The 273,117-nt window shown below is 43.4% G+C and overlaps 1 protein-coding gene across 5 annotated transcripts; it reads right to left on the bottom strand.

The window, feature by feature from the left end:
- Positions 1-44,549: 44,549 nt before the first annotated feature.
- Positions 44,550-214,272, bottom strand: TEC (tec protein tyrosine kinase). 5 transcript variants are annotated; one of them, XM_030191357.1, is made up of 18 exons: positions 214,204-214,272; positions 187,817-188,040; positions 159,112-159,216; positions 152,458-152,539; positions 129,659-129,787; positions 126,850-126,890; positions 120,486-120,661; positions 111,836-111,901; positions 108,325-108,379; positions 102,710-102,789; positions 94,460-94,593; positions 82,286-82,360; positions 78,857-79,028; positions 78,342-78,558; positions 70,511-70,575; positions 56,352-56,470; positions 54,928-55,085; positions 44,550-45,062 (listed from the first exon to the last, which is right to left on the bottom strand). In XM_030191357.1, the coding sequence occupies exons 2-18, from the start codon at positions 187,952-187,954 to the stop codon at positions 44,991-44,993; spliced, it is 1,884 nt and encodes a 627-aa protein (XP_030047217.1). In that variant the 5' UTR covers positions 187,955-188,040; positions 214,204-214,272; the 3' UTR covers positions 44,550-44,990. The 5 variants fall into 5 exon arrangements, with proteins under 5 accessions (XP_030047217.1, XP_030047216.1, XP_030047220.1 ...); XM_030191356.1 differs by lacking the exon at positions 214,204-214,272 and adding an exon at positions 214,112-214,192; XM_030191360.1 differs by lacking the exon at positions 214,204-214,272 and adding an exon at positions 212,081-212,169.
- Between the last annotated feature and the right edge of the window lie 58,845 nt (positions 214,273-273,117).

Here is a 273,117-nt window from a genome sequence, read left to right on the forward strand (position 1 = left end):
TGGAAAAGCCATGTGCTATCAAGGCATTGTGTTAATTTAGCATAGGCCTGCACTGTTGGCATGTGGTAACTCTCACAGTTTAGTAAGTAGGCGCCTGTATGACTTGGCTATGACCTTTTTGGAAATTGGTAAAATTCCCATTGTAAACAATTGTTTCACTTTTTCCCTAAAAGAAATGAGAAAAAAAAGCAAGTACTCACTCTGTACATATCAGGCGTATCATATGATGGTTGTCTTGAGTATTCTTCTATCAGCTCATCCCTTCTGCTCAGACTCACTTGTGTCCTCAAAGCTCTAATTCCAGATGACAAACAGATTCTTTTTAAATGAGAAGGACACTGAAGCAGTGGTTCCCAAACTCTAGATTGATTCCACAGATCACACCATTAGTGGATGGGGTCACAGAAACAAGGCTATTCCCCCCTCCTTCTCGATCTCCACTTTGAGCTCTGCATGTCAACATGAAGCCTATGAGTTCATAAAAACTCATTAGTCTGGAAACCCATGGAGAGTTACTGGGGTCTCTGAAACCACATTGATGTTAGATGTCACAGCCGACTACTCCTCCAACCCACCCAAGTCATACCCAGTTCCCACCCCTAACTGCATTAAGAACCTAGCGTGAGTTTTTTATCACATTGCTGGTTTTAACCTGCAATAGAGGTAGCATGAGTCCATGCTAATGTCTATCATGTGGTAAAATCCACACTAGCTGCTTACCACAGCTTAGCAAAAGAGCCCCATAAATTACAAAAAATTTACAAAAACTAATTTTAACAAAAAGTTTTGTGAAAGGATAAACAATCTCAAAATAAATCCCACAACCTTTCATGTGCAGCATCCAGAATGGATATAGTCCCCTTAACAAAATAAAGATTTAAATAAATGGAGGGAAAGCTCAAACTAAAATGGTATGCAAAGCACAAATCTGTGGAATAAATACCTTAAAAGCTCATCATTGCTTTACCCTCTACTATAATGATGCAGTCCTCCCAGTCCACAGCAAAATTAAAAACAGTCCAAAAAAGTGTTCTCCGCATGAGAACTACACAGTTCTTCAACTTGAAATATAATTTACAAAGAAGCATGGGTACCAATCTTACTACATATTATGCAAACTATGTATTTATTTTGATTCATGTCATATAGTCCATGCAAATAATCCTTGGGCCAAAATAACCATACAGTAGATCAGTGGAGGTGTAGTTCTTCTTCAGTTATTGATGTTCAGTTCTGCTTCTTGCACTAACAAAGGTAGCTTAACCTCCAACCATTAGACTAGAGGTTCTCAACCCAGTCCTCAGGACACACTAAGCCAGTCAGGTTTTCTGGATGCAACATACATAAACAGCATAAAGAAAGTGAAAGCATAACACTACAGTATATATACGAACCTCGACCAGATCAATACAAAAAAAATATTAAAATTCATGAACAAACTACTGAAAAACCCACAACAATAATGGCAACACCTGAAACACCACCAACTGCAGATAAGCTTGCACAATACTTCAAAAACAAATTAACAAACACAAGATCAAACCTTGCAAAAGCACAAATAAACATCTCAGACTACCTAAAGGACTGCGAAACACACGACAACCACAACGCAGCAGAGAGAATATGGACCATGTTCAAACCACCACAACTAGACACTGTAAAGACACTACTAGACACTGTAAAGACACTATTGACAAAATACGATATATGCATACTGCCTACTTGAAATATGCCCCAACTATATGATGAAAAGTCCACCAGACTTATTCATCGAGTACCTCACCAAAACATATCCCATACATATTTGAAAGAGGTCAATTTTCAACAGACAAAGGCAACCTAGTACTCACACTTATCCCAAAAACCAACCAGCAAGATCAGCAATATCACAAATTACAGACCAGTAGCGAGAACACCACTACTGACCAAAACGATGGAAGGTCTAGTGACACAGCAACTAAAGGAATACTTGACAAAATTCTCAATTCTTCATAAATCCCAATCAGGTTTCAGACCACAACACAGCACTGAAATGGTGATAACCACCCTGATAACAAAATTGAGAAGCATAATATACCAAGGACCAAAACGTATTACTACTGCAATTCAACATGTCAAGTATGTTCGACCTAGTAGACCACACCACATGACACTGCTCGACAACATAGGAATCAGCGGTGCAGTAGCAACATGGTTCAGTGGCTTCCTAAAGACCAGATCCTACATTGTAAAGATGTCCAACTAAACATGAGCCTCATTGATCTCTGAGTACGAGGTACCACAGGGATCACCAATATCGCCAATACTGTTCAATGTAAGGATGGTTCCACTTGGAAAAAAACTGGAATTAATGGGTTTCAACCCATTTATATATGCAGATGATGTCATCATCTTCATACCTTTCCAAACAATATCACAGACATACAGGACAAAATTTTAAAAAAGGATTGGACCTCATGGAAGAATGGGCAACAACTTTCAAACTCAAACTGAACAGAGACAAAACAAATTCCTAGTAGTATGCAGAGCACACAACCCCACATCCTACCAAAAATTCACAATTCACAATCAACCAACAAACATACCACATCAAAACACAACTTAAAATACTAGAAATCATTCTCGACAAACACCTAACACTGGATAATCAAATATCAGCAGTAACATCAAAATGCTTCAGAACATTATGGAAACTAAGAAGAATAAGAGACTATTTCCCTAGACAATCTTTCCGGATACTGGTCCAATCAACAATACTATCGCAACTTGACTACTGCAATGCAGCATATATAGAGTGCAAGGAAGACACACTAAAATTGCTGCAAACAGTCCAAAATACGGCAGCAGGACTGATTTTCAAGAAATCAAAATATGAAATAGTAACCCCACTGCTTGAAACACCACATTGGCTACCAGTCAAGGCAGGAATATTTTTCAAAGCGAGCACCCTACCACCTTATAATTGAAAGAGGAAAAATGCCTAGATTTCGACCCAAAATCGGGAGATAGACGTTTATCTCACAAAAACGAATAAATCGGTATAATGGAAAGCCGATTTGGACGTTTCAACTGCACTCCATCGCGGAAGCGTACAAAGTTGACGGGGGCGTGTCAGAGGCGTGGCGAAGGTGGAACTGGGGTGTGGTTATCGGCCGAGGAGAGATGGGCGCCTTTCGCCGATAATGGAAAAAAAGTATGCGTTTGTAGCTAGAATTTAGGGCACTTTTCCTGGACCCTGTTATTTCACGAATAAAGCCCCAAAAAGTGCCCTAAATGACCAGGATTACCACCAGAGGGAATCAGGGATGACCTCCCCTGACTCCCCCAGTGGTCACTAACCCCCTCCCACCACAAAAATGATGTTTCACAACTTTTTTATTTTCACCCTCAAATGTCATACCCACCTCCCTGGCAGCAGTATGCAGGTCCCTGGAGCAGTTGTTAGGGGGTGCAGTGGACTTCAGGCAGGTGGACCCAGGCCCATCCCCCCTACCTGTTACAATTGTGCTGCTTAATGCTTAGTCGTCTAACCCCCCCAAACCCACTGTACCCACATGTAGGTGCCCCCCTTCACCCCTTAGGGCTATAGTAATGGTGTAGACTTGTGGGCAGTGGGTTTTGAGGGGGATTTGGGGGGCTCAACACACAAGGGAAGGGTGCTATGCACCTGGGAGCTCTTTTACCTTTTTTTTTGTTTTTGTAAAAGTGCCCCCTAGGTGCCTGGTTGGTGTCCTGGCATGTGAGGGGGACCAGTGCACTACGAATCCTAGCCCCGCCCCTCCCACGAACAAATGCCTTGGATTTATTCGTTTTTGAGCTGGGCGCTTTCATTTTCCATTATCACTGAAAAACAAAAACGCCCAGCTCACAAATTGTCGAATAAAACACGGACGTCTATTTTTTTCGAAAATACGGTTCGGTCCGCCCCTTCACGGACCCGTTCTCGGAGATAAACACCCATGGAGATAGATGTTTTCGTTCAATTATGCCCCTCCTAGTCTTTAAAATACTATTCGGAATGGCACCCGAATATATGCTTAACATGACTGAACTATCCTCAAGGAATGCCAGCCAGAAAAACAAAAACTACCTACTCCTATATCTACCCAACTGCAAAAACACCATCTACAAAACTGGCCACAAAGCAGGATTTAGCTACTTGGGTTCCAAATGGTGAAACTCGATACCAAAACCAAGCATTACAAATCTCCTCTAATTCAGAAAAGAAATGAAAACCTACCTCTTCAAAAACTTCTACAGCTAATCACAAAGATATTGTCGCCTTCCTTTCAAATTTACTTCTTCAAAAACTATATGAATAAATATCACCAAAACTCTACAGCTGACCACAAAAGCTACCACTACCTTTTCCACTTCATATCTATCTCTTCAAAAACTCTATGAATAACCACATGAACTATAAATGCCCTCTCCACATTGCACAACACTATTGTAACTTCACCAAAATGTAAATTGTAAGCCACTTTGAACTGAAACTTGTTTTGGGGTAATAGTGGGATACAAGAATGCATAAATAAATACCCACAAAGAATATGCATGAGATAGATTTGCATACAATGAAGGCAATGCATGCAAATTTATCTTATGCATATTTAGTGTGACTATCTTGAACACCAGACTGACTTGGTGTGTCCCGAGGACTGGGTTGAGAAACCCCTGCATTACACTAATTAAAAGCTAGCATTAAATACTGAGCAGCACAATGCACATCACATAAAAAGGAAAGGTGAAAAATAGAATCTGAAGGATATGGAAGAATTCATCAAGAATTGGAATGCAATCATGATCAGATGTTGATTATTGGCAACAACTTAAAGGAGAAGTTGCTGACTGAAGATTCTTGAGTAGTAGAACATGCCTGATAATAAATGTCTCAAAGACTTTCATTTGCAGATGAATGCATTTTGGCAGACTATAAAGGAGTGAAAATTGCTTCATTAGATTAATCTAGAGATCAGATATATCATTGGATTTATAAGACAAGAAGATCCTAGCCTCATCCCAGGTGGGCTATATTTGAATGGACATTTTTGGAGGAGACATTTGAAGAAGGTTGGCAAGCTGACCAATCCTCCATTGGTTTGCACAATCAAAATCATGGAATAAGCATTTTTTTGAAACAAATGGAGAGTTGTGATTGTTGTGTCGGTCCCCTTGGAAGTTAAGGATAAGTTTCTATCTTCATAGAAATAACAAGGTTCAAGGTTACATTTATTAGATTGACCCCCTAAAGACAAGCCATCAAATCGGTTTACAAAGTTTAATACTAAAAAGGAAAAGAAATACAAATATGCAGAAAACACAATTAAAACTTGTTTACTTGGGGGATTTTAAGATTGTATATACACTAAAATGTTAACTGTTCTCAAGAAGGTATTAATTTTAAAGCCTTAGTGGACAAGTTGAAAAAAAAACAGAGAATGGAGAGTCGCATACAATACTGTTTCATTGCTTGTTTGCATGAAATTTCATGCTAATTTTAGAATGTATCCAGTAAGGTTCATGGGGACCAGACTAGGATAAACTTTACTCACCTTAATATTCCCTTATCTCTTGTTTGTCCTGTTTGTCTGTCCTAATTAGATTGTAAGCTCTGTCGAGCAGGGACTGTCTCTTCATGTTCAAGTGTACAGCGCTGTGTATGTCTAGTAGCACTATAGAAATGATAAGTAGTAATAAGGGGACACGGGGGGGGGGGGGGGTTAAAAGGAAAACTTGATATGGAATGCATTTCACCTATAAGACTGTCTTCAATTGCTCTGCTGAACTTGTAATAACAATGATTTGATGAGTGTGATATGGTATTTTTCTCCTTTTTTTGTGAAAGTATTGTGTATTGAGGAAATTTAAAAAAAAAAGAAATGATAAGTAGTAGTAGTGAATGAGCCCCTATCCCTCAGAAGCTTTGTCATTTTCTTTATCAAACAGAGCTGCATCTTAGAATTCCATCAGTGATTCTCAACCCAGTCCTCAAGACACATCTAGCCAGTCGGGTTTTCAGGATACTCACAATGAATATGTATGAGATAGATTTGAATAGAACGTAATGCATGCAAATTTAACTCATGAATATTCATTATGGGCAGCCTGAAAACCTGATTGGCTAGGAGTGTCCCAAGGATTGGGTTGAGAACCCCTGAACTATATTGATGGTTTTTTCATTAATTAGGTATACATATGTATACATATTTTATTTATTAGGATTTATTTACCGCCTTTTTGAAGGAATTCACTCAAGGCAGTGTGCAGTATGTTGTATCACCTCATACAAATATTTGAGATATACTATTTATTTGTCATGACAGAATCAGAAGATAAAATAGTATGGCAGTCTACCTTTTCTGTACTGAACAGCAGCAACAGAAAACAGACTGGATCGTCTGATCTGAAAGAAACAGGCATTGTTATGTTCTCATCATGCTCCATTTTTTACTCTTTCATGCTTTTTCATGCCTGAATGCCAAAACCATGTAACACTCCACAATCCCCATTCCCAACCACCTTTCATAGTTAGGCTCATACACTTGAGACTTGAGCAGTGTGGAACTTATTCTGCAGGTAATTTTTAAAACTTTTCTTGGTGCATAAAACCCTGTTTTGCATGCCTAAAAAGACTTTTATAAATTTGCCACAAGGGTTATGAGTACAAAAGTACATGTGATGAGAAGAAGGCACATAGTTTTACACAACCCATGTACAGATGTGTTCTGGGCACTGTTCCCTGTATGCTGAGTGGGAGTCCTCCACCTACAATCCTGCCAGTGGGGGGAGCTATTTCACCATCACATTTTCAATGCGGAGGGACAAACAAGCTCTGCAGAACTCATGGAGGTTTAAATTGACAGGAGACGTGTCATGTGACAAGGCTGAAGCTGTTGCTGCAATCTTGTGAATATTCATGAGTTAAATTTGCATGCATTACCTCCATTCTATGCAAATCTATCTCATACATATTCATTGTGAGTATTCTGAACATCCTGAGGACTGGGTTGAGAATCGCCAATAGAATTCTAACATGCAGCTCTGTCCCTGCTGTATGTCACTGATATTAAACAGTTAGTCCTGTTTGATAAACTCTTGATACAGTCAAAGCAAAGCAAACTATTGGTCCGCACCAAGCCACTTATAGGCTGTCCTTATTTCTAATAAGCAATTGCTATTGTTTTGTGTGACTCAATATGGCTGCAAGCCGCACCTACTGGCTTCAGGCCAGATAATGGGCCAAGCATGCTCCCACCGTCTCCTGTCAATTAAACCTCCTTAACAAGACTCTAGGGAACCTGCCTGTCCTACAGTGATTAAAAACACAGTATTGTAGCACTACCCCCCACTGGCAGTAATGAGGTTGGAGGACTCCCACTCAGCTTAGAGGGAACAGTGTTTCTGGGACGGAGTTTTTGGCGGAATCACAGTTTTACGTGCATACAGTTATTTAAAAAAAACCACATATATATTATATGCACTAACATTTATACCTATTACGGAGTAGTCGTAAATGTCTGCAGCTTCAACCTAGCCATGATTTCAGCCACTTTACCCTTAGTATTTTTTAAGGATACATAAGTGCCTATAAGGGCAATTCTATAAACTTTGTGCACATAAGCATATAGAGGCCAATATTCAAAGTGATCTAAGCAGGTAGGAATCTCTCCTGCCCGTTTAAATAGCTTCCCGGCACCTAACCAGGGATATTCAGCAGCACTTAGCAGGGACAGTGTCACTGAATATCCCCTGATAACGCCCAAAACAAAAAGTGGGCAGGTCAGGGCGGCACTGGGGAGGAGACCCAGGTTATGCGGATACTAGCAATATTCAGTGCTTTGTGCACATAAACATATAGAGGCCAATATTCAAAGTGATCTAAGCAGGTAGGAATCTCTCCTGCCCGTTTTAAATAGCTTCCCGGCACCTAACCAGGGATATTCCGCGGCACTTAGCAGGACAGTGCCACTGAATATCCCTGATAACGCCCAAAACAAAAAGGGGCAGGTCAGGGCGGCACTGGGAGGAGACCCAGGTTATGCGGGATACTAGCAATATTCAGTGCTTTGTGCACATAAACATATAGAGGCCAATATTCAAAGTGATTCTAAGCAGGTAGGAATCTCTCCTGCCCGTTTTTTAAATAGCTTCCCGGCACCTAACCAGGGATATTCAGCGGCACTTAGCAGGACAGTGTCACTGAATATCCCTGATAACGCCCAAAACAAAAAGTGGGCAGGTCAGGGCGGCACTGGGAGGAGACCCAGGTATGCGGATACTAGCAATATTCAGTGCTGGTACCCGCATAGCTAAGCAGCTTCATTTAGGACAGCTCAAGAGCTGTCCTAAATAAGGCTGCTTAGCGATGCAGGTGCCAGCTCTGAATATTGGGTTCGCACCCACATAACCTGGAGCTCCTCCCTAGTGCAAACCCTGACCTGCCCACTTTTTGTTTGGGCTGTCTCAGGGGACGTTCAGTGGCGTTTTTCTGATTAAGTGACAGGAGCTGCCATGAGAGGTCACAGCAGCCATTTTACCAAGGTTGCTGCAAGGGGCAAGAGCGAGGGGGCTGCACTTCTGCCCCCAGTGACCCCCACAGGCGTGCACTTGCATCTGTGGCATGTCCAGTGGGAGCCGTGATTTTAAAAGATGCACATGGGGTAAGAATGTCCTGGTTCTTCTCCAATTGTGCATGCAAGCAACTTTTTACAGTCACTGCTCCTGACATCCATGCACTCCCAATTCCCCAATCTTTCTCCATGTCAGGCCACTCTACCTTCCCAACACCCACCCTGACATCAAGAAGACCTCCATCACATACTCCCCAACACCCCACCCACTATCAAGATACCTATGATTGCCCCCCCAAAATCAAAATGACCACCTTCTGACCGACAAGTATACAAGTATATTGTCTCCTCGCAGTGACAGTTGCAATACTACTGCGGGGTCTAGCAGATGCCATTTTAAAATCGGGCCCAGGACAGAGCAGAAGTGACTAGGGATCACTCTTGATCTGACTAGTCACCAGGAATCCCTAGTATAAACCAGGGAAGGGATGGGTAGAGGTGTTGAGGGGATTTTTGTCTATTGAGGGTAGCAGTTGAAGGGTTTGTGTTGTAACACCTAAGGGGTCACAGGAGCGGTCACGTGGTGAACAGAGATTGAGTTTAGCCCGATCAGAGCCCAGGTACAAGGATTCCTGCCTTGGACAGCAGCAAGGGAATGCTCATCTTATAGGAGAAAGCTGTATGTCTGGGATCGGTGGAGGAGGGGCGAATAGACTTTCAGAACGCCACAGTAGCTAGAGCCTGAGGAATGGCGCTAGGTCTTCTGAGAGTTGTAGTCTAGCTCTATTCCCCATAGAATGAGACTGCTGATATCATCTCCCTGAATCAGGAGGGCGGGGTTCAGAAAGCACCTGGCAGCCCTTAACCCTAGAAAAAGGGGTTCTTCAGAGACAGAGAGAGAGAGAGGGGAGGAGGAGGAGGAGGGAACTCCCTAAGAGCTGGCCAGCGAGAGTGCAAGCAGGTTCTCTAATCCCGGGAAGTGAGGACCCCAAAGCACCAACTGGAGCAGAGCTGAGTAGTCCCTGAAATATGTTGGGATATTTGTTTGTTGAGCAAGATGCACTGAGAGCATGAGCAGTGCTCAAGGTTAAGAAGGGAGAAGGAAACGCCCTAAGTGAATGGCCAGTGAGAGTGCAAGCAGGCTACCTATCCCAAACAGTGAGGACCCCAAAGTACCAACTGGATCAGAGTTGAGCATTCCCTGAAATGTGTTGAGATATTTGTTTATTGGGCAAGATACACAGAGAGGGAGTAGTGCTTAAATTTAATCTTGGGCTGTGGTTTGAAATACCAAGGCAAGAGGAAGCCTGTATTTGTTTCCTGTCTAAGGCAATGAGGATGATTCCCAGAGAGAGGAAAGGAGCTTCTTCTATGCTTCTGTAAAGGCCCCACAGGAGCAGAAGTTGGCATGAGTAGCCCTTGAGAGATGGGAAACCTGACCTTAAAAACCTGTTCCAGAAGTGGGTGAATATCATGTCCATAAAGAAAAGAACACTACCTGCTGTATTAGAGCATGTATTATCCTGGATACTGCTGAGCTAACTCCACTGCTTAAGTTAAGTCTGTGTTTTATTTTGAAAAAAGTATAATAAACTAGGCGTTGCTTGAAGTGGATAGAGCAGTTTCTCTGAACTTGTGCTATGGGGAAGAAATTATCAGTACCATGGCCAGCGTGTCCATGATAGTGTATTGAGTGCAATTTATGGGGGTTAGGAGGGTGGTGACATCAGCCTTTCCATGTACCCCTTCAAGCTGCCACTTGTGTATGCCTCAAGGTAGGAGTCAAGCTGACATCCAAAAATCTATGGTCACCATATATATTCCCCTTGTAAAATTGACAATACACGTCTATCTATTCAGCCCACCCAAACCATGCCCCCCTTGAAATCTCTGGGTGCTGGGGTTCTACACATGCAAATAGCAGCTTTCCAAAACCACTGTTTGGACGTCTATGTGATCCAGATGTTGAAATGCTGCCAGTTACATGTCTGGATGCTTCTAAAATGGCCTTAGTATTGGTTGCTATGTGCATTTATTCCAGCATGATTAAATTACAATATATATTTAAGCACTTATTTCATATTAAAAATAAAAATGCCAAGGAAAAAAATAAAATGGCCCTCATCCCAATACTGATCACTAAAATTTCACAATCTATAAAATCAAACGAGGTTGAATCCAAGCTTTCACTAATTTACAACAATGCAAATATATTTCATTCTGCTTTCAATTCCTTTAGTAACAAGTTCCCTAGCACATGCCTATAGTATCTAAGCAACAATTTCCTTGAACTCAGCAGCCTTTTTCTGAAGAAAGAGGTACTTTCAACATCATTTGCTGAAAGGACTTCAAGGTCGTACAGTTCCAGTAATTCTGTCAAGTATCCAAGTCTTATACATGAATAACCGTTTAAAATCCATCATCAAATTTTAAAATCAATTCTATCCTTCAAGTTATGGCCTTATTCTTCTTATTATATACTTTTGGTATTAAATTCAACTTGGGTAATCTTTCCCTCCTGGAACCTGGCATATTCATATATTTCCAAATAGGAAAGGAGGTTAACAATTCATGAACCTCTGGATCTTTCTCCTGCATTTCTACTTCCTCTTCAGTTGAATTCATACCCTGTTCATCATTATCTTGTAGTCTTACATTTCCAGATCTCCACCTTGTCCTATTGCAGATACCTCACCTGTTTCCCCAACCAAGCACTGTGGTTGTCATGGCACCTCTTCTCCTGCACTTCTTTCCGAATCCTCTCTCTCTCTCTCTTTATCTTTATGCAGCCTTGACCAGCTTTTCTAGAATAGCCTTAAATCAGGTACCTTTCTTTAATTTGTCCAGTCAGGAATCTTCTATTTGCATCGGTTACCTTTTGTAGCTTTTTCTTCTATATTTTTCCTCTTTTTTCCATTTTTTCGGCTAGCTCTCTGTGTACCTTCTGTAATCAAATACAGGGTTTGTGACATAATAAACCTCCTTCTCAAGAGTGGATCAGGCCATGACACTTTGGTTGTGATGATGCTACATTATCAAAAGAAAAAGCACATTATGCTGTCGGTGAGAAAATCAGGTGATGCTATGAGTAGGGGCTGGAAGATGCTTGTATTCCTGGACCATAGCACAGCACAAACAGTGTGCTGTGAGATGGATACGTAAAGGGGATGGTATAGTAGCAGTCAGAGAGTGTCTGAAAACTATACGTGCCAAAGTTGAAAGAGGCCCAAAAGCATCTTGGGATTGGGAAGGGATAGGTGAGTTGGAGATACAGGAGAGTGTGCTGGATATAAGGAGTGGGCAGTGGAAGTTCAAACAGACAAGTCTTGGAAGTGTGGGAGAGCATGGTTATATTTTTGATGTTATCAACTGTTTTTACGTTGCTGACTGTGAATTCTTGGAAGGACAGTTGAAAGAGGATAGATGGATGTTACAGATATGACATATTCTGTAGCAATCTTTAACATGGGAGGGATTAATACTAGTTAAAAGGAGAGTATTGAATTATTTGCACAGAAACAAAGTAGAGTTTGCACTGTTGCAGAAGATACATTTGGAGGACGGCAAGCTGTTGAGACCATAAGGTAGGTAGATCTTTTTCTCAGCCCTTTGTGGAGTACAAAACTATTTGAGTAGAGTAGAGTTATTTGGGTGATTGGCCAGGTGAACCAGAAAGAGATGTCCATAATTATCCTGTACAACCAGTGGGATAAAGGTTATCTTTTTCCAGAAGCAAAGATGAAATTTGATGTGAAGGCCACTGTAGATTTAATGGTAGGTGATTTGAACTACACCTTGTAGGATACGGGCAGGTTGGATCAATGAAAAAGGCAAGATAAAGCAGAGGATGAAGAGTTAAGAAAATGTCTACATGACTTCTTGTGGGCAGAGATGTGGCAGCAAAATATACATTCTACTCTAAAGAGAATGATAGCTACTTGAAACAACATGATTCTAAGAAAAAACAGGCATGAACACTTGGTGAAGGGCATTAATATCCTACTGATCCAAATATTGGGTCATGCAATCCTTCTTCCGAAGACTAATCTCAGCAGAGGCATATGAAGGAAAGCCTCTGGTACCTGAAAATTATAGGTAGTTTTGATGCAGATTGTGAAGGTGCTACAGGAAGAATGAGAAACCTGAAAAAGATGCCCTGTAGAAAATGACAGAAAGTGGTTGTCAGCCTGAGCTCTTATTGGAGGTTGGGAAAGCAGATATAAGAGAGTGACTCATTAAAACTGCTCAAGGTCCAAAAAAAAAAAAGTTGAAGGAAGTCAATGAATTGCATAACAGCTGAAAGTACTACAGGAAAAATGAAAGAAAATGTATGTCAGGGCATTGACAAAATAGAATAAAATAGAAAGTATAGAAGCTGAAAAAAATAGGATTATCTACTTAGACAGCAGTAGAGACCCCTGAGATTCTACAGTGTTGGGATGGTAGACACCCCTAGTGGGCCTACTAAATTACTGTATTGTGATTTTTCTATGCCACCTAGTGTTTCCAAAACTTAGGAGGGCTATTCTTACCAGTGAGGTAATGAAAGGAGGAGACTTCACTTGGAGGGAAAATTTAATGTTATAAATACCAAGCCCAATGGCAGTTTTTTGCCATTGGCTGGCTAGACCACTGTACCAGGAGTTAGCATCCTTGGTTGTCTGCTCTGCTGATCCCCTGCCCCTCTGACTTCAACTTCCTGTTATGGGGCAGGGGACCGGTAGAGCCAACAGCCAGACACCTGTTCCGCACGACTCTTGCTCGGAGGAGGGGGTGCTCCATCCTGGGTGGCAACTAAGGTAGGAACAGCACTGGAAGGAGTCTCTAGCTATCCCAACCATTGACAGAGGTTGCTTAGGCCACGGTACTGCACAGGGTATAAAGAGAGTAAAAGGTATCTATTATCTTAAAAGTGGAAGATTCAGAGGACAACCCCATTAGCAGAGGCAAAGAGGGTTAGGGGTTCATTAGATGTGAGTGCCTGCAGCTACATCTGAGTACAGTAACCAGAAACTGCAAGACATCTGACCAGAGAATGATCCAGGAGGGCCCGCCAGGATTCAAAGAAAGAGTGCTTTCAGCCTGCATCTGTGATCTCTCTCTAAGGAAGCGGTAACAAATTAAAAGGTGAGAGTACAAGCTTAGCAGGAGAATACCTATGCAAAAAGAAGAGGAGTTTGACTATTTTTTTGACAATCTGCCTGTTGATTCTTTCATATTGATTTTGACCACTTAAAGACTTTCAAAAAACTTTATTGGTTCAAAACCAGCCCTGGACTTGACTGAGTTTTTCAGCATGGAAGTAAGCGGTGAAGTGAGTGATCCCAACAGCCAATGGCCTCCCAGTCCTAGCTAGTCCTGCCTCAGAACCTTGAGTAGCAGACCTAGGCAGGAGAGAGCTGCTTCCCAGGAAGTATGTGCCTCAGGCGTCCCCCAAGAGAAGGTGAGGACCCAGGGGCTACAGAGTCAAAATGAGACTATATGAAGTTTAGGAATAAAGCCAAGAAATTGGTCTACCAACTAAAGAAAGCCAGATAGCTGAGAATTGTCACGAGAAGAAGGGGGAAGATGTATATAAGTAGTAAGGCCTTCAGGGAATATTATGAAAAGTTATACAGCTCATAGTATATGGTCACGGAGGTAGATATTTGTCAGTATATCAAAGATTCTGCAATGTCCGATTTCAGAGAAGGATAAAAAGTTTATTTCTCAAATCATTACCAGCAACAAGGTGAAGGAGGCAAGGGCAAGAATGGCAGATAGGAAAGTTGCTGGGAAGGATGGATATCCAAGTGAATTTTGTAAACTCCTGAAAGAAGAACCTCCATCCACTATTAGCTCTTTACTGAGATCCTTACTACAAATGAGTTGTCATATTCTATGTACCTTAACAATGTTACGTCAATATTCAAAGAGGGGAAACCTTTTCATAGCTCTGCCAGTTATCAGCTGATTTCACTTATAAATTATGAAGTTAAACTATTTAAAACAATACTTCTAAAAGGATTAAAAATGTAGTATCAAAGATTATTCAAAGTAACCAAATGGGATTTGTTAGGGGTCTCTATAGACCTATTAACATCTGGAGAGTGGTGAATGAGGTCCATGTAGCTCATGCTGAACCAAAGCAGATGTCATGTGTTTCATTCTGTCTCCAGTATATATGCTGACTCTATTTTTTGGTATTGCTATGTTCTGCAATTCATTTCCCTCCCTCTTTGTATGCTTGTCGTCATTTGTCTTCTCCATATTGGGTCTTACACGCACTTTCTATCTAGATTAGTTTGTTAGTTATGTGCCGCATCTGCTTGGGACTGTAAACTGCCACCATGTGATCTAGGATTCCAGATGGCAGTATATCAATTGTTAATAACACAAACATTTGGAGTAGGATTGCATTTCTGAAGTAGGCTGTGAAAACTGTAAGGCTCTTCATAGCTATTCTGCATGCTGTTTTAAATTCTTTAATTTGTAATGTGTCAATTTGTATTTCTTATCTTTTCATTATTTTTTATTCTTGAAGTTATTGTTGATTAAAATTTGTAAGCGCGATTAAAGGTATGTTATTTACTTATTTTTGTTCCCACTGCGACTCACTGTAACTTTGGGCAATGGAGGGTTAATTAAGTTGCCCAGAGTCACAAGCAGCTGCAGTGGGAACAAAACTAAATAAATAAATAACATACCTTTAATCGCAATTAAAATGTCAATCAAATGCAGCCCTAATTTGGAGTCGGTAAAATGAAATCACAGCATGTTAGTCATTTGGATTTTTCCTCATTTCAGTATAGTGCTGGTCCCCATGTACTTTTCCATTGTAATTCATGAGTACAGTCTGCTGTACTGGGATCAATCTTTCCATTGCAGTTCAGAGAGTAATCACAATTGCAGTCAAATATACTCTGCTCTATTTACAATATTTGACAAGGAAACAAGTACATTTAACTAAACTTCTGTTCATTGTGACCATATTAATTATATCATTTCACAGGGGAGATTCATCATATACAATGTTTCCCACATCTAATGAAAATTACTAGAAAATCCAAAACAAATGTGAGCCTCTCCACATACATTCAGAAAAGACTTAGTATATCTGCTTGTTAGACTACTATCTGGTCTTATCATAATCATGTCACCCAAGATCTGTCTGTAATACTAAATATCTATCTTATCATGTATTTCCACTATTCATGATGTATTGTAAGCCACATTGAGCCTGCAAAGAGGTGGGAAAATGTGGGATACAAATGCAATAAATAAATAAATAAATAAATAAATAAATAAAGCAGTTAGCAAAATATAACTAAAGGATTTGTTTAAAAGGCAAGGTGGATAGGCAACATCACTTCATTATGCTTTCAGAGAAGGCCCCACAGGAGCAGAGTGTTGGCATGAGGCATGGCAGCCCTTGAGAGAAGGGAAACCTGACCTTAAAATGCTGTTCCAGAAGTGGGTGAATATCATGTCCATAAAGAGAAGAAGACCATCTGCTGCATTAGTGAATGTATTATCCTGAATACTGCTGGGCTAACTCCACTGCTTAAGTTAAGTCTGTGTTTTATTTTGAAAAAAGTATAATAAACTAGGCGTTGCTGAAAGCGGAAAGGGCGGTTTATTAAGTGTAATAAACCATAAGCCATAAGTGAAGCCTCAAGTGGTCCATGGCCTGATAGTTAACCATTTGGTGTCATCTGTACACCATCCATCCAGAGAGTGTGACCAAAGAGGAAGGATCAAATCAATCCCCTATGGAGCTTAATATTACTCTGAGCTCTAGTGGCAAGTCTTTCTCCCGACCCCTTTCCCCACTGACACAGAAAGCCAGCATTCTTACATGTTTTTATCCTGCTTAATTCCACTTAGTTACCTTCTGTTTTAGAGTGGGGAATCAAGTTTTAGTACCGCTCCATGGATAAATCCTTCTCATCTGTCCCCTTCTCCACTACTGCCAACTCCAGACTTCGCGCCTTCTGTCTCGCTGCACCCTACGCCTGGAATAAACTTCCTGAGCCCCTACGTCTTGCCCCATCCTTGGCCACCTTTAAATCTAGACTGAAAGCCCACCTCTTTAACATTGCTTTTGACTCGTAACCACTCGCCTCCACCTACCCTCCTCTCTTCCTTCCCGTTCACATTAATTGATTTGATTTACTTACTTTATTTATTTTTTGTCTATTAGATTGTAAGCTCTTTGAGCAAGGACTGTCTTTCTTCTATGTTTGTGCAGCGCTGCGTACGCCTTGTAGCGCTATAGAAATGCTAAATAGTAGTAGTAGTAGTAAACAAACATACTCTTCAGGATTAAAAAGATTTCTAAACATACTAAGATGGCTGTGGCCACATTGGAGGCCATGATAATAGACTATGGAATGTGGAACAACAAGTGACAACCCTCAGAAATCAAGTGACCTAGCTTTAAGTTACAGGGGCAATTCGTATAAAGACAGTTTAGTCCTGGGCAAAAAGATAGAGGCTATGGAAAATGCAACTCAATTAAAATTCTGAGACTCCTGAATTTCATTAAGACTTCTGACTCCCGTAGAATTGTGCAAAACGTACTTGAGGGATAATTTGAAAATAACTAATATTGAAGGGATTTGGGGGAGATTCTATATTTGGCACCTAAAAAAAATCAGTGTGGAAATCAGTGCTGACTAAGTTCTATAAGTGGTGCCTAGATTTAGGTGTTGTATATAGAATACATTTAGTTGAGATCTCAGCCCTATAACTACATGCCTCCATTTACACAAACAAATAGGAGGAAATATTTTTTTCACTCAGCGAATAGTTAAGCTCTGGAACTATTTGCTGGAGGATGTGGTACCGTATTTTTCGGACTATAAGACGCACTTTTTTCCCCCAAAATTTGGGAGGAAAATGGGGGGTGCGTCTTATAGTCCGAAGGTAGCGATTCCGGATCGCCCTCCCCCCGAGTTCGGGATCGCCCTCCCCTACTCACGTCAGCGATGTTCCCTGGTGGTCTAGTGACGTCGGGGCAGGAAAGAGCCCCCTCTTTTCTGCCCAGCGCGCTGCTCTCCGTCCTCCTCCGTCCTCCTGTATGCTGCCTGACGGTCTCGGCGAGATTCAAAATGGCCGCCGAGAGTCTCGGCGGCCATTTTGAATCTCGCCGAGGCAGTCAGGCAGCATACAGGAGGACGGAGGAGGACGGAGAGCAGCGCGCTGGGCAGAAAAGAGGGGGCTCTTTCCTGCCCCGACGTCACTAGACCACCAGGGAACATCGCTGACGTGAGTAGGGGAGGGCGATCCCGAACTCGGACAAGACGCACCGGAGCACCTAGGTTTTAGAGGAGGGAAAAAGGAAAAATTTTTTTTTTCCTATTTCCCTCCTCTAAAACCTAGGTGCGTCTTATAGTCCGAAAAATACGGTAATCACTCAACGATTTGTTAAGCTCTGGAACTCTTTGCCGGAGGATGTGGTAACAGCAGTTAGCATATCTGTGTTTAAAAAAAGGTTTGGACAAGTTCCTGGAGAAAAAGTCCATAGTCTGGTATTAAGAGACAGATATGGGAAAGCAACTACTTGCCCTGGGATTTGTAGCATAGAATGTTGCCAGGATTTGGGTTTCTGCCAGGTACTTGTGACCTGGCTTGGCCACTGTTTGGAAAACAGGATACTGGACTAGATGGACCATTGATTTGACACAGTATGACAACTCTTATGTTCTTTTAAAAATGTGGCATAAATCCCAGCACGCAGATTTAAGTGCACTGGGCCATATTCTATAACGATGCATGTAAATTTTGGAACACCCACGAAACACTCATTTCCCTGCCTATAACCCTGCTGCTTTTTGCCTGCACACTGCATTGCAGAACACACTTAGCAAGTTGTGTGTGTAAATTCTAATTATTGCCAATTAGTGCTCATTATTGCTTAAGAGCTGTTATCAACACTGATTAGCTTGTTAAGCCAATTAAGTTATGTGTGTTATTATAGAATATGCTTAGATTTTGGCACCGATCTCTAGACACGCAATATAGAATCCGGGGGTTGGTGTCTCCACCGTGGAAAGCAGACTGTGGAGTACCTCAAGGATCACCATTATCACCAATACTCTTCAACATGATGAGGATCCCACTGGTAAAGTCCTTATCCAATCGAGGCCTTAGCCCATTCATCTATGCAGATGATGTTACAATCTTCATTCTCTTCAGACATGACTTGACTGAAGTAACTAATGAAATCAATGATGGCCTGAACATCATGGACTCTTGGGCAAACTCATTCCAAGTGAAACTGAACACTGAAAAAACACACTGCCTTATCCTCTCATCTCAACATAACTTCAAACCCGCAACCATAAACACCCCAGGACATGCACTCCCTATCTCAGACAGCCTAAAAATACTCGGAGTCACAATCAACCGCAACATCACTCTCAAGAGTCAAATAAAAACCGTAATAAAGAAAATGTTCTACTCAATGTGGAAACTCAAACGAATAAAACCTTTCTTCCCGAGGGATACCTTTCATAAACTAACACAATCAATGGTCCTCAGCCATGCAGATTACTGCAACGGAATCTATGCGGGATGTAAAGAACAACTCACAAAAAAACTCCAGACCGCCCCAAAACACAGCAGCCAGACTAATATATATGGTAAAACATGATTCAAAAGCACTAAACCCCTTCGAGAAAAGCTGCACTGGCTCCCAATCAAAGAACAGATCATCTTCAAAATATGCCCATTGGTCCCCAAAATCATCTACGGCGTAGTCCCAGGATACAGACCTAATAGATCTACCAACCAGAAACAGACTCGGATCAGCACGATCATACCTAAACCTACATTACCCAAACTGCAAAGGGCTATAATACAAAACAACTTATGCATCTAGCTTCTATTACATAAGCGCACAACTATGGAATGGACTCCCTTATGCAGTGAACACAATACATGACCATCTAAATTTCAGGAAGTCATTAGTAGAGGAGTGTGGTAGGCGTGTTAGTCCACTCTTAAGTTTATCAATAGAAATCAAACAAAATAAAACATGGAAAAGAAAATAAGATGATACCTTTTTTATTGGACATAACTTAATACATTTCTTGATTAGCTTTCGAAGGTTGCCCTTCTTCCTCAGATCGGAAATAAGCAAATGTGCTAGCTGACAGTGTATATAAGTGAAAACATTCAAGCATTACTATGACAGTCTGACAGGGTGGGAGGAGGGGGGTGGGTAGGAAGTCATTAAAAACCCACCTCTTCAAAAAAGCTTATCCCAATGATCCAACATAAATTCCCACACCCAGCAACACAACATAATCAAAAATCATACTGGACAATTTACTATCCTCTTTCCCCTCGACACCTGATTCACCTCTATCTCATTTGACCACAACACAATCTTGTATTTGTTATCAACTGAAATGGCAAACGCCTTTACGGTACTTTGTAAGCCACACTGAACCTGCAAATAGGTGGGAAAATGCGGGGTATAAATGTAACAAATAAATAAATAAATGTATTATTTGTCACGAGGGATAAAATTAGGGAGTGGAGGAGATGGGGGGATAGTCTTCTTGGTGAATGTTGCTTTTCAGTAGTCTTCCTGAAATGGCATCGCCACACTGGTGGGTTTTTTATGCTCAGGTTTTAATCAGTTTTGTTTTTAAAAAATTATGCTTTAGGAATATTATTTTGTGGATAGAAGGTAAGAATACTTCCAGACTTGGCTAAAGCTACTTAGTTGAAGAAGAAATCCATCCTTCAACTGAAAAAGAGGGTGCTCATTACATGGACAACTTTCCTTTTGAAATTACTCTGAAAATGTGTCATTTGCTACTGTGCAAATAAGTTTACCTTTCACCAAGTACAGTTGGAAAACTTTTCTTAAAGATAAAGTTCTCTCATGACAGATGGTTTCCTGTTCTGACTTGCTTTGTATCCTGTGAGAGTGGTTGGGGGTTTTTTTTGAGTGGAAGGGAGGGCCAGGTAGGATTCTTATACCGCAGTTTGTGCCGTAGGTTACTATGCAAAGTTTCTTGATTTATTTTCTCTATATTGTCCTCTTCCCTTTTGTGATGTGCAGCTGAGATGAATTATTTCAAGTTATTTGTTTAGAAGTAAATTCTAATTTCATTAGTGTTATGTGATGTATTATTCACCTCTGCTTCATTTATTCTGTGAATCTGTATTTGAAAGTTCTAATAAATAAAGAGCAAGATTCCTCCATGAGGATTTTAAAGTCCATGTAATATTTGATAATCTCTGAATGCTTATTTCTAGTAGAATTAGCTTTGTTCACAAATATTTTTTATGAGTTTTATTCTTAGCTGTGCATTTTCTCTAGCAGAAATGTGCCAGTACTCAAATAACCAGCTATTGTTCCATGGGGGGGGGGGGGGGGGGATCACCGAGGGGTCCTATTACTAAGGTGCACTGAAAAATGGCCTGTGGTAGTGATGGCCTGCGGTAGTGTAGGCGTGTGTTTTGGGTGCACGTAGAATCATTTTTCAGTGCATCTGCAAAAAAAATTGCCTTTTTAAAATTTTTGCCAAAAATGGACGTGCAGCAAAATGAAAATTGCTGCGCTTCCATTTTGGGTCTCACACCTTACCAGCCATTGACCTAGCGATAAAGTCTCAGGTGGTAATGACCTACGCACATCAAATGCCACTTGGCGCATGTCCGATACGTGCATCCGAAAATAAAAATTATTTTTGGGACGTGCGCCAAAAATGAAATTACCGCAAGAGCCATGCAGTAGCCAGGCAGTAACTCCATTTTGGCGCAGCTTAGTAAAAGGGCCCCTCAGTGATCACCCCACCCTTGAAGAATAGCCTGACATTTGAGTACTGGCACGTGTTGTGCCCCACAGTAACCAGTCACAGAATCTATGGAGGGAACATTGGTGTGCAGAGCCTGGGATTGCTCACTAATACATGGGGACCATGGGTCAATTTTAGCATGTAATGGAAAAGGTGCCAATACTCAGAATCCCCTACTACCTCCTGAAAAAAAAGCCCTGAATCTCAGTATCAGACACCCAGCCGTCCTCAATTTCTGACTCAGACTTGTACTTTTTTCATCTTAGCCAAAAAGAAAAGCCGAAAGAGAGCTTTCAAAGTTTTAGGCAAAGGATTCAGTAGAACAATTTTCAAAAGCTAGTCACCCATGCAAATGGCTATTTATATGGGTAAATAGTCGACTTGAAAATGGCCCATGAAATGTGTTTCACAGGGTACATACTTTTACTCCCATTTTTGTGGAGAAGCTCCCAGGCTGGGGCTAAATAATGGATGCTTTGTTTTACTCAGAAAATTACCCAAAAAGGCAGGTGCAAATTTCTGCATTTGCTTTTTCATTGGGTTATTTTCAAACAAAGTATACACATTCTATCCCTTTTTGCCCATTGATTTTGTACCAATTTTCAATGCACCTGTGGCCTGCAGAGTTTTGAAAACTGCCCTCCAGGAGTCTGATATGCAATAAAGAAGTGTCTGTGTTTCAGTTGTTCTGTTCAGAATTGTGGTCTGTAGGCACTGAGAAGTTTCCATACTTTGAAACAACCTGTAAAGAATTTAGGGACAACCAGTGCTTTTTTGTGCCGGTACGCAATGGTACGGCATACCGGCACCTTTTTTTGCCCCCCCCCCCCCCAGCGACCCCCTGGCGAGTCCTGCACCTCCTCTCAGTCCCCTACTTACTTTTTTTTTTTTTTTTTAAGACTCAGCAGCGCGAACGGTGCAGGCAGCGATTGAAAGAGGCTGTCAGCATCGGAGCTTCCCTCTGCGAGTCCCGCCTATGTTGTTTCAACATCCTGTTTCCGCATAGGCGGGACTCGCAGAGGGAAGCTCCGACACTGACAGTCTCTTTCAATCGTTGCCTGCACCGTTCTGCTGAGTCCGACACTGGCAGGCAATGGAGAAGGAGGACGGGCTGGAAGAAGAATCGCTGGACATGGGAGAGGGGAGGGCAGGGGAGAGAGGAGAATCGCTGGACATGGATGGGAGGGCAGGGGAGAGAGGAGAATCGCTGGACATGGATGAGAGGGGAGGGCAGGGGAGAGAGGAGAATCGCTGGACATGGATGAGAGGGGAGGGCAGGGGAGAGAGGAGAATCGCTGGACATGGATAAGAGGGGAGGGCAGGGGAGAGAGGAGAATCGCTGGACATGGATGAGAGGGGAGGAGAGGGCATGGGAGAGAGGAGAATCGCTGGACATGGAGGGGAGGGCAGGGAAGAGAGAATTACTGGACATGGATGGGAGGGGAGGGCAGGGGAGAGAGGAGAATTGCTGGGCATGGAAAAGAGGAGAATCGCTGGACATGGATGAGAGGGGAGGGCATGGGAGAGAGGAGAATCGCTGGACATGGAGGGGAGGGCAGGGAAGAGAGAATTACTGGACAGGGATGGGAAGGGAGGGCAGGGGACAGAGGAGAATTGCTGGACATGGATGAATGGAGGAGTTGGCGGGGAGAGAGGAGAAATGCTGGACTTGGGTGGAGGAGAGGGGAGAAAGAATTATTGCTTTATATGGATACAGGGCAGGGAAGAGAGGAGAAATGTTGGACATAGGTGGAGGGAAGGAAAGAGGAGAAGTGCTGGACATAGGTGGAGGGAAGGAAAGAGGAGAAGTGCTGGACATGGCTGGAGGGGTGGAAAGAAAAAAGAAGATGCACATGGATGGAGATGAGGGAAAGAGAAGAAAGGAGAAAAACTGCACATGGATGGAGAAAATAGGCAAAAGCTGGATCCACGTTATACCTCCTCCAGTCAATTCCATGGAGGAGGACCCAGCTTTTACTTATGGATGTATGGCAAGAAATGAAGAAGAAAGGAGGAAAGTAAAGAAATAAATGGAAAGGAAGCTCTGGAAATGGAGTTAAGGGAACAGATAGAGAGCAACAGAATCAGAGACTGGGATGGATAGAAAAACAAAGTCACCAGACAACAAAGGTAGAAAAAATCATTTTATTTTCATTTTAGTGTTTGAAATATGTCCAATTTGAGAATTTACATCTGCTGTCTTATTTTGCACTGGGTATACTGGAGCTGTAACAGCTTACAGAAATGATTTCTGATGAAAAAAATCACATTATTTTTTTCTCCTATACTAGTATAATATTTTCAATGATGTCTGTTTATATGCGCCACGGATGGTATAAGGGGTGTGGCTAATGTGGGTGTGGCTATCATAGGGGTGGAGCCATATGTGGTGACCCTGCCCATAATGAGTACCGGCACCTTTTTTTTTTTGGAAAAAAAAAGCACTGGGGACAACCATGTGTTAGCACCAGCAAGTTTGGGGGAGGCGGACATTTTTCCAGTGACAATATTATGCAAAGTAAAGGAAATGTTCCAAACACAAAGCCTTCTTTGAAACAAGAAGTTATTTAAAAAAAACTGGAAAGTATGACACCAGATTCACACCTTTTCTTTATCTGGAGTGTAGGAAAATAATGACTTTCAGTTTTGTATTTATACATCCTGGTGTGGCAAGTGTTGCTTTCTCACACCTGCTTGAAAACCATTTTGCCTGTCAAAATAAGTTCCACTAAAGAAAGAATCCAAAACTAAATAAACCAGCTTTGAGTCTTGAATTGTTTTCTAAATATCAGAAACTATAAATCTCAAGAGACTGAGACACGTTATGGATAATATTTTTAAAGCATCTCCAGTGTAAATGACAGCTAGTATAGGTAAATAGCAATTTTAAAACTCTACACATGGAGATCCACACCACAGAGAGATTTCAAGGGGGTATGGTTGGCGACATGGAATAGTGTGGTGTGTGGGTCCAGTGGTTCAAAATATAGACATGTTCCCTTTTTCAGAAGGAGAATGCATGTGTTGGTAAAACATTGTCAATGTCAGCTTTTAAAACTGCCCAGAGACATGCATAATTGCTAGCATAAAAGGAAGGTGCAAAGACCAATGAAATACCAGGCCCCTCCCCCGCTCAAACCCTTATTTGTGACCCTAGAGGAAGTACTGCAAGACTATCAGTAGGCGTCAGAGATGCGATTTTGAACCCAGATTCCAACAGAGCAGGGACAACTGGGGATCACTCCTGCACCCCACAAACCACCAGGGAACCCTCAACAAGAGCCAGAGACATCAGAAGATATATATTCTGATTTTTGAGGAGGTCTTTGACCTATGAAGTGATTGTCATTTTTAAGTCATTGATACAGTTGAAATTGTTTTAACTGGAACTCTGAGGTCTTTTCCTCCTTATAGAGCTCTAGAACATTGAAAATTGCTTGATTTAAGGTATTTGACATGTTATTAGAGTTGGATTTTATTGTTGTGATCTTTAAATCTTTCCCCATACACTTTATGACAAAGGCCACTGATCATTTTAGTAACCGTCCTCCAAGCTGACTCCATTGTATGCAAATAGATCTCATGCATATACATTGGGGAAATTCTGAAAACCCAACTGGGTTGTAGCCCTCGAGGACCAAGGTTGCCCACCCCTGGTCTAGCGCCTGTGACATATTTCACAAACGCAGGGCTGTACTTACAAACTTATAGTAAGATTGACATATCTCTACCACATGATCAAGCATGTCAAAAACATATGGCACATGAATGACAATGTCTCAAAATATTGCAATGTGAAACATATACATAGAGAAGCATACCCAAGGATGCCCATGAAGCTGAAAACGGCCCATACAAGCCCTCACCACCATGCCCTGCCCCCATAGGGCAAGTACATAGGGTCCGTAAGGTCCCCACAATGTCCCTTGTGTCCTTTTGATGCCTGCAGGGGAAAATGTCTAGCACCACACGTGGCAACAGTACAAAATGCACACCAAGCGCTCCATAGTGGCGAGGTTCAGTGTCTTCACCAACCTTGCGCCCCACAAAGCTCTTCAGCAGCCTCCATTTTCTTTTGATGTCCTCTATATCTCTATGTGCATGGTAGACCGCATTAAGCTTATTGCATATGGTGACCCATTCTTTTGCCCCTGATATAAGCACATGTAGTTTGTTTTAGAGATTAGTGTACTTATATTTAACTGCCTTTCAAATAGTATTGTTAAGGCAGTGTACATAAAATAAAAACTGTACCTCTTGAGGGTAATTCTATAAAGGAGTGCCTATTTTAGGCAACAAAAATGCACCTATTTGGATCCTAATCTATAAAGAAAAGTAGGTACTTATTCTATTTTTTTTAATATAGGTCAAACACCCATGTATATTTTAGACAAGAGCACTTATACCAGCCATAGAACGTAGATTATGGTGGAAAGAACACATGTAGATTATAGTATTTTATCATCTATGCATATAACTGTATGTAAATGTGCATCCCACCCATGTACCAACCAAATTCCACCCATATGAACGTGCCATTGAATACTGTCACATAGTTACAGAATAGCACTTAGCCAGAAATTGCTCACTAGTGCGTGTATGTGTTCATATATGCATGTAATTGACTAGAATGCCAACATTTTTGTGCATTCTTACCAGCTAAATCTAGGTGGCTCCTATAGTTCCTGTTCTGACATAAAAAAATTACTTCTCATAACATTTTTATAATGAAAACCAACAAAATTAAGTGAAAAGGAAAAGTTAAATAGACATACCAAATGCTTTACAATCATCAATGCTATGGGAACAACTATCCCTATATCAGACGATCTGAAGATCCTAGGAATTACCATACATCATGACTTATCCTTCGACAACTGGGTAGGAAACACTACAAAGAAAATGTTCCACATGATGTGGAAACTCAAAACATATAAAAAATTATTTTCCATGGGATGTTTTCAGTACTCTCGTCCAAACCATGGTCCTTGCCCATGCAGACTATTGTAATGGAATCTACATAGGATGTAAGATACAAACCTTAAAGAAATGACAAACTGCTCAAAACACAGTAGCAAGACTCAAATATGGCAAAAAACTGATTTGAAAGAGCGAGACCACTACTCCAAAACCTACACTGGCTAACTATCAAAGCATACATATCCTTCAAGATCTGTACACTGGCCCATAAAATAATTTTAGGCTTCTCCCTGTATTACATGACCAACCTAATAATCCTACCATTATGCAATGCAACCAAGAGCACAAGATCCTACCTTACCCTCCACTTCCCCAGAACTGAAATACAAAACCACATACACAAGCTTCACATATGTCTGCACCAAAATCTGGAACTCTCTACCAAAAGACCTAAAGTTCATGCAATTCAGAAAACACCTGAAAGCCCACTTCTTCAGAACATTCCTCTCCAACGGACTCACTTAGTCAAGCAGATAACTGTTCAACACTCCGTAATCAGAATCTACATGGCTCCTAAACATGCAACCTGTTTTCCCTTAATTTAACTGTAAGCCACATTGAACCTACTACTAGGTTGGAAAATGTGGGGTACAAATATAGTAAATAAATAAATAAAATTTAGGTGCACCCATTCAGGCCACTTAAAACTAGGCCTAAATAACTTCACCTAAGTTAGGCGCAGATCGGGTGTATTCTATAATAGTGCGCATAGTTTTTTTAAATGCCCATAACCTGCCCATTACACTCATGGCCATGCCCCCTTTTCAACTGTGTGCACTGGAAATTAAATGCACCGCATTATAGAATATGCCTAGAAAGTTGTGCATGTTAATTGTAATTAAAGCCAATTAGTGCTGCTGCTACTACTACTACTACTACTATTTAGCATTTCTATAGCGCTACAAGGCATACGCAGCGCTGCACAAACATAGAAGAAAGACAATCCCTGCTCAAAGAGCTTACAATCTAATAGACAAAAAATAAATAAAGTAAGCAAATCAAATCAATTAATGTGAACGGGAAGGAAGAGAGGAGGGTAGGTGGAGGCGAGTGGTTACGAGTCAAAAGCAATGTTAAAGAGGTGGGCTTTCAGTCTAGATTTAAAGGTGGCCAAGGATGGGGCAAGACGTAGGGGCTCAGGAAGTTTATTCCAGGCGTAGGATGCAGCGAGACAGAAGGCGCGAAGTCTGGAGTTGGTAGTAGTGGAGAAGGGAACAGATAAGAAGGATTTATCCATGGAGCGCAGTGCATGGGAAGGGGTGTAGGGAAGGACGAGTGTGGAGAGATACTGGGGAGCAGCAGAGTGAGTACATTTATAGGTTAGTAGAAGAAGTTTGAACAGGATGCGAAAACGGATAGGGAGCCAGTGAAGGGTCTTGAGGACAGGAGTAGTATGAGTAAAGCGACCCTGGCGGAAGATGAGACGGGCAGCAGAGTTTTGAACCGACTGGAGAGGTGACTAAGTGGGAGGCCAGCAAAAAGCAGATTGCAGTAGTCTAAACGAGAGGTGACAAGGGTGTGGATGAGGGTTTTGGTAGAGTGCTCGGGAAGAAAGGGGCGGATTTTATGGATGTTGTAAAGAAAGAAACGACAGGTCTTGGCAATCTGCTGGATATGAGCAGAGAAGGAGAGAGAAGAGTCAAAGATGACCCCAAGGTTTCGAGCTGAGGAGACAGAGAGAATGAGAGAGCCATCAACAGAAATAGAAAACGGGGGGAGCGGGGAGGTGGGTTTGGGGGGGGAAAATGAGAAGCTCGGTTTTGGTCATATTTAATTTCAGGTGGCATTGAGACATCCAGACAGCAATGTCAGACAAGCACGCTGAAACTTTGGTTTGGATGCAAGGTGAAATATCAGGAGTAGAAAGGTAGATTTGGGAGTCATCAGCATAGAAATGGTAGGAAAAGCCATGGGATGAGATTAATGAACCAAGGGAAGAAGTGTAGATAGAAAAGTACCAATTATCAGCACTGATTGGCTTGTTAATCAATTAAGTTGTGCGTGCAATTTGGCCACATGGCCAAATGAGTGGGCACAGCTTAAGGCACCATATAGTATATGGGGGTTTCTGTATTGTACATAAGTACATAAGTAATGCCACACTGGGAAAGACCAAGGGTCCATTGAGCCCAGCATCCTGTCCACGACAGTGGCCAATCCAGGCCAAGGGCACCTGGCAAGCTTCCCAAACGTACAAACATTCTATACATGTTATTCCTGGAATTGTGGATTTTTCCCAAGTCCATTTAGTAGTGGTTTGTGGACTTGTCCTTTAGGAAACTGTCTAACCCCATTTTAAACTCTGCTAAGCTAACCGCCTTCACCACGTTCTCCGGCAACGAATTCCAGAGTTTAATTATGCGTTGGGTGAAGAAATATTTTCTCCTATTTGTTTTAAATTTACTACACTGTAGTTTCATCGCATGCCACCTAGTCCTAGTATTTTTGGAAAGCGTGAACAGACGCTTCACATCCACCTGTTCCATTCCACTCATTATTTTATATACCTCTATCATGTCTCCCCTCAGCCGTCTCTTCTCCAAGCTGAAAAGCCCTAGCCTCCTTAGTCTTTCTTCATAGGGAAGTCGTCCCATCCCCGCTACCATTTTAGTTGCCCTTCGCTGCACCTTTTCCAATTCTACTATATCTTTCTTGAGATGCGGCGACCAGAATTGTACACAATACTCAAGGTGCGGTCGCACCATGGAGTGATACAACAGCATTACAACATCCTCACACCCTAGGTAGCCACGCAGGAAGCTTTCTGCATCAGCTTTCCTACATTGACCACTTTGTTCTCTTTTCTATCACTTTTTAAAACTATGTAGCTGATGCACATTTGAAAAATTTAGGCCCTTGACCAGTATATCTTCATGCAGTTAAGACCATTTTGCTTTATTTTCTGGATTTCTCTGCAGTATATGAACAGATTTCTGTATTAATGCAGGAAGTCATGTAGCCAAAGCAAATATTTCTAGACATTTTCTGCACCACCACCAAAGCAAGGTGTTCCAGGAAATCTAAATTTCCTGAGCTAGGCAAATACACTACTTGAGAAAGTGACTGTACCTTGCCCCCACACACATTCTATACTATCGCCTTTCACCTTCTCGTGGCAGTTTCATGATACAGTCTGCTAAATAGGACTTCATTTCTGAATACAAACATTTCTGTGGAAACCCCCCCACCCCCCAACTCTAAATATCCTTTTGAGTTTATCATTTTCACCAGATTTTTATCTATTGACAGGCTGGTAGATGAATAAGTAGAAGCAAAAAATGCTTTGCTTTTTCTTTTTACAAAGAGACATCAACATTGCCTTAGCTTGCACAACTCCAAGGAAGGGTAGATGCTTGTGGAGTGGAGGAATGGCAACTGGTTAGTGCAGCGGGCTTTGATCCTGGCAACCTGGGTTCATTCCCACTGCAGCTCCTTGTGACCTTGGACAAGTCACTTAACCCTCCATTGCCCCAGGTACTAAAACTTAGATTGTGAGCCCTCTAGGGACAGAGAAAGTACCTGCATATAATGTGTTCAGCACTGCATATGTCTGGTAGCGCTATAGAAATGATTAATAGTAGTAGTATGCCTTTATCAACTATGTTAAGCAAAAACAAAGCAGGAAATAGACCAGGCAAATCCAGAGACAAATGAGGAGACTTCAGTCAATTATACACTCACGCATTTTTCACTTAAAGATCTTTTTAAAGACCACATTGTTCCTTTTTCTTGAATTTACGGTTATTGACCATTTGATGGTGTTGCATTTTATTTAAAGACTCCTGATGCAGGCTATCAGCCGAAACATGGTACTGTGTTGCGTCTTCACCAATAAATTGTTCATAATCGACTGAAGTCTCCTTATTTGTCTCTGGATTGCCTGGTCTATTTCCCACTTCTCTGTTTTTGCTGTTGTTTCCTTGTGGGATCTCGGTATACCCCCGTCTCAGCAGACTCTCACCTCAACTATATTAAAACATGCACTGAGACTGTCCCAGCAAAGGCGGTCTCTGCAGCACATCCAGTTCCCAATGTAACTATTGCCTGCTGGGTAATAGGGTGACTTACTATTGCCCTATGTAATAATTTAAAGTTAACAACTTTCAGACTGAACTCCCCTGAGCATACATTACCTCCCTCACCTGTGTTTTCCTTGGCTGAAAGTACTTTATGTGTTGTGAAAGAGCATGTGTGCTGTGGACAGTGAGGGGAGGATGGTTTTCATTATGGGAAATGTATCCAAGTAAATGCTTTGTTACCAGATCAAATTCCTCTGCATATTGTCAACACCAGGTAGAGTTAGGTGTGAAGACAGACTTTGTATAGGGCATCTAGTCAGAAAAGGGATGTCCAAGCTAGGACATTTAAACATTCTTTATTATTTCAAAAAAGGCTCACTGAAAGTGGAGCCTCTTGTAAAATATGTGTAAATGCATGCAAGAGTTTGTGTATATTGTGTAGTACATCCATCGAAGACAGCCATTTCTAAACAACCACATTTTTAAAAAGGGCAGTTTTGCACATGTGCCAACATTTATCTGTGTATAAGCTTAAGCTGCAGATTTTACAAAAACTGCCCACATTCCACATAGGATTCATAATGGTTAACACTCAGATAAGGACCTCACCATCTGAGGGATGTATATCAGTTCAGTTGGAAGTAGCAGATAAATGGAACTAGATTTTGGAACTACTAGTGTGTATGATATATTTACATACACTTTCGATAGTTTATACCCCTGACGCAGCCTGAGGGCGAAACGTGGCCACGTCGGGTATTGTTCCAATAAATACATTTGATTCCTCTGCTTTGTTGTTTTACATCTACTGTTTTGTAAGCAGTTGTGTGCCTTTTTGTTTTTTTTGTTAATCAAGAGCAAATTCATAAATAATCCCGTTATAACAAATATAGGTAAAACATAGGTAGGATGGAATTTGTCTTAGTTCACAAGGCAAAGTGTTCCAAATTCTTGCACCTTGAAACGGGAATGAGCGATCAACAACATACTTTAAACAGATATTCCTAAGTGAAGGGTATCCTGTTCAAAGAAAACCAGAATTATGTCTATAATATGGGATAGCAACAAAGTCAGTACTTCCTCTGAATTTTGGCCATAAATTGATTTAAAAACTAAACAAGCCAACTTAAACTTAATAAGTTTATTAACAGATAACCAACGGATATCTGTCAGAAATGGAGCAGCACTGTCAAGCTTACATTTGCTAAATATTAATCTAGCAGTGTCTGTAACAATTGCAACTTTTTCTGAAGTTTGGTTGAAATACTGCAATATAAAGAATTTGCAGTAATTAGTTGTGGAAGAAGAATTTCTTGTGTCATAATTCTACAGTTTTGTGAATTTACTGAAGAGCTCAAAGTCGTAGTCTATAAAATATTTTTGTTAATGCATTAATTTGTCTCTCAAAGAACAAATAAGAGTCTAGAATGATCCCAAGAACTTTAGAAAGATCCTCTATTTTCAAATTCTCACCAGAAGATAGTCCAAGTTCTTTTTTCAGAATATTTGCAAAGTCCGCAAACCATAAGTTTTTTTTTTTGTTCTCTGTTCAACTTCAAACAATGTTTATTTGTCCAATTATCTATAAGCAAAATATGATGTCTTAAAGAAGTTAAAGTATCTTCAAACTTTGTAAAACTGGACTTGGTTTGGTAAAAAAATATCATTTGCATAAGATAAAACTGTAACCCCTAACTCTGAAAATAATTCAGCCAAATAGCCGAAGTAGACTTTAAATGAGGGCGGTGAACACTGTGGTACCCACAACCTGAGTTCTATCGAGATGACATTGAATTCTTTCTTCTCGCACAATATGTTGTTTTACTTAGAAATTGTTTGAACAAAGTCAGTACTGCACCTGTTATCCCTAATTCACTAAGGGCTCTCTTTACTAAGCCACGCTAGCGTTTTTAGAGCATGCTAAATGCTAGAGTCGCCAATATGTTCCTATGGGCGACTTAGTTTTTAGCGTGTGCTAATTAGTGTGGACTAAAAACGCTAACGTGACCATAATGCTGCTTAGTAAACAGGGCCCTAAGTCTAAGCAACAATGAGTGATTGATTGCATCAAACACTGCAGAGATATCAAACTGGAGCAAAGTAAACTGTTCCCCTCTACTCAAAATAGATTTAAGGTCTGATTTTTGAAAGAGAAAAATGTTCAAAAAATGGCACAAAGCGGCAGATGATGGTTTTCTTGCAAAAAATGTCCAAATCGCTATTTTAGCAACACATTTTTAAGACGTTTTTCTATGCAGTTTGGCTTCCAGAACCTCTCTCCAACATTTTCCTATGTCAGGGGTAGGCAACTCCGGTCCTCGAGAGCCGCAGGCAGGTCAGGTTTTCAGGATATCCACATTGAATATACAGGAGATAGATTTGCAAGCACTGCCTCCATGGTATGCAAATCTATCTCCTGCATATTTATTGTGGATATCCTGAAAACCTGACCTGCCTGCGGCTCTCAAGGACCGGAGTTCCCTAGCCCTGTCCTATGTCATTGGTACCTACATCTACCAAGACAGCTGTCTCCTCCCCAGCACTATCTAAAATCCTATCTAGATGACACGAGGTCTGCCACCTTTGCACCAAGCAGGCAAGTCACCAGGTGATCCTCACGTCCACCAGCCACCCAGCTATCTACAGGCCTAATAATCTAATCATTAACAGCCGTCCTAACCCTTTCCTCCTGGGCAGAAGCTCCTGGAGACACATCCTCGGTGCAAAAGGATATTGCATCCTCTGGTGGGCTGGCCCTGACTACAGGATTAGTTCCAACTTCACCAGTGTGATGCTCTCCATTTAGGTGGCAATGAGATCCAGAGCTTAATGATTCGTTGAGTGAAAACATATTCCTTCTTTTTTGTTTAAAAAAATATTTCCATGTAACTTCCATGAGTGTCCCCTAGTCTTTCTACTTTTTGAAAGAGTTAAAAAAAAAAATCGATTCACTTTTACGCATTCTATACCACTCAGGATTTTGTAGTCCTTAATCATATCTTTCCTTAACCATCTCTTTTCCAAGCTGATGAGCCCTAACCTCTTTAGCCTTTCCTCATATGAAAGGAGTTCCATCCCCTTTATCATTTTGGTCACTCTTCTTTGAACCTTTTCTAATTCCGCTATATCTTTTTTGAGATATGGCAACCAGAACTGAATGTAATACTCAAGGTGAGGTCGCACAATGAAGTGATACAGAAGCATTATAGTATTCTTGGTCTATTCTGGTTTTTATGAATTGCGCTTCAGGTGACCAGAAAATGGTTGCTTAAATGCAAGAGGCAACTTACAGGTAGAAAGAATCATCGGTGCACTTATGGGGCCTTAAGTTGAGAATTCTTTATCCAGGCCCCTCCCAGCCCCATCAGAGAATCCACAATTAATTAATTCATCTTTGTCTTATCAGGCCGACTTGTTATGGAATGCATTACCATTGATCAGTTAGAGATTATTGCCAGGTTAGGAACTATCTGAAGACGTTTTTATTTGCCAAGTTTGTAGCCCAACATTAATGTGGTGTGCCCTCGGCTCTTGTTTGCTAATTTGTAAGTTACGTTCGAGTACACTGGTTATGTTGCTTCGGCAGGGCCACTGAGAGGATGCTCTAGTTTCTTTTTTGTTACCCTCATTGAACTATTTAGGTATACACGGGCTAGAAGACTTCGATGTAATATAATTTAATGTACAGGGTCAGATTCCCCATTTGTCAGAGCATCATGGGAATGAGGTTCTCAAGACAGGGCAGAGAAGTTCCTGTCAGAAAGTGAGTGGCATTAAGGATGTGCCTGAGAGGGGGCACTGTCCAGTCACTGGGCTAGCAATGGCCTTCTGGAACGACACAATGATAGAGATCTCAGAGGAAGCAAATGGGGCGACCCAAGTATTTAGGTGGCGATACCTTTTTTCTACTGCTTAAAGTTCAAAATTTTAGTTTTGGCTTAGCCCTTTGACACGTAAAGAACACCTAAAATCTCACATCCCAACTTGGGCACTGCATTTAGTGACAGGCACAGTTATGATTCCCTTTCTATGGGGCCCTTTCACAAAGCGTCAGTAAGCCAAATGCGGAATTATCTCCAGCCCAATACAGCCACCAGAGGTAGTTCCGCCTCAAGCGTGCACCATTTCTGGCACGCCGGAATTTTTTTTTTATTTTATAGCATGGCACTAACCCAGTGGTAATCGAGTAACGCTGCACCCTGCCCAGTTACTGCTGGATATTTAGATTGTACGCTCTTTTGAGCAGGGACTGTCTCTTTGTGTCAGGTGCTCAGCACTGCATGCGTCTGGTAGCTCTATACAAATGCTAATAATAATAATTACTACGGGAGCCCTTACTGCCACCTCAATGGGTGGTGATAAGTGCTCCCCCGCACGGCCACGCAGTAAGCGTAATCTTACTGAATGGCCATTTTATTTAGGGTCTTAGAAGCTGAAGGTTTAACAATGTTTGTACATCTTATATTCTATATATTATTGTCTCTCTCATCCGTAAAATTACAAAAGGAGGAAAATAAAGACTTCAAATGTACCACCATGGCAGCAAGCTATAAAATCTTTATGCCCGCATATTTCGGACTCCAATCATATCACTGGTCTTAAAAAAAAAAAAAAAAAAAAAACCTCCTTGCAGAATTTCTTAATTTTTTGTGTGACTTTTTAAATTATTATATATCGTACAGTCATACAATCTTCTTGCAATATATCTTTATCGCATTCTATTTAGATATACAAAGTTTAATATTCAAGCACTTAGCTCTTCATTCTTTTGCCTCATTTTTTTTAAGGAGCTTGTTACCCACTGCAGTAAAAAGGGCCCTGGTGTGTGGGTAAAATGGCCCCCGCCACTACTGCAGGATCCCTTTTCCCCACAGCTTAGTAAAATGACCTCTTTGCTATTATGTGCCTGCATATCATTAAAAGTTATGCTTGAGTCAAATCTCTTCAAATGTAGCTGTGCTATTAAAACTTGATTTTTTTATTTTTTTGTAAAGCTTTTGCTAAGTAAATTGTTGGTGACTGGTTATCACACTTTTTCTGATCTTACTGGTTTAATATACATTAATCATCATATTCCAGATTAATTTGGTTTGATGTTTTTATACCTATTGATCCGATTTAACTATGGAGTGCGTGAGGGGGAGGGGATTCTGCTTAATTGTTTCCCACTTTGTTTTGGAGAAGCACACTACAATTAACTATAAAATAATGAATTAAGTTAAGGAATGCAGAGAACCAGGGACACCTGAGTTTAAATCCTGCTTCTGGTAAGTTCTTTCCCCTGCTCTGCCTCAAGTACAACTTAGACTGTTAAGCCATCTTGAGAAGAGATCTGCTAACCATATCAGAATATGAAAACTGCCTTAAACTCATATTTGAAAAAGGTGACTGACTAAATCCAAACAGGCAAACTTCAGGGTGTACTAAAGTCCTTCCAATAATCTTCCATCTTCAAACATTCATTAGCTGGATAAAAGATGGCCTATCTACCCAAATCTTCTGTTGATTGTGTTTAACTGGTTGTATTTTGGCATACAAAATGTATTCCCAAGAAACCTTCTAGGCCGCTGAGGTTATAAAACCCTCTAGTGAAGGTTCTACCATACCTGTATGGTTTATTTTTTTACTTTTATATTCTGCATCTTATTTTCTCTGACACTCATAGCAATATGAGCTTGAGCCCATGTGTGCAGTGCAGTGTAGATCAGTTAGAGTTGAAAAATGAAAGCATTTTCAGAAAATACACAGAGACAAGTGGGTATCTGCCCTGTTTTTTATGAATCCCTCTCCAGGTGACTAAGGGGGTCTTTTACTAAAGATTAGCTTGAGTTATCTTCAGAAGGGCCCATAGAAATAAAATGGACCCTGCTGCAGATAACTCAAGCTAATCTTTAGTAAAAGACGGTCTCATTTATCAGCTGCTGCCAGAAAATGATTGCTCAAATGCAAAAGGCAACTTACTTACAGGTAGAAAGAATCATCGGTGCTCCTCTGTGTGTCCCAGGCAGTCTTCTCTGAACCTGCCAGCTGCAGTATTGCTGAGAAAGGGCAAAGTCACATCACAAATAACAGGCACACTGCTGCAAAGACCAACCACATCCTTACTTTCCTGTTTATGAAAAAAAGAAAGGTAAAAACCACCACACCACCTAACAAAGCACAAGTGTAAGGTGGGGCTGCGTAAGTCTGGCCTGCTGCATTCACTGTTTAATAAAATATATAGACAAAAACTGGAAGTGGCCAGTATGGCAAGCCATGTTTCTGAGTGTGAAAAAGCTAATGGAAAGAGACCTTCGCTTTTTGCTCAGAAAGCCACACATGCTGGTGATACCAACTCCTGTGGTACCACTTAACCACCTTGCACTCTGTTCCTCAGTCACATAGCTGGAAAGACTATAGTTAAATACAACTGTTCACCACACAAGTAGATACATATAAGGCCTCTTTGGGTACAAGCCGTGTAGTACTATTTCCATCATGATTTCTGCTTCCGCAGCACACTTAGTTTGTAGTTTATTAAAACTTGCTATACTGACAATGCGACAACTTTAAAATTTGAGGTTAAACAGGCATAACTAAGAAATTCTGCTAATAAAACTCAGTAATGAGCATTCTAGTAGGAAGCTGCTTTTATTTTTTACATTTAATGTTCTTTACAGTTGGAGGAAAGCCAACCGGTCAGCTGAGCATATGCAGAACAGTCAATCGCCAAACGTGGCTGCTCTGCGCATGCTCAGAGCAGTGCATGCTAATATGGCTTTCATGCATGCATACAAGCTGCATGTAGCTTTTTTCCCCCCAAACTTATCAGCGGCACAAGCGCTTTTCATGTGCAGGAAGCTCTACAAAGCAATGATGGCAGCAAGACTGATTTCTGGACAGATGTGCTCTCCCCCTGCCCGGCAGCAGCATGGAACTGCAGTCTGACCACAAGTGTCTCCTGTGCCTGACACCAAGGAGCCCAAACAGGTGCTGTCAGTCCTCCCTATAGTGTTCTTCAGCCCAGCGGCAGCAAGCCGGGGCTGCAGCAGCTGAGAAAACTGAGCTAGTGCCAGTTTCCGCCTAGAAAAACCTGACCTGCTACTACCCAGAGCCTATCATGCTGTACATGGGCTCTTTCCACATGTGAGCAGGGGCCTCTGAACTGTGGTAGTGCTACACTCACCCTCAGATCCTCCTGTTGACTCCACTGCCAAAAAGCAGCTGCCATGTAATGACAGCTCCTGACCACCTGTAATAATTTCATCCTAAAGGTAGGTGGTCCTTTCTGTGCATCATTCGGAATGCAATTTGAATAGTAATTAGCTCATTCAAATAAATTAAAATAACTTTGCATACAATTCTTGTTGGCTGCTACCGTGACAGGAAAAGACGGCAGAACTTCTTTGTGCTTGTCTCGCTGAAATCCGTGCTTGCTAAACTGGCTAGAACCAGTAAACAAAAAAAACAAAAGAAGCACATTGCTGGCTCAGTAAGTTTTGTGCATCTGAGCCTCAGTCAGAAAGAGTACCCTTTCTGTGGAATGCTCTCCTCTTGGCTCTTCAATCCAAACAGTCCTTTTGCAAATACAAAACTCATTTAAAAGACAGATTTCTTTACTCTTGCCTTTGGGGTCTTTCAGGGGGACTAATTCTGGTGATTGGGGGGTGGGGGGGGGGGGAGGTCTGCATTGGACAGTACTGCAGCCCATCTGCTATCTTGCCGTTTGTTTCTCTGGATGAATGATCTCTGTTCTGTACCTTGTGGGGTTCCTTTCTACCTGTTTAAATTTTACTGTGAATTGCCTTGATTTGCCTTGAAACTAAAGTTGGATCTTATTAAATGTCAATAAACCATAAACCAGTAATCTAATTGTGACAGCAAAAGTTATTACTACTAAGTCACACTGAAATTTTATTCAATGCATGGTGTTTGTAAGATTTTGCCTCTTTTAATCATTTCTCTCACCCTAGATGCACACTGTATAAGTGCCACTAGGCAGAATAGGCATCCATCTAAGGCGGCAGCATTTGGGGGTCAGCAGAACTACAGGAGAGCATTATCTCATCTCCTATTCCCTACTCTGATCCACGCCCAGCATCTCTTCCCTTTGCCTTGCCACAGCCACATTTCTTCCCAAGCCCAGGCTCAAAAGGAACTCAATGATGGTGTGGTCTGTGCTCAAACATTGCTGTGACCTGCCCCCCCCCCCCCCCGCTGCATCAAGGACAGGGGGAGGGATGAAGGAATGTTTGAGCTCACCTGTGTTGAAAGGCCCCGCACAGGTGCCAAGTCCCTTTTGAGCTTCAGTACAGGAAAAGGTAGGGTAGCTGTGGTGGTAAGGGCAAGGGAAGAAGGAAGGGAGATGAGATGTTGGACCAGGGGAGAGAAGAGTAGGAAAGGGAAGGAGACACGCTAGATCCTGGGGGAGGGAGGGAGGGAGGGGGCGACTCTGGATCAGGGGGAAGGAGCTGGCATATAGGCTTAGAGAGGGGAAGGGCAGATGTTTGCCACCAGATTGGGAGGTATGGAAGGAAGTGGATTTGCTGTCCATCTGGAGAGGGTTAAGAACATAAGAATAGCCATACTGGGTCAGACCAATGGTACATCTACCTACCTCAGTATCCTGCTTTCAATAGAGGCCAATCCAAGTACATGGCAGAAACCCACATAGTAGCAACATTACATACTACCAATCCAAGGGCAAGCAGTAGCTTCCCTATGTCTGTCCCAATAACAGACTATGAACTTGTCCCTTTAAACCCAGATACGTTAACCGCTGTTACTACATCCTCTAGCAAAGAGTTCCAGAGCTTAACTATTCACTGAGTGAAAAAATATTTCCTCCTATTTGTTTTGAAAGTATTTCCATGTAACTTCATTGAATGTCCCCTAGTCTTTGCACTTTTTGAAAGAGAAAAAAAAATAGATTCACTTCTATTCGTTCTACACCACTCAGGATTCTGTAGACAAGATAGAAAGAGGAAGAGGCTGCTGGCTGGCTAAATGGGGAGAGGAAGAGGCTGCTGGCTGGCTAAATGGGGAGGGGTAAGGAGGGGAGACGGTAGAGTACAGTGGGTGGTAGGGTCTTGAGCCACTCTGCAGGGGGGAGGGCACAGAGAGGACATTGGTTAAAATCACCTAGGATCAGATGCACTTTGGCTGGCCCTGTCCATTAACAACTCAGGAACTTTTACCAGACTCAAAAGCTGGAGAAAAAAAAAAACTCAGAAAACTGACCCTGAACACTGCTCTTTGCTGGGAGACACCAAAAGAGTGGCCAGAGCCAGCATATTCCCTCTTACATAAGTACATAAGTATTGCCACACTGGGACAGACCAAAGGTTCATCAAGCCCGGGATCCTGTTTCCAACAGTGGCCAATCCAGGTCACAAATACCTGGCAATATCCCAAAAAAGTTCAATACATTTTATGCAAATTATCCCAGAAATAAGCAGTGGATTTTCCCCAAGTCAATTTAATAATGGTCTATGGACTTTTCCTTTAGGAAGCCGTTCAGACCTTTTTTTAAACCCTGCTAGGCTAACCACCTTTGTCACATTCTCCGGCAACGAATTCCAGAGTTTAATTACATGTTGACTGAAGAAAGATTTTCTCCAATTTGTATTAAATTTACTACTTTGTAGCTTCAGCGCATGCCCCCTAGTCCTAGTATTTTTGGAAAGAGTAAACAATTCACGTCTACCCGTTCTGCTCCACTCATTAATTATAGACCTCCATCATATCTCCCCTTAGCCGTCTTTTCTCCAAGCTGAAGAGCCCTAGCCATTTCAGCCTTTCCTCATAGGCAAGTCATCCCATCCCCTTTATTATTTTTGTCACCCTTCTCTGTACCTTTTCTAATTCCACTATATCTTTTTTGAGATGCGGTGACCAGAATTAAACACAATATTTGAGGTAGGGTCGCACCATGGACTGATACAAAGGCATTATAACTTTTGTTTTCCATTCCTTTCCTAATATCTAACATTCTATTTGCTTTCTTAGCCACCGCAGCACACTGTACATAAGTATTGCCATACTGGGACAGACCAAAGGTCCATCAAGCCCAGCATCCTGTTTCCAGCAGTGGCCAATCCAGGTCTCAAGTACCTGGCAAGATCCCAAAAATGTACAGTACATTGTATGCTGCTTATTCTAGAAATAAGCAGTGGATTTTCTCCAAGTCCAATTTAATAATGGTCTATGGACTTTTCCTTTATGAAGCCATCCAAACCTTTTTTAAACCCCACTAAGCTAACCGCTTTTAATACATTCTCTGGCAACGAATTCCTGAGTTTAATTACAATTTGAGTAAAGAAATATTTTATCTGATTCGTTTTCAATTTACTAGTTTGTAGCTTCATTGCATGCCCCCTAGTCCTAGTATTTTTGGAAAGAATAAACAAGCAATTCACGTCTACCCGTTCCACTCCTCATTATTTTATAGACCTCTATCAAATCTTCTCTCAGCCATCTTTTCTCCAAGCTGAGCAGATGGTTTCAACGTATCATCAACAACAACATTGAGATCCCTTTCTTGGTCGGTGACTCCTAACGTGGAACCTTGCATTATGTAGCTATAGTTTGGGTTCCTCTTTCCAACATGCATCACTTTGCACTTGCTCACATTAAATGTCATCTGCCATTTATACGCCCAGTCTCGTAAGGTCCTCTTGTAATTTTTCACAATCCTCCCACGATTTAACAACTTTGAATAACTTTGTGTCATCAGCAAAATTACCTCACTAGTTACTCCCATCTCTAGATCATTTATAAATATGTTAAAAAGCAGCAGACCCAGCACAGACCCCTGGGGAACACCACTATCTACCCTTCTCCGTTGAGAATACTGACCATGTAACCCTACTCTCGGTTTCCTATCCTTTAACCAGTTTTTAATCCACAATAGGACACTATCTCCTATCTCATGACTCTCTAATTTCTTCTGCAGTCTTTTATGAGGTACTTTGTCAAACGCCTTTTGAAAACCCAGATACACAATATCAACCGGCTCGCCTTTATCCATGTTTGTTCACCCCTTCAAAGAAATGTAATAGATCGGTGAGGCAAGATTTCCCTTCACTAAATCCATGTTGGCTTTGTCTCAATAATCCATGCTTTTGAATATGCTCTGTAATTTTGTTCTTTATAATAATCTGTCTCCCCCTGTGCTTTGTACTAAACCCCATCAGACAACAGACTTGATCATGAAATCTCCCACATTGCAGCAGTGTAAGCTATGGGGCTTGCCTCAGGTATGGTTTTCTTTTAACTATCAATTGGCATTATCAAAGATGCAGGTATATGTCCAATGTTCTATGCATGTCTTTGTCATTGTTTATGTGGAGGGGCATTTTTGAAAAAAACGCCCAAATCAGAATTTGGACATTTTACAAAGACGACCAAATTCCAAACAGGAAAGAAGTCATTTTCGAAAAAGATGGATGTCTTTCTTTTGTGTTTGAAAATACTATGGACGTTTTGTGATTTGGACGTCTTTTTTTTTTTTTAATGGCCAAAAAATAAGTGTGTAAAATGTCCAAAATCAAGCTATTGGGACATAGTAGGAGTCAGGATTTTTAGTAGACTGGTCCCCCTGATATCCCAGGACAGCAATAGGGCACCCTAGGGGGCACTGCAGTGGACTTCATAAAATGCTCCCAGATACACATCTGACCATTGCTCCCTTACCTTGTGTGCTGAGCCCCCCAAAACCCACTACCACCAACTGTATACCACTACCTTGCGGGTGAAGGGGGCACCTATACGTAGGTACAGTGGGTTTCTGGTGAGTTTTGGAGGCCTCGGTTTCCTCCACAAGTGAACAGGTAGTGGGGATATGGGCTTGAGTCCACCTGTCTGAAGTACACTGCAGTTACTACTAAACTACTCCAGGGACCTGCATGCTGCTGTAATGGACCTCAGTATGACATCTGAGGCTGGTAGTGTTCTTCAACACACTTTATGGGGGCGGGAGGGGGTTAGTGACCACTGGGGGAGTAAGGGGAAGTCATCCCTGATTCCCTCCAGTGGTCATCTGGTCATTTGGGGCACCTTTTTGTGCCTTATTAGTAATAAAAACAGGTCTAGCTCAAAACGTCTAAGTTTTAGTCCTGGACGTTTTTGCTTTGTTCCATTATGGCTGAAAGACGTCCAAGTCTTAGGAACGCCCAAGTCCCGCCTTGAATACGCCCCTGACATGCCCCTTGAGATTTGGACGTCCTTCTGACGGACTTCAGAGAAAGACGTCCAAAAAGAGGTTTCGATAATACTGATATCTCACCTTGCATCCAAACCAAAGTTTCAGTGTGCTTGTCTGACATTGCTGTCTGGATGTCTCAACGCCACCTAAAATTAAACATGACCAAAACCGAGCTACTCATTTTTTCCCCCCCAAACCCACCTCCCCCCTCCCCCCGTTTTCTATTTCTGTTGATGGCTCTCTCATTCTCCCTGTCTCCTCAGCTCGAAACCTTGGGGTCATCTTTGACTCTTCTCTCGCCTTCTCTGCTCATATCCAGCAGACCGCCAAGACCTGTCGTTTCTTTCTTTACAACATCCGTAAAATCCGCCCCTTTCTTTCCGAGCACTCTACCAAAACCCTCATCCACACTCTTGTCACCTCTCGTTTAGACTACTGCAATCTGCTTCTTGCTGGCCTCCCACTTAGTCACCTCTCCCCTCTCCAGTCGGTTCAAAACTCTGCTGCCCGTCTCGTCTTCCGCCAGGGTCGCTTTACTCATACTACCCCTCTCCTCAAGTCGCTTCACTGGCTCCCTATTCGTTTTTGCATCCTGTTCAAACTTCTTCTACTAACCTATAAATGTACTCACTCTGCTGCTCCCCAGTATCTCTCCACACTCATCCTTCCCTACACCCCTTCCCGTGCACTCCGCTCCATGGATAAATCCTTCTTATCTGTTCCCTTCTCCACTACTGCCAACTCCAGACTTCGCGCCTTCTGTCTTGCTGCACCCTACGCCTGGAATAAACTTCCTGAGCCCATACGTCTTGCCCCATCCTTGGCCACCTTTAAATCTAGACTGAAAGCCCACCTCTTTAACATTGCTTTTGACTCATAACCACTCGCCTCCACCTACCCTCCTCTCCTCCTTCCTGTACACATTAATTGATTTGATTACTTTATTTTTTGCCTATTAGATTGTAAGCTCTTTGAGCAGGGACTGTCTTTCTTCTATATTTGTGCAGCGCTGCGTACGCCTTGTAGCGCTATAGAAATGCTAAATAGTAGTAGTAGTGATTTGGACGTTTCTGTGAGATAAACGTCCAAATGCTGACATGTCACTTTTTGGACGTCTATCTTTTTTGAAAATGAGCCCAATAGTATGTTTGCCATTTTATTTGACTTTTTTGTTGGATGTGCAGTTTTTAAACTTAAATGAATACTCCAAACAGCCCAGAACACAGCGGCCAGACTAATATTCGGAAAACCAAAATATGAAAGCGCAAAGCTCCTACGAGAGAAACTGCACTGGCTCCCACTCAAAGAACAAATCACGTTCAAAGTATGCACCCTCGTCCATAAAATTATCCATGGAGATGCCCCAGCCTACATGTCAGACCTAATAGACCTGCCACCAAGGAATGCAAAAAAATCTTCTCGAACATTCTTTAATCTTCATTTCCTCAACTGCAAAGGTCTGAAATACAAATTAACACACGTCTCCACCTTCTCTTACACGAGCACGCAACTCTGGAACGCGCTACCAGGCTATTTGAAAGCGACCTATGAACTGACCAACTTCCGTAAACTACTAAAGACTCATCTCTTTGAAAAGATATACCACAAAGAATAAAATATGTAAAATCTCCAAATACACCTAGAAACGTTGTAATGCGTCTATTGTTTTACAATGTCTCTGCTACACCATGATCGTGTATTTCTAATGTCTGATAATGTCTTCTGTAAAATCACTATCTTGTATTCATAATGTCTGTCACTGTCTTCTGTAATGCCACTATCTTGTACTTCATGACCATGTAACCCAAATCCTTCTGTAAAACCATATGTATATCCTTTTCTATTTCCAGTATTCATGATATATTGTAAGCCACATTGAGCCTGCAAAGAGATGGGAAAACGTGGGATACAAATACAATAAATAAATACTACTCCAGGATCTAAACAGTAGGTAAATATTCTGTTTATTCAAATACTGTAATACAAAATACTCATCAAACTGCTGCAATTAATAATTCACATTACATAGAAAATGTGCAAAGTAATTATTACAATTTATACAATTTCACAAAATATATATTCTCTTATCTATTTTGTCCTGATATATTACCTCTTAAAATGTAAGTTGCTCCAATCTAAAATATACAAAGAAAAGAATCCTATTTTATATAAATATATTTACAACTTTTTTTTTTTACAATGCACAGAATACTTTTCTTTACATTCAATGAAACATTAACATGTGATGAACTTAAGCTGTACAGCACTAGGTCTTTGTACTATTAGCCTGTCAATTGCAAGACTAATATCTAAATTTACAGTACTTGTCTTCATAATTTCTCCGCTAAGTCCACTAGAGACAAAACAGTCTTCATATTCCAGAGCGCCATGTTCCAGAAATATTGGTCATTAAGGTAATGAAGTCCTTGTATCAATGCTAGTCTTCATGTTCTGCTATCTGGGCAAGTGTACACAGCAAGTCTTCAAACGCAGGCCGTACCTCAGGCTTCTAGAAATGAAAGGCAATTTTAATCAGAAAGTATGCATGTTCATTTTTGCTAAATGGAGTCACTGTGCAGTAATTGTAGACACATATTTGTTAATGGTACAGAAGAAATGCCAATTTTTTAAAAATAAATCTGCCCTAGACAAGCCATACGTTAAAGTGGAGTCAAGCATCTTAATTTTGTCCTGTGCCAAGCCATTTCCCCTGTTTTAGAAACTTACTACGTCATCCGAGGCCAACAACATTTTTCACACAACTTTCAGAATCATATTTAAGCAATATGACTTATGAGTCAGAGTGTGCAGGTAGAAAATGTTTGTTTTGTTCAGTGTGCCTATCTGTACACACATTTCAGAATGTACAAAGGAGAGACACCTGGGGGTAAGACCTTAAAGAGTGATGGAGAGGCCAAGTACCACCATCCAAAGATGCAGCAGCTCACCAGAGGCACAAGCATGTGGAAACCTGGTAGCAGATGAAGTACCAGGAAATGGCACATCAGGCCTCATCACCTGAAGATGTGGTTAACCAGTGAAGAATGAAGCAACTGCAGCAGGAGACCATTCTGGATAGCAAATGAAGCCCCTCTCCTTCCTCACCAGCAAAGACCCAAGGATAAGCAGCAGCTGCCCAGAGAGGCTCCTGGATGCCTATGGATAGTGCGAACTTATACTAAGTGGATGACTGTAGCCATAAATCAGGTGATAAGTGATGCCAGGGAGCCTGGAGTGGAGAACTACTACTACTACTTAACATTTCTAGAGCGCTACTAGGGTTACGCAGCGCTGTACAATTTAACGAATAAGGACGGTCCCTGCTCAGAAGAGCTTACAATCTAAAAGGAGGAGGAAAGTATATGCCTCCTGTAACCCATCCTACACACACACAGCCACTTCTCATACCTGCTTACAGACACCCATCCCCTTAACAACCCCCATTCTTATCCACATTCCACTATCCCTTATGCATGCACATCCAGATACAATCCCATATCACACAAACACAATGTGCACTTCTCCCACCCACAAAACCCTTACCACCCTGCTGAGACATCTCACCAGAAGTCTCCCCAGCGAGTTACTCACAAACAAACCTGTCCAAGGAAGAAGAAATGTGCCACTGTCTCACACTAAGGATACTGGGACCGGTAATATTTAATATATTTATAAATGATCTGGAAAACGGAATGAGTGAGGTGATTAAATTTGTAGATCACACATTCAAAGTTGTCAAAACACATGCACATTCTGAAAAATTGCAGGAAGACCTTAGGAAACTGGAAGGCTAGGCATCCAAATGGCAGAAGAAACTTAATGTGGACAAACACAAAGTGATGCACATTGGGAAGAATAATCTGAATCATAGTTATCTGATCCTAGGGTCCACCTTAGGAGTCAGCACCCAAGAAAAAGATCTAAGTGTTATTGTAGATAATACATTGAAATTTTCTGCCCAGTGTGTGGCGGTGGCCAAAAAAGCAGGAACGGAATGCAAAATAAGATCAAGATTATTGTAATGCCTCTGTATCATTCCATAGTGCAGCCTCACCTGGAGTATTGCATTCAATTCTGATCACTGTATCTCAAAAAAGATATAGCAGAATTAGAAAAGGTTCAAAGAGCAGCGACCAAAATGATAAAGGAGATGGAACTCCTCCCATATAAAGAAAGGCTAAAGAGGTTAGGGCTCTGCAGCTTGGAAAACACGTGACAGAGGGGGGATATGATTAAGGTCCATACAATCCTGAGTGGGGTAGAATGGGTAGAAGTGAATCAAGTTTTCACTCTTTCAAAGAACGCAAAGATCAGGGAACACACGATGAAATTACATGGAAATACTATTAAAACAATAAGAGGAAATATTTTTTCACTCAAAGAATAAAAGCTCTGGAAATCACTGCCAGAGGATGTGGTAACAGTGGTTAACATATCTGGGTTTAAAGAAAAAAAAAGGTTTTGGACATGTTCCTATAGGAAAAGTCCACAGTCTGCTATTGAGATGGACATGGGGGAAGCCGCTGCTTGCCCTGAGACTGGTAGTATGGAACATTGCTACTAACTGGGCTTTTCCCAGGTACCTATGACCTGGATTGGCCACTGATGGAAGCAGGATACTGGGCTAGATGGACCATCGGTGTGACCCAGTATGACTATTCTTGTGTTCTTATGGCTTGGTGCCTACCCCCCCCCCCCCCAAATTCAATGTAAGACTCAACCCTGGCATAGAACCTCCCAAGGAATTTATTTGACCTTGAGCCCCTACAAGACTTAACTGCTACAGTCCCTCCTCCTGGCACTTTCTCTAAATCTGGAGCCAACAAAATGGCAGCTGTCTCCACCTCACCTTCATGCACTCCTCTGCCAAGCTCATTGTCATGTGCACCATCCCCAAAGGCTGCTGTTGTGCAAAATATAATCTCCTGAAACAGTAACTTGATCTGCCCAGAGTTTTTCCTCACACCTGCAGAACCACCGAGAAGTGTGGTGGCTGTCATGGGTCGCATAGCACTTGCTATGCTCAGCCTGCCCAAACATGGCCCAATCCAGTTGTAGTGCAAAACTAATATACAGCATTCTAAATAGCAGACGTGCCAAGTTTCCCACATTCTGTAATGGGTCACCTCCCACATTCCCACTCTGAATGAAGATCTCCCACTCAGCAGCCTCCCAACTGGCCAGTTTTAGAATGGCCAGGTCTGGCTGCAGCCAGCATGTTTCTTTCTCCCCCACACTCTGTTCCCATGTTCGGCAATTCTCTTCCCTCCCTAGCCATTGTAGTCTGACCATCTCTCCCTCCTCCAGGTCTTCCCATCTGGCTTGATCACTGGCAGTGGCTGGGAATAAGGCAGACTGTCTTGACTGACACTGGAGCTTTCCCTTTGTGGTGTCCTGCCTTCTATAACAAAACTTTCTGTTTCTGCACAGGCAGGACACCCTACAGAGAAAACCCCAGTATCAGCAGAAACAGTCTGTCTTAATCACAGTTACTGCCAGTGATCAAGCCAGGTGGTAGGACTGGGGAGGGAGGGGGGCTAGAATCGAGGGGTAGGTGAGTGAGAGGGAGAAATGTGCTGCCTATATGGGGCAGGGGGGGGGGGGGGAGATGGAGTTGTACTAGACCTCAAAGGGGAGGGTATTAGGGAGATGGAGGTGTGATGGACCAGGTGGTGTATTAGTGTTTTAAGGTCAGGTGTAATATTTATAGTACTTCCTTTTCACGGATAAGGTTTTTGGCTCTGCAAATCTCTCTCATGATATTCATTGTGGATATCCTGAAAACCTGACTGGCTGGGGTGCCTCCAGGACCAGGTTTGGGAACCACTGCACCAGACTTATGCCTGCTAAACCTGGTGTAAATGTTGGTGCCCAAGTTAGGTGTGCCGAGGATGAAACCTCCCGCCTTCTTTCCTCCTCGAAATGCACCACCTGTTCCTCTGATCCCATCCCCACCAACCTACTTAACACCATCGCCCATACTGTCAAACCCTCCATCTGTCGCATCCTTAACCTCTCTCTCTCCACTGCAACTGTCCCTGACACCTTCAAGCACGCCGTAGTCACACCTCTCCTCAAAAAACCATCACTCGACCCTACCTGCCCCTCCAACTATCGCCCCATCTCTCTCCTACCCTTCCTCTCCAAAATACTTGAGCGCGGCGTTCACAGCTGCTGTCTTGATTTTCTCTTCTCTCATGCCATCCTCGACCCACTCCAATCCGGTTTCCGCCCTCTCCACTCGACAGAAACAGCACTCTCTAAAGTCTGCAATGACCTGCTCCTGGCCAAATCTAAAGGCCACTACTCCATCCTCATCCTCCTCAATCTTTCTGCCGCTTTTGACACTGTCAATCACGATTTACTTCTCGCCACACTGGCCTCATTTGGGTTCCAGGGCTCTGTGCTCTCCTGGTTCTCCTCCTATCTCTCCCACCGCACATTCAGAGTGCACTCTCATGGATCTTCCTCCACTCCCATCCCGCTATCTGTTGGAGTTCCCCAGGGATCTGTTCTTGGACCCCTTCTCTTCTCTATCTACACCTCTTCCCTAGGCTCACTGATCTCATCTCATGGCTTCCAGTATCATCTTTACGCTGATGACAGCCAGCTCTATCTCTCCACACCAGACATCACCGCAGAGACCCAGGCCAAGGTATCGGCCTGCCTATCCGACATTGCTGCCTGGATGTCCAACCGCCACCTGAAGCTGAACATGTCCAAGACAGAGCTCCTCGTCTTTCCACCTAAGCCCACTTCTCCTCTTCCCCCACTCTCTATCTCAGTTGATGGCACCCTCATCCTCCCCGTCTCATCTGCCCGCAACCTCGGGGTCATCTTCAACTCCTCCCTCTCCTTCTCTGTGCATATCCAGCAGACTGCCAAAACCTGTCGCTTCTTCCTTTTCAACATCAACAAAATTCGCCCTTTCCTCTCTGAGCACACCACCTGAACTCTCGTCCACGCTCTCATTACCTCTCGTCTCGACTACTGCAACTTGCTCCTCACTGGCCTCCCACTCAGCCATCTATCCCCCCTTCAATCCATTCAGAACTCTGCCGCACATCTCATATTCCGCCAGAACCGATATACTCATATCACCCCTCTCCTCAAGTCGCTTCACTGGCTTCCGATCAGATACCGCATCCAATTCAAGCTTCTCCTCCTTACTTACAAATGCACTCACTCTGCTGCTCCACCCTACCTCTCTACCCTCATCTCCCCCTACGTTCCTGCCCGTAACCTCCACTCACATGACAAATCCTTCCTCTCAGTACCCTTCTCCACCATTGCCAATTCCAGGTTCCGCTCATTTTCCCTTGCCTCACCCTATGCCTGGAACAGTCTTCCTGAATCCCTACTCCAAGCCCCCTCCCTACCCATCTTCAAATCCTTGCTTAAAGCTCACCTCTTCAATGCTGCATTCGGAACCTAACCTTTCGAACATATAGGTTGCCCTAATCTGTCTGACCTATCTGATTAACTGTACATTTGTATTTTTAGATTGTAAGCTCTTCGAGCAGGGACTGTCCTTCCATGTTAAATTGTACAGCGCTGCGTAACCCTAGTAGCGCTTTAGAAATGTTAAGTAGTAGTAGTAATTCTATAACTATGTTTGCAACTTTTTGGAATGCTCCCGACATGCCCATTGCCATGTGCTAGTAGAGTTAGGTGCCATGCCTTACAGAAAAGCATGCAGTCATCACATGCACATGCAAATTTTTATGACTGCCAATTATCAATAATTGGTTTCTAGCACCCAATTGAGGGTTAAGAGCTTGTTAACCAATTAATTTGCGGGCACATCTTGGCAACATGCCCAAATTTGGACACCATATGTGGAATCTGAGAGTTAGTGCACCAACACATAGTTCACAGTTACTACTACTACTACTATTTAGCATTTCTATAGCGCTACAAGGCATACGCAGCGCTGCACAAACATAGAAGAAAGACAGTCCCTGCTCAAAGAGCTTACAATCTAATAGACAAAAAAAATAAATAAAGTAAGCAAATCAAATCAATTAATGTGAAGGGGAAGGAAGAGAGGAGGGTAGGTGGAGGCGAGTGGTTACGAGTCAAAAGCAATGTTAAAGAGGTGGGCTTTCAGTCTAGATTTAAAGGTGGCCAAGGATGGGGCAAGACGTAGGGGCTCAGGAAGTTTATTCCAGGCGTAGGGTGCAGCAAGACAGAAGGCGCGAAGTCTGGAGTTGGCAGTAGTGGAGAAGGGAACAGATAAGAAGGATTTATCCATGGAGCGGAGTGCACGGGAAGGGGTGTAGGGAAGGACGAGTGTGGAGAGATACTGGGGAGCAGCAGAGTGAATACATTTATAGGTTAGTAGAAGAAGTTTCAACAGGATGCGAAAACGGATAGGGAGCCAGTGAAGGGTCTTGAGGAGAGGGGTAGTATGAGTAAAGCGACCCTGGCGGAAGATGAGACGGGCAGCAGAGTTTTGAACCGACTGGAGAGGGGAGAGGTGACTAAGTGGGAGGCCAGCAAGAAGCAGATTGCAGTAGTCTAAACGAGAGGTGACAAGGGTGTGGATGAGGGTTTTGGTAGAGTGCTCGGAAAGAAAGGGGCGGATTTTACGGATGTTGTAGAGAAAGAAATGACAGGTCTTGGCGGTCTGCTGGATATGAGCAGAGAAGGAGAGAGAAGAGTCAAAGATGACCCCAAGGTTTCGAGCTGAGGAGACAGGGAGAATGAGAGAGCCATCAACAGAAATAGAAAATGGGGAGAGCGGGGAGGTGGGGTTTGGGGGGGAAAATGAGAAGCTCGGTTTTGGTCATATTTAATTTCAGGTGCGTTGAGACATCCAGGCAGCAATGTCAGACAAGCACGCTGAAACTTTGGTTTGGATGCAAGGTGAGATATCAGGGGTAGAAAGGTAGATTTGGGAGTCATCAGCATAGAGATGGTAGGAAAAGCCATGGGATGAGATTAATGAACCAAGGGAAGAAGTGTAGATAGAAAAGAGGAGGGGACTAAGAACAGAACCCTGAGGTACGCCAACAGGCAGAGGGATAGAAGTAGAAGAGGATCCACCAGAGTGAACACTAAAGGTGCGGAGGGAGAGGTAGGAAGAGAACCAGGAAAGGACAGAGCCCTGGAATCCAAGTGAGGACAAGGTATCGAGAAGTATGCTGTGATCGACAGTGTCAAAAGCAGCGGAAAGATCAAGAAGAATGAGGATGGAATATTGACCTCTGGATTTAGCCAGTAATAGGTCATTGGAGACTTTAGTAAGCGCAGTTTCGGTTGAGTGGAGAGGGCGAAAGCCAGATTGTAATGGGTCAAGAATAGCATGTGAGGAGAGAAAATCAAGGCAGCGGCGGTGAACAGCACGCTCAAGTAATTTGGACAGAAAAGGAAGGAGGGAGATGGGTCGGTAATTAGAGGGACAAGTAGGGTAAAGTGAAGGCTTCTTAAGGAGAGGTGTGACCACAGCATGTTTAAAGGCAGCAGGGACACTCGCAGTGGAAAGTGAGAGGTTGAGAATGTGACAGATAAAAGGAATAAGAGTAGGAGAGATGGCATTAAGAAGGTGGGTGGGAATGGGATCAGAGGAACAGGTGGTACATTTTGAGGAAGAAAGGAGAAGTGTAGTTTCCTCAATAGTAACTTCAGGAAAGGAGGAAAGGGAATGAGGGGAAGGAGAGAGAGGGGAACGGACTAGTGGAGGGAGAGCTGGTGAGGTAGAGAAAGCAAGGTTTATCTTTTGAACCTTGTTGTGAAAGAATTCAGCAAGGGTCTGAGGAGATAATGAAGGGGGAGTTGGGGGAGGGGGCACCTTGAGGAGAGAGTTCAATGTGGTGAAGAGAAGTCGAGGATTAGAGCCAAGAGAGTTGGTCAGTTGGATATAATAATCCTGTTTGGCACGTAAAGAGCAGATTGGAAGGAGGTCAGCATGAATTTAAAGTGTAAGAAATCAGCAAGGGCCCGAGATTTCCGCCAGAGGCATTCGGCGGAGCGGGTACAGGAACGTAGGTAGCGGATATTAGAAGTCAGCCAAGGTTGGGGTTTTGTACGCCTTACAGGGCGGGTCATCAAAGGTGCAAGAGTGTCTAAGGCAGAGGATAGAGTATTGTTGTAAGAAGAAACAGCCTCGTTGACAGACGTGGATGGTGCCACAGTAGAGAGGAGGTTTGAAACATGGGAGGATAGAGATGAAGGGTCAATATCGTGAAGATTCCTAGATAAATTAGATAGGATAGGACGGGACTGGGAGGGAGGAGATTTAAGTGTGAAAGTTATAAGATGGTGATCAGAGGAGGGATGATCTGAGGCAAGGAAACTAGAAGGTGAACAGTTGGAGGAGAAGATGAGATCAAGACAGTGACCATTTTGATGAGTGGGGGAGGTGGAGCATAGTTGGAGATTAAAGGAGGACGTTAAAGCGAGTAACTTGGAAATATAAGAGTTGGAAGGATCATTAGCAGGAATATTAACGTCACCAAGGATGAGAGAGGGGGAGGAAGGATCATGGAAGAAGGCAAGCCAGGCGTCAAAGTCACTGAGAAAGGATGAAAGGGACTTACCAGGGGGATGATAAATGACCGCTATTCGAAGAGGCAGAGGAGAGAAAAGGCGGATAGAGTGGACTTCAAAGGAGGAAAAACAGTGAGATTGAGGTGGAAGAAGGGGTTGAAATCTGGAGGAGGGAGAGAGAAGTAGTCCAACACTGCCCCCACGGCCAGCAGGGCGAGGAGTATGTGAAAATAGATAACCGCCATGGCACAGGGCTGCGACTGAAGCAGAGTCATCAGGGCAGAGCCAGGTTTCTGTTATGGCGAGCAGATGGAGGTGACGCGAGATAAAGAGGTCCTGGATATAGGGGAGTTTGTTACAGATAGAGCGGGCATTCCATAGGGCGCAAGAGAAGGGCAGAGAAGAGGAGGGGAGTAGAGGAATAGAGATGAGGTTAGAGAGGTCACGGTGAGATCTGTAGAGTTTGGATAATAGTTGGTGAGGAGGGCCAGGATTGGGATTGATGTCGCCAGCTGAGAGTAAGAGAAGGAGTAAAAGAGAGCGGAGAAGAGTAGGAGAGGTGTGGCCACGAAGGCGTTGAAGGCGAGAGGTATTTAGGTGGAATGGGGAAGGCAAAATGGAGGGAAGAAAGAGACGGAGATTAAAAGCCAAGAGGGAGGAAGAGGGTAGGAGAGAGGGTGAGGTGATGAAGTCAATGGATGGGAAGTGAGTTCCTGTAGCGGAGAGAGGTAGGGGGTGAGGGAAAAGATTAGGATCAGGCGACCCTCAGGGGGAGGAATGCTGGCTTCGGCCTAACCCCTGGTAAGCCTTTCCTCAGCTGAGAGGTGCCCACCTCTACCACCGGCTGCCTTTCAGGTGCTGTGGAGGACTTGCAGCTCATCTGCATATCCTTACAGCCTTCTCCGGGGTGACACCTAGGTCCACCCCGATCCACTCAGGGCCTCCGCTCTAGGTGCCCAGCGCTCCCACCAGGTGCTGTGGAGGACTTGCAGCCCTTCTGCATTTCCTCACAGCTGTATCCGGGGTGACTCCAGTTCCACCCCGATCTTCCCAGGGCCTTCTCTCCAAGTGCACAGAGTTTCCAGGTGCTTTTTGGCTAGGATCAGGCGACCCTCAGGGGGAGGAATGCTGGCTTCGGCCTAACCCCTGGTAAGTCTTTCCTCAGCTGAGAGGTGCCCACCTCTACCACCGGCTGCCTTTCAGGTGCTGTGGAGGACTTGCAGCTCATCTGCATATCCTTACAGCCTTCTCCGGGGTGACACCCAGGTCCACCCCGATCCACTCAGGGCCTCCGCTCTAGGTGCCGCGCGCTGTTAGGCGCGCGGGGCATTTTTCTCTTTGTATCTAATCTTTTTCCAGTTGCTAAAGTACCTTAATCGTTTATGGCCCCTATTCACATTCTCTTCCTAGCTCTGTCCCTTCCTAATCCTTTATTTACTATACTACAAATAATACAGACCTAATAATCCAACCCGAGTTTCAAATGTGGTCTACCATACCTCACATACTAACATTTGTAGAATTTTAGAAAAAGATATTCTGTTTTATTAAATTGCTACCTAAGATTTCAGATTCATTGGGGATGTAATTGCGAGTTGTTTGAATAATATAAGAGTTTGTTCTTTCCTATTTACAAATGGCGTTCTTCTGTTTTCTTGTTTTTATTGCAAATCGCTTTAAATTTGTTTGCAATGAAAGCGGTATAGCAAAATTTAATAAATGAGAGATATAAACACTAAAATCTATGGATGAACAGGATTTTAGATGTGTCTTACTGCCTTTAGGTATACTTTTCTTTTTAGTAGTTTGGTCATATATGTTTTATTCCCACATTTGGTTTGCACAGTTACTGGATTAGGATTATCTTTTCCTGACACACATACCTCATGCCAGCACACCATCATTACTTGATAGACTGCGTTTGATGCCAGTTTTGGCCGATATAGCCTGTGTCCTTGGCTCACCATGGTCACAACTTCAAAATTTGTATTAGTCTCAAAAGGCATCTTCCCCTCGGTAAAAACTTCCCACATTAAGACACCTGTAAATGTTTAAAGAATTATGAAGCAACAGACCATGACATCTCATGTAGCAGTAGAAGGGTTGGTGTTTACTGATTGGAAGTAACTAGCCAGCTCATTTTCGAAAGTGATCGCCGGCCATCTTCCGACACAAATCGGGAGATGGCCGGTGATCTCCTGAACCCGGCGAAATCGGTATAATCGAATGCCAAATTTGGCTGGGTTCAACTGCTTTCCGTTGCGGAGCCGGCAAAACATCAAGGGGGCATGTCGGTAGGGAAGTGAAGGCAGGACGGGGGCGTGCTCATGAGATAGCCGGCTTCGCCCGATAATGGAAAAAAAAAGCCAGGCTTGACGAGCATTTCGACAGCTTTACTTGGTCCCTTTTTTTTCACGACCAAGCTTCAAAAAGGAGCCCCAACTGACCACCGGACGGAATCGGGGATCACCTCCCCTTACTCTCCCAGTGGTCACCAATCCCCTCCCACCCAAAAAAAAAACTTTTTTGCCAGCCTCTATGCCAGCCTCAAATGTCATACCCAGCTCCATGACAGCAGTATGCAAGTCCCTGGAGCAGTTTGTAGTAGCACTTCAGACAGGTGGACCCAGGCAAATTTCCCCCCCCCCCCCCCCACCTGTTACAATTGTGGTGGTAAATGGGACCCCTCCAAAACCCACCCAAAACCCACTGTACTCACATGTAGTTGCCCCCCTTCACCCCTTAGGGCTATGGTAATGGTGTAGAGTTGTGGGGAGTGGGTTTTGGGGGGATTGGGGGGCTAAACAACCAAGGGAAGAGAGCTATGCACCTGAGAGCTATTTCTTTTTTTTTTTTTAATTTTTAGAAGTGCCCCCTAGGCATGTGAGGGGGGCCAGTGCACTACAAATGCTGGTTCCTCCCACGACAAATCCCTTGCATTTCGCCGGGTTTGAGATCCTTGGCATTATTTTCCATTATGGCCAAAAACTGATGCTGGCCATCTCAAACCCGGCGAACTCTGACATTTGGCCAGGCCCAACCGTATTAGCGAAGAAAAAGATGGCCGACCATCTTTTTGGAAAATATGGTTGGCTCCACCCACTTACAGTGCCGGAGATGGCTGGCGCCATTCGATTATGTCCCTCTAGGTCACCTTAAGCTGACAGGTGTATTAATAATTTTACCTGGTTCAAATCAAACACTAGAAATCTCATGAAGGACTCCATGCACTACTTTCTGACAAGATAAATACAGATTTTGCTTTCATTTTAATATCAAACACATCAAGAAAACAAACACAGCTTACCAAATGACCATACATCAGATTTGCTACTGAATTTGCTATAATTATAAACTTCTGGTGGGGACCACTTCACAGGGAATTTGGCACCAGATGAGCTTGTATACTGGTCATCAAGAACATACCTAAAAAATAAAGACATCCATAATATTGGTACTTGTGTGCTTGTGATAGTTTTCCTTTTTTTCTGCTAGAGGCTACCGTTCATTCTGCATGTCTGTGTTTACGTATCAAGACGTCAGAATGCCAGTGTTGTATAGTAACTAAGTAAATGTAACTAGTTACTGTACTTAAGTAAAATTTTTGCTACCTTTACTTGTAAAGAAGTACAGGAAAAATGTGTTACTTTAAATTAAGTAATAGCTTTACCAACTTTTATTACTTTTACCTGGTTACTTCTGATGCTTGCAATTAAAAGTAAAAAATAAAAATGGCAGAGACCTCTAAATGATTCCTCAGTAAACCAATTAAACAGCAAAACCCTGGAACAGGATTTTGCTATTGCAAACCTAGTCAAACAGTGGATCATCCAATCATAGGGCCCTGTTTACTAAGGAGTGGAGGAGTGGCCTAGTGGTTAAGGTGGTGGGACTTTGGTCCTGGGGAACTGAGGAACTGAGTTTGATTCCCACCTCAGGCACAGGCAGCTCCTTGTGAATCTGGGCAAGTCACTTAACCCTCCATTGCCCCATGTAAGCCGCATTGAGCCTGCCATGAGTGGGAAAGTGTGGTGTACAAATGTAACAAAACAACAACAACAAAAAAGCTGTGCTAAAGGCGCATTCGTGTTTTTACTGTGCACTAACCCTGTAGAAGCCCAAAATATTCTAATGAGCATCTACACGGTTAGTGTGTGTTAATTTTCAAGACGCACTAAAACGTTAGCATACCTTAGTAAACAGGGCCCTTACATTTTAGTGTTCAGGGAATACAACCTATGAGAACAGTGGAGTTGCCTGTGCTTGTTGAACTGGTTACTACTCCCCAGCCAAACAGAACAGTGATGAGTTTGGTCACTTTAAAGTGGAGATGAAGCTGAAGCTGGTTGCAATTCTTAGTAAACAGACATATGTCTCTATCACAACAGACTGCTGGACATCCCATGGAAAATTTTACATTGGTATGACAGTCCACTGGATGCCAACTGCAATCTTTAACACCTAAAGGTCTCAATATAGGTGTAGCAAGGAAAGTTTTCTTGTAAAATGATTTGTTTCAATCTTAGGATTCATCCAATTTGATTAGAAGGATTCTGATTGGATAATTCAAACTTGGCGTCTGTTATAACAAGCAGATGCCATTTTGTTTTACTTTGATGGAGAGCCTGAGTAGGCACGGTATTAAGCTGTACAGTAAATGAGTCTTTTTCCCCAGTTTGTGAATAATCTTGGGAGGGAACCGACATATAGCTCAAACTACTAGCTGATAGATTAGCTTTTGAGAAAAAAAATTTTGTTTTTGAAGGTTTGGCAACAGCATGGAGGAAAAAATAAGCTGTGGGGCTCTGTGGAAGCATTCACATAAATTTAAGCATGCAAAATTGACTGTACATGTGAAAATTACAAGCAATTTGGATGCCTAAAAATTTAAGTGGATGCACACAAAAAAAAAAAAAAAGAAAAAAAATGAATTACTCATAATGTATACCCTTACTATGTAATCAGTATCCAAATGGCCTTTTTTGTGTTGGAATGATTGCTAAAGAGGTTAATAAAGTGACCTAACATAGTATTGACATGCTAACCTTTTCCATACCACCATCCTGCCCCAGTAGCATTACTTTTCCCACAACTACTTGGCTATAGGTTTAGTGCATAAGGAGATAAGCTCATTATCTCTCATTTAAATAATTAGCATTTGCTGAATTTGTTCTCCAATCACAAATTCCTAGTATACCTGAATGTAACATCTTGAGAGACTACTGCAAAACTGTGAGCAATATCCTAGATAGATATATAGATAAATAAAAGCAGCAGCAAATTTTCAGGTGCACCAATTTAACCAGCTGGCCTACACCCTTAGACATAGAAAACAGTAGGAGACTGCGAGTCTGAGAGTCCTTGAAGTGTGATAAAGGGAGAGAGAAATTCTGTACAACCTAGGGCTGCCTGTACCCCTTTGTTCCTCTGCTTCAGCCTCCCCAAACAATAGAATCAGCAGATGAAGCATTGGAGCTGCTTGGCAACAGTGATCATATCATGAGCTAATCTGACTTAACTGGGGTGAGGTCTACCAAAGAATCTACTTCAACAGCATTTAACTTCCTAAAGGGAAACAATGATAAAATGAGGACAACGGTAAAAACAGAAACAACTAAAAGGAGAAGTTGCAAAGGTTAAAGAGGTTATATTATTTAAAAATACCATCTTGTAAGCCCAGACTAGATGTATTCCATACACCAGTCTTAATGCATTTGTAATGTTAACATTGTGAATACATCAAAGCTTTCTCTACCAGTAATTAATCTTACCTCTGCCCAAATTGACTAGCGTGTTAGTGGATACCAAGTACATGCATTGTTCCACAATATAATTACTTTTCTAATGACAGATTCTAGAGACATTCTCAGAGGTGATAATGACATGAACAATTTTGAATAGAATCTACATGCATGTTATTATACAAAAGTAGATGCACAAAAAGCAGGCAGAAATTTGCATGGGTACTTTCCCTGTAATTTAATAAAAAAATTAAAAAAAACCACAAATGCATACAATTTTTAAAATTACAGCAGCAAAAACTTACCTGCACAATTTACTGAAATGCAGGTAAGTTGATTATTTACTCCTAAATAAGATAAAATTAATAATGAACTGCACTGTGTCATGTTCCCTGAACGTTCAGGATATGGGCATCGGAGGATGGGGCGGCCATCTTGGATGTGGGTATCTCCAGGATAGGGCGGCCATCTTAGAGGTGGGCGTCTTAAGTTGTGGCAGCAGTGGCGTAGCAAGGGCGGGGCGGTGGGGGCGGTCCGCCCCGGGTGTCAGCGGGTGGGGGGTGCTCCGTCGTCTCCCGCCACCACTTTTCCTGTTTTTAAAAAAATCCATCACAGCGACGCAGGCAGGCAGCGCTTGGCGTCTGCCCTGTGTGTGCTGTAAAAGCTGAAAATCACCTCGCTAGCGTCGGGCCTTCCCTCGCGATGTCCCGCCCTCGAGAAAATAGGAAGTTACCTCAGAAGAGGGCGGGACATCGCGAGGGAAGGCCCGACGCCAGCGAGGCGATTTTCAGCTTTTACAGCACACACAGGGCAGACGCCAAGCGCTGCCTGCCTGCGTCGCTGCAATGGATTTTTTTTTAAAACAGGTAGGGTGGTGGCAGGAGAAGAGGGCCCTGTCAGCCTGGACGGAGGGGAGACGACGGGACCGGGTCAAGGGGGGAGGGGCTCAGAGGGGAGCCCAGAGGGGAGAAGGGGATTGGGGAGCGGTGAGGGAGCCCAGATGGGAGGGGGGAGCTGAGAGGGGAGAAGGGGATTGGGGAGGGGTGGGGGTGCTCAGATGGGAGAGGGGGAGCGGAGGGGTGGGGTGCTCAGAGGGGAGAAGGGAAAATGGGTCCATGCCTGGGGCAGGTGGGAGAATGGGCCTGGGGCTGAAAAGGGGGGATGCAAGGCATGTGGTGGATGAAGGGGGCTGGAACTGGGGGCTGAAAAGGAGGGTAGTTGGGATAAGGGGGCTAGTACTGGAACTGGGGGCTGAAAAGGGGCAGGGGCTGAAACTGTGGGGATTGGGGGCTTTAAAGGGGACAGGGAGAACTGGCTGGGGCTGAAGCTCGGGGCTGATGAGAGAAAAGGACTGGGGTTGAAACTAGGGGCTGAAAAGGGGACAGTGAGAAGTGGCTGGGGGCTGAAGCTTGGGTCTGATGGGAGAAAAGGGCTGGGGACTGGTGGGATAGTGGGGCTGAAAAGGAGGGCAGGTGGGAGATGTGGGCTGGGGCTGGAACTAGGGACAGGTGGAATAAGGGGGCTGAAAAGAGGGGGCAGAGAGAGAGGGGACAGACCCTGGATGGAAGGGGGAGCGTGAGGGAGGGCAGACCCTGGATGGATGGGAGAGGGAGGGCAGATGGATTGAAGGGGCAGAGAGAAAGGGCAGATGGTGGGTGGAAGGGGGGGAGAGAGAAAGAGGGCAGACTGGGGCAAATGGTGGATGAAAGGGGCAGAGATAGAGGGCAGATGTGGATGGAAGGGAGAGAGAGGGCAGACAGTGGGTGGCAGTGAGAGAGCGAGGACAGATGCTGGATGGAAGGAAGACAGTGAAAAGAAGATGAGGAAAGCAGAAACCAGAGACAACAAACTGTAAATAAAATATATATTTTTATTTTTTTGCTTTAGGATATAGTATTGTAGCTGTGTTAATAAATGTTTATAAATAGAACATGTAAATAAGGTAATCTTTTTATTGGACTAATTTTAATACATTTTGACTAACTTTCGGAAAACAAACCCCCCCTCAGGTCAGGTTAGGACACTAACACACTATACTGTATTGACCCGAGGAAGGAGATTTTGGCCTCTGGAAGCTAAATGTATTAGTCCAATAAAATGGTATTATTTTATTTTCTGTATTTCTTTTATTTCTATTTGTTAATTTGTAAAGTGGTGATTGGTATTTGTTAGTTTTTTTTTTTCAAATTTACATCTGCTGTCTTTATATTTTGCACAGTACTAGGGGACATTTTCTGTTTCTGTGGTGTTGCATTTTATGCAGAGTCTGGCATCAGGGGTTCAGTTTAATTTTTGTCTAAATAGAAAGTTTGTGATTACTTATTCTGTGGTGGATTAGGGTGTATCTGTGTTTGTGAAAAAGACGTGGCTTTCGGTTGGCATTGACTGTGCAGGATCGACGATCTGTACTATTCTGTCTGGTTTCGTTTTACAATAGGTGAATTAATGTTCTAGTGCTCACTGTAGTGTTTAAAATGCTTTCCTTTTCCTTATGTGACTCATAGAAATTACTGCTTATGGTATAGTAGAATTGTTCTAGAGATCCTGTTTTGTATTCTCAGTATGCCTAGTACTGGATTTGGGGGGGGGGGGGGGGTGTTAAAAAATGACCGGCCCCGGGTGTCAACTACCCTAGCTACCCCACTGTGTGGCAGTCATCTTGGAGTTGGGCAGTGTCAGGAAGGAAGGCCATATTTGGGCATAAGGGCGTCTCCGGTTGGGGCAGCCATCTTGTTGACAGCTGCACATGTTTGGGCCTAATTCCTGTTCTATTTAAAGCCCGACTACTAGTCCTCCCACGCTTCAGCTTCTATTCAGTTCTCTGGGTAGCTGCAGTGCTTCTGGATTTGCTTCTTTTTGCTGCCTGGTATTGACCTTTGCCTGATCCTGGATTTTCTACTGTCTGCTGCCTGGTATTGACCTTTGCCTGATCCTGGATTTCTACTGTCTGCTGCCTGGTATTGACCACTGTTTGCTCCTGGTCCTTCTTGGCCCGCTGCCTGGCTGTGCCCCATGGACTTTGTTCTGGGCTCAGTTCTCCTTGCTGTTGGCTTCCCGCACCTGGGGGCTCAACCCCTGGGGAACGGAAGGAGACACTGGGGGAACTCGGGGTTGGCCAACAGCTTGGGGAGGAACCCTCCTCCATCAAGCACAAGGGCTCATGTTCCTTCTCAGCGAGCCTGACACACTGCATACAAACTCATGATAAGCACATCAATATTTAAAATGGGTTAATGCAAATTAAAATATGATTTGGATTACTCTTCAAGATAGTTATGATTTTATGTAAGCCTCTGGCAGCGGATGCACCCTTGTTGAGGGTTCCAATTCTACAACCACCCCCACCTCAGTAAACAGAGGACCCTTCAGACACCCCGAGGTGAAAAGCCTTGCCAGCCTGACTCCCGTTTACCTCCTTTCAGCAAGTACCTTGATCCAGCCTACATCATGAAATAACACAAGAGAAGGTACTTCTCCCTCTCTACCCATCAGTGCCAAAGTCCACTAACAATGAAGCACACCCATGCTTGCACAATTTCACCAAAATGCCAGCTGTTCTCTACTTTGGTATATATTTATTTATTTAAACATTTACAGCCGCTTATTAACTAGGTGGGTTACAAAAAAAATACATAAATATTCATTAGTAACAGTCACATACATACACACATGTAATCATCAAATATAAATTAAAAGGCACAGTTAAGTCACCTTCATAAATCAAAACATTTCAACCTCTAATTCCCAAAATATGCCTTTGCAAATAATAGTGCCTTCAACTGTTTCTTAAAAACATCAAGACCCCATAATAAGTGAAGTCTCAATGGCAGCTCATACCACCCAATAGGGCCGGCTGAAGGACTTCAGCCAAGGAAGGCAGAAGTCCAAACGTTATTAGCTTTAAGATATTAATTTCTTACTTGTGCTGTTTTATTAAAATGTTCCAAATTTGCTGTCCTTGACAATCTAAATTTGATTTCACAGTCTTTTTTATTGAAATGTAAAATATACAGCCAGCAAATGAACAGAAACAAACTCCCCCAACAGCAACAATCACAACATTCCCCCCCCCCCCCCCTAATGTTAAACTACCAGCAGTTATACATTATACCTAGGGGCTTCTGATTATGACCACCAATAGGTTATCTCAATCATAATAAATGAGAAACCCCAAAAACTGTTCTCCCCTTTTAGGATCTGATAACGTCATCTGTTAGCTGCTACTGTGGCTGGATAATATCATCCGAGTGGGCTGCTGATGCTTATGTTCCTTTTCCAGCAGTGGAAGTTTGAGTCTTTGCTCCCTACACTCTGTGCTGCTTCCTCTGACTCTTCTGCTATATATATATATAAAAAAAAGAGAACAGGTGCTTCTTGTATTCTTGTGAAATACAAGTGTGTCTGTTCTCATGTTTTATACCCTCTCGTGGTGCTGGCAGAAGCAGCACAGAGAAGAGGGAGGAGAGACAAGTCCCTGTCACTCTATGGAAGATACCAGGAGGGACTGGAGGTGGGAAAAGTTGAGCCTGTAGTTAGGATGCCGAGGCTGGGGAGGTTTTCTGGGGCTGTGGCTAATACATGCCTTAGAGAAGGACTGATGATGTTGTAGGCTTTAACTTAGAAAAGGGATCTGCCATAAATGTTCTGACCTTAGGAAAGCACTGAATTGCCTCAAAAATAAACAACTAAAATTCAGGGTTGATTAACACTATCGGACCCTAGGCAACCATGTATTTGTGAGCCTCCCGACCATGGATCCCCCCCTCAATTTACTTGTTTTCTCTCCACAAGCAGGGAATGACTCACCCAGCTTCCCTGGTTCTCAGCCCACTGCTACAGAACTGCCAAGTTACCCTGCTCCAGGAGGGAGACGCTTTTTTTTAATATCCCAATACCACCAACTGAAATCATAATATACCAGGATACGGTTGTCAGAAATCCAGGACTAGCACAGAATTTCCCTCCTGGAACACTGTAACTTAGCAACTCTCTAGCTCTAACCATTGAGCCACTCCATTCAAAGCATGTGCTTGCCTAGCTACTATGCTCACTCACAAACTATTATAGCCTTCAAACCCACAGTTCTTTTTCTGCACTTTCGCTCTCCATTGCCTTTGACACAAACCAAAAGATGCCTAGGGTGAACCTGCCCCAAAAGTGAGGTTTATGGACTATCAGGCATATTTTCAAAGCACTTAGCCTTCCAAAGTTCCACAGGTTTCTATGGAACTTTGGAAGGCTAAGTGCTTTGAAAATATGCCTCAATGTGTCCGAAGTATAAATTTTAGAAAGTTTTACATGTGAAAAAAGCTTCTCAAATGGAAGAAAAATAAAATATTTAACTCCTTGGTGCTTCTGAAAAGATACAGAGTGGAGACAGTATTAGGGCAATGTCCAAATGAATTTGACCAGGTAATTTAATAGGGTAAATTCCCTGAGCTGAAAACTTCTTCCTTGAGGGGCAGATGCATCAGAGAAATGTTAAAGCACTGAAAATGTAAAGGTCCAAGTTAAAAGATACTTATTTTGAAAAAATGACCGATGCTCAAAAAACATGTGCATGCAAATGAACTGCGAGGTAATACAAAAGTTGATGCATCAAAGTCTCGCTAACCTGTTGAAATCCACGATAGTGGTGTTGCAACCACATGCACACAAATGTCACTCGCTAAGCACACGGCAAGCGCTGTAGCTGTTGTATGCATGTCTAAAAAGATGGCGTCATAGACGTGCATCCTAGGCACGCGAGATAGATGTCACTCGCAAGCAGAGCCCTGATCGGTGTGCGATTTTTTAATCACTATGCAGATGGCTACCGTGTGCTGTTCCACATTGCTTGCATCCCGTTTTTTTGTGTGCTTTCATATTTTCATCGGTGAGTGTAAGATGTTTCAGTCCTTTATGGTGAACGTAGAGTACGGGGAGTGAAAGATGGTAATTATCTAATTGGACTATTAACAAACAATTGTCTGAGTGTGGCTGTCTGTTAGCGGGGCTTGGGTGGGGTGAAAGGACACATGGTGCACACTGGCCCCTTTCACAAAGACTTTAGGGGCTGGGTAGGAGCTCGGGGAGCTTTTCTCAGGGAAAAATGGCAGAAATACTTACAGATCTTAGGTATGAAGACCGCTGCAGAACCTCCCAGCCCTCGTCCATTCTTGTGATATTGCGCTTCTTCCCCTGTCGGGGGAAAAAACGCTTTTCATTCACGATGATGAGCTGTGCAAGCCAGAGCACATCCATGTCAGAGAAGCTGGGCTTTCTCCAAAGGGGACCATGTGCAGCCATAGCTTCTCCAACACAGATGTGCACGTACACACGTGCGCACGCACGCATAAATAACATGTCGATGACAGCGCTTATGCATGCACTTTATGGATGTGTTTATGTTGATGGTAGATGACAGCTCCTGAAGTTACCAGCAGCCCCTGAGCACCTGTTAAATATATCAAGTAAAAAGGTGTACGGTCCTTTCTGTGCATCGCCCGTAAATGGCTGTGGATCCTGCATTGCCTTCATTTGAATGAGAATAAATTACAATACATTTGCATAGCATTTTGTTTTGCGTTTGTGAGTGCAGTAAACATGTCGCTGTAGGCTTTTGCGCATTCGTCGTTCGAAACTGTGATCGCTAAATCAGTTTAAACTGGCTCAAAACAATCGCTGCCAGCACGGTAACTTTGATGCATCTGGCCCTTAGTATGTGCATAGGTAAATTTGTACCATTCTTCTCCACTCCAGTCCAGATATTCAACAGGAAGCACTATTTATAGAGACTGTCCCCAAAAATAGTGAATAGTTTCAACACAGAATCTTTTAATCCTCCCAAATGAACAGAATGTTGGACAGAAATTGTACATAAAGGATTGAAAAAGTCAGAGAGTAAAATAACTCTCCAAAAATTTTAACAGAACAGGACCAAATTTGGCATGGGGGTAAAACACAGAAAAGACAAGTTCCAAGTTGGGAAAGGGGGCATCCACAGAAATGAAGTTACTAAAATGCACCTCCATTGCATTTTTATGGGAGGAGGAGTTCTAGTACCCAAAACATAGGAACACTGATACACAATACTATTCCTTTCAGAACTTCCCATCTCATTTTCTATTCCCACTTCCAGTCACAGACACAGCCAACAAAGATACACCAATAGGCACCAATATACAAATACATATATATACAGGAAAGAATCTACACATGCACTGTAACCTATGCAGTTTCCAGAACTAGCAGAAATAAATATATCATCACAGAGCTTTGGTTTAACAGCAGTCACTTACCTCATGCGATTTATTACATGAACTGTCTCATACTATTTGGTCTGGTATTACAATATTTAGTTATCAATGTAAAATAAATAGGGCAGGATCTATTGTAAATAGTAAAGCACTACAGCAAGGTGGCAGAGGAACTGAGTTTCTGATCCCATGTCCATTAAAGTCAGTAGTGTTTGAGTGGACCACATCATTCAGGATAGGTGAAAGAGGGAAGGCGGCTGCCACTACAGTGGTGGCCATTGACAGCCAACATGGCAATTGAAGAAGGAAAGATACAAGGAAAAACACAAAATTAAGTCAATGTTTCATTCTTGCCCTTCCACCTAGCTTACAGTTTAAACCAACATCATATTCTGTACCCAACAAAACAAATATACATCATTGGTGGGGGAGGGGGATGACCCTCATTTTACTTAAGGTGAAGACATTCTGAAGACTTTTTCATACACAATCTCTTATGATTCATGACCATTAGATCGTGAAGTCTCCCACTTCCCTCTCCATTAAATATATGTGCAAGTGAAAGGAGGACAGATTAACAAACTTCTGCTCTACTGCAAATTACTTTTGAGTGCTACTCCAGTGTGTTCACTGGGAAGGGGCTAGAACAAAACTGTACAAAAAACTTTCATACAATTCTATATAATAATTCTCACCGCCAACGTTCTATCTTGCTGCCTGTGTCCGTGACTTCTTGGTCTGTTAGGATCCGAAGCCCTGGCTGACGTCACTGGACCCATTATGACGCGAACCCCCCGAGGGGAAACAAACCCTCACAGCTGATCCACTCTGCCCCCCCCCCCCCCACGAGTTTCAGACCCCACCTCCCTTCCTCTGATTTCCAGACCCCCTCCCTCCGAGTTCCTGACCCCTGGACCCCCTTCCCGCCGCCAACCCTCCCCCGCCGCCGTCGCATACCTGTGCTGGCGGGGGACCCCAACCCCACCAGCCAAAGTCCTCTTCTCGGCCGCGCGGCATGGACGAATGATCTGATCAAGTTTGAATCTGTGTGCAGGACGTCAGACGCACACACACAAACAGATTGCAACTTGGATCAGATCATTCGTCCATGCCGCGCGGCCAAGAAGAGGACTTTGGCTGGCGGGGGTTGGGGTCCCCGCCAACACAGGTACACAACGGTGGCAGGGGAGGGTTGGCAGCGGGAAGGGGAGCTCGAGAGGGTTGCGGCAGGGGGCTCCAGGGGTCAGGAACTCGGAGGGGGGGTCAGGAACTCGGAGGGAGGGATGCAGGGAGGTCTGGAAATCAGAGGGAGGGAAGCAGGGAGGTCTGGAAATCAGAGGGAGGGAGGCAGGGAGGTCTGGAGGGGGGGTCTGGAACTTGGTAGAGGAGAAGGGTTTGGAACTCGGGGGAGGGATCGAGAGGGGAGGAGGGGGGAATGCACCACCTGTACAAAAACTAGAAAAAAAAATTAAAAAGCGGGGGGACGACCCTGGAACTCGGAGGGGGGGGGACAACAACCCTGGAACACGGAGGAAGGGGGGACATTGGAACTGGGAGGAAGAGGGGGCCCCTGGCACACACTCTCACAGACACACTCGTACCCAGTCTCAATCTCTCTCTGTCACACACACACACTCGCACATTCACTCTCTCTCACACAGTCACTCTCACACACACTCTCTCAAACATACACACTCCGAGGAAAACCTTGCTAGCGCCTGTTTCCTTTATGTCAGAAACAGGACTTTTTTACTAGTATACAGCGAAACCTCGGTTTTCATTGACTTCGGTTTTCGTTGATTGTTTTCGGACGGATTATCAATGAAAACCAAGGTATCACTGTATCAAAAAGTTTACTCTTTATTCCCTGATCTCAGTTATGTGTTACAGTAATTTGCAAGCAGGCAAAGCATGACTCAATACATTCTTTCCAACAAGTGTTTATGTGTGTAATTGTGCATGTGTGTGGTCTGTCTGTTTCTGCCTTTCTTTGACCTGAAGGGCATTGTGGTTTGCAAAATAAAATGAAACCAAGGGGTTGATATTCAAAGCAAGGCTGGTGATTTTGTAGGCAGCCTGGGGACAAAGTATGCACATATGCTGTTAAGTGCCAATATTCAACAGTTAGCCACAAAAGGTAACCACATAACACATCTGTGTTAGTTGACTACATATGATTGGATATTCAATGCCAGTGCCTGGACAAAGCCTGGCATTGGAATATCCAGGTATAAAGCTGGCGGCGGCCAAAATAAATGCTGACCGCCGCCGGCTGAATATCAACCCCCGCCAAACCATTAGATGTCATTTGTCAACAGATTTGAAAAAATGGATTTTTATTTTATAGTTTAATCACAAAGTTTCTCCATCCCATGGCAACAGATTAACTGACAGTACACCTAGCAACCATTTAGAATCAATCAGCATGTTTCACACTAGAATATACAACAAAGAATGAGAAACATCTGAATCACTCAGAGGCAGCCCATCAAGGATAGGTGTGTGTGTGTGTGTTTCTTTTTAAACTCAATGTGTCTTTCACAGGTTTTCCCCATGCCTAATTTGGTCCCATTCTGTTTAATTGAAATCACCAAATATCGACCAGTAGCATCCATCCCGTTGTCAGTCAAACTGATGGAAAGCATGGTAGCTAAACAACTAACAGGCTACATAAACAAATTCTCTATACTACACAAATCACAGTCTGGTTTTTGCCCCCTACACAGTACAGAAACAGTATTACTCACTCTCCTAGCCAAATTCAAGCAGAAAATAGCAATAGGCCACATCCTCCTCCTCCAATTCGACATGTCCAGTGCATTCGACATGGTAAACCATAATATATTAATAAGACTACTCGACAAATTCGAGATTGCTGGCAACATACTTAGCTGGATAAAGGGTTTCCTAACCACAAGAACATATCAAGTAAAATCAAAATCAAACATATCACCGTGGGAAGCGGACTGCAGAGTACTACAAGGGTCACCATTATCACCGATCCTATTCAACCTAATGATGATTCCACTAGCCAAGACCTTAGCCAACCAAGGCCATAACCCTTTCATCTATGCAGACGATGTCACTATATACATCCCTTACAAATCTACACTGACAGAAATCGCCAACAAAATCAAGACCGGCTTGAGCACCATAGACTCCTGGGCAAATGCATTTCAACTAAAACACAACAAAGAAAAAACACACTGTCTCATCCTTTCTTCCCAACACATCACGGACAACCCCACAACTATCAACACCCCAGACCACACCCTCCCTGTCTCAGACAGCCTGAAAATCCTCGGCGTTACATTGGACCACAACTTAACACTAGAGAGCCAAGTAAAATCCACAACAAAGAAAATGTTGTACTCAATGTGGAAACTGAAACGAGTGAAACAATTCTTCCCGAGGGAAACATTTCGCAACTTGATACAATCAATGGTACTAAGCCATGCGGACTACTGCAACAGAATTTATGCGGGATGCAAAGAACAAGCCTTTAAAAAAACTCCAGACCGCTCAAAACACGGCAGCAAGACTCATCTTCGGAAAAACACGATTTGTAAGCGCAAAACCCCTATGCGAAAAACTACACTGGCTCCCCATCAAAGAACGCATTGCCTTCAAAATCTGCACTATGGTTCACAAAATTATGTACGGTGAAACACCGGGATACATGACAGACTTGAATGACCTACCAACCAGAAACACATCTGCATCAACATGAGCGTACCTAAACCTCCACTATCCAAGTTGCAAAGGACTCAAATACAAATCAACCTACGCATCCAGCTTTTCCTACATCAGCACACAACTGTGGAACGCACTACCAAAAGCCTTGAAAACCACGAACGACCACTTACACTTAAGAAAAATACTTAAAACCCATCTGTTTAAAAAGGCATACCCTACCGATCCAACATAAAAGCTTGATCTCTGTGACATGACATAACACTAAAGTTCATCATAGTCTTTACACAATTTCTCCCGTTGTAGGATCACCTTTATGCGATCCTACAACATGAACCTTATCCTACCACAACACCACCTTGTATTTGTTTACTCCGGAGGTTGCACACAGCTCTCTGGCACAATATAAGCCACATTGAGCCTACAAATAGGTGGGAAAATGTGGGATACAAATGTAACAAATAAATAAATAAATAATTTTTAGAGAATTACCGTTCCCCCCCCCTCCCCAATAGATATTTTCAACTTCATGTATAATTTTTTTCATACATCCATTGGGCTGGGAAATGATAAAGTTCACTGCACATAGGTGTAAGCGCACACGGTGGAAATTAAGCAGAAATACTAATATGGACTGCAGCCCTGTAGAATTCTGAGTGAATAACTTCCATAACACACTACCAATCACAAAATACATAGTTCAAGCAAAAATAAAATTTGTAAAATTAATTTACTGTGGTAACAATGAGACACATCTAAAAAATGAACCAGTATGTAAGTCAATTTGCTCATACCTTGCCATGCCAAAATCAGATATTTTCACCACTCCTGATTCACTCACCAAACAGTTTCTGGCAGCCTGAAAAGGAACATTTAGAATCAGAATTATCCACTTGCAAACATACAAATAAGTGCTCTTTTGGTATCTGAATATTCTTTTTCTTTTTTTCTGTTTGGACAAATGATTAGGGAGTAACTCACTTGCTCCCCCTATCATTTATCAGTATATAAGAATGAAAGGATGACACTGGATCATCCTCCACTGATCCACAATACAAACAATATAAATTACTTTAAGAAACAACCTCCACACTTATGGGAGATACAACTGTTATGCTGTAAACCATTATAGTTCCAACCACAAGAAATATAGAACAAAAATGGTAGCTGTAGTCTTGGAAGATATGTTTATTATGATTAAAATTTATTTACCGCCTTTTTGAAAGAATTCACTCAAGGAGGTGTACAGTAAGAATAAATCAAACATAAGCAACAGACAATTACAGCAATAAAAATATTCAAACAACAATACAAAGTATGGCATAGAGGGGCATAATCAAAAGGGGCGCCCAAGTTTTCCTGAGGACATCCCGGCGAAGGGGTGGGGAAACTCGTATTATCGAAACAAGATGGTCGTCCATCTTTCGTTTCGATAACACGGTCAGGGATGCCCAAATCTTGACATTTAGGTCGTCCTTAGACTTGGTCGTTTCTGATTTTCAGCGATAATGGAAACTAAGGACGCCCATCTCAAAAACGACCAAATGCAAGCCCTTTGGTCGTAGGAGGAACCAGCATTCGTAGTGCACTGGTCCCCCTGACATGCCAGGACACCAACCGGGCACCCAAGGGGGCACTGCAGTGGACTTCAGAAAAAGCTCCCAGGTATATAGCTCCCTTACCTTGTGTGCTGAGCCCCCCAACCCCCCCCCCCCCCCAAACTCACTAGTGTAAGGTGATGCATGTGGGAAAAAAAGAACCCGAATTATAGCTACATCATGCAAGGTTCCACGTTAGGAGTTACGGACCAAGAAAGGGATCTGGGTGTCGTCGTCGATAATACACAAACCTTCTGCTCAGTGTGCTGCTGCGGCTCAGAAAGCAAATAGAATGTTGGGTATTATTAGGAAAGGTATGGAAAACAGGTATGAGGATGTTATAATGCCGTTATATCGCTCCATGGTGCGACCGCACCTTGAGTATTGCGTTCAATTCTGGTTGCCGCATCTCAAGAAAGATATAGTGGAATTGGAAAAGGTGCAGCGAATGGCGACTAAAATGATAGCGGGGATGGGACAACTTCCCTATGAAGAAAGACAAAGGAGGCTAAGGCTTTTCAGCTTGGAGAAGAGACGGCTGAGGGGAGACATGATAGAGGTATATAAAATAATGAGTGGAGTGGAACAGGTGGATGTGAAGCATCTGTTCACGCTTTCCAAAAATACTAGGACTAGGGGGCATACGATGAAACTAGTGTGTAGTAAATTTAAAACAAATCGGAGAAAATGTTTCTTCACCCAACGCATAATTAAACTCTGAAATTTGTTGCCGGAGAACGTGGTGGAGGTAGTTAGCTTGGCAGAGTTTAAAAAGAGATTAGACGGTTTCCTAAAGGACAAGTCCATAAACCGCTACTAAATGGACTTCGGAAAAATCCACAATTCCAGGAATAACATGTATAGAATGTTTGTACGTTTGGGAAGCTTGCCAGGTGCCCTTGGCCTGGATTGACCGCTGTCGTGGACAGGATGCTGGACTCGATGGACCCTTGGGCTTTTCCCAGTGTGGCATTACTTATGTACACTACCCACAACTGTACACCACTACCATAGCCCTTACAGGTGAAGGGGGGAAACTACATGTGGATACAGTGGGTTTGTGGTGGGTTTTGGAGGGCTCATATTTACCACCACAAGTGTAACAGGTGGGGAGGGGATGGGCCTGGGTCCGCCTGCCTGAAGTGCACTGCACCCACTAAAACTGATCCAGGGACCTGCATATTGCTGCGATGGACCTGAGTATGACATTTGAGGCTGGCACAAAAGATTTTTAACTATTTTTTGAGGGTGGGAGGAGGTTAATGACCACTGGGGGAGTAAGGAGAGGTCATCCCCGATGCCCTCCGGTGGTCATCTGGTTAGTTCAGGCACCTATTCGTGGCTTGGTCGTAACAAAAAAAGGACCAAGTAAAGTCGTCCAAGTGCTTGTCAGGGACGCCCTTTTTTTTCGATTATGGGTTGAGGATGCCAATGTGTTAGGCACGCCCAAGTTCCGCCTTCGCTACGCCTCCGACACGCCCCCGGGAACTTTGGTCGTCCCTGCAACGGAAAGCAGTTGAGGACGCCCAAAATTGGTTTTCGATTATGCCGATTTGGGCAATCCTGGGAGAAGGACGCCCATCATCCGATTTGTGCCGAAAGATGGGTGTCCTCTTTCGAAAATAAGCCTGATAGTATACTACTTGCAATATCAAAACAATATGTAAACATTTTAATAGACAGCATATGGTATAAATAAAGATAGAACATATAGATAGGTAAGAGAGTAAGAGGAGTTAGAAAATAAGGTGACTAATTTAAAGAAAGTTGCACATGAGGTCAGAGAGATAAAATGTTATCTCAGCTAGGGTAGAAGTGGATAAACATCTCCTGCTATACCACACAGATTCATGAAATTTAGAGCAAGAGTTACACTTAAGTTTTCTTCAGTGCAATATACAGGTGCTCATTATCATAGAACACAGATTTACAGTTATAGTAACCTATATAACTTTGTAAGTCTATGTGCTTTGAAAATGAGCCTCTTAATCTTTTGTGTCTGAGATAGATCATGATTATTCAGCCATCAAATATTTATTTGCTGTGACATTATTTTCTCCAACATTTGATTCTATTAAATTACTAGAACCAGGTTTAACTCTGTACCCTCATCAAAAGAAATTGTACGATGTGATACCTGCCAGTGAGCCATCTCAGGAGTAGCTCCCACACTCTGGAATTTACTCCCAGAGAAGCTACATATTACTCGAGACTCCATCTACTTCAGGAAGCAGGTGAAAGCCTGGCTTTTCTCCCAAGCTTTTAATACACAGGGTGACTGACTATACACTCATAAGACTAGCCCAGTATCCCGCTTTCAACAGTTTTTTTTATTTTTTTTGTTACATTTGTACCCTGCGCTTTCCCACTCACGGCAGGCTCAATGCGGCAGGCAATGGAGGGTTAAGTGACTTGCCCAGAGTCACAAGGAGCTGCCTGTGCCGGGAATCAAACTCAGTTCCTCAGGACCAAAGTCCACCACCCTAACCACTAGGCCACTCCTCCACAGTGGCCAATAAAGGTCACAAGTACCTGGCAGAAACCCAAATAGTAGCAACATTCCATGATAACAATCCCAGGGCAAGCAGTGGCTTCCCCATGTCTATCTAAATAGCAGAATATGGACTTTTCCTCCAGAAACTTGTCCAAACCTTTTTTAACCCTAGATACGCTATCCGCTGTTACCACATCCTCCGGCAATGAGTTCCAGAGCTCAACTATTTGCAGAGTGAAAAAATATTTCCTCCTATTTGTTTTATAAGTATTTCCATGTAACTACATTGAAGGTTCCATGGTATTTGTATTTTTTGAAAGAACAACAAACAAACAAAAAATGATTCACTGCTATTCGTTCTTCACCACTCAGAATTTTGTAAACCTAAATCATATCTCCCTTCAGGCATCTCTTTTCCAAGCTGAAGAACCCTAACCTTTTAAGCCTTTCCTCATACGTCCATCCCCTTTATCATTTTGGTCGCTCTTCTTTGAGCCTTTTCTAATTCCTCTATATCTTTTTTGAGATACGGCAATCGGAACTGAATGCAGTACTCATGGTGGAGTCGTACCATGGAGTGATACAGAGGCATTATAATATTCTTGGTCTTATTTACCATCCTTTTCCTAATAAGTCCTAGTATCCTGTTTGCTTTTTTGGCCGCTGCTGCACACTGGGCAGACTTCAGCGTATTGTCTATATCACCACCTAGATCTTTTTCTTGGGTGCTGACCCCTAAGGTGGACCCTAGCATCAGGTAACTATGATTCGGATTATTCTTTCCAATGTGTATCACCTTGCATTTGACCACATTAAGTTTCATCTGCCATTTGGATGTCCAGTCTTCCAATTTCCTAAGGTCTTCCTGCAGTTTTTCACAGTCCGCGTATGTTTTGACAACTTTCAAGAGTTTTGTATCATCTTCAAATTTAATCGCCTCATTTGTTGTTCTGATTTCCAGATCATTAATAAATGTTAAATAGCACCAGTCCCAGTACAGATACCTATGGCACTCCAATATTCACCCCCTTCCATTGAGAAAAATGAAAGATTTAACCCTACCCTCAGTTTTCTGTCCAATAACCAATTCCCAATCCACAACAGAACATTGCCTCCTATCCCATGACTAATTTTCTCAGGAGTCTCTCATTAAGAACTTAGCTTTCTGAAAATCTAGACACACTACATCAACCGGTTCACCCTTATCCACATGTTTATTCACCCCTTCAAAGAAACAAAGCAAATTGGTGAGGCAAGACTTCCCTTGGCTGAAACTATGCTGACTCTGTCCCATTTAACCATGTTTGTCTATGTGTTCCATAATTTTATTCTTTATAACAGTTTCCACTATTTTGCCCAATGCTAAAGTCAGGCTTACTGGTCTGTAATTTCCCGGATCACCCCTGAATCCTTTTTAAAAATTGGAGTTACACTGGCCACCCTCTAATCTTCAGGTAGTACAGCCTATTTTAACGACAGGTTGGTTACAGATAACTTACTGTAGATCAGCAATTTCATGTTTGAGTTCTTTCAGTACATTTCAAAATGGAATAGGTAGTGCAAAGAATTGTTACTTCTGCGACAAGTATTTCAAACCTTTAGAAGCTGAAGTTATGTAATGAAAACAGTGTTCCAAGTTACTAGGGGGCCCTTTTACTAAGCTTTTTTACAGGTGCGCTAAAAATGATTCTGCACGCACCCAAAACACATGTCTACACTACTGTAGGCCATTTTTCAGCACAACTTAGTAAAAGGACCCCTATGATACCTCAGATCAATCTGCAAATATTTTCTGCCATGTATATGCTCCTAGACTGCCTCGTCTCAGCTGCTTAATATCAAATTATAGCATCAGATTTATGAAAAGAGCATATAGTAGGATGATTTACGATAATAGACTGTTAGAAAGAGTTGAGAAGTGAAGAGACCTATCTCTAGTATTTAAGATCACCAACCCCAGTTTACACTACCCATCACCATTCAGTTGATACTGAGCAACCTCTCAACTAACATAAAAGAAGCCTAATTTTGTATAGGTCATCTAGATAACACAGGATGTCCAAGTTGGGATGTTCACAAATGACTCAGTGAACACAGGGGCTTTTCGTAAAAACATATATTTGGTGGCAGCAGTGCAATAAGCCATTTTTTACAAAAGAGCAGCCTCACTTGGGGCTTTATGCATTTCAAGGCTCAGATTTACACATGTAGCCAACAGATTTTACAAAACTGCATGTTAGAGAAACCAAGCTCCACAACTCAATTTTTGCTACGGGAAATGGTTTAGAACATCAGAGTTAAGCACAATTCCAACACCCCCTCCCCCGGGCCTCTAAATCATTCTCTCACTCCTCCATGCTCTATTATTTAAAAAAAAAAAAAAAAGTTAAGGCAGTGATCCAAGATGGCACCTAGAGCTGAAGCGCGTGAACTAGTCTCTGATACCCCCTAGAACCTGCCGCATTTGAGTTTCCTCGGACCCGGAATGGGAAAGCGGAAAGGAAAGTCTAATTTGCCTACCTCCACAGGCAGGGCAGTTCCACCTCTTCTGCGACAGATGACATTGGAGGAGACGGGGCTACAAGCGCCAGGAGCCCAGCTGTTCGCTTCGGGAGGTCCGGGAGAACTTTCTGACCTTAGTGCGGAGGGAGTCTCGTTAAGTCCGCCTCCCTCAACAGTACCTCCACGACCCGAGGATGAATTGAGGGCAGTGAGTGAGCAGAACGCGGAGGCTGGAAGTCGGACCCCTGCGGCTGCATATGGAGACCCCGCTGCCTCTTCGACGCCGATGGGAATAGCGCCTCAGGCAGGTTCGGTGCCTGAGAGGAATATCGGTGATTCTACCATGGATCGTGGAGTGATGATAAAACCTACGACTGTTACTTTAGATAAACTTTGGGAAGCAATACAAGGACTGAATTCCAGCCTACAACAGATATCAGGTATTTTACGGGGAGAGGTGGCTGAACTAAAGCATGCTCAAGATGTGGTTACCACTAAAATAGCAGAGCAAACAACGAAAATGGAACTTTTTGATAAAGATTTAAAAGCAGTGAATTCCTCAACTTTATTGTTGATAAAAAGTAATAACCTCCATCAGCGTAAGATGGAATATTTGGAGAACCAGATTAGGAGAAACAATTTATGTTTTCTTAATTTCCCCAAATCTCCTTTGATTCCAGCTCTGGAAATGCTGAAAAAATTTGTCAGGGAAATACTGGGTGTCCCTCTCGAGGGTTTTCCACCCATTACTAAAATGCAATATATTTCTGGCGCTGGAACAGGAACTTTACCTAATGCTCCTCCACCTGGCCTAAATCTAACAGATTTCTTGGAGAGTTCAATGGAGGTTATAACCGAAAGAACCACGCTGTTGGTTACTTTTGCTCTTGAACTAGACCGCAACAATATATTCAAGCTTTACTTTCGCCACATGAACTCAACCTTCCTTGGATCAAAAGTTCAGATTTTCCCTGACTTTGCTAGAGAAACGCAAAGAAGAAGAAAAGAATTTTTGTTGTTGAAGGAGAGAGTTCTCCGAATTGGAGGGACTCTCCTGCTTAGGTTTCCTTGCAAATGTTGTGTCTCTTTAAATTTTTTGATCCAGGGACATTATTAGAATTTATTTCTTCTAAAGAATAATTTTGTAGTAGTTCTTGATTGCCAGCGCTTTAATCTCGGCTGCGACATCTAGGCTTCCTCAGCTTTAATTATTAATTATTTGGGTTAATTCATTTGAATTTATAATTTCCTAGATCTTGGATCACTTTATTGAGGACTAAATATATCAAGATAATATGCCTATTTTTCTTTGATTTAGATGTTTGTTTTTCAATATACAAATTTATGAGTAATTTCATAAATGTAATTATTAAATTCATTTAAAAAAGTTAATTAGCTGAGAGATGTGTTTTGGAGCATTTGTAAATACTGAAGGGAAATATTTGGAAGTAAGCATGTACTTCTATTGATAAATAGGAGCCACACATACAATTCTAACTAACATCTGCACCAAACCCATCCCCTTCAAATCTATATATGTTGGATGCATCACTACTTATACCTGCATGCTAATTTACATATGTAAATTGAATTATTTCTACATGTGTAAATTTTAAATTGCAGAGGAGAGTTCACAAAGCAAGGTGCAATTTTAAGATGCACACACCATAAAGAATACAGCACAGGCCATTTAGCTATTCTAGAATGATAATAAAGGGGGTATGATGGTATTCCAGTCATTGACATACATTAAGTGGCTGCTTACATGCATAGATGACCGACTAGCAGCATACTTGCTGGTGGGTAGGTGTGACGTTTAGTATTACACCAGCTATGGGACTGGTTTAAGTGATGATGCCACAAATGTAAGCACATTTTCTGCTACTTGCACCAGTATTCTTTAAAGAAAAGTAGGTATCTACTTTTCTATATAAGATAGGCTTGAAATAGGTGCTTGCTTACCCTCTTATCCTAGGTACCCTGTTAATTACCCCAAAAATGCTTATTAGGTGAGGACAAAGGTAGGATTACCAGATCTCGATGGATGAAGCTATTTTGCTCCAAGTAGTCCATCCCTTCGCACACATCCTGGCACATAGTCAGCAATATGTCTTTATGACACTGTCCACGTCTCTGTCGAAGATAATTCAGAAGGCAGCCATGCTCCATGAACTCTGTCACTATATAGATTGGTCTCCCTTGCGTGCAGACACCATATAGTTGGACAAGATTAGGGTGTGCTAGTTTCCTGATTAAGATGAAAAGATTTCAAGTTTTATTTTATGAGGTGCAAAAAGGAAAATAATCTCCCTGAACAAACTGTTCAGCATTACTGACCATCTTAACTTATGGTATTCAAAAATTAAGGACAGCATTGTTAAACAAATTCAGATCCCAGTGTTGAAAATGAGAGTAAATCACTTTTATGAACAAAAAATACTAAAGATTATATAAAAATGATATAAAATTAAGGCCCTCCTATTAAGTCTCAGCAGCCAATGATGATTTTTCTGGTTTCCCGTCTGAAAAGCTGTCAGCAGACTCACATCATCACTTTAGCTTCTTCGATGAAGTCTTCTTCAGACATTGCACCTTCACGGATGGCTTTGATGGCCACTTTGTACTGGGCCCGCCATTTGCCCAGACGTACCACACCAAACAGGCCACTGCCTAGTTCTTTCATAAAAGTCAACTCAGATGGATTTATTTCCCACTTATCTATTAGGGAGAAAAATAAACAGAAATTGAAAGCTTATGCAATCATTCAGGGATTTTTTTTGTTAAACAACATGGACCAATCACAATAAAGATTACATAATGATTACCATTCAAGAGTTTTGAGTCATGGATGAGAGTATTGTAGAGTGAAAATGCTATCATTAATTTGGATTCAAATTCAGTATGTACATAAGAACTGCCATATTGGGTAAGACCAAAAGTCAAACTAGTCCAGGATCCTGCTTCCAGCATTGGCCATTCCAAGTCACCAAAAAGTAGAAAGATTCCATACTACTTAACCCCAAAGATAAGCAGTGGCTTTTCCTGTGTCTACCTTAATTTCCTCCAGGAATTTATCCAAACCTTTTTTAAACCCAGCTATGCTATCTGATTGTACCACGTCCTCTGGCACCAAGTTTCAATGCTTAACTCTGCTGACAGAAAAAAACCCATTCTCCTCTGTTTTCCTTTGTCCTTGTACTTTTTGAAAAGAAATCTATTTGCATTTCCCTGTTCCACTCAGGATTTTATATCCCCCCTCAGCCTTCTCTTTTTTAAGCTGAAGAGCCCTAACCTCTCTAGCCTTTTCCTCATATCAGAGTCCTTCCATTCCCATAATTGTACCTTTTTAAATTCTGCAATATCATTTTTGGAGATACGGCAACCAGAACAGCACAAAATAATCAAGATACGGTCAAACCATGGAGCAATGCAGAGGCATTATAATATTATTTGCTTTATTTTCTATTCCTTTCATAAAAATTTCTAACATTCTATTTGCTTTTTTGGCCACCACCATCACCACAAAGATTCAGTATATTGTTCACAATGACACCTAGTTTTTTTTTCTTGGGTGGTGACTCCGAATAGCAGTGTTGAGCCATAAAATGGATGATTCTTCACAATGTTCATCATTTTGCACCTCTCCACATTAAATTTAATTTGCTATTTAGATGTCCAGTCTTCCAGCCTCCAAAGATCCTCCTGCAATTTCTCATATTCTGCATGCAATATAGTAACTTCATATAGTTTGTGTCACCTGCAGATGGGATGGGACGACTTCCCTATGGGAAAAGGCTAAAGCGGCTAGGGCTCTTCAGCTTGGAGAAAAGATGGCTGAGGGGAGATATGATAGAGGTCTATAAAATGAGTGGAGTTGAACAAGTAGACGTGAATCGATTGTTTACTCTTTCCAAAAATACTATAACTAGGGGGTATGCATGAAGCAACAAAGCAGTAAATTTAAAACAAATCAGAGAAAATATTTCTTCACTCAATGTGTAATTAAATTCTGGAATTCATTGCCAGAGAATGTGGCAAAAATGGTTAGCTTAGCGGGGTTTAAAAAAAGGTTTGGATAGCTTCCTAAAAGAAAAGTCCATAAGTCATTATTAAGATGGACTTGGGGAAAATCCACTGCTTATTTCTAGGATAATCAAAAAATATAACGAAAAATAGCAACCCTCCACCACTTTTAACTTGAACTATACACAACCAACTGCCGGTGGAGCAGCTCACACTTATTTATTGTTTGATAAGGGGATGTCTCATACTGTCACACAGGCACTTCTTTTTTGTCCTTCTTTAAAGCCTCAGCTTTAGTGACTGTATTATAATCATCGACTACCCCCAACCACCGATAGTGCTGTCAACTAACTCAAAATAAGTGTCCTACAATAAATTAATATGTGTTTCAACAGTGCTTATATAGCAAAATAATTCTTCTTTAGTTTATGTCAATTTTTGTAAATTTTTATGCACTATCGTTTGTAGCTTATATGCAGAGTTTAAATTAGTGCAGAAACAATGTTTAAACTTTTCACGTGCAGGAACAATGTTTTAACTTATCTTCATCTGGCTGAAAACCCCATGCTGCTTAATTGTCTGTGACTCATGCTGTGGATTCAGCCGTCCTGCACTGTTTGGATCTCACTTGTCAGCATTCCATTAAACAGCCGGTAAATGTCTTGTCCCGACAGGAGCCTGTTTCGCGTTACCTCGCTTTGTCAAGGGAACTAGCATATACTTCACCAGCAACATGCAGACAAAGAGTCTGGATTGGCCACTGTTGAAAACAAGATGCTGGGCTTGATGGACCTTTAGTCTGTCCCAATATGGAAACACTTATGATCACCTCACTCATTGTTCTCATTTCCAGATCATTTATAAATATGTTAAAATGCACCAGTCCCAATACAGATCCTTAGGTCACTCCACTATTCACCTTTCTCCATTTAGAGAACTGGCCATTCAAACTCTACTCTGTTTTTTCTTAACCAGTTCCCAATTCACAACAGAACACTGTCTCCTATCCGAAGGCTTTTCAATTTTCTCAGGAGTCTCATTAGGGACTGTCAAAAGTCTTCTGAAAAACTAGACAAACTACCTCAACCAGCTCACCTTTATTTGGATACTTATTCATGCCTTCAAAAAAAGTGGAGCAAACTGATGAGGCAAAAAATCCCTTGGCCGAGTCCATGTTGATCCTGTCCCATTAAACCATGTTTGTCTAAATGTTCAGTAATTTTGTTCTTTATAACAGCTGCTACCATTTCCTGCCATTAAACAGAGGCTGTAATGACAGTGTGCAAGTTAAACAGCACAGCTATAAAAGTACAAGCATCTCACTAGTTTATATATACATATACAGACACAGGAATAGGCAAGAATCAAGTCAGTGTTCTGGTACATAATTCACACCAAGGTCCAGCGAGCACATACCACACACATAGCCAGAGAGAAGAGCACATCTCAAATGCAAAAAAAAAAAAATAAGGGAAGCATGCTCAATGACTAAATCGTATTTCCTGTTTAAATTGAAAGCAATATTCTAAGGTGTTTCACTTCAATTACCGATTAACCACCCATGGGTGAATTATTAACTCTAAAATGAATGTTTTCATTCAGACCTGTCCCCCCAGATGGTCCTTAGGATTTCAGTCCTATCAGTTCTAGAGAGAGATTTAGGACATGTGCTTCTCAAATAAACCATGCCTTTGTTTTCATCACACCAGTACTTGTAGTCCTTTACATACCCAATAACCCTTAAATACCCAGGGTGTACTCGTTATTGTTGTTCTTTTTACCCCCTCCCCCAACATAAGATGTGCTATTAGCCTCTGTTTAGCCAGCAGCATCTACCTAACAGGCTTTTGCAACATTACTGGACACCAGTTCATTCAATGTTTGTCGTATTTTCTCCTTGAGATCTGACAAAAACATTTTTCTACTTTGAAAGTAGGGTAAAGTTTGATTACCATAGCTGAATCCGGCAGTAGTGGGTGCAGACTTGCTCTTTTGAGAGACTGGGTACCGTAGTCTTGTAACAAGACCTAAAAGACAAACGTAACATTTAAGTAAGGACAATGCAATGAGTGTGTTATTGCAAAGCACCTTTCCTGTTTCTTGGTCTATGCCTCAGCCTGTACATTCTTTTAAATTTAAGAGAGAGGAGGACTCAAATGTGTGCCTTTGGTCAAGGTTCCTCCTCCTCCCCTATTGTTTAAGCTCCATGATACAAGTAGCAGCACAGGATTGTTTCAAATTGTGATTAGGGTAAGAGAAATGTATATACATTTGATATAATGCCTTTCTGTAGTACAACTAAAGCAATTTATATAGCCTAGTGGTTAGGGTGGTGGACTTTGGTCCTGGGGAACTGAGGAACTGAGTTCGATTCCCACTTCAGGCACAGGCAGCTCCTTGTGACTCTGGGCAAGTCACTTAACCCTCCATTGCCCCATGTAAGCCGCATTGAGCGGGAAAGCGCGGGGTACAAATGTAACAAAATAAATAAAAATTAAATATATGCAGGTACTTTCTCAGTCCTTAGTGGGCTCACAATTTAAGTTTTTGTACCTGGGGCAATGGAAGGTAAGTGACTTGGCCAGGGTCACAAGGCACGGCAGTGGGAATTTAACCTGGTTCCCCTGATTCTCAGCTCACTACACTAACCACTGGGCTACACCTCCACTTCACCTCAATGCCCCTCCCCAACTTGCTTTTATCCTTCTTAGGTTACGGGCACTACCAAGGAAGAGAAAAACTCCCTTATTTGACAGGCTGACTCCTCATGGTGCATCTAAGGATGCACTAAACAGGGTCAGGTGATGCCACTTTGCAAGATGGAAGTGTGGAGGCAGTTGCAAGTGGCCATCACTCCTGCTTCTTATTGAAGATATCTGGGAAGGAAAGATTGGTGGGATCTGGGAACGCTCAGGTTCGGGGTCCACTACATTTAAAAAATCCCAGGTAAAGGGTGTTAGGGGTGGGGGGGGGGGGAGGAAGACCCACTAGACTAAAAGGGATTTTTTTGGATAGTGCGTCAGACATTATATGTTGCCCCTTGTCACTTTACCTTCTCGCAATGCAACCTATGGTGCGAGAGACTAACTGTGTTGTTATTTTCCTGCCTGTAAGAAAGTAGTCTATAAGTCGGTTTATTCTGCTACTTTTTCTTACCAAGATACTACGTGGTGGAATTCCTTGCCGAAATACATTAGATCCCAGCATGATTAGGTTTTTGCAAGTTTTTCAAATCTTTTCTTTTAAAAAAATTTGTTGATGCTGTTGCCTAGTTTCTTCTCCCCCCCCCCCCCCCATTGCATATGAATTTACAATTCCTTACTTTGTTGGTGTGTGGGATTATGGTTTTTATTTTAATATTTTGTACTGTCTTCTTATAGCTTGTTAGCCACATTGAACTCGAATTTGTGCAGGAAAATGTGGCATATGTCACAAATAAATAAATCTCTGGGGTTGACAATCAGGGTATAGGGGCTTTTCTAGGGTTCAGTGCTGGTGATGTGCACTACACTACCAGGGATTGGGGGGGGGGGGGGGGGGAGTACAGAGGCAACCCAGGAGCAGTAGGTTTTTTTTTTTTTATGTCTTCCTTGCTGTCAGTGTGTTGAATTAAACAACGACCCACTACATGTGATTTTCAAGAAAGGCAATATCGCTTTTACTTTAAGCCTTGCATAGAGGGCACTATTATAACAGTAAAAATTTTGGGAATTTGGGTAAAGATTTAAAATTTGATAAAGAAATTTCAAGTTCAAGTTTATTTAATATACTGCTATGCGTATATAAGACATCTAAGTGGTTTACAATTCAAATCAATAATAATGGGGGATGAAGGTATATAAAAATTAAAGAACAAAAAAAGGCAAAAATTAAACCAACACATAATAGAATAAATAAAAGCAGTTGAAAACGGGAAAGATACATGGGGAGAACCACAATTGGAGAGATTAGTATTACAATTGCCAAAAGGGGTATAGAGAGCAAAAAAACCAGGACAAAAATAGAAAGAACAAGACTACAACCTACAGGGAAGAGGGTTGGGTTTGTGGGAATGCCTAAGACAATAAGTGTGCTTTAAGGCAGCCCTTAAATTTTACTTTGGAAGTTTCAGATTTTAAAGACCTCTCTCTTTAACAAAGCCTACCACGAGAACACATAACCAACTATAACACATCACCTATCCACCCTTATTTAGAATGTATCTCTCTACAACTGCTTGATCAAAACTTGTTCTCCTTGAAATCTTTGTAACACCAACTGTATTCTGTACCCTGGCATGGCTATGCCATAACAGGTCTTTGTAAGCCACATTGAGCCTGCAAATAGCTGGGAAAATGTGGGATACAAGTGCAATCAATCAATCAATAAAAAAAATAAAGGACGTGGGTGCAAGCAGGTGTTACACAGACAGTAAAGTCATATGTGACAGAAGGAGAGAACCATTAAGTGCCATTTGGAAGAGTAAAGAGTGCATTGAGGGGAATAAGGTACAAGAATGCAAGATATGATGGACAGTGGTAGAATATTTAAAAGGAATCCGAAAAGAGACAGGGAGTCAGTGTTCTGAGTCATAATATTTTCCCCATATATTTTTGGGGAATATCTATTCCCATAGTTGAAAACTTTAGATATTTTGGAATTATAGTGGACTCCCAATTGTTATTTGATGATCAAGTCCCTCTGCAGGAGACTATAAGAGTTCAAGCTTCTTCTAGTGGAAGTATGGGGGGAATAAATTGGAAACTTTCTCTCTGAAAGTGGGGGGGGGGGGGGTTGGGGGGGTTGCATGCTTTGCTGTTGATCAGCTGTGAAAGTGACACTGTGGTTAGTATGCTTCCTTCCTTGTTTGTTCTACATAGTTAATAAAAATCTATTCAACAAGATGAGCACCAGGAAGGTGGTTGAATTGTGAGGTATTTATATGGGGGGGGGGGGGGGGGGGAGAAACGTACATGCTTTCGGATGGGAGCTGAAGGGAGGGGGGTTATAGAAGCTTATCTGAAATTGTTGAACTGTTTGCAGCATGATATTTGTGCTTTTCTGCACTTCTTGTTCAATAAAAAATTAAGATAAAAAAAGGGTTTTATACTTTGTGTCTTTTAAGAGCAGTAATACGTCTGTTTGATGAAAAGATGATGCATACATTAGTTAATGCATTATTTATCTCAAAATTAGACTATTGCAATGTGATATATGCAGGGACTTCTAATACTAACATGAGACGTCTCCACATATTGCAAAATACAGCACTTAGGTATTGAGCAATAATAAGAAATTTGATCATATTATACCACTTTTTCTGAAATATCACTGGTTGCCAGTTTCTTATAGAATTAGGTTTAAGATACTGAATGACTCATAAAGCTTATTATTCTTTACAGCCAGGGTATCTTAACTCCTTAACCATTCCCTTTAGTTCTGCGAGGGTTTTGAGGTCATTACAGAACAATAGATTGATAGTTCCTTCATTGTGTAGAGTGTCAAAGAGCAAGATTAAACACAACAAGAACACAAGCTTCTTTTGTTTTTTTAATTGAGCTCCCTTTTGAAATCAGTTTCCTAGTTATGTTCGCTTGGAGGAAAATTTTAAGTTTAAAATTGTATTGAAAACATTGTTTAAGGAGGCTTTTAATATTGACTGTGGGGATGAAGATCGGGTTTACTGATGTTTTTGTGAATATAAGGTTCGTGCAATTTTCTGTATACTGTGTATGTTCTTGGTGTGAATGGATATAGGTGTTTCCTATCATTTTTATGGCATTCCTGCATATTAAATTTTTGCTTTTTTATTGTATAAAATTGTGAACTGCTTTGGTCTACTGAAGTTAGGCAGTATACTAAATTTTGAATAAACATGTAGTAGCATAATAGCAGTGTTCTGAACTAATTGGAAGTGCTGGATTTGAGAAATCCGTAAGCCCTGGTATAAGGAGTTACAGTAGTCTAATTTGGTGACAAGAGCCAAAAGAAGAATTCTAAGGAATGAAAGATCTAGCATTGAACAAATAGATCAGATCTGCCCAAGTGTGAAAAAAACTGCATTGAACAGTGGAAATCTGTTTTTGAAAAGTGAAGGAACTATCTAGATAGATGCCTAAAACTTTTATAGAGTCCTTAAAGGGGACATCTACACTATGGATATGGAGTGAAGTAGAGGGTATGACGGGGGATCCAAAAGAGAGTACGACTGCTTCTGACTTGGAGAGAGCTTCAAGTGGTTGTTAAATAGCCAGTTAGATATTGTATCCAGCTTAGAGGAAATCAAAGACATTGATTGAGAGCTGAGATCATCTACAGGAGTAATAATCTGTTATTGTGAGTTATTATTGTAAACTGCTTCGATTGCTATGGTAGAAAAGTGGTATACCGAGTCTGAATAAACTGAAAGACAGATCAAGCGTGATTAGAAGGGCATTTCTCCCACTATTTAGAATAAGCTTGACAGTGTTCACAAGACCTAAGAGAGAGTGCTTGGTAGAATGATGACTGGTAGTGGTGAAGAGCATTAGTCTTGTCAAGATACTGTGTAAGGTGTTCTGCGATGAGTTCCTCAGTTATCTTAAGGGCCTTTTACTAAGCTGCATAGGCACCTACGCATGCCAATTCGGAACTACCACCCAGCTACTATGTGGCCCAGGTGGTAATTTCATTTTTTACGTGTGCCCAGTAAGTGCGCCGGAAAATATATTTTATTTTCTGGCATGCGGTGCTAACCAGCATTGTACGCACGCTATTACCGTCCAGTTAACGCATGAGAACTTACCTGCTAAGTGAATGGGTGACGGTAAGGTCTCAGGCCCAAAATGGACGCGCACCAATTTTATTTTGCTGCACGTCCATTTTCAGCCAAAAAAAAGAGCCTTTTTTGCAGGTGCGCTGAAAAATGGACCTGCATGCATCCAATACACGCATCTACATCATCCCAGGCCATATTTTGGCACACCTTAGTAAAAGGACCCCTTAGAGAGAAAGGGAAGGTTGGAGATGGGATGGAAGTTAGAAATTTCCTGTGTAGTCCAGTCAGCTTTTTGCTAGTTTTTGATGGCTGCGTACGGTTCGCTCTTTTTTGGAAGAAAAAGATTTAGCTACTGTAATGGTAAAATTATGTATCATACCTGATAATTTTCTTTCCATTAATCATAGCCGATCAATCCATAGACTGGTGGGTTGTGTCCATCTACCAGCAGGTGGAGATAGAGAGCAATCCTTTTGCCTCCCTATATGTGGTCATGTGCTGCCGGAAACTCCTCAGTATGTCGATATCAAAGCTCCATCCGCAGGACTCAGCACTTAGAGAATTACACCCACAAAGGGACACTCTGCCCAGCTCACCACCGCCGAAACGGGGGAGGGGAATCAACCCAGCTCATCCCCACACAAGTGGGGGAGGGGAATCCGTCCAGCTCATCCCCGCGGAGCGGGGGAGGGACACCACACCCGCCGATGCGGGGGAATCTGGCTTATCCCGCAACTGCGGGAGGAGCTGACTGACCCTAACACCGCCGAAGCGGGAGGGGTACAAAGCTGCCCTACAGCCGCACGAAGCGGGAGGGAGCGCCGGCAGAATTTAGGTCTCAATCCAGCCCCGAAAAACGGAGGGGAGAGGAATGCAGCAGCTCACTGTAACACAAAATCGTCTCAACTCCTGAAGAAGCCAATTGAAAAAACTTTAACACGAAGTCCTCCTGAACAGGAACTGAAGAGTAAACATGAACCTGAAATGCAACCAGAATATAAACAGTACAGATATCTGGGAGGGGCTATGGATTGATCGGCTATGATTAACGGAAAGAAAATTATCAGGTATGATACATAATTTTACCTTCCATATCATCATGCTGATCAATCCATAGACTGGTGGGATGTACCGAAGCAGTACTCACCCATGGCGGGACAGAAATCCCTGACCGCAACACTGAAGCTCCAAACCGGGCCTCCGCCCGAGCAGCCAAAGTCAAGCGGTAATGTCTGGAGAAGGTATGAGCCGATGCCCAAGTTGCCGCCCTACAAATCTCTTCCAAGGAGACGGACCCGGCCTCTGCCATCGAGGCCGCCTGTGCTCTAGTGGAGTGAGCCTTCAGCTGGATAGGCGGCACCTTCCCCGCGGCCACATAAGCCGCTGCAATGGTTTCCTTGACCCATCGTGCCACTGTAGGCTTGGCAGCCTGCAGACCCTTACGAGGACCTGCGAACAGCACAGACAGATGATCCGACTTCCGGAAATCATTGGTCACTTCCAAGTATCTGATGATGACTTGTCTCACATCTAGATATTTGAGAGCAGAGTACTCCTCTGGGTAGTCCTCCCTACGAAAGGAGGGTAGACAGAGCTGCTGATTCACATGGAAGCGAGAAACAATCTTGGGCAGGAAGGAAGGCACTGTGCGAATAGACACTCCTGCCTCAGTGAACTGCAGAAAGGGCTCTCGACATGATAGCGCCTGGAGTTCGGAAACTCTTCTGGCTGAAGTGATAGCCACTAAAAAGACTGCTTCCAACGTCAGGTCTTTCAGAGATGCCCTCGACAAGGGTTCACAAGGCAGCTTCTGCAAGGCTCTTAGCACCAGATTGAGATTCCATGCAGGTACCACTGAGTGCAGAGGAGGGCGCAGGTGATTAACTCCCTTGAGAAAGCGCACCACATCTGGCTGCGAGGCCAGGGAAGCACCCTTCAGGCGACCCCTGAAGCAAGAGCCGCTACCTGGACCTTAAGGGAACTGAGCGACAGGCCTTTTTCCAGACCTTCTTGCAGGAACGCTAATACTGAAGAAATTGGAGCAGTGAAGGGAGAAAGTGAGCCTGCCTCACACCACGATGCAAAGGTACGCCAAACCCTGGCGTAAGCAGTAGAAGTAGAGCGCTTCCTCGCTCTCAGCATAGTGGCGATGACCTTGTCTGAGAAGCCCTTCTTCCTCAGACGCTGCCGCTCAATAGCCAGGCCGAAAGACCAAAGGGGGAGGGATCCTCCATTACCACGGGACCCTGATGCAACAGGCCCCGCTCCGCTGGCAGCTGCAGAGGGCCGTCCACTGAGAGCCTGATCAAGTCCCCATACCGGGGACGTCTGAGCCAATCCGGACACACCAGGATTATCTGGCCCGGATGCTTTGGCACCTGGCCTAGCACCCTGCCCAACATGGGCCAAGGCGGGAACACATAGAGAAGCTCCTGTGTCAGCCACTGTTGGAGAAGAGCATCTACTCCCAGAGATCGAGGGTCCCGTCCTCTGCTGAAAAAGCGCGGCACTTGGCAATTGGCTGATTACGCCATCAGACCTAGGCTCGGCTGGCCCCAGCGCTTCGTGATGCAGTTTTCATGACTCCCACAATGTGGGCCGCTGACAGTTGTTCCAGGTTTGCTTCCGCCCACAGGCATAGCTTCATGGCCTCCTTGGCTAGAGGGGCGCTCATGGTACCTCCCTGGCGATTTACATAGGCCACAGCCGTGGCATTGTCCGACCGGACCCGTACTGGCTTCAGTGCCAGGACCGGGAGAAACTCCAAAGGCGCCAACCGAATGGCTCTGAGTTCCAGGAGGTTGATAGACCACTTGCCTCTGCAGGGGACCAGAGCCCTGCGCTGTCCTTCCCAAGCAGTGGGCTCCCCAGCCCGTCAAAGAGGCGTCCGCCGTGATGACAACCCACTCCGGGGTCATAAGAGGCATTCCTGCGGACGTTTGTCTGGCCTCAGCCACCAGCTCAGCGCCTTGCGCACCGCCGGATCCAAGGGAAGGTGCACAGCGTAATCCTCCGAAGCTGGAGTCCATCGCTACAGCAGAGAGAGCTGTATAGGTCTCATATGGGCCCTGGCCCAGGGCACTACTTCCATCGTGGCCGTCATAGAGCCCAACAGCTGCACATAGTCCCAAGCCCGAAGAGGAGAGGCTGCTAGGAACTTGTCCACCTGAGCCTGAAGCTTGACAATCCGATTGTCTGGCAGGAACACTCTGCCCACTTGGGAGTCGAATCGAACTCCCAGATACTCCAGGGACTGAGTCGGGCGCAGCTGGCTATTCTCCCAGTTGATGATCCACCCCAGGGAGCTCAAAAGAGCAATCACCCGGTCTGAAGCTCTGCCGCACTCTACATAAGAGGGGGCTCAGATCAACCAGTCGTCCAGATAAGGATGGACTTATACTCCTATCTTGCGTAGGAAGGCCGCGATGACCATCATTACTTTGGAGAAGGTCCGCGGAGCAGTAGCCAACCCGAACGGGAGGGCTCTGAACTGGAAGTGTCGGCTCAGAAATGCAAAACGCAAAAAGCGTTGATGAGGAGGCCAGAAGGGAATATGCAAGTAAGCTTCCTTGATGTCCAAGGATGTCAGGAACTCCCCCGCCTGCACTGCCGCTATAACAGAGTGGAGAGTCTCCATCCGGAAGTGCCGAACTTACAAGGCCCGATTGAACCCTTTGAGGTCGAGGATAGGCCGGACAGAACCTCCTTTCTTTGGTACCACAAAGTAAATGGAGTAACATCCCTTGCCAAGCTGATCTTCTGGCACCGGAACAACCGCACCCAGGCGGATCAGATTGTCCAAAGTCTGCTGCACTGCCACAACTTTGACCGGAGACTTGCAGGGAGAGTGCACAAACCTGTCTCTTAAGGGTTGGCAGAACTCTAGCTTGTAGCCGTCTCTGATGACTTCCAGCACCCAAGCGTCTGAAATTACCCTGGTCCACTCGCCCAGAAACGAGGATAGGCGTCCTCCAATCTGCTCTGGGCCATGGACCAGCGCCCTGTCATTGGGTACGAGACCCTGGGGGAGAACCGGAGGAGGCACCTCCGGGACGGCGGTCTCTGCGAAAGGAATGCTGCTTGGGGGAGAAGTTCCTTATGAAGGAAAAGGGGGCAGAGGAGCCCAACTTGCCCGGGCGATACCGACAGGCTTCCTGAAACCGTCCTTTGGAGGAACTGGGGCGGGCACCACTGGCCCGAGCCCTGACCTCCGGTAACCTCTTGCCCTTAGACATGCTGAGATAGGTCACAATCTTGTCCAGCTCGACCCCAAAGAACAGCTTGCCTTTAAAAGGCAACTTATCCAGGTGAGACTTAGAGGCGTGGTCAGCAGACCAATGCTTTAAGCCAAAGCCACCGCCGTGCAGAGACTGTCTGAGCCACACCTTTAGCCGAGGCTCTCAAGACATCATACAGCAAGTCTGCCAAGTAGGCCAAGTCCGATTCCAGGGCTGGCCAATCAGCCCTCAAGGAAGGATCCGAGGGGGGAGCCCGCTGCACCAGCGTCAGGCACGCCCTGGGCACATAGGAGCCGCAAATTGAGGTCTGCAAACAAAGCAGCTGCCTTGAAGGACGACCTTAAAGCCGCCTCCAATCTCCTGTCTTGGGCGTCCTTTAGGGCCGTGCCACCTTCCACCGGCAACGCCGTTTTCTTAGTCACCGCAGTGATTAAAGAATCCATGGTAGGCCCAAGAAAGGCCTCCCGTTCCCCTTCAGGCAGAGGATAGAGGCGGGACATAGCCCTAGCCACTTTAAGGCTTGCTTCTGGGAAATCCCAATGAGCCGAAATCAAGGTGTGCATGGCTTCATGCATGTGGAAGGTTCTAGGCGGGCGCTTCGTCCCCAGCATAATGGCAGAGCCAACAGAGGCTGAGGGAGAGACGTCCTCCGGAGAGGAAATCTTCAAAATGCTCATGGCCTGCACTAACAGGTTGGGCAAATCCTATGAGCGAAAGATCCGTGCTGCCGAGGGGTCATCCGCTCCATCCGAGCGGGAATCCGTCTCCTCCAAGGAATCCACAAAGGACCGTTGGGAGAACTCAGATACGCTGCCCTCATCTACATCAGAAGAGACAGAGTCCTTTAGGGCCTGGAAGTCCACCCGAGGGCGTTTGCTTCTGGAGGCCTCAACCCCTTGATCAGAGGGGGAGCCGGGGTAGCATTTAGCATAAGAAAAGCCTGATGCAGCAGCAAAATGAACTCAGGGGAGAATCCCCTAGACTGTGCACTTCTGCCGCCTGGGCCACGGCCCTAGACGCACCCTCAACCGGTGCTCGCAAGAGCAGGGGAGAAACATGCTGCGCATCCAAGATGGCGTCCGGCGCGAAACTCCAAGAAGGAGCCGCGCGGAAAGAACGGCGCTTAACTTTTGCCGCTTTCTTGTCGCTCGAATCAAGGGCGACCATAGCATTAACGTCTCCCACCTCGAGGGCGGCCCAAGAAGAAGTCATCTGAGCAGAGTGGCCGGCCAAAATGGGGGGGGGGGGGGGGGCCAGCAGTGGGGGATGGCCGCTTATGGCAGGAAAAAACCGCCGCACTGGAGGAAGAACCGGGACACTGACCGGACTCCAAACTGACGCCCAAACAAAAGCGAGTCAGGCTTTGAAACCCCCGCATCCCCGCTAGACGCACACACGCAGTCCGGGGAGCGAATCTTCGCGCCCTCACCCTCCGATGCCATAAGCCACGTGGAGACCGAACGGGGAACCCCCTGCCCGCTATAAAAGGTAAAATTACCTGCTTCTCGCTCCGAGCTGTAACGAACTGGTGTCCCAGTGAGCAGCTGCAATAAACGCTGATATAAACGTTGAAATAGACGCCCTTAAAGGACGTTCACATTTTTTTTTTTGTTTTAATGGAGCCAGCAGGAGGGGGGAGAAAAGGAGGGACCTGGCACCACCAGGTTTGCACTTGCTCAAGAAGAGCCCTCAACCCCAGGTACTCAACAAAACCTAAGAATTAGGCTTGGAGACCTAGCCAGAGCTGCTGCTGTGTGTGACCACCACCTGCTGAGATAGAGAACGTACTGAGGAGTTTCCGGCAGCACATGACCACATATAGGGAGGCAAAAGGATTGCTCTCTACCTCCACCTGCTGGTAGATGGACACAACCCACCAGTCTATGGATTGATCGGCATTATGATATGGAATCATGCTTGTGTGATCTTGAGCACTGATTATTGGTAACAGCTTATATTGTGATTTACCAAAATATCAATTGAAATGGCTCCAATTAGTACAAAATACAGTGGTATAGTTATTGAAAAACAAAATAAAACCTTCTGAGCATGTGATGCCACTTTGAGCTGATCTACTCTGGCTGGCTACCCAATGAACAGCATATCTACTTCAAGACATTATGTTTAGTATTTAACGCTTTGCAGATAGAGGGTCCAGTATATTTCGCTGACCTTTGCAGTAATATAATTCAACCAGAGACCCTATGTTGGCTTCTCAAGGTCTTTTGGAAAGACCAAGTAATATTAAATTACAGTCTCACAAAGGAGCTTTTGCAATCCCAGGGTCCAAATTTTGGAATGAACTACCTTTAGAATTGTGTCAGATACATTGCTATGTTCAATTTTAAAAAAAAAATGTAAAGGCTTGGTTTTATAGGAAATGTTTCTCTGAAGGTAGTTTTAGGTAGCATTTGATGATTTGTTCTATGTATTTGTAATTCGCTTTGAGCTTATGGTGAGGTGAAATATTAAATGCTGTAATGTCAAGTCAATCACTGACAGAGAGATTGTTTTGCTTTTCAGCAGCAAATGGCTGCATACTACCACTGCAGCGTATGCTGTTTCTTCTAACACTGCCCATTTAGTGTGATGGTAATTTGAACGCCATTAGTTGTTTTAAGGAGCAAATATTGTGCATTCAACTTGAGTTAAAGCCATCAGTGCACAGCTCTAATGCAAGCTTTCTGCATCAGACCCTTAGACTGGGAGCTCTTTCTGAGTGGATATGATAGTGTTGCAAATGGGTATGGTGGGTATGGTGTTGTATAAATAACTTCTGCTTATTATAAAAATAAACATTTAGGAATTTAATGTGTCCTGGTTAATTGAAATCATGACCTACTAGTCCAGGGCATGACAATGGAGGAAAATGTAGAAAGAAATGCAGTATCTTAGTTAATATTTCTGTGAAGAGGACTGAAACAAAAAAATATAATAAGTATACAAATTATAAGCTCTATTTTCATTATTAAATAGTTTGTATGGATAGACTGGATGCTTGTTGGCTTCATCCAAACAGAACAGGAACCTCCCTCCCAGCAAGTACAGAACACATCTCCACTGAGTATAAACTTGCTACCCTGTTCACATACCTTCAGTCAAATGGAAACACTTTCGGCTGCATCTTTCTTTCAAATTACTCTGAAGATTACCTGCTGCATTGTGCTGGTGATAATCGATCATCTCTGGAATGGCATTAAAAATGTGTTTTTCTGCGAGGTAGTACTGCTTTGGCAAGCTTGTAGTTTCTTTGATATGGTAGTGCCTTATTACTGATGAACCCTCTCTGGAAGTCAGAAACAAAGTTAAAATGTGCTGGAGAGAACCTGCATTGAAATGCACACAAACCCAACCCCACCACAGGATCTGTAGCTAAAAATAATCTGTTTACTGATCAATAAATTCTGATTAAATTGTGATTTGTTACTTTGAGGGCACATAGGAGATTCTATATATGGTGCCTACAAAAAAATCAGTACCGTCAGAGTATTTTATAATCTGTATCTGGATTTAGGCGCCGATTATAGCGTACGCTTAGTTGATATTTCAGCACCTAAATCTGTGCGCATCCTAAAACATAATGTAAATCCCAGTTCACTGGGCCATATTCTATAACTAGGCACCTAAATTTCAGAAAGTCCACGAATCACCCATTTCCTTGCCCATAACCATGCCCTTTTTTGTCTGCACGTCTTAGAAGTTCGGAGCACATCGTTACAGAATGTGCTTAGCGAGTTGTGCGCCTAAATTCTAATCAGTGCCAATTAGCGCTCATTATTGCTTGTTAAGTGCTGATATTAGCACTCATTAGCTTGTTAAGCCAATTAAGTTACACGCAAATCTAAGTATGCTATAAAGAATCCGGGGGATAACTCATGTGGAGGGTAATGTTATATGTTATAACAGGGATGCCTATAACAATTTCCCAAAACACACACATTTTCTAAAAATGCACATAGTTGCCTATGTTGCCTGCATAAAGTTCCCACAGCTACTACAAATGCTCTCATACAAATTTACAGATTTCAAGGTACATGCATGTCTCTATATACTTCGCATAAATGGAAATGCATATTTATTTATTTAATGTATGCTCCACCCAAACTATGACCGACAAACACCTACACATGTTATCGCATAAAAGTAGGTACTGTGCCTCTGCACGATTTGATAATTACCATTTTCTACATGTAGAATATGCTTTAATTGTGGGAAAACTCTTAATAAAATTTCCTGATAGAGATACTATTGGGCTCATTTTCAAAACAGAAAAACGTCTGAAAAGTGGCATAAAGCAGCATTTGGATGTTTTTCTCAGAAAAACGTCCAAATCATTATTTTCGAAACCTATTTCTAGACATTTTTCTATTAAGTCCGTCAGAAGTGCGTCCAAATCTCAAGGGGGTGTGTCAGGGGTGTGTTCAGGCTGGGACTTGGACGTTAAGACAGTTTTGTTTTGATCCATTATGGCTGAAAAACATCTAAGACTTAGATGTTTTTCAGCCATAATGGAACAAAACAAAACCGTCCAGGACTAAAACTATGACATTTTGAGCTAGACCTGTTTTTATAACAAATAATGCACAAAAAGGTGCCCTAAATAACCAGATGACCACTGGAGGGAATCAGGAATGACCTCCCCTTATTCCCCCAGTGGTCACTAACCCCCTCCTACCCGCCCCAAAAATGTGATGAAAAACTAACTTGCCACAACATGCAGGTCCCTGGAGTAGTCTAGTGTTGGATCCTACCTCCCTCTACCTGTTACACTTGTGGAGGAAACTGTGAGCCCTTCAAAACTCACCAGAAACCCACTGTACCCACATATAGGTGCCCCCTTCACCTGTGTAAGGGCTATTGTAGTGGTGTACAGTTGGGGGTAGTGGGTCTTGGGTGGGTTCTGGGGGGACACCTACTCAATTTATCAAAGCGTTCCTTAGGATCAACCTACGTACAGTACAATCTCACTGAAAAGATCCTAACTCCCATGAACTAAACAATTTGTGTCAATGTACTCTTTTTTACGGAGGAAAAAGCCTCAACAGACTCCTCAATCCAGCTCTCAGGCTTTTAAATATCCGGAGTTCTTACTGTCATCATAGGCAAAAAAAACCTCCCCTTCTTGTAAACTCATTCACTGTTGGTTGTTTAACAAATAAACCAGCACTTATCTTAATGCTGCGTTCCATCTGTTGTCGCTAAAACTCTCCACTCCACGTTAAAAAAAAAAAAAAAAAAAGAGTACATTGACCCAAATTGTTTGGTTCACGGGAGTTAGGATCTTTTCAGTGAGATTGTACTGTATGTGGGTTTTGGGGGGCTCAGCAGACAAGGTAAGGAAGTAATGGTGACGTGTACCTGGGAGCATTTTATTAAGTCCACTGCAGTGCCCCCTAGGGTGCCTTATTGCTGTCCTGGGATGTCAGGGGGGACCAGTCTACTAAAAATGCTGGCTCCTCCTACATCCCAATGGTTTGATTTTGTGTGTTTTGCACTTGGGACTTTTTTTTTACGAAAATGAACCAAAAAACAAAATGTCCAAATCACAAAACCTTGTTCAAAACAGTATTTCAAAAACAAGAGATAGACGTTTCTCTTTCTTGAAAATAACCTTCTTTCCTATTCAGATTTTGGACGTTTTTTGCCCCGCCACATTTTTTCAATAAACCTTCAAATATGGCAAAAGTACTACACATTATTGGTTTAAGAAAAACACACACACACCCCAAAGTCCTTTAGAATGTAGGAAATGGATTTTTTAGATTTTTTTTTTTGTTGTTTGACACAATTGTAGTGGTGGTGCTTATCTGTCTCCATAATGAGACCTCTTTTGATTGGCAGAGACTAAACTTAAACTAAGTTGAGATGCACAGACTTGCTGTAAAACGTTTTAGCCTGTGACTGATTAAGATGGTTTCTCTTTCAGTAACTGACATGAGTGTAAAGAAACACATCCACTACTTGCCAGCTTAACAGTGGGACTGTTGGGATGTTTAATATATGAGCACTGGCGAAAGATTCACCTTCTTTAACTGTCTGATTTTTGTCTTCTTCCATATCTTGATTACTAATCTAGACCAAAATTCCTAACTGTACTATGAAATCTTTACATATGGTTCAAAGTGCTGCTGTTAGGATTACTGTAGGTTTAGGCAGGATGGATCATGTAACGTCTGTTTTGTTGAATTATTTGTTACTTTTGTATCCCACATATTCCCACCCATTTGCAGGTTCAATGTGGCTTACATATTACCGTTAGCCGATTCCGGTCTGAATAAACACATGGTATGAATGAATACAAAGTGATAATGTGGTGGAATGAGGTACAAGTAGTATTCATCGCGGTCTTTGGTTACATTATTTGAAAGAGGTCCTGGGGCTTACTAGATGCTTCAGTGATTCGGCATGAGAAATCTTTTTTGGTAGAGTGCAGAAGAGCCTGATACAATTATCATTGGCTTCCTTTCAAATTTTATTTGTAATCTTATGGAGAGGAGAAGAGTGAGGGGAATCATTTACATAGAACTCAGGGGTCCTTTTATAAAGCCGCAGTAAACAGTGGCCTGTGGTAGTGTGGGCGTGTCTTTTGGGCACATGCTGGGCTACTTTTTACTATGGCTGTGAAAAAGGTATGTGGGAAATGGTGGGAAATGGGTGTGTGCTAAAACCTGAGCCCTTACCTTCAGCCACTGACTTAGCGGTAAGGGCTCACACTCTACCTGCGCGGTAACGTGGCCGCACTGCTGATTATCACTGGGAATGCCCCCCCCCCCTCCCCCCCGTGGTAGAAAATAGAAAAATATTTTCTACTGCAGGATTTGATGCACACCAAACTCAGAATTACCACCGGGCGCACGCGCTACCCAGGTGGTAGTGTCGATTGGGCGAGTGTTACCCGCGTGTTAGCCCTCCTGCACCTTTGCAAAAGGGCCCCTCAATTGGATAATATAGTGATCAACAAGTGCTTAGCAATATGCTTTCATTTATTAATGAATTATAGTTCAGATGTATCAGCTATTAAGATTACTAAGGTTTTTTGTAAAATCTTTGTTTTTTCTGGAAAAATTTGAAAATAAAACATATAAAAAGGAAAAGAAAAAAAAATGTTCATTTGTAATTTAAGACCTTGTGTATGGTTTTTAAATTTTTACTTTTCCAATAGTGATGATTCACACCAAGGTCCAATGAGTACATACCACACACGTAGCCAGAGAGAAGAGCACATCTCAAATGCAAAAAAAAAAATAAGGGAAACATGTTCAACGACTAAATCTTATTTCCTGTTTAAAATGAAAGCAATATTCTAAGGTCTTTCATTTCAATTACCAATTAACCACCCATGGGTGAATTATTAACTCTAAAATGAATGTTTTCATTCAGACCTGTCCCCCCAGATGGTCATTAGGATTTCAGTCCTATCAGTTCTAGAGAGAGATTTAGGACACGTGCTTCTCAAATACACCATGCCTTTATTTTCATCACACCAGTACTTGTGGTCCTTTACATACCCAATAACCCTTAAATACCAAGGGTGTACTTGCTGTTGTTCTTTTTACCCCCTCCCCCAACATAAGATGTGCTATTAGCCTCTATTTAGCCAGCAGCATCTACCTAACAGGCTTTTGCAACATTACTGGACACCAGTTCATTCCCCCTGTAGCCAAACGTACAGCCTCTTGTAAAATACTTGTAAAAATAGGCAGAACAGCACAGGTAATTGATGGCATGTCCACAAGGAGCAGCAATTTTTAAAAGCTGAATGTGGTGAAAAAGAAAGAATGTCCTGCTCACCCCCATTTCTGCATGAGAGCAGCTTTTTTAAAATTGCCACTCAACAACACCAATCCCCCCTCACCAGCAGCATCCTCCACCCCCAACAATAATCTCCCCCCCCCCCTCAGTAGCAAAATCCCCTCCAAACCAGCAAGCTCCCATGGCAGAAGTGATCCCCCAGTTCTTCCAACTCATTGCATCTCTGGGTTCAAAATGGCACACTTGACCCCTACCAGTAGTCTTGCAGCACTATTGCTAGGATGCTAGCTGCAATAAGGGTTCCAGGCAAAATGCCATTATTCAGTAGTTCAACCCCTAGCAACAGCACTGCAAAATTACTGCTAGGGGGAGGGGTGGCCTAGTTGGTTAGAGTGGTGGACTTTGGTACTGGGGAACTGGGTTCAATTCCCACTACAGGCACAGGCAGCTTCTTGTGACTCTAGGCAAGTCACTTAACCCTCCATTGCCCCAGGTACAAATAAGTATATAATATGTAAGCCGCATTGAACCTGCTATGAGTGGGAAAGCACGGGGTACAAATGTAAGAAAAGTAAGAAAAAAAAAAAGTGCACGACTTCACAGAGAGGATGGGCAAGAGGTATTTCTGTTGTGGGCAGGGAAGGGGTAGAGATATGGGCTGGCATGGAGGGGTAGGGGCATCAGTGGTTGTTTGCATCTGCCCCTTCAAGCTGCACTTCTGCTTGCCTCAGGGCAAGTTTAAAAGCAGGGACATTACCAATTTTTTATATCCACAAACTACAGGCCGGTAAGCCTCACTTCGGTTATTGGAAAAGTAATGGAAGCGATGCTGAAGGAAAGGATGGTGAATTTCCTGGAAGCCAATAAGTTGCAAGACCTGAGACAACATGTTTTACCAAAGGGAAATCGTGCCAAATGAATCTCATTGAATTCTTTGACTGGGTGACCAGAGAATTGAATCAGGAACATGCTATAGATGTAATCTACTTAGATTTCAGCAAAGCTTTTGACACGGTTCCCCACAGAAGGCTCTTGAATAAACTTGAGGCTCTTGAATAAACTTGACAGGCTGAAGATAGGACCCGACGTGGTGAACTGGATTAGGAACTGGTTGACAGACAGACGCCAGAGGGTGGTGGTAAATGGAATTTGCTCGGATTAGGGAATGGTGAGTAGTGGAGTGCCTCAGGGATCGGTGCTGGGGCCGATTCTGTTCAATATATTTGTGAGTGACATTGCCGAAGGGTTAGAAGATAAAGTTTGCCTTTTTGCGGATTACACCAAGATTTGTAACACAGTGGACACCCCGGAGGGAGTGGAAAACATGAAAAAGATCTGCAGAAGCTAGAAGAATAGTCTAATGTTTGGCAATTAAAATTCAATGCGAAGAAATGCAAAGTGATTCACTTAGGGAGTAGAAATCCACGGGAGACATATGTGTTAGGCGGTGAGAGTCTGATACGTACAGACAGGGAGAGGGATCCTGGGGTGATAGTATCTGAGGATCTGAAGGCGACGAAACAGTGTGACAAGACGGTGGCCGTAGCCAGAAGGTTGTTAGGCTGTATAGAGAGAGGTGTGACCAGCAGAAGAAAGGAGGTGTTGATGCCCCTGTACAGGTTGTTCGTGAGGCCCCACCTGGAATATTGTGTTCAGTTTTGGAGGCCGTATCTTGCTAAGGATGTAAAAAAAATTGAAGCGGTGCAAAGAAAAGCTACAAAAATGGTATGGGATTTGCATTACAAAACATATGAGGAGCGACTTGCTGACCTGAACATGTATTCCCTGGAGGAAAGGAGAAACAGGGGTGATAGGATACAAACGTTCAAATATTTGAAAGGTATTAATCTGCAAATGAACCTGTTCCAGAGACGGGAAGGCAGTAGGACTAGAGGACATGAAATGAGGTTGAAGGTGGGCAGACTCAAGAAAAATGTCAGGAAGTATTTTTTCACGGAGAGAGTGGTGGATGCTTAGAATGCCCTCCTGCGGGAGGTGGTGGCGATGAAAATGGTAACGGAATTAAAAAATGTGTGGGATAAACATAAAGGAATACTGTTCAGAAGGAATGGATCTTCAGAAGCTTAGCGGAGATTGGGTGGCAGCGCTGGTGGTTGGGAGGCGGGGTTAGTACTGGGCAGACTTCCACGGTCTGTGCCCTGAAAATGGTAGATACAAATAAAAGTCAGGTATACATATAAAGTTGCGCGTATGAGTTTATCTTATTGGGCAGACTGGATGGACCGTATAGGTCTTTTTCTGCCGTCACCTACTATGTTACTACATAAAATGGAGACTATCAGGCTTATTTTCGAAAGAGAAGGGCGCCCATCTTTCGACACAAACCGGTGGATGGGCGTCCTTCTCCCAGGGTCGCCCAAATCACATAATCAAAAGCCGATTTTTGGCGTCCTCAACTGCTTTCCATCGCAGGGACGACCAAAGTTCACAGGGGCTTGTCGGAAGCATAGCGAAGGCGGGACTGGGGTGTGCTTAACACATGGGTGTCCTCGGCCGATAATGGAAAAAAGAAGGGCGTCCCTGACAAACACTTGACCAACTTTATTTGGTCCTTTTTTTTTTACGACCAAGCCACAAAAATGTGCCCTAAATGACCAGATGACCACTGGAGGGAATCAGGGATGACCTCCCCTTACTCACCCAGTGGTCACTAACCCCCTCCCACCCTAAAAAAAGTGTTTTAATATTTTTTCCAACCTCTATGCCAGCCTCAAATATCATACCCAGCTCCATGACAGCAGTATGCAGGTCCCTGGAGCAGTTTTAGTGGGTACTGCAGTGCACTTCAGGCAGGCGGACCCAGGCCCACCCCTCCCCTACCTATTAAACTTGTGGTGGTAAATGTGAGCCCTCCAAAACCCACCACAACCCCACTGTACCCACATCTAGGTGCCCCCCTTCATCCCTAAGGGATATGGTAGTGGTGTACAGTTGTGGGGAGTGGGTTTTGGGGGGTTCAGCACACAAGGTAAGGGAGCTATGCACCTGGGTGCTTTTTCTGAAGTCCACTGCAGTGCCCCCTAGTGTGCCCGGTTTTTGTCCTGGCATGTGAGGGGGACCAGTGCACTACGAATACTGGCTCCTCCCACAACCAAATGGTTTGGATTTGGTAGTTTCTGAGATGGGCGTCCTCGGTTTCCATTATTGCCGAAAATCGGGGACGACCATCTCTAGGGACGACCATTTCTAAGGTCAACCTAATAGTTGAGATTTGGGCTTTCCCGACTGTATTATCGAAACGAAAGATGGCCACCCATCTTGTTTCGATAATACGTTTCCCCGCCCCTTCGCGGGGACGTCCTGCAAGGACGCCCTCAGGAAAACTTGGGCGCCCCGTTCGATTATGCCCCTCTATATGTCAATGTCTAAGGCCTTCTCCACATGCTAACCACACCTCTTTACTATTACTGGGTGGTGTGGATCACCATGTGTAAACAGCAGCTTTCTAAAATCACTACCTGCACATGAAGGCAAGTTCCACATTTAAAAGCTGCTATCTACATGTGGGGTTGCTCCTAAAATAAGGGTCTATGGTCTCCTTTTACAAAGGTGCCACCTTCAAGGCCATGCAAGAAGAGCTCAGAGCAAGATAAAATAGTTCCAAATACAAAACAGCTCCTGTAACTCACCCTCCATACTTGGTATACAAGGATACGGTATACAAGCCAGTGTGACTGGAGTCCCTCACTATGAAACCACCTTCCTTGTTCTGGAATACAGACAGTAATAATAAAAAAAATTAAATGCAGCGCCTAACTGAAAATAACACAAATATACAAAAGTTGTACAAATTTCAACAAATATCTTAAGACCCAGTTTGAAACCTGAAAATTTCTGCAGTACTGAAAAGGTAATATTAATAACTGAGACCTGTAGTTAATATTAACAGTGCAGATGGGCTAGAAAGGTCTCTCTCTCTCTCTCTTTGCATAAGACAAACACTTATAATACTAGAAGGATGAAAAATGGTGCAGATCCTAAAGGAAAATACAGTCATTTAAGTGTGTAGAATCTCAGGGCAACAGAATATAATGGGGAGAGAGGTACTGATGAGGCCCAGCACCCTTCTAGAAATAGAGATTTGGGTATGAATATATTAGAGTCTGAGTAGAGCCAGTGAACTACTAGGGAGGAACAAAAAGGAGGTAAGATAATACAGCTTAGCAAGTCATTGAATGACCTCATCTAAAGAGTTTTTCAATTCTGGAGGCTATATTTCCAAAAAAGGAGCTCTATCCAAAATACATTTGACACCATACTGTGCCCATACATAACAGAGACAACCCTGAGGAAAGCTATCAAATTGGTGAAGCACTTGTACTATAAGCCACAATACTTAACAGAAACAGAAAGACAGAAATAAGAAGACAGGCAACAATATCTGGAAAAGCTAAAAGAAGCTGATAAAGTCAGGAAAGCAAAGATGCAAATGGAAATAAAAATAACCAATATGGTAAACAGGGGGACAAGACATATTGTAGAAATGTTAGTGAGTGGAGGAAATGCAAAAGTGGCATTGAGACTTAAAAGGTGGGAATATGTCAAAGCTGATAAATATTAAAGCATAATTACTTTAATATTTATCAGTCCTATGTTCAAAGATAAAGGGCCAGAAGAAGGACCACAGAAGACAAACACAAATAGGAATGGAAGTGTGGTAGACCCTGTGTTTGTGAGAAGCTAGCTAAATTAAAAGTGGAGAAAGCGATGGGGCCAGATGGCATATATCCAACGGTACAGAAGGAACTTAGGGAAGTCTGGCAGCTCCACTGGCTGAACGTTTCAATATTTCGAGAGCAGTCCCAGAGGACTGGAGAACAGCACATGTGATATCACGCTACAAAAGTGAAAATAAGAAGGTTAGGAACTACAGGCCAGTTAATCTGATCTCTGTAATAAGTAAATTAATGGAAACATTTCTAAAATGGAGAATAGTGAGGTTTGTGGAATCCAATGAACTGCAGGACTCAAGAAAATATGTGTTTTACTCAGTGCATTTTTTCTAGCGTAAAAGGTGCCGATACTCAAACGACAGGCCACCTTTCAGGGGTGGGGTGATTACTGAGGGACCCATCCCACAATAGCGAGGTCCTCTGCAACCAGTCACAGAATCAATGACAAGGCAGAATTGGTGTGTAGGGCCTGAGATCTTTCATTAAAACTTGGGGACCATGAGTCAATTTTAGCAGACAATGAAAAAGGTGCCGGTACTCAGTACCTCCAAGTACCCCCTCAAAAAAAGTCCTGGTTTTACTAGAGATGGATCTTGTCAGACAAATCTGATTAATTTCTTTGACTGAGTAACCAGAGAAGTTGAATCAACTACTATTACTACTACTAATCATTTCTATAGCGCTACTAAATGTACGCAGCACTGTACACATTATATACAGGCACTTTCTCTGTCCCTAGAGGGAACATTGGTAGGCACACCTAATGGTGTAGATAACATGTGGAGGAACCTAGTGAAGACTGAAGAATGGTTCAGAATTTGGCATCTACAATTTAATGCTAAAAAAATGCAGGACCATTCATCTGGGCTACAAAAACCAGAGGAAGCATACAATTTAGGGGTGAAGTACTTTTTGCGCAAAAGAGGAGCAGGACTTGGGTGGTGGACTGGTATTGCAGCAGGCTGTGATCCTGGCAACCTGGGTTCGATTCCCACTACAGCTCCTTGTGACCTTGGGCAAGTCACTTAACCCTCCATTGCCCCAGGTAAAAAAAAAAAAAAAAAAAACAGATTGTGAGCCCTTTAGAGACAGAGAAAATACCTGCATACAATGTGTACAGCACTGCATACATCTAGTAGTGCTATAGAAATGATTAGTAGTAGTAGTGAATCATATTTAATGATCTTAATGTGGCCAAACAGATAGAGAAGGAGACAGCAAAAGCCAAAAGGATGCTTGAGTGCATAGGGTGAGGAATGGCCAGCAGGAAAAAGGAGGTGATAATGCCTCTGCATAAGTTTCTGCTGAGATCTCATTTATTGTACTGTGTAGAGACTGCACCTTCAAAATATATAAACACGATAAAGTCTGTCCAGAGAATGGCTACTAAAATGATCAGTAGACTTCATTATAAAATGTATGGAGACAGACTTAAAGATATCAATATGTATGCTTTGGAAGAAAGATGAGAGGGGAATATGATTCCATAGCATAAATGCACAGGAGGAGAGTCTCTTTCAGCTGAAAGGATGCTCTTTATGGAGGGGCCAAAGGATGAAGGTGAAAGGGGACAGATTCAGGAGTAACCTAAGCTGCCTAAACTTGCAGATAGGTGGGCAACACCACTTCATGAAAAATGTGGTGAATACGAAGACTATCTGAATTCAGGAAAGCTTGGGTCAAGTACGTAGGATCTCTAAGGAAGAGTAGATGGTATGGATGGGCAGACTGGATAAGACACATGGTCCTTATCTGACTTCATTTTTTCTGTTTCTGTGTAAACAAGCATACCATAGAAGAGATGAGAAATAAAACAAAATTTCCAAAAGGCACAACTGATGTATGGGAAGCAAACTTTTTTGATGGAAAGGAAATTCCAGAACCAGGCGTTATGAGAGGACACTGTAAAGACTAGAAGTAACAATTTTGACAGGGTGGATGCAGAGCTCAAAAGCAAGGGAGTCCTAATGGAAGAAAAATGAAGCAAAATCTGGAGGTGAATTAGGGTCCTGGTAGTTAGAGGAAGGGGAAAACAAATACAAGACACACCTCCCCAAAACCAGAACAATGTCTTCGCAGAGGAAGCCATGTGCATTCCGAAATATGCCACCATTTTAACACAATGTGATGAATAAAGGCATTCTGCTGGAGTGGGCTGCAATACTTTTGGAATATGTTTAATTTGTTAAATGCTTACGTACTGAAGGACATTTCAAATGGTTTTAAAAAGAAGCATTCCAATCTTAAGCTCAAAAAAGTCATTTAAAAATCTTTCAGCTTTCAATTACGACAACACATTACATCCTTTCTTCTTCCTAGTCTGTATGTCGATTATAATGTGAAATTCAAGTTTGAATATTGTGGAAGCTCTCCCTTCATAGTACTGCCATAGTAAATCACTACAGAAAACTGCACCAGCACCATCCTAACATCCAACATATAGGAAAGAGAGAACAAACAGCTGCAAAACTGTGAAAAATGAAAAAAAAAAAAAAAGAGAGAGAGAGAGACCCTTATAAATGGGCACACTGCAGCAATTTATAGCCTTTCATTTTCTTTGTTAAGCTTTATTTACTGAAAAGATGTGAACATAAAGTATGTAACTATGGTGAAGGAAAGATTAGTGAAAGAGAAAAAAAAAGAAAAGCTAAATAAGAGGCTGCTTAATCAATACCTTGAAAGGGAAATCAAACTGCATTTTGTCCATCGCAGGCAAACATTTGTACGTTAACAATATGCAGTGTCAAGTTGGCTCACAGTGACAGATTTTCAAGATGTGAAAATGTTCATGGTTGGTATTAGGATCATGGCCACCTTTACCTGAAATGCTCTTAGCTCTAAGCTCCCCCAAAGGCCTCAATTTACAGGAGAACCAAAATAAGCAAAATATTCCTGTACCAGGATGGTACAGCCTTAAAAAACTGGTTGTTTCATCAAGCTTTTGATGCCACGTGAGACTTCATCCATCTTCCACCACTGTTCCTAGATCATCCTTCTTTCCCCTCTTCCTCATGCCTACCTTTTCTTGTTGTAACTGTGCGATTTAGAAACATAGAAACATGAAGGCAGATAAAGGCCAAATGGCCCATCCATTCTGCCTATCCTCTGTAACCCCTAACTCTTCCTTTTCCTAAGGGATCTCACATGCTTATCCCATGCTTTCTTAAATTCTGACACATTATACTGCCTTTGCTTTGATTTTAGAACAGTAACAACACTGTGATCAGTGAGACAGTTAATGGCGGTATAATACACTATTCAACCATTCAAAGAAGTTTGAAAATTGAAAATTTAGTTTGTGGGTGTCTCCCCCGTGGTTTACTAAAGATTCCAATAAAGAAATCTATAATGACCAATTACATAAATGGGAACCTCAAAGCTCCAGATAGAGAAAATACAATCGTATTGATAAAACCACTATCAGCTGAGGAGTCCATTATTATCATTGGTTCCTGCGAGGAGCAAAGGAGAAAAAAATAATCAAAAGCAAAAAAACTCACTCTACATGAGAAAAGCGAATGATTTAAAAAACTCCTTTATTCCTTCCTGATCACCTAGTGAGAGACACCAAACACAAACTAGAACAGACTGTACCCGACTCAAATGTATAACACTAACTGCACGGGCAACCCCCCATATATACAAACAAGCCAATCAATCTAAACTTAGAACCCCAGGACCTTCTATACACAACCTAAAAAATAAACAGTACTTAACTACAGGTTGTGGTGGATGCTGAGGAGTTAAGGCTGATAACGGCTTGATCGGAGAGGTGAACTGGCAATCCTTCTTTATTTCTTGGCTACAGCCTACAACGCAATCAATCTAAACACTTCAACAAGTGCGCCTTGTTTCGCCAAATCCTTGGCTGCTTCAGGAAGGGCGCTGTAATGACTCCAAATGCCCAATACGACAGAAAACTCTAAGTCCCAGTCTCTGGTTTCACAAAGATGGCGCAGAAAGAATCCACGACGCCCACACATTTAAATCATTGGACGTTTTTATTAAACCATGGGGGAGACACCCACAAACTAAATTTTCAAACTTCTCTGAATGGTTGAATATTTATTAATTAAGTTTGGATTTCCCTGTGTGATTATAGGGTATAATACACTATATCACAAACCCAGAGGACCAGATCTATTTGAGAGAGGCATGAAGACTGGAGCTATCGTTCCAGGGTTTAGCTTTACAGATCATTAAGGGAAGGGGAGGGGGAAAGGGAAGGGGAATGGGACTTGATATACTGCCTTTCTGAGGTTTTTTGCAACTACATTCAAAGCGGTTTACATATATTCAGGTACTTATTTTGTACCAGGGGCAATGGAGGGTTAAGTGACTTGCCCAGAGTCACAAGGAGCTGGAGTGGGAATCGAACTCAGTTCCCCAGGATCAAGGTCCACTGCACTAACCACTAGGCTACTCCTCCACTCCTGCTGAAATCTGGAAATTAACGTGGTCATGGAGAAAAGCAGATCATATAAATCCTCTTTGGAGGTCATCACATTAAATTAAATTTTAGCACAATATTAGTACAGACTGTGTTACTGAACAGCAACTAAAATGCTTACCTCCTTTTTAAGCAACTGTTCAGCCTTATTTCTATTCATATTCCTGCTATACCATCTGTAAAAGATGCAAAATCCTTGATAAATGACCATCCATTCCTCTTTAAGGAGTTTACAATAACAGGTATGTTTTGCAGCAAGTAAAAAAAAAGTGATGAAGACAATGCATGGAAAATACTGCAGAAAGCTACTACTGTTCACTCTTCCAGCTAAAATCACTAGATCTAACACAAAACTAACAAGCCCTAAGCAGTAGAATATACATGGAACAATGCTAAGAGTATTAAGAAGTTACATGCTCACCAATAGTGAGCTGCTCTATCAAACATATAAATGGCAAGAGGCATACTCACTCACAAATGCGCAGTAGAGACCCTCTCTGTCCCGCCCCCGCGTCAATACGTGATGACGGGGGCGTGACAGAGATGGAACCTGTGCACCTGCGAGTGAGGGAACCGCCGTCGCCACCACTCCCCACCCCCAGGGTTGCCGCTACCACTCCCCCCACCCACCCGGAGTCGCCGCCGCCACCCACCCTCCACCCGGCCCGGATACCTGGCTTCACTATTCAAACCGCCGGAATGCAGCACACAGCTCATCTGAGCTGCCGTCAGCCTTCCTTACCCGCCTGTGTCCCGCCCTCGCCGACGTTACGTCACACGACGGCGGAACACACGCAGAGAAGAAGGAAGGCCGACGGCAGCTCAGATGAGCAGTGTGCTGCGTTCCGGCGGTTTGAATAGTGAAGCCAGGTACCCGGCCCGGGTGGAGGGGTGGCAGAGGGGACTCCGGGGGGGGGGGGGGGGGGGGGGCGGTGGCGACTCCGGGGGGGGGGAGGGGCGGCGGCGGCAACCTATCCGGGGGGGGGGGGAGCCTTTCAAACCCCGCCCCCCTTCCTTTACTAGCCCGTTTTTACAGGCTCAACGGCTAGTCCATACAGATTAAATCATACAGATAATACTGGGCCACTAACAGGCTGAAAATATAACTGAATGGCTCAATATCCATATTCATTAATTTATTAGCTTTAAATACTGTCTCCTCAAAATCTACAAAACAAGATAAAAACGATCCAAAAATACCATCTCCTAACCTCAAGCTGCCATAAACAGCCGCACCTTTCAACGTTTCTGAAACTGCAAGAAATGGGTGGTGAAAGGAGGGTGGAATGGTGGCAGGTTGTAAAATTAGCCAGGCAGCAGTGATATTTAGCTGCTGTCCAGGTAAGTTATACATTTAGTTTAGGTGTGCTTTGTTGTGGGCCTAAACTAAACAGATATCTCTGGTACAGTGATTGCATTGTTCATATATTCAATATCCTCAGATTATACATATAGCAGCACTGTATATAGATATTAAGACATGGTTGTTCAATACTCTCGTCATATCAGCTGAATATTGGCCTCAAGGATTTGTTACACTCTATACAGAATGTAATTTACAGGTACCAGACAGACCAAGAACTTCCAAAAAAACTAAGACCTACTGAACCAGGGTAACCATTGACTTAACTGCACCATTAAAAAATTATAGCTGCAGCTGAAAATAGATTTTTAATCAGGAAACATTAGGGATCAGATTCAGACATAGGCCAAGAGTACCTCACTTTAATTCACTCCGGGTATTCCAATTTTGTTTAAACTACTGCTGCATAGTGCTTCAAATATCAATTTTATAGAGTAATGAGTACTTTTGATTTATAATCCAGCAGATGCTTTGTACCTAAAAGTACATATCAGCTCTTTCACATTCACACCGGAAAGTGGTGGTAGACGGTGTGGAACATAAATGAGTTTGAAACAATTCTCAGGTAGCAAACTTCAAGCTTTCCTTCTTGGCTTTTCAGAATGGGCTCTAATCCTCCAAAGTTAAATGTTATATCTACTCTCCCAGCCAAATGGCTGCAGACATCTTCTGTGTTGAAGAATTTAGGGGGAATTCAGGACTTCTGCCAGGGCAAAAAGCCAATCCTTGAATGCTTAAAATTAAAACATCAGGAAGAATTCAAGGTCACCGTGATTACTGCAGTCAGGTCAATGTTTTGATGTTTGTGAGAAAAAAAGTAGAGGAGGACCAATTCAATTCCAACATGAGGGTAAACAGAAAAGTTTCTCACAAACTAACATCTGATTCGACACAGATCTGTGTTTTGGCGCACAAGCATTTGACTCAAAGTCAATAATATCTGCAAACATAGATAAGATTCAAGTAAAATATCTAACAAATACTTGAATTTTCTAATTTTCTATCTGCATATATATATATATATATATATATATATACAAATTCGTGGAATGTATCCTTCCACGAATTTGTATATATACAGATAGAAAATTAGAAAATTAAAAAAGAATAAATTTATGCACATATAAACATGATATATAATTTAAACTCAAATCTTTGGAATTGCACCAATAAGTAAAAAAAAAAAGATACAGGTGATTTGCCATGTACATAAATCATATTCAAAATATATATTTTGTATATAAGTTAAACACACAAACACAACATTAAATGGAAAAAATAAAAATGACACCAATAAATGAAAGACATTCTAAAACAGGAAGTGAATCGATTTTTCACTCTTTCAAAAAGTACAAATAATATGGAAATTCTCTTAAAACAAATAGGAGGAAATATTTTTTCATTCAAATAATAGTTAAGCTCTGGAATTTGTTGCCAGAGGATGTGGTAACAGCAGTTAGCATAAGATTCTGGAGGAAAAATCCATAGTTTGTTATTGAGATGGGCATGGGGGAAGCCACTGCTTGCCTATGATTAGTAGAATGGAATGTTGCTACTAACTGGATTTCTGCCAGGTACTTGTGACCTGGATTGGCCACTGTTGTAAGCAGGACATTGGGCTAAATGGATCACTGGTCTAACCCAGTATGGTTATTCTTATGTTCTTAGGAATATTGGTAATTTTAAGAATCATTCATACTGGTATGTCTTTCATTTATTGGTGTCATTTTTATTTCTTCCATTTAATGTTGCGTATTTTGTGTTTTTAACTATTCATATATATAGATATATATTATACACACACACACACATAATTATTGGTTTTGAATATGATTTATGTACATGGCACTCATCACCTATATCTTTTTTTCACTTATTGGAATGATTCCAAAGATTTGTACCATAACATTTAATTTTCTATCTGCATATAAATAAGTTAGTATATTTACGCCTATGTATGTTAGATGTTTTACTTGGATCTTATCTATGGTTGCAGATATTATCGATTCTTGAGGCAGGTGCTTGTGAGCCAAAACACAGATCTGCGTAGAGTCAGATTTTATACTTTGTGACAAACGTTTCTGTTTATCCTTATGGTGGCATTGAATTGGTCGTCCCCTTACTTTTTTCTCTCTTTTGGCTTTCTGTGTGAGGGGAAATTTTCTTCTTTTTTTTTGTGCTGATGTTTGAGAGACCATTTCTTTAAAAAAACAAATAAAAAGTGCAATACACATTACTTTTCTCATTGGAAAGGAAAATTGCAACTTACTCATACTGGTCTAGATTGTTTGATTTCTTCTCAGTCACATAGTTGCTCGGAATGTATCCTTCCACTCTGAAAGTGACCCACATAAAATCATATTGTCATTTTTAACCTTAGCACAAAGTAGGAACTTCCAGCAACACATACACTTTCTAAACATGCTTCTTTCCCACCAGCTTCTCAGTGCTCTACATGGAATGCAATCATTGATATTTGAAAAACCAGTAATCCCATCTCAATGCCAAACTGGACTGAATACTAACTGATAAGTGGTTCTGTAGGCCAGCTCTCCTTGAATGCATTCTCTATTACTGATATGGTCTCTTTGTAGGCTGTGGTACTTTTTAATGTATCAACAAAAGGCTACTTCTAATAACAACATTGTTGAACTGATGGATCAGATCACAAATTGACTCTGGTCTTAACCATGGTGCTGGCTTTTGTACAGCACCTTGACCAGACTGCACTACAATAATTATTAAAATACAGAGAAAGCTCAAACAGAGGACCAAGGAGAGGTACAGAGTCATTACTTGTAAAGGAAGATTAAGAGGTATAGCATATTGAATTTCAATGGGAAAGAGTAAGTTTCTTCAATAAAAGGGTCCCAGTAACAAGAAACCACCTGCATATATGAAAACAGCAAGTAAGAAATAGGTAAGTCTGAGAATGGAGAATGAGTAAAAAATTAATGCTAGGGAAAAAAAAAGATCACAGATAGAGGAAACAGGATCATAAATGCATTTATAAGTGAGGATTATGAATTTGTGCAATACCCTGTATGTGACAGAGAGAGAAGAAAAGCATCAAGGGTATAGAATGGGAACTTATGGGAAGGCGATATAGAAGGCACTCAGCAGAGTTTTATGGGCACTGAAGAAAGCGTAGAGTCAAGAAGTCAAGGTTAGAGTTGCAATAGTCCACAAATAAGAACCCATATCCTCCTTCATGCAAAGGTTAGTGAAGACCAGATTCTGCAGATACTGAAGAGCTAGTAACAGAGAGTGGAGGGAGTAAACATGCTATTAAAACCAAATTTCTCCAAGGTTGGAAAAATAGGGGCTAGAATAAAGAGTAAACTGAGGGACAAAGGGGACAGCAGGAAACTAACCCCTCAAAACATAAGTGAGGTTTTCTCTATGAGACATCACAAAATAATCAGAAGATCAATGTGAAGGGGTAATGTCAATGGAACAATTGAAAATGGAAATGGAAACCAAGAGGCCATGCACAGACTGAAAGAAAAAAAAAAAAAGCACTCAAAAAAATGAAACCCTGGGGGGAAACACCAAAGAATGGATTCTAAAGAAAATAGCTAATGACTGGATGCTGCTGAAGAACCAATGATAGAGGAACCAACCATAAACAATGTTCATGAAACCAACAGGTAACTGAGTGCCAAAGAGAATTTTATAAAACCCTTGTTGAATACAGCAAAGAGATTGTCAAGTACAAGAACAGTTGAGACAAATTGAGTATAAACAAGGTGAAATTTGGTATTACCAGAAAATGTTTTTGTATTGATTCCTGCTAGACCAATCCAGACCAATGGAGGAAAAGAAGCTGAACTCTTCCAGTGACATCACCAATATAAAGAACGGTGCAGCCTGCAACTTGTCAGTAAGCTTACACCAAAGCAAGAACAAAAATTATATACAATACTTAAAGCATTTTTTTAAACCCTCAGAGCCACTGTAAACTGAGATAAGATGGAAATCATAATTCTTGAATTAGAGGCAGTGAAGGAGCCAAGGAGCAACATAGGCCAATGCCCCTATGATGGTTATCCTCCTCTGATGTCTTCCTTCACGGGCCCTGGACAGTCAGTCTAGCAGGAATCAAGGAAAAGAAACTATCAGTTAATATCAAATTAACCTTCTTTTTCATCCTGCTAGACCAGTTCAGTCTAATGGGATATACTAAAACTCCATCCCTCGGGGCAGGAGGACAATATTCCCTCCAATCTCACCTGGCTAATACATCAATCTTGTAGTGTTTTCCAAAGGAGCATAGTGATGACCATGTTGCTGCTCTGCAAATACCTTCTATATGATGCCCAGGAAGTCAGTTAAGTTCCTGTGGAATTAGCCCAAGGCCCCTCTGGAACCACTCTTACTGAGGATATACCCAGTGCCAAGGAAGACTTAGCAGGAGCTTCATCTTTGCACATCCCTGCAAACAAGCCAAGAAGTGTCTGATTTCCTGAAGATGTTTGTCACCGAGACAGCATAAAAGGACTTTGAATTTCCAGTTTATACAATGCCCGATCTGACACTCATCTGAATGACTTAAAACTGACAGAAATCGCCTGATTCATGTGGAAGGGAGAACCACATTCAAAAGAAAACTGTGACAGTCAGACATGAAAGACAAAAGGATTCCTGGATGAGAGGGCCTGCAACTCTGAGACCCACCTTGCCAAACAGATAACCACCAGGTAAACCAATTTCAATATAAAATCCATGAGAGACCTGTTTCAAGGGCTCCAAGGGGAACTAGCACGTGGTACTCAGAGGGGGAGAAATCTGTTTAAACTTCAATTAAGAAATGTATACTATCAACCTGCACTATCAGATAGACTCATAAGAACGTTAAGTGGTGCCACCGGGACAGACTGAAGGTCCATCAAGCCCAGCATCCTGTTTCCAACAGTGGCCAATCCAGGTCACAAGTACCTAGCAAGATCCCAAAACAGTAAAACCGATTTTATGCTGCTTATCCTAGAAATAAACAGTGGATTTTCCCGTCCACCTTAATAATGGCTTATGAACTTTTCTTTTAGGAAATTATCCAAACCTTTTTTAATCCCTGCTAAGGTAACTGCTTTTACCACATTCTCTTGGAACGAATTCCAGAGTTTAATTGCACTAATTGCACGTTGAGTGAAGAAATATTTTCTCCAATTTGTTTTAAATTTACTACTTAGTAGTTTCATTGAGTGCCCCCCTCCTCTTTTTGGAAAGAGTAAATAAGTGATTCACCTCTACCTATTCTACTCTACTCATTATTTCATAGATCTCTATCATATCTCCCCTCAGCTGTCTCTTCTCCAAGCTGAAAAACCCTAGCTGCTTTAACCTTTCCTCACAGTCCTCCTATCCTCTATCATTTGTCACCCTTCTCTGTAACTTTTCTAATTCTGCTATATCTTTTTTGATATGTGGTGACCAGAACTGCACACAGTATTCGAGGTGCAGTCGCACCATGGAGCAATACAAAGACATAACATTCTCATTTTTGTTTTCCATTCTTTTCCTAATAACTCCTAATATTCTAGTTCCTTTCTTAGCCATCGCTGCACACTGAGCCAAGGGTTTCAATGCATCAATGATGACATCTAGATCCTAATGTGGAACCTTGCATCGCGTGCTGCCCTAACGTGCAGAACCTCAAGAAACACTTGTGGCAGTTCTAGATCATGATGTTAAAGTAAGCCACTGCTAGCTCTATTATAATTTACTGCCTACAAGCCTGAAAGCTATCAAAGTTGTGTATATTCAGGTCCAGTAGGTATTTTTCTGTCCCTTTAAGTTGAGGTGGTGAGAAATTGCCTGGGACAGATGGAGATCACCAAGTGCAACCTCTCTATCTGGAAGCGCAAAACATTGAGGGGTCCTTTTACTAAGCTGCGGTAAAAAAGGACCTTGCACTAGCAGCAGGAGCCGTTTTTGCTGCATGCTAAAGCCCCTTTAACTGCAGCAGTTTAAAAAAAGGCTGAAAAAAGAAAGACAGCTATGCTGCAAGATTGCTCTTACTGCATGGCCATGCCGGGGGGGGGGGGGGGGGGGGGGGGAGAACTTACCACCATCCATTGAGGTGGTGGTAAGGGCTCTGCACTAATTTGGTGGTAACGGGTGGCATGCAGGCGCTACCTGATTACTGCTGAGTAACCCCCTGCAGAATTATTTTTTGAATATTAAATACTGGACACTGGGAGTGGAACTACAACCAGCACCTGCATTGGGACAGCTGGATACACAACAAAGAAGACCCTATAATCCTCAACCTTTTCCCAGCTGGATACAAAATCCTACACTGGACCAGAAAGGGGAAAAAAAGGAGGAGGCCTCGCATTAATTTATAAATCCCACTTCACAATGGAAACCGCAGCAGAATCCATAACTCCGCAACTCAAAATCGTCTCCATTAGGATAAAAGACAAGACTCTACTTAACTATCTGACCTGCATCATATTCTACAGTCCTCCAGGAAACTGGAGCGAAGCCCAAACAAACCTTATGGACTTTATATCAAACACACGTGTAGCAAACCCAAATGTACTGGTAATAGGTGACATAACCTACACCTAGAGAATCAAAATACTAAATGCACAAGAGAATGCAACGAATTCCTACAACTGTGGGAATTCCATCAACCACGTGAACTCTACCCATGTAAATGGTTACACACTAGACCTAACAGCATACAAATTCTCAGCAGACCAGAACGTCACAATAAAGAACCTAAAATGGAGAGAAACTCCCTGGTCTGACCCCTTCAGACTAAGCCTGACCCTCGGCTGGAAGTTGAAGGGAACACACCAAACACTCCGCCAAACCTCATACAAAACAAGAGGGAAAACTGACACAGCAACATTCTGGCAAGCCAAGTATGGAAATCAATGGTCATCAACAACCAACTCCTCAGAATTCTTTGCAGAATGGGACAAAATATACACCATCATCCTAGATTAAAATAGCACCCATCCGAACCAAAAGCTCCCAAAAACCAACACCAACCCATGGTACAATGAAGAACTGAAGGAACTAAAAACACAATGCAGAAGTCAAGAGTGTGCAAGGAGAAAAAACAAAAATGAACAATAACCATATGGAAAGAAACACAAAAATGATACAAAAACAAAATTAAACAAGCGAAAATTCTACACAGAACACATAGGTCCCAATTACAAGGGCACAAAAAAAACTTTACAAGCTAGTAAACAATCTACTAGACATCAAAACAGTGACAACAACAAATGAAGCCCTACCACCTGCAGAAGAACTAGCCAAATATTTTGAAAATAAGATAATCAACTTACGCAAAATCTAACCCAGGATAACAACAATCATGAAACCCACACAGACCCACACCAACAGACTATACCTGGACAAATTTCACCCCACTTTCCACAAAGACAGTTGCCCAAATGATTAGAACATTCTCCTCCGCACACTGTCCACTAGATACATGTCCCAACTATATTATGAAAACAACCCTCAACTATTTCACTGAAGATCTCATTTCCCACCTAAATGTCATGCTCCAGGAAGATCTATTCCCACCATATAAAGGAAATATTTTGCTCACACTAATCCCGAAAGACTCAAAGAAAAACAGCAACGATATCACTAACTACAGGCCAGTTGCATCAATTCCACTACCAACCAGGATGATGGAAGGCGTGGAGGGGCATAATCGAACGGGGCACCCACGTTTTCATGAGGGCGTCCTCGCAGGATGGCCCCGTAAAGGGGCGGGGCAACCCGTATTATTGAAACAAGATGGGCGTCCATCTTTCGTTTCGATAATACGGTCGGGGACACCCAAATCATGAAATTTAGGTCAACCTTAGAGACGGTTGTCCTTAGGTCGTTTTTGAGATGGTCGTCCCCGGTTTTTGGCGATAATGGAAACAAGAGTATGCCCATCTCAAAAACAACCAAATCCAAGCCATTTGGTCATGGGAGGAGCCAGCATTTGTAGTGCACTGGTCCCCCTCACATGCCAGGACACCAACCGGGCACCCTAGTGTTCGTCAGGGATGCCCTTCTTTTTTCCATTATTGGCCGATGACGCCCATCTCCTAAGCACCCCCCAGTCCCGCCTTCGCTACACTGCCGGCACGCCCCCGTGAACTTTGGTCGTCCCCGCGACAGAAAGCAGTTGAGGGCGCCCAAAATCGGCTTTCAATTATGCCGATTTGGGTGACCTTGTGAGAAGAACGCCCATCTCCCGATTTGTGTCGGAAGATGGGCGCCCTTCTCTTTCGAAACTTCACTTGATAGCGGCCAAACAACAAACTACATCAATAAATTCTCCATACTGCATGAATCCCAATCAGGCTTCAGACCCCACCACAGTACTGAAATAGTGCTTTTCACACTCCTGACTAAATTCAAATATGAAATCTCAATAGGCAAAAAAAGATCTTATTACTCCAGTTTGACATTTCAAGAGCATTTGACAAGGTGGACCACCAAATCCTACTAAAGATACTTGACAAATTAGGAATTGAAGGGAAGATACTCAAATAGATTAAGGGATTCCTGACCACTAAGTCATATCAAGTAAAGTCAAACACAGTAATCTCCCCACCTTGGAAAGCGGAGTCCCACAGGATTCACCACTCTCACCAATATTATTCAATCTGATGATCCCACTAGGAAGATCATTATCCAAACAAGGTCTCAATCCCTTCATACATACCGACAATGTCACACTTTATATCCCCTTCAAAAATAACCCTTCAGAAATTACCTCCAAAATCACAAATAGCATGAATGCCATGGAATCACTGGATTCAGCCTTCATGTTAAAATTAAACAAGGATAAAAAAAGCACAGCATCATATTACCAACTCCGCACAATAAGGAACATTTCACAAGCATCAACGCCCTAGGCTCATCACTCCCAGTCTCAGATAACCTGAAAATCCTTGGCATCAACATAGACTGCGAGCTATCAATAGAAAACCAGGTTAAAGCCACCAAAAAGAAAATGTTCCACACAATGTGGAAACTCAAACACATAAAACAACACTTCCCAAGCAATGTATTTTGCAACATGATCCAAACAATGGTTCAAGCCCATATGGACTACTGCAATGGTTATCTACATAGGTTGCAATGACCAAATCCTGAAAAAATAAACCTACAAACAGCACAAAACACAGCAGCCAGACTCATTTTTGGTAAAACCTGATTCAAAAGCGGTAAACTCCTCCTTCAAAAATTACATTGGCTACCGATCAGGGCATGCATAGCCTTCAAGATATGCTCTCTACCAAACCAAATTATTTATTTTCGGCCTAGCACCGGGCTACATGACTAACCTAATAGATCTACCAATCCGGAACACAAATTAATCAGCGAGATCTCACCTAACCCTTCACTTCCCCAGGTGCGAAGGCATTAAATACAAATCAACATACGCCTCAAGCTTCTCATATGTTAGCACCAAGCTTTGGAACGAACTACCAAAAGTCCTAAAACTCAAGGACATTCACCTTATCTTCCGAAAACATCTAAAGACCCATCTCTTCAGAAAATTCACTCCCACTGAACCAACTTACTCATCCAAACTACCACACAATAACCAGTAGACAGCAACAGCACAAAACTCTCCTAGCTCAAATCAACACAATCACTTAATGTGCTCACTCGGAAACCAAAAGGCTTATTTTCGAAAGAGAAGGGCACCCATCTTTTGACACAAATCGGGAGATGGGCGTCCTTCTCTCAGGGTCGCCAAAATCGGCATAATCAAAAAAAGATTTTGGGCGTCCCCAACTGTTTCCTGTCGTGGGGACGACCAAAGTTCGGAGGCGTATTGAAGGCAGGACTGGGGCGTGCCTAACAGATGGGCATCCTCGAGCAATAATGGAAAAAAGAAGGGCGTCCCTGACAAGCACTTGGCTGACTTTACTTGGTCCATTTTTTCTTATGACCAACCTCAAAAAGGTGCCCAAACTGACCAGATGACCACTGGAGGAAATCTGGGATGACCTCCCCTGACTCCCCCAGTGGTGACTAACCCCTCCCACCCTGAAAAAAACTTTGAAAACTTTTTTTGCCACTCTCAAATATCATACTCAGGTCCATCGCAGCAGTATGCAGGTCCCTGGGGGGGGGGGGGGAGGTGTGTGTGTGTCAGCAGAGGCATAGCGGAGGCAAAGCAAAGGTGTGGACGTCCTTCTTTCAAACATTTTGGACGTCCTGAACTGCCCCCCCCCCCCCCCACCAACAGGGACGGCCAAATTTCAAGGGAGTGGATTGGAGTGGAGGAGTGGACTAGTGGTTAGAGCACTGGTCTTGCAATCCAGAGGTGGCCGATTCAAATCCCACTGCTGCTACTTGTGATCCAAAATCCAAATAAATAAAGGGGGTATGGGACGCACAGCAAAGGCATGGACGTCCTTCTCACAGAAACATCCATTTTGGACATTCTCAACTGCTTTGGGGTTCACAGCTGCCGGCTCCCAATATTGCTGCTCATTCTGGGACCTCCTCTGGCCTGATCAACTGATGAAGGCGACAGCAGTAACTACATTTTCATCCACACTTGCTACCTTCCAGCACAGCCTGGCACTTCCAAGTTCACTGCTGCTGTCAGAAACTCCTGATCCTCTTGCCAGCTCTTAAAAGAAAACTACCTCCACAAAAGATGCTCATATTTAAAACAAAAAAAAATTGAGAGGGCAGAGAGCCAGCAGTTGGGGAAGAGGAAGAACGAGAACCATTTCCGTTGAGGCACAGTGTTCCTTTCACAGAAGCAGTGGCAGGGTGAGGCTCATCAAACCAGATAAATGCATGTTAAAAAAAATCCAACAATGTGGTGAAATTCAACAGTAATCTTTAGCCTCAACACTGAAAGAGGAGTCCAATTAAGTCAGTATTACAACAATTACACAACAGAAAAAAAAGGGAAAACAGACCCCTGCTGATTTCTTGCTCTCCACCAATGAACATCCTTTTTTTCAAGTACGATATATTCCTCTCCTTTCACTAGATCCAAATCATGTGGCTCAGCAGCATGGAAATCAAACATTGCTATTACAAGCTCTTCTTCTTCCACTTCCTCATCAGGTGGTGGTGGTGGTGGTGGTCTTGACTAAACCAGATAGAAAATTAAACAATTTTAGAACACCAATAAACAGTTAAACTTTTTCACTGCTTCAGGAGACAAAAATCAACAGTGCTAGACTGATATATTGTCCTGGAGAAAAAAAGGAAAGATGACCAGAAAAAGAAATTCAGGCACCATTACTTATTAAAATAGTCACTTGGAAGGTAATTTTAAGCCTATTTTAAAAAAGCGACATAGGCGCTTGTGTGCCCTAATAAATCAGGTTTCTAGAATCAATCTCAGTAACGCGGAAATGCCCATGCACAAGTTTACATGCCAGATACAGAGAGTAGCAGTATTAGGCTGCACACAGGGGCTCCTCAAGACAATGAAGTGACCAGCTGATGTCCTCTTCAAGTGCCAAGAAATGGGTATAAAACTCAAGGCTGCAACAGCACATAGGTGTTGGTGCATGCCATGAAGGAGCCTTGAGGGATTTACTAATATCCAAGATACCTCCTTGACTGGCGCGCTGCCTGCTGAGCACTGGGGAAGAATAGGTAATGCCCTGTTTAGCATGCATTTGTACGCTTATTGCATTCAGAGCTGGTGAGCATGTTGATACATCTCAATTACATGAAGTAAACTGAATTACTACTGTTGGTTGTGGTGGACCTGGGGAAGAGGAAAATTGAACTTCAGAATGTAGACTTCCTCCCCCCTCCCTTCCCCAAAGTCTTCAGACAAATGGATAAACATGTAAGGATGGGATATGTGAAACTGTTAGGACTGGAGAGTCATTCTCTGCACTAGGTTCTTCCTTAAGCCCAAGAGGCAGACACTCCACCACAACCCATGATCTTTTGGATAGCCTTAGGGCACCTCTGGCTGGAGGATTTGCAAATGCTTTGTTAGAAACTAAAATAGTGCAGGAGTTCCCATCCCCTAACTTGGAGTCTTTGGACAACAGACATTTCCATTTCACAGCTGGAGAATACATTCCAGGGAGAAAATTTCCCTTCTGGATATTTGGAATATCTTTTCTGGGACTGAGGTTCTTTTAAGAGGAACCATTTCTCAGATGCACACCTTATCCAAGGATGCAGTGGACAAATTAAAGGAATTTGATGAGAGCACTTTAAAACTGCAGAGATTATGTAATATCATAGAACCTCAGATCAGGAAATTCAATGTCAATGGGATATCTGCAATTTAAAGTCTAGTTTAATTTTGCATCGGAAATTGAAATCACTGTAAAAATGTGGTTAGGTCTAAGAATAAGGTTCCTGAATTCTCCAGTAAGATTATTATCTCTTGTTGAGGAAATTTTTCTCTGAGGGAGTTGGCATCTCTAGACAATGTTTCCATGGCACCTACAGTGGATTGGGGGGTTGATTTAACATAACACTACTCAGAGAGCAGCTCTCCTGGTTTCATTTGTGTCTACATGAGATAAGAGTATGATCTTTAAGTCTTACTTTAAAGTATAAAGATGTATTGTTTTGTGAGAAAAAAATGCAACTTATCCCACTAAACTGAAGCGTAAAGATACCCGAGAAATGCTTTTTTTTTTTTTTGTCCTTGGTTAAGGTGGTTTTCAGGATATTTTAAATTAGGTGCTCTTACTTTCAGCGTTATCCTCCTGATCACATTTTTTTTCTTTGCTTTCTTTCTTCCTCGTTTTATGGGGGCTAGATATATGAATGTTAGGATTTAAGATTTTTTTTTCTTTGTGAGATGGTCTGATTACTTCTATCGTTTTTTAAACTTTATTTTCAGATTCTGAATATAAATAAAATAAATACACATGTACATCACAACTCTGCCTCCACTTTGACCAACTATGTCCCCAAGAATATCTATGTGCCCCCCACAAAAGTAGATGCACTCTGCATGTGTATTTTTAAACCAGAAATGATCACACAATTTTATAAAAGCCCTCTTTTGCATATAAAATCAGCTTTGCACAAGGGAAAAGCTTTATAAAATTACCTCCCGTTAATAATCAAGTGATCTGTTGAATAAAGCACCTTCCCCCAGTATGTGTATTCTTTGTGCTCTCTCAGAGGGTTGATATGCACATGGTATTTTAATTCCATTGAAAAATTAGTTTTATTCAATAACAGAAGGCAGTATAAGTGGTACCAGTATAATATATACCAAAGCAGTGCATTAAAAGCTTCCTTATAGCAAAGAAAACATAATAAAAGGAAAAAATGCCTTACGTGAGAATCTTTAACATTCACTCTTCTCAGGGCTGTACAAGTGAGTTTGAACATATAGGCCAGACAGACATATGTACAGTTTGACAGCTTGTATCCACAGGGCTACCCCTCAAAACAGCAGTCGTTTGACAGGAACTGCAGAATGTCTTTTTGGATGGAAGGACCAAGCCAGAAGATGTAAGCAATAATGCAAAATCCAACCAGGTCAAGAAGACACCAGAAAGAAACAAATCCTAGCGATGCTCAAGTTCTGCAATTTAAGTGAAGGTTTGCATTTTGAAATTCAGTCCCTTTGAGTGTTGACCTCTGCTGTTACATGATATCTGATGCAGGCTTCTGCCAAATCATGGCCACAAGTGCTTATCTAAATTTAACAACCAAACAATCTTGTTTGTCATACTGGCTTTCGATTGGTCTTCATTTCTTCCTGGTGTCTCCTGAGCAGGTTGGATTTTGAATTACTGTTAGAGGTCCACATGCCAGCTTTGTAAAATCAGAATTTAGACATCTATGCATGATAGACTTCTAAGTACCTGTTTATGGAAATCCAAAACATGATTAGCATTTCTAAAATAAAGTACCAGTATTGATGGGGCCATGACCCATAGACCACCCCATTCCACTGCTAAGCTCCTAAGGCAGCAAAGATAGTACCCATAATATTTACTGCTGTGCTCCTGTCACATTTGAAGCCAGAAAAAAAATTGCTGGGAAAGACTAATGGTGGAGAAATGGTTATGATGCAACCTCATTGTTTGAAGCTGCAATTCTCAATACAGTTGAGAAGAATAGAATAGAGCAGGGCTGACATTTCCATCAGGTCACCTACAGTACCTAAATTTTATGATGGTGCTACACGAAAGGTGCTGAGTTGACTGCTATTTTAAAGTTTTATGTTTTTTGCCATCCTCCAGGGGCTGCATTTATATTACTGCTATACACATACTGATGCCTGCTAAGTTTATATATAGCCTGGGGAGGGTGAAGGGGAACACCCTATGGCCCAATAACCTTGAGCTGGCCTGACTGCAGAAGGGACATTAATTCTTATTTTGAGAATTATAGTATGATACAGGAGTAAAGCTTTTAGAAATGTTTACGACTGAGTGGTGAAAAAAAAAAGAAGACGACTGTCCCCAAAGCACAACACAAAAATAAAGAAAAACAATTGGGGGAGAACAACATAATTCCAAACAGGGGAAACAGTTTATTGATAATACTAAAAATAAGATACAAAGGCTGATAAGTCCAAAATATCAAGAAAACTAATGGACTTCACACAGCAAGTGCCTGCCTTAGGAATCAGAGATATTCCAGTCTAGTTGACAACGGCAAAATTGTTAGCCACGGGAAGTATGGTTTATGGTTTATTAAAACTTACTATACCACTCTGTCATATGGCAGAGTACAGCAGCGTACAATCTAAAAATGTAGAAAGGAAAAGAACTCCATTAATGACAGAAAAAGTGCACATTCATTCTAATAAAGAGAGGATAGAGGAGCAGAACAGTAAAACAGAGATAAAATGTAGTGGTCACAACTATCACAGGGAACCCCAAGGGAGCCATCAGTCCCCAAAAGCTTGCTTGAAAAGACAGGTCTTTAGATTAACCTTAAAGGATTTCAGGAAGGGGTCACTATAGAGGGAGAGGAGAAGTGCATTCCAAATGTGGAGGGGACAGAGGAAAAAGAAGGCGCTGCATCTGGTGGATTCTAAGTGGGCAGCCAGTGCTGGCGTTCCAGCAAGGGAGTGACATGATCGGTTTAATGAGAATGATGCAAAAGTCTTATTGCAAAATTTTATAAGTTTGTAGTCTCTTCAATGTGGCATGGGGAAAACCTGCATAAATAATATTACAGTAGTCAAGACAGGAAGTGAAGAGCGAGAGAACAAGTGTGCGAAAGTTATTGTGGTCAAAGAAACAAACAGTCCACAACTGATGAAAAGTGAAGCAGCAGAATTTTGATATATGAGAGAGCTGAGGTATGAAAGGTAAGAGTCCAAAAGGATACCTAAATAGTGAAATGACAGCACTGGTTGGAACAGAGATCCAAAAAGGGTGATAGGAGAGGATTATGGATCGGTAAATCCCGAGAACCAGCACAGTACAGTTTTACCCTTATTAAGAACAAGATGTTGTTTAAAGAGACAAGTTGCTACAGCATCAAGGCAAGCCTGTAGTGGGGCAACTGAGAGAGGTGAACAAGTGTTAAAAATAAGAATGTTGTCCGCATAGAAATAAGCTGAGATACCAAATGATTGAATAAGAGCTGCTAGAGAACTCAGGAACAGATTAAAAAGTAACGCAGAGAAGACAGAACTCTGGGAAACACCAAACTGAAGTTGCCATTTTTGAGAGATAGCAGAGGAAGTAAGCACTTGAAAGGAATGGTGGGAAAAGAAAGAACTTGAACCAGGCCAGAACTATATCTAAAATTCCCAGAGATGATAGACGAACAGAGATGGATTGACAGTGGCCAGGGCCCCTGGTCAGTAAAGGTCACTGCCCCCCACCCGGTCACTGCACCGCCATCCCCCCTCTTGCACCACTGCAGTTGCCACCGCCTTCCCTGGTCCTACCTTGAAGGGCCCTTGTGGTCTAGTAGCTTCTTTGGGGGCAGAATACCACTCTTTCCTGCCTGCTATTGCTACTGCCGGTGGCAGAACCGCCGTGTTTTCAAAATGGCTGCCAAGACTTACTGCGGTAGTCTTGTAGGTCTCAGCAGTCTCGTAAGACTGCCGCAGGAAGCCTCAGAACCCATTGCTAAAACATGGTAGTGGCAGCAGGCAGGAAAGAGTGCGATTCTTTCCTGCCCCCGCAGAGGCCACTAGACCACCAAGACCCTTCAAGGTAGGACTTGGGAGGGCTGTAATGTGCAGCTGCAAAAGGCAACCGAGCAGAGCCTCTGGGCACTCGGGCACTGCCCAGTTCCCTGAATAGTCAGCCTGCCCCTGTAGACAGAGAGAGAAGAAAATTAACAAGGTCAAAGGTGGCCGGGAGATCTAGAGAAACTGCCAGAACCAGTTTATGTTGATCAAAGTGGGAGTGAGGTTCACTTGGCAAAGATGTGATGATGGTTTCTGTACTATGGTGGTTCTGAAAGCTGGCTTGATGAGGGTAAAAAGAAGTACTTTTTCAGAAAAACAGATAGCTGTGTAAATAAAATTTTCTCAAGAATCTTAAAGAAAATATTTGAAACTGTACAATAATGACTCTGTACAGCTGGCTCAGAGCCAGGTTTCTTCAAGACGGAATGTACAACAGCCGTTTTCCATAAGTAAGGGAATTGGCCAGAGGTTAATCTAAGAATAATGATTGGCAGAAGTGTGGGAGTAGACCTAGCTCTGGGATTTTAAGCCAGTACAGGGTTATCAGCCAATAAGTCACACTATAACAAAGCTGATGAAACAACAAATAGAAATTAGATCGCTTTATGTGGCTCTTAGGCTGTCTTTTATTGACACAAATGATCTCATTTCTACATGCTGTTGTTTCATCATTTTTATGGTGTTACAGCTTTATGTTATAGTGTGACATTGGCTGATATCCCTGTACTGCCACTCACTGGCTAACAATTTTCCATTGTCAACTAGACTGGAATATCTCTGACTCCTGAGGCAGATGCTTGCCATTCCAAAACACAGGACTGTCTCAAGTGCATTCAGTCTTCTTGATATTTTGAACTTATCAGCCTGTGAATCTGACATTTTTTTAGTAATATCAATAAATTGTTTCCCCTTAGTTAGAATTACATTGGTCTCCCCAATTGTTTTTTTTTTTTGTTCTACAATTGGGTGATTTACTGCATCTGTATTCTTTGGGGATGAAAACATCTTAGCTCTGCCCTGACTAAGTAGCCAATAAAGACTATCATCATATGAGTATTGATTACAGAAATATTAATCTATTACATTTCTTTCAGTGAGATTAAGCTGCTGCACTGAACTTCAAAAAATAACAGACAACTAAATTAAAGTAAACCTTTGATATTTTTGAGCTTTCCTACCTTAACTGCATTTGGTATTGGAGGAAGTGGCTTTCTTGTTACTAAAACCAAACAACAGAACAGAAGTTAATTTTGCAATGCTAGCAAAAGAAATTAGAATATTTACAATAATTCTACAACTACGAAAGAAAAAAAAACCCACACAGTTAATAAGAGATGTTTGATTTTCATACAAACGGAGGGAATAGAGAGACAGGTAATTCTAGGTTCTGGAGAGCTGCAAAAAGCTTGAGCAATCAGGATGAAGCAAAATGTGTAGACTAATCAGCTTTTTCTACATCTGTCTTAAAACCACAAAACTGCTATTTTAAAAAATAGATGCATCTGGTTGAGCAAGCCAAGAACTTATTAAATGCTTCTGCTATTTGCTTTTTGTCCTGAGTTTACTAGAACATGCAGAAAATGCCAGAACTGATCTTAACCACCTTCCCGGCAACCCAAAAAACCACTTACAGGTTGGTTTTCCTTCTAAATAGCTTCATGACCAGGGGCACTTGTCATAACCCCTCCATCATAGGTCAACCCTTGGCGCCACTTCTACATGCTGTAGAGCACTGTACAGGCCTTATTTGTGCACATACTCATATCCTATTACATCCTACCCATAAACCTGGGCTCCACTCTGCTCCTGAGCAAGTACCTTATTTACAAAACTACCCCCTTTCAGTTTCTGGGGACAAAACCCATGGTGACAATTCCCAGAAAAGCATCGAGACCACTCACCAAGAAAATCAGGGACACTACAGTGATTTACTTTCCTATATTACTGATTAGTCATGAGATTCAGCGCTAACAATTTCGTGTTTATTATTTAAAAAATAGAACAATGAACATTCTGAGATATTGAAAAAAAACTGCACTCAACAGGCAGGTAAAAAGGAAGAGGAATTTTACAACACTAAGTTAATCAGCTGAGACCCTGATCTCTGGCTTTCTTCCCAGCTTATGACTCTGCAGGGTCTGAAACTGTCTGCTGCCTCTCTCTGTCAGCTGTAACCAGGGCTGCCGAGCAACAGTGCCTGGCCTGGGCAGAGCTGTTGCCCCCCTATTTGGGCCACAACTGCCACCCCCCTACTGGGGCCCCCACAGCCCCTGCACCTACTCCTACCTCAGTCTGTCACTCTCCTGCTCCTGTGTGCTGGGACCCTGGTTATTATCGTGTTAACGCAATCACCCAGGTCCCGACACACAGGAGCAGAAGAGAGACAGAACGAGGGAACAGAACCTTCTGCCTGCTTCCAGAAGCCTTGCTACTAAAGGGCCCAGGGAATCTTGCCCCCTTCTCCTCTCAGCGGCCTTGACTGTAACTAAACCACTAGTCCTTTCAAGGGGGTGCAGCAGACCAACTCTGTCGACTGTCAGCCAGTGACTGTAAAATGATGCATTATTATGCTTCCATTTGATGGAGAGCTTAAAGAAGATTTGAGCTTACAAAGACAAAACTCAGATGTTTAGACTTGGGGTTTTTTTTTACCAAGAATGGGGCAGACTATGAAGCTTGGTAGATTCTCTAATATTTTTGAGGTCTTGTGTGAAATATTTTAAGGAGGGAAAGCCTATTTTGATAGGACAGACTCCAAGTTAACCAGGCCAAGCAGACTACTAGCATTACCACTTAAGAATCCAGAAAAACTTTTAAATTAGTTCATGAGGGAAAAGCTGACAGTTGCTCAGAAGTGCATAATTTAGACAGAGACTTCTTTACTGGATACTGACAAAATATACAGGTTAGTTCTCCCTGGTTAGTTATAATCTGGACATGATAAAATTAAGATGGCAGACATAATTAAAACACAAAACAAACTTCACATTAGAAAAGACCAGAACACATTCATGTCACTTTTTAAGAAGGAAGAAAAAGCCTCAGATCCAGGGCTACTTTCACACAACTGCAAACATCTACTACTACTACTATTAAACATTTCTATAGCGCTGTACAAATTAACATGAAAAAGACAGCCCCTGCTCAACAGAGCTTGCAATCTAAATTGGACAGATGAACAGACAGCTAGGGGTGGGGAAATTGCAGTGGTAGGGATGATAAGTGAGGGTGTTGAGTAAGAAAGTCATGGTTAGGAGTCGAAAGCAGTAGCAAAGAGGTGGGCTTTAAGCCTAGACTTGAAGACAGCCAGAGACTGAGCCTGACGTATTGGCTCAGGGAGTCTATTCCAGGCATAGGGAGCAGCGAGATAGAAGGAACGGAGCCGGGAGTTAGCAGTGGGGGAGAAGGGGGACGACAGGAGACATTTACACAGCGAACGGAGTTCATGGGGAGGAGTGTAGGGAGAGATGTAGGGAGACCTTCTTCAGGAGGTCTATGTCCTGTCATAGCCTACTGGAACATCAGATTGGTATTTGATTCACAGAGCAAGATTCATGTACTCTAATGATCTACCACATCAAAACAACAACAACTTGTCTAAAGTACTTGGAAAAAAAATCCCAGAATTTAAGGAAACTTGGTGTTCATTGAAGATGCAGCTGATATTCTGTCCTTTATTCACATCAGAAAAAAAAGTATAGCAATAAGTTATTTGCAAAACTGTCACAGATATGCTGATAATGACTCACACATACACTGCAGATCAATAAGAAAATCAAACAATTACTATAATAAAAAATTAATGAGGGGGCAGGGAGGGGAAGGAATTTATACTGTCTGAAAATCTGAAAGTTGAGATGTAATGCTTGTTGGTTGTAAACATTTTATGATTGTTCCTCTGTTTCAGTTACATCGCTGTTTCTGCATTGACTGTTGTAACTTTTGTCATTAATAGAGATATCAAAAAATAAAAAGTTAAGCACTTACTGTCACCAAATAAATTATATTCTTCACAGCCAGGTGCCAACTTCTCAGTTTGCCTACAGCACTGATAACTTCCTTCGGTCCAGAACTGAGGGTGATACTTTGCCACAATGTGATTATTAACCTTAATTTCTACAATTTGAAAAAAAGTATGGTTTAAAAATCTCTATTAAAATTCTTATATTCTGTTTAACAAACAAAAATGCCTGTTCATTACATTCATAAAAAAAATACAAACAAATACAAACATAAGCATATCTAGCAATTCATTGAAAACCTTAAAACACCTTCCAAAAACGTTGATATTTTCAGGTATCTCAGGCTATAAAGCGGCACATCTTCAACAACTTTTTAAAATGTTTTAACACTGCTCTCCAGCCTGATTTCCTTGGGAAGACAATTCCACCATGTAGGTGAAATCACTGAGAACATTTTTGATCTGAACCTTTCACCCTTAACTGCATTTATAAATGGAATTTCTATCAGCAAGTCCTGACTCGATCTTAAAAGTTCTTTGAAATGTACCTTTTCAATCTAGCATTCAAATAAGCTGGACAACCATTCTTCAATCCATCAAATGTGGTAATGAAAAATTTAATTTAATTATAGAGTACTGGCAACCAATGGAGCTCCCTCAACATAGATTAGGTACTTCCATATATTGGTCTGCCCAGGAGGAATGTTGCTGCTTATGGACATATAATAACTCTTCCTCTCTACGATTCCTTAATGTGTCTGTACACACAAACCTTATTCTACCACAACATTACTGTATTTATTCATAACCGGAATTGGCAAACGCCTTTATGGTACTATGTAAGCCACACTGAGCCTGCAAATAGGTGGGAAAATGTGGGCTACAAATGTAACAAATAAATAATTGGACTCGACATATCCACATCTTGGGCAGAGCCAACAACAATGCACTGCAATAGCCAAGTGAAGATAGTACAAAGAAAAGCACAACAGTCTGCATAGCCCAAGCTTATTTTAAGGTCTTTGTATCCCCCACCCATAAAAAATATTGTCTGAGTGGCATACAATCTACTAGAGAGAGAAGGAAAGAAGAGGAAGCAAGAGACGGGCTGAAGATAGGACCCGAAGTGGTAAACTGGATTAGGAACTGGTTCACGGGCAGACGCCAGAGGGTGGTGGTGAATGGAGTTTGCTCGGAGGAGGGAAAGGTGAGTAGTGGAGTGCCTCAGGGATCGGTGCTGGGGCCCATTCTGTTCAATATATTTGTGAGTGACATTGCCGAAGGTTTACAAGGTAAAGCTTGCCTTTTTGCAGATGACACCAAGATTTGCAACAGAGTGGACACCCCGGAGGGAGTGGAAAACATGAAAAAAGATCTGAAGAAGCTAGAAGAATGGTCTAACGTTTGGCAATTAAAATTCAATGCGAAGAAATGCAAAGTGATGCACTTAGGGAGTAGAAATCCAAGGGAGACGTATGTGTTAGGCGGGGAGAGTCTGATATATACGGACGGGGAGAGGGATCTTGGGGTGATAGTATCTGAGGACCTGAAGGCGACGAAACAGTGCGACAAGGCGGTGGCCGTAGCGAGAAGATTGCTAGGCTGTATAGAGAGAGGAGTGACCAGCAGAAGAAAGGAGGTTTTAATGCCCCTGTATAAGACGTTGGAGTATTGTGTTCAGTTTTGGAGGCCGTATCTTGTGAAGGATGTAAAAAAAATGGAAGCGGTGCAAAGAAAAGCTACGAGGATGGTATGGGATTTGCATTCCAAGACGTATGAAGAGAGACTTGCTGACCTGAACATGTATACCATGGAGGAAAGGAGGAACAGGGGTGATATGATACAGACGTTCAAACATTTGAAAGGTATTAATCCGCAAACGAAATCTTTTCCGGAGATGGGAAGGCGGTAGAACGAGAGGACATGAAATGAGATTGAAGGGGGGCAGACTCAGGAAAGATGTCAGGAAGTATTTTTTCACGGAGAGGGTGGTGGACGCTTGGAATGCCCTCCCGCGGGAGGTGGTGGAGATGAAAACGGTAACGGAGTTCAAACGTGTGGGATATGCATAAAGGAATCCTGTGCAGAAGGAATGGATCCTCAGAAGCTTTGCTGAAATTGGGTGGTGGAGCAGGTGGGGGGAAGAGGGGTTGGTGGTTGGGAGGCTAGGATAGGGGAGGGCAGACTTATACGGTCTGTACCAGAGCCGGTGATGGGAGGCGGGACTGGTGGTTGGGAGGCGGGAAATACTGCTGGGCAGACTTATACGGTCTGTGCCCTGAAAAGGACAGGTACAAATTCAAGGTAAGGTATAAACATATGAGTTTGTCTTGGGCAGACTGGATGGACCATGAAGATCTTTTTCTGCCGTTATCTACTATGTTACTATATGAGACAGGGAGGGTAGAACTAAATTCTGACAGGAAAGCGGGGGGGGGGGGGGGGGGGGGGGGGGGGGTGGGGGACACAAGGGATAATCTGTGTTTGTTAGACATGCATCCAGCAAGCACTGCAGTAATAAACTCAATCATAAACATCTGTATAAAGGAACTTTTTCAAATCCTTCTTGCACTGAAGCAGGGATGATGCAGATCTGAGATACTGAAGTAGTGCATTCCATAATTCGAAGGCCTTGAACGGAAAAATTGACTATCTGGTGGAGTCGAACACTATTTCATTGAAGGTGGGAACAATTAAACAATTTTGTTTTGGAAGAATGAAGTCACCTGGTTGCGCAATAGGAGGTCAAAAGTCACAACAGAAATAACGGTTTGCTGTAGTTGCAGATCTTGCAAACGAGAAGATAGATTTTATAGGTTATACAATGCAAAACTGGCAGCCAGTGGGCTGCTTTTAGAAGGGGCATTACACACACATATTTTTTATAGCCTGTAATTAGTTTAATAGCAGTGTTTGTATCAGCTGGAGACATTTAGCCTTAATGCCTTTATACAGTGCTTACAATAATTGAGTTGGCTGATAACTAGTGAGTTATTAAGAATATTTACCGCAGACAGGAGCAATAAGGAACGCACAGAGAAAACCATACAGAGCTTGAAAAAAAAAAATGTTTTACAACAGAGGAAATTAGAGCGGTGAAGTTTAAGGATGACTGTAAAACACCCACCTCCTTCATTGTAGAATTAGCGGCGTTAGCCCTACAGAATAACTTTTTCCAGTTTGAAGGAAGACTCTAAACAAATCACTGGGGTGGCAATGGGGGTTACCATTGCCCCCTCAGTAACGAATTTATTTGTGGCTAGATTTGAAGAGTCACATGTATATATCACTCCCTTGTTTCAGAAGGCTAAACTGTGGGTTAGATTTATTGACGATGTGTTCTGTCTATAGTCAGGCTCCAAGGATGAATTAAAACAGTTTACTGACTATTTGAACAGTTGCCACTCTACTTTGAGGTTCACTGTACAATTGGATTTTGAAGCCATTTCATTTTTGGATGTACTTATTATCAAGAAGAACAGAGTTGCATACCACTGTTTTTCGGAAAACAACTGATAGAAATACATTTCTGGAATATGGGAGTTGCCATCCTAAAAGGCTTAAAGACAGCTTGCCCTTTTCCCAATTTATTCGCTATAGGCGGACATGTTCTGAAGATTCTGTATTTAGAGAGAAAACTAAAGAATTAGGTACAAGACTTAAAAGTAGAGGATACCCAGAGGAGATTATTCAGAAGGCATACAGACGTGCCAAATATAATAATCGGGATTACCTCTTTCTGCAAGGAAATAGAGAGAAGACGACTGGCTGTGAACCTATTACATGTGTGTTGCGCTATAGCAACATGTCCAATAAAGTAGCTAATATTATTAAGAACAATTGGCATGTACTACAGACATTACCTGGGTTAGACAAAACTGAGTTAAGATTGTCCTTTAGTAGAAGACAACCAAGGATAGAACATACTAATGTGAATGGACACAAGAAATGTGGCAATTGTGGCATGTGTACAATGATGCTTGAAACAAAAGAATTCATTGATCCACAATCTAAGAGGACTTATTATTTAAATCACAATACATCCTGTAAGTCGGATTGGGTAGTTTACTGCATTATTTGTGGGTGCAATAAACTCTATATAGGTCAGACATCCCGAAGACTGTCCATAAAACTGGCTGAACACAAAAGTAATATCAATACTAAAAAGATGACAACTCCGTTAGCAGCACATTGCATTAAAGAAGGGCATGCGTTTGATACCTTAAGATGTCTAGCATTACAACAATTGAGCTGGAATGTCGGGGGAGGTGATAAGAAACTCTGCCTACTACAGCAAGAACAACGGTGGATTCATCGATTGAATACCTTATACCTGTATGGGATTAATACAAGGATAGAATGGAATCAGTTTTTCTAACACTTTTTTGATTAGTTTCTGACAGATCAGATCTATACTCCTGAAGAGCGGCCAACATTGGATCGAGCCTCGTCATCACACACATGCAACCGTCTGTCTATTGGTGGACCACTTTATTATCGTCTGACATCAGGCTTCATAAAGGGAAGCCATGTTGGTAGCACTCACAGAAAATAAGGACTGCAGCATTTAATGTAAGGAATATTGTCAGGTTCTCAGGTTCAGAGCCCGCGGGGCCGGGCTCTGGAGCAAACGTGAGCCCTTGGGCTGCTGACAAGGAGTGACAGCAGCAGGCAAAACCCACCAACTAATGCTAGGCAAGCACACCGGCACCGGCAGGGACTGCAGGCACCGCCCAGCGAGCCGGAACACACGGACTGGAATCCCCCGGACTGGAGGACACAGGACTGGAATCCCCTGGACTGGAGCACCCTGGACTGGTCCGTACAGCTTCACCTGCACTTAGCCACTGCCCCCCGAGGGTTGAGCCCGTGGGTTCGAGTGGCCGGCAGGACTTACTGGATGACACAGGGACCAGGACTGGAAACAGAAGTACTCCTAAATCCTAAACTGACCTAAGTGCTCCCAAGCCCTAAACCAACAGAAGTGTTCCTCACAGTAAACTAACAGGGGTGCCCCTACGCCCTACACTAACAGAAGTGCAGGGAAGCCACAAGGGAAGAGCAAGGAAGGTACAATACAAAGCTACCACAGGTGCTCCTAAGCACCAAGCTATCACAGAGCTCCTACAGCACTAAACTACCAAAGGTGCTCCTAACAGCACCAAAACCTGAAGTACTTCTATCAGCAACAAGAGGAAAAGCAGGGGAGCCAAAAGTGAAAAGCAGGGAAACTAACACAAGCAAAGCAGAAGTGCTTTAAACACAGCAGAACCAGAAGTGCTTCCAAAGCACCAAACACTGAAGGGCTTCTAAAGCCCCAAACACAGAAGGCTACTAACCCCCAAGCACAGAAGAGCTTCTAAAGCCACAGAAGGGGAAGCAGGGGAGCCACTAGGGAAAAAGCAGGAAGAAAAAACACAAAAACTCGCAAAGGTGCTTCCTAAACACCAAGCTACAGCTGTGCCCCACAGCACTAAACCAACCAAGCACTAAATCTACAGAAGTGCTAGTAACAGAAACAAACAGGGGAGCAGGGGAGCCACAAGGAAACAAGCAGGGAAGCTAAACACGAATCAAAGTGCACACTGCACTAACACTAACCTGGACCTTTAGCAAAAGCAAGCAGGGAAACTAGACACAAAGTCAGAAGTGCACACTGCACCACCCTACTTCAAGCAAACGTTGCAAAGGCCCTGAAGGAAAGAACACCACTTCCTTATCAAGGCCCTCCCAGATGATGTCACACTCCCTAGACCCAGGCATACAGCACACTGAAACCCAGAGAGGCCCAACCTACACCAATGCAGCACCGTGAAGCACTTGAAGCCAGTACACCCAGAGAGAGGTAGAGCTAACTCAGTCCACACCCACAGCTGCAGTATAGAGAAACAATTAACCCCATGCTGGCAGCAGCCAGCACAGAGAGAGAGAGAGCTAGCTCAGACAGGGCAGACAGAAGAAACGGAAGCCAGCTAAGAAGCTGACCTCCAGGAAAAAGGTAAGTTTGAGAGGGGTTCTGACCACAATCATAACAAATATACAAAGTTACAAACGGAGGTCACCGCGAGAGAAATGAGTGGTATGATTATCATTTCACTATGTCTTTTAGGAATACAGCTAGTCGGTTGACCACGGACCCTGAGGCAGTCACCGAAACTCGGGCTGAAGTCGGGCCGTGGAAGGTGGATACTGTGATAAAGCTACATCCCAGATGTATAGAATGAAGCAGCAAAACCCTAAACTACATCTCCCAGAATGCATTTCCAGTCCTAGCAGTGAGCCCAGGGGATAGGCAAGCTTGCCATATACCGTCTCTGACTACAAGAGGGAGGGAGAATGAAGGAGCCCAGTTCCCCTGGACCCGCAATCAGTATATCATGCTGCCCACCTGTAATAGGGAGGGGTGGGGTGAGCAGCAAAAGGAGGACTGGATGGATTGGATGGAAGAGGGGGTTAATCAGGCTGAGCAGGGAGAAGAAACCAGAATGGAATGGGAGCTTGAGAGCCTGGGGAGAGCAGCAGCTGAAGGTTTGAAAATCCATACTGTTTGGAAAGTTATTTTGATTGAAACCTGCTTAAAGCGAGAAGCCTGTTTTCTTTTTGGAGACCTGTTTGCTGTGGGGAAACCCTGATTGTTGGGGGAGGTTGCTGGAAGAGTTACAAGCCTGGTTCCCCCCAAGCTACACCCTGATTATTTTGGAAGGACTATGTGGAATCTGAAAGACTTGTTTGGGCAGGAGGGGGAAACCCTTCTTGGAGGCAAGTACTGATTTTGCTACTGACTTTGAAAAGGAGGGATTTTCAAAGGACTATTGCAGCCCTTCAAGAAAGGGGCAAAGCCTTTGTGTTTGCTGGCTTGTACACTAAGAGAGGCAGAACAGCCCTGCCGGGAAAGCCCTAACCCAGGGCTCTGAACTGACGTGTTTGTCATTAACTTGAAAAATAAAATAATATTTTAAAGTATCCACTGGTGGCAATTTGTGGAGATCTGTCTATTCGTGGGAGGCGGCTTCCTCCCCCCCACATACTGGAACAGCGGGCCCGTTTACAATACGACTTAACAACTGTCCTAAGATAAGTGCAAGATTAATGCAACTTAGTGCCTCTAAGATTTAATCATTAGGCTCAAGTATGAAATGTTAATTCAAGAGCTTCAAGAGGTTTTTAGCCCGTGATGATTCCGAGGTGGCTCCTTTAAGTTGTCTGTCCAACATAGGAGTTCTCCTTGGTGATTGAGGCTTTTTCCTCATTTAAACTGTGCATCACTCATAACTATCATTATTTGGATGTCAGATATATACTTTATCGTTGGAAGTTTAAGAGCTGTCAATAACTCCTAAAATTCTCATGGTACTAACCAACAGGACCAGGATAGAGCAGGAGGAGGACAGGTGTTGTGTTTTACCTGGAAGATTGGTAAAAAGTAGGGTCTTCGATTTATTGGAGTTGAGAATAAGTCTAATAATCTTGAGCCAATCTTATCCGTTAGAGTCTTGTTTACGTCTAGGATTTGAAGGGGATCTGATGTATCTAAAGTACAGAGAACCTGCGTGTCATCTGCACAAATGCTGTGAAACCTAAAGAATGGATGAGAGTTAAAAGTGAGAGCCAAGAAATGTTGGAGTGTTGGGGCTAGTATAGATCCCTGTGGGACCCCACTAACTAAGGTGAAGGGAAGGGATATGTAGACACAGTGGAGAGTGATAAGATGGGAGCCACACAAGTGCAGCGTCTTTCAAACCTCTTGGTTCAAGTCTATGAATGATGATTTATTAGGATTTATTTACTGCCTTTTTGAAGGAATTCACTCAAGGCGGTGTACAGTAAGAATAGATCAAACATGAGCAATAGGCAATTACAGCAGTAAAAAAAATTCAATGCAAAGTATGACGTGGAGAGACATAATCGAAAGGGATGCCCAAGTATTGCTAAGGATGTCCTCGCAAAACGTCCCGGTGGAGGAGCAGGGAAACCCGTATTATCGAAACAAAAGGTGGACGTCCCATCTTTCGTTTCGATAATACAGTCGGGGATGCCCAAATCCTGAAATTTAGGTCGACCTTAGAGATGGTCATCCTTAGACTTGGTCGTTTCTGATTTTCGGCAATAATGGAAACCAAGGACGCCCATCTCAGAAACGACCAAATGCAAGCCCTTTGGTTGTGGGAGGAGCCAGCATTCGTAGTGCACTGGTCCCCCTGACATGCCAGGACACCAAACTGGGCACCCTAGGGAGCACTGCAGTGGACTTTGGAAATTGCTCCCAGGTACATAGCTCCCTTACCTTGTGTGACGAGCCCCCCAAATCCCCCCTACCCACAACTGTAAACCACTATCATAGCCCTAACGGGTGAAGGGGAGCACCTAGATATGGGTACAGTGGGTTTCTGGTGGGTTTTGGAGGGCTCACATTTACCACCAAAAGTGTAACAGGTAGGGAGGGGGGCCTGGGTCCGCCTGCCTGAAGTGCACTGCAGCTACAAAAACTGCTCCCTGCATACTGCTGTCACGGACATGAGTATGACATTTGAGGCTGGCAAAAAATATTTTTAACAATGTTTTTTAGGGTGGGAGGGGGTTAGTGGCCACTGGGGGAGTAAGGGGAGGTCATCCCCGATTCTCTCCAGTGGTCATCTGGTCAGTTTGGGCACTTTTTGTGCCTTGGTCGTAAAAAAAAAACACAGGACCAGGTAAAGTCACCCAAGTGCTCATCAAGGACGGCCTATTTTCCCCCATTATGGGTCGAGGACGTCCATGTGTTAGGCATGCCCAAGTCCCGCCTTCGCTATGCCTCTGACATGCCCCTGTGAACTTTGGTCGTCCCCGCAACGGAAAGCAGTTGGACGCTCAAAATCGGCTATCGATTATACCGATTTGGGCGACCCTGCGAGAAGGACGCCCATCTTCCGATTTGTGTCAAAAGATGGGCATCCTTCTCTTTCGAAAATGAGCCTGAATGTATACTACTTGCAATGTCAACACAATACGTAAAACATTATAATTGGTAGTGAAGGGTAAGGCAAATTGTAACGTATAGATGGGTAAGAAAGTAGGAAGAATTAGAAAGTAAGGTGACTAATTTGAAGAAAGTTAAACATGAGGTCAGAGAGATGGTTAAATATTATCTCAGCTAGGGAAGGAGTGGATAAACATGTCCCGCTGCAGTGTGTGCAGCCCGAGTCAATCCTTGTGTGTGTGAGTGAGGCTAACAAGTTTGTTACTTCTTCCATTAAAGGCTTGGTTGAAGAGCCAAGCTTTCACCTGCTTCCTGAAGTAGAGATAGTCTTGTGTTAAGCGGAGCCTTACAGGCAATGCATTCCAGAGTGTGGGAGCTACTTCGGAGAAGGCTCGCTTGTGGGTATCACATTGTGTAATGTCTGACCAAGTTGAAGGCAGTAGATAGATCGACAGAAAGAACTACTGATTTGGATTGATCTAAGTGGTAGTAAATGTAGGTGAGGATGCAGTTTCGGTTATTAATGCGAGTGTCTGAATCCCACATAATCCAAGTAAGGTTTCAATTCACATATTCATCAAAGATTCCCATATACTGATTTTACCAGATGATGTACTTGTGAGAAAAAAAATTGAGGGTGAATTTTTTTTTTTTTAAAGTTTTGAGTTGATATACCACCTTTCAACCACAATATCAAAGCAGATTACAGACAAGTTTAAGCAACAGATACATTAAAGATCTAACAACAAAATAGCAGATGCATCAGGGATGGATAAGAGTAACAATTAATCTTCCAACAGTCATTAGCCGGGGGAAAACAGTACACATTAAAGAAAAATTACTACTACTACTATTAAACATTTCTATAACGCTACTAGACTTACGCAGCGCTGTACAAATTAACATGAAAAGACAGTCCCTGCTCAACAGAGCTTACAATCTAAATTGGACAGACGAACAGACAGCTAGGGGTGGGGAAATTGCAGTGGTAGGGGTGATAAGTGAGGGTGTTGAGTAAGAGAGTCATGGTTAGGAGTCGAAAGCAGTAGCAAAGAGGTGGGCTTTAAGCCTAGACTTGAAGACAGCCAGAGACTGAGCCTTACGTACTGGCTCAGGGAGTCTATTCCAGGCATAGGGAGCAGCGAGATAGAAGGAACGGAGCCGGGAGTTAGCAGTGGGGGATAAGGGGGACGACAGGAGACATTTACCCAGCGAACGGAGTTCACGGGGAGGAGTGTAGGGAGAGATGAGAGCGGAAAGGTACTGAGGAGCTGTGGAGTGGATGCACTTGTAGGTCAAAAGGAGAAGTTTGAACTGTATACGGAAGTGGATAGGGAGCCAGTGAAGCGACTTGAGGAGAGGGCTAATGTGAGTATAGCGACTCTGGCGGAATATAAGATGCACAGCAGAGTTTTGGACAGATTGAAGAGGAGATAGATGGCTGAGCGGGAGACCAGCGAGAAGCAAATTGCAGTAGTCTAGGCGAGAGGTGATAAGGGTGTGGGTAAGGGTTTTGGTAGCGTCCTCGGAAAGGAAAGGGCGAATTTTGTCAATATTATAGAGAAAGAAATGACAGGTTTTGGCAATCTGCTGAATATGAGCAGAGAAGGAGAGAGCGGAGTCAAAGATGACTCCAAGGTTGCGCGCAGATGGGACAGGGAGGATGAGTGTGTTATCTACCAAAAGAGAACGGGGGGGAGAGGAGAGGCAGGTTTAGGGGGAAAGAGGAGAAGCTCGGTTTTCATAAAAATAGACACCTGTCCCTGACAGATCTGCCCCAATTCAGAGTCCTAAGACTCCAGGTTGGAATCATAAATTGTTATTACCAGAAGCCTGATTAAACCACCATGTCTTCAGGACTATTTTAATTTTTGGATAAAATAATTCATGCCTGAGGCACTGGGAGAGAATTCCAGAGCTGAGGAGCAACACAACTAAAAGCTAGAGAGTACAAAGAGACTAGCCACAAACGTTTGTGAGATGGATCAAGTACTTTGCCTGCATATACATTGAGCTTCCTGTAGGTTGATAGGGGAGGAGAACAGAATGAAAGATGGGATCCCTGTATAAGAAGCCCTGTAGGCCAAAATAAGGATTTTAAATGTTATTGTCAATGATCCAGGTAACCAGTGCTGTTCAAAAAGATCATTACACTGTCTCCATAGAGTAACCTAATTGCTGTATTTTGTATCAACTGCAGGTGCCTTATTTGATAGTGTGCAACCTACCAAAAGAGAACTACAATAATCAATTCTGCCAGTCACCAGTGCAAGCAATAAGAGCTTAGTCGCTTTCTGATCTACTGATCTAGAAAAATCGCAAAAGGAATCTGATTTTCCTTCAACTGTAAAATGAATTTTTTTTTTAATTTACTATTTCTGAGATATGGAGGGGCATTTTCGAAAGAAACGTCCAAGTTGAGATTTGGACGTCTTTGCAAAATGTCCAAATCCTGGGGGGGGGACGTACTTTCAAAAAAAGATGGACATCCATCTTTCGTTTCAAAAATTCCGTCAGACGTCAAAATCCTTAAATTTGGACATCCTTGGATTTGGACGTTTCTGACTTTTGGCGATTTTCGAAACCAAAGATGTCCATGTCAAAAACGTCCAAATGCAAGCCATTTGGACATGGAAGGAGTCAGCATTTCTAGTGCACCGGTCCCCCTGACGTGCTGGGCACCCTAGGGGCCACTGCAGTGGACTTCGTAAAATGTTCTGAGGAACATAGCTCCCTTACCTTGTGTGAAGAGCCCCCCCCCAAACCCACTACCCATTACTGTACAACACTACCATAGCCCTTACGGGTGAAGAGGGGCAACTGTATATGGGTACAGTGGGTTTATGGTGGGTTTTGGAGAGCTCGCTGTTCCCTCCACAAATGTAACAGGTGGGGAGGTATGGGCCTGGGTCTGCACTGTCTGAAATGCACTGCAGTACCCACTAAAACTGCTCCTGGGACTTTCATGCGCTGTCACGGACCTGAGTATGACATCTGAGGCTGGCACGAAATATTTTTAAAGATGTGTTTTGACGGTGGGAGGGAGTTAGTGGCCACTGGGGGAGTAATGGGAAGTCATCCCTGATTCTCTCTGGTGGTCATCTGGTCATTTCAGGCACCTTTTTGTGCCTTATTCATAAAAAAAACATGTCCGGGTGAAAACGTCCATGTGTTCGTCAGGAACATCCTTGCTTTTTTCGATTATGGGTCAAAGACGCCCAAGTGTTAGGCACACCCAAGTCCCGCCTTCGCTATGCCTCCGACATGCTCCCTTGAAATTTGGACATCCTTGGGACGGACTGCAGTTGGAGACGTCCAAAATCGGGTTTCGATTATACCGATTTGGACGTCTCTGGGAGAAAGACATCCATCTTCTGATTTATGTCGAAAGATGGACTTCCTCTTTCGAAAATGAGCCTGCTAATGATTAAATGTTAATTTGGAGTCCCAGACCACTCCCAATGAAGTAATAGTGCATTTTACCAAGATGGACTGATTCTGAATTTTAGGGGTAAAGGCAGGCGCCATCTATGCCTGAAATCCATAATGCTTCACATTTTGAGGGATTAAGAAATTAAGAATTCAGAGCTGGTCTCCAAGAAGTTTGGACAGCTAGAAATTCATACCCCAACAATTATGCTTAAGTTGAGTGGTTCCTGACGAAGCCCTGAAGTGGGTGAAACGATCTGGGCCCCGTTGAAAGTGGGAAAATTAGGTTCTTACCTTGGTAATTTTCTTTCCTTTAGTCATAGCAGATGAAGCCATTACGTATGGGTTATGTCCATCAACCAGCAGGGGAGATAGAGAGCACTCAAACTTTCACAGTGCCCTCTTGGCCAGCTAGCTCCACTGCCTCTTCAGTATTTGAAGCTTCCAAAGCAGTATGGCAAACCGCAATGGGAATCAAGAGCTTTCCTCACAGCGAACGATGGCCCATCACAAGGGCATGAACTCATAAAGGAGGGAATGCACATCCTCCTGGAGGGAATAAACTCATCCTCCTTATTGTATAAGTGGAGGGGAACACAAGCGCCTCCTGGAGGGAATCACACATCCTCCCAACACACTGGAGGGAAACACACGCGCCTCCTGGAGAGAATCAACACATCCTCCAAAAAAAAAAAAATGCTGGAGGGAATGAACACATCCTCCCAACACACTGGAGGGGAACACACGCGCCTCCTGGAGGGAATGAACACATCCTCCTAAATTTAAACTGAACATGAATCCTGAAGATTGCTTTCTAACTTTCTCCCAAGGAAGGAACTTCAGGAAATTAGAACAGAACCTGAAAAACAGATTCACAGCATACAGACAATCATACAGGGAGGGCTCATGGCTTCATCTGCTATGACTAAAGGAAAGAAAATTACCAAGGTAAGAACCTAATTTTCCCTTCCTTGTCATCAAGCAGATGAAGCCATTACGTATGGGATGTAACAAAGCAATCCCTAGATAGGGTGGGAACAAGCCACACCACGCGCTAGCACTTGTGCACCAAAACGCGCATCCCTCCTGGCAGCCACATCCAGCCTGTAATGTCGGGCAAAGGAGAGTTTAGAAGCCCATGTTGCTGCACTGCATATCTCTTGAAGAGAGAGTGCTCCAGTTTCAGCCCAAGAGGAAGAAATCGCTCTAGTAGAATGTGCCTTAAAGGCTACAGGCGGAACCCTGCCGGCCAGCAGATAAGCTGAAAAGATAGTTTCTTTGAGCCAGCGGGCAATAGTGGCTTTAGACGCTGGAGACCCTCTGCGAGAACCGGATAGCAAAACAAACAGATGATCAGAAGTCCTGAAAGAGTTAGTAACTCGCAGATACTGCAGCAGAGTCCTGCGCACATCCAAAAGGTGCAGCTGCCCAAAAGATTCTGGAAACTCTTCCTCTGAAAAAAAGAGGGCAAGAAAATAGGCTGGTTTAAGTGAAAGGCTGAAACCACCTTAGGCATAAAGGAAGGCACGGTCCGAACCGTGACTCCGGACTCTGAAAATTGCAGAAATGGGTCTCTACAGGACAGCACCTGGAGCTCTGACACCCGTCTCGCCGAGGTAATGGCCACCAGAAAAACGGCCTTCAGTGTCAAGTCTTTCTCCGATGCTCGCCGAAGCGGCTCAAAAGGAGATGCCTGCAGGGTTTTCAAAACTAGCCCCAGGTTCCAAGCTGGACAGGGTGCTCGCACTGGAGGTCGGAGCCGAAGCACCCCTCTAAGAAACCGTGCCACACCTGGGTGAGCAGCCAAAGACACGCCTTCCACCTTACCACGAAGGGAGGCCAACGCTGCCACCTGCACCCGCAGGGAATTATAGGCCAAGCCTTTTTGTACACCTTCCTGTAAAAAGTCCAGAATCGGCGAGACAGGAGCCCGCATTGGAACAATGGCTCTGGAAGCACACCAAGACTCAAACAGGCACCAAATCCTGGCATAAGCCACGGAAGTGGAAAGCTTGCGGGCTTGCAGGAGAGTGGAAATAACTTTATTGGAATAATCTTTATCCCTCAATTGCACCCTCTCAATAGCCATGCCGTAAGACCAAAGCGGCCGGCGTCCTCCATGGCTACCGGTCCCTGAGTCAACAGGTTTGGTACCAGAGGTAACGGCAGAGGAGCCTCCAGGAGCATCTGTCGGACGTCTGCATACCAAGGTCTCCTTGGCCAATCCGGGGCGATGAGGACCACTTCTCCTGGGTGCAGCCGAATCCGCAAGAGCAGGCGCCCTATCAAGGGCCATGGGGGAAACACATAAAGTAGACCCGGAGGCCAGGGTTGAGCCAAGGCATCCAACCCCGCCGAGCGAGGATCTCTCCGTCTGCTGAAGCAGCACGGGACTTTGGTATTGGCACTTGTCGCCATTAGATCCATCACGGGCTTGCCCCATTTGGCACAGATCTGCAGGAATACTTCGTCTGCCAGATTCCATTCTGCTGGAGCGATCTGATGCCTGCTCAGATAATCGGCCTGCACATTGCTCTGACCTGCAATATGAGCTGCTGAAAGACACTGAAGATGCAGTTCGGCCCAGTGGCAAATCAGTTCGGCCTGCGCGGCTAGTGCTCTGCACCTTGTTCCGCCTTGTCGATTTATATAGGCCACCGTTGTCGTGTTGTCCGACATCACTCTGACAGCCAATCCTTCCAGGGTCACTTGAAAGGCCAGAAGCGCCTGAAACACCGCTTTCAACTCTAGGCGGTTGATGGACCACTCCGACTCCTCGGGTGTCCATAGACCCTGGGCATGCTTCCCCTTGCAGTGTGCACCCCAGCCCTTCAGGCTGGCATCTGTTACCACTAGGCACCAAACGGGGAGCGTCAGCGGCATTCCTCGCCGCAGCATGCTGTCCGAGAGCCACCACTCCATGCTGAGACGGGCCGCAGGGAGCCAAGTAAGTCTGCATTGGTAATCCTGAGAAATAGGAGACCATCTCCGGAGTAGGGAATACTGTAGAGGTCTCAGGTGCGCTCTCGCCCAGGGTACCACTTCCATCGTGGCTGTCATTGATCCCAGCAGCTGAACAATGTCCCAAGCTTGCGGGCGGGGCATCCTCAGGAGCAGACGGACCTGATTCTGAAGCTTGCACCGCCTTAGCTCGGGTAGGAACACATAGCCCGAGACTGTGTCGAACCTGGCCCCCAAAAACTCTAGAGATTGTGAAGGGGACAGGTGACTTTTGGCCATATTGACGACCCAGCCTAGAGATTGCAGTACTGAGACCACTCTGGCTGTAGCTTGTAAGCTCTCTGTTGCAGAGTCTGCTCTGATGAGCCAGTCGTCTAGGTACGGGTGAACCCTGATAGCTTCTCGCCTGAGAAAAGCAGCTACTACCACCATTACCTTCGAAAAGGTTCGGGGAGCTGTGGCGAAGCCAAAAGGCAAGGCCCTGAACTGGAAATGTTTTCCCCAACACCGCAAACCTCAGAAACTTCTGGTGCGGGGGGCCAAATCGGAATGTGCAAGTAAGCTTCTTTCAGGTCTAGAGACGTGAGAAACTCTCCTGGCTGAACCGCCGCAATGACGGAGTGCAGGGATTCCATGTGGAAATGCCGCACTCTCAAGGACTTGTTCACTTCTTTTAAGTCCAGAATAGGGCGAAAGGACCCACCTTTTCGCGGCACCACAAAGTAGATGGAGTATCGGCCACAGCCTTGCTCGGCGGGAGGCACCGGGGTCACTGCCCCTAACTGAATCAGACCTTGTAAAGTCTCCTCCACCGCCGCCCGTTTGACGGCAGAACCGCATCGGGACTCCACAAACACGTCTCTTACTGGGGCGTTGAATTCTATTCTGTATCCATCTCTGATCAGGTCCAGAACCCACTGATCTGAGGAAATCTTGGCCCACTCCTCGACAAAGAGGGAAAGCCATCCTCCGATGACAGGCATCGAGGAGAGGGCCGGCGCACCATCATTGAGAGGGTCACCCCTGAACTCCTGGTCTTGAGCCACCGGCTGCGGAACGCTTGTCCGAGCGAAAGGAGTTCCTCTGCTGACCACGGGCACGAGAAGTGAACCCAGCAGAACGCCCCGGGCGGTACCTTCTAACTTCACGGAAGCGAGGTCTGTACAAGGAGTGGACCGCCTGGCCCTTAGAGGAAGGCCTCTGCCTATCTTCGGGCAAGCGCTGGGGTTTTGGATCACCCAGGCCTTTCACAATTTTCTCTAACTCCTCACCAAATAGGAGAAGTCCTTGAAAAGGCAACTTCACCAACCTTTGCTTAGAGGCCATGTCCGCTGCCCAGTGTCGTAGCCACAGACGACGGCGAGCCGCCACTGCTACTGCCATTTGTTTAGCCGAAGCTCTGACAAGGTCATAAAGGGCATCAGCCAGAAAGGACAAGGCCACCTACATCCGCGGAGCCACATCCAAGAAGGGCTCCGCTCCATCTCCGGGCTGAGTTACTGCCTGTTGCAGCCAAGCTAGGCAGGCTCTCACAGTATAACAGCTGCATGCAGACGCCCGAACAGTGAGACCTGCAATTTCAAAGGACCGTTTCAACGCTGTTTCCAGCCTACGGTCTTGAACATCCTTCAGGGCAACACCTCCTTCAACAGGGAGGGTAGTTCTCTGTCACCGCAGTGACTAGGGCATCCACTGTAGGCATTTGAAAACGAGCCATATGTCCCTCACGCAGAGGGTATAACTGCCCCATAGCCCTGGAAACTCTCAGTCCCTCGGGGTCAGCCCACTGAGCCGAAACAAGCTCTAGGATGGAGTCATGCAAAGGGAAGGCCCGAGCAGCTTTCTTGGTACTAGCCATCCTAGGATTACCCGAGGAGGCCATGCCACTGTCAGGATCTTCAATCGAGAGGGCCTGCAGGGTATCTGAAATAAGCGCTGGCAGCTCATCACGGTGGAAAATCCTCACCGCGGAGGGATCATCCAGATCCTGTGGTAAATCCGTACCTGACTCTGGTTCCTCAGACCAAGAACGTCTGTCAGAGTTCTCCGAATCCTCACACCCCGACCACGGGGAGGGGAAAAGGTGCACCACAATCTGAAGGGGAATTAACCCTTCTGCGCTTATCTTTAGGCCAAGCATCCGGGAAAAAAGCCTCACTGGGCAGTCCCAGGCCAGAATCCATAGGGGGGGGCAATCAGAGGAGCCTCAGGCGACCCTTGAGGAAGGGCTCTTTTCATCATGTATGCTTTATGCAGCAAAAGCACAAAATCCGGGGAGAAAATCTCACCCTGGGCACCCAAATCCTGTCCGGTGCTAGCCACTCCTGAAATAACCTCATCTCGAGGTGCCCCACCCGGCTCAGGTCTCTCCGTGTCCACGGAGGCCGCGCCATGCGGTGTAAGCAAAATGGCGCCCGCTGCCAGCTCAGAGCGGGAAGGAACATCGCTCGCCATGCTCGGGCCAGCTCCTACGCCAATACAGCACGATTTACAGAGCCCTGCTGCTGATTCGCGCTTGCCACAAGTGGAACAGCGCTTTACATTGTCCGCAGCCATCGACGAAAAACGGCGGTAAAATCCAAAATGGCAGTTTCATGCCAAAATCACCCCGATCGCGGGCCCACCCCGGAGGAGTTGGAAAACACTCTTACCTCAAAGGATCTAGTGTACAACTATGATCCTGCTGAAAATCAGGTCAAAAACCTCTGTTCCAGCGTCTCTGCGTTTAAAAACGCGACGTGACTTTTTTTTTTTTTTTAAGCTGTGAGGAAAGCAGAGGTATTGAAGACTCCGGAGGCTCAGATGAGTGGGAAAGGCAGGGAAAGGGCGAACCTATATGCCTGCATCCACTGTTGGTGGGTAAGGACAGGGAAAACAAGGCAATATGTCCACATCCACAGAGGTATGGGTAAGGCAGGGAAAGGGCTAACCTATGTGCCTTTAAAGTGAAGCTGCTATAGCCTCCAACACCCCGGTTAACAACTGGCAAGCCAGGAACCACCTCCCGGCAGATTTTTCTGGAGCGCGAACAAGCTGCAGCCACCCTGCTAAGGGAGATAGAGAATACTGAAGAGGCAGTGGAGCTAGCTGGCCAAGAGGGCACTGTGAAAGTTTGAGTGCTCTCTATCTCCCCTGCTGGTTGATGGACATAACCCATACGTAATGGCTTCATCTGCTTGATGACAAGGAACACCAGTTGGAGTGTGGGGTATTAAGCCAGCAATGAGACAGCTAAGTTTGTTTATTTAAAGTAATGCTGCTGCTTGGAGAGTTTTTTGCACTCAGAAATGTTTGGAAGTAATGGTTTCATTGTGAATCAATTCTATTGACAAGATATGGGAAAATATACCCCATGAAAGAAAGATCACAGGCACATAAATCGTATATAGATATCAGTGTCTTGATGGTCAGACCTTGGCAGTGACCTTGGTTTCTGAGGGTATTTCCCATTTGTCATTTATTGTTGTATATTCTCCACACATGACCCTTTGAGATTGGGTTTGGCTGTTTTTCAGTTTTGTAGTATTAGATTACCTAAGTGTGACTAACAGCCCATACTGTTCATTGAACTTTGGATTAAGAAATAACCCTACTACTACTATATCATTTCTATAGCACTACTAGACGTACGCAGCGCTGTACACTTGAACATGAAGGGACAGTCCCTGCTCGACAGAGCTTACAATCTAATTAGGACAAACAGGACAAACAAGAGATAAGGGAATATTGAAGTGAGGATGATAAAATAAGGGTTCTGAACAAGTGAATAAGGGTTAGGAGTTAAAAGCAGCATCAAAAAGGTGGGCTTTTAGCTTAGATTTGAAGACCACCAGAGATGGAGCTTGACGTACCGGCTCAGGAAGTCTATTCCAGGCATATGGTGGAAGAGAAGGGTGCAGATAAGAGATTTACCCACTGAACGGAGTTCCCGGGGAGGAATGTAGGGAGAGATGAGAGTGGAGAGGTACTGAGGAGCTGCAGAGTGAATGCACTTACAGTGGTGGAAATAAGTATTTGATCCCTTGCTGATTTTGTAAGTTTGCCCACTGACAAAGACATGAGCAGCCCATAATTGAAGGGTAGGTTATTGGTAACAGTGAGAGATAGCACATCACAAATTAAATCCAGAAAATCACATTGTGGAAAGTATATGAATTTATTTGCATTCTGCAGAGGGAAATAAGTATTTGATCCCCCACCAACCAGTAAGAGATCTGGCCCCTACAGACCAGGTAGATGCTCCAAATCAACTCGTTACCTGCATGACAGACAGCTGTCGGCAATGGTCACCTGTATGAAAGACACCTGTCCACAGACTCAGTGAATCAGTCAGACTCTAACCTCTACAAAATGGCCAAGAGCAAGGAGCTGTCTAAGGATGTCAGGGACAAGATCATACACCTGCACAAGGCTGGAATGGGCTACAAAACCATCAGTAAGACGCTGGGCGAGAAGGAGACAACTGTTGGTGCCATAGTAAGAAAATGAAAGAAGTACAAAATGACTGTCAATCGACAAAGATCTGGGGCTCCACGCAAAATCTCACCTCGTGGAGTATCCTTGATCATGAGGAAGGTTAGAAATCAGCCTACAACTACAAGGGGGGAACTTGTCAATGATCTCAAGGCAGCTGGGACCACTGTCACCACGAAAACCATTGGTAACACATTACGACATAACGGATTGCAATCCTGCAGTGCCCGCAAGGTCCCCCTGCTCCGGAAGGCACATGTGACGGCCCGTCTGAAGTTTGCCAGTGAACACCTGGATGATGCCGAGAGTGATTGGGAGAAGGTGCTGTGGTCAGATGAGACAAAAATTGAGCTCTTTGGCATGAACTCAACTCGCCGTGTTTGGAGGAAGAGAAATGCTGCCTATGACCCAAAGAACACCGTCCCCACTGTCAAGCATGGAGGTGGAAATGTTATGTTTTGGGGGTGTTTCTCTGCTAAGGGCACAGGACTACTTCACCGCATCAATGGGAGAATGGATGGGGCCATGTACCGTACAATTCTGAGTGACAACCTCCTTCCCTCCGCCAGGGCCTTAAAAATGGGTCGTGGCTGGGTCTTCCAGCACGACAATGACCCAAAACATACAGCCAAGGCAACAAAGGAGTGGCTCAGGAAGAAGCACATTAGGGTCATGGAGTGGCCTAGCCAGTCACCAGACCTTAATCCCATTGAAAACTTATGGAGGGAGCTGAAGCTGCGAGTTGCCAAGCGACAGCCCAGAACTCTTAATGATTTAGAGATGATCTGCAAAGAGGAGTGGACCAAAATTCCTCCTGACATGTGTACAAACCTCATCATCAACTACAGAAGACGTCTGACCGCTGTGCTTGCCAACAAGGGTTTTGCCACCAAGTATTAGGTCTTGTTTGCCAGAGGGATTAAATACTTATTTCCCTCTGCAGAATGCAAATAAATTCATATACTTTCCACAATGTGATTTTCCGGATTTAATTTGTGATGTGCTATCTCTCACTGTTACCAATAACCTACCCTTCAATTATGGGCTGCTCATGTCTTTGTCAGTGGGCAAACTTACAAAATCAGCAAGGGATCAAATACTTATTTCCACCACTGTATAAGTCAATAAGAGGAGTTTGAAGTGTATGCGGGAACGAATAGGAAGTCAGTGAAGTGACTTGAGGAGAGGGCTAATATGAGCATAATGGCACTGGCAGAATATTAGTCGTGCAGCAGAATTTTGAACAGACTGAAGAGGAGATAAATGGCTAAGTGGGAGACCTGTGAAAGTAAATTGCAATAGTCTAAGCCATGATCATCTTTCTAACCAATGCTTTATATGTTCTAGTTTCTGGTTCAGAGATAGCTAAAAAAACACCATCCCATGAATTGTGGGCAATGACTAACGGTATATCAGCTATATATAGGTAAGCATTTAGCCCAGAAACTTGAATTAGTAATGCCAGAAGGGCAAGAAAAATGTTAATATTTTGGATAGGACCAAACCCTGAGGCACTCTGGGGCCCTTTTACTAAGGCGCGCCTAAAAGTGGCCTGTGCTGGTGTAGGCTTGTGTTTTGGATGCGCGGTCATTTTTTCACCACGCCTGGAAAAAAGGAATTTTTTTGTGGCCAAAAATGTATGTGTGACAAAATTAAAACCAGCGCGCTTCTATTTTCGGCCTGAGACCTTACCGCTACCCACTGACTTAGCAGTAAGGTCTCACACACTAACCAGGCAGTTAGCAGCCAGCGAGCGTAAATTGCCGATTACCGCTCACTAAGAACCATGCGGTAGAAAATATTTTCTACCGCGTGTTTTGGCCGCGCATCAAAAATGGAATTATCACCCAGGGCACGCAGTAGCTGGGCAGTAGTTCCAATTTGGCACACATTGGACCGTCTATGTGATAGCGGTAAATGTGGACAAGACAGAAACCCCAAGAAAAAGTCTGGGGATTATTTTTCTAAATTAGAATTGAAGGTGTATGGAGTCACAGTGCCCTTCACCCAACAGAGTGTGAGATTTAGGAGTGATTTCTTCATGCCTCCCCAGCTCTAATTTAAACACACACAAACCGTGTTGTATTTTCAGGGATTGGAATAACCAAAAAGAATTAAAACGCCTCTGCCACTACCCCTTTTATTTATATTTTTCCAATGTTTGGGGTAGCAAAATGACAGCCATACTTATGGTCAGTGGTTATTAACAAACCTAGTTACACCTACTTAGAATATACTGGCTTATGATGTATTTAATTTTAAATGTGTTTAGAAGGAAAGTGACTTAAAAAGCAAATATTTTACTAACATTTTTCATTCTATGTATTTGGATGAAACAGTACTTACTCCTGGGGAAATTCTGCACAGCTGAACATTGCAAAAATTGCACAGAATTCCCCTGTGGCCCAGAAATTACCTTATTCCATGCAGAATTTGCCTCGGGGGTGGGGTGAGGTGGGGGAGGAGGAGGGGGGGAGTAATATGGAGTCCTGGTTCAAACTCAGCTGTTATGGCAGCCTTTCTGTACCGCATGACTCTTCCAGCATACTATCACTGTAGTGCACAGGTCATGCTATTCTCATGAGAATGAGAATAATGCAGAGATTCAAAGACCACATTGATCATACATTTCAAGAGCTATGAGGTGTAGGAAGGTTGTGGCAGCCACCAAGTTTGAAAGATGTGCACAGATGCCATTATAAAATTAACACCCAGCACTCGGCATCAGTGCACCTAAATGGAGGTGGCAATTTATACACAATTGCCTCCAAAATGCATACTTTAGACAGCAATTGTGAAAAAAGTGAAGATTTTTTCCAAGATACCGTATCGATATATATTTTAGCATCCAAAAATTAGAATGTTATTGATAAATATATAGAACATGTTGCTGGTTTGTAAATATCAAAGCTGAATCCTCTACAAAATTATAGAGCTGTTACCCACAATTAGTGCAGATAGTTTTAAGATAAAGCTATACAGTAAAACCTATCAGATAAACATTACCTTCTTTTAAGTTCTTCACCCACAGGTACCTGCTGTCTGCACTGGGAGCAAAAATGTAAAGCGTATTAGAATCATGCACAACCTGAAAAAAAAAAAGGAAAATTTGTTTTAGTTGTTATAATATGTTTTTGTATCAGACTATTTTAGAGATTCCATTCTATCATGCCATTTTTTTTTTTATTATATCCCAACAAAAAAGGGGCATGTATAGATCTGTACGTAGGTGTAAACCATTATACTGAATCTGAAATAACCCAAAGACCTCAGTTGCTTGACAACAAAAATCAAGAGTATCTTGAAATCAAATAAGTGACTCATCATTAAAACATTGAGCAGTATATTCACAGGTCTAAAAAACCTCCTCCTCATTTATGTTTTTAATATAGTGATTTTACTTCATTTAACAAAAATTATTATATATTCCTCTTAATTTATTTTTGCTTATTTGCTTAAAGAGCTTAATTATATTGCAACAAACTTGGCTAAAGAACAGCAACTTATCTGGCTGATCAGTCCCCGCTTGACAGAGCACTGCTGTTTTGCAATGGCTTCCTCAAGAGCTTCGCCAATCTCTCCAACAAAAAATACTATTTCATTACCAGTGTTATTGACTGTGGGCTAAGTATAAACACAATCGGTGTACTGCACAGGTCCTGGGCTATTCCATGAGACTGAGAATAATGCAGGGTTTCAAAGATCACACTGAACATACATTTCAAGAGCTATGAGGTGTAGGAAGGTTGTTGCAGCCACCAAGTTTGAAAGATGTGCACAAATGCCATTATAGAATTAACACCCAGCGCGCGGCATCTGTGTACCTAAATGGAGGTGCCAATGTTTATTAATAAAAAATATGAGAGAGAGAGAGAGAGAGAGAGAGAGAGAGAGAGAGATTTTAAATTAATTAACTTTAACACTCAAGGGGAGGTTGTTTACTAAAGCTTAGCTTGAGTTATCTGCAGCAGGGCCCATTTTATTCCTATGGGCCCTGCTGCAGATAACTGGAGCTAAGCTTTAGTAAACAACCCCCTGGGGTTTTAAAATGGAGGTGCCAATTTTTAATTTAAAAAAATATATTTTTTAATTAATTAACTTTTAACACTCAGGGTTTTTGCTTGCTTGCTTATTTGTTTTGATTTGAACACAATCTTCCAAATCCAAGTCAAAGTGAGTTACATATCAGATACAACAGTTAGTAAGTTCCCTTGAAAAGGAAACTTAACAGCTTAATACAATAAGCTGTCATTAGAACACTGCACTAAGCTTCAGGGCACACTATTCTAATGCACTCACTAAAAAATTCTTTTACTCTCAATACAGTAAACTAATAGAATGTAAAATTACTGTGACACTAAAAAGTGTGCAATGACAAAAAAAAAAATAAGTGCATACCATCATGATAACCTGCAGCAATCTGACAAAAAGGGAAGCAGTTTGCTTGTAGTGAACCAGAGTGTAAGCTAGGACTCACTCATATACAGAAATGGAGACATTTGAAGGTTGAAAAAAAAAAAAAAAAAGAAAAAAAAGACTGGCAACCTGATCCCTTCTCTATCCTTACCACCACCTTCAAGTATTTCCTTGTGGCCTCCCTGCCACCCCTCTGGGCTATCTGGTTAAGGGTACCTCTGGCCCAAGCAACTGGCACATCTAGGCCCTCAATCAGAGAGCCTCCATACTTCTGGACACTCCTATACCAGTAATACTCACCTGGACTGGGGAGGTGTGAAGCAGCATCTCTCTCCTCCTGCCACCATCTTCCAAAATGGTGGCACCTGACCCCTTAGTGAAGTGTGAAAACACATTGCTAGGGTTCAGTCTGCCAAATAAGAAAAGCATTCACTCAGCTTGGTACACTGAACCCTACTGTTGTGTCCCAAAGCACCACTAGAGGGTCAGATGCTGCCATTTTGCATCATAGTGGTGCCAGAGGCAGGAGCAAGTGGGCATCACTCCTTCCTCCTGATTTTGAGGTAGGAGGGGACAGTCAAGCAGAGGATCTTTTGCCTTGGGCCACAAGGGGTCATAGGCAAATAAGGTCATCTGAGGTAATGTGCCACATTTCATCTCAGATGACCCTTTTGCTCATATGCTGCATCTTCAGCCCAGCTCAGAGCTGCTATAAAGATTTTAGCATATTTTTTACATCAAGAGCAATTTAAAATTCATCCTTTTGTATGCCCACCATTATATCTTTTTGCGCAGAAATTTTACTGGTGATTTTCCCATACTAAAATTTTTTTATTATATCGGGAATAAGATTAGCACAAGAAAATCAGGCATAAAGCATTGGGCTAAAGGATAGCGTAGCTTACCATACTAGCCCCTACGTTTGGGCCTGAAGCAATGAAGGACAAAGTGACTTGCCCAAGGAGAAACAGTAGTGTAGTCAGAAAGCAATTTTGGGGTAAGGTGATGTGTAACTTGGGTGGGCACACATTTCTTCCCTCCCTCCCCCTACCCCCCCCCCAAGTTTAAAAAAAATAAACACCTTTCCTAGCAGGAATTTCCAAGCTCCACTAGCTGAAGAACCCCAGGGCCTGCTACCCTCTTCCCCACTAAAACTGCGGCAGTCAGAAGCAGCACTCTGCAGTGCTGATCTCAGCAGCTCTGAGTACTGCTGTGCTTTTATGATGAGGGAGTGGGTGGCCTCAACATGAATGCTCACTGGGTTTGAGGCAAAAGTGGAGATGCCCAGGCACATTAATGGCTAAGATCCTAGAGAGAAGTGGATTTGAACTCTGGCTTCTCTAGTTGTAAGGCCACTGTAATTTATTTATGTTATTTATTTATTTATTCATTCATTCTTCTACCCCACAATTATCCAAAAGCAAATTTCGGTTCAAAGCAGCTTACATGTTAACAGTTAAGGAAATTACAGCGATGCATTACGCTTACAAAGTATTGTGGAGAATTGTTATTACAGATTAGTTATGGAGCATCAGTAACACACATAATTAACTTGAAAGGTAGGTTTTTAGTTTTTTTCTGAATTGGAGATAGTTTGAAATGCTTCTTGTGACCTTGGAAATTGAATTCCACCATTTAGAACCCATATAACTAAATGCTACATATAGACGATTTGTAAATTATGTTTTTGCAGTTGGATAGGTAAAGAAGTAGGTAACCTCTGATTCCAGGATTTGCATTTCTTGGTGATAGTTCAATCAGGTCTAGTATGCAATCAGGAGACATACCAAGCAGTAATTTGAAAATTATAATGCTAGTTTTGAAAAATAATTTGGCCTTGATTGGGAGCCAGTGTAACATCATAAGTAATAGGGTTACTCTTTCAGATTTCTAATTTTTGAATATCAGTCTTCCTGCCATGTTTTTGACAGTCTGCAGTGATTTAGTGTGTTCTCTTTGCACCCTACATATGCTGCATTGCAATAGTCTAGTTGGGACAATATCATCGCTTGTACTATGAGATGAAGTGATTGTCTAGGAAAATAGTCCCTAATCCTCCTCAGTTTCCATAAAGTTTTGAAACTCTTTGATGTGACTTCCGATACATGGTTTTTAAGAGACGGATGTTTATCAAGAATAATTCCTGGTATTTTTAGCTGTGTTTCAATTGGGTACATTTGCGCGTTTATTGTGAAGTTTTGGTATGAAGTGGGGTTGTGCAAGCTGGATAGAACCAGGAATTTGGTTTTATCTCTGTTTAGTTGAATTTTGAAAGTTGTGGCCCAATTTTCCATAAGGTCCAGACCTTTTTTAACCTTACCCAATATCTCTGTGATGTTATTATTAAATGGTATATAAACAGTGATATCACCAGCATATATAAATGAGTTATATCCCATTTTTTCCCAACATCTTGCTGAGTGGAGTCAAAACAACATTAAACAATATCGGTGATATTGGAGAACCTTCTGGCACCCCACATTCAGAGATCCAGGAGGCTCAGAACTGATTGCACATCATTACAAGATAGGATCTAGTTCTTAGGAAACCATTAAACCAGGCTGCCAACTGCACCCATGATTCCCATGTTGTCGAGCAGGGTCATTAGTGTTGTGTGATCTACTAGATCAAAAGCACTTGACATATCATATTGTAGTATTAGGATTCTCTGACCTAGGCATATTAATCTTCTGAATTTTGTTATCAGGGTAGTTATGATTGTATCAGTGCTGTGGTATGGTCTGAAACCTGATTGAGAGCTATGAAGGATTGAGAAATGCGACAATGTTCCATTATTGTTGTGGTACTAGTCCCGCCATTGTTTTGGTCAGTAGTGGTATTGAAGCCACTAGTCTATAGTTTGCTGATCTTACTAGCAAAATTTTTAGGGACTGGAATAAGTATGTCGTCATCCTTATCATGAGGAAAATTACCATTCAGGAGAATATTCTGTGTGTTCAGTAAAGCATTCAATGAACCAATCTGGTGAGTTTGTCATCATAGAATTAGGGCAGCTATCTAATAAACAGAATGTGCATATTTTTTTCAATAATGTTTTGACTGAGTTGGTTGTAGGTATTTTAAAGGAGGACCGGATTCTGTCTGCCTTGATATGATGTTTCACATTCGTGTAAGAAATCTGTGAGGGATATTTGTGTTACAGTGAGATTCAATCTTATTTTTATCATTTTTTGCCAAAGTATTGTGCGAGCTCATCTGCAGTTGGTGTTTCATTTGATGCTAGTAGAGCTTGGGTGTTTAATACATTGTTCATTAGTTCATACACTTTTTTTCTTATTAATCTGTCCTGGGTTCACGTATATGCTGTAGTATTCTGCTTTTATGCTGTGTCTGTACATTCTTACAGCTTTGTTCACATCCAATTTGTTTTTGGACCATTTTCTTTCCAGTTTCCTACAGAGTTTTTCATCTGTAGTACCTCATTATTAAACCAGGATGGTTGTTTTTTTTGCTCCTTGTTTTCATTTTTAAGTGGTGCTATTTTGTTCAGCATGTTCTTGCTTAGTTCATCCCAGTTTCTCATGAAGTGTATGCTATTAGGTGATATGTTTGTTTGATCATTCAGCACTGTTAACCAGAAGCTATGAAATCCACCTTCCCTCTCGTTATAACAGTGTGTGGTGTCCTCGCTTCCCTATTCTTGCCATTCTCTTTCCATTGAAGTGTGAATGTGAGTTTGCTGTGATCTGACCACAGCACCGCTTCGCAATTATGATTTTCTAGTATATGGTTGTTATTGGCAAAGAACCTGTAAGCTAGTATATCTAATAGGTGACCTTTTGAATGAGATGAGGTGGCTTGTGATGTTTTTAGGTTCCATTGGTGCAAGAAGTTTCTTACAGTCCTAGTGCTGGTGTCATGGTGGTTTTCTAAGCGTAGGTTGATATCTCCTAGTAGGACATCTGAGATGTTAGTGCAAATATTAGATACAAAATCCATGAAATCATCTCGGGCATTGGACCAACTTCCTGGAGGACGAGAGAAAAATGTGCAGCATAACTGACCAGTTAATGTTGTATCAGTGATTTTGCATGCCATAATTTCAACTGTAGAGGATATGTGCTCAACAATGAGTTCTACGGTGAAGAAAGATTTATATATTAAGTCAACCCCTCATCCTTTCTTTTTGTTTCTGTTGATGTGTGTTATTTTATAGCCCAGTGGACATAAATCAAGCAGTGCTGGGTCATCTTGAAGGTGTAGCTACATTTCTGTTATAAACAGTAAACCTAGTTGTTCAGTTTCAATCCAGTCTCTAATTATGGCTGACTTTTTAACAGCTGAACTTGGAGTGGAGGAGTAGCCTAACGGTTAGTGCAGCAGGCTTTGATCTTGACTACCTGGGGTCAATTCCCACCACAGCTCCTTGTGACCTTGGGCAAGTCCCTTAACTGTATTTCACATCTGTGAGATTATTGGTAGTTTTAATTGAGGAGGAGCTTCAGCAGGATATCAGAAATGTAGAGATAATATAGGTTAAAGATATGAACTTCAACTCACGGAATTGCAGTTATGGGTTTTGTCATTATGCAGTTCCTGAATCCTGGTGTTGTTTTATGATCCAATTGATGAAGATCACTAGAGGCTTTTTTCTTTTGTTGTTGTAGATCCAGCTCATCACAGGAAAGGGAGAGGTTGCTTGTTTGTAGCGTGCAAGGAGACAAAGTTGCTTTTATCCAGTCAAAAACAATGAAATTAAACTGAATTTATTTTGAGTTTTTTTTCCTTCAATTAGAGCCGGTGATCCGACATATACTGAGCAGAAATATGTAAGAATCTGAGCAGTAAATAAGCAAAGTGTGTTATTTAGCCTGAAATGTAGGAGCCCGATGTGATGGGTATAGGTATAGATAGGGACACACATTAAAAAACTCCTGCATGATACTGCTGGCCTCCCTTGCTGTCACTGTCTCTCACAAAGCAGTTGCGTATTCAGGGGGGCTAATATGCCAGGCCATTTTGTCGGGGGCTAATATGTCAGGGGCTATAAGAGACTTAAATCAGCGGCTATTATGTCAGGAGCTTTTTTGTTAGGGGATTTTTTTGTCGAGGCTATTTTGACCTGGTACAATCTGATGTGATCTCTTTTGCTTTAGCAAGTTGATTACTTGATATTATAATTGTAATTTTAGAAATATAAAAAAAAAAGAAAAAAGAAAAGGTGAATACTGGATATTTGGCACACAAACCCAACTACATTAAAAATAAATAAACCAGTCTTACCTGAAAAGGATATTTATTCTGACAGGGAATGAAAGTACCATCATTCTTCACAATTTCCACACATTTGACCTTTGAAAGATCAACAGATCCCTTTTTGTTTTTCTTCTGTGAAAGGAATAAAATACTAAGCCAAGACAGATACAGAAAAACAAGACCTTCCAACCTAGACTAAGAACAGCTTTCTTTCCAGGTCATGCTTGGGTCCAAGAACATCACCCCAATAAAAAAAACTTGCGTTCTGACACATCCCAAAAACTTTGTATTCATAGGGCACTAAATAAATATTTGAAAGGGAGCGGGGAAAACACATGGAGACAACATATCTCTCGAGTCTCCTTTCCCTGAGGAAAAGATAGGTTAAAAATAGTAATGAGATCAGGGTAACCACCTCTGGAAGATGAACATTTCAAGCCAATATTCAAAGGCAATTACATGCTCGCCAGCAGCCAGCGATCATAATTGTCTTACCTATATGAGGTTGTTTTTAAATATATGGATAATATCGAGCCATTTAAAATGGTAAATAGCCAGATATTATCAATTTATTTGGCCTGCGTACAGGTGGAGTGAGGGAGGGCCAAACACTAATTTGTTTAGTGCTAATTTTTAGCAGGTACAATTTATCCATTTAAGCTGTAGAACAGTGCAAGCATTATTTATGTATTCAGTGGTGCTACCTATAAAGGACAGCAGCTCTGAATATATGGGTTATCTAATCTATCTAACCAAAGGACTCGTACACCACACTAATCCCAGCAAGAAGTTCAACCTCTCACAAAAAAATGAGAAATTACATCAGAAATCAGCAGAAAAAAAAGGAAGTTAAACAAAGATGCCAGCCTTTATTTTAAGCCACTGTGGCAGCTGAAAAATTACCTCCTCTATTAAGAAATACTTAAATGTTACTGAAATTATAGCATTTCTCTCTTCATTGTTAAAACAAATATTGCAATGAGTGTAATATTTTCAAGTTTAAAGATATTCACAGTTTCACTCTGAATCAAGAGGGAAACAAAAACCAAGGACAGTTCAACTGGATCCCAGGCAATGTCCATTAAGATACAATGTAACATAGTAGATGACAGCAGAAAAAGACCTGCACGGTCCATCCAACAAGATAAACTCATATGTGCTACTTTTTGTGCATACCTTACCTTGATTTGTATCTGTCATTTTCAGGGCACAGACCATATAAGTCTGCCCAGCACTATCCCTGCCTCCCAACCAGCCTCCCCTCCCACCACCAGCTCTGCCACATTGTCTGCATAGATGAAAGGGTTAAGGCCTTGGTTGGATAAGGGCTTGGCTCATCATTAGGTTGAAGAGGATCGGTGATAGCGGTGATTAAGATACAATGTAAAAATGAAGATGAAATATTTCAGGTCTTCCAGACTAGACAAATATCACTACTCCAAATAATTACAAAGACTTCTGTGTGAACAGCAATTTTTCTATTTCAGGATTAGTAAACTATTTTGTACGTCCTCAGAGTACAGTGCAGTCTCGATTATCTGACCTTCACTAATCCGACAGACACCCCTGGTGATGTCAACATATTTATTTCTATTAAAAATCTTTGCTTTAGAACTATTTTTGAAAATAGGGAACTTTATGCCTTTGTTTATGCATTGTTTTAGGGGTTCATGCATTTTTTTCTATATTATCCGTCTTTTCATTTATCCAACAACAGTTCTTTCCCATTTACATAAGAAAGAGACTGTACGATACTAGAGTTCCTAGTGAAAAACAAAAAATCACAAAAGTCAGAATTGGGTTCCTCCCCAAGTCCCAAAACAGTGACCGCATCCCTTACACACTTTGGACTAGCACAGCGGGACCCAAATTGTGCGAAGCAGTACCCTGGGGCACTGCAGCAAAGTAACAGGAGTGCCAAAGCATAATTTTCCCCACCTCCCTCCCGCCGTCACCAAAGCCACTGCTGCTGCTTCTCTAGATGGTACACAGCTCACAAGTGGTGGAAACTAACACACTAAGCGCTAACAATTAATAAAGGGGTCATCTCATATAGTCATGACCATTTATAATCTCTCATATAATCATGACCATTTATAATCATCGACTGCCCCCAACCTCCCGTAGTGCACAATTAACCAGCAGCAGCGTCGGCGGCAAAACAAGAGCAGCCACCACAGGGTCGGACTCTCCACATCTGCTGCTGACAGTCTTGCTCCCTTAGACATCACTTCCTGTTCCAGGGCACAAAAGAGCAGCCACATGAATGAAGATTTCTGCCTTGCAGTGGCTGTAGCTTGCTTTGCCACTGCTACTGGTCTAGAGAAGTAGCAGCAGCAGGAGTGTGTGTGGGGGGGGGGGGGGGGAGGGAGACAGAGAGGAGGCAGAAACAGAGGGCAGATGTTGGATGGAAAGGTGTAAGAGAATGAGGGTATGAATGGGAATGCTGGTGTCTGTGGCTGAAGCATGCCACTGATTTGCTCAATGCACAGGCAGCACAGAACGTGGGCCTGGGGCAATGGACCTCTTCAGTTGGCAGAGCTTGGGCATCCCCGCCTTCAAAGGTAGGACTCAATGTTGTTGTGGGGGGGGGGGGGGGGGAGAAGACCCGAGAGGAAATGTGTTGCCTAGGAGTGGCATGACCCAAGAAGGTTTGGGAACCACTGGACTAGAATGTTAAAAAGCCTCAGGAAAATAATTGTAGTTTTACCAACTTAAAAAGGCTTTTAAATTCAACTTGGCACCCAGTTTAAACATCAAACTACCACAAACTAGAATCAGGGCAGTCAAAAAGGAACTTCTATACATTTAATCCATCAGCTGTAAATTATAAATAACACGCAGGCAGACAGATTCTGAACTGAGGAAAGAGTATAACAATGTAGTCTCAATCCAGCTCTAACACGTACATCAAATATCTCCCCACATTACTGAGATGATCTTTAGCCCCAGGACTAAAACAGAATTCAGGAGATGAATGCACACTATATACAGATGACCCCCAACCTCAGGTGGTTTATAAAAAGACTAAACTTGCTACAGCTGTACTGTAAATCATGAGCCCGGTACTGTTCTAGGCAACGTATAGGATAGCTTCAACAGCCAGCATAAACCATTCCAGAAGCTTTACCAGTAGACTCTCAATTCTTAAGCAAATCTCCTTTATTGTAGTACACAGAACAAACAAATACAATTCAATTTACAGTTCAGTTGCTTAAAACAGAATTGTTGCCTTCTGCTCAAAGTCTCCATCTAGCCACTCCAGAGGCAAGGAGTTGGCCAGAACCTCAGCCCAGCTGATAGGAACAGCTGTAACTCTCAAAATAAATAAGGGGAAGAAACTCAGGGTAAATAAAAGGGGAATAACTTGAGATGGTGAAAAATCTTGATAGAATTAAAGCAAATTAAGGAGGGATCAGTCCCTAGAACAGCTGCTGATCACAAAAAAAAATATGCTAGCAAGACTGGGCTCTCTCACACAGGCAGCCAGCAGGGGCAGAGAGGGTGGGCTAGCTCTAGCTCTGAGCTAACAGTCAATAAGGAAAGCTTACAAGGAGTCAATCACAGGATACTGCAAACTATAGGGGGAGAGAAGAGCCACAATACACAGTGCTACCTATACACAGACAGATGGATGGACCGTGCAGGTCTTTTTCTGCCGTCATCTACTATGTTACTATGTATGTTACTATGTTACAATGCAACTGAATACAAAATACTCATATTAAATATACATAACAATGCACCCTGCCTCCATGAATACGGGGGCAGAACAAGCCCTACAGAAGAAATCCATAAAAGGCAAATAATTAACTTTTATCTAAATAACCAAATAGTTAGCCACCTTTCATGTCTATGTATGTAGCCACTCTATTGATTATGCCCAGAACAGAATACAGGAGTTACCTATTAGTAAAATCACAAAATAAATTACAATATAAACAAAATAATACATAAAATCATATATCATCAATCCCGTCCCATAAAACAAACCATTACTGCATTACTTAACCTCTTCCCTTTAAACAACCTATAACAGTGGTTCCCAAACCTGGTCCTGGAGATACCCCAGCCAGTCAGGGTTTCAGGATATCCACAATGAATATTCATGAGAGAGACTTGCATGCACTGCCTCCACTGCATGCAAATCTCTCTCATGAATATTCATTGTGGGTATCCTGAAAACTTGACTGGCTATGGTGCCTCTAGGATCAGGTTAAGGAATGACTGACCTACTAAAATTAAAAAAAAAAAGGCCCATGATTGTCCTAACATTACTCGGCATTCTCAAAGCAAGGAATACCCAGATGATTTACTAGGACCTGAAAGGCCAAGGGACTTCACACCTCCACCCCCAGCAATGCCTGCTGAGAAAATCCACTTAAACATTGTCTATGCCCATTATGTGAGCCACTGATATCACAGCAGCTCCTTGCCTGCTTGTTCAACAGAATTAGTTGAAACAAGCAGGCAAAGTTGACAGCAAAAAGTACACTTGCTCTTTTTTTTTTAAGTCTGAAAAGAGGGGGGGAGAGGTTGTCCCCAAGAGATAAAATGGGGTGGGGGTTGGAGGCCCCTTAGGCTCATCACCAGCTAGCCTAAAAATGAAGCCTGTGGGATACATCTTGACACCCCAAAGAGAAGACATCTCTGTGCTCAACCAGAGCGAGGTCCAAGGACCAGTCCCTGAGAGCAATGCCTACACCAGAGGTTCTCAACCTAGTACTTGGGACACACCAGGCCAATCTGGTTCTCATGATATCAACATTGAATAGACACGAGATAAATTTCCACACGCACTCTCTCCTTTGTTTGCAAATTTCTCAAGTCTGCCTCCATTTGCTGATATGGGTACATAACCCATCAGTCTGGACCAGTCTAGAAGGATAAGAAATCCACTATTAAAGCTATTTACAAGCATCGTTCAAATGATTCTTTTCTATGAGAGAGAATGGAATCTGTAGGCCATGCAGCATTTAAAAAAAAAAAAAAAAAAAAAGAAAGGAGTACAGAATGGCATGCACAAGCACACTGCAGGCATGACTACAGGCCTGCACTGAGGGAAACTGGGTTCAATACCAGAGTTCCTGCTGGTGCTGCGCTTGAGGAAGGAGACCAGAGCTGCTGTTGGGGAGGAATTCACCACAGTTATGTCCCATTAGAAGGAAGAGAATATTAGAAAGAATAAAGAAAAAAGGGAGATGCCAGCAGAGAGAAAGCAAAATATGTAGGATGAGGGGTAAGAGAAAAAATGTTGGGCCTAAAGTTGTAGGGATAAGATGTTAGTAAGCAAGGAAAGGGAGTCAGGAAGGCTTGAGAGGAGGATACTGGGAGAACAGAAGGGGAGCTGCTGTGGACACAGGCCATTAAAATTACAATTTTAAAGGTTGTGCGGTCCTTTACTTAAAAGTAATGTTCCGTTATTCCTTTGCTATGGTTCCTAATCTGCTTTATATGAATATTACTATACTTGCTGAGGTGCATCACTGATTAGCACATGGTAATATGATTTTTACCTCAACTCCCATTTTATGCCACAAAACCTAATCACTAACAATGTATTTAAACCATGTTAGCACATACAAAACCAGGAATGTACCTTAACAACACACTGACAAGTTTATTCTTTTTTTCTTCCTGGTTTATAGCCATCAAAATTAACTCAGATACTTACTAGGAAAAGGAGTCTTTCCAGTGATTTTCTCCTACTTTTGTTCTTATAATGATAAATTGCCAGGAAAAAAAGTGAAGGTCCTTAACTATAGAGAAGCAAACAGAACAAATGTATATACCTTCATACTCCCTATATTCTTAGCTAGGATGTTTCACTCACTTTGCCTTCAATTACAAGCTCAAACTAGGGGCCCTGTTTACTAAGCTGCGCTATAAGCGCACTAGCATTTTTAGCACACACTAATGTGACACACACACATAGGAATATATGGGTGTCTCTAGCGTTAGCGCACACTGAAAATGCGCCTTAGTAAACAGGGCCCTACATTTTTCTCAGGGACTGCACCATCTCTCTGGAATATTTTACCACAAGAACTAAAAATGAAATTCACATTATATGGCCTTTTGTAAGTGCCTGAAAACTGCTTTTCCGTTCCTTTTTTTTTTTTATTTAATTACTTGGTTTTGATCCATGTGTTATGTAATGTTTGCAGAAATTATTTTGTTTTGATATTTTGCTAAGAGGGTCTTTTACTAAGGTGCCGTGGAAGGGCATAATCGAACAGGGTGCCCAAGTTTTCCTGAGGACATCCTCGCAGAACGTCCCGGCGAAGGGGCGGGGAAACCCATATTATCGAAACAAGATGGGCGGCCAGACATAATGGAACGGGTAGACTGCGACCCTGATGTGGAATTCGGGGAAGATATGTTGAAGACTTTGAGCGCCCGGGCAATGACAACTGGCAGCTCCTCTTTCCGAACTAGGCAGCCGCTTCAGCAAAAGTGGCTGCAGGACCACCAGGGGCCCCTGAGAGAATGGGGGTCTGAGGAAACCTGAGGCACCCCTGACCGCTTTAACAGAAAAAGCTTTGTGCATTAAAAGCACAAATTCAGGGGAAAATGGAACTGATACTAGGTCAGCATCTTCTGCAACATCCCTCAATACCTCAGCTGACCCAGGAACGGAGTGCTGCTCAGCCAACGACTGCCCCGTCAGTATATCAAAGGCCTGCTATGAGGAAGAAAAAATGGTGCGAGCAGAAGCACGAACCGCTAATAGGCCTGACGTTCCCAACAAAATCAGCTCCAAGGCTACTGTGGTTTCACCCACCACAGACCTCTCAGCTGACTCTGGCGCCGCTGGGCCCTGTACACTAAACCGCGCACACATTTTGCAGCTTCCTAACGCTGCTGTACGGTTCCCACACTAGGAGCAGCACTTAGACTCTGAAGGATTAGACCTGGTGTTCCCCCAAAGGGCTGAACAGACCGCCCCCCCCCCCTTCACGGTACTCTGAGCACCTAAAGTTTGGAGATCCCTTCTCATGGTTTCTACTCCCACCAGGGTATCCACTCTATTGGCTATCTTCATGTTATCCACAAAAAGGCAAAACTTTTCCTTCTAACCCTTTAGCATTGTCTCTCACAAATATATTAAACAGAATCGGCTCCAGCATCAACCCCTGAGGCACTCCACTAACCACCTTCCTTTCCTCAGAGCCGATTCCATTTACCACCACCCTCTGCCACCTGACAAGTCAACCAGTTTCCAATCCAGTTCACTACTTTAGGTCCTAAGTTCAGCCCTCTCAGCTTGTTCATGAGTCTCCTGTAAGGGACTGTATCATGTAGAACAAGTAGAAGTGAATCAATTTTTTTACTCTTTCAAAAAGTACAAAGACTGAGGGATACTCAATGAAGTCACATGAAAATATAGGAGGAAATAATTTTTCTCCCAAAGAATAGTTAATCGCTTGAACTTGTTGCCAGAGGATGTGGTAACAGTATTTAGCTTATCTGTGTTTAAAAAAAAGGTTTGGACAAGTTCCTGGAGGCAAAGTACATAGTCTGCTATTGAAACAGACACGGGGAAGCCACTGCTTGCCTTGAGATTGGTAGCATGGAATCTTGCTACTATTTGGGTTTCTGCCAGGTACTTGTGACCTGGATTGGCCACTGTTGGAAGCAGGATACTGGGCTAGATGGACCACTGGCCTGAGACAGTATGGCTATTCTAATATTCTTATGGTGCTGACTAAGAAACTGAGCACGGATTAGGAGGGATAATGATTAGATGTACGAGTACGGCTCTGAATGTTCAGATAAATGGGGAGATGAGATGGTTTGAAAAACCTGGAGGGGTTAGAAGGCAGTTGAAAAAGGACAAAGGGCTACAGAGCAGGCAAGAAACAAATGTAGGGGGAACAACTTAAAAAAAAAAAAAAAAAAAAAAGAGGTAAGAGTAGAAATGGGGGATAATAAATGGGGAAATGAGACTGGAGACGGAAAGGGGATGAATGATGAAGAAGCTGGTGTAAATAAGGGGGTTAGAGGTAGAAGAAAGGATATGAGGTGGGTAGAGGAAATTGGGGGCTAGAAAGTGGATTAAAGATTGGGAGGGGGTATAGGAACAAGAGAAGTGGCAATGGGAGGACTACAAAAGTAAAAGTAGGGAATGGAAAGAGTGTGATTGATTTCATCCTCCTCCTTCATACTTCAGTCTTCTTCTTTTCACCTTTTTTCTACCTTCTCTTTTACCCCTTTCCCTCTCTCCCGCCCCCTTTCTTCCCATCTTAACCTGTCTATACTGCCATCTCCTTTTGCTTCTGACTGACTGCTCTATGTGAATGGAATTTTGCTCTTTCCTGTCAAACTTTTGTAGTCCCTTTTCTGAATTTTTGCTTTGTATTTTTAGATTGGGAACTGCCTTGATCTGCAAGTTAGCAAATGCGATATAGCACATATGAATAAACTATAGGTAGATAAAAAGACAGATAAGAGAAATGCAGTCAAAAAAGGAACTTTAAGAGAGATAGAAGTAAGGGGGGGGGGAAAAGGAAAAAAAAGACGAGGAGCAGTTTGAGGCATGCAATTCCTAACTTAAGGGGCCTTTTACTAAGCTGCAGCAAAAATGGGGCCTGTGCTGGCATCAGTACGTGTTTTTGACATGCGCTGAGGCCCTCTTTTACCACAGCAGGTAAAAAGCTGTTTGTTTATTTTTTTAAGAAATGGCTGTGAGGCGTGAAGCACTTGCCTTGCGGCCATTTCAGGGGGGAGCACTTACCACCACCCATTGAGATAGTAGTAAGGGCTCCCATGCTAACCGGGAAATGCGTAGCACTGCCCGATTACCACTGGATAAATACCGGCGCTATAAAAATAAAAATATTCTTGTAGTGCTAGAAATGGCGTGTGCTGTGGGTGGAAACTAAAGCCAGGCTGCTGTGGTAGCCTGGCGGTACTTCCGGTTTAGTGAATGGTAAATCTGCTTTGGGCTTACCACCACTTAGTAAAAGACTCCCTTAGTTCAACATAAGTATGTGTCAGAGAAAGTACATACTTAAAAGCCTGTTGTAGGGAAATTGGATTTGCTCTGTTTTTTTAAAAAAACACTGCTTCTGAAAATAGTAATTTAAAAATCATTCCTGGGAGAACTCCAAACAAGTCAACATTTACAGGACTATGAAATAGATCTTCCTCACACTTAAGATTTTTTTTATGTATTTCTTTGTATTTATTGGATTTTATTTTAATTACAATAAACTTACTCATATAGATAAACATTACAAAGGAAACCTGGAAAATCCCTGTATAATAATTTTTTAAACTACTCGTTTTAGAGTATTTTCTTTTCCTTATCAGTCCAATTAGATGATTATTACAAACTGCCACGCTTTATTGTCTCTGTACCAAGTCTATTATACTATCCTGTCACTGGATAAAGCACAACTGAGAAGTGAATTTTTCTATATTTAAAATGTATTCCTTGAAGTATTTTTTTTGCAAATTTTAAGAAGAAATATTCAGTATAACTTCTTTAACTGCACTTTTCTACTTTAGTAGCCAACTGTCAAATTTGACCAGAATGAATAGGAAATTCTGGTGCTCATTTTCAAAGAACACAGACTTACAAAGTTACACGGTAACCTATGTAACTTTGTAAGTCTATGTGCTTTGAAAATGAGCCTATCACTTACGAACACCAAAAGAAAAAAAAAAGTCATTTACTGTTTGCCAGAACCAGAAAAAAAAAAAGTCACAAAATTATTCACATTACCCCTTTAAATTTTTGGTATAGCTGGGGATGGAGTGGGAGGATTGCCACATTTTCCACAAGAGCTCAGGATGTGGTCTACCTTTTAGTTTAGCTGTCTTAATACACTGTCTTTTGAAACTGAAAGTGGCTTACAAAAAAGAGGAAAAGGAATTCTGAATTTAGGTTTTCATTTCACAGCTAATTATTGGGTCTTCGAGGATACAAAATTATTGGTGCTTTGGTGCTGGGTTCTTTTTCCAATGGAATCAAATATGTACATTTGTGTCAATTAAGAGTCATCAGTGCAAAAAAGCACAAAAACTGCAACTTAGAAATTCAATTAACCCAAGCACAGACTCAATGGGAGACTTAATGGAACCTGGAATTGCTATTTAGTAAATTCTCCTCTCGCCCTAATTTGGTCTTGAGTTTCTATTGAACCCTGAAATTGGCCTTCTGCTGCCTGACCACCTGGTGAAAAGGTTCGGCAAGCTCTGGAAGAAGTGCTTCGACCAAACTGGACAGTTGCCTCACCGAGTTCCGCAAGTGGATGCTCATGTAGAGCTGGTATGTTTGGATCTTGGCTGCGAGCATAGCGGCCTAATAAGTCTTTCTCCCAAAAGAATCCAAGGTCCTAGACTCTCTGCCTGGGGGCACCGAGGCATAGTCTCTAGTACTCTTGGCTCTTCTGAGAGCAGAGTCCACCACCATGGAATCGTGAGGTAGTTAGGCCTTCACCATTACTGGCTCTCCATGGACTCTGTACTGGGACTCAGCTTTCTTGGGGACCACTGGATTAGATAGAGGGAACGACCAGTTTCGCATAAGAACTTCCCTGAATGTGTTATGCAAGGGGGCCGTTGCAACCTCTGTGGGTGGAGAAGGATAGTCCAAGACCTCGAGCATCTCGGCCCTGGGCTCATCCACAACCTCCATAGGGAAGGAAATATCCTTAGACATTTCCCGAACGGAGGAAAAAAGAGACTCTCAAGGGGAGACATCCTTCTTTCAATTGGCAGAGTAGGATCAGAGGGGACCCCATAGGACTCTTCTTCAGAAAAGTATCTGGGATCTTCCTCTTCCTCCCATGAGCGCTCTTCATCGGTGTCGGACAAAAGCTCTCTAAGAGCAGCCCGAACCCGAGCCTGTCTCGACGTCAAGGAACGACAACCTCAAGAGGGATGTCAAGAAGTTGACTCCTGCCTGGACTGCGGCAAAGCTTCCTCCGCCGACGTCGAAGGAGAGTCGACCAGGGTGGCAGCTGACGCCAATGCCGCAAGCGGCACCGAGGACGTGGACCTCAGCACAGGTGAAGGACCAGATGCCGCTTCAACAGTCGGTGCAGAAGGCGCAAGCACCCCTGGCACCGAAGTAGACTGGCGCAGCAATCCCTCCAGAAGCTCTGGAAGAAGGGCCCTGATGCGCTCGTCAAGAGCTTCCATCAAAAAAGGCTGAGGGGCCGGCACAGGAGTCAGTGGCAGAATCTGAGGGGGCTCGGGAGCCGGTACCAGGCTGCCAGAAGACCAACGCATCGGCACCTCCTGTATAGAGGGTGAGCGGTCCTCTCAGCGCCGACGCTTCTCGGGTGCCGAATCCCTCGGCTCCCCGGAGCTCTCGGTACCGCGCATGGAAGGAGATCGATGACGGTGCTTCTTAGCCTTCACTCGATGCCCGTCATCGAAGATCCTCGGTACCGAAGAGGAAGACATGGAATCCTCATGCCTCCTCGGGGCCGGATCCGACGGTCGGTCCCGGGGGCCTGCATAGCAGTAGGCCTTGAGACAGGGTGGAGACCCACTTGATGCCTTGCTAATCCCAGCGCGATAAGGTCGTTCGGCAGCCATTACCTGCGCTCTCAAAGATGATGCTTCCCTCGACGTCAACGCCGCCAACCTCGGTACCGATGCCAAAGGACCGGACCGATCTGCAAAAAGTTTCTCACATTGAGCCTCCCGAGACACTTGGGTCTGCTTTTTCATTAAAGAGCACAGCTTACAAGCAGCTGGCAAATGATCAGGCCCAAGGCACTGGATACACCATGCATGGGGGTCAGTACCCAAGATGGTCCGGTTGCAGCGAGTACAATGCTTGAAGCCACTGGGAGTCCTCGATGACATGGATGGAAAAACGGTGGCTGCAAAATTAAAGGACTCGATCGTGCCAATTAAATAGGCACAAAAAAGGAAAAGAAAAGCCGGCCGCAATGAAAACAGAAGGAAACTTAAACAAGTGTATTAAAAAAACTAAGAAAATAAGGAAAAAACTAACTTCTTTTTTTTTTTAATACTTGTAATAAAATACAAAAATGAAGAAGAAAAAAAGGAGAGCGGAATACGCTAGACGAAGTCTCCTGGGCCAAAAATGAGCACAGCGAAAAAACGGGTCATTCAAGAAGCAGATAAAAAGAACTGAGGAGGGCATGCTCACGCCGTGGGCAGGAAGCCGTTCGCGCATGCGTGGTTCATTCTGCCCACGTGCCGGTGCGTTCTAGAAGTTTTTTTGTTCTCTTAGGGATTTGCCGGTCTCCTGGGCCATCGCGGACGATGACCCAATCATGAGAACAAGCAGCCTGCTTGTCCTCGGAGAAGTAGATCCTACAGTAAGTACTACTACTACTTAGCATTTCTATAGCGCTGCCAGGGTTACGCAGCGCTGTACAAGTTTAAACATGGGGAAGGACAGTCCCTGCTCAAGAGAGCTTACAATCTAAAGGTTACAAACTATGTAGTCAGTGTAGGTATCATGAATGGGGAAGGTGGTTAGGCGCCAAAAGCAAGGGAGAAGAGATGGGCTTTGAGTAAGGACATATTTACAACTCCTCCTGTCCATTCTTTTTGTTACATTTGTACCCCGCGCTTTCCCACTCATGGCAGGCTCAATGCGGCTTGCATGGGGCAATGGAGGGTTAAGTGACTTGCCCAGAGTCACAAGGAGCTGCCTGTGCCTGAAGTGGGAATCGAACTCAGTTCCCCAGGACCAAAGTCCACCACCCTAACAACTAGGCCACTCCTCCACTCCTTTCTAGGTAGAACAATCTAAGGCTCTGGTGCCACAAGTGATCTTCTTATGGACCAGATCTCCTTGTCTGCCGCCACTCTCCCAAGGTGTACCTCTCCGGGCTACTACCTTGGGCTGCAAGAGGCTCTTCCCTGTTCCTGCTCCCAGGCTGAAATCTCCTACTTCACACCTGGAGTATTCCTCCACTTCACAGTTACTGCTTTGATGGGCAGAAACCTCTTGAGTTCAGCCTTAGTTTATTTCTTCCATCCAGGACTCCCCCTCTCCTCCAGGGTTCCGGAGGGGGCAAAGGCAACCAAAGACCTCATGCTTTCCTCAACCACAACATTAATTCTAAAAACTCTTCCCTTGCCGTCATTCAACAACCAGGAACATTTCCTCCTGCACTCTCTCACAAGCACTCCCCCTTGGGGCTGGGCTTCTCATATCTTCATTACAAATCTATTTCTCTCACTCCAGTAACTCTAGGCACTATGGTTTGTGTGCTTGCTCAGAGCATTTTGGAAGCTTTGCTAAGTTCAGACTGCCATGAGTCTGTCCCCCACCCCCCCCCCCCCCTCCCGCCAAAGCCTGGTCTTGTTGACACCAGTGCAGCCACACTGTTGAAGATAAATGCGGAAGGGGCTGCCGTTTGACCGTGTTAGCTGCTGTGGCTCCTACAGAAATTACCTCAAAGCCCCAGGATATGGCATGTGGAGTGGAGAACTGATTCCTCAGTAGTGAGTATTTGCTTCTGAGGACTGGGGTTCAATGTGTTATGCTTGAGGTGGAAGAGAGACTATTCAGACTCAGGGAATTGTTAAGGAGGAGGATGTAACACTGAGAAAGGCATCTCTGTAATAGAAACCCTCAGCCAGGGGACAGGCAGGTGGGAATGCTGCTTTAGTTACTGAAAGAGATACTCAGCGCCTGGGTATACTGGAGCAAAGTTCCTTGTGGCTAAAAAAAAAAAGCCAACACAGTTTCCAGGGTGGGTCAGGCTGGGCCTTAACAGGGAAAAGTATAGCTAAGTTAAAAGAAGGTGAAAACCCAGATTGGCTCCAGGATTAAGGGCGAGTCCCAGACTGGTGGTATGTTTGTCCTCCTGCATGTGAGGAAAATGGAGGAAGAAATCTAAACGCATATGGGAGTCTGACAGTTGTAGAGTTACTAGTAATTCAGCAAATGCTGTAAAGTCAGTAGGGGAAGGGCCAGATAATAGGAAACCTCCACAGCTGTTCTGAAGTTGGAGCTCTGTAAGATGGGACACCAAGGGCCAGATGCACTAAACTTAACGAGCCCTTAACGAGCAAGTAGTAAACCCTGGCATGCACTAAAGACTTTTTTCCGACGACGGTAGCAGCTCACGAAAATGGAATGCAGATGAGCAAATTGTGTACAAACCCTATCGTAATGAGATACACTAACCTTTTCAGATTGCCTTAATGCTGGAAAATCTAACGAGAGGTCTGAACCTCTCGGGGCTGCGCGGGATAAAACTTGGCCCAAAGTAACAAAAACAAAACAAAAAAAAAATCAGGGAACAAAAATACAATCCGCTTCAAAAAAAAAAAAAAAAAAGCGTCATTCCCCGCCCCCCCCCCCCCCCCCGCAGTCTAACCCTGCTGCTGAACCCTGAAGAAGAGGTTTCCCTGCTCATCACCCCCCCCACACACAATAATAAAAACATCCTTTTTGGCAGTGCTTCACTCAGCTGAGAGACCTGGAAGTCTCTGAGCCAATCACAGCGCGTTTAGCTCGGCTAAACGCGTTGTGATTGGCTCAGGGACTTGCAGGTCTCAGCTGAGTGAAGCACCTCCAAAAAAGACGTTTTTATTATTGAAGGGGTGGGGGGGAATGATAGCCAAAATGGAAATTTGTTTTTGGATGGGCGTCCATTTTGGCCGTCATTCCCTGCCCCCCCCCCAATAATAAAAACGTCTTTTTTGGCAGTGTTCACTCAGCTGAGACCTGGAATTCCCTGAGCCAATCACAACACATTCAGCAGAGCTAAACACGCTGTGATTGGCTCAGAGACTTCCTGGTCTCTCAGCTGAGTGAAGCACTGCCAAAAAAGACATTTTTATTATTGAAGGGTGGGGAATGACAGCCAAAATAGACATTTTATTTGAATGGGCATACTCAACTGCACTGTCCTCTGGATCAAGCCGCATCGGAGGAGGTGAGCAGCCCAGCGTCTTCGGGCAGCACAGGGAGGCGTATTTGGCATGCACAGAGCAGCCAGCATAACGCTTGGCTGCTCTGCGCATGCTCGACCGGCCGATTGGCCGACTGTTTAACGATGGAATAGAGAATGCAAGTGAGCTACAACGAGCAGCTCATTTGCATTCCCTTTCCTTAATGCATGCCCATTCCTTACCGATTCGCTAAGGGAATCGGTAAGGGAAGGGCTCTAACGATTGTTCAGTGCATCTGGCCCCAAGCCTGGAATTGTGTCCTGTAGCAGACCTGGATAAGAATATTAAGTTGTCAGAAGCACTCATAAGTTGATTAATCGCTGAATATAGTAGAATATCTTGTTTACTGATTTATGTTGGACTCAAGAACCAGTATAGGCAGAGGTAATCCTCAGTGTTTGGGAGCCCAGAAAGGTGGAGATATCATCAGCTTAGGGGAAGGTTCCGTCCCTACTGCCAGAGGGGGTACTCTGACAGTGGCAATTTTTTCACTAGTGGCCAGGATCACCACACTTTAGGCAACTATGTAAACACCTTATTTTAATTAACTAATTGTGTAAAAAATTAACAGGGCAATATTCAAATGCTGAATCCATTTTAACAATGGTCACAATGTTTACATGTTATGTATATTCAGTACTGCTATCCATAAAAACTGAAGTGCTGAGTTTGCTGCTGCATATGTAATCATCACTGCTATATAGAAAGGTTGGCAATATTAAACTGCTATCCACATAGCTATATAGATAGATTTAGGATCTATCTATATAACCTTTAATACCAGGGTGGTCCAAGGACTTTTCAGCAGCACTGTTTCTGATCTGACGAAGAAGGGCAACCTTCGAAAGCTAATCAAGAAATGTATTAAGTTATGTCCAATAAAAAAGGTATCATCTTATTTTCTTTTCCATGTTTTATTTTGTTTGATTTCTATTGATAACCTTAAAGTGCCACTGAAATTCACTAATAGAGGGGGTCATAATTTAGCAGCTGCCACTAAACTTATAAACCCTTTTGAAAATCAAGCCGTATGTGTTTAACTTATTACATTATAGTATAATAGACGGTGGCAGATAAAGACCAAAATGTCCTATTCAATTAGCCCCATAGGGTTGTTAGGGATGGTAACTGCTGCTATTATACCTACTTTGTACCTCAGTGTATCTCAAGGAGCATGAAACCCTGGATAAGACTGGCTTCAGTTAAACACAACCATTATGGTTAGGACCATATAGTAATACTTGGGGATTCACAAGCTCTCAGCACTATATATCAATATAATATGGTTTGTAGCAGGGTTTAAGGAAAAAAAAATTAAAAAACAAAAACTTTGATGTAGCAACAAGAACCACCTCTTTCACAAAATGACTGAAGCCTCAGCGTGCTCCCATATTTAAGTAAATGTGCTGCTCAGCTCATTCTCTCTCCAATATGCAAACATTTAAGGAAATAGACAGTGGAAACTTTAAAACTGTTAAAGAAAAACTAAGCAAGGACAAAACAGTTTCCCTTCAAACAATTAAAGATTTAAATCACAATAAAAGGGAAGAAATCAAGAGAATCTAAAGTATCAGGACCCCAATGATATCTTAAGCTGAAAGGTTTTCAGAGAAAATTCTCCTTGTGGAGGGTTATTTTTTCAGGAAAAGGGACAGTTCAATATTCTGCACAAATGAGAAACAAATGGAAGAGAGTCTTATTTTCAATAAAGCAGTAATGCTGTAACTTCCTCTTCATTGCTTCATGATAATATCCATTCTCCATTTACTTTCTGTAACTTATTCACTATGGTAGTTTCAATATTAGCTAAGTTGTTTCAACAGTCCAAGAACTCTCACAATAAGCAATTTTCCAGTATTTAATGCAAGAAAATAGTTACAAAGGTTACCACAGTACATTTTGCAGTGTCGTCTTTAAAAATGGGGGAAAAAAATTCCACATAACTGGGTAGTAACTATGTTTTTGGGTAGTAACTATGTTTTTGCAAGACTATTACTGAAAAAGATACTCTCAAGCAGCTCTACTGTTGCCAGTTTGAATAATCTAACTGCATACTTTCAAGGTCTATTGATTCCCGCCCCAGCTCCTTGTGACTCTGGGCAAGTCACTTAACCCTTCATTGCCCCAGGTACAAAATAAAAACCTGTATATAATATGTAAACTACTTTGATTGTAACCACAGAAAGGTGGTATATCAAGTCCCATCCCCCCTTTTTTTCTTGTTTCATTTCCTGAAGTGGATGTCTGGAGCTAAATCTGGTTTAAAAAAAAGAAAAAAAAAACACTTTAAACTTTCTGGATGTTAAGAAAGCTTTCACAAAGCTTGTAACCAAATGTCCCCCTCCTCCAACTGAAATATGTTTTCTGTATCTGGTTTTCTCTTGTTTCACCAAACTGTTTAGGGAGGGAAATAACCCCACAAAAGTGTAGAAATTAGATCTGCTACGGGGGTAGAGATAAAAAAAGAAGAAAGTAGCATGATCAACACAACACTTCCAAAACACCGGGGAGACAAATGATAAAGAAATAATACTTTGAGAAACTATGTTAAAGACTCAAAAGACGCGACACAGAGCCGTGTTTCTGCGAACAACACCTGCCTCAGGAGTCTGTTTGTTGTGAAAACCAGTGAATAGAGCAACTTGAAATGACAATTAAGACTGTGAAACGAGTCAAACACAGTAGTGCCGAACAGTCTTAATTGTCATTTCAAGTTAACGTTTGGCGCATTCACCTATCACTAGTCTTTTTAAAGGCATGATTTGGTTTCCTCGCCTATGTTGCTCCATTCACTGGCTTTCACAACAAACAGACTCCTGAGGCAGGCGCTCACAGAAACACGGCTCTGTGTTGAGTCCTTTGAATCTTTAACATAGTTTTTCAATAAAGTATTATTCTTTATCATTTGTCTCCCCAGTGTTTTGGAAGTGTCGTGTTGATCACACTACTTACTTCTTTTTTTATCTCTACCCCCGTAGCGGATCTAATTTCTCCACTTTTGTGTGTGTGTGGGGGGGGGGGGGGTCCCCTAAACAGTTTGGAGAAAAAAAAGAGAAAAGCAGATACAGAAAACATAATTCAGTTGGAGGAGGGGGACATTTGGTTACAAGCTTTGTGAAAGCTTTCTTAATGAGAGCTCTAGTACTTTCACACAACTAAGCGGTTACTTAGATGCCTGTATACAAATACGTAGAGAGACTATCATTGCAATGTGTAGTAGTTTGTAGCACTTTGAAAAACCATTAAGTACCACCATACTGGGGTCAAACCAAAAATCCATCAAACCCAGTATCCTGTTTCTAACATTGGTCAATCAAGGTCATAAGTTACCTGGCAGGATCCTAAAAAGTACAGGAGTTGTGCAAGCCATATCCCACTTGAGTTGGAGCAGTGGAGTACAGAGACAGGTCCTACTTGGGACAGAGTGGCAGAGATGTAACCAAAGAAGTTCTCCTATTACCAGAACATTCCTTCTGTTCATTCCTGATAAAGGTAAGGTCAGGAGAGACTGAAGACAGCGCAAGTACATCTGTTTTATCTGACGTTACTTGTTTATTTATATTTTAAAATTTCTAGTCCCCTTACAAATCAACATACATAATAAAAACAATAAAACAGTAACAGACACTGAATTATACAATATTCAAAATAAAACAAGCAAATCAGCCCCATGCAAAAAATGATTTTCTCAGTATTTTTATGCTTAGTTTTGCTAGGGGATCACTGGGCTGAAGGTGGAAGAGCAGCAGGGGACATTGTAAAAAAAGACTGGTATTCAGGTGGTATTCAGCATAAAATCATCAGGTATATTTCTCTTTCACCTCTAAATAGGATATCTCACAGAATTTTAGTCAGTCGTTCACAAAGAAAAAAACATGGTGGCATGCCCTGGAGTGGCATTTCAAAGCAGCTTCATCAAGGGTCAAGTCTGGTAGCAGAGACTGAAACCTGAGGTGGTAGCCTGTCTTGACTAAGTTGAAATCCTAGGCTTCAACTGTTATCTCCTTCCACTGCTAAAGAAAATGCAGGTAGGCATGATGTAGAGTCTGGAAGGAAATTGACTACAAATACAGGAAAACACTCAAAAAGTGACTATTGTCCGTCTGTCTTGCATGCATTGTGTCTTTGGAAACAAAATTTGGGTAGTATGGCAGATGCATGGGGTGGTTCAAGAGTTTGGGGAATCTGGAACAGGAAATTTCAAAAGAACAACTTTCTGATATGTTTCACTGTAATTTTCTATGTCGGAGAAACTGGAATTCTTTCCCAATAGAACTACCTTGGGCCATGGGGGGGGGGGGGGGGCTTATTTTACTGGAACCCCTCAGTCCAATCGGGCCCATTAAAAAAAAATTTTTTTAACCTCTTCCTTTGTTTTCAACACCTTTTTCATATTTCTTTTCAATGTCAGTTGGACTGGAAGAATAAAAAAAGACAAGCAAACTGTAGTAAGAAGATTACATATGAACTTGTTCACAGGAAATTTGGAAGCATGTGCTAAGTACAGAAGTATTGTCATACCGGGACAGACCAAAGGTCAATCAAGCCAAGCATCCTGTTTCCAACAGTGGCCAATCCAGGTCACAAATACCTGGCAAGATCCAAAAAATGTACAAAACATTTTATGTTGCTTATCCCAGAAATAAGAAGTGGATTTTCCCCAAGTTCATTGAAATAATGGTCTATGGCCTTTTCCTTTAGGAAGCCATCCAAACCTTGTTTAAACGCCACTAAGCTAACCGCCTTTACCACATTCTCTGGCAACGAATTCCAGAGTTTAATTACACGTTGAGTGAAGAAACATTTTCTCAGATTCATTTTAAATTTACTACTTTGTAGCTTCATTGCATGCCTCCCAGTTCTAACATTTTTGGAAAGAGTAAACAGATGCTCGACGTCTACCCGGTCCACTCCACTCATTATTTTATAGACCTCTATCATATCTCCCTTCAGTCTTTTCTCCAAGCTGAAGAGACTAGTCGCTTTAGCCTTTCCTCATAGGACAAGTTATTATAACAAGGTTTAGTAAGTACTCTATACATCAAATTCAGGAACTAACAAGTAAAGGGGTCCTTTTACTAAGCTCCCATAAAAAATGGCCTTAGTGCATTCTTATGCTTGTCATTTCCATACACTAAGGCCATTGCCACCAACTGTAAAAACTTTCTTTTTTTTTTTCATTAATGGCTATGTGCTAATGTCACCATTAGTGTGTGGCTTTTTTTTTTTTTAATTACTGCAGGAGTGCTCACCGTCACTTATGCTATAGGTGGTAAAGGCTCTTGCATTATCCATACACTAACCAGTTAGCACACACCAATACAGATGTGCTATTGGTTAGTGTAGGAATGCCTACTCCCTACCCCTGACACACACCCCTAAAAAAAAAAAAAAAATCTAGCATGCACGTGTCCCCCATGTTAGGCCATTTTTGCTGCCTTAGGCATACGTTAGGCACCTGATACAGCTTAGTACAAGGGACCCAAAGTTTGTTATAGTTAAAGGTGAATGCAATTCCTAATATTCCAGAACAACCAAGCTTGATGAATTAAGTCTACCACCTACATGATGCACCTTACCAAGCTTCTTATAATTTGAATGAACAATGAGCCAGACTTCAAAGTTCTAATTTAAGTTAAATCTTTAGAGACTGGAATGAAGTAAAAATATCAAATCTAATATTACTGTCATTGAAGGTATCACATGTCTGTCTGCTTGAATGCCTTTTTGTTATAAACAACATGTTCCACTTCTGTAAGCTCATACCAGGTGCTCCGCCTCACATGTTCCATAATCTATACAATACTTTTTGATTAAAAAAAAAAAAAGTTTAAGAAGTTTAGGGTCCAATTCTGAGGAAAAGGTTTAACTAGACCTTTACTCTCATTAGTAATGTACTTTAAAAATGTGCATGCCATGGGACAGGAATATTAGAGCCATAGACAGCTAGGATAATGAGAGAAATACCTTCTCCTCTCTTGTCCATAATTACTTATCTAGTAAACCAACTACTGTCAGAAGGTAACATGCTAACTCGGTTCAAATTCTGTTGACTTCACTATTAAAAGGCTCTAAATTAGACCATTCCTCCTGTTTCAACTATAGACCTGTGGCCAAGCTTCCCTTATGAAAGTTGTAGAAGCAGCGGACTTTTTGGATTTTAATGTTTTTGTATCTTTTAATATGATCAATGACTTCTTGGGATTATAGACCAGTCTCTTATCTTTTTGTGATTTGCCTTGTGCCTTCATTTGGTTAAGCGGAACATAAAATCATATTAAATTAGATTAGGAACCTTATGCATGTCTTGGCACAGCAGAGATGTGCATTGCGGTTTATTTAGAGAGAAGTTATTTCTAAAATAAGGGCAGTTCAACCAAATGGACTTAAAGTATCTTTCTTTTAATATCTCTGGCTTTTAATTCATTCAGGTTTTTATTTTTCAAATCCATCTCTCTAAGCAAAAATAAAGTGCTGAATATCTAATATTGTAACTTTCACATTTTTCTTTTTAGCCATTTAAATAAAATATGAAAAGCCACAGAGATGAACACAAAACACAAATTCATTCATTTCTTTATATAAATAAATATAAAAATAAAAACAGGTAAAGACCATATGGCCTATCCAGTTTGCTCATCCATGCCATCTACTACTACTACTACTACTATTTATCATTTCTATAGCGCTACAAGGCATACGCAGCGCTGTACACCATACACAAAAAGAGACAGTCCCTGCTCAAAGAGCTTACTCTCCCTTTCACTCCCTTAGGAGATCCTATGTATTTGTCCCAAGCTTTCTAATATATAAATTATATACACACACACATTATACATACAAAACCTTGTTTTAAAATAACGTGTGTGTCATGAAGTTCATGCACAGAATACCCTATGGATCTTAAATATATATCTAGGTACTATGTTAGGACTTTAAATCAGGCGTGGATATTGTTTAAAAATACCATCGTGAAAGCCCACACCAGATGTATTCCACATATTAAATGTGGAAAGAACAGCAAACAACAACCAGCGGGGTTAAAAGGTGAAGTGAAAGAGGCTATAAGAACAGCATGCTTCAAAGAATGGAAAAAGAACTGAAATGAAAAGAAATAAGAGACATAAGCCGTGTCAAGCTAGATACAAAGCACTGCTTCTGCAAGAATTGACAGTATAATAGAATACAATAAATGATAAAGAAGGCGAAAAGAGAATATGAAGAAAAACTTGTTTTAGAGACAAACACTCATAGTAACGCAGGTACATAAGAAGCAGAAAGCCTGTGAGGGAATCTGTGGAACAGTTATATCATGAAGGAGCAAAAGCAGCACTCAGGAAGGACAAGGCTACAGTGGAGAGATTAAATGAGCTCTTTGCTTCAGTCTTTACGGAACAGGATGTAAGAGATCTACCTGTACCGGAAATGGTTTGCAAGCATGACGATACGGAGGACCTGAAAAATCTTGGTGAACCCAGAACATATACTGAGCCAAAATAAGTTAAAAAGATAAATCACCTGGACCAGATGGCACACGCCACAGGGTACTGAAAGAACTCAAACATAAAACTGATGATCTGTCAGTGATCTATAACCTGTCATTAAAATCATCCACAGTACCTGAAGATAGGAGGATGGCAAATGCAACGCCAATTTTTAAAAAGGGTTCAGGGTGATCCGGGAAATTATAGACCAGTAAGCCTGACTTCAGTGCTGGGGAAAATAGTGGAAACTATTACAAAGAATAAATTTAAGGAACACATAGACAAACAGGGTTTAATGGGACAGAGTCAGCATGGGTTCAGCCAAAGGAAGTCATGCCTCACCAATCTGCTTCATGTCTTTGAAGGCGTAAGTAAACATGTAGATAAAGGTGAGCCTGCTGTTGTAGTGTATCTGGATTGTCAGAAAGCTTTTGACAAAGTTCCCCATGAGAGATTCCTGAGAAAATAAAGTCATGGGATAGGAGACAATGTCCTTCTGTAGCTTAGGAATTGGTTATTGGACAGAAACCAGAAGGCAGGGTTAAATGGTCATTTTTCTCAATGGAGAAGGGTGAATAGTGGTGTGCTGAAGGGATCTGTAATGGGACTGATGCTACATAACATATTTATAAATGATCTAGAAAAAAAATGGAATGAGTGAGGTGACAATTTGCAGATGACAAAACTATTCAAAATTGTCAAAACACATGCGGATTGTGAAAAATTGCAGGAAGACCTTAGGAAATGGGAATCCAAATAGCAGATGAAATTTAATATGGACAAATGCAAAGGTGATGCACATTGGGAAGAATAATCCAAAAATCAATTACCTGATGCTAGGGTCCACCTTAGGAGTCAGCACTCAAGAAAAAGATCTAGGTGTCATTGTAGACAATACGCTGAAATCTTCCACCCAGTGTGCGGCTAGGAATTATTACTGCACGAGCCATCACTGCCAACTATTTTATAGGTGGTAAGGGCTCACGCATAATCATACGCTAATCAGTTAGCATGCAGCAATGTAGCTGCGCTGTTTAGCGCAGACATGTGCTCTTTGCCCCCAGAAATGCCCCCTCCGGAAAAATATTTTAGTATGTGGTTTGCACACAAACATCTAAAAGTTACCACGTGAGTGCTTACCACAGCTTAGTTCAAAGGATGCCTAACTTCCTATATAATAATTCTCACCTCCAACAGGATGTGCTTGGGACCTTGCCTGCCGGAAGTGGTCTGCTAGGCAGGCACGCACTGACCTCAGTGACAGACAATTTGGCAAAGCAAAACAATCTGAGTGCTGGCCATTAGGGTTGATAGGAGAGTTTTAAAAAAGACTGAACGAACCAAAAGTGTTAAACTGGAGAAGGGGGGGGGGGGAGTTGTGAATGACTGAAAGACATGCAAATTTGGGACAGGAAAACAATCTCAATGCTGGCCATTAGCACACAGGGTACATAGGAGAGTTTTAAAAGACTGAAGGAACCAAAAGTGTTCGGGGGGGGGGGGGGGGGGAAGTTCTGAATGAATGAAAGAAATGAAAATTTACGAGAGGAACACAATCTGAATGCTGGGCATTTGTACACAGGGTAGATAGGACACTTTTTTAAAAAAATGAAGGGCGTGAAAGTATTACATCTTGGGGGAGGGGTGAGGAGGAAAGCGGTGGGGTATCCGGATACTGGGCGTTAGGGCCACGGGGGTACATACACTTTTGAAAGCCTTAAAGAACCCAAAGTGTGGGAAGGAGGAGGAAAAGGAGGGGAGGGAACAGGGTGAGTGGCATTAGGAACAGGGGAGGGGGCCCTGTCACACACTCTCATTCTCACACACACACTGTCACATAGACAGTCTCACTCTGTCACACACCCGCACATTCACTCTGGCTCTCTCTCATTCACACACTCCCAGGAAAACCTTGCTAGCGCCCATTTCATTCGTTCCAGAAACGGGCCTTTTTTACTAGTTTTGAATAAAGTTTTGTTCTACTGTGAAATGTTTTTGGTCTATGACCAATGATTGTTCAAATGTAATGCCTAGAGAAATTGAGGTAATCACTGACAGTTTCTCTGATTTGAGAAAAGTAAACAGTAAATTAGAATAATTGTAAGTATTAACTATCACTGGAATTAGACTAACGGTAGAAAATGAGAAATGTGCATTATACATCCCAAAACCCCAAGTTAACAATGAAGTGTCCAGTTTAACTTCACTGAAACTAAGACTATGGCATTATTGTACTTGCACACTCTTACCTGCCTCTAAGAACAAAAAAAAAAATGTAGAAAAAGGCTTTCTTTCTTCATGCACTACTCACTCATACTGAAAATGTTGAGGTCAGGTCAATTTATTAGAGTTTACTTCTGATGGAATTTCACACAACTGCATAATACATAATTCCCCTCCTGTGCAGGATTCTGCAGAAGAAACTGCTCAATTCCACAACTCCCCCCCCCTCCACTTCCCCACACCACACTGAGCATGCAAGACAACTCAAACTGCAAAGGGTGATAAGTGGAGACTGCTGCATATTGGGTCATGTTCTTTTCCTTTGCTGCCCGGAGTCAGACTGCCGATTTCAACTGTGTGGCTCTAGTGCTTTATTTAATAAATCCTTAAAGACGGGAGAGGTTCCGAGGGATTGCAGAACGACGGATGTGGTCCCTCTTCACAAAAGTGGTGATACGGAAGAAGCTAGAAACTACAGGCCGGTAAGCCTCACTTCGGTTATTGGAAAAGTAATGGAAGCGATGCTGAAGGAAAGGATAGTGAATTTCCTGGAAAACAATAAGTTGCAAGATCCGAGACAACATGGTTTTACCAAAGGGAAATCGTGCCAAACGAATCTCATTGAATTCTTTGATTGGGTGACCGGAGAATTGAATCAGGGACGTGCTAGACGTAATCTACTTAGATTTCAGCAAAGCTTTTAACACGGTTCCCCACAGGAGGCTCTTAAATAAACTGGACAGGCTGAAGATAGGACCCGAAGTGGTGAACTGGATTAGGAACTGGTTGACGGACAGACGCCAGAGGGTGGTGGTTAATCGAGTTCGCTCGGATGAGGGAAAGGTGAGTAGTGGAGTACCTCAGGGATCGGTGCTGGGGCCAATTTTGTTCAATATATTTGTGAGTGACATTGCCGAAGGGTTAGAAGGTAAAGTTTGTCTATTTGCGGATGATACTAAGATTTGTAACACAGTGGACACCCGGGAGGGAGTGGAAAACATGAAAAAGGATCTGTGGAAGCTAGAAGAATGGTCTAAGGTTTGGCAATTAAAATTCAATACGAAAGAAATGCAAAGTGATGCACTTAGGGAGTAGAAATCCACGGGAGACGTATGTGTTAGAGGTGAGAGTCTGATATATACGGACGGGGAGAGGGATCGTGGGGTGATAGTATCTGAGGATCTGAAGGTGACGAAACAGTGTGACAAGGCGGTGGCTGTAGCTAGAATGTTGCTAGGCTGTATAGAGAGAGGTGTGACCAGCAGAAGAAAGGAGGTGTTGATGCCCCTGTACAAGTCGTTGGTGAGGCCCCACCTGGAGTATTGTGTTCAGTTTTGGAGGCCGTATCTTGCTAAGGATGTAAAAAGAATTGAAGCAGTGCAAAGAAAAGCTACGAGACATTTTTGTATTGTAATGATGCTCAATAAAATATTCAAACATTAAAAAAAAAAAAGAAAAGCTATGAGAATGTTATGGGATTTGTGTTACAAGATGTATGAGGAGAGACTTGCTGACCTGAACATGTATACCCTGGGGGAAAGGAGAAACTGGGGTGATATGATACAGACGTTCAAATATTTTAAAGGTATTAATCCGCAAACAAACTTTTTCCGGATATGGGAAGGCGGAAGAACTAGAGGACATGAAATGAGATCGAAGGGGGGCAGACTGAAGAAAAATGTCAGGAAATATGCTTGGAATGCCATCCCACGGGAGGTGGTGGAGATGAAAACGGTAACGGAATTCAAACATGCGTGGGATAAACAAAGAAACCCAGTTCAGAAGGAATGGATCCTCAGAAGCTTAGCCGAGATTGGGTGGCGGAGCCGGTGGTGGGAAGAGGGGCTGGTGGTTGGGAGGTGAGGCTAATGCTGGGCAGACTTCTACGGTCTGTGACCTAAAAATGACAGATGCAAATCAAGGTAAGGTATACGGACAGACTGGATGGACCATGCAGGTCTTTTTCTGCCGTCATCTACTATGTTACTATGTTAGTGCTTTTTAATATTTTTTGTGGCCATGACCAGATATTTTATTTATTTATTGGGATTTCTCAACCGCCTTTATGAAGAGATTCACCCAAGGCCGTACACAGCAGGTACAGTTTAACATAAAACTTACAATTTTGTTAACAGCATAACCATATTAAAATCCAAATAAAACTGTGTGACCCCTTGAAGGTGCAGAATAGTGGCGCACCTATGGAGAGCCCACCCAGGTCGTGACCCAAACATGGGTTTGGTGACCCCATTTGGGAAGCTGCCTTTTTTTTTAGGGGGAGGAGGGGTGCGACAGGAGGGGTTGATAAATATTTTCATGATGCCAAGGACCATGTCACTAGTCTGTGGTTCTTTTATCACCTCTTAGAATGAGTGGATTAACAAGTCTCCACGTACAAGCTCTGTGTGGTCTCTGCATGAGGAAGACTGGCATAAAGGAGGCATTAACATTTAAGACTGCAGAACCCCAAATCAGATATTACAAAACGTGGACGTAGCCTTTTGATTTTGTGAGAAGAAACTTTTCATTAAAAGAAATTAAAATATGATCTTTAATTTTAACTATAAACCACATTGATTCTCCTTTTCCTGTTCTTATTCCAAAAGAGATACAGCACTTTTTTTGAGAACACCTCCCAGTTAGCCATTTCTATCATCATAAATGTAAGAAATTCACATCACTATGCCAACCTTCATTATAAACAACCATGCAGGTATCACACTAGCACATACAAAGCACAAAACACACTATAATCCACTCAAGCACAAATTCGAAGGAGGTATGTAAGAATACCTGGTAGGTAGATAAAGAGGGATCATTCCCCTCTCATTCTAAGAAAAGGCACAAGCTCACATATATGGTCAAAAGGAGAAGCAGGAGTCAAATAGGCCAGTTATTTTGAGGCATGTAGCTTTTCTTTTTTTGACATGAATCAGCAAAGTCAGTGCAAAAAAAGGGAAGTTTTTAATACCATATCACATGAGAGGTCTGCCCAAACTACACATAAGGTCTGCAGTTAACTTGCCAGAGCTGCACAAAAATTTACACTAATCTTGCACATTTGCACTCTCAAAGTGAGATTTTATACAAAGCAAGGTTTTTCAACTGTCAGATCCTTCTGTGACAGCACAAAATCTTGGTACTTTTGTCATTTGGTTTAGATAATTGTTTCAAACCAAAGGAAAAAATAAACCCTTTGATATCGTAGGAAAAAAAAAAAAAAAAAAAAAAAAAGAGTATTCATAAATCAAGTAAAAACTAAAGTAAAACTGCTCAATACCAACTAGAAAATTAAGTTTTTCGAGTCATTGCTGTTGTAGGCAGAAGTCAGGCCTATACTTACTAATTTTCAGTAAAGTCTAATGGAAGAGATACGCTGCTGACAAAGCAAACACTTTGCCTGATGGGCACCTTCTATTCACTAGCACAACTAAGGAAGACCTTTAGTAGGCAAGTAGACTTATCTGTGGTGAAGATCAGCAGGGAAAATTAACTATAAAGTTCTGTTGGCTTTGTCTCTCTAACTGTAGTGAATGCAACATTACAACAAATGTTGGGTTGAGAGTACTGGCAACTGACACCTTCCAGTTAACCTCAGCACACAGCAGCAGCGGTAAAAGCTTCCACATAACACTATGTGCCTCAGCCCTGCAAAAATACCTTCCAAATATCAACCAACATGGAGAAATTTCCTTGGAGTGCAATATGCGCCCTAACAGCAAGTGTAGACCAAAACACAACTACTTCCACTGAACTGTTATTACAGCTGCCGCTATAATGCTAAGGGAAGAAAAGGTTAACAGGATGGTACAATGTGTTTAAATAGACCCTTCTTCAACAACAGATTCCTAAGGATCTGTGAAATGGAACAGCAGGACTACCATGATCCATGACTTTAAAAAAAAAAATCAATTATTACCCTAATACTAACCATTGATTCAATCTTTCACATGCATGTTCTGGAACTCAGCAATTTAGGTCCACACAGAAAGATACAAGAATAAATAGTAATGTTACAGTCAAACAGCATGACCCACAATATGAAAATTAACAAAAAAAAAAAAAAGCCCAATCATCTTTCAAAAAAGAAAAAAAAATGTTAGTTATTCTAGTCCCCTTACCTCTGATCGCCCTTCATAATATGTTAATCTTGATTTTGTAAGTACAAAAAACCTTTCCTTGTAATTTAAAGGAGATGTCCTTTTCTTCTGCTGAGATCGTTTAATCAAAATCTCCTCAAGGATGATTTCCGAATTCATTTCGGCCTCTGGGTTGCACTGTCTCCTGCCATTGAAGTTCCAGCTCTGAAATCTGGACAGACTTTTCAAAGAAAACTGCAGAACTCCTAGGAAAAAGAATAAGAGCATGAAATCATTAATACAGTCAAACATCTTTAAAATAGAGTCCAAGGAGAGGGAGTGTCACAGTTAAGTCTTTGAAGAGACCTAAATGTAGGTATGTTAATTTCCCAGTTCCCGAGATCACTGATCTTTGACCAACTGAAAAAAGGAAAACAATTTAGATGTACATACTGTACTCAAATCTTTGTGAGCCTTTTTTTTTTTGGGGGGGGGGGGGGTAAATCTGACTTCATACCACAGACCAGGAAACAACTTTCAGCTTTCAAGTATGTGGTATAGAAGTTGCCTTTATAAAATTTCACTGAATGCCAATGAGCGTCAGGTCACACTATCTCCAGGAAATCATGTTAAAGAAACAGAAGGCAACAGACACCAGTATGGCATATGGAAGGATTCTGTTCCATCAACCAGAACCATGGAAGGATTCTGTTCCATCAACCAGACCCAACATGGCCACATATCAGCAACCTCTATAAAAAAATAATACATAACTTATTCTGCTACAAAAAGTCAAAATGCCCTAGACATAAAAAGCAGCCATACTGGTGAAACGCACAGGCGCTATTGACCACTAATACTGAACGTTATATTAAGGATTAAAATGTTTAGGGCCCTGTTTACTAAGCCACACTAGCATTTTTAGAGCACGCTAATGCTAGGGACACCCATAGGAATATATAGATGTCTCTAGTATTAGCGTGTGCTAAAAATGCTAGTGTGCCTTAGTAAACAGGGCCCCTTACGTTTCTTTGTCAAATATGTTTAACAAGTACTCTATAGCTTCCAGTTGCCTTCAGGTTGAAACCATCTAGGTCACTATTTGTTAACTGTCAGTGTGCTTCAGCATCTTCTTTGGACTAAAAAGCATCTCATAGAAGTGTGATCAAAAAGAATGTACAATATTTAACTTTGTTTTTTTCAACCAAGGAAGTACCTCTCACTAGGTAACTTTCAAATTTTACATTTGCAGATCACTTCATGAAATAGTTCAACAAGCTCGGTTCTATTAATTTATAAAACAGTCAGTACCTATGGGCACTACTGTTCAGAATGTCACACAGACCAGCAGCTTAAAAAAAAAAAAATCCACACTGAATCCTAGCTTCTGTGTCTGAGCACTTCTCCAGCAGTTCAGGATCTAGAAAGCACATTCTTCAGTACCATATAGTTTGTATAGGAATGACTAACAGTGTAGCCAAAAAAAGTTCATTAAAAAAAGCGTGAATGCCAAGACTGTCACCTAACAATTTGACATACCCTGTCAGCCTCCATCCTGTCTCCCTACCCATCCCCTTAAAGTTGGCTCCTCCCCCCCACCTCCAGTTTTTCTGAAGGCTTCTTTGCTGTGACACCTTTTGAACAGCTATTCTGTTCTCTTCCAGCACCACATAGCTTGCAGTGAGTTTAAACAGCATAGTGCTCTGAGTGAAGAGAGTGAGCCAGCCAGGGATGCCATAGCACTGTTGGTTGAGGACCTTGGGGTGCACCATTCCTGGGTGGGGCTCGGCCCACCCATGGTGCTCTGTCTTGTGGCCTAGAGTGGGATTCTGGACAGCACATAGCAATTCACTGACAACTGCATGGTACAGGTATCAAGCCTAATAACCGTTAGGGAGGTATGCCAGCAGCAAATCTAAAGAAAAAGTGGGGGAACACTATGAACAACACTGTTAAAGTGAGCAGTTTGAGATACAGAGGCACAGTGCAAATAAATGGTTCCATTCACTTCTGATATAACACAAGAAAAATGAATGGAAGAAAGTACCTTATTCCAGACCATTAGATACCACAAGGACCTTCCCCGTCTACTACTCTTCAACACTTACTTGAAAGCATGGAGAAATGATATCTTACCCAATCATTTTCTTTCCTTTAGTACTACTACTACTACTATTTAGCATTTCTATAGCACTACAAGGCATACGCAGCGCTGCACAAACATAGAAGAAAGACAGTCCCGGCTCAAAGAGCTTACAATCTAATAGACAAAAAATAAATAAAGTAAGCAAATCAAATCAATTAATGTGAACGGGAAGGAAGAGAGGAGGGTAGGTGGAGGCAAGTGGTTACGAGTCAAAAGCAATGTTAAAGAGGTGGGCTTTCAGTCTAGATTTAAAGGTGGCCAAGGATGGGGCAAGACGTAGGGGCTCAGGAAGTTTATTCCAGGTGTAGGGTGCAGTGAGACAGAAGGCGCGAAGTCTGGAGTTAGTCCTTAATACTATTCCACAGAAGCAGATGTTGTGTCCATTGACAAGCTGATGGAGATAGAAAACCCAAAATTGCAGTGTGCACTATAAGACCTGTACCTGGGGGTCACGTGACGCCATGTTCGGGAGCGGGTGCTGAACACCACCACTCCTGCCATCCCACCGCTAAACCTGCCATCAACATTGGGTTTTTTTTTTTCGACCGACAAGACCTGCATACGCGTTTGAGATCTTTGCCTGCAGACTTCGGAGCTGTTTGAGAAATTTTCACAAGGGACCACGCAAGGAAAAAGAGAAAGTCAGAGTGCATGAGGACAAAATGGTGGCCCGGGCGAGCCCGGCCACATCCACAATTGGCTCGGCATGGGTAGCAGAGGTGGTGGCCGAGGTAACAGGAGCCGTGGAGGTACTATTTGATAAGCGACTGAGGCCAATCGAATTTAAGTTAGAACAATTACAAGACCATAAGGGGCAGCTCAGTAAGGATTTGGTAGCATACAAGCAGCATCATTGGATCTTAGAGGACCGGGTAACCACAATGGAGAAGGATTATGCCCGTCTGAAAAATAAGGTGGCAACATATAAACAGAAAATAGAAGACTTAGCGAACAGATCCCGAAGGAACAGCCTGAGATTTGTGGGCTTAACAGAGACATTGAGAGAGGGAGACCTGCGGAACTTTCTGGAAACATGGCAGCCACAGCAATTAAAGCTGCAACCCTATCGTGGGGACCTCTGTGTGGAAAGGGCTTACCGTGTGGGTCCCCGCCAACCATCTCCACCAAGACCAAGAGTAGTGATTTGCCACCTACTTAATTTTGCACATGTAAGCTATTTTGTAAGCACTAAGAAGCGGCCAAGAATTACAGTATGAAAACAAGAAAATAATATGTTTTCAGGATTACTCTGCAGCAGTTGCAGACCAAACACGGCGGTTTTCACAAGTGTGTTCAAAACTTTTTGCCTTGAATATACGCTTTGCCCTGCAATACCCAGCTAAATTGAGAGTGACTTATCAAAACAGCAACCAAAGTTTATCATACGGTGGAGAAAGCACAGGAGTTCCTACTTTCAGTGGATTCAGGGCCTTCCAGGGGAGAAAGTCCAGATCATTAACTTGAGATCCGTTATTATCATTTGCTGGGAGAGATCACATTACAATCCCAGGGGCCTTGAGATTTGGGATGAGCTAGCCCATGGACGGACGGACTGGACTTGGGGAGCGCTGGATGGTCCAAGACTGGAGGCTTAGCCTGGTGTATGGCCAATGCTGTGAGATTGCTGCTGAATTAAGTTGTTATAAGCCCCCTTTTTTTTCCCCTCTGTCACTTTGGTCAATTAAGCTATAAATGCATATACTTAGAGGGATATGCTGTGGGTGGTGTCTAACGTGACGGTTCCATAGGGGACCCTTAGGTGGGATGGTTGGAGATGTGGAGATAGCAGGCAGAGGGGAGGTTTGGAGGGAGTCAATACTCAGGATTAGAATTGGATGGGGAACTTTTTGCGATTCAATGCAAGATTGTTTGGATGCGCTTAGATTTGCAAGTGAGGCCTGTGGAGGAATGCGCTCTGTGGGGGGGGGGGGGGATGTGGGCTGGGGCACCCCTCCCCGACCATTAGGTTTATTATTCTGAAATGTTATGGGTCCTGGTGTGAGGTGTACCACTGAAGGTGGTGACTTGGAATGTGGGAGGCATTAACTCTCCTATTAAACGTTCAAAAATACTGCAACATCTTCAGCATCACCATATTGATATTGCCTTGTTACAAGAGACTCATTTATCAGCCCTTGAACATACTAAGCTCAAACAATGGTGGGTGGGTAATTGTGTTGCAGCAGCAGCCCAGGGGAAAAAAGGTGGGGTAGCAATCCTGTTTAAGAAAGGGGTGGCGGATAAGGTTACGCCTCTCTATACGGATACTGGGGGTAGGTTCTTACTATGTGAAGTGTTAGTGCGGGAAAAGAAGTTAATCATTGGGAATGTGTACGCCCCCAACCAACATGATAAACAATTTTATAAGATGGTCACTTCTAAACTCTTGGCATGCCCCCAAGAGGGGGTTTTAATTCAGTAATGGACCCTCAACTGGACAAATCCCACCCTGGAAGGACTGGAGCTCTTCATGACAGCAGAGGTTTACCTAATTTATGCCACCAGTTGGATTTAGTGGAAGTCTGGTGAGTATTACATTCTCAGGAGAGGGATTTCACACACTTGTCTCAAGCTCACTCTACCCATGCCCGCATTGATTATATACTGGTCTCAAGGCAGTTCTTTAACTCAGTGTTCAAGGTAGATATCGGGCCTTATGCAATCTCAGACCATGCGTGGGTTTGGATGGATGTCAAGTGGTCTCAGCCTCCTCTACAGGGGTGGCATTGGCTTTTTTCAGTGGAATTATACAGAGATCAGGCCTTTCGGGATAGACTTCTCAAGAGTTGGAGGGACTACAAAATCCATAATGTAGAGCATGAAGCAGATCCGGTGTTGTACTTGGAGGCAGCGAAGACGGTGTTACGGGGAGAGATCATTAGTTATACAAGCCAACAAATAGACTGAAAATTCTGCAGGAACCAGAACACATCATGGAATCCCTATGGATTGAAATTCCATGAGTAAAGAGGAAAAAGATAGTAATAGGAGTGTACTACCGTCCACCTGACCAGGATGAACAGACAGAGGTAGAAATGTTATCAGAAATTAGGGAGGCTAAAAATGGGTGATTTCAATTATCCCAATATTGACTGGGTAAATGGAACATCAGGGCATGCTAGGGAGGTAAAATTCTTTGACAAAATTAAGGACAGCTTTATGGAGCAGCTGGTACAGGAGTCAACAAAAGGAGGAAAAAATTCTAGACCTAGTCCTTAGTGGAACATATGATCTGGTGCAGGAGGTAATGGTGCTGGGGCCGTTTTATAACAGTGATCGTAATAGGATCAGATTTGATATTAGCTTTGGAGTAAGTACACACAGAAAATCCAATACGTTAGCGTTTAACTTTCAAAAATGAGACTATGATAAAATTAGAAGAACGGTGGAAAGAAAAATTTCAGGAGCAGCTGCGAAGGTGCTATTCAAAAATACCATTCTGGAAGCCCAGGTCAAATATATTCTGTGTATTAAAAAAGGAGGAAGGAAGACCAAACGACAGCCGGCATGGTTAAAAAGTGAGGACAAGGATGCTATTAGAGCTAAAAGAAAATCCTTCAGAAAATGGAAGGATCGACTGAAAATAATAAGAAAACAGCACAAGGAAAGGCAAGTCAAATGCAAAGTGGGACTTTGGAAAAAAAAAAAAAAAAAAAAAAAAAAAAAAAAAAGATTGTGTTGGAAGCAAAAAATACATAGTAAAAAACATTTTTAGGAATATTAAAAGCAAGAAGCAGGCAAAAGAATCAGTTAGACCGCTAGATGACCGAGGGATAAAAGGCTCACTCAGGGAAGACAAAGCCATAGCAGAAAATTAAATTAATTCTTTGCTTCGGTCTTCACCGAGGAAGATTTGGGAGAGATATCAGTGCCAGAAATGGTATTCAAAGCTGATGAGTGGGTGGGAAGCTGCAGCAGCCACCACTGCCCTCAAGACAGAGGACCCAAACTCAGTATCTGTCAAGATTGTGACTGTTTTCTCACCTCGCCCTCTGGTGGCCGGAGCCGGTGGCTGCTGTGGACTGTCTTTCTATACATTCCAGACTTACTTTCCGGTCCCGTCCGGATATTCTAGCCCTCCGGACTTGGTTTGAAGTTTGGCAGCTAGCCTCACCCTTAGCTGCCTTGAGATTGCTGCAGCTGAGCCTCAGCTGTTGATGGACTTTATTAACCACCTGGAAACTTTCTGTTTGGCCTTTGCAACGCCAAAGGTCCAGGTTGGTGTTTGTGCAGTTAGCACTTCTGCCTTGTTTCTTAGTTAGTGTTCCTAGTCTGTGTTTCTTGCCTGTTTGAGTCTCCTGAATCCTGTCTTGAATCCAGTCCTGATTGCTCCTTCCTTGTCTGCTTTTGGTTTCCCTCCCCTTTTGGTTGTGAACCTTGTATCCCTGTCTGTCTGAGACCCTGTATCTTGAATCCTGTTCTAGCCAAGCTTGTGTATGTATTTCTGTTTGAGACCCTGTATCTTGAACCCTGTCTAGTCTAACTTGTTTCTCCTCCCGGTCCAGTAAGTCCTGCCGGCTGCCCACACCTAGGGGCTCAACCCCAGGAACGGCGGTCAAGCGCAGGTTCCAGTCACGCTAGTTCCTGATTCCTGCTTGTGTTTCCTGATTCTGGTCCCTGCCAAACCAAGTTCATTACAGTTCTGCTTATTCCTGCCTTGCCTGCCTACAGCTTCTACTCCAGTCCTGTTGGTCCAGTCCTGGTTGGAGGGTTTTGCCTGCTGCTGCCGCTCCTCGTCAGCAGACCAAGGGCTCATGATTCCAGACTACCCTTGAGAACCTGACAGTATCCTTGCGCTTGGCAACATCAACTCTCTAATGCTTCCTAAAAGAGTGCAGGGAAGACCAGGTTGCCACCATGCAAGTCTAAGACAAACCAAACTTTGTTCTACCCAAGAGGCGGGCGCACTCTTCGTAGAGTATGCTCACAAGGCTCCTAGCACCTGACCACCAGCAAGAACATAGGCTGACACTACGGCCACCAAATCCCTATGAAAAGGGCCAATGAGGACAAAAAGCATGTCAGACCATCAGAACTTGTTGGTAACCTCCAAATTTCTGCACCCTGTGGCCACCCAGAAGATGTAAGATCCCCACAATCTTCCCTGCAGAAGGAAGGCAGGTCAACCGACTAGTTCACATGATCTTGAATAAAGTCCTGGGGGCCATCGATATCCTGGAACTGAAGTGTTGTCCAAGAATTGCAAAGCGAAGAAACTGCTGATGAGGAGACAAATGAGAATACACAAATAGATCTCCTTTACATCCAGAGACGTGAGAAACTTTCCAGGCACAAGGTTTCCGTCCAAAAATGTTGGAACTCCAAAACACCTGTTGATCTGTTTTGAGATAGAGGACCAGACTGAAGGAGCCCCCCTTTTTTGGAGCCACAAAGTAGATAGAATATCTGCCCAGGCCCCGTTTATGCCCCAGCACTGGGACTACTGCTCCCAGTTCCTGCAACGAGTGAAGTGTGCTTAACAGAGCCTCCCATTTGCGGGGGGGGGGGGGGGCTTTGCAGGGGTTTCCAAGAAAATCTACAACTGGGGAGGCAAACCAATTTATAGCCATCTTGAAAAATGTCCAACCTTGGTCCACTCCCTAAAAAAAAAAAAAAAAAAGGGACAGCTGTCCCCCTATTTAACACAGAAGAGAATTATTATTATTTGTTACATTTGTACCCCACATTTTCCCACCTATTTGCAGGCTCAACGTGGCTTACATAGTACCGTCAAAGGCGTTCGCCAAGTCGGTTAATAACAAATACAATACAAATACAAGGTTATATAGTGATCGAATGAGGTAGTTGTGAAGGGTCGAAAGGAATGAAGATTGTATGTTGTCCAGTATGATCATTGGTCATGCTGTGTTGCTTGGTGTAGGGGGTTTACGTTGGATCGTTGGGGGTAGGCCTTTTTGAAGAGGTTGGTTTTTAGTGATTTCCTGAAGCTCAGGTGGTCATGGATTGTTTTCACAGCTTTTGGGAGTCCATTCCATAGTTGAGCGCTTATGTAGGAGAAGCCGGATGCGTAAGTTGTTTTGTATTTTAGTCCTTTACAGTTTGGGTAATGTAGGCTTAGGTATGATCGTGATGATCTGATTCTGTTTCTTATTGGTAGATCTATAAGGTCTATCATGTATCCTGGGACTATTCCATATATAATTTTGTGGACCAGAGTGCAGATTTTGAAGATGATCCATTCTTTGATTGGAAGCTAATGCTGCTTTTCTCGGAGGGGTTTGGCACTTTCGAATCGGGTTTTACTATATATCAGCCTGGCTGCTGTGTTTTGGGCGGTCTCAAGTTTTTTTGTGAGTTGTTCTTTACATCCCGCATAGATTCTGTTACAATCAATAGTCCTAAGTCACACAGATTATTGCATTAGGTTTCGAAAAAAGGTTCCCTTTGCAAGAAAGGTTTTACTCGTTTTGAGTTTCCACATTGAGTAGAACATTTTCTTTATTAAAGAGTTTACTTGGCTCTCGAGAGTAAGGTTGCGGTCGAGTGTGACGCCGAGTATTTTTAGGCTGTCTGAGGTAGGGAGGGTGTGTCATGGGGTTTTTATGGTTGTGGGTTTGTATTTGTTAAGTTGGGAGGCGAAGATGAGGCAGTGTGTTTTTTCAGTGTTCAATTTCAGTTGGAATGAGTTTGCCCAGGAGTCCATGATGTTCAGGCCATCATTGATTTCATTGGTTATTTCTCTCATGTCATTTTTGAAGGGAATGTAGATTGTAACATCATCTGCGTAGATGAACGGGTTGAGGCCTCGATTGGATAAGGACTTTGCCAGTGGGATCATCATCATGTTGAAGAGTATTGGTGATAGTGGTGATCCTTGAGGTACTCCACAGGCTGCTTTCCACGGTGGTGATATGTTTGAGTTTGATTTTACATAATATGTTCTGGTGGTTAGAAAACCTTTGAACCAGTTAAGTACATTTCCATCAATCCTGAAGTGACCAAGGAGCCTTAGTAATATGGTGTGGTTTACCATGTTGAATGTGCTCAACATGTCGAACTGGAAAAGTATGTTTTTACCTATGGCTATTTCCTGCTTGAATTTGGCCAAGAGGGTGACTAGGACGGTTTCAGTACTATGGTAGTAGCAGAATCCTGATTGTGAATTGTGTAGCATTGAGAACTTGTCCAAGTCGCCGCATCTCAAGAAAGATATAGTAGAATTGGAAAAGGTGCAGCAAAGGGCAACTAAGATGACAGCGGGGATGGGACAACTTCCCTATGAAGGAAGACTAAGAAGGCTAGGGCTTTTCAGCTTGGAGAAGAGACGGCTGAGGGGAGACATGATAGAGGTATATAAAATAATGAGTGGAGTGAAACAGGTGGATGTGAAGCGTCTGTTCACGCGTTCCAAAAATACTAGGACTAGGGGGCGTGCGATGAAACTACAGTGTAGTAAATTTAAAACAAATTGGAGAAACGTTTTCTTCACCCAACGCATAATTAAACTCTGGAATTCGTTGCCGGAGAACGTGGTGAAGGCGGTTAGCTTAGCAGAGTTTAAAAAGGGGCTAGACAGGGGCTACAGATCAAGATGGCGTCCGTGAGAGGGAGCGTTGTCTGAAGGCTCCTGGAACCCAGCCGATTTACCCAGCATTTGATTTCTTGTTCACCTTTAATATGGTGAAAAGAAAAGGAAAAACGGGAGTTAAAGCCGCATCTAACCCCGCGAATACCTTAACGCCGTGTCAACCGACTTTGGAAGCTTACGGGATTCAGACTCGTGGAAGTCAGACTCCTGCCCAGGTTGGATCCTCAGTACAGCTCGAGGATCTTGGCGTGGAGGCGGAGGCGTTGTCGCTGAGTCCGCCTACCCAGACTGCCCCTCTGAGACTGGGTGGAGTTACGGAGCCGGCTGGAGAGCCTCGATTGGGATTTTCTGAGGCGGATAGCGGCCCAGTCGGATTTTCGACGCCAGAGGACATGACAGCACAACGGAGGGAGAGAAATGATGATTCTCTCCCCTCTTTTTCCCTGGCGTCTCCCCCAACGGAAATAGGAGTAAAGGTGAAGCCGGCAGCCGTGACTGTTGAGGCTCTCTGGGAGGTAATTCAAACTATGAATACATCGCTACTCCAGTTATCTTCCTCGTTTAAATCTGAAGTGCAAGAATTAAAATACCACCAACAGACCTTGGAGACAAAGGTCCAAGCACAGGAAGAAAAAAGTGAGTTTAACTTGTGTGAGATAAAAAAATTACAACTAGCTATCGGTAATATGGATATAGAACGGAACACTGCACAAAGGAAGATTGAATACTTAGATAACCAACTAAGGCGTAACAACCTAAGGATTTTAAATTTTCCAAAGGTGCCTATGAGGCATATTTTCAAAACACTTTGGGAGGCTAAGTTCCATAGGTTTCTATGGAGGCTAAGTGCTTTGAAAATATCTCCAGTGGAAATGCTGAAAAAAAATATTTCTCTGATGTTTTAAAAATTCCTAAAAAACTTTTGCCACCTATAATAAAAGCATACTACATTACCGGTACTAAAAAATCATCAGTGGAGACACCAGAACTGAATTTGACTCAAGTACTTGAAACATATCTTGAACTTGTTACTGAACGCACGACACTTCTTGTGTTCTTCGCCTTTGAGACTGATCGTAACAACATTTTGAGATTGTACTTCAGATCTATTTCAGCCCAATTTTATGGGTCAAAGATACAAATCTTTCCTGATATTAGTAAAGCAACTCAAAAAAGGAGACTAGAGTTTTTGGGTCTTCGGCCCCGAATCCTCTCATTAGGGGGTACTTTTAAACTTAAATTTTCATGTAGACGTCTTATCTCCTTAAATGAGACTTATGTGTTCTTTGACCCAGACAAACTGCGGCAACTGATTACAGCTAGAGAAAGTGGTGGTATGGTAGTTTTGAATGCCCCAGAGACAAGCTGAAACCGCTGGCAGGGGTCTGCTTCTTACCCTCTCAATTTAGTTTGTTTAGAGATTATTCTCGTTCATTACCTTATTTGCTTTGTATCTTGATCATAGTTAGTGGACTAAGTACTAAAAAAATTGCTTATTCCTTGTTTATTTGAAGGAAGAGGGTATATTTTCTTATGCAATTTCCTGTATTGCCTACATTTATGTTAAATGAATGTATTTTTTTTTTATTCACTTTATTTATAATTTCAAAATAAGGGGGCTAGACGGTTTCCTAAAGGACAAGTCCATAAACCACTGCTAAATGGACTTGGGAAAAATCCACAATTCCAGGAATAACATGTATAGAATGTTTGTACGTTTGGGAAGCTCGCCAAGTGCCCTTGGCCTGGATTGGCCGCTGTCGTGGACAGGATGCTGGGCTCGATGGACCTTTGGTCTTTTCCCAGTGTGGCATTTCTTATGTACTTATGTAAGTATTCTGTAAGCTGTTTGGTCACTAAACTCTCCATCAGTTTTACTACTAGTGGGATAGACGCAACTGGGCGGTAGTTGGTGAGATCGTTTATGCTTTTCTTGGTGTCTTTTGGTATTGGGGTGAGTAGGATGTTGCCATATTCCTAGGGGAAAAGACCTTGTTGTAGCATGAAGTTTATGTGGGATGTGAGGTCTGCTATGAAGCGGTCGGGGGCGGATTTAAATAGATGACTGGGACATGTATCCAGTTTGCAGTAGCTGTTGGCGAACCTATGAGTCGCTTGTGTAACTGATTCGGTGTTGAGATTAAATGTTGTCCAGATACGGTCAGATGGGTATCCATCAGGGATTAGGTCCAGATCGTTGAAGAAGTTTTCAATGTTGGTGTTGCGATGGGGAAGTGTACTACGTAATTTTATTATTTTTTCATTAAAGTAATTAGCAAGTTTGTCTGCTGGTGGGATGTCTGTATTGGTTGTGGTGATAGGGGTGGTGTCTAGTAATTTACTTACGAGTTGAAATGGTTTCTTTAGATCTTTGTAATCCGATCCTAGTTTGGTTTTGTAATAGGACCTTTTGGTTTGTCTTATTGCATATTTGTATTTTCTATGTATTTGTTTCCATGCATTGAGTGTGTGTTCATCTTTAATTTTTTTTCCATGCTCGTTCAAGTTTCCTGGATTGTGTTTTAAGGACCCCACCATTGTGAAGGTCAGAAGCCAGGAAGCTCAGGCAGGCTGACCAAAGCAGCGCTTATCGGAGTGAAAGACCTGCCTCTGCTGATATCTAAGGCTCTGATAGGCCCAAGACTGAGCTGGTCGTTACCTCTTGGAATACTTTAGGCAAGATCAAGCCTGAGATGCCCTACAGGGACCCTTAGGTTTGTCCTCGGGCAAGCACCAAGTCTTGGAGTCTCTTAAGCCAACCGACTTCAAGATCCTTGCCAAACAGAAGCTTAGCACTAAAAGGCAGCTTCATCAGACATTGGTGGGAGGCCACATCTGCCACCCAGTGGTGCAGCCACAATAAACGACATACTGTGACCGCCAAAAGCCATCTGCTTAGCCAAAGCCCTAACAAGATCACTTACGTCCCTCACCTGAACAGCGGTCCGCACAGCCGATTCGCCGCCGAGCCTTGTCCCAGCAGCGATAGCCGGCCATGCGGGTTGTCAGCGGCAGTCCTGTGGGGTCCAGTGCCGATGGCCGGCTATGTCGCTCTGGCCGTGGGCGCGGGTCCAGCGGCGTTCCGGAAACCACGCCGGTTTCCGGTGCGGGTAGCTCGCATGGTTTGGTTGCACAGGATTGGGCGCCTTTTCCCGAGGTTCCACCTTTTCCCTTGCAGGCACCAATCTGGAGCGTTCCCGGCAGCTGCCTATGGTTACTGCTGATGCGAGGACTACTTAAGGCCGGCAGCTCCTTGCATACCTTGCTTCGGCTTCTATACTTATAGAGGTTTGGTGCTCATCTCGTGCGCTCCATTGCTTGACTGGCTTATCATTACTTGACCCTTGGACTGGACCTTATACTTCTTGTTTTGCTGCCTGCCTTGACCCTTGGACTATATCGGCTCACCCTTTGAGTTTTCGCCCGCCTTGCTTCTAGCCTGGTCTGGGCGGCCCAACCCCATCCGGTTCCCGAAGTCCTGATGGCCACCTGCACCTGGGGGCTCAACCCCTGGGGAACGGTGGTCACTCCCCAGGTGAAGCTACGGATTGTCTGGCTGCCTGACCGAGCACGGCGTGACTCTACACACCGTGCTCAGTCGGGGCACAAGAGCTCACTGCCCAAGTTCCAACAGGATCATAACAGGAAGCTGAAGCCATGAGCTCGACGGTCAGGTCCGAGCTCCCGGACTTGGCCCAGGTTTTACAGCAGCAGCAGGCTCAACTGAGTCACCTGTATAGCGTCCTTCAGGATGTATGCAACTAGTTGCCCGTGATCTGGCAGCAACTTGCTACCTCTCCTCCGGGCCCACGGGCGGAGGCTCCAGCACCGCGTCTATGGCTTCCACAGCCACCCCGTTTCGACGGGACCCCTTTGGCATGTCAGGGGTTCTTGAACCAGTGCCAGATCCTATTTGAACTTCAACCCGAGGCATTCCCGTCGGAGCGGGTGAAGGTCACATATATAATATCGCTGCTCACCGGTCCCGCCCTGGCCTGGGCCTCTCCACTGTGGGAACAGCGAGATCCAATGTTATCGAGTTTGGAGGAGTTCCTGCGGCAGTTTCGTCTGGTGTTTGATATACCGGGCCGGCCCTCAACTGCTGCCAAAGAGCTGTTACGGATTCCTTTGGGGCCTATGCGGTGCAGTTCCGCACCCTCCCGTCCGAGCTTCGATGGAATCAAGAGACCTTGACCACCATCTTTTGGCAAGGACTAAACAGTCAAGTCAAGGATGAGCTAGCCGGGAGATTCCTACTAACCTGGATGCCCTCATCTCCATCTGTACACGAATCAACATCAGATTCCAGGAGCGAGCCCAGGAGAGAACCGCCCAACGGGCGGACCCGAGGTTCTCGGGTCGACCCCGCCGGTCCGAGGCGCCCAAGGTCTGTGAGGAGGGTTCGACTGGAGATGAGGAGGAACCCATGGTAATGGGGCGACATCGACTTTCCAGAGAGGAGAGGGCCCATCGTCGTAGGAATCATCTATGTCTGTATTGTGGGTAGCCGGCCATTTTACAGATACCTGCCCGAACAAGCCAAGAAAATCGGGAAACGCTCCAGCCCAGGCCTCGTGAAGGGAGTGGCTCTAGGTCAGTTATCTTCCCTTCCTGACAACCTGCTCTCGGTCCCCGTACTGCTTCAAGGAGAGGGATTCCAGGCCCAGACGATGGCCTTGCTGGACTCCGGGACCGGGGGAAATGTTATAGATGCAGATTTCCTGTCCCGGTTGGGAGGCTCTACTGTGCCATGCCAGCCGGTTCTCCGGGTCACCTCCATCCAGGGGGACAGGCTTCCCGGTCTATCACCCGGATCACTTCGCCCCTGTGTATGCGGGTAGGGGAGTTACACCAAGAAGACATCCAGCTCCTGGTGCTCTCCCGAAACATTCACCCTGTGATTCTTGGTCTACCCTGGCTTCGTCTTCATGCCCCAGTTATTGATTGGTCCACCGGGGAGACTGGGCAATGGGGTTCCCGTTGCTTTCAGCACTGTCTCTGGCAGGTCAAGCCGCCCATTCCGGTCTGCTCCACCCAGCTCCAGACTCTGCAGGGGAGATCGCCCGGGCTGCCTGAAGAATACCAAGATTTCCGGAACATATTCAGCGCACAGGCTGCAGACGTGCTTCCTCCCCATTGTACTTTTGATTGTGCGACTGATCTGCTTCCAGAAGCCAATCCATCCAGGGGACGCCTTTACACCTTGTCCCGGGAGGAATCTCGGGCCATACGAGCTTACGTCCATGAGAACCTACTAAAGGGGTTCATTCGGCCCTCTACCTCACCAGCAGGAACCGCCTCTACCTCACCAGCAGGGACTGGCTTCTTCTTCTTGTCCAAGGACGGGTCCCTTAGCCCCTGCATCGACTACCGGGGCCTTAACAAGATCACCATTAAGAACCGGTACCCGCTCCCATTTATCCCGGAGTTGTTTGACTGGTTACAAGGGGCCAAGATTTTCATAAAGTTGGACTTGCGAAGAGCCTATAACCTGGTGCAGATCAGGGAGGGTGACGAGTGGAAGACAGCGTTTAACACCCACGAGGGGTATTTTGAATACCTAGTGATGCCATTCGGTCTCTGTAATGCCCCTATGGTGTTCCAGAATTTTGTGAACTACATCTTCCAGGACCTGCTATACCTCTCCGTCATAGTGTACCTTGACGATATCTTGATTTTCTCGTCCTCATTGTCGCAGCACATCACACACGTCCGCACAGTGTTACAGCGACTCAGGGAGCACCGGTTATACGCCAAGTTGGAAAAGTGCTCTTTCCACCAGCAGAGACTTCCTTTCCTGGGATACATAGGCTGCAGATGGACCCAGATAAACTGAAGGCGATCCGCAACTGGCCGGTACCCCAGGGTCTTCGGGCTTTACAGAGATTCCTGGGGTTTGACAATTACTACAGGCAGTTTATCCATGACTACTCCCTGATCACGGCTCCCCTGACAGCCCTCACTAGGAAGGGGGCTGATGTGAAAAACTGGACCTCGGAGGCCTTCGCCACTTTCTCCACCTTGAAGGACGCCTTTCTCTCTGCCCCAGTACTCCGCAGCCCGGACCCAACCAAGCCTTTCCTGATAGAGGTGGACGCCTCCTCTCTGGGAGCCGGGGCAATACTCTCTCAGACTCTTACGTCTGGTAAGAGGCATCCCTGATTCTTTTTCTCACGTAAATTCACCCCGGCGGAGCAGAACTACACAGTGGGGGACCGGGAACTCTTGGCTCTTAAGCTGGCTTTCCAGGAGTGGCGTTACTTATTGGAGGGAGCAGCGCATCCAGTCACGGTGATAACGGATCACAAGAACCTACTCTATCTCCAGACCACCACCAGACTGAACCCTCGTCAGGCCCGGTGGTCTCTGTTTTTTGCCCGGTTTGATTTTCGCCTGATCTTCCGGCCGGCAGAGAAGAACATCCAGGCAGATGCGTTATCCTGGAGTTTTGAGGCTCCCAAGGACCGGGAGGAACCCTATCCGCTGCTGAATCCAGCGTCTAGTCCATCCATTCCCGGGGCCAGTGCACCCTGTAAGAAGGCCGTTCCTGTTTGTCTCCGAAGGAAGGTGCTGCATTGGGGACATTCTTCTGAGTTTGCTGGCCACTTTGGATTCCATAAGACCCTGCACCTGATCTCCCGGTCTTATTGGTGGCCCCGGATAGCGCAGGATGTCCTTCAGTACGTTTCCACTTGTCCAATGTTCGCCCGCAGCAAGGCTTCACACCACAAGCCGTGGGGATTGATGCAGCCCATGCCCGTACCACAACAACCCTGGCAGGACCTGTCCATGGACTTCATCACAGATCTGCCGCCCTCTCAGGGCAACACCGTCATATGGGTGGTAATTGACTGGTTCTCTAGAATGGCCCACTTTGTTCCTATGGGGTCTTTACCCACTGCAGCCACTCTTGCGGCCAACTTCATTACGCACATCTTCCGGCTTCATGGACTGCCCCAGAGGATCATCAGCGGCTCACAGTTTACCTCTCGCTTTTGGAGAGCTTTGTGCTCAGCCTTTGGGGTAACCACGCTGTTCTCGTCAGCGTAGCATCCCCAGACCAATGGTGGATCGGGTAAACCAGACCTTGAAGGCCTTTCTACGGGCATATACCAACCAATGGCAGGATGACTGGACCACTGTGTTACCATGGGCTGAGTTTGCATACAATAATAGTTTGCATTCGGCTTCACAGATTTCACCCTTTTTCACCATCTAAGGACGGCATCCTCGCCTACCTCCGCCTATTTCCCCAGCGGAGGTTTCGCCTCAGGTGCTATCTGCTGTCAGCTCGCTCCAAGGTGCTTGGACAAAGGTCCAGGAGCAATTAAGACAGGCAGCGGCCAAAGGAGAGACAAGCAGCACCTACGTTCCTGCCAGGGGAGAAGGTATGGCTGAGCACACGGTACTTGAGACTTCGGCTCCCGTCTCTGAAGTTCGCGCCACGATTTATTAGACCCTTCGCAGTGCGCTCCAGGATAGGGGCAGTGACTTATCGATTACACCTACCCAGTCAGCTCCGGGTGCATAACACGTTCCATGTGTCTCTCCTTAAGCCTTTCCGCAGGTCCAAGTGGCACCCACAACCCAGGAGAGTGGCCGTACCCGAGAGCAATCCCGATCCGGAGTATGAGGTGGATCGGATCCTGGACTCCAAACTGCGTGGAGGAAGGCTGTTCTATCTCCTCGCTTGGAAGCATTTTGGCCTGGAAGACAACTCTTGGGAGCCAGCAGCTAACGTGCATGCACCAGACCTGGTCTGTGAGTGCCACTCCCTTCATCCTACTAAACCCAGGCCGGGGCGAAGGGGGGAGCTTCCGGTGGGGATACTGTTACGTCCCTCACCTGAACAGCGGTCCGCGTGGCCGATTCGCCGCCGAGCCTTGTCCCGGCGGCAATAGCCGGCCATGCGGGTTGTCGGCGGCAGTCCTGTGGGGTCCGGTGCCGTTGGCCGTCTATGTCGCTCCGGCCGTGGGCGCAGGTCCAGCTGATTGATTGGACAGCCATCGTGCGGTTTCCGGTGCGGGTAGCTCACATGGTTTGGCTGCATGGGATTGGGCGCCTTTTCCCGAGGTTCCACCTTTTCCCTTGCAGGCACCAATCTGGAGCGTTCCCGGCAGCTGCCCGTAGTTCCTCCTGATGCGAGGACTACTTAAGGCTGGCAGCTCCTTGCATACCTTGCTTCGGCTTCTATGCTTATAGAGGTTTGGTGCTCATCTCGTGCACTCCATTGCTTGACTGGCTTATCGTTACCTGACCCTTGGACTGGACCTGATACTTCTTGTTTTGCTGCCTGCCCTGACCCTTGGACTGAATCTGGTACTTCTCGCTTGCTGCCTGCCCTGACCCTTGGACTGAATCTGGTACTTCTCGCTTGCTGCCTGCCCTGACCCCTGGACCGGCTCACCCTTTGAGTTCTCACCCGCCTTGCTTCTAGCCTGGTCTGGGCGGCCCAACCCCGTCCACATTTAACACTGTGGATCATGATATCATGCCAGCACAACTGACAGAAATGGGTATCAATGGAACAATACTTGCCTGGTTCAGATCCTAACTATCAGACAGGCAACAATCCATGTTTGCAGCGACTCATCGCCACCATCGGCACTGACCTGCAGGGCAAGGACTGATACTGTCAACTATCTACCTCAAACCACTAGCTAAGCTGATTCGGTCAATGGACACTCAGTTCTACATCTAAGTGGATGATGTGTAGCTACTCATACCCATTGAACCTGACTTAGCTACAGCCTTGAATAAACTGATTACCTGTATAACATCAATTCAAGAATGGGTTAAACACTACAAACTTTGCCTGACCCGAAGTAAATCCGAGTTTCTCTGGGTCCCTAACCCAAGTGGATACATACCTGACCTCAAAATCTCTTTTGGGAAGTACGAACTCCCACTCAAATCACAAGTCAGGAACCTTGGCATACAGTTAGATTCAACGCTTACTCTGATTCCCCAAATCCAAGCAACCTTCAAGAGCTGTTTCTACTATTTGTGACAGCTACATTGCCTCTCTCCTTACATTGAGAAGGTAAATCTTATTCCAGTTGTGCATGCCATGATAACATCAAGACTGGATTACTGCAATGCACTATACAACGGTCTGACTACAAAGGGCTTGCACCAGCTCCAATTGATTCAGAATGCTGCAGCAAGACTCACAGAAGGTTGCAAAGCGACGTGGCCACATCATACCATTTTTGCAAAAACTTCATTGGCTAGCAGTACAATACAGGGCTAAATTTAAAACTCTGTCTGATCTTCAAGGCTCTGAAAGGAAATGGCCCTGAGTACCTGAATAGGATGATCTTCTACATACCTCCAAGGATACTAAGGTCCTTTCAAGGACTATCACTAACAACACCCTCTCCAAAAGACATTACACGATGTGATACCTGCAAGCGAGCCTTCTCCAGAGAAGTCACCACATTCTGGAATGCACTGCCTGAAAGGCTCCGCTTGACTTGTTTACTTCAGGAAGCAGGTGAAAGTGTGGCTCTTCAACCAGGCCTTTAATGGAAGTAACAACTAACTTGTTGTTCTCATTCACACACACAAAGACTGACACGGGCTGCACATACTGCAGCATGTTTATCCACTCCTACCCTAGCTGAGATAATATTTAACCATCTCTAACCTCATGTGCAACTTTCTTTAAATTAGTCACCTTACTTTCTAACTCATCTTACTCTCTCACCAATCTATATGTTCTATCTTTGCTTCTACCTTTCACTGTCAATTAAAATGTTCTATTACATATTGTGTTGACATTGTAAATAGTATACTATCCAGCTTATTTTCGAAAGAGAAAGATGCCCACATTTCGACCCGAATTGGGAGATGGGCGCCCAAATCGGTATAATCGAAAGCCGATTTTTGGCACCTTCAACTGCACTCTGTCGCGGGAACGAACAAAGTTGACGGGGGCGTGTCAGAGGCGTGGTGAAGGTGGGACTGGGCCGTGTTTATCGGCCGAGGAGAGATGGGCGCGCTTGGCCAATAATGGGGAAAAAAAGGGCACCAGAAGCGAGAATTTGGGTCACTTTTTTTGGACCCTTTTTTGTCACGAACAAGTCTCCCAAAAGTACCCCAGCCTGTATGCCAGCCTCAAATGTCATACCCAGCTCCATCACAGCAGTATGCAGGTCGCTGGAGCAGTTGTTAGTGGGTGCAGTGGACTTCAAGCAGGTGGACCCAGGCCCACCCCCCCCCTACCTTTTACACTTGTGCTGCTAAATGGGAGCCCTCCAAACTCTCCAGCGTTTGGACCTATCAGTAGCCAATTCCACAAAAGAAGTTTCAACTCTTGTAAGTAAAATGGATGTACTAACTAGTAGTTTACAAGCCACGATCTAACGTGCCGCCATCTTGTCACGTGATCCGCCCCCGGTCAATGTGGTTTAAGAGGGAGAGAGAGATTTGGGAAGGAACAGTATCAAGAGAAATTGTACTGGAGCCATTGGGAATAGCAGAGAGAAAATATAAACTGTAGAGAGAAAATGTTTTGTGCGCCATACCTGGAGCAGAGGCCCTGGGTGGATCGGGGTGGACCTGGGAGTCACTCTGGAGTAGGCTGGGAGGATATGTAGATGGTGTGCTAAGGTCTTGTGGCGTTACTGGGTCCTTTCATGTAGCAATCAGGCTCTATATCATGCCTCTTCTCCTGAGGTTAGGGTCAGTGGGGTGACTTGGAAGCCTTTGCCGTCACTAAAGGGATCAGGCAGGGGTGTACTTTGCACTTTTATTGTTCGTATTGACATTCGACCCATTGATCAGGGATATTCTGGTTACTGGATGTCAACGGAGTCCAGCTGTGATCTACTACTTGTCTTCAGCAGACAAATCCACACTTTTGGGTTATGATCATCTACCAGCAGATGGGGTAGAGAGTACTGAACTTGAACTCTGTAGTATAGGATGGTATGCTCCTTGGCCAGTCAGTATCTTCAGGCAGATGGATGGTCTCTCTCTCGAGCTCTTGGTTTGGTCTCCTGCTTAGTTCCTGTCTTGGGTCTCCTAATTCAATTGAGTTTGGGAGTATAGGCTAACTTGGTGCCTATTTCTTGGTTACACCTGGTGTTGCCAGGTCCCTACTCTCCCCCTGTCCCCCTTCCTCATAAAAAGGAGAATTTGTGTGGCAAAACTATGGTGGTTTCACTGCTGCTGCAGCTCAAATTAAAGGGGGAGGTCTCTCGGCTCTGCTCACAGCCCAGTCCCTGCAAGTAAATGGCAGGCTTCACTTCTCACCTGGTTGTGGTGAGTACCACAAGTGACAAGGCAAAAGATGTAAAGACTGGAAGCAGTGCAAAGAAAAACTACAAAAACATACAGCTTTGCAAACTGTATAAGGAGAGATTTGCCGACCTGAACATGTATACCTTGGAGGAAAGGAGAAACAGGGGTGACATGATACAGATGTTCAAATGTTTGAAAAGTATTAATCCGCAAACAAAGCTTTTCTGGAGATGGGAAGGTGGTAGAACTAGAGGACATGAATTGAGGTTGAAGGGGGGCAGACTCAGGAGTAATGTCAGGAAGTATTTTTTCACAGAAAGGGTGGTAGATACGTGGCATGCCCTCCCGCGGGAGGTGGTGGAGATGAAAACGGTAATGGAATTCAAACATGCGTGGGATAAACGCAAAGGAATCCTGTTTAGAAGGAACAGATCTACAGAATCTTAGTGGAGATTGGGTGGCAACGCCAGTTAATTGGGAAGCAAAACCAATGCTGAGCAGACTTCTATGGTTTATGCCCTGATCGTAATTGAATAGATATGGATGGGCTGCAGTGTCAATTTTAAGGGGCTTCGATGTTGCTTCAGAACTTTTAGTACAAGAACAGTGCTGGATAGACTTCTACACTTTGTGCCCTGAGAATGGCAAGGACAAATCAAACTTGGGTTTACATATAAAGTATCACATACCTTGTAAAATGAGTTTATCTTGTTGGGCAGACTGGATGGACCATTCAGGTCTTTATCTGCCATCATTTACTATGTTACCGCTTTAAAACTTCTATTCTTTTTTTTTTTATTGGGGCTGCACTCGCGGTATGCAGATTAATAGTGGCAGAGTTAGTAAAGTGCTGCTCCCACTGTGGGAAGAGGTGAGCAGTGTTAGGGAAGTGTTCAAGCTACGAGCGAGTCAGTTGGTGGGGCCTTTTTCCCATGCTGGGGATGTTCTGGTGCCACTTTCTCTTCCCCTCGCCAGTGCGGTGACCCCAGCAGCTATATTGGATAGCTGTTTCTTTCCCCAATGAAGAGGGCAGACAGGATACAGCTCAGTCTGAAGCTGCTGCACAGTTTTCTCCCTTGGGACTAAGTTCTGCAGATATGGTTGGGCTTCCCACATTTTCTGCAGGCCAGGAGCCTTTTTTACCTGAATTTGTTTTACTGCTTCATCAGGTGTATCTCCTCAAAAGGGTTCATCAGGCCCTTGTTGCCCAGGCTTCTTCCCTGGTGTAACAGATGGCTTTTCCTCCAAAAGAAAGAGAATGGAGATGTTGTCTAAGGGAGATAATGCCTCTCCTCTTTCTCCTGGGCCATCAGAGGGAGGTGGATCTGCTATCTCCATGTCTTCACTCATCTTGGACACACTGGAAGAAGGGCAGATTGTATGCAGACTAGGTAGATGACCCTACAGCAGTTGGGGTTTTTCGTAAGGAGGAATTGCTCTCCGTCATCAAAGCTGTAGAGCAGTGGTTCTCAACCAGTGTGTTGGGACACTCTAGTGTGTCCCTAAGAGATGGGAGACGTGTCACAAAAAAAATTGGTGTAGACAGCAAGCCTGTGTTTCCTTTACAACTATCATTACCTGCAAGCTGAGAAGACCAGCAATCTTGACAGTTAGATTCTTGAAATCCCCTGTAACTGGTCCCTGTTTCTCCACTACCTCCAATAGCGACTGCTGCCTCTAGCCCCAGCTGAACATATTTCAGGTTTGCTGTTTGCTATATAGTTTCTGTGTAGCATATTTGCAGGTTTTTCTGTTGCTTCACAGTATCTGGCAGTTGACGGATTTGGTGTTGCTGTTACTGAGAATTTTAATATATATGTTTTGTATGATAAATGAGAAATTGGGATTTGTGTTGCATACAGTTTTTTGATATGGGATAAGCAAACTTAGAATTGAACAAACATTTTGTCATGCTTTGTTCAACTGTGAATTTTAGTGTTGGGTGTGTCACAAGAGAAGAAAGGTTGAGAACCACAGCTCTAGAGGTACTTTAACATTGCGTTCTCGGTAGTCCTAACTCTAGCAGTGGTTAATCCTAAAATGGCTAGCACTAAACAGTTGCCTACGTACTTTCTGGTTCATGAGGCCATTCAGGAATTAATTACAGCTCAGTGGTCCAGTTCGTTCACTAGCTTGAAAGTGGCAAGAGCTATGTCCTGCCTTTTTCCAATTTCTCCTGATGAGTTGGAGAAGTTAGTCACCCAAGGTGGACTTGTTGGTAGCAGCTGTGACTAAGACTACTCTGCTGCTGGAGGGTGATGTCGCACTCAAGGATCGCAACCTGGAATCATATCTGAAGCTCTCCTTTGAGGTAGCTGCTCTATCCCTGAAGACAGCGGTCTGTAGTTTGTATGCTGTCCGAGCTTGTCTCCATTGGGTTCAGCAGGTGGTAGATGCCTTTTTGGATTCTGAGGCCCAGGGGGCCTTGGAATTTCCAGGCATGGAAACCAGATTGGTGTATTTAGTGGATTCCCTGTGTGATTGTTATGATCCTGTTGGAACTTGGGCAGTGAGCTCTTGTGCCCCGACTGAGCACGGTGTGTAGAGTCGTGCCACGCTCGGTCAGGCAGCCAGACAACCCCTAGCTTCAACCTGGGAAGCGACCACCGTTCCCCAGGTGTAGGTGGCCACCAGGACTTTGGGAATCGGACGGGGTTGGGCCGCCCAGACCAGGCTAGAAGCAAGGCGGGTGAGAACTCTTGCAGTACCAACACCGAGGCAAATCCCCTGTCTTGGTTTCTGTGAAGATCATCTAGTATTTTAATTACTGTAAACCACTTAGGCACTAATGTATTTAGCAGTATATCAAATTATTAAATTGAATTCTAACCTTTGAAGGGCTGCCTCTTTACAAGATCCCATTTTTTTTTTTTAAGTTCTGAGGGTTAGTACTGTTTGGCAGATTTGCAGTATGATTCTCAATGACCTTTGCAGGGGCTTGTGCTACAAACTCATATTACCCAGCACTGCAAAGTATAACTGTTAATCAGATGGTGACAGAATTTGCAAGTGGATCTTCTGTGGAACTGAAAGTTAATTGGGAAGAAAGCAGGCAAGCACAAGGCTCACCTGGGATGTTTAATCCCCTTTCATCATTCCTGACAAAATGGATGAATACACAGAACAGCCTCTCAATAAAAGTGTAGGGCAAGAACATTAATGCATTGAAGGTTGCATGGGAGAAGCACAAGAACCCTTAATGGCAACAAAATGAAGGCAAATTCAGAAAATCTTATGTGTAGTGGGCTAAGAACCTGGGAAACAGTTTTATTCTCACTGTGGCTCCTTGTGATGCTGGCCAAGTCACTAAGGGGTCCCTTTTACACAGGCGCACCTTTGGCAATAAACTTTTGAATGCTCTTACTCAGCTGTTTGCCTTGGTCATTCTGAACATTCCCTCTGCCACCTTCTGGTTTTCTACCACTTTTCAAAATGCAGTTAACAGTCCAGAAGTTTCCTGCCATCAAAGCAAAAGTATATTCTTACATCCTCTCTCCAGAAATTGCAAGACATATACTTGCGTGTCATGGTGTCATAAAACATGCTCCTAAATTACAGTGTAATTCTAGATTTTTGTTAACTATAAAACTGGATTTTCCTGTTGTTGTTGGCATACTAATAGAACCTGAAGTTAATGAAAACATAAGCACATTGTGAATCATTCCATAACAGTTTACTGATGACATTGCACACAAGCAGGACTGCAAACTCAGATAATGCTCACAGGATTTCCTCTTTTGATCATTCCTTGGTGGTGGCGGGGGGGGGGGGGGGGGACATTGAAACCATAAGGGCAGACATGGAACAGCACTACCAAGTCACACACATCCACGCACAAAATGTTCCTCGTTACAACACCCAAAAACAGCATGCATGCAACACTATCTTAACCTTAGAAGTCTTGTGCATTGTTCATATGGGGGAGGGGGGAAAAATGTTGATATCCACAAGGAAAACCTGGCTTAGCTCCCACCCATCTAGTTGCAGTCAGTGTCTGCTCAATTAGTCTGCTTATTTAAAACACAATGCATAGTTTTCTAGCAAATATTGCTATTGTGCTTGTATGCTTGCTACATAAATTGTAAAACAGTTTTTTGTATAAAATTGTTTAGACTGTCTAGCTTTTGAACATTTTCAAAGCTAGAAATGGGTCTGCATCACTTCAATCATGTTATTTTTATTCTGGTTCAAGAAGGGGAATGGGACTTGATACACCGCCTTTCTGTGGGTTACAGTCAAAGCAGTTTACATATTACATACAGGTACTTATTTTGTACCTGAGCAGAGGAGTGGCCTGAGAAACCAGGGAATAGGGTTCAATTCCCACTGCAGCTCCTTGTGACTCTGGGCTAGTTCCTTAACCCTCCATTGTCACAGTACAAAATAAGTACCTGTAGATAATATATAAACCTTTTTTACTGTAACCCACAGAAAGGCATATATCAAGCCCCCCCCCCCAACCAGATTAAAATAAGGTGGTTTAAGTGACTCAGACCCATTTCTAGCTTTTAAAATGCCCAAACCTAGACAGTCTAAACAATTTTAAAACAAAAATATCAACTTACACAATTTATGTAACAAGCATACAAGCACAACAGCAATATTTACTAGAAAACTGACTGTTCCAGACAAATGTACTTTAGAAGTTAAAGATGGCCAGATTTCTAAAGTTATGCTACAAAGTAACGAAAGCCTGAAGCTTGATGGAGGTAATTGTTTCATTCTTCCACCACTAGTCCATTTTAGACAAGCATTTCCTTTAAACAACGGCCTTTGAAACGGTCCTATGACTGAATTCACTGTCACTAACGACATCCCAGGGATGGCGTTATACTTGGGGGAAAAAATACTACAATATCTCGCTTTTCATTTCTCGAAGGATTAAAAGTTAGCAGGAAGTAAAACTGGCAGGAAATTTAGGAACTGCACTCTGTACTCGTCCATTCAAAAGGCAGATCATGTTTGATTAGAGCCGTTCGAATACAACAGTCAGAAAAATGATTTTTTTAAGGCTCTTATTTAGCGATTGAGTATAGTCGAAAAGGCAAAATAATTAATAAAACACAATGTAGTTGTGTCAGTCAGAGTTTGTTTCTTAGACGAACTCTTAGAAAATGAGGCCAAGACTTACTGCACTAGATCTCCCCTACCTCCACACTGCACCTGCCATCACCATACTCCGAGATTTACAGCTTACCCAGGTGAAAGTGGGGGGGGGGGGGGGTTCAAATGAGGATAACTTTAGCACATATTTCAGCATCACAAGCCGCCTTTTCACAATACATTGGGGGGGGGGGAGGAAGGGACGCGAAGGTACTTGCTAGCACTAAAGCACGGAATTACGCCACGCACCCTCTCGTCCCCACTACGAACTCCCCCCTTCATCTTTTCTCACCTGTCTTCGCTGTATCTCAACTCCTCTACCACCCCAGGACAGCTTCGGTCTCTCCCCCCTTTTCTATCCGGTTACTTATGGTTGGCACTTACCTCACTCACCGGTCACCGCCAGCCTTCCGATACAAACTGTGCAGGGGACAGGCAAGAAGCGTCTCTCACTGCAGCCTATGGGAAAGGAGCTACTGGTGCACCTAACAGCCAATAGACGGCGACTGCAGCAGCTCAACCGCCCGCCCACTCTGCTCTTTAGTCTTCAAGGTCGGTGGGCACGGCACCGAGGGGCTCAAGTACTAACAAGCGGCCTCAGCCTGCATCTTCTTAGCTCTTCTACCTTTAAATCAATGGGACTGTCCGTCCATTTCTATAGCATGCAGCAGTTGGGTGGGTTTTCAACCAGGCTAGTTTTCAATACTGGAAGCGGCAAGTTTTCGGCGCTAGCGGTTTTGGGGGGGGGGGGGGTTGTGCTACTTTTTTTTTTGCAGAGTATGCGGTCTTTTTGGGCGGTATTCAGTAGTCAACGCGTGCTATTCCGGCTCTTTCTGCGTGTCAGACTTCAAATAGCTTCTCTAGGGCCCTCATGATCAAAAGCAAACTCCGGCGCTAGAGGCTGTTAACGCCATACTAGCGCCGGAGTTTGCAAACCACCCATGATCAGAACCCTCGAGCGCCTGCAACAACGCACTTGAGGGCTCTTAACGCAAGTAGCATGCAAATGCATGCTAAACAGGGCTTCCAGCATTCATCCCCAATGATCAGCGGCCAGCACGCCAAAGATTGGGTCGCTGGTCGCGGCAAAATCAAGCTGGCGTTAGACTTTGCGGATCATTGGGGAGGAATGGTGAGCCCTGTCCAGCATGCAGTTGCATGCTGGCAGGCCCCCGTTCCCCCCCAAAGCAAACGCAAACAGGGGACTGGAGGTCCGGTGGCCCTCCGGTCCCCCCGACGATCCGAGCCCCTCCATGCCCAGGGAGGGCTGGAGATCCGGTGGGTCGCCAGCCTCCCCCCCCCCCGAACCCCCATAACGCGTGGTGGCCGCCTCCGGCCAAACGCTATCCCACCCTCCTTCCCACTCAGCGACGGGGGGGGGCTGGAGGTTCGGTGGGTCTCCAGCCCACCCCAACTCCTCCCCCCCCCGAGCGTTCTGAATCCATGGTCCCCCCAGCGTTCTGATTCCCTGGTGGTCCGTGGTCACCCACCCTCCCTGCCGGCCCCCCTACCTTTTGTTGGATGAAAGACGCAGCCTGCCTGCCTCCCTCCTCTTCCTGTCGACGCCGCTGCAAAATGGCGGCGCCCAGCCCTGCCCATTGCATCCTGGGATGCGGTGGGCGGAGCTACAGACCATGTAAGGGAGCGATTCCCTTACATGGTCTGTAGCCCCGCCCAGCGCATCCCAGGATGCAATAGGCGGGGTTGGGCGCCGCCATTTTGCATCGGCGTCGACAGGAAGAGGAGGGAGGCAGGCAGGCTGCGTCCCTCCTCCAACAAAAGGTAGGGGGGCCAGCCGGGGGGGCCGGCAGGGAGGGTGGGTGACCACGGACACCAGGGATTCTGAACGCTGGGGGAGGGGAGGAGTTGGGGTGGGCTGGAGGTCCTCCACCGGACCTCCAGCCCCCACCCCCCTCCGTGGATGGATAACAGGGTGGCGGCCACAACAATTTCTTGGGGTTTGGGGGGCTGGACCTACAGCCCCCCCCCCCCCCCGTCGCTGGATGGGAGGGTGGGAGAGGGTTTGGGCGGCGGCGGCGGCCTCAACGTTTTCTGGGGGTTTGAGGGGGGGCTGGAGACAACTGTTTGACAGGTTTGGGCTTTTGACAGCCCAGACCTGTCAAACAAGTGCGGGAGGATTGTGCTGAGCGCATGCTCAGGCGCAATTCTCCCGCACTTCAACACGATAATCAAAGATAGCGCTGCTTAGATTAGCATGCATTATCTTTGATCATCGATGCAGAAAAGCCCTGCGCTGTCCAGGCGCTATTTTTAGGGCGCTGTTTTGAACAGCATGGGGCTTTTGATCATGAGGGCCTCAAAGAGGGAGAAATCTTGAATGATGAAGTTGATGATCCTACAGCAGTTAGGGTCTTCTAAAAAGAGGGATTAACTTCCTTTTTTTTTTTTTTTTTTTTATAAACGCTCTAGAACAGGGTTGTCCAACCTTGGTCCTAGAGGACTGCAATCCAGTTAGATTTTCAGGATTTCCCCAATGAATATGCATGAGATCTATTTGCATGCACTGCAAATAGATCGTGTGTATATTCACTGGGGAAATCCTGACGACCTGACCTGGCGAGAACCGAGGTTGAACACCCCTGCTCTAGAGGTTCTTAATATTTCTGCTCCTGCTTCTCCTCTGCCTCTAATCCTAAAATGGCTAGCACTAAAAAGCCGCCAAAAGCCTTTCCTGTACATGAAGCTATGCAGAAATTGATTTGTGCTCAGTAGTCTAGTCCAGAGCCATGTCTCATCTTTATCTAATTTCTCAAGGAGAACTTGAGAAATTGAAATTGCCAAAGTGGATTCCTTGGTAGTGGCAGTAACAAATAAATAAATAAACCAAAAAGACCACTCTTCGGCAGAAGGTGGGATAGCCTTGAAAGATGTGCAGAATCGGAAACTAGAGTCCTACTTTAAAGCTCTCTTTCGAGGTTTCTGTTCTTTCCTTACAGGCTGCCATCTGCAGTTCTGATGCAGTCAGGGCGTGACTTAGCTGGGTTCAACAAGCAGCAGATGCATTGGCAGAATCCGATTCACAACTATCCTTTGAATTTCTTAACATGGCTACAGGTCTAGCCTACCTCGCGGACTTCTTGTATGACTTTATTTGCGCATCTGCCATGCAGATGGCATTGGTGGTAATGGCTCACTGTTTTATTGTGGGAGCAACACTGGTCTGCAGATGCTGCCTCCAACCAGCACCTCACAAAACTCCCCTTTAAGGGAAAGCTTCTTTTTGGGGAGGATCTACAGAAACTGGTCAAGGATCTAGGTGACTCCAAAACTTAACGTTTGCTGGAGAACAACCCTACGGGCTCCTTTAGATCTAATCAAGCTCATTTGCGACTTAAAGATTCCAAACGATATCAGCCTGGTAGGTCATCTCCTCTTCAGAACCCCAGATTTCAACCAAAGCAACCCTTTCATTTGGACAAGTTATCTTCCAACCAAGGTTCCAGATTCTCTTTTCCTCACAATGATGGGTTTCCGGTTCACTCTTTGTCGTAGATGATTGGAGGATGGTTGACCCATTTTTTTCTAGGAGCGGGCCAAGATTACAACAGATCAGTGGGTTCTAGAAATTATCAGACTGCTACAAATTAGAATTGCTCGAGTCTGGCAAATTTTTGAAACATGGTTTTCAGAACAGGCCTTGAGGCGTATTTTCCAAGCCCTTATTTATTTGCTGCCTTTTTGAAGGAATTCATTCAAGGCAGTGTACAGTATAAATAAATCAAACATGAGCCTTTCTGAGGTTTTTGCAACTATATTCAAAGTGGTTTACATATATTTAGGTACTTATTTTGTACCAGAGGCAATGGAGAGTTAAGTGACTTGCCCAAAGTTACAAGGAGCTGCAGTGGGAATTGAACTCAGTTCCCCAGGATCAAAGTCCACTGCACTGACCACTAGGCTACTCCTTCGCTCCAATTAGGCAATTACAGCAATAAAAATAATCAAATAACAATACAAAGTATGGCATAGAAATACTACTTACAGTGTCAACAAAATACATAGTATTCTAGAACATTTTAATTGACAGTGAATGGTATGAGCATTAGACTTACAAAGTTCCATAGTCTCCCTTCCATGCTTCTTTACACCAGATTTTAGCTTTCTTGCAGGAAGGCCTTAAAAGTCTGGCCTACAATTCTCTTAAGAACTCAGTTAGCAGCCCTAGGCTATTTATATTGGGACATATTTGTAATTCCTCCTTAGCCAATCTTCTGCATGTAGTGCGTTTTTAGAGAAGAGATGGTCATCATTAGTCTTCTCTCAGACATCCTTGTGCCAACTGGAATCTTAACCTGATACTTTGATCCCTACAAAATACACCTATTGAATCTCAAAGGAAAGCTGTTCTAAAAGACTTTGCCCTCAAGCCTGTTTTTCTTGTCGCATCTCATCTGCGTGCAGGATGTCAGATCACAAGCATTGCCTTGTAGAGATCCATTTCTTTGTTTCTCTGAAGCAGGAGTAACCATTCATAGAGTTCCTTCTTTTCTGCCGAAGATGGGGTCTGCATCAACCTTTGTTTCTTTCTCCTTTTCAGGAGAAGGATTATAAAAAGGACTTTAGAATGCTGCTTTTACTGGACGTTCGGTGGGTTCTGCTTCGATACCATCAATTTACCAATGAATTTCATCACTCCACTTACTTTTTCATCTTCCTTTCAGGCCTGAATTGGGGAAGTGCAGCCTCCAAGCCAACCATTGCTCACTGCATTAAGGAGGCTATAACTTTAGCTTATATTTTTTTCATGAAAGCAGCTCCTGTTTTCTCTGTGAGCTCACTCCACTAGATCCCTTTTGACCTCTTGGGCAGAATCTAGGGCTTACTCATTAGAAGAAATCTGTAGATCGGCCACCTGGTCCTCTTTGCACACTTTTTCCAATCACTATCACCTAGATATTGCAGCTCGGTCGGAAGCATCTTTAGGAGCATCTGTTCTCTCCACGAATGTTTCTGATTTCTGCCCTATGTAAGGCTTCTTTGCTACATCCCACAAGTCTCTGGATTTATCTGTTGTGATTAAAGGAAAGAAAATTATCAGATAAGATGCAATTTGTCCCTTTTAGTGTCCACAAAAAGTTAAGCCTTAATCTAAAGCAGCTGCTAACCTTATGGTGCTCATTTTTGAAGGACATGGATATCTCGCAATGGCAAAAAAATGTCCATCTACTAAAAACATCCAAATGCCAATTTTCGAAAAGCAAAAATAGGGACATATTTCACTGCGCTTCATCCAAATAGCAAAGGGATGTGTTGACTATGGCAGGTACAAAATTAGAGAAGAAATCCACCGAGAGACGGAGAACTCAGAGCGCCCCACGGTAAATACAACAGTACAACAAAAAAAGTGAGAGAGTGACCAAGGATACCAAAGACTGGAAGATGTATGTAGATAAAAAGAGTTTATTGAAGCATGGATACTCACAAAATTAGGACATCTTTCAGCGATAGTGGAACAGGAAGACACATCTAAGTTAAAAAAAAAAATTTTAAGACATTTGGATGTAGACCTGTTTCAATAATGTCCAAGCAACAAAAAGGTGCTCTGATGACCAGCTGACTGAGGAAAGAGATTAAAGCATGACCCTGCCACCCCCTTAAAAAGTGAAACTGAAAGAAGATACTAGGTGCTGTATGACAGCATCAGGTATTATGGGCATAGCCAACAAAAGCCTAGTCATCAGTGCAGTGGGTTCTGAACAATGGGATCAGGTTCAAATCCCACTCTACCTAGTATATTTGTGGTAGAAATTGTGAGCCCTCCAAAACCATCATATTAACCTACTGTACCAAAATATAGGAGACACCCGTAGGGTGGAAGACGATTGTAATGGTGTACATTAGGTTTTATTCTGTTCCTGGAGGGCTCACAATACAAAAACAGAGTTATGGTGGGAACTGTACCTGGTTAGGGTGGTGGACTCTGGTCCTGGGGAACTGAGGAACTGAGTTCAATTCCCACTTCAGGCACAGGCAGCTCCTTGTGACTCTGGGCAAGTCACTTAACCCTCCATTGCCCCAGGTAAAAATAAGTACCTGTATATTTAAGCCGCATTGAGCCTGCCATGAGTGGGAAAGCGCGGGGTACAAATGTAACTAAAATAACATAAAAATAAATACCTGGGTGGCATTGTTTCAAGTCCACTGTACTAACTACTAGGCCATTCCTGGGAGATACAGGGACGTCTGTCTCTCAAAATGATGCCAAAAAACAGGCAAAAGAAGGTCTGGCTGGCATTTATAAGTTGGATGTGTCAGTTTTGAAAAAGGGCTCTTTTTTTAGATTTTTTTTGTGCAAAAATGTCTGTCTGTGAGACATTTTTTTTTTTTTTTTGAATTTGTATGAAGTCTTTATTGTTCATTGAAACAACACAAAGAATGCAAAATACTATCCAGCAGATTACATTTACCTTTGACTAATACAGTATTCCACTAGTGCTTTGTACAGTATAACTCATCATAGTTTCAACTTTCCGATATCAACATTTTTAAACTTCAACATTTTTGTTTTTTTCCCAACTGTTTAATAGAACAGAGGTTACCCTCCCTCCCGCCCCCCTACCCCTCTCCGCCAAGAGAGCACCGCTGAGCACTACCTCTTTTTTTTTTTTTTTTTTTTTTTTTTTTTTTTTTTTTTTAATATATTTAACTAGGCACTCTTCTCTCAGACATATTAGTTCGTCAGAGCGTCTACAGGAATGTATTTCCAAACAGAGTGCCATTTCCCCATTTGTTGCTTATGCTCAGCCACCAATCTTTCCATTTCACGTACATACCTCAACTTATTAAGCCACTTAGCCAGCGGGGGAACTCCCTCCCTCCTCCATTGTGAAGCTACAACCACCCTTGCTGTACCAACCACATACTTTGCCAAAGTTTGTTGACAGGATAGTAAGCCTGCAATCCTAGCTGAAAATAGGAACACCTCAGGGGCCCAGGGCACTGTACACCCTATCCAAGCCTGCAGCCTGTAATGTACCGCCTTCCAAAAGGCACGAATTTTAACACAATTCCACCATATGTGTCCCATGGTACCCTCTTGGCCACACCTTCTCCAACACATGCCCGAGGCATTTGGGAAAATCCGCCTCAATCGGGCAGGCGTGAGATACCACCGATATAATACTTTCATAGCATTCTCCTGCAGGGGTACATGGGTTGACACCTTCACAGCTGCTTTTTCTATGCTCTCCCACCCAGGGTCTCCCAAACTCGTCCCCAGCTCTCGCTCCCAGCTTTTCCTATGTGCCCCGTAACTGGGCGCCTGCTTGCTTATATTATGGTACAGGGAACCTATCAATCCCCTAGATGAAGCATGTCGCTCACATATCCCCTCCAATTCTAATTTCTCACGCTGCATCACCTCCCTCACCGCCTTGCTTTTAAGGAGAGATACTAATTGACGGTATGCAAAGTCACCTCCCTCCACCCCAGGATATCTGCCCCGCAATGTGTCGAAAGATACCAGCTTATCAGCTTCAAATAATTGGCCCCAGGTTCTCACCCCTATCTCATACCATTTAGTAAAGATCCCCGTAGCCGTCCCCGGTAAAAATAAAGGATTAAAGGCTATCGGCGTGTAGCGAGTCAATATACATTGTCTCTTAGGGAACAAACTATCCCAATAATGGAGCGTTACCGCTATGGAGGGACAAGCTCTTTCATTTATACTTCTAAAGGATTTTGGCAGCCACATTAATGCACTCAAAGGTTTGTCACCCACAGAGTGTTGTTCTATTTGCACCCATTGGCGGTCCGGGTATTCTTGATACCATTCCAGTGCTGCTTTCCCCTGCGCTGCCCTGTAATACCATGCAAGATTAGGTACCCCAAGTCCACCCCTTTTCCTTTCCTTATATAGGAGCGACCTCGCTAGCCTAGGACGCTTTCCTGCCCAGACGAATCGCACCAGCCTATCTTGTAAATTAGCTAAGAATCGCCTGGGCATTATCACAGGCAGCACCTGAAAAAGGTATAACAGTCTTGGCAAGACATTCATTTTAAGAATAGCTATCCTGCCAAACCATGATGTTCCCAAATCTCCCCACCTCTCTAGATCTTCCATGATAATTTTACCCAACCCCTTATAATTTGCATTAAAGAGCTCCGAAGGATCCCTAGTCAGATTCACCCCCAGGTATTTTAAATGTTTGTGGGCCCACCGAAATGGGGATGAAATCTTTAAAGACTCCACCACATCCTCCGGAATTGTCACATTCAGGGCCTCAGATTTTGTCATGTTGACCCTAAATCCGGACACCGCTGAATACTGCTGTATCATGTGTTCTAAGTGCGGGAATGTGGTCAAGGGTCTAGTGACGAACAATAATACATCATCTGCAAATAAGGCCAATTTATGTGTTCTATCCGCTATCTTAGCTCCCGAGATATCAGGATCAGACCGCACACGGGCTGCAAAAGGCTCCATTACCATTGCAAATAATAAGGGAGACAAAGGGCATCCCTGCCTAGTACCTCTGTGTAAATTGAATAAGTCTGAATTTCCTCCATTGACCCGAACACAGGCCTTAGGGAACTCGTAAAAGGCCCGAATCCAGCTACGAAATTGTATTCCAAACCCCATATTTTCCATCACCTTATACATGAAGGGCCAGTGAACCCGATCAAAGGCTTTTTCCGCGTCGAGGCTTAAAAGACATAACGGCTTCTGATTGTTTTTTGCCAAGTTCATTATATCCACCGCCCTTCTAATATTGTCCATCGCCTTTCGGTACTGAACAAAACCCACTTGGTCTGGATGAATAAGTACTGGCAAAATAGGGGCCAGACGGTTCGCCAGTACCTTAGCCAATATTTTGACATCTGCATTAAGCACAGAAATAGGTCTGTAGGATCCGCATTCAGAGTGATCTTTGCCTGGTTTAGGCAAGACCGCTATCCATGCCTCCATCATTGATTGAGGTAATGACCCCCCTCTCCCCACCTGATTAAACAAATCTGCTAGGAGCGGAGCTATTTCAGGGGCAAACTTCCTATAGAACTCATTGGGCAACCCATCAAGCCCGGGCGATTTATGTGAGGGGAGACTACTAATTGCTTCCTGGATTTCCACGGGAGTAATTGGCTCATCTAACATTGTCTGCTGCTGGTGACTCAGAGAGGTAAGTTCACTATCCTGTAAGTAATGATCTATCAATTCCATCGAAGGGTTGAGCTCCTGGGCATATAGATCTTTATAAAATTCCCCAAATCTGTGTCGTATTTGTTCGGATGTACTTAAGGTATCTCCTCCACCATCTCGTATCTTTATGATATTCCGCTCAACTTTTTGCCTGCGCAACTTAATGGCGAGAAGGCGCCCTATTTTGTTAGCATATGCATATGAGCTCACCCTATTCTTTGCCTGTAGCATGCTTAGGTGTTCTGAATATATGGAGTCAAGGCGCATTCTCTGGGAATTAAGTTCTCTCAGAACCCTAGCTGCGCCAGTAGCCTTATGCTGCTCCTCTAGCAAACGAATGCTTTCCAGGCATTCCGCGATCTGCGCCCTACGAGCTTTCGATCGTCTACTGGCCAATTGTAGGAAATATCCCCGGGTCACCGCCTTCATAGCATCCCATATTATACTAAGCTGGGGTCCTGAGCCTAGATTAAATTCAAGATACTCTTTCAACACTTGCTTGTAGCCATCCACCACTGTTCCCTCCCGCAGAAGACCAGTATTCAGTGTCCATCTTTTATTTTTTTTTTCGGCCCTAATATTTGGTAGAGTCACCCATATGGGGGCATGATCCGACAGAGTCACATTACCTATCCCTGCTTCAGGACCATGCTCCACCAGGGTTGCATCCACAAATATATAGTCTATGCGTGAGTAAGAGTTATGTACTGCAGAGTAAAATGTGTAGTCTCGTACCCTCTGATGTTTTACCCTCCATAGGTCCACTGTGCCCAGCGAAAGCGCCAAAGACTTCAAGGCCAAAGATTCCCTATGACCCTCGCCTCTGGGGAGCCCTGAACGATCTATGCTCGGGTTCATCACTGTATTAAAGTCCCCCCCTATTACTAGTGAGCCCTGCGCAAAAGTAGCCAAGGAATTTCTAACCTTCTCCAGGAACCCAGCCTGTCCCGTGTTAGGCGCATATATAGAGGCCAGGGTTAAATCCACATTATCAATCTTGGTATGCATAAAAATATAGCGTCCACCCACATCCCGTTTTACCTTAAGAACCTGCGCCCCAACCGCAGCATGAATCAAGATCGCAACTCCTCCTTTCTTTGACCCAGTTGCTGATGCACAATACACTACTGGGTACTCTGGATGGGAAAGAAGCCTTTCATGTCTACCCACCAAATGCGTCTCCTGCAGGAGAACCACATGTGGTCTATGCTGCTTTATTTCCTTATAAAACTTTTGCCTCTTCTGAGGCATGTTTAGGCCCTTTACATTGTAGGAGAGAATTTTTAAGTCTGTATCAATCACCGTAGTTTGTAATAAAGCTGTTCTATCGCACCCCTGCATGATATCTCTATACAGTGCCATAATGCAAAATATACTCCCTGCATACCCAGCAGTGCCCCTCTCTCTCCCTTATTTTCCCATATCTCACTATCCCCCCCCCCCCCCCCCCCCCCCCCCCCCCCCCCCCCCCCCCCTCCATTCACACCAATTGGAAGACCAATGTCCTCCAAGTGGGTCTTTGGGAAGTTATTCACCCACCACATAGTTCCCAAACCCACATCTATCCCTCCCCATCAATATCAGCTCATTCACGATCCCACTTAATCCTCACCCTTACATCTTTCATTACTATGCCCTCCCTTCAATTTACCATTTCAACATTCTTCAAAATCATACATTTTAAGGTTGTTGTCAACCCTACCATCAATGTTCAGAGTCAACTGGCATTTGCGGCAATGCCTACCCATCAAGGTAATCTCCTGGAAGCATGTCCCCAGTGTCCCGATCCAACTTGCTTCAACGCTTCTGGTTATTATGCCTTGCGGGTCCCGGGGTTCTCTGCCATCGCTGAAGCCTCGTCTTGGTAGCTGGCGCCATCACTCCAGGTGCAGTCTTTGTGGACACCATCTCAGCTGCGTGCAAGGCGTCCCATGCCTCTTGAAGAGTTTGCACCCGATATTTGGTGCCTTTCAGAGAGAAATTTAATGAGAAGGGGAAGCCCCATCTATATTGTATCTGTTGTTTGCTCAAAACTTCCAGCGCCGGTCTCATCAGCCTCCTCATCTGGAGCGTGAATAACGAGAGGTCCTGATAGACCTGAACCGGGGCTCCACCATACTCCAGGCTCTTTGTCTTCCTAGCTGAGGCTAAAATTCTCTCCTTAATCTCATATTTGTGAAATCTCACAATGATGTCCCTTGTCTGCTGCTCTTTTCGTGCTCCAAGAGCTCTGTGCGCTCTGTCCAGCTCGCATCTCATTTCATCTGCCTCAGGGCCCAACAAAGTAGAGCACAATGTATGCACTATTTCTGCCACGTTCTCTGTGTCTCCACCCTCTGGGACTCCTCGGAAACGGAGATTATTTCTTCGTCCCCTGTTTTCGATATCATCTAGTTTATATTGCAGGAGCTCATGTTTTTGTTCCATAGTCTGTAACATATTAGTGTGCTTATCAAGCAGTTCAGCGTGCTCATCTAGTTTTAACTCTGCCTCCTCCACTCTACCGCCCAATTCTCTGAGGTCCGCGCTGAGCGTATCCATGCGCTCTAAAATTTCTACTTTTGACTGCTTAATCTCCGACTGTATCGTAGCAGTTAACTTACGGAGCTCAACGGACAGTCCTTTCTTGGAAGGGGGGGCTCGCGTCTCAGCCATAGATAACGCTGAATCTGAATCCGAAGGAGACCCGCGCTCCGGGGACTCGCGGTGTCTGGAGGCCTTACTCGCCACGCTTTTCTCCGCTTTTTCCATCTCCTTTTTCCGGGTCGAGGCCGCTTTACTCATAGCGTCTGTATGCCAGGAAGTATTTTCTTACAGTTTTGCAATTTTTATCGCCGTTTGGATCGTGTTGTTTCCAATTTTACAGCTTTGGGGAAGGGAGCTGTGAATTCAGGCTACCATGCCGTCGGCTGACGTCACTTCCTCGTCTGTGAGACATTTTTGAAAGGGAAACCCGGACATTTTTCCTATTTTAAAATGGTTGTGAGATAGACAGGTTTTTTGGATGTAATGAGCAGAACATCCCAATTGTGACTTGGATGTTTTTTTTCGAAAATGCCCCTTCGTGGCTTTTCAATAAGCCCACAGTAAATAGCAAGTAAAGGTTGGCATACCATATCCATGCAGCCCTTTGACAGTGCCAACAGTACAGCAGATGCACTCTGCAGTTTTGGGCAGATGTTTTAGTTGCATTGGATGGATATTATAATGAGAACATTTAAGAAATTTGAAGAATGATTTTTGATGAACTTAAATTTTTTTGTGCAGCTTGTTCCCCATGTTGAACGTTAGGCAAGCAATGACAAGATAATAGTATACTGATGTATATCTTGGCACCGTAGTTGATGAGGGCACCTTTCTTCCCCCATTTGACTTTTAAAGGCTAAATATTTTAAAGATATTCATATTATCAATTTTAATTAAAACATTAAAATGAAACAATATTTGTGTATTTTCCTATAATGAAAATTAACATTCATAAATCTGCATCAGTCACAAACAGATTGTTTAAGAAACTAACAACTCAAAAATATACTGCAATACCCACTCTGTTATACCATGCAGAAACCTGGCCAGTAACAAACTCTCTTAGACTAGCTTAAGAAGAATCCTACATGTCAAGTGGCAAGATAAGATTAAAACTGAAGCAATAAGAAATAAGAGGACAACTAAACTGCCACCAGTTATTAAGATACTACAACAATGGTAACTTGGATGGTTTAGGCTCCTACAGAGAAAGGATGCACAGTACAAGCCATGAACTAGAAACCAAAAGGAAAAAGAGGTCCAGGAAGGCCAAGACAGATGCAGGGTGGACTTCTATGGTCTGTGCCCTGATCGGGACTGTATAGATATGGAGGGTCTGGAGTGTAAATTTTAAGGGGCTTTGACATTAGCTTAAGAACGTTTAGTATAGGAACAGTGCTGGGCAGACTTTTACGGTCTGTGCCTTGAGAAAGGCAGGGACAAATCAAACTTGGGTATACATATAAAGTATTACATACCATGTAAAATGAGTTTATCTTGTTGGGCAGACTGGATAGACCATTCAGGTCTTTATCTGCTGTCATTTACTATGTTACTATGTGGTGTCAAACAGCTGAAAAGGATCTCACTGAGCTGGATACCACTTGGTCCGAAGCAGTTGATGAAACACAAAACCAACAAGCCTACTGGCTCAAGAAGACAATAATATTTTCCTATAAGTTTTAATTGCACTGGCCTACTCACTTGGAATTCTCTTCCTGTTGAGGTAGGGTTATGTGGGGAATATGTAGTGTTTATACTAGTTTCCAGACAGTTATTTGCATCAGTATTGGGTACATGGTTTTGGGGATAAGGAATAATTGAGATTTTTATAATTAGGTTTTTTTTAATTTAGATTTTGCTCACACCTTTTTCAGTAGTAGCTCAAGGTGAGTTACATTCAGGTACACTGGATATTTCTCTGTCCCAGGAGGGCTTTCAATTTAAGTTTGTACCTGAGGCAATGGAGGGTTAAGTGACTTGTCCAAGATCACAAGGAGCAGCACTGGGATTTAAACTGGCCACCTCTGGATTGCAAGACTGGTGCTCTAACCACTAGGGCACTCCTCCACTCCCTGTTAGATGCTGTTATTCCCCACTGCTGTGAATATTTTCTGGTCATATTACCCTACTTTTCTGTTTCATATGTCATCATTTGCTCAATTCTAACTTTCTTCTTCAGATCAGAAGGTATTGCCTTTGAAAACTAGTAAAAATATTATTGTTAGTCCAATAAAAATGGTATCATCTTTATTTTATTTTCTTTGTTGTGTTTTATTTGTTATCAGAACAGGCTCAAAGGCTGCAGATTCTGTTCTAAGATACTGGTGAAACTTGAGATGCATTAACCTGCAGGTCTCAATTTCTACTTCTAAAACCTGTCCAAAATGGGGCTGAAAACCAGTGAGGTCTTTAGGGGGTACTCAGAAGCACCGAGTCAAACTATTTTATGAAAGAGTGTCTCTTAATGTGAAAGACAACTGCAAAGAAATCCCCCTCAATGAGAAACTGATACCATATTGCTGCACACTGTGAATCAGCCTTATGATGAAGTGTGCAGTGCTGCGTATGTCTAGTAGCACTATAGAAATGATAAGTAGTAGTAGTAGTATGACCAGTTAAACAACATCTTATAACATCATTTCTAAAATGTATATTTACTACAATGTCCCCTTTCTGTATATTGACTCATGTGATTTCTGATCATACATTTTGGATTCTTTTCTTGCATAAACAGCAGCTTTCTAACTCAGTAAAGCCTTTTTTATAGGTTCTGTTGCTGACAATATCATTACTAACCCTTTCTGAAGTTTCACAACCTGAAAAGGATGAAGGAAGTGAGAAGAAAGGTAAATTAATTGAAATGGGCATGGCTCAGTGACTACCTGCCTAAACCAGAATGTCAAGATCTTTGGCTTTTTGAATTGTGAACACTGAAAACACCCTAACCTAGGAAGGTATGCAACCCGTCATCTGGGGATGGAGTGTTTTATCTATCCTGATAAGGTTGCTGAAGTAAAAGGTGAGGGTCCTGGTGGGTGGAGGAGGGAGATAACTGCTTCGAGACCGTCATTGTGTTAGCACTCAAAACCAATTTTTACAATTCTGCCAATGTCTCCCAGAAAATTTAGTCCAAGCATCTGTTTCACTTTTCTTAAAAAATAACCTTTACTGGAAAACTTCCCCCAAAACAAACTGCCCAATATTCAGCCCGCTGCAGTATGCGGTGTTTGAGCTGCAGGCTGACCTGACTCCGGATCTTCAATGCTGGGGCATGCACGACTCCCAGCATTGAATATCTGAGTCTCGGCATTCGCCTGGAAGTTAACTAGGCAGTGGCTGCTATTTAGACCAGTGCCCGGTTAACTTTAGCTCATAAAGGTAGGACAGCTTTTTGTCCTAACTTTATGTGGTTACTTAGCCGGTTAGCGGACTGAAAATTGCCGCTAACCAGCTAAGTAGGCACCACCTACAGTCCACTCCCAGCCCGCTCCTGTCCCAACCGGTTAGGGGCGACATTCAGCAGCACTAACTGGTTAAGTGCCACTGAATACCAGATATCAGCTGGGTTTAACAGAGCAAGAGCCTCTCGTGCCTGGTTAGAAAGCCTTTTGGCTATTAGGCCCAAAGACCACAGTGTAAATAAAAAGGGTGGCCACAGAACAAAATTAATACCAGAGAGTTCTGAAAAAGGGAAGTTGATAGTGTAGCTTGCGGCTGGCTGCAAGACCTCGCTCAAACGTGGCCCACACATGCCCAGGTTGCAGGTAAATAGTCAAAGTACTTTTATGTACATACAAGGAGAATATTCAGCCCTGTTTCCTCACAAGATTGATACTGCCAACAAAGTCTCGCCAATATAGTCCCAATTCTAGTAGCCTGCTCCTGGCTTGGTTACACTCTTCAACATACAATAACTTCCTTTATCATAGCCACAGTTCGATAGCCAAGGGATAATTAGCCTACCTTGGCAGCCTTCAGTTACCTCACTTGTGATCACACAACCCCAGGATCCCTGGAGGCATAAACTTAAGACTTCTTATCATACAGGAATGCAAGGGTCTGAGCTAGGCTACTACTCTTCCCTGGAACTCTTTTCAGGTACTGCAGCTAGGCCAGAACTCCTTAGCAGGATCCCTGCTCAGGAGTCCTCCTGGAGACCTCTTCCCTCAGGACCTCTCTGGTTCTACACTCTTTCAGGGTATTTAACCTTCCCTCCCTCTGAGCCCTGCCCTTCTGATTCAGGGCCTTCTTTGGCAGTTTAGTGCCACCTGCTTTCAAGCAGTTAAACTGCATCCTCTTAACGCTACCTGCTGTAAGATGGCTAACTACCTTCAGTGAGGGAGTGTTCCTAGGGACACCTGCTGCTATACCAATCGTTCCCTCCCAGGAAGAATAATTGAAAACTCATAATTTCTGTAGATCTTTGCTGTAGCTGGATAGGCAATATCCTGGATCCTCTTCTAGCCACAGGACAGATTGGTTCACACTTTCCACTTGAAGTTCTCTTCTTTTAGAACACAACTGCCTGTTGTGAATTTCCAAGAGGCCCACAATCTCCTTTACTACTTGATAGATACCCACAAAAACGGATACTCTAAACACTTAACACTTTTCTTCACAGCACCTAGGCAGAGGGCCTTAGTGTGTCTGTGCTGAGGCTCTTCTCGCCAAAAATCCGCAAAATACAAGTACTTTTCAAATCTTTGTACCACGGGGTAAAGGCAACAAAAATATCCAAAATTTGGGGTTCAGTCCAATATAGCCCAGACTTCAAACTTCAAAGCAATTAACTGGAATGTACTCCTGGGTCTTAGGGTTACCAGCTTTTTAAAAGATGAATCTGTAGCCTGCTGTGGCCCTTTCCCCACCTCTCACTCTATTTCTGCCCCACTTCCAACAAATAACTGTGGTGAGAGCAGCACTGCAGACTAGACAGTTGCACGAGGACAGAAATTCACCCATCCCCGCTGAAATCTAACCTGTCCCCGCAAGTAATCTTACCTGTCTTGTGTTAAAAAACCCCAACCTATGCCATTGTTCTGGAAATGAAAGATATCAGAAATGCATATTTCCCATACCTGATGTGGTCCAGTTGATAAAATAAAATATTTTTTCTACTTTTGCATTTTGAGCATTTTATTTTTCCATTCGATTTTGTCTGTATCTTCAGATTTGTATTTTTTTCCTGCCTTTCCAAGATCTTCTGTCTATTTGCATTTCTTCTTTCTCCATGTCTGTTGTTCATCTTCTCTGTGTCCCTATCTGTCCTGTGAAGCACCTCTCTCCTGTGTCCATGTTCCTGTCTACTCCTCATGGGTCCAGCCTCTCTCATGTCCCCCTCCTCATCTTTCACTCAGCTTCTCTCATGCCCCCTCCCTAGCCTTCCCCCAGTGTCTCTGCAGCCCCCTTCATCCTTCCCACACAATCTCTCATAGCTCACCTCTAGCCATTGCTCAAAACGCTACTTCAAACCCTTCCTCTTCCCCTGCACTGCAATGGGGATCTACAGAGATTTGAGCTGCACGGTACAGGAAGTTGGGGTAGTCTAGCAATTTGCAGTCCCATGAGACTTCCCAAGCTTCCTGCACTGTGCATCTCAAGTCTCAGTGCAGAATTCGATTGCCATACAAAGGAAGAGGAGGAGTTTGAAGCAGCGCCGAGGATTAGAGAGGTAGGCTGGCGTGGCGGTACACTAGTGTGGGAATCCCGCAGGACCCGTGTCCATCCTCGAGGGGATCCCCATTCCCATGCATCACCCTAGTGCAGACTTCAGCATCTGAGGCCACATTGAGGAGGAGGGACAAGTAAAAACATTGCACTCTTCATCCCTTCCCTTAATCCTCCAATGCACATATATTGTCCACACAGAAGCCTTAGCCATTCCCCAACTAAGGATGTAGAGCACAACTAGAACATTTCCCTCTTAAAATAAATTGTGGGGTTGATATGCAGCATGGTTTGAGAAGGCAAGAGAGGTTCCTACTTGCTTAAACCACGCTGAGTGGGTTGGACGCTGATATTCAGCAGCACTTAACTAAGCAGTGCCACTGAACACCATCTCTGACCGCCATGGAATTGCTTAGTGCCAGATCAGTCCATGGGCGGAACTTGGGTGGAGCCAGCATTTAACCAGTTAGTGGAAATATTCAGACTGTTAACTGGTTAAGTACATAAAGCTAGGACAGCAAAAAGGCTGTCCTAAAAGAATGGAACCAAACAAACTTAGGGGTGCTTAGATGGCAACTCCAGTAATTGGGAAGCAAAGCCAATGACAGGCAGACTAATACAGTCTATGTTCTGCTTATGGCTGGACAGATCTGGATGGGGGCTTCGATGATGGCATAACTAATTGGGGAACAAGGCCAATGCCAAGCAGACTCTGAAAATGGCAAGGTCAAATCAAGATCAAGTATGCATATGTAATATTGCATCATACCTTATGCTATTATCTTGTTGGGCTGACTGGATGGACTGTATAGATCTTTATCTGCCATCATCTACTATGTTACTAAGGGGCTCATTTTCAAAAGAGAAAAATGTCCAAAAAGTGACACAAGTCTGCATTTGGACATTTATCTCACAAAAACATCCAAATCAGTATTTCTGAAACCTCTTTTTAGACGTTTTTCTCTGAAGTCCATTAGAAGGACATCTAAATCTCAAAGGAGCGTGCCAGGGGCATGTTCAAGGTGGGACTTGGGCATGCCTAAGACGTCTTTCAGCCATAATGGAACAAAACAAATGCAGCCAGGACTAAAACTTGATGTTTTGAGCTAGACCTGTTTTTATAACAAATAGCTGCAGTGGGAATTGAACCCACTACCCCAGGATCAAGGTCCACTGCACTGGCCACTAAGCTACTCCTCCACTCCACACAAGAAGATGCTCTTGCTTCCCCAGTGGTCACTAACCCCCTCCCACCCCCCCCCCCCCCCCCCAAAAAATGTGATTAAAAATATTACTTGCCAGACTCTGATGTTATACTCAGGTCCATTAGAATAGCATGCAGGTCCCTGGAGTAGTCTAGTAGTGGTGCAGTGCACTGCAGATGGACCCAGGCTTCTACCTCCCCCTACCTGTTACACTTGTGGAGGAAACTGAGTCCTCCTCCAAAATCCACTGTACCTCTCTCTCTCTCTCAAATGCTCATGAGGGACACCCTTCTTTTTTCCATTATCGGCCGAGGATGCCCATCTCTTAATCACGCCCCCACCCCGCCTTCGGTACACTGCTGACACGCCCCTGTGAACTTTGGTCATCCCCGCGACGGAAAGCAGTTGAGGACACAAAAAAATTGGCTTTCGATTATGCCGATTTGGGCGGCCTTGGGAGAATGACGCCCATCTCCCAGTTTGTGTCAGAAGATGGGCGCCCTTCCCTTACGAAAATAAGCTATTTGGGCACCAACTGTCATCATGTGACGCACAAACATGATACAGCTGCTGAAGTTAGAGCACTGTGGAATTAAGGACATTTCCTCAAAGGAAGAGAAAAAGTTTCAACAAACTTGGGAAAGATTTTGGGACACTTTGCAACCAGTGGCACGCAGTCGCATTCTTAATTGAGAGTATTAATGTCTCCTTGAGGTGATTGCTACTACTACTACTACTACTATTGCTGAGTAATGGGAATGTTACAAGGGAGGGAAGGGCAGGAGGGGAGGGGGGAATTGGGCAGGCAACAGGGGAAAGGGAGCACAGGAGGGGAAGGGATGGACAGAGAAGGGAGGAAAGGAGGATGGGAACTTAATACTGTAGGTGATGTTTGCAATTATGATGTACATGTTCTTGTTCTACAATTGAATACAAATGATTGAAACATACATCATATAACTTCCAGATGCCTGCTGATTCAAATCCTGGGAAAAGACTGTATGGCCCCTAGTTTAGAGGGAACAGGAGGGGGCGGAACCATGGGATTTGGGGTACTTAGCTTAGGCCAAAAGTGCCAGAACACAGTTCCACCCTGTTCTGTCACAAATTAAGCCCTGAATCTATCACTGTGTGTTAAGTATGTTTCAGTAAGCTGAATGGCTTGATCCTGAGGAATATTGGTATGTAATGCATTCACATTTAGGGTTATCAATATTGGTGAGCGATGAGTGGGAATCTGCAATTCATTTAACATATGTGTTGAGTCACAGACATAAAAAATAAGTAAATATACATCCACATTTATTGCCCTGTACTGGGCACTCATAGATTCAGGGTCTGACCTGATTGGAGCCTCCTGAAGGCAATCTCCGTCGGTCCCTTACTCACTTGGCAACTACTGCCTCCACCTGGGGAAAGAAGTGTTGGTGGCATGGGCGTAGACTGGGGGGGGGGGCGAGGGGGGGCATTGCCCCCCCAAACGCAAGGCCAGAGGGCCGGCACAACGCTGCTCCCTCCCTCCCGAGTCCTCGTCTGCCCGTCTCTCCCGTCCGCGTGGGCACTCACTGGCCTGAAGCCTGCCTTCTCCGTCTCCCTCCTGCGCAGCACCGGCGATTCAGTCAGTCAGCTTTCTGGCAGCGTCAGGGCCTATCTCTCCTCAGGCGCGTCCCGCCTACTCTATTGCAACTTCCTGTTTTCCGCAGAGGTGGGACGCGCCTGAGGAGAGAGAGGCCCCAACGCTGCCAGAAAGCTGACTGACTGAATCGCCAGTGCTACACAGGAGGGAGGCGGAGAAGGCAGGCTTCAGCAGGCTTCAGGCCAGTGAGTGCCCACGCGTCGCAGACAGGAGATCGGCACACGAGGACTCAGGAGGGGGGCGGGAGAGAGAGAGAGAGAGGGGGGGAGGGTTCTGGAGTCAGGGAGGGGGATTGATGGCGGCAGGCCAGCAGCGAGAGAGAGAGAGGGAAAACAGAGGGTGTTGGCAGGGGGTTGATGGCAGCGGAGAGAGGGGAAACAGGGTGCTGGGGAGGGGGATTGAAGGCAGTGGAGGGAGAGAGAAGAAACATAGGGTGCTGGCAGGGGATTGATGGCAGTGGAGAGAGGGGAAACAAGGTGCTGGGGAGGGGGATTGAAGGCAGTGGAGAGAGAGCGGGGAAACAGAGGGTGCTGGGGAGGGGATTGATGGCAGCAGAGGGAGAGAGGGGAAACAGAGGGTGCTGGCAGGGGATTGATGGCAGCGGAGAGAGGGGAAACAAGGTGCTGGGGAGGGGGATTGAAGGCAGTGGAGAGAGAGAGGGGAAACAGAGGGTGCTGGGGAGGGGATTGATGGTGGTGGAGAGAGAGAGGGTGCTGGGGAGGTGGAGGACAAAATATAGGTGGAGGACTGAGGAATGAGAAGATAAAATCTGAGGAGAGAGACAGAAAACAGAGAAAGAGGAAACGAGTCGGAGACAGATATAGTGAGGGAATAGAAGAAGATAAGAAGGAAATGGAGAAAGGACAAATGGACCACACCCACTGGAAAGACAGCAGAAGGCAGACAGAAGAAACTGGGACCAACATGCAAATAAAATACCCAGACAACAAAGGTAGAAAAAAGTATTTTATTTTCAATTTATTTGGTGGTGTGTTTTTCATGTGTGATCAAGGTACAGTATTCTGCTAGTATGTAGTATTTGCAGCCCTTTTGTTTGTTTGTTTTTTCTCATTAGGTAGTGTACTGGTGTTTTAGAGTGCCGTGTAATTACAGTGCTGCCTTTCCACGCATAAGGTTGCAGCTCGTCCTGTCCTTGGAATTAGTGCTGTTATGGTTTGGTAAGGTTATGAGTGGGTTTTTGCACAAGTTTGTGTATAGTGTTTTGCAGTGGAGAGATTGTGTGTTGGCCTTACTGAGGTGGCACCAAAACATCAGAAAGGGTGTAGAGCCTAAATCATGACACACTACATATGGTCGTTAATAAAAGGAGCTCATTATGAACACTATCCACCCTAACTTCTTGAGTTAACTTTCCAGTTCAGTATTTTGCCTTCATACATATTCATTATGGTTATTCCCCCAAAAAGCCAGCTCTTTTTCCCTTCCTTCCTCCATATTAGCATATTCATTTGCATATATATATATATATATATATATATATATATATATATATATATATATGCAAATGAATATGCTAATATGCTCCGCCCCATCCTTTGCCCCCCCAAATGAAACAGTCAAACTACACCTATGGTTGGTGGGTTTGATTACCCTCTTCTCCCCCAAGGAAACAAAAAAAAAAAAAAAGAAAGAAAATACAAGTCCAAATGAAAACTGTGGGGAACAAGGCTGGCTATTAGATTAGGCAGGTTTGGGAGACACTTATATTCTCTCAAGTCCAAGGAACACTCGCGAGACAGTTGCTTATGCAAACTCAAACTGTTTATTCTTCAAACTCTGCAAAATTAGGAACATCAACCTTTATGAACTCTCTAAACATTCAGTGTAATTCTTAAAAAAAAAACACACAATCCTTCCATTGTTCCTCAGGGGAACTCCCGTACCACTTCTTCTTTGAATCTGTTTACAGATGCCTCTCAGCAGAACTATGTACACATTTTACAGGCTCCTGTCCATGCTTATCCCCGAGAATAGTGTCCCAAAGGCTGGCTCCTCTCAACTTTACAGGTCCAGACCCCCTGTGGCCTGATCTCCCTCCAGGGTGACCTTTACTTCGGATCCACACTGGTCTTGGGATGGGCACTCCCTGGCTCTGATCCTACGTTCCCAGCCTAGGTCTCTCCTCTGCCCACCCATAGCTCTTCTCCTCCACAGTTGCCATTTTGCTGAGTCACAACTCTCCTTTACATCCATTGGTCACACTTCTACTATTTGGGATTCCCCTTTACTCCTCCAGGTCAGTGGCAGGGGACCATCGGGCAACCAAAGACCCCTCTAAAGGGCAAACACACCTCCTTATCCCCTTCCAAACTCCTCTCCCTGTCAGTCTTCAGTCCCAGGCACTATCTCTCTGCATTTTATTTCAAAACTACACTCCTTGGGCTGGGCTTTCTCCCACTCAGGGACCTTCCAGTCACTCCCCCCAGTGACTCTCCACGGGGACTTAACTCTCTCAGTAATCCCCAATCTAACAGATGATTGCACACATATTGTGACAAAGGCTCCAACACTGATCCACGTCTGGATACAATAGGACAGGTACTGGTACTTCCAATTTGGGGCTGATTGCCCTTTTGACACACATCTGCAGTAGGATTGCCAACTTTTTAAAAGAGAAAAAAAACACCTGCCACACATGTGAAAGGCGCAGCAGAGGAATAAATGTATGTATTGTCATGGGCTGTGTAGATTTATATTCATATCCACAGGGCAAATTTAAGGCATAAGCAAACTAACCATATGCCTAGGGCCCAAATGTTTTAATGGCTCTCCAGGCACATTTTTGCTCTGGTAGGTCAGCTACTGCCAGAAAAAAGAGCTGGGGGGAGGGGTGAACAAAGCTACCAACATAGGAACCCCGTATAAGAGGCTTGGAGAGCCCAACCATGACCTTCCCCTAGCTGCTGCCACCCCCAAATGCAGGGCTGGCGCAGCGCTGCAGCCAGGCAGCTCTCGGAAGGTCCCTCATTCCCGCCCTCAGCTCCCTGACCGACAGTCCTCCTCTCTGTTTAACCCTTTTACTTTCAGTTGCAGCAATGTCAGTGAAGAAGACAACAGAGTGGGCTCGCCTCCAGCTTCTCCCTTCCCTCACACAGTGTCCTGCTTTCTGTGATGATGTATTTCCTGTTTCCATGAGGGCGGGACACTGTGTGAGGGAAGAGAGAAGCTGGAGGCGAGCACGCAGTGCTTTCTTCTTCACTGCCGTCGCTGCCACTGAAAATAAAAGGGTTAAACGCGCAGGGGGGGAGCAGGAAAGAACGGAGAGGAGGGTTGTTGGGGAGCTGAGGGAGGGCAGGGAGAATCGTTGGATATGAATGGGAGGGGAGGGCAAGGGGAGAGAAGAGATCGCTGGAGTTGGAGAGGAGAGGAGGGGAGGACAGAGGGAGAGAACAGATCGCTGGAGAGGGAAGACAGAGGAAGTAGACTCATTGCTGGAGAAGGTAGTGATGGTAGCTGGCCTTACTGAGTTTAAGGGGGGTCTGGACAGATTCCTGAAGGAAAAGTCTATTGGTACAGTAAGGTTCTGAGTGTGTTTTTGCACAAATTTGTGCATAGTGTTTTGCAGTTGAGCAATTGTGGTTAGTATATGCTTTGAGCAACCACTTTATTCTTTGACATATGATACATATCTAATATCTAAATTTAATAAAAGGTATTAATTGTGACTATTTTATTTTTACTTATTTTTTTTTCTGTGTGTTGTCAGACAATTATGGATGTAAGCTCCGCCCCTGGCCCCACCCCTAACCCCACCCCCTTTAGCCTTCCCAAACAGTTGGGCCACCAACCGCATATGGCTACCAGTGCCTGTTCTCATCATTTTCCTCTAGTTGGCAGAGCTTTTTACTTGTTGCTTCCTTCTCTGCTGGTTTTGTTCTGCAATCAGAACCATGCAAGGATCCATTTGTGGGAGTTATAAAATGTATTTATATTAAGAAGAGAGGCTCAATGCAATTGCTTGCTTAGGGCCTATCAAAAACATAACCCTGCCCTGTGTTATCTAGCTGATCGGGAGCTCAGTGAAGCATCTCCTTTCTCTTCACATGTCCCTAGGCTTTAATTCCAATTCTCCATGGCTCCACTCACAAAGGGAAATGGCAATTCATTTTTTTTCCATGTAGTCATCAATGCTTAACATGTAAAACCAAAGAAAAGTCCCAGATTCACCATTCCCTGATATAGAGCTCATGCTTCTTAACAAAACAACTGCCTCTATATATATCTATATCTATGTCTATAGATGAAAGCTACTTCCAGATATGCCAAGTCACATGGTCCCCTTCTCCAGATCACACACTAAAGGGACCTCCTATCATGCATTCTCGCCCTACTCCTGCACCCCCTCCCCCAGGACAACAACTCTCTCTCTCTCTCCTCCCCCCAAACCCCATGGCAGGTCCAGCATCTCTCTCTGCCTCCATCTCTACCCCCCACCCTGTGGTTCTCCAAGCTTGTGTTCCTGCAGTGGCAGTGTTGATTAAACTAGGCTGCCTCTAGCCAGCCCTAGAGCCTTCCCTCTGCCATTTCCCACCTCATCTGATGCTTCGTCCTGTTACTGCATGAGAGGAACCCAGGAAGATTGATAACAGAAGATGGCATAAGCCTATCTGGCCCATTATATGGGCTGAAGCTAGTAGGAGGAGCTTGTTGCCCTATCAATTTCATTGATTTGGGTGTACCAAGATGGCAGCAGCTCCATTGGTGAGAATTAAAACCTCCTTGGGTGGAGTGGGTGGAGACTGTCTTCAGCCTTGTGATATGCCATCTCCTATTATAAAACCTCCTGCAGAGGAACACAGTACAGGGAAGGCCCTGGGGCTGGCTGGATGCAGCATGACTTAAATGTGGCCAGTGAACGAACACAAATTGGAGGACCATGGGTAGGTGGAGGGATGGAAAGGGAGAGATGCTGGATCCACTGAGAGAGGGTGGAGCAGAGGGAAAAACAGAAAGACAGAGACCTGAAGGAGGAGAGGGGGAGAGGGAAAGGGAAAGTTGCTGGACCTTGGGGAAGGGGTGGGAAGAGGGAAAGATGCTGGATCTTTGGGGAGAGGTAGGGAGAGAGGGGGAGATGCTAGCCCTATGTTACAGGACCAGTAGAAGAGAAGAGAGAGGGGATAAGCTGGACATGGGGAGGGACATGGACACAGAGAAGAGACGCTGGGCATGGAGGGAACATAAGGGTAGGGACACAGGGGCAATGCTGAAAAAGGGAGAGATATGGTTACAGATGGTATATGCTGGACAAGGGGTGGTAGAGACATAGAATTGATGCTTGAAAAGAGGGAGATAGAGACACAGAGGGGTGATAGTGGATACAGGGGGGAGGGATAGGAACACAGAGGTGATCCAGGAAATTATAAACCTGTGAGCCTGATGTCGATGCCGGGCAAAATGGTAGAGACTATTATAAAGAACAAAATTATTGAGCATATACGTAGGCATGGATTAATGAGACAAAGCTAGCATGGATTTAGTCAAGGGAAATATTGCCTCAGTGATTTACTACATTTCTTTGAAGGGGTGAATAATCTGGATAAAGGTGAGTCAGTCAATATTGTGTATCTGGATTTTCAAAAGGTGTTTGACAAAGTACCTCATGGATGATTCCTGAGGAAACTAGAAAGTCATGGGATAGGATGTAGAGTCCTATAACTCGTTAAAAGATAGAAAACAGAGAGTAAGGTTAAATGGTCAGTATTCTTAATGGAGAAGGGTAGATAGTGGGGTTCCCCAGGGGTATGTGATGGGACCGCTGCTTTTTAACATATTTATAAAAGATCTAGAGAAGGGAATAACTAGTGAGATAATTAAATTTGATGATGATTCAAAGTTATTAAATCATAAGAGGATTGTGAAAAATTGCAAGAGGACCTTAGGAGATAGGGAGACAGATTACATTTAATGTGAGCAACTGCAAAGTGATGCATGTCATAAAGTGGAACCAAAACTAGCTATGTGATGCAAGGTTCCACATTAGGAGTCACGACCAGGAAAAGGATCTAGGTGTCATCACTGATGATACGATGAAACCCACTGCTTATTGTGCAGTGGCAACTAAGAAAGCAAATAGAATGTTAGGAATTATTAGGAAAGGAATAGAAAACAAAACTGAGAATGTTATAATGTCTTTGTGTCATTCCATGGTATGATAGTACCTCAAATACTGTGTGCAATTCTGGTTACCACATCTCAAAAAAGTTATAGTGGAATTAGAAAAGGTTCAGAGAAGGGCAATGAAAATGATAAAGTGGTTGGAATGACTTCCCTATGAGGAATAGCTCAAGAGGCTAGGGCTCTTCAGCTTGGAGAAGAGATGGCTGAGGGCATAGGTGCCGACTCTGTGGGTGCTGTGGGTGCTCAAGCACCCCCAATATTTCACCCACCGGAAGTTCGTTCCCCCCCCCTCCGAGTTCCAGGGTCGTACCCCCCTCCAAGTTCCAGGGTCGTCATCCCTCTCTTCCTCCCTCCCTCCCTTCAAGTTCCAGGCCCCCTCCCTCTAAATTTTAAAAGTCATCTTGACTTACCTCGTCGGGGTTATGGCGGCCAGCAGCAGCAGTAAAAAGCGTGCAGGCTCGGCGCTTACTTCAGTTTTCCCTTCTCTCTTTCAGCTCTGGTCCCGCACTTGCAGAAACAGGAAATGAGGGCAGGACCAGAGCTGAGAGAGAGAGAAGGGAAAACTGAACTAAGGGCTGAGCCTGCACGCTTTTTACCGCTGGTGCCGGCCGCCGTAATCCCCACAAGGTAAGTCAAGATGACTTTTAAAATTCGGAGGGAGGGGGCCTGGAACTCGGAGGGAGGAACGGAGGGAGGAAGGGAGGGACGATGACCCTGGAACTCGGAGGGAACGATGACCCTGGAACTCGGAGGGAGGAAGGAGGGGGGGATCCTGTGGAACTCGGAGGGAGGACGGGGGCCCTGTGGAACTCGGAGGGAGGGACCCTGTGGAACTCGGAGGGAGGGAGGGGACCACCCTGGAACCGGGAGGGAGGGGACCCTGGAACTCGGAGGGAGGGGGAGGGAAAGGAGAGAGAGAGGGGAGGGAGGGGGACCCTGGAACTCGGAGGGACTGGAACTGGGAGGGAGGGAGGGGGCCTGGAACTCGGAGGGAGGTGGAGGGGGGACGAGGGGGGGTGGGAAGAGGGGGGGACAAAGGGGAGGGGAGACGGGGGGAATGCACCACCTGTAAAAAAAAATTTTTCAGCACCCCCAATCATTTTGAAAAGTTGGCTCCTATGGCTGAGGGCCGATTTGATAGAGGTCTATAAAATACTGAATGGAGTATAGCTTGTTTACTCTTTCAAAAAATAAAATAGAGGGCATGCAATGAAACTACTACATAGTAAATTTAAAACAAGTCAGAGAAAATATTTCTTCACTCAATGTATAATTAAACTCTGGAATTTGTTGTCAGAGAATGTGGCAAAAGCAGTCAGCTTAGTAGGATTTAAAAAAGGTTTGGATAATTTTTGTAAAAGAAAAATCCATAAACTATTAGATTGACTTAGGAAAATCCACTGTTTATATCTAGGATATGCAGCATAAAATCTGGTTTACTCTTTTGGGATCTTGCCTGGTACTTGTGACCTGAATTGGCCACTGTAGGAAACAGGACACAGGGCTTGATGGACCTTTGGTCAGTCCAGTATGACAATGCTTATGTTCTTATGAAAAACAGAAAAAGACACTGGAACCAAAGCAAATGGAAAAATAAAATGTTGCAACAACAAAAGTAGAAAACAGTATTTTATTCTGAATGTATTAATTGAAGTGTATCAGCTTTGGGAACTGTGCTGATACTTTGCATTTCTGTTTCTATATCTCTAATACTGCTATAGATGCAAAGTCTGATTTCTGGAGGTTTCCAGTTCAGTTTTGTTGCCTCCATATTTATTTAATTGGATTTTGCTCACACTTTTTTCAGTAATAGCTCAAGGTGAGTTACATTCAGGTACACTGGCTATTTCCCTGTTCCTGGAGAGCTTACAATCTAATTTTGTAGATGAGACAATGGAAGGTTAAGTGAGTTGCCCAAGATTACAAGGAGTAGCAGTGGGATTTGAACCAGCCACTGCTGGCTGTCAAGACTAGTGCTCTAACCACTAGGCTACTTCTCCATTCATATCTTTATTAATCTCTATTAATACCTTTTGGGAGTTACAGACTCCCCCTTAAATCACAGGCGCCGAACCTTGAGCTATAGCTAGACTCAAAGCTTACGCTGATCTCCCAAATCCAAACAACCTTCAAGAGCTGCCTTTATCATCTGTGACAACTGCGCTCTCTCCATACATTGAGAAGGAAAATCTTGTCATAGTGGTTCACACCATCATAACATCAAGGCTCAATTACTGTAATGCATGCTATATTGCTATGAGCACAAAGAGTTTGCACCAGCTGCAGTTGATTCAAAATGCTGGAGCACGACTGATAGAAGGTTGTAAGCAATGTAATCACATCACACCATTCCTACAAAATCTTCACTGGCTACCAGTACAATACAGGGATAAATTTAAAACTCTGTCTGATCTTCCAGGCACTTAAAGGAAATGGGCCAGAGTACTTGAAGAACAAGATCTCTCTTTATATACCTCCAAGGTCCCTCAGGTCCACCCAAGGAATATCCCTAAATGCACCCTCCTCCAGGGCTTTTTTTGAAGGGGTACTTGGGGGTGCTGAGTACCGGCACCTTCTCCATTGTTTGCTAAAATTGACCCATGGTCCCCAAGTTTTAATGAAAGAGCTCAGGCTCTACACACTAATTCTGCTTTGTCATAGATTCTGTGACTGGCTGCAGAGGGCCTGGCTATTGTGGGGTGGGTCCCCATCACCCCCATCACCCCATCCCTGAAGGGTGGCCTGGCGTTTCAGTACTGGCACCTTTTTCGCTAGAAAAACGCACTGTAAATCTCACTCCTCGGGTGGGTCAACTTTGTCTTCTCTGTACTTTAGTCCCAATCATGGCTGCCAAAGAAAGTAAGACACCATCCTTCATATCTTTACAAACAAAGCTTACCTTTTCAAATGAAGTTAGGACAGTTCTCCTTATCCAAATCAATAAGTTCCAGTAACAGACCAAGTGATTTCAGAATTTTCCTCATTCTGATAAACACAAGAATATTTTTTTGGGGGGGGGGCCTTCTACAGTTATATTATTTAAAGAGGCATTCTTGCTTAACTGATTCAAACATTTTCAAGGCTGAGAAGTTCCCTGAGGATATATGGTCTTAGAAGATATAACATCAAATGCAATAAAGAAGAACAAAAATGAATTTCTGCTAATTTTTTTTTAATCCAGGCCTTTGGGACATTCTTCCTCATATGCTGTACATGGCTTCCCTCTGCTGGTCATAACAAGGATCTACTGTACTTGTATCTTCCTCCTGGCATTTTAGAGCTATGCATTCACAAGGGACTAGCCTGATCAACAATGTAGGCAACCGTTTGCAAAGGTAAGCCAGAATGTGTAAGTTTCAGACCTGCCAAGTCTCTCCCGCTTTCGTAGATCATCTCCCACACTCCCGCTGGGAAGCGGAGACCTTCCACTGAGTGGCCTCCCCGTCTAGCAGCAGCAGGAAACGCCTTCATAAAACGGCATCTATTACGGCCACTGGAGGGGAGGCCACTTCTTTTGCCGCTGGCCACGAATTGGCTGTGCAGGGGCGGAGCAATGGATGGGGTGGGCTGGGGGTGGGCCCTAAATTTCCTGTTGAGTGTGTTGGCCCCCTTGGCATCTCTGAAGTTTGGGCATTATGAATGTCATTTTATAACTGCATGCATGTGTAAGACATATGTACATACTCTTTCCTATGAACTTCCTGGATTTTCAAAATTTAAGAATGCACATACTTCACTTTGATAATTACCCAAGAAAAATTATGCACTTACATTTATAGCTGCTTCATGATGAATTCAGGTTTTCCAAGTTAATTTGTGCACAAATGCTTGAATTTTTAAAAGTATGCACATTAGCAGAGACCCCATCTTAACCTTGCTCTCTTTGCTTGGTGGGTAAAAGACAGCTTTTTAAAAATTAAATCATCTTTATTGACACCATCAAAATGTGGTTGTGAAACAGTCATACAGATGAAACCCAAAGAAATTAACCAAAGTCTCTGACAAGAAAAGAATATACAGTGCAAACTCATGACGTCAGTTTCCTTATACATTGTAAGAACAACCAACCTCCCTCCCTCCCACCCTCCCCTCTCAACCTTCTATATACATTAAGCATTTAAGATTCTACTTCATGCAGGGCCGTGCCAACACGGTAAGCGGGGTAAGCACCGCAGGGGGACGCCTGCCTTCAAGGGCGCCGCTGCGGTGCTGCCCCGCCTCCCACCTACCTTTAAAAATTTTTTTGTGAAGCCGAGTTGCAGGCAGCGCCTCGCGTCTGCCCGGCTGCTTGTAAAACAAGTAAATCTCTTCTCCTCGTCATCGTCGGGCCTCACTGTGTCCCGCCCTCCTCTGAGGTAACTTCCTATTTCCGCGAGGGCGGGAGACAGTGAGGCCCTATGATGACGAGAAGAGTTTTATAAGCAGGGCAGATGCAAGGCGACCTCAGGTATGAGTTTGAGTCCCCACCTCCTGATCCATCCTGGGGTCTGCACTGGTAACCTGAGCCCCGGTGGCAGGATCGGGTTCTTCTGCCTTCCAGAGCAGCTCCTGGAAAATAGGGATTTATTATTACACTCTGAACAGCTTTCCGCGAGTGATCAGAACTGTTTTTAAAACTGCCATGCAACCCTATGCAACCCCGGCGAACAGCAAAGTAAATATTTGAAGGTTCACGCATTATTTTGGAAGCGAGGGCGCGCTGGGCGCTTTCTGAGGTGCTGTTGTTGGTGCGGGGGACGGGTCATCTGTCAGTCAGCAGAATGATAAATCTATCAGTGTGGGAAAGCTCTAGCCAAGTAAACTTTTGTTTCGTACGTGCAGGATGGTTTGATTTTTCACTGTTGAGACAGAAACCCTCGGGAACTTCGTGACCCCAAAGGTTCCTGAGGTTCCAAAATACAATCTTAGTAACGACAACCTAATTCCTTGAAGGTATGGAAAGTAAGAAAAATGTGCACGCAAATTATTAGCACTCTCTGCGTTGCACTTGTTTCATTTTGTCTAGTTAGCACCTGGGCTTTTTCTCATCCTTCTGCCTTCCTTGCAGATCTCTAGGGACGCAAGAGTCAACTTTTCAAAATATTTGGGGATGCTAAACTCAATCCTAATAATAAACTAAATCCTAATAATAATAACACAAATGAGCCTTCATAGTCACGATGAGTAAGTTTGATGCATACTGGGGTGCTACTGCACCTATTGCACCCTCAAAGCTGAGATGCCTATGATGGAGACCCAGACCCTGTTCACCCGTCTGTAGGAAAAACTGTTTGGTGTCTGTCGAGAAGGTAGGTGTGTCCTGCCGAAATTTTTATTAGCTGAAACAGGACATCTATTTAATAGTTATATTACCTTTTTTTTTTTTTTTTTTGCGTGATAGAGTAGATTCAGACATTTGTACGTATTTGGAATCCATTTGTTCCGAGTATCTGGGGAAACGAGCTGAGACTGTCCACAAATTTGCAGTATTGAGCTATGCATAGTCTGGTGGTGCGTCGAAGTGGAGGTGCACCGACTGCATTTTATGCTAGATGGGGGAGGGGGGGGCGCCAACTGATAGTCTGCAGGGGGGCGCCACAGACCCTAGGCACGGCCCTGACTTCATGTGACTAATGTAAGAGTGTCCCAAAATGGTGCCCATGTCCTGCAAAAATTATCTCCACTTTTCAAGGACAAGTCTGAATTGCCTTTATATTCCAAAGAGCACATTAAGATCATGGCTGGATAACAGTATACCACTGTAGGGCACTCCACACCCAGCCAAAACTGCAAAATCAACTTTTTTTTGCCATCAATACTGAACATTTCAAAAAAGCTTTGAGGCCTGCTGGAAAAGGCCCACCAACTCCAAACTCATCGAACAGCTGTCACACAGCGGGTTTCCAAGAAATCTTCCAACACAGTGACACATGTTCACTAAGTTTGGTCCAAAAAATACACTGCAGGACAGGTCCAAAACATGTGACCCAAATGTGCTCCCCTGCTGCGACACTTAGGACTCTTGTCATCCTCCCTTAAAGTGGCTTGAAAGACCTGATGCGGAGACACATACAATCGAAATATAAATTTGTATTGCAATTCCCACCAAACAGCATTCTCCGTCATTAAGCAAGATTTCAACTGTTTAGCCCAAATCTCCACGTCCAACTCCCCCGACCAAAGCTGAGTTAGCGGAGCATAATCATAATCCTGAATGGTGTCCCGCAAATATGAATGATAGTATTTGAGAGGGATAGACAATTATGCATCTAAGCCAAACATTAAATTCAAACTTTCCCAGACCTCCGCAGTTAAGGAAGCAATGGGCAGAGTTTGGACATAATGCTGCAATTGAGCATAAGCAAAAAGTCCCAGGGGCCCAGGTGGAACTCCTCACAAACATCTGCAAATGGTTTCAGAGTCTCTTCCTCTGTCAGAACATGATATAAATAATGTATTTCGCGGTCTGCCTATCGTCGGAAATATCGCCTCCCACTGAGAAGTGTTCTCCCATAATGGCGAAGTCTCCCTATTGAACCCATGAAATTACATAACCAACGCCAGGTTTGACGCAATAATCTGAAGAGTATAGCAAAAGGTCCACATGATTGTCCCTTACCAACTTGGACCTGCAACCAATATGCAAAATGTTGGGGGTGAAACAGTTGTATCTCTGTGCAGGTACAGGAAAAAAATTGCGAGTTCTGAAACCAATCTGACAGATGGTATATACAATTCGCTACTGAGAAAAATGTTATATTTAATAAGCCAAGTCCCCCTTTATCTCAAAGAAGCATCACAAAGGACACCGGAAGCCAGACCCTCTTCCCCTGCCACAAATAAACAGATAATGTCTTGTGGAGCCATTTCTTATCGTTATGTTTCAACAAAAGATGAAGTATCTGAAATATGTAAACCCACTTGGGGAGTTGAATCATATTTATTTATTTATTTGGATTTTGCTCACACCTTTTTCAGTAGTAGCTCAAGGTGAGTTACATGCAGATACATTGGATATTTCTCTGTCCCAGGAGGGCTCACAATCTAATTTTGTACCTGAGGCAATGGAGGGTTAAGTGACTTGCCCAAGATCATAAGGAACAGCAGTGGGATTTGAACCAGCCACCTCTGGATGTCAAGCCTGCTGCTCTAACCACTAGGCTACCCCTCCACACATTATGTGATACATTAACGAGAGAAGTAAGTTTTGCCACCCCTTCAGCACCACTCCAGCTTCTTCTTCAAAGGGTTCACTATTACAGCATAGAAATGAGATTGTCCTTTATAGCAGGCTGAATTGGTAAGGCCACAGATTTTTGTAGATTTAAGCTGTGACAAAACAGTGGGGTTTCAGCCTGTAAACTGTATTATTTCTTGAAGTGTATTTTTCTAGTTTGGCCAGCAGGTGGTGCATGTTTATGTTTAAAGCTGTTACAGAGAACTGGCAGTTTTTTCGTTCTAACACAGATAACAACTAAGATACAGTATACTTTTAAAAACTTGTTGTTCTGGGCTCTGATTAGCCCAGGAGCTCAATTCATCTAGGATATACTGGCTTTTTTTCTCCAGTCTTAGCCAGGGAGAAGAGAAAGATCTCTTTGCTGAGTCCCTGTGAACAGTTATATTTGATAACCTCTGAGCAGCTATATGTCCTGATTTCCCCAGGTACTATTTAGATAATATACAAATGTTTACATAGTGTTATAATTGATCCACATTTCAGTTACCTGAATTGCACCTTTTCTGTTCTAATTTTTCATGACAATAAATATTTGTAGTTTATTGCCTCTGCTTGTCTGGAATGACTAAGAATCCTGGTGGTTTGTGTGTTGGGTCTGTGAGTGCTTCCTAGAAGCTGTGGGATCACTGGGAGTGTGACTCCAGTAACCTAGAAATCACTGGTGTTAATTTGAGAGTGGGAGACTCACCCGTTGGGACCCAGTCGGTGGGAGGAGGGTGCTAGTGTAGAGACCAAGTGACAGGTGCAGGCGGACCTGAGCTGTGCTAGGGATATACCCTCTGATTGGTCTTGAGGTAGCCTCATGTAGGTGGCTAGGCGTTTGGTGACAAACCTGTCTTTTTTTGTGGCAGTGGTGGGATTGTTAGGCTCAGTGCATGGGTGAGGGTCACTGTCTACTGAGTGGTTCAGAGTTTTTATCTGTAACCTCCAGACACAGAGCACAGTGATCGAGTGCAGCAGTAACAGAGTCCCTTCAGCATTCAGTTTTTTTTGGTAGTGTTATGAAATTAGCAGTGTGCCTATGGTGACTGGTAGCAGACCTTAGATACCAGATATGCCTGACCTAACACAAGAGCAACCGGATGGCCTCAGCAAGGAGGAGATGCAGGACCAGCCTGTGCAGAGTTCTCCTGAGGGGAGACCAGACTCCTTGTGGACAACGGCCCATTCATTGGCAGGACCAGGTGCCATGCCAGCTGAAATCCAGCAGATCTACATGATAGAGCAACAGTGGCTAGATCAGCTGTGGCATGAGGAACGGGAAGAGCAACAGCAGCAAGAGGAGCATGAATTCCAGCTGCAGAAAATGAAGCTGAAGATGGAAATGGCTCATATCCAAAGCTCCAACCCATCCCTGTGCCGAGGTCAAATACATGGTCCACATCTCAGGTCGGGCCCAACTTATTTTTGCAGTTTGATGATACCCGGGGTGACATTGATGGATATCTAACTGCCTTTGAGAAAATTTGCCACCTCAATGAGATTCCTCAGAAGGACTGGGTGCGCTGGGAGGAAAGCTCACTGGCAGAGCACTTGAGACATTCCAAGGACTGTCCATGGAGATGTGCTCCCAGTTAGAGGAGATGTGCAAAGCTTTGTTGAACCATTATGCCATTACTCCCCAAGACCTACTGACTAAAGTTCCAGACTTTGTAAAAGGGGGTGGATGATACTCACAGTGAGTTTGTGATTAAACTAAGATACCAGCATCAGCGGTGGCTCAGTGGAGCTGAAGTTAAGACCCTGGAGGACTTCCAAAACCTGATGGTCTAGAGCAGTTTCTTCAGCATTGTTGTCCAGAGGTAAGGGAACATGTTCAAGATCACCAGCCCCATACTCCAGAGAAGTCGGCTGAGTTGGCCAACATCTTTAAGGCTAACCATCCCTGGTTGGCAAAGAGAAGCCATCCTTATCCGCAGCAGCCAGGATCTAAGGGAAGCCAGGGCCCTAAGCCAAATAGTCCTGCAACCTCAGAGACTGTCAGCAAACCCTCCAGTGTTCCCCAAAAACCTAAAGACTTTAGGCATGAGCGTCCTTGTTATCAGTGTGGGCGAACAGGACATTTCAAAGCGGATTGCCCAGATAATCCCAAGCCAGCACTAAAGAGCATTTCAGTTATTGCACGAAAGCTGGCAGGTTTTTTGAGTGGCTCCAGTTCCACGGAGGCACACACAGTTGTCGCAACACAAAAAGTTACTGGTCATTCATCAAGCAAGGAAGCATATGGGTTTCCACAATACTACAGCACCCCAGTAACTGTGAATCAGACCCAGGTGGCTAGTGCTGGAAGATGCAATTCTTCCACGGTGCACTGCAGAGGTAGGGTTAGCCAATGGATCCAGAGAGACTGTGCCCATTGCTTGAGTATTCCTGGTTTGGGGTACCAAGCCTGGATACAGAGAAGTAGGAACACTGCTTTTTTTGTGTCAGTATGTGCTGGTACAGCGTACCAGCACCTTTTTTTTACCTCTCGAGTTCCCTTCTCACTGCTCCTGTTTCCTTGCTTGACAGTCTGGGTCCCCGATCAATCAGTACAAGACCTGGCCAGCACCAGCACACTCAGCCTTCGAGCCTATCCGCTCGTGGAGGCCCTGTTGGTACCGCCCCTCTGACACATACGTGACGTGTCAGAGAGGGCAGAACTAACAAGGCCTTCCCGAGTGTGTGGCAGTGGCGCAAAAGCTCATTAGCACTTGTGCCAGGCCTTGTACTGGCTGATGTTGGGGGCCCAGACTCTCAAACAGGCAGGCGGCGGGAGAAGCAAGATGGGCAGGCGGAGGGAGAATCCTCTGGACATGGATAGCAGGAGAGGACAGGGAGGGGAGGAGAATTGCTGGACATGGATGGCAGGGGAGGACGGGGAGGAGAATCTCTGGGCATGGATGGGAGGGCAGGGAAGAGAGAATCGCTGGACATTGATGAGAGAGGAGAATCACTGGACATGGATGGCAGGGGAGGACAGGGGGCAGAGGAGAATCGCTGGACATGGATGGCAGAGAAGGACAGAAGGCAGAGGAGAATCTCTGGACATGGATGGGAGGGCAGGGGAGAGAGGATACATGCTGGATATGGATGGGAGGGGAGGGCAGGGAAGGGAAGAGAGAATTGGTGGACATGGATGGGAGAGGAGGGCAGGGGAGAGAGGAGAATCACTGGACATGGATGGCAGGGGAGAGCAGGGGGCAGAGGAGAATGGCTGGACATGGATGGGAGGTAGGGAAGGAGAGAGAGGAGACATGCTGGATATGGATGGGAGGGGAGGGCAGGGGAGAGAGGAGACATGCTGGATATGGATGGGAGGGGAGGGCAGGGAAGGGAAGAGAGAATTGGTGGACATGGATGGGAGGGGAGGGCAGGGGAGAGAGGAGAATCGCTGGACATGGATGGCAGGGGAGAGCAGGGGGCAGAGGAGAATGGCTGGACATGGATGGGAGGAGAGGGAAGGAGAGAGAGGAGACATGCTGGACATAGATGGGAGGGGAGGGTAAGGAAGAGAGAATCGCTGGACAAGGATGGGAGGAAAGGGCAGAGGAGAGAGAAGAAATGCTGGAAATGTATGGCGAGGAGAGCAGGAGAGAGAGGAGAATTGCTGGACATGGCTGGAGGGAAGGACAGGGGGCAGAGGAGAATTGCTAGGCATGGATATAGAGGAGAGCAGGGAAGAGAGGAGAATTGCTGGACATGGGTGGATGGAGAGGTGGACAGGGGAAAGAGAAGAAATGCTGGACTTGGATGAAGGAGAGGGACGAGAGAATTATTGCTGGATATGGATACAGGGGAGGGAAGAGAGAGGAGAAATGCTGGACATGGATGGAGGGGAAGGGGAAATGCTGGACATGGATACAAGGGATGTGAGAGAGGAGAAATGCTGGACATAGAAGGAGGGGAGGAAAGAGAAAAGAAGGTGCATATGAATGGAAATGAGGGAAGAGAGGAGAAAAACTGCACAAGGATGGAGAAAATAGGCAAAAGCTGGATCCATATTATTCCTCCTCCAGTCAGTTCCACTGAGGAGGATCCTAGTGGTTAGTGCAGTGGACTTTGATCCTGGGGAACTGAGTTTGATTCCCACTGCAGCTCCTTGTGACTCTGGGCAAGTCACTTAACCCTCCATTGCCCCTGGTACAAAATAAGTACCTGAATATATGTAAACCGCTTTGAATGTAGTTGCAAAAACTTCAGAAAGGCGGTATATCAAGTCCCATTTCCCTTTCCCTTATGGATGTAAGGCAAGAAAAGAAGAAGAAAGGAGGAAAGTACAGAAATAAATGGAAAGGAAGTCCTGGAAATGGAGTTAAGAGAACAGATAGAGAGCAGCAGAATCAGAGACTGGGACCAACATAGTAACATAGTAGGTGACGGCAGAAAAAGACCTGTATGGTCCATCCAGTCTGCCCAACAAGATAAATTCATATGTGCTACTTTATGTGTATACCTGACCTTGATTTGTATCTGCCGTTTTCAGGGCACAGACCATAGAAGTCTGCCCAGCACTAGCCCCGCCTCCCAACCTCTAGCCCCACCTCCTAACCACCGGTGCTGCCACCAACCTCTGCTAAGCTTCTGAGGATCCATTTATTCTGAACAGGATTCCTTTATGTTTATCCCACGCATTTTTGAATTCTGTTACCGTTTTCACCTCCACCACCTCCCGCGGGAGGGCATTCCAAGTATCCACCACTCTCTCTGTGAAAAAACACTTCCTGACATTTTTAATGATCAGAAAAACAAAGTCATCAGACAACAAAGATAGAAAAAAAATCATTTTATTTTCATTTTAGTGTTTGGAATGTGTCCAATTTGAGAATTTACATCTACTGTCTTATTTTTGCACTGGGTATACTGGAGCTGTGCAAACAAGAGGTGGAAGAAAACCAAGTCCAAGTGACCAGCCAAATAAACCACAGGAGTTAGAGTTCCAATCAAGGTTTTATTAGGACCCTACACGGTCCGTGTTTAGGCAAAAATGCCTTCTTCAGGGGTCTAAAAACACAAAATTTAAAATCAATACACAGATAACAATGAAAATAAACCCAAACAAATGAATAAATTTATAAATAAATAAATAAATAAAAGAGACTACAATATTGAAAACTACGAAAGATGTACCAGAAATAAGGAATAAAGATAAAAATAAAAATTTAAAAATAAAAATAAAAATCTAGGAGTGGCCTAGTGGTTAGGGAGGGGGACTTTGGTCCTGGGGAACTGAGGAACTGAGTTTGATTCCCACTTCAGGCACAGCTCCTTGTGACTCTGGGCAAGTCACTTAACCCTCCATTGCCCCATGTAATCCACATTGAGCCTGCCATGAGTGGGAAAGCACGGGGTACAAATGTAACAAAAATAAAATAAAAAATATTAGAAATCCAGAAAAGCATATGTTTAAAACCATACATCGACAATAAATCTGATAATAACATTATTAATGCACAAAATTTAAAAGTATAAATGCAACAAAATCAAACACATATATTAGAAATCCTGAAAGCATATGTTTGATTGCTCTTGGGGTTTGAAAGACCACCAGACACATCTCTAAAAATCAAGTGTGCCTAATGAAGGATATTTCTTTTTGACTCCCGAGTTCCAAAGCGACTTGTTTATGGTTAAGAAAGCATTATATTTGATAGTCCTGAAACCATCTGTATCCCACCAATCAATTTATATTTTATTTCTATGTATTCTTGTTGACCTATTGAATCCTCTGATTAAGACTGATTATTAACACCTTCTGATATAAGTTGTTTGTGCTATGATTGCTCATATAAACTGTATGTTCTCTCTGGAAAGCAAGATGTTCATGAAAGACAACTGACCTTAGTTGCCAGTGGTCTTTTTCCATGAAGCTTCTTCGTTGCTAGCAATACATTTTATTCTGAATATGACCATCCTGCTGTGAAGAGTTAAATCTATTCAGTCAGGATCAATCCGGTTTACATATTAGTTTACGTGTATATACAGGCACTTATTTTGTACCTGTGGCAATGGAGGGTTAAGTGACTTGCCCAAAGTCACAAGGAGCTGCAGTGGGACTTTAGCACTAATCATTAGGCTACTCCTCCACTCCTGAAGAGCAGTACATGAATTTTGGATGCCATCGTTTGGGCACATGCAGCCTTTGGGAGCTGCCATTTGGATGCACTAGCACTTGGGCCTACAGGCATGCTTAATTCTGGCACCTTCAGCAGCTAGAACAGCAAGGAGAGGCACTGGCTGAGCTCCAAGCCTAAACGCTAGATGTTATGGCACCCACAGTGAGAGGTATAGGCTGCACCCATACTGCCACTGCTGCCTTTGGTTTTAACACTTTGAAAGTCCCAGAAATTGATGGTGTTAGGGAGATTTGACAACAGAGGAGCCCAAGGACCATTATCCACACACAGAGGCTATCGAATATATATGTAAGTACACATGTAGCTTACTACTTATCATTTCTATAGCGCTACTAGGTGTATGCAGCGCTGTACACTGGACATGAAGAGACAGTCCCTGCTTGACAGAGCTTACAATCTAATTAGGACAGACATAAGTACATAAGTATTGCCATACTGGGACAGGCCAAAGGTCCATCAAGTCCGGCATCCTGTTTCCAACAGTGGCCAATCCAGGTCACAAATACCCGGCAAGATCCCAAAAAAGTACAAAACATTTTATACTGCTTATCCCAGAAATAGTGGATTTTCCCCATATCCATTTAATAATGGTCTATGGACTTTTCTTTTAGGAAGCCATCCAAACCTTTTTTAAACTCCGCTAAGCTAACCGCCGTTACCGCATTCTCTGGCAACGAATTCCAAAGTTTAATTACATGTTGAGTGAAAAAAAATGTTCTCTGATTCATTTTAAATTTACTACTTTGTAGCTTCATTGCATGCCCCCTAGTCCTAGTATTTTTGGAAAGCGTAAAGAGACGCTTTACATCTACCCGTTCAACTCCACTCATTATTTTATAGACCTCTATCATATTTCCCCTCAGCCGCCTTTTCTCCAAGCTGAAAAGCCCTATCTGCTTTAGCCTTTCCTCATATGTAAGTCGTCCCAACCCCTTTATCATTTTTGTCGCCCTTCTCTGTACCTATTCTAATTCCACTATATCTTTTTTGAGATGCAGCAACCAGAATTGAACAAAATATTCAAAGTGCAGTCACACCATGGAGCGATACAAAGGCATTATAACATCCTCATTTTTATTTATTTTACATTTGTACCCTGTGCTTTCCCACTCATAGCAGGTTCAATGCGGCTTACATATTATATACAGGTACTTATTTGTACCTGGGGCAATGGAGGGTTAAGTGACTTGCCCGGAGTCACAATTTGCTGCCTGTGCCTGCAGTGGGAATCAAACCCAGTTCCACAGGACCAAAGTCCACCATGCTAACCACTAGGCCATTCCTTTCCTAATAATACCTAACATACTATTTGCTTTCTTAGCCGCATTAGCACACTGAGAAGATGGTTTCAACATTTAATCAACGATGACACCTAGATCCCTTTCTTGGTCTGTGACTCCTAACGTGGAACCTTGCATGACGTAGCTGTAATTTGGGTTCCTCTTTCCCACATGCATCACTTTGCACTTGCTCACATTAAACCTCATCTGCCATTTAGACAAACAAGATAAGAGATAAGGGAATTACTAAGGTGGGAAAGGTAAAACATGGGTACTGAACAAGTGAATAAGGGTTAGGAGTTAAAAGCAGCATCAAAAAGGTGGGCTTTTAGCCTAGATTTGAAGATGGCAGAGATGGAGCTTGACTTACCGGCTCAGGAAGTCTATTTCAGGTACTTTTAGTGGCATGTGCAGTACCTCTGAAAATATGGTTAAGCTAAATATCAATTTACACGTATACAGAAAAAAACTGTAATGCTGTTTATATGCAGCAAAAATCATAGCTGTTTAATGTGTAGCCTGGAACTCTAAAACACTCTATACTTAGCACACTTAACCAGAATGGTTTTTTTTTTTTTTTTTGTTACATTTGTACCCCACACTTTCCCACTCATGGCAGACTCAATATGGCAGGCAATGGAGGGTTAAGGGACTTGCCCAGAGTCACAAGGAGCTGCCTGTGCAGGGAATTGAACTCAGTTCCTCGGGACCAAAATCCACCACCCTAACCACTAGGCCACTCCTCCACATATATAGAAACAAATATATATTCTGCAAAAAAAAACCCAAACCAAAAGAAAACAAAGGAGATGCAAGGTGCTCACCAAGGAACAAAAGGATAAAAAGCAAGAGCCACATCAAAATAAAAGTACTTATAAGCTGCACTATGGTTCTTACTTTTTATTTTTACCATATATCTTGCATCCACAGAAACCTGCCCCCCCCCCCCCCCCCCCCCCCACCAACAGTGGGTGCAGAGCAGAGACAGAGCATTTCTCCATAAAACTCAAGTGCCAGGCAGACTGTGAAGTCCTGAAATACAAAATCCTACAGGGTCACTTGGAAACTATAGAACAAAGTGAGTTATAACTATATGTAAGTAGTACAAAAATAAACAGAACTCTACTTTATAGATAAACAAACAGCATACGGTGTTCCAGAAAGGAAAATATAGACACATTATTGGTATCTCTATTTTAAACAAGCTGATGCAAGTAATGTGAAAGCAGGTAATATGAAAGCAACTCACATCAAAAAGCAGACACTGAGAGTATTTCAACCATACAGAATCAATAAGCAAAAGGCAACAGTTTACAAAGAAATAATGGAAATGACCCACAACAAAGGGACAAAAAATGAATACCAAGGGTACCTCTGTAGTGCAAAACAAAAAACACAAAGCACGCAGTGCACAGAAAAGTGAACACAATATAGTGAAAAATATAGATTGTCTGTTTTAGCATACTTTGATACTGATGTTAAGAAACAGATGCCATGGGTGCCTCTGCGATGCAAAACAAACCAAAGAGCATGCAGTGCACAAAAAAGTGATGTAAACACAATGTAGATGAGGGCTATGGATTATGTCTGATTTCTTGTGTTTTAGTATTAATGCTAAAAGTGTATGGAGAATACAGAGATATGAAAATGTGAGAGAGGAGCAGAAGACTGTCAGATATAATTGGACTGCATCAATAACCAACACACAGTGGAAAACAGTAATGTCCATACCAGAAAAATACTAAGCAATGCAAACTTGATAGTGTGAACAGTGAAAAATATATCAGTGTAGATTCACTATAAAATACATAAAAATATATAAAATAATTATATCTGCAACATAAAAATTAAAACCGAAACCACCAGGAAATACAAACATGAAACTATTGAACAACTCGGACATCCTATATAATAATTCTCACCTCCTACGTTCTATGGGTCTTGCTGCCTGTGTTCGTGACTTCTTCGGAGTTGGTGTGCTAGGCTCTGTAGCACAGGCTGACGTCACCATACCCATAATGATATCAACATCAGAACCCGTGAAAAAAGAAAAAAAAACCCACATGCATGCCTCACAGCTGATCCACCCCCCCCCCCCCCCACACACACACACACACAAAACTGGCTCGCGCATATTTGAACCACCATACAGCTTGACAGCAAAAGAAAAAAAAAGTGGCTCAACAGCCGCCCTCCCGACTTATCGCAGTGGCTCACGTCAAGGTGGTCTTCCTGCCACCAAACACTACCTCTCTGATCCAACCTATGGATCAGGGCATAATAGCCAATTTCAAACAACATTATCGGGCTTTTGTGCTACGTCGTCTGATGAGCGTTATGGATGACCAGACTGGCAAGGATAAACATGCTGTTGAACTGGCTCGTAATCTATCACTGTTGGATTCCCTACATATGCAGAAGGAAGCCTGGAATCATGTTACACAGGAAACAATTGTGAACTGCTACAAGCGGGCAAGCTTTGTTAAGGATGTGGAGTGGGACGAAACAGGTGCAGCTGTCGCAAACGTGTCAGATAAACAGGTTATTGACATCCCAGCTGGTGTTACTGAAGAGGAGTTTCATCGCTACGTAGCTGTTGATTGAGCCTTAGGAAGGGCTAGAGAGGGGAGGACGTACGCTAGTTGAGTTCTCGTTTTACACCAGAATGCCTGAAGAAGAGGGCGCGCTCCCCAGAGAATGGGGAAGAGAAAAGCCAAAGCTGTGGTGCTGTCCTCCTCGAACACGGCTGGGGTTCCCACCACTTCTCAGTCTATTTTGGAGAGATTCGGGGTCATAACGTCGGGGATATCGGTTCTTGCTTTGGGGAACAGCAAGGCTTTATTGCCGAATCTCAGTGGAGGGAGTGACTTTGAGTCCCCCTGTTGGCACGACCCTTCCAAGACCCGGAAATAGTAATGCTTCGCTATGGAGGTCAATAATGGAAACGCCCGAAGTAGGTTAGGATTTTCACGTGACCCAAGGAGGTCCTGGCGCAGCATCGACTCGGATAATAAACCAACTGGGGGATTGGAGAGTGAGCTCTTCCCCCCGAAGATATCTGGAGCGGTTTCTGTGGAGAAATTGGACTTGGTGAAGCCAATAATGTCATAATGGACATACTATAGGAACTGCAGCAGAATGTGAATAACTCTCTTCTTCAGATGTTTACAATTTTTCACTATGTGAGTTAAAGAATTTATATTAATACTTATCTAACAAAGTGGAAGTCCAAGATATAAAAATAGAGACTTTGATTACTGAAATGGCTTCTCTATGAAAATCAGATAATTTGGTAATGAAGAATAGTTATCTTTCTTGTAAAAATTGGAATTTCTGGAGAACCAATTAAGGGAAAATAATTTGAGAATGATAAATTTACCTATAATATCCTATATATCAGCTACTGAATTCTTGAAGAAATATTTCTCTGATACTTTGCTAATACCTTCTGATAGCCACCTTTTGGTGACTAAAATTATATTTCCTTTAAAATCTTCTTTATCAGAGAAAAGAGATGTAAGTTTAACTGACATTTTGGAAAATTCAGAAGTTATAGATAGAGTTATATTGTTAGTGACTTTCGTCTTTGATTTAGATAGGAATAATGTTTTGAAATTGTATTTCCGATACATGGTTGATAGTTTTTTGGGTTCAAAGATGCATATATTTCCTGACACTTCAAGGGAATCGCAGACTGGGAGGTGTGAAGTCTTGAATTTTAAGCCAGGAAACATTGCCCTAGGTGGGACCTTCCTAGCGTGATTCCCTTGTGTTTTATTTCCTTATTACTTATTTGTTTGAACCTAAGAAATTATAAGAGTTTGTGGAAACAGATGAAGAATCCTCTTCAGCAACTTCCTTCAGTTACCACTGTACCGGCTGCAATAACGATTAACCTTCCTCCCTCAGAAAATGTGAAGTGTAAGGTTAACCATTTTGAGTTTTTCTTATTTTCTTTAAGATTGTTTTCCTGATCTTGGATCTTCCAATTGTGGACAATTATGTAAATATATATTGTTGAGAGAAAATGTTTTCCTTTTTATATTAATTTCTGTATTTCCTTACATTTATGTGATAAATGTGAATGTAATTAAGTAAAATGATAAAAAAAAAAAAAGGAAGGGCTAGAGAGAATGGGGCCAGAGACATCGTGGCTTGCTTTCAAAATTTTAAGCTGAAGGCTACTTGAAAGAAAGAATTGTTTGTGTGGGACACGTTTACATTGAATCTTTATTGGGATGTGACAGCTAACACATTACGTCGGAGGGGGGAACTCTGCTTCCTTACAGAAAAACTACAAGCGGAGGGAGTGAGGTATTGGTGGCAGTTTCCTTTCACTTTGATATTTACTCGGGAGGACCAGTTATATTGAATCCGCTCCAAGGAGGAGGCATTGAAACTCTGCCCTCAGGATGCACTGGCTGAGGGGGAGGCTCTGGCGGTGCGAGATGTTAAAAAGATACCAGCTAGATCCAAGTGGCAGCGAGCGTACAGTACCAAGAGCCAACGATTACAGCACCAGATTTCAGCAACGGGTCTTCCGGGAACTCCCCCACACTATGAGTATGAGTAGTTTATACTTAATAAGCAGTTTGGATTTTTTTGTGCTAAAGTTTTATATTTTCGACTTAACAGCTATTATACTGATATTTGCCTAATTATAAGAGTTCAGAGGTGGTTTCATGGTTTTGCAGGGGCGTGGGATATGCTGGATATGCTAGACATGTAAACTGTTTGTTAACCGATACGATTGAAATCTCGAATACATGCGCGATTGATGTGAATGAGAGAGTGGAAGCGAGATGGATGTGCTGACTGCGAAGGGAGTATGTGAGAGTATTGTGGGAGGGCTATTTTTTTCTTATCAATGAAATTGTATCGGTGGAGGGGGGAGGAGGTGTCTTGTTTCCACTTCTCAATGAAAATTTGTGGAATACCCACAGGGAGGGGGTAACAGGGATGGCGTGTGGGATGGGGTAGGAGGGGAAGAGGTAAATGGGGTGGACGGGTGGGCTGGGTTACAGCTAAGGGGGTGTGGGTGGGAGATGGTTTTATAAGTTCCCTTAGATACTGTGACTATCCTTCTTTTAATGGTCTTCTAAATGTGGGAGGCGGATGGTGCAGGGGAAAGGAGAGAAGTACGGTCTGTGTCAGACAGAAGCAGCTCTTATCAATGAAAGTCTCAAGAGACTACGGGTGATTTTAAGGTAGTTTCTCTAAATGTCAAGGGGCTTAATTCACCATATAAAAGACATTTTGAGGCATATTTTCAAAGCACTTAGCCTTCCAAAGTTCCATAGGTTTCTATGGAACTTTGAAAGGCTAAGTGCTTTGAAAATATGCCTCTACGTCTGTTTAAGGAGCTATCTAGATTATTAGCCTCAATTTGTTTTTTGCATTTACTGAAACGTCACCAACCTCTTATGTATCCGCTGCAATTTTTTGCATCCCATCCCTCAGCAAAAAAGCAAGTTCCCTTAACCCGCAAGTGAAACAGGTTGTAAGTGACCCCCAAGGTCATTTTCTGGCTGTACAAATTGAACTCCAGGGACACGAGTATAATTTGGTATCAGTATATGCTCCCAATGTAAATCAAAGGCCCTTTTATTTAGAGCTCAAGAGGTCCCTACTGCAATGGTCTGCAGGGTGGTGGGTTATGGGTGGTGATTTTAATGTGACACTTCATCCCCAGCTGGATTCTACTGCACAACTGGTTTATAAGCAGAATGACAGGAAGGCCTTGTTTGATTGATTGGATCATATGGGGCTGGTAGGTGTGTGGTGCCAAGTTCATGGTTCATGTAGGAAATACACCTGTCACTCTGCTTCACATGCGTCATCTTCCCATATAGATTATTTTTTTCTAGACAAGAGTTTTATGTCATGTGTGGAAAGGGTGGAGATAGACACAGTGGTGTGGTAGGATCATGCACCAATCTGGGTACAATATAAGGGTCCATGGGCTGATCGGAAACTCTGTTTCTGGAGATTTAATTAAACTTTATTGGATGAGGAGTGTGTAGTGCAGGACCTTCACAAGGAAATACCTCTGTTTCTTAAAGATAATTCTGATCCAGAGATTAATTTGGGCACCATTTGGGATAGTTTGAAAGCTTATGTACAAGGCTGCTGTCACGTCTGTGGCCGTGACCACCCTCAGCCTTACCTTCTTTCTGGGGGTCAGCAGCTCTGCTGGCTTCTGTCTGTGTTTGTGTTTGTCTTGTCTCTAGTCTCTGGGCTGATTGCTTCACTAGACCTCACCTGTGTGGGCTATGCCTCTCTAGGGAGCCAGCATCTAAGATGGCTGCCACCGGCTCTGTGCCAGCTTCCAAGATGGCTCCTGCTTGTCTTTCCTGTGGGCTCACTTCCTATGTGTGTCAAGCCTCTCTTTGGGGTCAGTGTACTTCCTGCTTCTGTCCTGCTGCTGGTGACTCATCAGTGAGAGCCTTCATAAGGAAGTGCTGTGCTTGCAGTCAGGGCCTTTGCATAAGTGTTATGCTCTTAGGCCATGTCAGGTTAGTAAGTGTCTGCTGCACTACTGCTTAGCCTCTCTCTGAGTTCCAGCCCAATTTCTTTCTGTGTCTGTGTCTCTGTTGTCCTTCCGTTGGGGGATCTTCCCTGCCACTGTCTGTCTGTGGACTGCGGGTCCTTCCTGGCTTACCCTGTGTTTGGGGTAAAGCCTCTGTTCCTGGCTTACCCTGTGTTTGGGGTGAAGCCTCTGCTCCAGGCTTACCCTGTGTTGGGGTGAAGCCTCTGTTCCTGGCTTACCCTGGGTTGGGGTGAAGCCTTGGTCCGGGTTTGTTCTCTCTCTGTATGCGAAGCCTCAGCCTTTGTGGGTTCCCCAGTCAGTGTGTGGAACGGCTGTGGCTTCAGACCCTTGGCCTGTTCTTCCTGGTTACTCTGTTTGCTGTGCTGCCTGCCCAGACCCTTGGCCTGTTATTCCTGGTTTGCTTTCTTTACCCTGAACCCTGCCTTGCCTAGCCTGTGTGCCTACCCTGCTTGAATATCCTGAGGGAATATCCTGAATCCTGTATCTGTCTGGCTAGTGTGTTTTCCTGAGTGATTATTCCTGTATCCTGTCTCTACCTAGCTAGAGGGTTTACCCTGTGGGTATTCCTGGATCCCCGTTCTGCCTAGTGTGTTGCTGCCCTAGTCCTTGCTCCTGCTAGCTTCTGTACGCCTTGTGTTCCTTGGTCTGTCTTCTGGGCCTTGCTAGTGGCTGTGCAGCAGCACACTGTCTGAGTCTAGTTCCGTGCCCTGTCGCCCTCGTGTATCCCAGACCCAGGGTGGGTCCTCTGGATCTTCAGTTCCTGCCTTATCCTGCAAGTCCTGCCGGCCGCCTGCACTTCGGAGCTCAACTCCGGAGGAACGGTGGCTAGGTGCAGATGAAGCTGTTCCTGTCTCATCTGTTCTAGTTGCCTGCCTTGTACTACTCCAGTCCAGAGTTCCAGTACTGCTCTTCTGTGTTTCCAGTCCCAAGGTGGTCTTGCCTGCCGCTGCCGCTCCTCGGCAGTGACCCAAGGGCTCACGAACTCCAGTCCTGCCTCGAGGACCTGACAGAATGCCAAGGCCCTCGAGAACACAACAGCTGCCTTATAATGTGGGCTAGTAAACTGAAGAGAGAGAGAGGGAGAGTCAAGACAGAGATCTCAGGCAACATCTGACCTGGCTGGAATACAAATGTACCCAGGCCCCGATACCACATTTGATGTACCAGATTACTGATCTTTGGAAGTCCTTGCAAGCTCCATGGGTGGATGAAGTTGTATTTAATATGCATAGGGCAAGGCAGGTCTATTTCTAGGGGTGGAACCGAGCGAGTAGGCTGTTGATGTCCCAACTGAAGAGGCAGCAGGCTCAAGCACAGGTCGTGTCTCTCCATGAAGCAAATGGGAAAGAATACTCCATGCCTGAAGATTTGAGGGCCTGTTTTGTGCATTTTACTTGACCCTATACACTTCTGAAAATAAGGCTACGGTTTCTAGTATACAGGATTATTTGGCTGAGGTGGCCTTGCCGCATTTAACAGTTAATCAGTGGGAGAGTTTTGATTCGGAAATTAGGGTTGAGGAGTTAGAACTGGCCATTGGAGCTCTGAAGTCAGGCAAGTCTCTAGGCTTGGATGGCCTCACAGCCAAATTTAACAAAATATTTCAAGGACTGGTGGCACCTTTGTTGATTCAGGTCTTTAATGGGGTACTCAATGGGAACACCCTACCTAAGTCAATGATGGAGGCAGGTATTACTGTTCTGCCTAAACCAGGGAAGGATCCTAAGCAATGTGACTTCTACTGACTGATTTCTCTCCTCAACTTAAATGTTAAATTGTTGGCCACTGTGCTTGCCAAGTGCTTAAATGGCTATATCTCTAGTCTTATTCATGAAGATCAATGTTGGTTTATCCTTCAGCGCACGCATAGGCGGTCGGTGGCCCAACTGTTTGGGGAGGCTAAAGGGGGCAGGGTTAGGGGTGGGGCCAGGGGCGGAGCTTACCTCCATAATTGTCTGACAACACACAGAAAAAAAATAAGTAAAAATAAAATAGTCACAATTAATACCTTGTATTACATTTAGATATTAGATATTTATCATATGTCAAAGAATAAAGTGGTTGCTCAAAGCATATACTAACCACAATTGCTCAACTGCAAAACACTATGCACAACTTTGTGCAAAAACACACTCAGATGCTTCCTGTACCATAAATATTACAATGGGCAGACCCTAATACACCAATATACCACCCATACGGAAAATGCAGACCGTCAACAATATGAAACAAGGGATCATAATATCACAATTCTCATGTAGAGCCACAAAACACCCTTTTAGGGTGAATAGTGTTCACAATGAGCTCCAACTTGTCTTTTAGACCGTAAGGGAGCAAGATTCTCCAAGCTGTGCTTTTTAAGTTTAATTTAGTAAGGAAATAGTTATTACTTGGGTCCTTCAGATTTTAGGATGGTAGTGCAGTCACTTGTTTTACCACATGCTGACTATTGCAACCTGATACTATTGGCTTACCCAACTCATTTCTGAAGCCATTGTAATTAGCCCAAAATGAAGTGAAATAACTTCATAAGTAATATAAGGAGTAGGAGAGATGTGATGGGGAGAAATGAAAAATAGACTTTTACTTCAGCAGATTTAGCCCATACGCAGCAGAGCTTTAGAAGTGTTAACTCCCATTTTTTTTCTCTCTCTCTCTCTTTCACACAGACTCTTGAATAAAAAAAATTTAAATTACTCTCTCTTCTTTAACTTCCAAACAAAAATGATGTATACTTACAGTTTCTTCAGATAACTATTTACATCATACTTGCAGTAGACATGGTAAAACTACTGAATACAAAAATTCTGTCAGTTGGTTATCATACAGCTTGAAGAGATGCTGACACAGACTGACTCACTCACAGAGCAACTAGAGTGACTCAGACACACCCACAAGACATTACACTATATCCAATGACATCATAGCTCATAGAATTGTTGACAGTTAATGCATGCAGCACTTGTCTTTCACATATTCCTACATACCCCTTCACATGCATTATTGTCCAACAATTCAATTCTTATATATTTATTTATATACGTACATACAGTCCTAGTTTTTCTCGTAGATTTTCAAAATTTCTTACAGCTAGCGGTTTCGTCAAGATATCAGCAATCATTTGGTCAGTTTGTTTATATTGCAAACTTATTACTCCTTGCCTTGACAATTCTCTGACATTATGGAATTTTGTTGCAATATGTTTTGTTCTAGACTGTACCCTGTCATTTATTGACAACCTTATACAGCTTTGATTGTCTTCAAAAATCTGTATCGGTCTCTGCTGTTCTATACCAAAATCTATACACAGTTTTTCTATCCACATTAGTTCACGACATGCTTCAGACACAGCAACATATTCTGCTTCTGTGGATGATAAACTTACAATGGTTTGTTTATGACTTGCCCATGAAATAGATGTTTTTCCATACATAAACACATACCCACTTGTGGATTTGTAATCTGAATGATCTCCAGCCCAATCAGAATCACAGTAACAAATCAATTTCTGATTACTATTTACCGGAATCACCAATTTACAGTCAATTGTACCTTTCAAATATCTTACCACTCTTTTTACAGCAGTCCAGTCAGTCTTAGTAGGCTTGTTCACTCTTCTACTTAAAATTCCTACAGCGCTATATGAACTCTGTAAGTGGTAGTTAGATACAAAAGTTTTCCTATTGCAGATCTGTATAGAATGTTATCTGGTAATGGTTCCCTTTCAGTTTCATCCCTCTGAAAATCTGTGGTCATAGGTGAACCTACTGAGTGTGCTTCCTGCATACCCATACTTTCAATAAGATCATTAATCTTTTGTTTCTGACTTATTAAATAAGAACCATCTTTATGTTTTTCAATATTCATACCTAAATAGTATGACACATTTCCAAGTTCAGTTATTTCAACATTCTGATTTAAACACTTTACAATGTCTTTATACTCTTTTTCACTTTCACTTGCTATAAGCAAATCATCTACAAATGCTAAAATGTACACACAATGACCTTCCTTTTGTCTAGTATACAAGCATTTATCTGCTTCTCCTTGCTTAAAATCTAAATCAGTTAACATTTCATGCATTTTCTCATTCCAGCATTTTGCACTTTGCTTTAAACCATATAAACCTTTGTTCAGTTTACACACTAAATGACTGTTATTTGTATCTATGAAACCTTCTGGTTGTTTCATATACAAGTCTTCAGATATATCTCCATGAAGATATGCTGTTTTAACATCTATGTGTTTCACTTGCATTTTCTTTGATGCAGCTATGCTTAGGAGAGTTCTGATTGTTGTGTGTTTCACTACTGGTGCAAATACTTCATCATAATCTTCACCATATTTTTGAAGATAACCTTTTGCTACCAGTCTGGCTTTATATCTTTCTACTTGTCCTTGTGCATTTCTTTTCAACTTAAATACCCACTTGCATCCTATGGCCTTTTTGTCATGGGGTAATTCAGTTAAGTTCCATGTTTTGTTTTTATGCAACGCGTCGATTTCATCTTGTGCAGCTTTTTTCCATTTTTCTACTTCTTTTTCAGACATTTGATCAATTTCATCCCAAGTTAAAGGTTCTTATGCATCTGAGATCGAGATTTTATCTCCAATCATTTCCCCTTCATCAGTGGTACTGTCTTCAGTATAAACACTTTCTGTATCTATTTCATTTTCCTGTTCCTCATTAGAATCAGAAAAATTATTATCAGACAATTCTAGTATGTTAGTGTTTATAATCACCGGGATATTGATTATTGGTTTCTTTTCATATTCTGGATGATAAGGTTCATTTGGAATTTTCCAGTCTTTATCAATTTTTTTATTTTCATCAAAATATGTGATGTGTTTCACACCAACAAATCCAGTGTTTAGATTCAGAATTCTATAACCTTTGTGACCTGAATCATAGCCCACTAGAATTCCTTTTTCTGTTGTGGAATCCAGCTTATGTCTCTTCTGTTTCGGCACATGAGCATATGCTGTACTTCCAAATATTCTTATATGTGACAGATTTGGCTTTTTACTATGCCACATTTCATGTGGGGTGCGATCAGTCCCTTTTGTAGGTAGTCTGTTCTGTAGGTATACTGCTGTGAGAATTGCTTCTCCCCATAATCTCTTTGGAAGATTACTATCAGATAGCATACATCTTGTCATTTCTACAAGCGATCTGAACTTTCTTTCAGCTACAGAATTTTGTTCTGGTGTATATGCAACTGTCTTTATGTGCTGAATACCTTCTTGTTCTAGAAATGTTTGTATGGTATGTGAAGTAAACTCACCACCGTTGTCAGTCTGTAGAATCTTTGGTTTTTTATCAAATTTATTGCTTACCAAGGCTACAAACTTCTTTAACATATCAGCAACTTGATTCTTTTCTTTTAATAGATAGGCCATACAGTATCTAGAGAAATCACCCACAAATATTAATGCATATTTGTTATTCCCTAGTGATGGAATATTAAATGGTCCACATAAGTCACACTGTATCAAGTCCAGTATATTACTACTTCTTTTTCCTTTATATGATGGAAATGAGGGTCTTACCCCCTTTTGAGTAATACAATCTATGCATTTTTCCATCTTACCATTACTGGCACTTATTTTTATGCCTGTTGCAAGTTGCTTACTTTGCAGCTCCAAGATCACCTTTGGATCTCTGTGTCCCATTCGACGATGCCAGGTCTCAAGATTACATTCTGTATTCTTCTTTGTTTTTATAAGATGTGATGATTCATCTGTAATATTTAACTTATAGACATTGTTATTCATATAACCTTCAGCATAAATTTCATTACCATCAGAAATTGTACATTTACTATTTTCAAAATGAATTGAAAAACCTTTCTTGTCTAATGCTGATACACTGAGCATATTACAAACTGCTCGTGGAACATATAAGACATCTTTTACAAGAGTTTTTTTGACTCCATCTGATACTATGCATTTTAAATGTCCATTTCCTTTTCCTTTGATCATTGTTGAGCCAGCATTTGCTGTGTGAAGACTACCATCTTCTGGTCTCATATCTGTGACAAATTCTTTATTATTGGTTATATGTTTTGTGCTGCCAGAATCTAATATCCAACTATTTTTATCTGAAGTGTTCTTCATTATATTAAAAGATTTTTCTGTCATTATACAGCTCTTATTCTTACTGTTGTCATGGTCATAATTTTTTCTTTGACCATGCTTATTCTCCATTGGCTTAAATGAGCTAGAAGGTGTTAATAATAATGAACAGAAATATAATGAGAAACTGTTGAATAGTGTGAAGTTCCTATGGTCAGTGGAATGTAAGCATTAAGGCAAACGAGATATGAGTCACAGGTGAAAGCAATGAGGGAGTCATATTAACCTTGAGTTGAGAAGCAGCTTGGTGGAAAGCAGAGACAGTCTGTGCTGGAACAGAAAGAATGTTGATTGCACCCATTTGTAAGATAAGAAATGTGAAAACAAGCTTCAGAGGGATGACGTACACATTGGGTTCAGTGTGAAAGAAAGTGAATATAAACAGAGCAGCATATATGTGACTTGAGCAAAGCAATATCAAAGCTGAGCAAATATATCTCTGTATTCCTGCTAAGCATATATATATAAATATCTTTGTATTATTGATAAAAATAGATTTTGCTTCCATCTGGGCGTTCCCCAGATGCTTCTGTCCAACGGGGGGCAGTCGACAAAAATAAAAATTTTTTGATTATTCTTTTTATAACAGGTGTCAGTTTCTTTATTTACACACATATAGGGTGTAAATCATCAAAGGGGTGTGGTTTTTCTTGTTACAGTATTTTGATACATCCCTCTTTACCACATGAATAGCAAATCAGCTTGTTTCTGGGCAGGCTTTTTTCATTATAGCTCCGCCTCCTACTATGCATCGCTGAGAAAAATGTTTCATTCTGGTTAATCTCTCTTGGTGAACAGATCTCCTCTGTTATAATACATTCTTGTCTAAGCTTAGAGACAGCCTGTTCAAAAGATTGTCCCTCAATTGCTTCATTCACTGTCCTGAATACTTCAAAACTTTTAGACAGAGATGTAAACATAAAAGCTCTCTTTAAAGCATCGCAGATAGGTATACCCGATAATTCTAGCTTCTTAAATAATGACATTAAATGTGTTATATGATCATTACATTTTTTCTTGTCATTCAACTTCAATTGAATTATTTCTGATAACCATATAGGCTGTTGTTTTGTATATGAAGTACCATACATGGTTTTCAATTTTTGCAATATTTCTTTTGAGGTGTCTGTTCCATCAATCAATATTGCCTGTTTCTCTGTCAGAGCTTCATAGAGCATACTTCTGACATAACAGTCTGCAGTATTCCATTCTTCAAAATTGTCAGCATTTCTTACTTGATCCAAACATATATTTAGCTTCTTTGCTTCAATAATACATTTAAATCTCATCTCCCACTGAATATAGTTATATTCATTCAGTTGGGGCACTTTGAGAGAACATAGTAATGGTGCAGCTGCCATCTTGTCTTTTGTGTGGAGAGATTAAAAAAAATGTCTTAATGTTTTCTTTTTTTTTTATTTATTTTAGTGGTCTGGGCCCATAACCCAATATGATGGGGAGAAATGAAAAATAGACTTTTACTTCAGCAGATTTAGCCCATATGCAGCAGAGCTTTAGAAGTGTTAACTCCCATTTTTTTTCTCTCTCTCTCTCTCTCTCTATTTCACACAGACTCTTGAATAAAAAAAATTTCAATTACTCTCTCTTCTTTAACTTCCAAACAAAAATGATGTTTACTTACAGTTTCTTCAGATAACTATTTACATCATACTTGCAGTAGACATGGTAAAACTACTGAATACAAAAATTCTGTCAGTTGGTTATCATACAGCTTGAAGAGAGATTGCTAACACCATCTTATGCTGACACAGACTGACTCACTCACAGAGCAACTAGAGTGACTCAGACACACCCACAAGACATTACACTATATCCAATGACATCATAGCTCATAGAATTGTTGACAGTTAATGCATGCAGCACTTGTCTTTCACATATTCCTACAAGATGAACATATAACTCCTACTCTTATGGATTTCCATTGGTTGCAAGTGAAATACTGGGTATTTTTTGCATGTTCAACTTTACTTTTTAAGTTCTTAAATTTCCATTCCATTCCAAGAAATGAGCTATCTTTTCACGTAGAGATGTATGCTCCCTTTATGTTCACTTTGGTCAGCTTTACAGGCATTATTAACTTTACCTGCTATTTCTGTGGTACACATAGAAAAGATTGAGAATCTCCTCTCCGTCCGTACAAATGGATAACTCTGAGCTCGTAGGTCAGCCCTTACAAGTGGGTCTTAGTCAGAAGACTGAGACACAGGTGGAGGTATCACTTGAGAGAGAAACTTTGCCGATTTCTGAAGCCATTGTAATTAGCCCCCCCCCCCCCCCCCCCGGTCACTTGAGAGAGAAACTTTGCCGATTTCTGAAGCCATTGTAATTAGCCCCCCCCCCCCCCCCCCCCCCGTTTTGCTAACCTTTTACTTTCCGTTGCAGCGATGCTGACGTCAATGAAGAAAAAGGCACAACAGGCTCGTCTCTGGCTCCAGCTTCTCCCTTCACACAGTGTCCCGCCGCCCTCGCGGAAACAGGAAATGCATCATCGCGAGGGCGGGACACTCTGTGTGAAGGGAGAAGCTGAAGCCAGAGATGAGCCTGTTGTGCCCTTTTCTTCATTGACGTCGGCGTTGCTGCAACGGAAAGTAAAAGGTTAAAATGAGGGGGGGCAGCTATGCCGGTCGGGGAGCCTAGAGCGGGAAGGAAGGAGGGAGAGCTGCCTGCCTGGCAAAAGCGCTGCGTTTGTGAGGGCAGCAGCAGCCGCAGCCGCCAAGGGAAGTCCACGATTGGGCTGGGGAGGCTTAGCCTCCCCAAGCCTCTTATACGGGGCGCCTATGAGCGCACGACTGGAGATAACGTTCGTAGGGCTATTCAGCTCAACTGGTTTGAGAAAAGTGAAGGGATCCCTATGGTCTTATTGGCTCTCGATGCTGAAAAAGCATTTGATAGGGTGGAATGACCCTTTATGCATGCTGTGTTAGGGACCATGCGGTTTGGCCAGCATTTTCAGTCTCGGCTCTATACGTGTCACTTGTGGCCCATGTTCGGGTGAATGGGGTGTATTCTGAGGCATTTAACTTGGGACGTGGAGTATGACAGGGATGCCCACTATCTCCTGTTTTGTTTGCCCTGATGGTGGAACCCCTAGCTGTGTGCATACATCAAACACTAACTATTTGTGGGCTGAGGATGGGGTTAGATGAATATAAGATCTCTCTCTTTGCGGAAGACATTCTACTCTTGGTTACAGAGCCTGCGACATCCTTGCTTCTTATAGTACAGACTCTGCACAATTGTGGTATGTTCTCTGGCTTCAAGATGAATGCTAAATCAGAGATTTTAAAAATTAACCTGGAGGTTTGCAGAATGTCATTATTATGTTCCTCTCTGCCTTTTGGTTGGGCAAAGCAGTTTATTCGGTACCTAGGAGTTAATATATGTCCAGATTACAACAATCTACATAGATACAATTACAGGGGGGGGGGGGGGGAGAGTGCTTCAGGAGCTTTCTTTAGCTTTAGATAGGTGGCATGGTCTAACCATACTTGGATGGAACATGTGGCTATTTGTAAAACGATGTTACATAGAGTAGCCATACTGAGTCAGACCAATGGTCCATCTAATCCTGTATTCTGTTTCCAACAGTGGCCAATCCAGGTCACAAGTACCTGGCAGAAATCCAAATCGAGGCAACATTCCATGCTACAAATCCCAGGGCAAGCATTTGCTTCCCCATGTCTATCTCAATAGCAGACTTTTTCTCCAGGAACTTGTCCAAACCATTTTAAACCCAGATACACTAACCACTGTTACCACATCCTCCGGCAAAGAGTTCCAGAGCTTAACTATTCGTTAAGTGAAAAAAATATTTCCTCCTATTTGTTTTTAAAGTATTTCCATGTAACTTCCTTGAATGTCCCCTAATCTGTGTACTTTTGGAATGAGTAAAAAATTGATTTACTTGTACTTATTCTACACCACTCATCCTATTTGCTTTTTTAGCACACTGAGCAGAAGATTTCAACGTATTATCTACAATGACACCTAGATCTTTTTCTTGAGTGCTGTCCCCCAAGGTGGACCCTAGTATCAGGTAACTATGTTGTTGCCCCTCTTCCTGTACTTGTGCCAGACTTTTCCGGTGCCTGTACCATAGTAGGTATTGGGTAATTTACAATGAGGCTCATTTTCAAAGCACTTAGCCTCCCAAAGTTCCATAGAAACCTATGGAACTTAGCCTCCCAAAGTGCTTTGAAAATATGCCAAACTGTAAACTATTTCAGTATATTTGGAGAAAGAGACCACAGTGGATTTCCAAATGGGTATCAATAAGAAGACAGCAGGATGGAGACTTGGGAGTTCCAGATGTGAGGCACTGCTATTGAGCAGCTCACCTTCGTTCCTTAATGACCTGGGGAATGCATGCTCCTGTGCCTTGGGTGAGCATTGAGTAGGCCATGTTGGGAGCGAATTCGTGTCAGCAACTCTTTTGGCCCCCCCTGGAAGTACCCAATAGATGGCATATCACAAACCCTATTATCCATGGCTCTTTGGCTCTATGGATTTGTTGGTTTTGTATCCTTCTTTGGGGAGGGATGTATTTTGCGATGTGCCCCTCTTGCTGTTTTAGCTCCTCTTCTTGAGGGCTAGGCTAAGCGAGCGCTATATCGGTGGGAGCAGAGGGGTCTGATATCTCTGGCTTACATCCTTGGGGATGGGGGGCTCTTGAAAGCGTTCTCAGATTTGCAATATACTTTCCAAGTAGATGGGCATGATTTTTTTTTTGTATTTACAACTTAGACACTTAATGGGTATTGAACGGTATCAGGCGAGAATACGAGCTGAGGTGACCCTTTTTGAGGAATTCATAGCTAAAGGCCTTCGTCAGCCAAAAATGATCTCGTCCTTGTATGATCTCCTACAATTCCCACAGCATCAGTGGATACCCTCCCATGTTAGTCAGTGGGAGAAAGATATTGAAAGAGCATTGACTCCACAGGAGTGGGAGAGTGCGTATGCTAACTTATCTCGCATCTCTGTCTCTGCTAACCTTCAAGAGAACAGAGCTAAGTTGCTATACCACTGGTACAGAGCACCTGCAATGATAGCCCGTTTCTGTCCTAATGTGGCAAAGGGGTGCTGGAGGGGATGCAGGGGAGAGGGGACATTTTTTCATGTGTGGTGGGAATGTCATGACAAGGATAAGGAGGAAGAGAAGCAAGAGAAGTGTCTGCTGCTGGCTCCTAAGTTTTTGTGTAGGCTCCTAGATTGTGTGAAAAATTGTTGAGACCTCTGCTAAGCAGTGACCAGTGGAGTGATGCAGTGTTAAATAGTAACTAAGTAGATGTTACTAGTTATTATACTTATGTAAATATTTTGTTACTTTTACTTGTAAAGAAGTACAGGATAACATTTGTTACTTTTACTTTTAGTGAAGTAATAATTTTGCCAATTTTTACTACTTTTACTAATTTACATCCAATGCTTGCAACTAAAAGTAAAAGCAGAAGCAAGATATAAATGATGATTCCTCAGTAAACCAAATGAAATAGCAAAACCAGGAACAGGATTTTGCTATTATAGTGGATCATCTCATCTTAAACAGTGTATCATCTCATCTTAAAGTTTGCTTTGGAGTTTCCTATATTTGTTGAACTGGTTACGGGTCTCCAGTCAAACAGAACAGTGATGTTGGGTCA

This window comes from Microcaecilia unicolor, chromosome 2, assembly GCF_901765095.1.
Source record: "Microcaecilia unicolor chromosome 2, aMicUni1.1, whole genome shotgun sequence".
In the NCBI taxonomy this organism is placed as follows: Eukaryota; Metazoa; Chordata; class Amphibia; order Gymnophiona; family Siphonopidae; genus Microcaecilia; species Microcaecilia unicolor.

Excerpts from the sequence above, each read along its gene's own strand:
- TEC (XM_030191357.1), bottom strand. The coding sequence starts at position 187,954 with ATGAATTCGGAAATCATCCTTGAGGAGATTTTGATTAAACGATCTCAG. Across the intron at positions 111,902-120,485 it reads AGAGCAAGAAATCAGCAGGG|AGTGGAAGGATACATTCCGA; the intron begins GTCTGTTTTCCC and ends GGTCACTTTCAG. Across the intron at positions 82,361-94,459 it reads TCACCAGCACAATGCAGCAG|GTCTTGTTACAAGACTACGG; the intron begins GTAATCTTCAGA and ends TTTGTCTTTTAG.